Below are 273,105 nucleotides of genomic sequence, written 5' to 3'. Positions count from 1 at the left end.
TTTGGCCCATGGCAGTTATAATTTATAGCATTATAGCATGAAAAAACATGCTACCTCTTTCCTGGAAATGAACAAGAAAGTTGCTGTCATGTTGCTTCCTCCCACACAGAAAAATGTTTGATAGTATTGCCTATAGCCAGGGTGAAGCACTAAGAGGAATATCCAAGTCACCTGGGTAACTAAAGTTTTCTCAAGTCCTGGCATAGAATGTCGACCACCCTGCCGGTAGGTGATCTACTCAACTGGGACTCCCAAGAAACTGAAGGAGAATATGAACCTTTGTAGGCCAAGTATATTGCAATAACACCTTTTGCCCATCCAGTAATAAATGTGTAAAACCAGGAGTCAGTGTTCTTACATGCTAGTAAGAGCTAGCAAGAACTCATAGGACCTTATTGGAGAACATCTGATTAAGTAGTAGGAGTAGCTGTGACTCTGTGCAAAACTTCCCCAACAATTGCTTCCCAGTTAAAAAAATACCTCAAAATCTTAAGAGTAAATTTTAAGTGATTCCAAGAGAATTATGAACAGCTTTTCTTAAAATGGGACCTAAATTGAATGGACATTAATTATAAGTCAAATTCATAGTGTGTTAATTATTAAAGAATATATCTGAAATAAAATACTAAATATCAATTAAGGCCAGTAGATAAAAACAAATCGAGTGCTATTTCTGACAGTTAAGCTGCTCAAGGAATTTTCATCAGTAACAAAGAGACAGAAAAAAGCAAACAACTGTTATGTCCCAGGCTTCAGAGCTGTCTGACCAAGCTGCAGCTTGTTCTCTTACCTGAAGATCTGAATAAAGGAATCCAGTGTTAAAGAGTTTAAGTGCTGAACTACTGAACCTTTCACTGAATTTGTCCCAGCAGCTTTATTCTAAGCCATCACAGCAGAGTTGTCAGGCTGACCAATGCACTAAAGAAATGACAGGTTTTGCTGTACCCTGTAGCAAAGTGGCAGCAGAAGAACCCATCAGCAGAATGGGACCACCACTATCACCATCATCCCTCACAACAAAGGTCTTGTGTCTCTACCAACAGCCTCTGGGTACTTGTGGCTGATGTGCTGACAGGAAAGCACCACATGAATATTGTTATTAATTCGGAAGAATTCCTCTATAGCCCTCATGAGTCACTACAATTATTTTTTGTTTCTGTGGCTTTAGGCTCTGAAGCTTATTGAAGGTTGAACTTTCTGATGCAGGCTGAATTTACCATGACACTTAGACTTAATTGCTATGCATTGTTATTTGCAGAGACAGCACTGGGTTTAGTTCACATGGTTCACATGAAGTTGCACAAATTCAAACAAAAACCTCTGCATAAGGTGGCATAACAGCTGATCATGGGAGCTACTCTTCAAAGTGACATTCTGCAAGCATCAGTTGCAGCTTCAGTCTTTCCTAAGTCCATCACCAAGAGCTTGGTCACATCTTCAGGCTCAGATCTGTTACTTCACTGCTGTTATTTAGCACAAAGCTTACACATTAAAGATCTTGCACTCTTACAATCAAGCACACTCTGTAGTTACACATCCGCAAATAATTTTCTCATGTGGCCTCTTGTTAATGCGGGTTGGATTTTTCCGAGAATTTTGCAACTATTTGGCATAATTTAAAGAGACGTTAAGTCAGCAGGTTTTTTCACCATTTTCATAACACATCTGCCCCTTACATTTTCCTCTCCTAACTTCACTGTGGTAACTAGTGGGTTTAGGCCTGTCCTTTCAGATCTGGAATGCTAATTGAATTTAAAAAGCAAAAGTACCCATTGATTGGCTTGACACAGAAATTTCTGAATTTTCACCTGCAACTTCTTGTTGATAGTGCTCTATACAGTGTTTCAGAGTGCTAACAATGTTCATATAAAACAAAGTGAAACCAAACAGTCTTACCTCACCTGTAATCATGAAATCTCAGCCTGGGGAAAAAAGGGTAGGGTAAGCAGCCTCTCTTGGATAAAATTGGCAGCACAACTTCTTCTGTAGTCACTACTGCAGAAGCAGAACAAATTCTGCAGGTACCACAAAAATATGAGGCAAGGACAGGAGAGAAAACAGTTGTCAGCTGGTCTGCCACCTTTAAAGGATGATGTGAACAAAATTAAACTAGTAACAGAAACCGCATTTTCTTGCATAAAGGGAATAAAGCACTAGGATAAATGATCCCAGAATGAAACCAATGGGATTAAATTAATTTAGTTCATGATGTGCATATAGAAGGAAACCAAAGATGAGACAAATTAATGCAGAGAAGGGAAGAGTGCTGGTAGGCTGCAGATAAGCAAGAAGATGAAAAACATGCTGTCACTATTATTTAATCTATGCATGAAGTAATTTCTATTCATTTATAGTCTACTCCAGTATACCTGTGTCTAAACAGGTTATTAAAGTTCTACAGATGTCCATACAGATGTTCATGCATTGCCCAGGGAGAGCCAGTACAGTAACTACTACCTTGCTCTAATAAAACTCAGGTGTTTTCCCAGAGCATGATATTCTGCTTTTGTGATTTTGAGGTAATTTTTGTGACTGAAAAAGAGGAGGGCAGTTCCCTTCCTGCTTTAGGCTATAGCACAAAATACCTGGTTTTACAAATTATTCAATCCTTACTATATCATCCATGTATTGTTTAAATACATTGCAGTTCATAAAGGAAGCTGTCATGAAAAAGGCAAATGTGGAAATATTTCTTATGGAAATCAGCATAATCTGCTCAGGGCTGTGTTCCTTTTTCATAAGAAATGATGTATTGATTTAGCCTGCTGTCAAAGTTGAACAATGGTAGAAACTGAAAAACATCTCACAGCAAAAGCACAATTCCAAATGGTAAAGGAGGTTATTTTTCACTGTGATGCTTTGTTCATAAAAGAAACCTCTAGTGAGTAAATTACAACAGAATCTGTCCTATAGCTACTCTAAAAATTCTGTTCTCTGGAAACAGGGCTGGCAGTTTCAGACAGCAGGAGGGGACTAAAAATGAGCAAACTATGTCCACAAGACACTGATGGATAACCGTGTATTCCTGCTAGTTATTGGAAAAGTAATATCCAAAATAATAAACTCATGGTCATCCTTTTATCTGCTCTTTCCCCCCACTGTTACTCCTAAACTAGCTGATAAAAAAGCGTACGGTTTTGCACACCAGAGACCAAATTATGAGCAAGGAGGTGTCAGTCTGTTTTTAAACCAGGAGATTTCTTGAATAGTGGCTGAAGAGCACAATTCTGTCACATTTGGTGATAATGTCTCCCATGTCAGAGGCTTATGTCCTGCTGTCACTCTGTTCACTAATAATACCCGAGATATTACTGCTTTTCTAGTGTGTCACTTCCATTGAAGAGTGACTTTGACCATTCGCGGAGTGTGATGAGTTTCTATCTTTTCCAGATGCAACTTCCTTCTTTCTAAAAGACTTTTCTACCCACCAGCCCCTGCCTTCTGTTCCATAGATGTGCCTCATGTAGGAAAACTAACCCAGTTCTACTGAGAACAAGACTGCATGGTTGTCTCACGTGCTCATGTGTGTGACTGTGACTGGAGTCAGGGATGGAAGGACTGGTGGAGACTGCATTTTGGATCAAACACCTCTAAAAGAGGGACGATATTAGCTGAGCAAAAATTATACTTTAAAACACCTTGAAAGCCTGTGGGAGATCACTCACACATTTTAGTCTCTTGTAGTCATCTTTGAGATAATTCCCAAGGGTAGAGCCTGACCTCATGGGCTACAGCTTCGGCCCATTTCTACACCTTTGGAATATATTGTGGTATTTCTGTATTATTCTCCTCACTATGGATGCTCAGCTCACTTCCTAATGGGATTTGCAACAAATGAACAGTCTTGAATGTTAATTAAGTTGTTTACATTATAGTTAATGAATAGTGAGGGCTGAGCCACCTGCTACTCTCCATCCTGACAAATCCTCTTTGGAGTACCTTTTAGTGATAGCTTCCAGATAATCTTGAGCAAGAGCACATATTCTACTCCTTATGAATCCTTTTACCTTGCTGGCATTATCTGAGCTCCAGTAGTGCATCAAACGATGTAATTAGCATCCCTCATCTGTGGTTTCTTTTCACAGCCTGTTTCCTACAACCTTACATTTGCTGTGCCAAATGCATTACTGAAGTCTAGACATATTGTACTTGCTGCTTAGAGGGAAAGAAAAAGAAAAACAAGTATTCTCATGGCAGTAGAAATTGTGCTTGAGATATCAAATTCTTATTTTGGTTTGTTTTCCTTTTTTATACAAGAGAGAAATGTCAACACAAGAAAATTTCTTAAGCACATGCACCCAGAGACTTACATTTTCCAAATTAATCCCAGGAGAAAGAAAAGAATGATAATTAAAAGTAAGTATTTGAAAGTCAGCTGGGCACCTTAAGCTGAAATTCTGGTGCACCATTAGGGGGCCATCTCAATATAAGGTCTTAAGAATGAAGGTTTTAGAAAGACTTAGAAGTTTTATTCAGCTGAGACAGACTTGCTCAGGGATAAGTAAGAATTCTTTGCAATTTTCTCATGGGTCCTGCAGGATCCTAGGAGCAATTTCATACATTAGGAAATGCAAGTCCACTGCACTTTAGTGTCTGTCAGTGGGTGGTTAAGAAGCACAATGCGCACATTGTACCTAGGCTGTAATTAAAGAGGTATCAGCTATTTTTCAACATAGAAAGCTTTGTCTTCTGACTACAAGAATAAATAATCCATCACTCAGGAATGCTGGATAGTCATAATTTCAGGCCTATAAATCATATAGGCATGTTTTGTAACCAGTTTTATTGAAATGTTACTTCATAAAAAATCACAGTAGCAGCACCATGCATTGTATTGTTCATTGCTACAAGGGGGAGCTGCAGAAGCATCCTCCTCATCCTTCAGCCATCTCCCCCTGCGGGAGAGCAATAACTGCCATGTTTTGAAGAACAGTTGACAGTATCAAAAGGAATTTCAATATTAATTTGAAAACTGGACATTCTGTCCTTACTATAAGGCAACAGGCGATGCAAAGTGCTCAGAAGATTACTTAAAGGATGCATTGATAGCACTGTGTGTTGTTTAAATAGATTTTACTTTGATTTTTTAATACAGAGACATAGGTCTGTAATCGTGTCTTTGCACATAAGTTGTGCAAGCAGTAACAGTGACTTACAATTCTGTATAAAGCTGTCTGTATACACATATGTTCCCATGCACAAGGTCTGCTGAAGCTGGTCTGAAGCCCCACAGTCTCTTTCCTCAGCTAAGCACAAGAACAAATCTCTCAGAAGGCTGTGGCCAAAGGCTGAGAAGGTTCCTGTGGTCTTCTGTAAAGCAGCAAGATGAAAATCAAAGAGGAAAATACAGAGCACCACATGAAGGCAAGAGCATACAAATTCATAGAGTAAGAAAAAAAGGCCCTTTAGGCAGCAGTGGTAATTCACAGCTGAATGTAAACCATGTCATATCACAAAGAAAGCAAACATCATACTGGGACACACACGCAGAAAAATAGTCTGTAATATCTATGAAACTATTCTTCTGTTCTCCTCAGTATTGCCAGAAGTATCAGTGGAAGTACAATGTCCCCTTAAGGTACCACAGTTGAAGAGAGAAGTGGTGTAACTAAAAATTGTTCAGCCAAAAGCACCGAGAATGATCAAAGGTTCAAAAAAATAAGTTTCAGAAAAATGTTCCCACACCTACCAACCTATGAAGGAGATAATGGCCATAGAGCAGCACTGCTAAGGATAAGAGGGATATGGCCACAAATGGGAATCAGCTGAAGGAAACAGAAATAAATAATTCTTTATCTGTACAAATTTCGCCCTTTCTGGATATACTAAACAATATAACTCACTGATGGCATTTAGCAAAAGAGAAAACAAAACACAAGACTCCCAGGACTAAAACTAACATATCTCTTCCATCTCATCTGTAGCCAGTATCTAATTTTACCCTTTTTCAGGATGTGCGTGTTTGCATTCCTAGCTCCCTCATTCATTATTTTAGAAAAGAACGACACCTTTCCTACTCTTTTCCAAATGAAATTTACTCTCCTTTTTTTTTTCCCAGTGATTCAAAGAAACACTGGAGCCTCCTAATTTGGAAGAAAAATGCAAAAGATAAATGTTATCGTCTTTCTTAGAGGAACAAAACTTGTGCTATCATGCTGGAAAACTGGTAGTGAGCTGTCCTAGCAAATTTTCACCTTGATGGCCAATTTCATACTACTTTGGAAAGAAAAAAAATGTGTGTACAAAGCAGGCGTTCAACAGACAGATCCTGAGCTGCCAGTCAGCAAGTGCAGACTTCCTGATATCAAAATAATCCTCCCACTCCAAGCCTATTCTGAAAATGAGGATCCCATACAGGCATCCTCAGAAAGCAGAGCAAAGAGCTATCTAATGTAGTCAGAATTAAAAAGTGAATTCTTGGCCTGATTCTCCAGGTGTGTGCATCAATGTCTATTCTACTCAAGCAAGTGATTTATCTCATGCATATGCTGTGACCTGCAAGTAAAACAAACATATGCAAAGGGACAGGGAGAGTCCTGTACTCCAAATACCGGGATCCAGGACAGTGACATTTCACTGGACTAGCAGACAGCTGGGCTCACAGCAGAGTATCCCAATTTGGAGCAGACATTGGAGCAGAGCAGAGTTCCTACTATGCAACTGTTCCAATTCAGACCATGCACACAAGGCAACTAGGCTGACATGGACTGGAAGCAAACGAACATCTGCCAAAAGAAAATCTCTTTTGAGATCTCTGACACCAACCTCAGTGGCTGAGCAGAGCTACATCTGCTCACCAGCAAAACTTGGATGTGCAGGGCAGAAAGTGATGTGGCTACTGAAGTGATCTGAGCACAAGGAAGGATCCATTTGAGGAAAGCAGTGGTTAAAGGAGTCCCTCCAAAGGCACTACAGGAGGCAGAAAAACAGAAGTGCAGAGATAGAATGAAGCTACAAGAATAACTGATGGGATAGGAAATTTGACCATAATATTAAGTCAGTAAAACATATTTTACCTGGAACATCTTTGTTTCTAGCTCTGGATCATGTTTTTTTCCTCAAAGTTTTCATTACAAAAAGAAAAAACCTAGTCATCTGGCTTTTGTTCTGATTCTACACATACAGGGTATTCCAAACTGCACAGTTGGTTGCAGCCTTAAACCTGGAGATAGGATGTGAGTGGGTGAGTCACATTAAAATTGTTCTCTTTCTTTTCTGACTCACTGCAGATTTGTATTTCAAAGTTTGAAGTCGCTTCTGCACTGTCAGCCAGTTTAAATAATCTAGTAAATTCTTTAGCTGCAATGTTCTCACTCATTTCCTACAGAAGCTTAGGTGATACTGAAGATCCACCTGGAGACTTTTTACTGACTTTTACTATTTGTCACTGTGTCCAGATGACCTGAACAATGTCTTCATTTTAAATTCAATGATGCATTAACAACACATATGAAACATGAGACTTCTGAAGAACTTGGCCTTAACATCATAAGGATGTGAACAAATACTTGCATACCCACGTCAGTATATTCTCAGCTATAATTTAGAGAGCTTGTTTGGTGGTAGAAATCTAGAAATGCCACCTTTGTCTTTTTTCTACTTTATTTTCCACAGTTCTATTGAGACAGTAGGATCAAGACCAAGACTCCCAGCAATACCTAAAGGAAAGTGAAATGCAGCCCTGAAAAAAGGCATAAGGAGGGATTTCAGCCTATTTTTATTGGCTAAAAAAAAAATTTCTGTGACCACTGTTTACCAGTGACAGGCCTCCTATATAATTTTCCAGTTTCCAGTAACTAACAGCACCTAAGTTTCTTCCCAAGGTTTTTGAGGTACATCCCTATGAGCTTTTGCCTTTTTTGGCAATGCCCTGCATAGCAGGTAGGTAATGAGAGAAGCATTTCAGTGACTCAGACCATAGGGTGATGCCTCCATAACCAACAGAGAGTCAGGCAAGAAGTAATCTTCATGTGGGAAAAATCTGAACCACTGATTCAGGGCTTGCTAATTGGGGATCTGAGACTCAGAGGGGACTAACACTACCATTTTCTTCATTCTTGTGTTGTGGACTCATAATAATAGGTTAATTATGGTTTTAATTTTGGAAATAGAGATCATTGTTCTTCAACACACAGGCCAGACATATAATGATTTCTTTGTTGCAAGTCTGGCAGAACACAATGCTTCTTGTTTATAACAGCAACTGGACAATTTATATGCATGCAGGAGATAGTTTGTTCCACTAGATACCCTTTAGCCTTTACTTTTCCATTGTTCAGAAATAACAGTGTACTACAATTACAATTATACTACAATAAGCCTTCAATTATTGGGTAAACAAATTTAATCAAACAAGAGCATGGCTCATACATAGTTGTAATTACCTGTAAAGTTACGGATACTGGCAGATAATAGTACTGTCTTTCACTGCATGATGAGAAATGACATACCTTAATTTAAATATGCTCAACTATCAGTGAGACTCCCATTGTTAAAGAATACTATGGTAATTATCTATTATGGCATTACTCCACCTTACTACTCACAAATGGACAGTGGAAAGATGAACACTGGTACCCCTTGAATGCGTTGTATCTTTGCTGCCACCACGCAGTGGGAATTTCTATGTATATCTCTTATTTTAAAAAGAACACAAGTGCAAGCTCTTGGGATCCAATTCTTCATCATCTGCCATCAGCACACAAAAGCCTTTGCAGCTTTAACCAGTGCAACAGCCTTGCTTTTGCTCACAGCTGCCCTTAAAACCCTTGGCTTCTGCCAACACATGGATGCTTGGGTACAGGCAAGAGCTATCCCCAGTAAGAAAAAGCAGCTTCCAGTGCAGGAGTCAGTGACCTGCTGGAGCACAACTCATTGGCAAAATCAGCCTCTCTGTTTCAGGCAAAGGACAAGGTTCAAACTCAGATTAGCATTCCCAATTTTCACTGCTTCTGTGGAGCTGTCTGCACAGATTAGGTGTCTAAAACCTGTTTTTGTCAGCATTAAATTGGTGAATACAGTAGTGGAGGCTGGAGGGTAATGCAGTTGTCCAAAGGTAGGTGCCCAGGGCTATTTTGCATTCCTTATCAAGCCTGTGCTGACTTCCAAACAGAACGTCGAAAAGGGCACATCTCCTGTAAAGTTTGTGTCATATCTGAAATGATGCATGGCTGTCACCTGCCTTCTAAGTCACTTTGGGGCAAACTGAGCTGATCCAGTGGCTATTCGGACTGTACTGCCCAGGAGGTCAGTACAGCTTCTTGAAAATCTCATGGACTGCCTGCCTGGAGCTCAGATACCACTGTGGATATGAGTATCCCCAAAGGCTCTCTGTTAAATGTACCAGCCCCCAGTGGGTGTCTCAGAAACTCTACAGCATCTCAAGAGGCCAGATACATGTACATAGACACCTGAAGCCTACCTACATTTCCACAAATTTAAATGGGTGGCACATCTATAGACACTTAGAGAGGCTGAAGTGTATTTAATACTCATATTGAATCTCTCAGTGTGACCTAGCTTTGACCCGCTCCTTTTGGTTTAAAAGTTTATACAAAGAAAGTTACGGGCACTCAACTAAGAGCATCAGCTCTTAAGCTGTCATAATTGGATTGTTTGTCTACTCTAAACAAAGTCAACAATTTTAAATGAGTTTAAAATATGAGTCCTCCCTTCTTTGCCCTTTTCAGTCTACTATCACCCCAGACACCTCCCCAATATGGGCTTTCATTTTTCCTGAGAAATCTTGACTGCTACTGCATTTTAGCTGGATTATCAGTCAAAGAATGTTCCTTTATAAGTTCTTGTTCTGTGTAAAGCTGTAGGTTTTCTCCCAGTCTTTTTTCAGTTACAAGAGCTTTCTATCCTGTTGTTGGAGATAAGGAAAAAAACCAATGCCATGAAATCTGGGCTCCTGCAGAAGATTCAAGCAGCTCTTCAGCTAACCAAAGAAGAACAATAATAGATACTATGTGCCTCACTGAAGAATGAAGCCTGATAATATCAGAGACTAGAACTGTGGACACTGCTAACCTTTTCAGTAGAAATATCCAGCTTCTGCACATACCCAGCAATCCCTAACTGTCTACCATACCTGTCCAGATACCCTGAGTCCTAAATATTCCTCTGCAAATCTTGCAAAGCCTTCTGTTTCTCCTGCAGAGTTCTGTAATTTATCCCTCTTACTGTTATTTTACAGCAAACTAGAAACTGAGGTGAGAGTAATGAGGTGTAGTAAGCTAGATGGTGCAAATAATTGCTCCATCAACATAATTAGTTGTTATCATGTCAAGCTGAACCAAAACCACTGGCATTAATTTACCCGAACTTACACAGAATATCTACTTTGCTGAGCCTAAGCATCACAGAAATTTGCCACACAACACAAAGCACAATATACATCAACTGTATATGTGAGGATGTATACAACTGCACACATCCATTAAAAACACATAGATACCTTTCACACCACGGAAACTCAAATGGAAGTACAGATTCATTCATCATCTCTGTTCAAACCAAGTATTATGCCTCCTGTAAAATGTACACAGGCACATGTGTGTAAATGTAAATGCAAAATGTAAAAGGCACAAGGCTACTGATTTCATCTTTGAAATCTATAGCCTTGCAGAACCTTTAATACGAATTACAATTAAGTTCATTCATTCATACATACATATCTGATCACTTTTTCTAGCCTTACTGCTCACTTTTTAAGCCATTACATTTTGCTTCAATTTTGTTTCACTATCCAGCTGTGCTGGAATCTCAGATGAAATCATACAAATGAGTCTGTGGATGGTGTAAACTAGTGTCACTTCACTGGAACTGAAGGAGTTGGTTATATTCTCTTATAACGGCAGTGAATTTAATGCAGGATCAGTGGAATAACATAATTCCAGCATCCTGGTCAAAATGAGTAATGGGGGCAGCCTTGAGGCCCCAGGTAAATAGATGCCATAAATTCAGCCCTCATATAAATCCAGGAATCTATCTACAATTGGAAGATACAACCTACTCATCTTGCTGATCACATACTTGTGTACTTTAAAAGCTACACATTACTCATTGCTGATGTAAGTAGCTGAAACTTTGCTAACTCCACCGAATGGCACTGAGCTCTGCTGGCTGTGGGTGAGTCCATGTGACATTAGGCAACAAACAGCTAAAGGCAGTGGTGCTCAGTGGTGCCCCAAAATGAAGAAACACAAAAGTTTAAAATTTTAAAAAGCCTAACACAAATTCCCTGAAGAGAGAACAGTGAAAGAAGTGATCACCATACAAATGAATTACTTACCTGAAATCAGTGAAAATAATTCTAGAGTTAAGTGCTATTCAGCAAGAAAAATGGCCAGAATTGAGCCCAAAGTGGCATTCTACCCAAAACCAGGAAGAGAGGTGAACTGAGACTCCTCATCTCTTTCTAATATGACCCCCTCATGGGCTTTTATCAGCACTGCTGGAAGCCAAGAAGCACGAACATCTTACTCCATTGCTTTTTCCCCCAGCTTTCAATGCTCTGCGTAATTAGAATACTTCTAGATATGCAGCTCATGTGAAGACTTCAAATGAAATAACAAAATGCCTGATCTATTTACTTTAGCCCTGTAACAGAATACATACTCTTGAAAACTAATGATGCATTAATACATCAGAAGCTTTTCAGGATTATAAAACAGGCCTAAACCGCAAACTCCAAGGTAACATTACAGATGTACCAAGAGACCTAATTCACACAACAAGAACCCTGGAATAGCACTTTTAAACTCCAGTGAGATCAGTAATTATGAACCAGTGCACACAAAGGCTCAGGTGAGTCATCCCCAGGGTAGCCGCACCACGAACTGAAGAAATTAATTTCATCTTGAGATCCTATCAACCAAACTAAAGAGAAGAAAATATGCATCAAAGAAAACCTAAGCAGATATAAACTCAAGCATACATAATTGATACAATAATTTATTGTATGCACAATGAATGATACAGAACTGCATCTGAAAACAACTGCTTTACCCTGAGAGTCGCCTACTGACACTTAGGAACCTGGAGAGGATTTTGGAGTCAGCAGAATACTACCACTTTGTAGTTTCTGTCTTCAAAGGATTGTATCTAATGAATCCTGGTAAGATCCCTGTGAAACAGGTCAGTATTATAGTTCATTTCATAGCTAGTTAAACTGACTACTGATTTGGCAGATTTGGGATCTCAAAGGTACTGTCATCCTTATGTGAACTTTTGTTTCCTGCCTTCCATTTTTCTTTGCCTGCTCTCTTCATTTGGGTTCAGAGAATATAGTATTGCTGCAGCTAATTTTTGTCATCCTATGAAATCCACAGAACTGATATGAACTCAATCAGAACAACCAGGCTATTAGAGATAACTGAATGAGCAGGAAATGGCTGAAGTTAAGGGATTAAGCATACAGAAGGAAAGGGCTTTGCACTCTAGGCTGCAGAAAATATACCCCTTCTCTTTTGAGATTACAAGTCATTTATATTCTCTTGGAGCACCTCTTCCTGATAAATGGTGCTATCAGGGCAGCCTGTTCATGCCACGTCTAAACCAGTCTGGCAGCAAATTAAACCAGGATGTAAATTTGTCACCCTCAGCCCCTCAGAGAAGATCTACAGAGGGGTTAATTGAACTGTCATATTTTCAAACCATTCCCTTCTATAGGAGAAGACATAAAACTTTCTGCATGTGCCCTGGGCCAACCCAAGCGGTTGCAGATAGGAGACAGTTAAACACACACTGATATTCACTGGGGCAATCTGTCCTGATGGATCTAATGAAACTTGTAAAATGTAAGGTGTGTAAGTGCTGGCCTGGGGGCTATGTGGGTTATCAGAATTATTAAATTTTGACTGTATTATTTATTTTGCAAGCTATGCTGAACATGCCTTTATCAGCTTATGGACACTATTTCCCTTTACTGAATTTGTTAATTAAACTCTAAGATATAACAGGCAGTACAGCATTACTGATTAAAGTATGCATCAAATCTTCAATGAACCCCTGTCATCTCAGAGTTTCATGCCACTAAGAAATTTCTGTGCAATGCTGTCATACTGTCTCAGAACACTTTATTAGACATGCAAAAGCAAGTGATAGTGTTTCTTCCATCTCAACATCACCTTTGCATTAATTGTCTCATTCTGTATGGTTCCTAGAGGCAACAGTCATCAAAATCTCAATTAGAATAATTATTTAAGCATTGATTGAAATTACTTTGCTTCCAAGATTTTACTATAATGACTCCATATTCTTTTTGTTCTTTATGGAGAAAAGTCTGGTGAAGCCATAGAAAGATACTCTCTCCTCATTTGCTGCCTTGGTGCAGTGCTAGGGTATTACACACCATACAGTTTGGCTCTGCTCCTCACTCCCTTCCCTCCCAAGGAACCTGCCATACACTGTGGAGAAGACCAAGGGGAGCAAAAGCCCAGCAGGGTCAGGCTGCGAAGAACAGAGCTCTGCACTCGGAGTCCTTCTCCACAACATTTCCTGCTGCTGGGGAATCTGGTGACACCATGAGAAATGTTATGAAAGCTTCAGATGATACTGCCCATCACATCATTATGGGTCTCTCACCCAGAAAGCCACAGAGTCTAAGCATACGAGAGACCAAGGGAATGCAAACAGCACAAGTGATCAAATACCAAAGTAGCTGGACACCTTTTTTTTCGAAAAAGTACTAAGAAATTTTTGGGTCTTATGGAACAGGAGAAATAAGATTTAACTATGGAATTGTGTCTATAAATTTTGCTTTTAACACCCTTTTCACACAAGTAAACCCCAGAGGACAGAGTCATTCAAGAAAGTTTTAATTTTGAACTGATAATTTTCAAACTACAGTGTCATGGAGTACTACAGCAACTACATGGAAATAGCTCCATTTAAGCTGCTGAACTGTAAATCCAAATGGAACAGCATAAAATATTCTTGGTTATTTTATAAAATTCTAGCAAACATTTTATAGCAGCATATTTTTAAATATATATATAATTACTATAGGAGATGCTGTTTTGATTGTGATAATGTAGCATTCAAAAATATCACCTGAGAAAATAAAAATATGCCCTCTAGTGTAAAAGTTGGTCCTTGCATGCGAACTATATGGTAGTTCATATTGTTATAACTAAAATTGCAAACCTAACCTTCCATTGGTTCTCTCTCCATATGGACTTTTATACCTTCTGAGCACTCACTAGCAGATTCAGAGGGTCTGATCCACAATGTTTGAAGACTTTGATAACTCTCACCCACGCTAATAAAGCATGGGTGTTTTCAAGCATTTTAATAGTTCCTTCCTTTCAAAATAGTAATTCTGAGTTTGAGGCCTAAGTACTGTGCAGTTTCCCAGAAAACATGAGCACAGAATCACTCAGTAACTTTTGCCACTGCCTGCAACAGAACCAGGGGTTTGGTACAACAAGGAGCAGTTTTAGGTGTCAGGAACAGCTTTGCAGGCATTCCATCTGTAAGCAAGGACTCTGGTCAGTGCAACATCTGGATCAGGAGAGACAGCAGTACCTATACTCTCTCTATACCTATTTTTTTAAGAGATCAGCTTCCCCACAGTTACCATATACCATCTAGTGATACAAAAGGAAATTGCAATTGCTCATTCACTATTTTTTAAAATGAAAGCTGAAGATGACAACAACATATTTTTTTATAATTTGCTTTCCTTTCACTAAAATAGAATATAGTATGACTGCGCTACCTCCTCCCTGTGATTAACTGTTTTTTCATATATCAAGAATCTTGTGACTCTAGCTAGTTTCCTAGATTTCATTTCTGAAGATGTATGCTTATGCAAGAATTTCAGCTTCAATAAAGTTGAAATAAAGCCTGCCTTATAGCTACAGACGGACATTTTATGTGCAGTTGTAAGTTACTGTTAAGTCCTACAGATGTAAAACTTTGGGCCAAATTTAAAAGAAACCCAAAATCTAACCTTGTAAATTTTGTGAACATCATGATTTTGAAGATCCTAAAATACTTTTTTTTTGTGAGTTTAGTTGCTCCCCTGGTTGATAGGGAAGATGTCAAAGAGAAAGAGATTCAAGTGACGATGATACTAAGGCACAAGATTTGCTTTTGGGAAAAGAAAGCTTTAATCCTGCAAACTCTCTGCCTGGAAAACTAAAATATTTAAATACACTGTATTGTAACACAATAACTGTTTTGTGGTGGGATTTTTCTGCTTTTCTGCATCACCATATGGATGACTTCAATTCCACAGCAACATATACTGTGATATGATTTTGACAGCTGGGATAATGGAAAAAGTCAATGTTTACTTATTGGCAGAAGAAAATGTTACCTTGCCGGCCAACTGGGGCAATAAAATAAATTTGTTTTGTATGCTGTGAGGAATTTTTTAATGCCACTAAATGAAAACAAAAGAATCAGGATCTCTCCTTGGGAGTTCACAGACAGAACGGGTACAGATACAGCAAAAGTAAGAGACTGAGAGAACTGAGAAAAAGAACTTGCCCTGAGCTCCTCTTCCCCCACTCCTCCTCCTCAGCATCATTCAGCTTCCTGCTTTCTAAAGCAAAATGGGATTGTTCTCATGACTAACCAGTGCAATCCTTCCAAAGCTGTTAAATAACAGCATTTTTGGCAGAAGTTACTACATATCTAGCTTATGTAAGCAAAATACAGATATTCCATGAGGTACAGTACTTGCATTTCTATAGACCGATTCGGCCTTTAACTGACACTTTGTTCTGAATCTACAAATAGCAACTGGAAATCAGTTTAGCTACATTGCAGCAGGACTGTAAATGCAGATTGCTGAAACAGGCATAAACCTCAGCAGTTTCTAGATAGTCAAAATGAAAAAACACTTGCAAACCCAAAGGGGCTTTGGACTTCCATCAATCAACTTACATTTCATACATCATTGGCACAATTGCAATTGCATTTCAAGAGAGTTCAAGTGAATGTCATTTTGTCTCACTGACACCATCTTGAAACACTTGCAGCACAAGGGATAAGCTTGTGTCTTAGACTGTGAAAAACTATAAATATAATTTGTAAAAAGAAATAATCCTGGAAAAATTGTGTATCTTAGTCTTTGATTACTGCATGACATTTATTACTTCAGTGAAAATGGCACTGCTCATGGAGATCTGCTTTAGGACAGCTTAGAGGAAAAGGAACGCAGGGAGTGACAAGCAACATGGGGTTCATAAAGGAACGTGCCACTCAAACAAAATCAAGATTTGTCTTAGTACATTTACACATTTACACTTTCTAACTCGATTCTCAGCCCATCTCTGGCTCCCTGCATGGAAGAGACAAGCGCAGTGCACTGCCAACTTTTCATCTCTGGTCTTTACAGAGGATTTGCTGAAGGTGCAGGAGTGTGGAATTGGCATGATACCACACATCATCCACTCTTTTGCCAATAGTGTTAAATTGCAGCAGTTTTGAGGTTCTCCACACCAACTTCCCAAACTGCTTTGATATAAACTGACTCAAAACCACAGCAGAAGGAAACTGTTTTTCTCCCCTCTCAGCTACACCAAGTGCAGCAAGGATTGAGCTCTTGAGGAATGTAAGACATTGGCACATCTGCAAAGGTTTATATAGTATCATATAGGTTTGAAGAAGCAGAAAAAAAATGCTTTATAAATAGAAACACTCATATATGGATTAATAGTTTTCCACCATCACAGTGTCACCAAAATATTAATGGTGGGACTGTAAACACTTAGCAGAGGAAGTGGTGATTTTAAGAATTAGTCTGGCGCATCTTTACTTTTCAAACCACGGTATTAATTAATAATTTAGTGGTGAGTAAAAGACATAAATTTCACAGTGATGACATTGTAGACAATAAAAATACACAAGTAAAAGCATAGCAGACAAGAGAAATGTGAAGCAAGTAGATGTAGAAAAGGTGCAATTGAGGTGGCTTCAATGGTAACAGGAAGGTACAGAGTAATAGGCAGAAAGAAAGCAATCAGTGGAATGGATAGGTTGTGTCCATGCCAAAATAGAAACACCAAAAAAGATCTTTAAATAATACCCATTCTGACTGGAAAAGGAGCTAGTAATAAGGATTCATAACCATGTAGGGAACATTTTAGAAGGTATATTACTGGAACTGATCCCCTTATTGCAAACTGTTCAACTAGATACCCCTTCATGCTCCTTATTCCCTTAGTCAGTAAGGTGCAATGCATTTAATCATTTGGTTACTATCTTTGGCACTGTCTGATATTCCTTTAATTTCCATGCTTGTCCCATAACTCATGGAGTGTAAAATAAAATCTTTCATTCACAAGCATATTTTCTCAGTCCATCTGCAGCTGCAGTGAAAACTCACAAGCTTATCCATACACAGCCACAGATTTTTTTTACTAAGTACAGTCTTCCCAAGGTGTTGTCTTTCTTACAAAGCTGCACACAGTCAGAGTAGCTTTGCCTGAACTCTTTAGATCCCTTAAGAGCACAAGCCTGCTTTCTTTTTTTAGGTCAGATTCTATCAGAAACCGACAGGAATTTGGCCTCAATAGCTTCCACAGGATCAAGGTCTGGTTCAGTAAAGGATTAAGGCTATTGTTGCTGAGCACACATTGCCAGTAAGAGACCTTTCCTTTTCCCTAACCTCTATTTTTTGAGTCAGCCTCACACAGAACTATCTAAATAGAACAATAGGTTACCACATAAATGCTTGTCCTTGGATGCAAATATGTCACATTTATTAAAACCAGTGCTAATTTTGGATAGTCTTTTCTAGACTTTTAGAAAATAATAAGTGATTTAACCAAATGCATTTCTTTTGGTATTCCTGACTACACTTAGAATTTAATAATTTTAGAGTTTCCATCTCTTATGTTTTCTGATGCTTGTGATTTCCACCGGTTTAAAAATCAAAAAGAGCAGCCAAATTGTAGCTTTAGTTCTAACAAGCCCTTGGGTAGGTAGTTTGCACCTTGAAACATAGTTTTCCATTTAGGTGCAATGAGTACCCGGATGCACAGCCCCCTCTCCCCCATCTGAATACCATTTCAGCCTAAATGATGTGTGGATTATTGTTTCCTATCCTAGTTTATTAAAATATTAATAGAGCAGGCTTCTCAATTGACAGCAGCAGGTGGCACACGTCTCCTCCCTGCACCTAATCCACAGGAGCAGCTCAGGTGTAGGATAGTGTGATGCCCTGCTACATCTGGATCTTGCCTAGGTCGATCTGCACCTATGGGTGACCACCAAAGCAGCCAAAACTCTGCAAGCACCCAAGCATGTCTGGGCAATGCACAGCAGCATGAGGCACATGCCTGACTAAAGGTCAAACCACCTAAATTTTCAGGCAAAAAATGAGCTGCAGTTTCCCTGAGCTGCAGAATATGCTCCTGGAAAGGCAGCAAGTTCCTGCCTCCTGCCGAATCCACTGTCTGGCCTCATTGGGGGAATAGGGGTAATTGCAACCTGCCTTCACATTAATCAAGCATGACAGAGCTGTGCAAGTTCATCTCCCCTAGCATTGCTACCATTTGAACAACAAATCCCAAGGAAGCATGCCTGTCTACTATTTCTGGTGAGAAAGCTCCAGGGAATATACCCACTGAGGCTCCCACCTCCCACATCCAGACCTTTCATCTCTGGTCTATTTGGTTTGTGTGGCAAGGTTTTGGTAGTGGCAGAGGCTTGGGGAGAGGGCTACAATGAGAAGCACCCAGAAGGCTCCCCTGTGTCTGATAGAGCCAATGCCAGACAGCTCCAGGATAGACCCACTGCTGGCCAATGCTTGGCCTGTCAGTGGCAGGGGTAGCGCCTCTGGGATAACAGGTTTAAGAAGGGGAAAACACTGCACAACTTCAGTTGAAGAATGGAATCAGAGTGCGAGCAACAACTCTGCAGACCCCAAGGCCAGTAAAGGAGGAGGAGGAGGTGCTCCAGGCACCGGAGCAGAGATTCCCCTGCAGCCCCTGGTGCACACCATGTGGATGCTGTACCCCTGCAGCCCAGGGAGGTCCATGGGGATCAGAGATCCACCCAGAGCCCAGGGAGCTCCATGGGGAGCAGAGATCCACCCAGAGCCCAGGGAGGGCTCCAGGGCAGAGCAGGGGGTGCCCAAAGGAGGCTGTGACCCTGTGGGAAGCCTGTGCTGGAGCAGGCTCCTGGCAGGGTCTGTGGGCCCATGGAGAGAGGAGCCCACAGCAGAGCAGGTTTGCTGGCAGGACCTGTGACCCTGAGGGGACACCCGCTGGAGCAGACTGTTCCTGAAGGACTGCGCCCCAAAAGGAGTCAGAAGCCAAGGATCATCCTGGAAAGAAGGGAAGGCAAGGATGGTGTTTTTAGACTTGGGTTTATTTGTCAAGATCCTGCTCTGATTTGACTGGTACTAAATTAATTACCCCACGTCCAGATTCTTTTGCCCATGACGGCAATTGGTGAGTGATCTCGTCCTGTCCAGATCTCGACCCACGAGCCTCTCGTTATATTGCCCCTCCCCTGCCAAGGCGCGGAGAGCAATGCCAGGGCGACTTTAGAGGGCAACGGGCGTCCAACCAGGGTCAGCTGCCACAAGGCGGCACAACCTGGGCAGCGGGTCCGGGAAGTGGATCCCGAGCTGTGAGGCGGGGCCGTCCCGAGCGCTTGGCAGGTTCTCCCGCAGGGGACCCGTAGGGGCCTCCGAGTACTTCCCCTTCCCCTTCCCGTTCCCCTTCCCCACAGCGCGGCCGCCGCCCGAGCCGCGCGGGGCCGCCATGACATCGCCATGACACCGGCGCGGGGCCGGGGCGGGGCCTCCCCGCGGCAGCACGCGCGCGGCCCCGCCCCCGCGGCGAGCCGGACCCGCCCCGGGCCTGGTCCCGCCCCCGCCGCGGCGGCGTCACAGTGGCGCGTTCGGCCGCCCCGGCCCGCGCGTGACGTCGGCGCGTCCCGCGGTCCCGGCGGCGGGGCCGGAGGGAGCGGCAGGTGGCGGCGGGCGGAGCGGAGCTGGGCCGAGCGGAGCTGAGCCGAGCGGCGCGGGCCGGCCCGGCCCGGCGGGTGAGTCCTCGCGCCGCCGCGGGCGGGCTAGAGCTGGAGCGGTCGGGGGGAGGCGGCGGCGGCGGCCACCAAAGGCCGCTCCGACAGCGCCCCCTGCGCGGCCACCCGGGGCCGGGGCGGCGCTGCCTCCCTTCACCTCTCTGCCGCCGGCGGGGTGCGGACCGAACCTGGAGTGAGCGTAGCGGCCTCCCTGCGCGGGTGAGTTCCCTGAACAAAAGGCCGACTGAGCTGGGCTGAGCCGAGCGAGAGGCGGCCGCCCGCCCAGAGGGCAGAGCCCTGCCCGGTATTGTTTTGGCGGCGGGGAGGGTGGGGAGTGTCGCCCGCCGCCCCGCCCGCGGGGTCACGTGCCGGGTGTCGGGGCCGCGGCGGCGGAGCCCTGCCGGGAGCCCTTCCCCGGGCCCCGCACGGAGAGGCTGGGAGGGAGAGCCGGCAGCGCCGGCAAAGCCTGCCGGGCCAGGCCAGGCCCCCTTCCGCGGAGCTGGGTCCCTGCAGGAGGCGGCGCCCGACGCCGGTGCGGAGCGAGGTGCGCACAGAGTGCCGGACCGGGCCCGGACTTAGGCTGAGCTCCATGGTCCCGGAGGTTTTTTCCAGCCGCATTGATTCTGTGGTTCTGTGAGTCGGGTGTTTCGTTGTGCTGGGCAGTAAAATAGGTTAGGAGCATTAGCCGTGGCGGCGTCACGCGTGGCGGAATCCCCTGGCGGAGCCGGCGCAGCGCTGTAATTCCCAGGGCGATGTGCAGCTCTGATGTGTGGCTTCGCCCCTGCGGATGTCACCGCTGTGCCCGCCCGGCCTCGGTCGCTGCCGCCGGCGGCATGAGCGGAGCGGCACGGGCGGTCACGGGAGCGCAGCGCGGAGCACCCAGACAGAACTAACTGAGTGTTCCTGATGGAAGTGCTTTTGTTTCTTTGTGCTTGACAGCCTCGGCCCAAGTGTTTGCGTTGCATCCCTTCGGAATGTTGAAAGGGGACGTGAAATGCGAAAACGGCTCCCGCTTTTGGCGCGGTACATGTTGCCGCCACTGAAAATTTGTCGTAAAATATTAACTATATGCGAGGGTTTTGTGCGAATAAGACGATCGGAATGGTGAAATAGTTAAACTGAATCTGTGGGGGTTTTAATCTTAGTACAGCTTTTCAGTGATATGCCTGAGAAACGCTGTAAGTTTTGTTGCTGATGTCTAATATGCAGTTATATATTGACAGTTACAAGGAGGAGTAGGGAGCAGAGCTTTAAAACGTTTTGCATCCGTCAAGTTTGTAATACTAAAAATCCAATCCTTCTTGCTTTGTTAGCTACCCCCTCTGGACGGTGGGCTACTTAAAAATAGATTCTGAAGCATCTCTAAAAATGCGGTACCAAAAATTACAGTGTGTAATAGTATTGAAGACACGGTGAAATCTGAATCTTCATCTGGTAATTTTGAATAAACCTTAAGTATTGAATGTTTTTGCAAGAACTTGCTTTATAGTCTTGTGTGGTTAATACTGTAGTTTCTTTCCAAGTCTGTTGAAGAGCCAGTTGTTTAAATTGCTATAATACGAAATCTGTAGTGAGTGAAAGAAAAAGTTTGTTCTTGAGTCCTTCAAAATACATTGCATCAACTTAGATGTAATTGAATTGTCATTTATTTAAAGAGCTGGAACTGCAGTATTTTTATAGCCTATTGAATAGTGAGCCCCCGGAAAACTCATATTGAAATTGATTTTTTTTTTTCCTCTCTTCTGTGCATGTTAATCAAGTCTATATATATACACAGACACACAAAGAGATGTCCCTGTACTTATTTGAGTTTCTGAAGCATTGGTAACTTAAGATGAGCCAGTTTCTGCTTCATTTTTTGCACACTTTTGCTTTTGAATGAGAAATTAATATTTTTCTTTGTTAAATAGATTGAAATAGGATATATGCTCAAAAATCATTATCAGTGCTCCAGTTGTAACATAGGGTACAACCTCATTTTCAATACACGTAGAATTTTAATATTGAAACGGCTGATTGTTCTGCACTTGACTATTCTTCTATGATCCAGTTCCAAGTGCACATATAAATGTCGGGGGTTTACTAATATGCAATAGCCAAGGATAAGGAATGACAGGCAACCTGAAGCCTCATCATAATCAGCAATTCCTTAGAATATTCTAAGTTTAAGAAACAGATACAAAGAAGTAGGCAAGCTCAGGAAACAGTGAGGTTATTTATCTGTTGTGCTATCCAGTGCCAGGGACAGTTTTAAACATATCTGATAAGACTCAGTACCGTGAGCTGGTAGTGTATTAACAGTAGCAGACCATCAGACAGGACAGTGATTTTTCCTGTTAAATAAAACAGCTACCTTTCTTCCCTCACTGGCTCATGGTTACTAGTGGGGAAGGGGGTCTTTTTCCCCTCCAAACCCCTGGTTGAGTTGCAAATTAGGGACCTTGATGGAAAAAAAAATCAAAGTATTTAATTACAGAAGAGCATTTACTCTTGTGAATTAATACTGTAATTCTGCTGACTTTTCAAGGGGGAAATGATGAATTTGTGATAGCTATTTTAAAACAATATGTTTTGGAGTTGCAATGTTCCCAGATTTCTGTCATTTGAAATAGGACTCCTCTAATAGCCTTTGGCTGGTGTTTGTGGAATTCACCAGTGTGTATGCACATGTGTGTTTTTAAAAAGCTGATTTTACTTACAGAGGAAGCTTAAGACTGTAGGTAACTTCATCAGTATATAGGAGATGACTTCCTAAATATGTATGCTTCTGGTTTTGGTTTGGGTGGGTTATTTGTTGAGGGTTTTTGTAATTGTTGCTGGGTTTTTTGTTTTGTTTTTTTTTTTTCTCCAAAGGAATAAAGGTGGAAAAATTGTGCTGGGTCTGATCATTTACTGGGTCTCATAATTTAACAAGCACAGTTGACTGAACTAGCAAGAAATGGTTTCATCCATCTTGGCCTAGTAAAAGCTTAACATTGTTCTTAAGGAGAACCTGAAGTCATTTTGGGAGATAGGTCTGTTAGGAAGTCCACCACTTCAAATTCTTAAAGCGTCAAAAAAGTGGATGTGACTTCTCCTAGTAAGCATCCTGAGAGACTTTCAAGGGGACAAAGAGAACAGTTCCATGCTGACTGAGCCTCAGTTTGGATGGGGATGGTCCTGTCAGTGACATTGTCCTTCTTTCTGTTGCATCTTTAAAGTTTCAAAATCAGGATGTGGTAGAATCTAAGGGGGTTTAGGAAGGGATACCTGCAGGTCGCTGCAGATAGCGTAACTCCTCATACTACAGGAAGAAGAGAAAATTAATTGCTAAGTATAGAACACAGCCCTTACACAGGTGACTTCAAAGGAAGAGTCATCATCCAAGAAGGGGCGTGTGTGTAACCACAAGTGTTTGTCAGACCGTTCAGTAGAATTTTCAAGACTGACTTACTTAATAAGTAGCAACGTCGTGAAACGTAGAGGTTACCTGATGTCAGTGTGTGAACTAGTTCCTTTCAAGAGCTTTGCAGCAGTTGGAAAGTTGCCTTATCACAATCCTGTAATTATGCCTTCCTTGTATTCTTCTAGGTATAATTATATGTCTTGAATATATGTATACATTTTTATTTCCAAAGAAATCTCCCAGAATTGTCTGAACCTTTTTCTGCCATCTCCACATAGCATTTGTTTTTCTGTTCTACCTCTAGTAGTGGATTATGAGAGAGAGTAGATAAAAGGCTTCAGGTGATATCTATTGAAGTAACAGAAAGGCAGCTCTCAAGATGGACTGAATACCACACCCAGAGCATCAAGCTTGTTGCAGTCTCTTTGATCATAGAAAACATAGTATCTTGTCTCAGTGGATTAGTAGAGCCACAATTCTAACGCGATTGCCACTCCTGCTTTCAGATTGATGTGTAAAAAAAGAAAAGCTGCTAGAACTATGAGGAGAGAAAAGGTGTGGATAGGCTTGTTAATTTTTGCATTTTTCTTTTGGAGCTCATTCTAAAAATAGCTGTACAGAATGTTATACGGAGCTCAGCTATAAAGAAGATAACATATTTGAGTAATGCTTCATGCACTGAAGTAATCTGGACACTCTGATATTATTAATGATAAATGGTCATTTGATGAAGGACTGTAGCACAGAACACAATAATGCTTCATGTTCTTTCAGAGACTTATCACTCCTTGACTTCACTCAACTCTTACATGTCTGCTTTGCACTCTATGTATATGCTGAAATGATTCTTTCCTTGAACAAATTGAAATCAAAGAGGTGATGTTCTTAGGTCTGCTTCAAATCATTCCTATATATAATGTTTTGCAGCAGCTGGAAACTGTAGTTCAAGATGTTTGAGAATCATTCAGAAAGCTACAGATCAGAAGGAAGAGGTGATTCTGTGGCTCATCTGGCTTTTTACAGAGGATTCACTGAAGGTGGTTCTCTTAGGTCAAGACCTTCCTGTTTAGGTTGTGAGAATGCAAGAGTGATGGTCTCCCTTCCCTTTCTGAGTTTGCAGATTCCTACTTCCCTGCTGTAGGAATTTTTTAGGTATTTATTAGGCACTTAGTGATTATTACATATTTGTGAAATGACTAGGTTCCGATTCTGGTTGGTGGCATTCACCAGATATATTGTGACTGACATTATCTGCTAGCCTGAAGAGGAGTATATTACCTCTGAGGTGTGGAGGCTGAGTTGCATCCTTCTACTCTTTTTTTAGAGATCCTATGCACTCTTTCCATTGTTGAACCTTGGAGCCCATCAGGACACTTTAAAGAAATAGAGGAAGGTCCTAATTAATTTTTGTTGCTCTTCGTTTACTTTGATAAGTATCAAATATAGGCCATAGAGTTTGTTTATAAGCTGGTATGAGGCCTATATGTAACATGCTCCCAACTTTGGTCTTGTTTCTCCTTTTGTGCTACTCCTTTTGTGAGGTCACTGTATGAAAATGAGCAATTAACTTACTAGAATCAAAAATAATTGCCTTTTATTATGCTTTAAAAAAGATGATTTGTTTAAGCCAGACATCAGAATAAAAATTGGATCAAAATTGATGGTTACAAAAAATGAAACAGAAATCCGGCGATAGTTGTGTTGAAAATAACATTCATCAAGTAAATAAAAGCATAGTAATTTCTTTTCTGTAACAGAACCATGGCATTGTACTTAGCTTGCTTGTACCTCTGGACAGCTTTGTAATGGTGGTATTATTTGCTTTCTGTTAGTTTGCAGAGAAGCTGAAACGCTGTAATGTACCACTGAGCAGGACAAGCCAGGAATGAGCCAGTCTTGGGAAGGAGGACCTGCCATCCTAGCTGGAGACGTCTGAAGAGAGGACATTTCAGTCTTGTGGCATGCTTCAGTAGAAATTATTCAGAAAAAGTAAGCTATTGTTCTGTTAATGAACTTAAACATGTCAGTTCCTCGATGGACTGCTTATTTGCAGTTATAATTTGACCTGGAATTTGAAGTTTCTTTGTTTGAATTTACATTTTCTTCCATTAGAGTCCAAGAAGGCCTGGAATCTTTTCATGTAATTGTTACACATCACCTCTTCCATACTTCATGTATTGATGAAGGCCCCATAACTTAGAAATTAACTATATTTTTTATTATTAAAAATAAAAACCACAAGAGGTAGGATCTCACAAGATTTCGGACTAATTCCGTCTCAGTGGGTTTTAGGCTGTGTTTATGTTAAAATGCAGAGTTCAGGTTCTTATTGTTCCCTTATTTATACCTGAATTGAGGATTTAAATACTTAAAATAAAATTATTTTTAGAATTATTCCTTGAGTTTAGTTAATTTTTAGTCAAGTAGTCAGTAGTCAAGAATATGATTTTCCGTGATGCCAGGAGTGTCTTAAAAGGAACCCAGTCCCCCAAAAAATAAAGCTTTCCTATTTGATAACAGTTGTGATACAAAGCCTGCTTTGATTGAACCTTGTTCTAAAATACTACTTTTAATTTCAGGAAAAATACTGTGTGGTCAGTTTTGTTCAATTATTAATACCATGAAGTTGTAGTGGAAGTGCTTCCACAGCCATAACATAGCAGAATTGCAGTCCGAGATGTTTGTCCTTGAAGATTACCTCTTCAGTAAAAACCTACATGTACCTCCTCCTACCAACTTATAAACAAACTCTGACCTCGATTTGGTATTAAAAAGATAAATTAAAAAAAAAAGATTAATTAGCATCATGATTTAAAAACAAAAAGTGAGACAGCATCCGTGTAGTGGATATAAATCTTCAAGTGCGTAATTGTCCTGCATTCTGAGCACATGCAACTGCAGTTGTGCTTATCGTATCAGAGTTTTATGTTTCTGGGTAGCACTTTTGGAGATAAGGGTTTGCTCCTTCAGCTCTATGCATTTTATACATAACATTTTCCTTTGAGTCATTAAAAATCAATAGGAATTTCAAGAAAAAGCATTTACTCCTTTTCATATCCTGCATTATTATCTTAATCTAGTAAGGAATCAAAGATCCCTCACATTAATGGGTGACTTATTGAGCACAGTTCAAATGTTAGCATTTTTTGCTCTCAGTGAACAGGTGAGAATTTTTAATTCTTCTTTTAGTTTACCTCAAGGTAAACTCTCTTTAGTTTAGCTCACGGCATCACAGTTTGGTTTGTCAAAGTGCATTGCCTTTTTTAATCCCTGCATTGCATTTTAATCACCTCTAAAATCTTAATTATGATAGGTGATTTGTATAGAACTTACCTACAGGTTGTTTTAATCTTTTCTTTGACTCTGAAAAGGATAATTTTATAAAGGATATTCAGGGAGAAGCATCCCTTTGTAAAACTGTAGTATGGAAGTAAAAATCTCTGCTGTGCTTTTTTGCACTGTATTATCTCACTGTCGAGGCACTTGTAAGTTAAGATCCTTTACCTCAGCCATGGTTAGCACAAATTAATCAATAAATGGATTTCTCTTTCATCTCTTCTGTTGTGAAATGATGGTTGGATTGTGTTTGTGGGTATTCTGAAATCTCAATATGCTTTCTTCTCCCCTTTTTCTAATAAGTTTCTTGGTATGAACCCCTACATTTGCTATAAAAATCTGTCACAAAATACAGCCTCAGAAGTTTGAGGCTTCCAAAAAGCAACTTGTTCACAGCATTGTTAGAATGGATCTCACAGATGTGTGCTGGGCAGTAAAATCACAGTTGCCAGCTGGTAGGTAATGCTATGTCTGTATCTGATGTGCTGATTTAAGAACTGTAATGCAGATTGGTCATTAATCTCAGAAAAAGAAATTCAAATATGAAACTGAAACATAGGTGGATACAATTTTGTGCTACTTCAGGAAAAAGTATTTGAGCTGTAGAGCTTTTAAAAGAAATATTTGATTAAAAAAAGGATTAAAGAGGCATTGGTCTTTGAAGAGGAGATTTTAGTGATAGAAGGGAACAGACAGCATAGAGAAAAACATTTTAAGTAAACAGCACATGATATATTATTGTAAAGATAAATGTAGGTACTGAAGCATAATTTTTTTTTAATCCCAGCATATATTTATAAGATTTTTAAAACAGTGGAAGCTTTTACAGTAATACTGTATTTTGTCTTGAGGTAACACATTTTGTTAGAAATGTGTATAACATTGGAACAGGCTGTCCAGGGAGCCTGTGGTGTTTCAATCCTTGCAGGTTTCAGAAAAACTCAGCTAGACAAAGCCACAGCTAGTCTAGTCTAGTATTGGTGTTGGTGGTGGAGCAGGAGATTAGACTAGGTGACCGCTAAAGGTCCCTTTTGGCCCACATATTTGTTGTAGTTTTGCATGAACTATTCCTAGCTGCCTGTACAAGAAAGACTACTTCTACCTAAAGGCTGTTTTGTTGGATATCAGTCTTGAAGTTTGTTGGGGACTTTAAATAAAAAAGGCACCTTTTTAGGCCCCATTCCCCAGAGCCCATTCTCCTCCCTTAGTTGGTATCTGGTATTTGATTTTGATTGTTAATAAATAAAAGAAAAATTACCATGAAACAGACCATGAAAGATTGCCATGGCAAAAATGTAGTTGAGAAGGCGTTTGCATATTTAGGCTAGAATTTTTCAACTACTTAAATCCTACACAACACCAAAGTGATGCAGTTTTGCATTCCCCATTCTCTTACAGTTACAAAATCATTTTTAATAACAGAAATAAGATATGGTCAGAGAAAGTAAAGGTAATGACTTCACGAGTCAGTCAAGTCAGAACTGTATGTCTTCTGCAGTACACTGCTGCTCCTGCTGGTCTGCAGTGATTCTTTTTGAGAGGCACTCGCATGTATCAGGGAGTTCACTTGATGTTTAAGAAAAAGGAGTCCAAGGTATCTTTTGAAAAGATACCTCAGTTTTCAAATCTGATTCTTTCTGCAGCCCTGTGGTTGTTCTGATCTCAATTTGAGGGTAGTGTACCATGGTGCAGGGGAGCTAAGAAACAGAGTGGGGGAATTCTTCAGCTAGGTGCTGCTGTCAGGTGTATTTTCTGTTGTGTAAACCTAATCTGATATACTGTTCAGGCAGTATCAAACAGATGATCACCTGTAGTCTGAAGAGAGATTGTTTAAGTTCGATTCACCTCTTGAGGAAAGAACCATAATTTCTTTCAATTGCCTGAGGAGGCAACAAAGTAACTGATTGGCTGAGGTTCATTAATCAGTTCTACTCAGGGAATGAACAGAGGAAATTCCAAAATTTGTTTTCTAACTTGGTATTAACGTGCTGAAAATTAAACGGATAAAAGGTTGGTGATCAGCAAAAGAAATCTTCCCAGTACTCAATGTAGTCTGTCACCTCAGGAAAGAGTAACTTACCTTAATTTGAAGTAAATATCTCATTGTGTGAATGTTGAGGTGAAATGTGATGCGAGATGCTAGTTTAAGTTGACATAATAAACTGATGTAAGTTTCTTTGATCCTCTGCAGGATGGCTGGCTGTGGTGAAGTAGATCATTCGATCAACATGCTTCCCACAAATAGGAAGACAAATGAGTCATGTACCAATGCAGCACCTTCCCTGCAAGTCCCTGAATGTGCTATCTGTCTGCAAACGTGTGTCCATCCTGTAAGTCTGCCCTGTAAACATGTTTTCTGCTATCTGTGTGTTAAGGGAGCTTCTTGGCTTGGGAAACGATGTGCACTCTGCCGGCAGGAGATTCCCGAGGATTTTCTTGACAAGCCAACCTTACTGTCACCCGAAGAACTCAAAGCAGCAAGCAGAGGCAATGGAGAATATGCTTGGTACTATGAAGGTAGAAATGGCTGGTGGCAGTATGATGAACGTACCAGCAGAGAGCTGGAAGATGCCTTTTCCAAGGGTAAAAAGAGCACTGAAATGCTAATTGCTGGTTTTTTATACGTAGCAGACCTTGAAAATATGGTTCAGTATAGGAGAAATGAGCATGGACGTCGCAGAAAAATAAAACGAGACATAATAGATATACCAAAGAAGGGAGTGGCTGGGCTGAGGCTGGACTGTGACACCAACACTGTCAATCTGACACGAGAAAGCTCTGCTGATGGTGCAGACAGCACACTGACTCCAGGGGCTGCAGCTGTGCAGCCTCTAGCATCCATTTCTGTGAGGCCCCTACCAGCACTAGATGGTCAGCTCGTGAGCCCTTCAACGCCGTCACCTGATGCAAGCAATTCTCTAGAGAACTCTTTTGCCCAGTTGCAAATAAATGGAGACAGTATGGCTGAAAGGAGTCACAGGGGAGAGGGAGAAGAAGACCATGAATCATCATCTTCGGGTAGGGTGCCAGCTCCTGACACCTCTGTTGAGGAGACCGAATCGGATGCCAGCAGTGACAGTGAGGATGTGTCTGCCCACCTTCAGCAATACTCGTCCTCTGGTCAGCAGAGACACTTGAATGCTGGTGCAAGCCAGGCAGGAGCAGATAGACCAGGGGCAGGGGGTGGGGTTGCAAACACAAGTGTAAGATCTAGAAGGCCAGATGGACAGTGCACAGTCACTGAAGTTTAAATCCAGAGCCATGCAAAAAAAAAAATACTCTGTTGTAATTTTCTGTAAATTTTCTGTCCACATTGGCATTGCACTCAAACCTAGCAGTGTGTTTGGTGGGAGGGTGGGGTGAAGGGGAGAAAACAGATGTGGCCTGTTTTAACTTAAGTCTCTTAACATGTCTCAGCTGGAAGACTCCAACTCTAGGAAACTGGGTTGTCGTGGTAATGGTTTGAAAACTGTTTAGCAATGCCCAGTTTTCTTGAAAATGTCTTGTGTTTATTTTGTAGCATTTTTCCCTTGAAGATACTCTATCCCTTTTTGGCCAATGTATATCTACTGTACAACTTGAATTGTCTTCATTATCTGACTGTTGCATTAAGTGTCTTACTACTTTCTGCATGGATTGATGTACGAAAAGAACACTAATGCTATGTGGAATCAGGCAAGGTGTTGGGTGCGAGCAGGATGCTTAATTTAATGTGAGAAAATAGATGTGAGTTTGGAGTTAAAATGTGTTTTTACTAGACAAGAGCAATCATTTACCTTCTTTCAATGGAAATGTAAAAATGCTGTTAACTTGTGTTGCAAATCCTTACCTTTACACTCTTCATGGCTTTTTCACTGGCTTTGCCATCTTAGTCCTTGTAGTTTTGTTTTTTGAGATCTTTCTTGATCTGTCTTGTTTTTGTTACAGAATTTATAATTTAATAAAACTACATTTTATCAGTAACAATCTCAGATATGTTTCCAGTTTAATTGAACTTCACTGAAGGAATTTCAAATAAAATTATCATAAAACAATTTCCTGTGTTTACCAAAAGGGAGGACTAGTTCTGAGTGGCATCCTGACGTTCTTGCATCTTTGACTGGCTGTCTCTCAGACACAATGCTGTAGGAGTATCATCTTTTACTGAAAAATCATGAGTTGCAAGCTTAATACTCAGACATCTGAAGAGCTGATTAACTCACTTCACTGTTGGCAGGCAGAAGTATCACACACAGCCTTATTTTAACAGCAGAAATGTTGAAATAAGAGTGTAAGCTATCAAAGTTGACCTTAAAACAAAGAACATGGATATTAAGGACTATAGTTCTGTTCATCTGTTCATAGCAAAACTGGTAGCAGCACAGAAAGGGTAGTTTTGTGCTTGTATTAGCATGTAGGAGCTGCACTTCTACAGACTTCTGAGTGTTAAAGCCAGATCTTGAGAAACACAGCTTGTCTTTTATCTCTCTGGAAGTTCTTTTCTTTTACATTTTTTTTCAGATTGAGAAGCAACATTAGTTGATTCTGGACTCAGTCTTTAAAATAAGGCTATTTAAACTCCAATTCTTAATATAGGTAGCTCAGAATAGAAAGGGACTGTAGCTGATACATAGGTACTACTGATCTTAAGACAAAAGTTGCTTTAAGCAAACAATCATTTGAAGGGAATTAAAAGGGATGACTTTTAAAAATGGTAGATTTAAACTTCTATAATGTTCTTCTTACTGTAATAATGGATGACATGTCTGATCTCTGACAAAGCTGTGTCCCCCCCCCCTCTGCCTACAGGTGAAATCGGTGGGTCAGGAAAGTGCAGATGAGACTAGGATGGAATAAGAAATATTTCCTTTGTTCTCAGCTAGGAATAGGTGCTCTTGATCACAGATTTTTCACAGTCATCTTCCAGTCCCATAAGGAAATAAGCTAATTACACGGACTTCATGAAGGAATGTTTCTTTCTCTGTTAGTTGCTAGCTATCTTATTTCTCTGGTTTTAGTTATTATACAGTGGTTCTAGTCAAAGTATGATTTTGTGCTGCAAAAGCCTTCACTAAGAACACTTCAGCTATGTGCACACACTTCATGTGAGAATATGGGTTGAAAAAGCTAGAAATATCACTATATACTTAATTTTAGGATTTGCAGCCCAAACAGTCTACAAATAATTCTACCAGTGATTATCCCTTAGGGTTTTTGACCCAAGTGGAGAGTTCAGCCCCACACCTGTGATGCTGCTTTTGGCTCCCGGCTCTTGCTGGCTAACTGCAACTGTGAAACACTAAAATTATTAAAGTAAGGCTAGTGAGAGCTTAATAACCAGCCATCAGTAGCAAATGCACTCCACAGGTCAAGGTAGGGAAAAATAGTAACTGATAATTCCCATCTTATATTTAAACCATTACTTTCAGTAGGAAATATGTCCTCTGTGCATTTTTAGCAAAGCCACAGCCACACTGCATTATGTGGTTGATTGTAATTCCATATACTGATTTTCAACTTGTACAGCATAGCTAGAGAAATGCACAGTGGAGCAGAAGGGAAAATGAAAAGAAAATTTAAATCCTATAAAATCTACAGCATCTCATAATTTCCATAATAGATAACCACAGACACAAGAATCCTATTTCACGGCTAAAAAATATAAATCAGATAGGGAACCAAGCATTCTGCAAGAACACCTTGCTTATCTAGGGGTTGACCATCTGGTAAATACATTTCTATCAGCAGCAAATAAGATAGAAGTGTCTGTATTGCTGAAAGTGATATCCAGTATCCAACCTTTACAAGCTTGCTACAGAATCCACACTCCCATTAAACCCTTAGGTTGTCCCACTACATAGAGGAAAAAAAGGCATTTCACAATGTAACAGGAAACTTAGTTTGCTGAGGAGGGAGCTGGCAAACTAGCCCCTAGGAAGTACAAAAGCTGGCATGCTATTTAATTAGGAGCCTGGGACTATCAATTTTGATGTTTCTAATTTGTTTGGTGCATTTAGTGCTTGTTTGCTTTTAAGCCATTTCAGAAGGGGAAAAAAAACCTGAGATGGAGCTTTACATCTTTAATAATTGTACAGAAAATACAAACATTTATCAACTGCTAGTTAAAGGTATTTGTCACTTTAAGATGATAAGAAAGTATTCTGTGAAATAAAGAATTTAGCTTTCAAATGGGTAAAATGGGATTCTATTTCATCTTAGTCTGGAACTCTCATCCTAGTACTCTGGTAATTTAGCTGGGCTGGTTTTTATATTAAGGACTCTACTTACTTTTGGAAGAAAATAAACCAGACAATATGGTATTAGACTACTCACAATATCCTTGATCAAAACCTGTAATGATCTTCAGAATGTCCTGTACCTGTGCTTTTGGTATATTTATGATAGCAACAAAATCGATTTCCATAACCCTCTATGAGACTGTTCTGAATGTGTCTTGGTGTGTACTAGTTAATTATTTGCCCTGTTTTCTTAGAAGCAAACATTGGCCTTTGATACAAATCAGAAAGGGTGGCTGAGGAAATATATTTGCTGAAATGAGAATTAAGTCATTGTCTATAAATCAAAATGAAAAGACATCCCCCACAGGTGTACTTACCATTCACTAACTGCCAGCACAGATCTGTTTCAAAATGTGAAAGAAACCAGATTCTGCCTTTGTCCTACAATTTCTTCCCTCTCAAATTTCTATAACCCAGTACACAGAATACACTTAGGAGCCTAATAAACTAAAGAAAAAAAGATTCAAGTGTCGTACTCAGGATCTAAGTAATTTTCACACCAATTTTGAAAACAAAAACTATTAGTAATGGCACATTAATTCTTGCTAAAAGCAAAGACATAACCAGTTGCCCTTTAAAACGTAATGTTTTTTTGACTCACAACAACATGTGCTATTGCTTCAAAAAGCTGGATGAGTATGGACTGGAGTGTGCCTTGAAGGTTCTGTGATGCTGCAGCCTGGAATCCCTCATGAGCCTTGAGAAACTTCATGAAAAGCAGAACAGCTTCACTAAACAGTCAAGTGCTGCCTGATTATACTAAAGCATTCACACTTGTGAAGTAACGGGTTTGAAGTTCTTTAGGGTATGGGAGAGAATCCAGCTACCCAGGAATAAGAACTGGGCTACTGGATAAAAAAAGAGCTGGGAGGAGAAAGGCACAAATCAAAACACTACTATCTTCCCCATGTTCTCATTCCTGTCTCTTCTCTAACCGGAAAGGAAAAATTAAACTTTATTTTTGGGGAAGAGAGATTTGAAATCTTCCTCCATTAGTGCTTCAAATATTAAGGCAAAGGTGCAGGATCAACAGAGTGGAGGTAAGTTCCTTATCTTCTCTGAGATACCAACTCACAACACATCCCTTTCCTCAGCACCTCTTGGTTGCTTCAGGCTATATTCATTGCTGTGAAAACTATACAGTAAAACATCCCCAGCAGATCACAGAATCTGCTCAAAACCTGCAGAATCTTAACTGGCAATCCAAGCCCAATTCCCAACATTGATTTGTCCTCGAGTCCTCAAATATACGTAGTTACCTCGCTGTCTAAAACTCAGGACTCCTGCCACACTCTAGAAATCATAACATGATTTCCATCCATGATACTGCCTTCTTTTCTTAAGGGAGCTTGTTCCATGATCTCGAGCTAGTTATCCTGGTCAGAGTAAGAATGCACGTCAGTGGCACACAGCCCAGAGCTTCCTTCTTTACATGCCTCCACAGAGTACTTAGATCCTTGGCTCAGATCTCAGTCCTTGCTGGATTTAGAGACAAGTGCATCCTAACCAACAGTACAGGAAACTCTCAGTCACAGATGCGTCTGTATGGTTTTGCTCTCACAGATGTTTATTTTTAAAGCAGGCGCTCTGTGTCAGTTTCTAATTTCTAAAGGGAAAACTTTCCCCACTGAATTATCCAGTTACTTGCATAATCACTGGCATGAAGTGGAGACTGAGTTCCAAACCTTCTAGTCAGTCCAAATGTACCCTACCAGTAAAAATGCATTGAAGAAAGACATAGCCACTCACATCTTACCAGAATGCTGAAGTACTCACATCACCCAGTTGCCTAAGAACATTTAGGGGCATGATCATGGCCTTCCAAGATTTCAATTAGATTCTGTGTAAAGAACCAGGCCAGCAGCTTTGTGCAGGTACACGATATGGGAATGTGCAGATGCATGTGTGGGTAGTTGATTCCTTGAGCAGTGAGAAGACACCAAAATAAATTTAAAAACCTGAATCAGTGATAGTGAATGAGTGCTAGAAGCTTCTTACTAACTCAAAGCTTCTGTAAAAGCAGCATTAAAACTGAAGGATACTTTCTCAGCAATTACACAAAGAACTAACTAGAATGAAAAAATAATTACTAGTGGGAGGATAGCTTTTATCTTTTCCAAGCTGCTTAAAGACACCAGTGTCATGTTGGGGAACTCACATGTTGCAGCTTTAGATGCACCTGTTCTGCAAATGAATAAACCTCGTAACTTTCAAGTAATTAATTTCCATACTAGTTTAAAGAAATCAAAACAAAACACCAAATAAAACAGTCTTCAGCCTCATTCCAAATGAATTATAGTTCTATTTTCAGTACAGTATTTACCTTTACATATTAATTTCACTAATCTCGATTCAGTGGGTGATTAGGACAGTAGAGAATATGCCCGGGATTTCTCTGTGGTTGCACACCAGATATGCCTGCCTGACCTAAATGGCAGGAATGTTAATGCCATTTTAAATGGACAAGTCCTTAAATGATTCAGTTTAATGGCTGCCTTACTGAAAGCTTTGTCTGCAAAAAGGTCAAGCCTAATTCTTATGCATAAACCATCATTTATGTTTTGGTCTTCTAACTAAAGCCTGTAAATTGGCAGGCCCACCCCATACAGTCCCAAAAATGTCCTTCTCAGTCCTTAGGGCAGCTTCCAGTGGGAGCTCTCTTCCTGCTGTCACCACCTTTTTCACAGCCCGGATCACAGCGGTCGGACCCTCCGTGTACTGACTCAGCCAGGCCCGCGCCTCTCCCAGCGCTCCGCTTTCGTCCGAGGACGGCAGCGTCTCCTCGCAGAGCCCGAGGCTCCGAGCCCTCTCGGGGTCCACCCGCACAGCCCCGCCCAGCAGCTGCAGGGCTGCGCCGCTGCCCACGATCCGCACCAGCCGGGCACCGCCTCCCCAGCCTGGCACCAGGCCCATGTGCTTGTGGACAAACCGAATTTCACTTCCAGGCGTCATCAACCTGTCAATGAAGAACACACAGAGGTCAATCCATGCACTGACTTTTGTTTTCAGCTCGATGGCCCTAATTTTCTATTTTCTCCTGCCCTCTGCTTCCAAAGGCTGATACAACTTGACAGCGTGCTCATTACAGCCAGAGCTGGATTATCTTAATTTTTACATCACACGGTGCCTTAACTGCAGCTTTTGGCCCTTCTCAAAATTGATACATATGCTGCTATAAGTAAAGATTCTTAGTGCTCATACTAATACCTCCAGTCAGTTCTAAAAAGCATTGAAAACAGAACTGCCAGACAGAGGACACGTTGCATTTCTTCACAGTGAGGCACTGCCTTGCTAATTCATGCCTAAACCAAGAGGGTATTGGGTAAAACCCACGCAAACTAATGTACAAAACATTTCTCAAGAGGATGGACGTGGTCTTAATACTGATCTGAACTGAGGAGGTTCTGTCAGCACCATGGTGATTACAGCATGGGTGGGGCTTTTGTGTTCCGTATTTGAGAGACCCACGTGAGTTTGATTTCTAATTGCTCATTACAGAGGGGAAAATCGGGATAGATGCTCAACTTATGGCTCAAAATGCACAATAGAATTGCTTTCTATTTATGCTCGCAATGTGTAATAGAATTGCTCCCCTCTACAATATAAGTAATATTGCTCTTTCCAAAGAGGGGTCACATCTTTCTTTTCTATGCTCTGTTCTACAGTTTCTCACCTCCTTTACTTCAGAACTCATCCTAGGGCTCATTAAGCTATCTCCCTGAAGGAGCTCTGCTGCAGCAGATTGTTCTGTCTTCACACAGTGGTCACACTGACACATGCTAGGTTAGTGGAAAAAACCTCTAGAAATAGAAACACACAGAAAAGATGTACAGAAACAGACCAGTTCTTGCTCTTTCTGAAAGTGATCAGCAGTGTGGTTGCTTGTTGCTGATTGTAAGGCAAAAGATGGAAATTACACTTGTGAAGTAGATTAGCTTCTACTTCAAGCACTAATTGGCTTTTTGAAGACAAATCTTGTAATACTGAAGTCTACACAGGAGTCTGTTTCCTAACCATGCAGTCTTCCTTAGTGAAAATACCGAGGTGAGCGGCTTTGAAAGGCAAGAGAAAAGGAAAATCTTTAAAAATGCAACTACTTCTAGGAACTCACTGTTCTCATATCTGCTTAGTTATTGTTAATTGTGAGTTTGTTTGGTTGCCTTATTCTTAGCCAGAGCACCATCAGCATTCAGGCCACACTGTGCATCATTATAATTGAAGAGCTTACGCTTTATCCCAGATCCAGCACAATGCACAAAAGCAACAGCTGACGGGCCAGATTGCATGAAAGCCTTTTTGTAGAGATAGCAGGGGAAGGTTGTGTGACAAAAGGAAGAAAGCAGAGCATTGCAGGGGAGGAAAGGCTTTAAGCTAACATTATCAAGTGCTTCCCAGACCCAGCAAATCCCAGGGAGCTCAGGTGATTCTGCAAGTATTTCAGAACTCTTTTACTGGCTCAGCTTACTCTGCAATTTGCTCACACCCAGTGTCTCACTGGAAATGCAATAATGAAAACATTATTAAGGGTTTAATTCTAGCTGTGCCTAGTGATGTGAGGGACTAGAAAAGAAACGGTCATAGGCAGCTGGGCATCTGCTGCTAGACAACCTGTAGGCAATCTCCCAGGACAGCCACCACAGGTCAGGGAAGCCATGTTGCACTTGTATAATGAATCTGAGATTGTTTCAGACAATGTTCAGTATTGGAAAGGGCTCTGTTTCCCTGCAGAGTCTTCACCCACCTCAGAGAAAATGGAACCGACACAATGAAAGGAAAGTAAACCACTGACAGCTTAACTCACAGAGAGACTGCGAGGTTGCAGCTTCCAGAACCTCACTGGGATTCACCTCTTCCCACAATGCTCCTTTGAACAAGCTCCACATAAAATACTGAGGTAAGTGACAGTCAGTGGAAGGTGTAACTGTAGTATTGGATTACCTTCAGGCTTTAGGAAAGGTATCTTTTGGTTTTCAGACTTTTCAACTATGAATCCTCTCCTGAAGTCACACCATTTCTTATAGAAACCACCCATCATACTCCTTGTTAGATTTATCATTCACTTGCAGTCCCCATGCCCCAGGAAGCAATGGAGACCTGAGCTCATGTCTGAAGAGGTAGAAGCAGCTGCCAAGCCAGCCTGGGATCAGCCTCTGAATGCTACCAGCTGCAGCCTTGCATACATATTTCCCTTTTTATTATATGAAAGGAATTGGGTCTACCTTCTGACACATGACAGATCTGATCTCCCATTAAAAGAATTTATGTAAGAAAAGCACATCAAGCATTACTTAACATAAAGAAGCAGTCAGGAAAAAGCTGGAAAGACCAAAGTACTATGGCTGAGCTGTTTATACCTTATTCATCTAGTACTGGCCTTGCCTGAGATAGAGTAGTAGATGAACACAAAATTAACCCTGATTTCAACAGTATGCCTGTTCTTCTCTTTCATGCTGAAGGAATTAAAATCTGGGTCCTCTGCATCACAGGGGAAGGTCATATTGCTAGACTCCTACACATATGCCTTCCCTGCCCGAATAAAGAAAATTTGTTGCATGACAGTACTGCAAAAATATTTACTCAATGTAATTAATATATGAAGTGACAGAAGATCTTATAGTAAACAGGGGAACATACTTCAGAAATGTGAAGGGTAGAAAAATCCTCACAATTTAAATTGGAAATACGAGGTTAAGGTAATATAAGCCTCAAAGTGCAGCTGAAACATTGTTTGAGAACCTTTTATTTCCATGTTATGAACACTACAAACCCCCCTAGGAAGAAAGCACAGTCACCATGGGCCACATCCAATTTTGTGTTAGTCATCTAAAGCAAATGAGCTACAGCAAATGTTCCTGCTGTACATTTTAAAATGTTCTCAGCTGCACTAAATGTTACAAATCTTCCCCCTTTGATCTGAGGATTCCTCCATTCTGTGATATCTCATTGCACCCACAAACAACTGACTGTCACATCACATCTCATCACATCACTGGCAATGCATGTGGGAAGAAACTTTGTTTGTTATAAACATTGCAGCCTAACAAATCCCACCCTTATAAAAGGTACATTTGCTCCCAAAGGCAGCATTTGCTGTGAGATAACAGCTATGCTTTCCTTTGCAAAAGTATTTCCCAGCTACTCAAGGCCAGAGCATATACAAGAAAAGCTGAAAATGCAAACAAAAATATACTTTCTCAATTTTTTATACTTGTTTATTATAAATAATGTTACTGAGCTGTTCCAATGAGTATAATCAGTTCCTTGGCAGAACTAAGATCATATTAAGATCTGTACTGGCCCTTACCTCGTCATTTCCTGGACTTCAAGGATTGCTTATATTGCAGTTTTGACAAGGCAAAGGTACTGATCAAGTTTACTAGGGAGGGACAGATACCACCCTTTATTTTAAGCTTTTAAAAAGCTTCTATAACTATACTTTTGAAAGCCATTATAGGGAAAAAACATCATATGTGTTGCCAGCAACCTGGATTTTGTTCCTGTTCCCTGACTCCCAGTGTCATATAAGGACACAGCTCCTGACTTCCGATGCTCCCCGCTTTTAGTTGGCGTGAGACTGGCACACCACAGAGGCAGGCAGCCAGCATCACGCAGTGCTGCAGCACCTGGTTCCCAGCTATGGCTGTACCCAGACACGGTAGCCAGAACTGCAGGACATGAGTTTTATCTCCTCCACCACAAATACTTTGGCATCCTGCTCTCAAACCACCAATATTAATATAAGTAATAAACAGAGCTTAAACTAAGCTCCCTCACCAAATCTGCTACCTTCTTCTACAAATTTCAGTAACACCTATGTGCAAGGTGATTGAACCAACACAAAGTGGAAACTTCTCCAAAAACAAGAGTCAGAGGCCTTGGGGAACAATTAAAAGACATCCATGATTTTAGCATGCTCTTAAGCAAGAGTTACAGAAATAATAATGAACCTTCAGGTAGAACTACATATTTTGCAAAACACAGATGCAGGACACCAAGACAGATAAAAAGCAATGTCTATGGTCAGCCACACACCCACTTTGGCACAGGGAGAGAGAGAATGGGGGTTATGGTCAGTTCATCACATGTTGTTTCTGCCACTGCTCAGGGAGAAGAGTCCTTCCTCTGCTCCACTGTGGGGCTCCTCACACACAGACAGTTCTCTGCAAACTTCTCCAGTGTGATTTACTCTTCCACAGGGTGCTGTCCTTCAAGAACAGCCTATTCCAGTGTGGGTCCACAAGTCCTACGAGGAAACCTGCTCCAGCACGGGCCTCCTACAGGTTCACAGAATGCTCTTTGGCATTCACCTGCACTGGTGAGGGTCTTCTCCAGGGCCTGCAGGTAGATCTTTGCATCCCCATGGTCCTCCACGGGCTGCAGGGGCACAGCTGCTTCACCATGGTCTGCAAGGGAATCTCAGCTCTGGCATCTGAAGCACCTCCTTCCCCTCCTCCTCCTCTTCCTCCTTCTCCACTGACCTTGGTGTCTGCAGGGCTGTTCCTCTGACATGTTCTCACCCTGCTCTTCTCTGGCCACAATTAAAACTTTGCAGTAACTTTTCTCTCCTTTTCAGATATGCTATCACTCCCAATTGGCTCAGCCTTGGCCAGCAGCATGTCCATCTTGGAGCCAGCTGGCATTGGCTCTACCCAAGATGGGGGAAGCTTCTGGCAGCTTCTCACAAAAGCTATACCTAGTGCTAACCCTGTAGTCCCCCCACTACAAAACCTGCCCATACAAACCCAAAATACCACCCAAACCACACACACAACTATTGCAGGCACAGGAAAAGAGAGCTATTAAAGAAAAAAAGGAAACTATCAGGAAAAAAAATAACAGAAGGAAGGTTATCAAGAGTAAAACACTTGTTTTTACCAGGAAAGAACAGAAGAGCAAAGTTGATGTACAATGCTGCCATACACTTTGCCCAACATGTATGCATTTCTAAAACACTCATCAATATGACATCAGCTTAATTAACTATTTTTAAATTAAGTTACAGCAGTGTTATGCTGACACATAGCCAAAAGAGCTTTTTAAAATACACACTGTTGGGGAGTACAAGTTCAAGAACTTGTTGAGAGGTCAGGTATGACATTATCTGCAGATGGTGTTTATCATGCAAATTGAACTTCCTTTGCCAGGTGGACATAAAAATTTAATGATCTTGCTGGCAAGTGGGCAAAAGCTTATATGTAACTGGTTTAAGATTTTGTAACTTTTCTTGGTGAGTGCTACCAGGACAATTTGCAAGCAGCAGCAGCAGCTCTCGCATGCTGGCCCTTAAGTGAGCAAGAAAGCTACTTTCTTTCACATTGTCCACTTCTTCTCTGTTTTCCAGTTGCACCTTCTCAACACTAAAAATACAATCCCTGTCACACCACTTCACGAGCAAATTCCACCTCATAATCTCACTCCATTGTCCTCAGCATCCCAGGGAACAGACACAGCAGATCACAGTACTGATGGTGGGTTCCTGAAGCAAGTGAATGGGACTCGGGCAGCAGAGCTACACAGGTACTATCTGCAATCTGAACTCACTTCTCTTGCTGAGGCGCACAAAATCCAACAAAAATAAAGTGCTGCTCTTACACACAAAGTGCTGCTGAACATATGCAGTGATGGTATATTTTTAGTATGGTATGATGGTATGATTTTTAGATGGTATATTTTAACTAAATTGTTACAATACATTAAAACAAAGCAGGAGAGAGTTGTGATTGTTGAATTCATAGCATCAGAGCAAGAAACAACCTACCTGTTATTTTATCTGTACAGCAAAAGCCTTGATTTTGGATTAAACAGAAGTCCTTTATTTCAGGTTGGTTCATGCAGCACATAAATCAAGTAATCTTTTCTAGGCTGCATTCTAAGCTTCTTAAATAGGAAAAAAAAAGCAGCTTTAAAGAATGGCTGAAATGCAATAAATGTTCATACAAGGCAGAAGTGAGTAGTTGGATGTTAAGGACAGCAATTCCGTAAGAGAGAAACATCACCTTTGCTGCAAATACACCCAGATAATTCTGTAGCTTCAGTTCCTTGGCTCAGACAGGGATACTAAGGGATCATGCCACAGGCAAGTGGCAGCTCTGAAAGCTGGACCATAAGGAACAATTAATTGCAACTGCAGATAATGTTAGCCTGAGGTTTGGACAAAGGTAATCACTTAAGCAGCCAAGCACTGTGGAACGTCAGGTCACACTACTTTGAACAGTTCATGTAGCACATACCAAGGGGTTTGGAATCTTCCAAGCTCGCTGCCTTCTCCCCATTTTCTTTAGCATAGCATGTGGATTTGCAAGGTTTAACTTGTACTTAGTGCTCACAATCCACCTCTGCTATCTGTATTCCAAATCTCAGAGTCAGAAAGATATACAAGATATCATGCATCTTCTCATTTAATATGTCTTATACCTGTTCTCCCCATCATGGAAAGACAGATATTAAAGCACATGTGAGAAACTACAGAATTCCTTAGCAATAAGATATAAATTCTTCAGGCATTATATATGAATGCTCCTTGACAATTGCTGCAAAACTAATCCCTATCCTCTCCAGAACATTTAACAAAAAAAGTAATTCCTGAGTACAACCTTGAAAACACAACCTGAATATGAACTACTGCCTTGATATTTTCACAAAGCCACAGAAAGCCTGGAATGACTAAAGGTAAGGCTGCAGTCTGTGCCTGCAGAGACCTGACCTGGAAACCTAAACACCAATAAGTTAATTACATGACAACACTGTGTTCTGGTAGTGACAACTCGTCTTGTGTAAGCCTTGTCCAATATTCCAATACATAAGCCTTCCACAGTTATTACAGAAACTCATCTTGAAACAACAAATGTATGAGCCAGTCATTTTTGCAGTAAAAATGAATTTTGAAGCAGCAAGGTACTGTGGGAAGAGTATTCTGCAGAAGAAATATGCACTACTATACTAAAATAATCTAGCCAGTCAGCAAAGTTGCTGATTAGCAGCTTCCAGTCCTTACTTCAATTTTCATGACAGATGTTTTTAGAATTAGACTCTTAAGAATGAGACAGTCTCCTCCAAAAAGCAAGCTGGGACTAATTAATCCCTCTCTGCCTACCCAGTGCAGTGTCTCAGCAGTCTATTTATCACTACGCCATCGAATAATTACCTAGATACTCTGTAAGGGGATTATCTACACAAAATGGCTACAGATTTTTCTGAAAGTCATCTTACTAAACCTTGTATCACCAAAAAACCTCACTCTAGTTCTCTAAAAATGTTAACAAGTTCATCCTGAGAAGAGTTAGTCATAATTTCACTTATCTTTCTATCTCACTTGATTAATTGGATAGGCTTTAAAGAACCAAAAAGACACAGATTAACCATTTAATCAATAACTCCTTGCTAATTCTATTTAGCAGATTTTTGAGCTGGAGGAATGCAGTGAATATTGACAAGCCATAGCTGTTGCATGCTTTCCCAACACAGCTTGCTAGTATTAATTCCCTCTGCATCTCTCCCATATCTTCTTTCTCACTGAGAGCTTCTCATGTTTCTGCCCTATGCAGAGAAATAATAAAGCAATTAGATTCTGCAGCAGTTGCTACTTCAGACCCACGACAGCACCAAGTGAGATTTCCAAAGTGAAAATACTGTAAAACCAATGAAAGTAAGGATTTGTGCTACATGATCGTGGTGATGGTCTATGCAGACCACTATGGCATCATAAAAGCAAACCCCCGCAAATGGTTGCTCTTTCTGAAAATCCTTTAGTCACAGATATTCACTTGACAGATGACTAAATGGTAACTACTAAAGAACATAAAAATGAAGACAAAATAGTTTAAAGATAATCTGGGGGAACTGCATGCCTTATGCTTATCTTAGATACAGTTGCTAAAAGATGCTCTGCAATTCCAAGTTTCAGCAGGCTAAAAGAAGACTGTGCACATTAATAATCTTTCCTGTTTATCATCTTTAATCCATAACGTTTTCTATAAGAAAGCAATGGAAAGAAGTAGGTTCAGCTACTATTTTAACAAGCCTATCAGAAAGTCACCCCTCTCAAATCCTTTCAGTGATTTAAAAACACTCCACCAATAAAAATCACAAAACAGTATACCTTCTTTATTTGAGGTTTAAATAAATTAAAATGATCCCCAAGAAGCAAAACAAAAAAAAATCCTATCAACCCTCCCAAGCACAGAGTGTTCTAGGCACACTCTAAATCACAGTGTCAAAGGAGTAGGCTTGATGCCATCCTAAGAAATTTCACCAACACAAAAGCTTTCTTTTCTCACAGCTCTTCTCAAATTGCCTTACAGAGACTATATGGACTTTTATTTATAGTTACTGAAATATTTTGTAACACTCTTAGTGCATCCATTTTCCCCCCACTCACCACAAAGGCTAAGAATCAAAATTTACATAAAGTAGCCCAGAAAATTCTCTCATGTCTCCCTAGCACATATTGCCTTTACCCCCTACCTTTGCTGTCCTCCAGTCATATTTTCCAATGCATTTTATGGAACTCTAAGGATCAGGGTAAAAACCATATCAAGTAAATAGACTCCTAATTCCAGAAGTATTTTCTTAAATAAGAGTTAACATTCTTCTGAGTTGTCTGGGAAACCTGAGGGCACTTCCCAGCAGGGAGCAAAGGGACCTAAACAATGAGAATTGCATCCTTCAAAGGAGGCCTTAAAATAGCAATTTATAATGTGACTCTATCACGCTTTCTCACATCAACCAGAGTCAAATGAAGGGCAGAAGAACGATTGACAAAGTCATACTTTCATCTAGAAGCCCAAATTATTTGATTGATGCTAAGATTATAAAAAGTGGAGTCCTGAATCTAAAAAATTGAATATGTAGCAATGACAAGGGTTAGAGGAAGAGTTAGAATACTGGGACACAAGTGCAGAAATTGCTAAACAGACATGAGCCATTTTAGGAGGAATGTGGTCTCTAGGAATAAACAGAAACTTAAGTGTGGATAAGTACCACCTACTGCCCAAATACTGGGATATTCAATGTAAGAGGCACCTCCAAAATCAACAAAGTCATCTCAAAGAGGCTGCAGGATTACCAGTTCTAAAGGAAGCCATTCCAGGGAAGAAGCACAAAAATAGCACTGTTACTAGAAGAAGATCCCTTGAATAACCGGAATTAAATTATAATAGACAGACACAGAGAACTGCATGTCCCCCCAAAAAAGAGCATCTCATTAGTAGCAAAGTCTGCATTGAGAAAAATCAAGAAAAGGCCTATCAGCAGCACGAAGGAACTCAGTAAGGCAGCAGAAAAGACCCTCTGGGAGAGTGCCTTGGCAAGACCCAGATTAAAACTGGTCTAAACATGATTGTATGAGAACAACCAGAGAAATGAAATAGGGTCTATTTCTTAAACACTTCTCTGATCTAAGGAGAGGGGCTAAAAAAGGGCCAGAAAGATCGTTAGTTTGAGAGAGGGATAATAAAAGAATGAAACGTGGGGAAAGACTGCTGCTAATACCCTGCAAGGGGAGTAGCAGCAGTCTCAATCAAGACAAGGTAGGTGAGGCTCCCCCAAAGTCTCCTGCAGGTGATGTCTGCTGTCACACCAGCTGCCATCCACACAGACTTTCAATCTCGTTCTGCACCAGAATCTCTCAGGAGTCAGGTGCAGATGGAGGCTCACACAGCAGACCTTGATTAGGGGGTTTAAATCGAATTTTTTACCTCAGGCTTGACACTTTCTCCCGTGGCTTCACAGAAGACAGAGAGAAAAAAGCATGCTATAAAAAGCTACATTTCTTCTAAAGGGGATAAATGAAGCTGGGTATTGGAAATTGCAGAAAGACATTTTCTGCATTAGGAATGAAAAATTGAATTAGACGGCAGATCACAAGGCAAGAAATAAGGGCCCAAAAAAAGCATGACTGATTAAAACTCCAAGAACAGTATTAAAAGAAGTAAGATGAGCCTTTTTATTTTGTTTTCCCCTTCCCAGTCATTTTTCAATAAACTGACAGGAAAGAAAAATATTTGGCCAAACCACAAAGTGAGTCTAACCCATTTTCCAGGATGATACTTCTTTAGGCTCCCAAGCAATGCTCACAGGTTCGATCCCCAGCACGGTGCTGGGGGTGGGCAGCACCATGCAGGAGGGCTTGGTGGAGATGGGGATAGGACTGGCCAGAGGGCTCAAGCAGCCAGACCATGTGTGCTGCACACACACATTGTGTGGCCCCTTCTCAATCTGCAATGTGACATAAAAGCTGTGTGAGCCACACATCACTCCCTCATCCCATCTTGTGCCTAAGCATCCAAATGAGCTGAGTAGTTTCAGAAAACAGCAGAAAAAGTAAATTAAAAGGTCTTTCCTAGGTAGGAGAGACAAATTTTATACAATTACACAGACAGCAATAAAGACTGCTCTGTCCACAGGTGCTGCCTTGGACCTGTTTAACACCCCCTGTGTGCACACTGGCAAAGAGCAGCATGGTTTTACAAAGGCTTATTGAACACACGCAGGGCTCAAATCACAATTTAAGAACACACAGAACCAAGAGAATAAAGCACATATTTATACTGGAGAGCTCTAATTCCCCTGAAGTGTGCAGTATAAACTCTAAAAATGGCATGAGTCACCCAGAGCCATAAATCTGGACTGATGTCCCATCGTTCAAGATGCAGTGCCTGGATCTTCCTAACTACCTGCATATGTACAACAGCAACCCATGGGCTACTGCCCTATTTCTCCTCCCCTGCTAACTACCAATATCTTACTAACACTCTCTTCTACTAATTTCCAGTTATGACTATATTTGAATTACCCTGGTGTCAGTGGGTTCCAGGCACCTCAGTTATCATAAAATTATTTTCAGAGTAGTTTTCATCTTGTCATAGCGCTTGGACCTTACCCATGAAGCAGGTTTTAGCTATTCTTTACAGGCTGCCCAAAGCCTCTGTACATAAGTGAGTGAATGCCAAAATAATGCTCACAGAAAAATTACTCATGCTGGAAATCTGAAATGTTACATGAGTCTTTCCTTCCCAAAAAAGAAACTAGAGCTATTTGGATTCTGCTCAGAGAAACATTTTCAACAACAGATATGCCTTTTAGACTAAAGCAAAAATTTCTGTCAGGAAAGATCCAGTGATATTTTACCAGATTCTTTGATGAAACAGACCACTCAGAGGCAAAGGTGTTTGATTATAAATTTTTTAGTCAAATTTAAATGACAGTATTCCTCTAGAAATTTTTTTAAAAAGTACAGTAGAGCTTGTTTTCAAAGATAAAAAACTGTATTTTTTTAAATTATGTGCACACTTTCATACAGCATGTGCAAACCATGTTAATAACTTTGGCTTCCCACATCTTTATTTCAATCATGTATGTTTATCAAAAACATAGAAAGCAGAAGAAATTCTCCCAGACCAAATTCAAGAGTGTCTTAAGGCAGAAACATTTCAATCACATTTTCTGCTCATCTCTACTGCTCATGCACAAAGGGGAGGAGGGGTTTCCCAACAGTGGGGGAGCTTGGCATCTAAAATGTCAAAAACACAAGGATCACCTCAGTCACTTGAATTGATCTGACTGGAAAGGAGCAGCATTTCTTGACATCAGCCCTGAGAGACACAAGATTCAAGCTGCTCTAATACTTTATGATGGATTTGATGTATCAGGTTTCTGCAACTCACAGAACTAAAGAACTTAAAATATAATGTAACATCACACTAACAACCCTTCAGAAGACACAGGGTAACAGGACATGCTTTGAAATTCAGCTGTCTCTGCACACAGTGTTACCAATGCTGCATTTGCACTTCCTACACAATTTCTGACTAAAGTGAAGAGAGATCATACACTTAGTTGAAGTCACTGGAGATTCAATTATAATGGAATGTTGCCACTCTGTCAAGATACCATGTTAACTTAAAACAAAAAAATACTGACTGTCATAGTTTTGGGGTTTTTTTTAAATTATTATGGTGACTATGGCTTAAGTTTTCCAGATATGATACATGTCGTCAGAGATTTTTTTGGGGAGGGAGGGGAAGAGCACAATGATATAACTCAAAAAGGCATAAATGAGATAGATAATTTAACATTAAAATTCTACATTGAAACAGTAAGCTGCTGCTTCTCCTCTTTACTTTTTAAGATAGAGTATTAGTTATACTGATGGGGATCTAAAACCAATTTCAGATCACTGACATCATGTTCAGTCTACCTGAACAAGAAGCAGGCACGTTTTCAGCAAACTGTAACAGATGCCTCATAAATATACCTAAGAGTGTGACCAATTATCACCAAAAGTATAATTTCCCCTGCTATCTTTTTATTTACAATTTTTGTCTCTTTCATGCATACGCAAATCCATGCGAATTTAAATTATTGGGGTTTCCTCAGTCTATATATTTGCTTTTTGTTTTTGAATATGAATCCTCAGTGCACAAAATAGGACTGGAATGTAACACCTAGTAACAGACCACGGATACAGCAGAAGTTCTTATACAAACAACTGTTTAAGCACAATAGGAATCTATTTAACATATGAATTTACTATTTGATTTATTCTTACTGCTGAGTAACAGCATAGTAATTAATTTCTTACTGACTACAGAATCCAGGAAGTAGGAAGCTGAAGCCACCAAGGTTAACAAGTTCAAACACTCTACAAGTTGTTACACACCATTTTGCATAAATCTGGAAGGAAGAGGAACTCAGAGGTCCAGCCTGTGGGGCTCCAAATCTTCACTAAGACCTTGGGTTGCTTTGGATCAGAGACAAAAATAAAACCAGGGACTGAAGAGGAAGACTGGAAGTTGCAATTTTGAAAGCAATGTGAACAGTGAAAGTAGGTTGAGATCCACACAACGCCTGCTTACATATAGGGAAATTGAATAATTTTGGGAACATCTGGTCATTTCAATGAACAGTAACCCTGATGTGGATGATTTCCTTTCAGAGATCTACAACATTAACTATATCCCTACTTGGGGCGATTAAAAGAGTTAGAGTTCTTTTCATAGCCCTTCAATAGCACGTGACAAGGCTGAAAAATGAAAGAGCTAACAGGGACTCAGAAAGACATCTCTGGAAGCTGATCCAGTGCAAAGTTAGGCAGTTGAAAGCTGTGTCATTAAGGGAAACTGAGGGTATTTAATATCTCCCTAGAGCCAAAAGGACTAAATTGTATTCTCACCCCCTACAATTCCTTGCCATCTCCTAGAGAATTAGCTCCTCCTTTACACTGGCTCCAGCCAATATTATATTCCCTTACAAGTCACTCTAGGTAACTGTAAAAACAGGAAAAACCCAGGCCTTCGGTTGCTTTTCAGTGACATATTTGACTCATGCAGGCATCTTCACTGGTGCTTGGCAAACCAGAGGTAAGAAATGAGCTGGGACTGTGCAACAGGGACATCCTCCTCCTATATCCATGGAAGCTGTTCAGGCACTCTGTCCTCATGAAGCCACAGCTCAGTATAACCTCACCTCAAAACCAGTGTTACATAAGTGCTTCTCACACTTCATATTACCCAATTTGAGGAGCTATCTAATAATAAATATATGTATATATTGAAAAAAATTAGTAGTGAAGAAGAAATGATGCATCAAACTCAAACACCTCAAATACCAGTTTATCTAAACTGGGAATTAGTCACGTCACAGATGCAAGCAGAATGGACAATTCCAGTGCATTTGTAGTCTTTTTCTCAAATTTTCTTTGAAACTTAAACTTCTCTATGGTGGATTAACAGCTCAGTGTATCATCAAGTATCAGAACGGGTCTACACCTGTATTCTCTAAAATATGCCTTACCTAAGTTTTCCATTATCTGGACTATCTCTCTTAATTATTATCATGCAGCACACTTTATCAGCTATAGACAGGATTGTTTAACAGAAAGGATGTAAGATTGCATGGTACAAGTGGTCTAAAATGTAGACACATGCTGATAGGAAAAAATTCACTTACCCAGGATAAGATGGTTTAGCCTCCCGAAAGCCAAAAAAAAAAAAAAAAAACCCAAAACAAACTAAAATACCTAGAATTAAGTAAATCCCTGCAAAAAGACAAGTTTAGAAAGAAAGCATCAACTCAAATTTACACTTTGTTGATAACATTTAAATTTCTACTAAAATCAAACAGTGGTAAATTTGAATTGTAGACTGCATCTAAAAACCCTCTGCCTGAAAGACTGTAAACACACAAAATTCAATCCTAAATGAAAACTGGTAAAAGACACCCCATACCAGCCCATAAATATAAGGCAAATAACACAAGCTCTTGAGCCCATTTCTAGCAGTGCTTACTTAACTAGATATCAAATGTACCACATCAAAAATAAGAACAGCCTTCTTAAAGGCAGGCAATGTGAGACTTTTAAAATCATAACCAGAAACCTGTAGTAACAACCCCCCCAGGGCTGTAAAATGCAAAGTGATGTAGGACTGCACTGGAATTCTAAAATTGCCAACTGATTTGCAGGAGATTTTAAATACACACACATACATACATATATGTATGTATATATATCTAGATAGACAGATAGATAGATAGAGATATATATGAGATCAAAATTCTATATTGTTTAAAACAGTGATCTATGAACAGGAAGCACTTGAAGCTGTGACAATGTGGTGTCCCACCCTTAAGGAGAACATAGTTGAAAGGAATGGCAAAAGTCAGAGGGTCCACAAAAGCTTATAGAGTTTTTTTAATAATTTACACACTTGGCATGGGCATTGTCATTCTAAATTATGGTTATGGTGACCTCCCAGCATAAGCACAAAGCAGTGGGTTTTGAATAAGGGGTAGGGTGAAAGGGAAGAGAAAGAGAGACAGAGATGAATTAAAAAGTGTGAGAGAGAAAGAAAGGAATAAAGAATAAAACAGAGATCACCAGTTCTAGTGCCAGCATTGATCCAGCTGGAGTATCCAGGGTCCTGGGGCACACACACACCCAGGCTTTGTGGAGATACCTTTTTATAGACATGTTTACCCTGTCCTGGAGGTAAGCTTCTTACTTTCTATGCAAATTAGTTATCATGCACAGTTCTTACTTCTAGATCTTTCTGGAAATGGGTTGGATGCTTCAAGGGTCTTTGATGGTCTTAATCCCCCACTACAGTGCATGCCCATTTATCAACCTCATTCCTCTGTACTTGCACTTATCTCCAGGTGCCAGAACAATGACATCTGTCCCAGAAAAGTGCTGCTCTACCTCTATATGGGCCTCTTCTCCACCCACATCCTGTTCTTACAGTGTGTTATTACCAATAATCCCTAGTTAGCTCCATGGCTATCCAGCTATCAGTTTTTGAAACATCTTTTAGGCTTCTACAGAGAACCCATTCTCGGATTTGGCTACTGATTCTTCTCTGATGTGTAGCAATGTTACAGTCACATGAATGAAAAGTGTTTGTGAGCCTGGACTCTGCAAGAACTCATGCATATGTGAACCCCATCCTGCTACATTCATATTAGGCTCTGCCCTATGAAAAATGCTACTATGTCCTGAGGCACCCTTATTTTAAACAGCTGCATCTTGTGCACCTAAATGCTCCTCCTGATAAAATTAAAAGCCCAAATCCTTGTACAGAGTGAAAGATCTCCAAAGAAGCTCATGTGCTGTGCTCTGATGTTCTGAAACTATTTTTGAAAAAGTTTACTATAGAGTACTAAAGCCTTTATGACTTCTCCTTTTCAAAAGGTGAAACAACTGAACAGTTGGTCATAGTGGAGCTACATCTATGCAGATATTAGATGATCTTCTGTTCCTTGGATTTCATATAAGTTGCATAAGTACTTGTATAAGTAAATAAACATAAATTATCACAGGAACACACATACCAAAAGCTATTTAATAGCATTTCATTTCATTATATCTCTTCCTAAGTGTTTCATGGAACATGTTTAACACCTTAAAATATAATACTAAGCTTGCCTATATATTTCACAGAAATATAGAAAACACACCGCTAAAATGAAAGAAGGCAAATTTGATAAATGCATTATTATTAGCATAAGCTACTACTTACCTCAACACTTACAACAGTAATGAAATGGCCCTTTGCAATTTAACTGTGCAACATCAACTACAGCTGAAGAAATTATAGTTCATTAATTTATTTACTAAAGAAGAAAAGGAAATTACTTCTGCTTCTACCTACAAGTCCATTCTGAGATCAGTAGTATGAGAAATGGGCAGTTTTCCTTCTCTGCATTTTCATCCTCTGCCTCAAGACACCACATTTTAAATTTGATTGACATGGCAGGGACACACCTCTACTTGGACTGCAGCAGCATTAGAGAGGAAAAAGGAGGTAGGGGGAAAGAGACTCTGTGTCTCAGAAGCACTCAGATACAATGGAAGTCCATTTGCCAGGTGATGTCAGACCAAATTTTCAAAGTCATAGATGTGTGTAAAAGACCTATACAGACATTGCCCCAGAGAGATTTCTCAAAGGCACCAACATGAAGTAGAAGACAAGACAGCTCAGGATTCAAAGTTAGTTATTCTGGCTATCGGCTGGTAGTGCACTGCAGCAACTGCACTCAGAGATTATGGTGATCTGTTAATTGAACAAAGGGATTCATTACCAACGGTCTCTACCCCATATCTGTCAGCTTATTGTCCGACAACATACTCTCATTCCTGTCTTCCTGTCCAAAGTCCTCAACCAATCCTGCCAAATCTGCTCTCCTTACCTTCACACATTGTTTAAACATAAGACACACTTCAAGTTTCTGCATAAAGGAACCTAAAGAAGGTACTTCAATTATTCGTAAAAATCCGTCACTAAATCCAACATCACATTCACTTCTGCACCTCACTGAAATGGCTGCAGTGTCATGCGGAGCTGTAAAATACATTGACATTTGGCAGCAGATGAACCATCTTCATATGCTCAACTGTGGCACACTGAAAAAAGTCAGTATTTCTTGAAAATATTACTAAAATCCTCAGCTGTCTGAGCAAGTTTCATACTTGCACCTTCTACATTTCTCACTTTCGCAGTAATAATTGGGATAAATAATTGTAGTGTCAGAAGCTTTATCCTTCCAATTTTCATATCAGAAAAAGTCTGAAAGGAAATTAATTACCTTGCCCTTGTCTGGACTGGTCTGATTTTTTTCCCTCTAGTAACATGTTTATGATCTTTAAAAGGATGCTGCTCTTCTGGTGAGTCATACTGCAACAACACATAAAACAGCTGAAGAAGATTTTGAGAGGACCTCTTCCTCCAGATTAAAGGTGACGTAAGATGCTTTCACTTTTCATCATTGTCCTTATGTAGCAATAAACGTGCTGAAGTTCACACAATCCTCCCCTGATCCAATTTAAAATGAGCAAGCTTAAAACAGAGCGAAACAATTAGCCACAAGAACTGCTGCAGGAAGAATGTATCACTAATGTCTTAAACCACCTCAGCTATTTTAAATTGGATTTGTACACGCCTCTACTCTAGTAGAGATGTGCTTCATGCTGCCAGACCACATTTCAGAGGAGGTACCTAGGTCATTTTTGTTCAAGTGAGTTGCTCAAATTATATCAGTATAGTTAATGTAGTACAAAGTGGTAGAGATAAAAATAATAAAATACTTCAGGCCAAAACCAAGCAGTTTGGTAGTTTAAACAGAAACTGTGAAAAACAGAACTGTATTTAAAAATCTAGAATTAAAAGCAGCCACAACAAACTCATTTTGTTTATAAAAAATAAAATGTCCAAACAGTTTATTCAAGGAAGAAAACAAATCTCTGATTTCTGTCTCAAGTTCATCTTTTGTCATCTAGTGACTGAGGACAGAATACCTGTTCCACCTATGTCTATTTACAGTCCTCAAAAAACCCCTGGAATTTTGTCCACCAGTATTAAAATTCTCAAATTCAAGAGCAATAACAGCACAAAGTATGTTTCTCTGTCTTGTTGCTGTTATTAATTAAGTTCCATTTGCTGCTCCTGAATTGCTGTTATTTAGTTGCACTGGATGGGTGTGTAGAAAGTAATGGAAGATGGATCAACAGCTGTAGTTATTATGAAAATTATGGCAGTGCATGAGAGGAATTGCAGCTGCTCAATTCATGCAAATAAGAGCTACTTGATAATGCCTATAATTACACAGCATGTCAAAACAGCATAGCTGGAGTGTAAGTAGAGAAAAGATTTCCATTTCATTATATTCCCATTCCCTAAACGCCTATTTGGAGATAACAAGAAACACTTTCTGTCGACAGGCTCACAGATACAGAAAGGTCTGCTGAGTCTCCCAGGTGCATTCTCCTGCCAGCACTGCAGCTGTCAAACACGGAGCCTCTCTGCTCTTTCCCAGGCATTTGTAACACAGTCTGGACTCACATCACAGCTGGGGCTTCAGCTCACTGTGTGCTGAGCAGTTACGAAGAAAGATCCAGCTACATCTACTTTCAAAGCAAAGGAAGATTGCTTCCAAGTGGCTTGGACAATGCAGATACCATTCTCCTCTATCCAAAGCCTGTTCCTGATACCTGGAACAGCACTGTGATATTCTAGTTTACTTTGAGTTTTGAGTGTACCTTCTTTCAGATTGTTCAGGGCAATTCCTTTACCACTTCAGGCTCTAAGGCCCTCTTCAAGAGCACATTTCCTTTTCTTAGATGAAAACTTCACTAAAAGTTCCTCATTTTCAGAGATGCTGCCCACTGTGCTTATCCTGTTACATCTGTAGGCTGTTTGCACATTAGCAATGGTTTATATAAAGTGACATTTTATTACTTTAGTGTCTTCCCATTCCTGTTCTGCCTGTTTAATTAAAGCCCTCTTTTTTTTGCCAGTTGTTTCATGCTAGCAAATCCCTGCACCTGCATGAAAAAAAAACAGGGATAAAACTTCATTTGTTTTCCTCTGCACCTCAAACTCTTGTTTCAACAGCTGTGCAGCACAAAATTATGTTACAAATAATAAACCCAGAACAAGAAATACAAGAGTAATGAAGAGATTTAGTTATTTATTCTTACTTATGACATTCACATAAAGAGACACAGGGAGATATACAATTTTGCAACCCTCCTACCTCTCACTCAGGGGTGAATTGGACCCACTTGGTGTGTAACATAGTCAGTTGCTAAAGTTCCTTACTGCTCTTGTTTTACAAAGTGATCCAAACAATGTAACCTAGGAGAAACCACTTTTCTTTTCCTGTGAAGTCTGATGACAAAATCTCATTGCAAATGCCTTGGAATCCAGGAATGTGACTCCTGGTAGAAGTGGTACCTCAAGCTTCTCACATTTCAGTTGGACAATCATTAAACCACTGACCCAACATAACAGCTACACAACTTGTTCGCCTTACCTGAAATCACATGCTGTGGTAAGTTCTGCTCCTCCTCCAAAAGCTTTTCCTTGAACTAGTGCAACACTGATCAAAGGCAACCTACACAAGAGACTTTAGTAAGCAAAATTCATGCTTTTATCCTTTCAGAAATTACAAAACCATTCAACCAAACGATTTCTACAGTAAAAGCTGAGAAAAATATACTGTTCAAATTTATTCAAATAACTACATTTTTGTGAGCAATCAGCACAATACCAATTCCAAAATTGTAATTGTCAAAATTACTATTGCATAATTGATACAGAATCCCAAAATGAAACAGCAACACAGATATTTTAAATAGACTCAAAATAAATACAATGTACTGAAAAATATGTTACGAAACATACCTGCTATAGAATATACCTAAAAAGACTACGTGCAAGGTGTGACAGGATAGCAACACGAAATTCTACTCTAAGCCAGTGCACCACAGAAAGCAGCAGAAAGAGACACAAAGAACTGAAGGGCTGGGTTATCTAAAATTAATGAGATTTACCATGACAGCTTCAGCAGCTTCTTCAAACAGTGCAACTATCTCAGTCATCAACAAAACTTTGTTTTGCAGATGAAACCTTTTGAGGAAAGCAGCAATCTGTTACCTTTGTTGGTGTTGTATTTAATCATGTTCAAGGTATTTAATCATGTTCAAGGTAATTCAAAGGACAGAGGGAAGGAAAAGTATGTTTCCCCATTGCTGATGTGAAATGAATACTAATGAACAGTGACTTAGGATAAGGCAAGTTCCCTAAGAAATTAAGACAGCTGGTTAGTCACAGAATTTGCACACTAATGCAGCTGTTTCATCTTTTACTATGAAGAGACATTTAGCTTTTTGAGCAGTTTACAGACCACATTCAGAAGTCAACATCCTAATCATAACCACATGTCTGGTTTTACTTCTCCTTTAACAGAAGCACCAACACTTTCTCACAGCCCAAGTTCACTTACAAGCTGCGGCACAGATCATACAATACATAGCACAAGTGAACCACTGGAAGAGGGCAATCTCATTTTTCCTGTGGTTTACGAGAAACTGGAAGATGTGTGTCCAAGATGGCTACATTCACACTCTAATCCATTTGAGGCACCTCTTTCAGGATCAGTCAGCCTCACCTCTGAGGGAGACTAATCCCATCTACAACAGATGTCCCCAGACAGCAGCTCCTGAATTCCTCCTGAATCACGGCTTAAAGATATGCGAAGTCTACCTGAGGTGAGGGCTTAATCTTCACACCTATTCCTCCTCTTAGCTTTGCCCCATCAATTTTGATTATATGGAGATCAGTTTATGCAAATGGCTTCCAATCCTGAAGATTCCTTACAGTACTACCAATATGTCTCCAATCTACCGGGTAATTTTACAGAAAAAATGTTAATTCTTTACATTTTCTCATATAGTTTATTTGAAAACAAAGAATATTTGAAAAGCAAGAGTATTCATCTTCAAAGAGCTCTGAGCAGAAAAAGACAGACTCTACCACAAATGAATTTAATAGAAACGTGACTTCTTACAGGAACCTAAGTCTAAAGGAAAGGGTGTTTTTTTCAGAAGTACCAGATGGTAGAACTGACAACATGCCTCTTGTGAAGTGGGAAGATTAAATAAATGTATCAAACAAATGTTACCTATGTAGGCTGCATAACCTGTTGCTGCTTGTTATTTAAGAGCTACTGTCTTCCACTGAGTTCAGAGGTCAAGTTTCAGAAAATTTGAAGGCCTAGATTTCCTTAACTCTGAGTATCTCCCTATACATAAAAACCTAGTGTTTTTCTTTTTCCTGTTCCAATCTCTGGAAAGTCCAATAGTTGGAAAATGTTAAATCTAATTTAAATCCATAAATACCTACCTGATGAACATGTGTGAATACAAGGTCTGGGATTCAAAATTACATACATAAAACTATGTATTTAACTTTAAGCATCTCGTTAAAGAATTAGCCAAAATACATTCTGAAACTTATAATTACTTCATAAACAGGTAAATAAAATACATTACCTTGTAAGTCTGGTTAAGGTGTTTTGCATAAACATGCACATATACATCCCATCCTACAATGAATAGGAAATTAAAAAATGTTAAGTGATCTTAATGTGAAGCAATTAAATAGATGGAGTAAACAGGAGTAAGCATTCTTTATATTTACTTCAGCTGGGTTTTGTCTCTGGTTCATGTTGCCCAAATTCTAGCCCAACCCCACAATGCACAAATAGAAAATCCAGTATAAATCAGGTAAAAAAAAACAAAACCAGAATCAATTGACTTATATAAATTTAAGTTATAACTAAGTCACCATTAAAGTAATTGCAATACTGAATTTCTATGTTGTGAAACTTCAGTGTTTCCTCTTAATTTCCTCTTCTCACTTCAAGCTGAACATCCATAAATCTGAGTTTTTAAGTTCTGAACAAAGCCATTGTGTGCTACATATTTTTTTCTGTCCCAAATCCATAAAGTTTTAGACAAGATACAATTTACCAATTTAAGCTTTTATTGTTTGGGCCAAAAGCATTTCAGCTAAAAAAAAACCCTAAAAAACCACCAAACCACAAAACACCAAAACAAATAAAAAATCAAACCAGAAAGAAGATTCTTCTTATCTCTCTCATCCTTTACGTTTTACATCTCCGTGCAATCAACAGTGAAAAAGATACAATTGTTTTCTTCTAATCCAGCACAAGAACTAAAATGCTCCAAATAATTATTTCTTCCTACAATGTGTAGTTAAAATGTGGAACGCTTGGCAGCAGGGCATTACACCTTCTACACAAATTCAAGAACAACTACATAAACTCACAACAGGAACAGCAACAAAAGGCAACACCTCTATCCCTAGAAGTCTTAATCACAAATTTCTGGGGGATAAGAAAATATTTTGAGACAAAATCATTATCTGTCTTTCTTCCCTGTTATTATCATCTTTCTCAGACATCTAGAATTAATCAAGAACTTGACAAATAACTGGGCTAAATGATCCAGAACCATGTTAATATAAATATTGAACTGAACCACACATATTATTTATCCCAGATTAAAGAAAAAAATTATGTTTGGACACCGTAGAAAAAAACAATAGGTAAAAATTTCCACACACCTTTCAAATAATAAATAAAATAATAAATAAAAAAAATCCAAACAAACCAAACCAAACATCTCTTTACCAGAATTTACTAATTTCTAAAACATAGTTTTACAGAAGTTGGCAAGTTAGAGAATCTGCCTGAATTAAAAGCCTCTGACTCATACCTCAGGAAAAGAAAAGACATGCATTAAATCTCCAGTACATCTTTGGAATAGGACCTTGAAATAACAGTAGGTCAATTTCAGGTGATTTATTGTCCATTTAGTCACGTATTCCCAAGAGCTACTCTGCCCAAAGACAACCAGCATTATGATGTTTAGGTGCAGATCTCTGGCAGATGTGAGTGCCATGACAATTGCTACACAAGAACCAGCATATTTACTTTTACTGCACTAAAGGGCTGCTTGAAAATTTTAGCACACGTTGATTTATAAAGAGGCTTTCAGTTATCACTGTAGCCATCTCCTACAGCCCCTAAGAACAGCAACAATATTTCCATTCAAAATTAAAGAGCATTCAAACCCTTCATGATAGCTGCCTTAGTAGCTAACTTCAAAGCCCACACAAACATACAAGATACCAGTTCTCAGACACAGACTTGCATAATTCCCATATTGCAACTGTCAGGATGAAGCTGCACAAAAGCTCTTCAGAGAACATGATTTTTCACTTCATCACAGCAGAATCCTTGCATTCAAACTGGCCTTCTCAATTCATGACAAAATCCAAAATGGTAATTAAAGATTCATTCCAAGACAGAAAAACTTGAAAAACACATTTATGTCTGAGCAGACAAAAAGAAAAGTCTTCATTCTTTCAGGTGGTAGAGAGATTACTGTATATTCTAGGGATAAAATGCCTGCACAGAAAACACCCAAAAAAAAAAAAAAAAAAAGGAATTGCTTGAGTCCTGGCAAAGAAACCCTTCAAACCTTCCTGACAAGAAAAATAAGGCTTCTATTCAGATAAAATACTCTGACTAAGGGTTGCTCACTACAGTCTAGTAGAATAATTATATTTGCAGCTCTAATACTGTCCTTGAAGTAAGAAGATATGTAACTAGCAGAAACGAAGGTAAAATATGTAGTGCAGTAAAATGCATTACATATAGAATAAAAGGATTAATAGCTTGGAGTGGCTTGAGAGGCAGGGAAGAAGAAAGTCACCTTCGTAAAACAGAAAACTGTAATGCTGGCTCTTTTTGATGCAAGAGCTTTGAATCCATTTTCACTACAGATAGAACAGTATTTCCAGATTATCTCCAACTGGTCCAAAGTCCTCCCTCCATATCTTATGCTTGGGAACGTCTGTCCTAGGGCTTCTAGACAGGGACCAAGGAAAGAAAAATTCTCCTTTGTGCTTCTTCCTCTGAGCTGTTGTTTCAAGAGCTATTCTTGCTTTTCAGCTAGGCAACTTTTCAAGCCTCACTCCAAAATGAGGTATCGCTCTGGGAACATTGTACAAAGCTTTACAAAGACAGAAGGAAAATATTTTTTAATTTAAATTCATTAACCTTCTGTGATTCGGTTATGTAATGTTAGCACTCAGAAAAACAGGCAGAAGACCTAGGTTTGCTTCAGAGTTAGGAACAATTGAACATGGGAGAAGGTGGACAAAGGAAGAGGAAAAGAATGAAGTGGAAGAGGAGGACAAAGAGCCACTAGGGGGCACGAAAATACTTCAGCATTCTTGGCCATTATTCTGTCTATGCTGGACCACAGGGAAAAGCAAACTGTACCAAAAATTATGAAAAATACAGTCCTCCCTCAACCAACTGGTTGGATAAAATAAAAGTGTTTCCTGCAATTACTAAAAGCTATGGGCTAAAGCAGCCTGGAAGAAACTATATAAAGGACAGATTAGTTGTTTGATTGTGGTGTTAATAACAACAAGGTTGTAGGTTCAATTCGTTCACTTAAAAGTTGGGCTCGATCATCCCTGTGGGTCCCTTCCAACTCAGAATATTCTGTGAAAGACATACCAATTCAGGCCTGAAGCTATTAACTTTTTTTTGCCTTGAAGATGCCTGTGAACAGAAAACTTGAAACAAGACAAAACACTCATCTGCATCAAGATAGAGAGAAGAGTTCTGGAAGACTGAAGAACAGGAAATGCTATTCCATATACTAGTAAATCTTATCAAATAAAATACTATTAAATCTCACCAAACTGAATGGTTTAGGAAGTATTATAAAGAAACTCTCAGTAAAAGACCAATAGCTTGAAATCTCCAAAGGAAATAGAAAAGCAACTATGTTTAACTATTCTTGGAACATTTCTGGTGACTCTTAGGTGTTAACTTCAATACTATCATGAGATCTAGATTCTGTGCAGAGAATTCTCAGCAAAGTTATAACTAGCATGTATACATTTCATTCTGCCCAGTATATCTGTTACTGAACCTAATCCTTGCAAGAGTCCTCTCTGCCACTGCAGTGGCTCAAAGTAATTTGTATAAGAATACAGAGAGAATACGAAATGTATGGAAGCAGAATCACTGAGATTTACTGAATTAAGAACTCTGAAGGAAAGCATAGACTGCAAATAAGAAAAGAACTGACCTTGCTTGGCTTTAGCTCCTTTTCTGTTGGTATAATGCTCAAAGAAGTTAAGAATTGCAGATCAAAAAAATCAATTTACAAAATACCACATACACATCTATACTTTTTAAATTACCAGTTCTTATAAAATATTCAGATGAAAACGTCCCCCAAATCCATTTATATTTACAAAGCATGGCATTTCTGTATTAAGAAAAGCATCTCTCTTGTGGTGTTCCAAAAAGCAAACAAAGTGTCCTATACCCTTTGAAAACTGGACTGTCCTTTTATTTTATGAGGCCAAAAATAAAATCTATGACATTGTGGGGTTTACGATATTTAGTTTCAAAAACAGAAAAAAAAACCTCATTACTAAAGACAAGTATCAGATTAACCGTTTTTTGTGTTGACGTTCATAGTGGAAGGGCCAGTTAAATGTTTCATTTACGTGGTTAAATCCTGAAACTTGAAGTGGCCACAGAAAAGCACCAGGATTGGCACTTACCACAGCTACCAGGTATAAGAGCAGCACAGGAAGACCCTATTTCACACATTGCCAAGTCCACTTATTAATCCACAGAAAGAACTGTAGCACATGTGAATGTTGTCCAAATGCGTGGCAGGAGCAAAAATTTACCATCAAACCCCACATCTTCATAGTTACACACAAGATTCACATGATTCAAGTACAGAACAAGAATTACATCTGTTCTTCCATTTCATGCAGCTCCAAGCACAGTTTTGATAAAATGGAAACCTTTCTGTAATAGCAGCCATGCTACTTAAATTTCTTTTTTTTACTTTAGAATATGAGAAATTATTACTTTTATCTGTTTCTAAAGGTCAAACTAGAGAAGCACAGCTTCTCTGACACTTAAATTCACCATATACTGCTGTGAAAAACTGAAATGACATTTTTAAAAGAAAAGGCTAAAAAGAACACATAATGTAGGAATTTAGAGTTATGAATCACTTACAATAACACTTAAATAATAGCTTGAAGGGCCTGACAGCATTTTTTTTGACCATTAAAGCTCCATTCTGTGACTTGCATGCAAAATTGTAGCAGAAGCGTAGTGCAACACCTCCATGTCTAAAAAGAATCTCAAAATATTAATTTTTCTCCAAAATGATAGGGTGTATTAAGGCTTGCCTGGGAGTTGGATATTTCTTTGACAGCATTCAAATCAGATCCTGAGCAAAAAGTGTTTCCTGCACCATGGATTATAAGACCTTTGCCATCCTTCCAGTTTTCCAGTTCAGTTACCTTCTCCTGGAGTTCTACCATCATAGTACCTGCCACAAGAGGGGAGAAACAAATATTTTAATAGGAAATTATTATCACCATCGTGGTTTTTTTACATTTTCTACCAACAAAACCAAGTTAGAGTTAATAAGTGATGGGCTTAGAATCACAAGGGAAAGTATAATCTTAAATCCTGCACACAATTGCTGACATACATTTGTTCTCCAAGGATACACTTCCCAAAATTCCAAGGATATTCTGTATGAAGGATATTTGTGTTACACTCAAAAAAAGCCCCAAAACAAAACAAATCCCGCCCCGCAAAAAAAACCGCCAAAAAATAAACAAAAAAAACCCCCACAAACAAAATCCCTCTACCTGATTTATTTCTGCTTGCACTTGCATACATTAACAACAGATTAATTTATATGTATCCATCCGGATCTTTTCAACTAGTCATTTTGAAGTTACTGACATTCCTCCCTACCAACCAAACAATTGGCAGAGAATAGGAAAGAATCACGTCCCAGGTGGGCTCAAGGTACAACCAACCAGTCAATAACGTTAACAAAAGTTATTTTCTAAAAAGACTCTGTTTATAAGGTATATCATCATACAGTACTAGCTTTTCATTTCTTGTTTAAACATCCAATTCAACATAAAACATCATAAACATCATATTTGCTTAAGTACCCTTCCTGACATGGAACTCTGCAAACTCATGTTTCTAGAGCTCATCCTAGACAATAGCATCTTCCACAGCAATGGAATGTACCTGCATTAATTTAAAGCTCTTCCTCTCTGAATGCCGATGACTCTGTCCAGTTATATACTTAAGAGAAAACATTTACAGAAACTAATTCCAGAAAATTTTAATTCAGGCTGATGACACTCTCAGCTTTACTCTTCTTTGACAAGAATTTAGATGGACAGCCTACATTCTTCAGATAGAAATGTGCTTTTGATTAATACTCTCAAAGACTCTCTTCTCCGCCAACAGTGTTGTTTTTCTAACTCTATGCCTGCATGCACAGGACTCATCCTCTTCTGAAATTTCCCATTAGCAGTCAATCCATGGGACATTTATGTTTTCTTCCTGTGATTTTTGGTTTTTTTCCTTACAGTTCATTATGAAATAAGCTTCCCAGTACACATCAAGAGTGAACACTCAGTCAAGCACTTATCCCTTAGGCTTGGTCTCAGCCACTGAAATAACACAGTTTGACAGTGTTTCTGAGGTGGTCAATAATTAAGTGGACATTACACATTATATATCAGAATAGCATTGGGTTGGGTTTTTTTTATCCACTGTCAAGTCCACACTATGATCCGTTAGAAAATCCCAGCAACTCTACCAGTTGTTTTCCCTTCTGTATTCATAATTTGGTCATGCTTTTTGTATGTGGCATGTCACATTTGCTTTGACTGAATTTCACCCTGTTGATCTTGAGTTTTTTGTAGCAGCTAATCTAGACCATTGAAAGCCTATCCCCTACTCCAAAAAATATTCTTGCAAGCTCTCCTGATGCGGGGTTATCTGACAATGTCAGCAGTTTACCTTCTATTTAATCATCCAAGCCAGAAATGAAAATACTGAGCAGAACTAGGCCTGGATGTGATTTTTGTGGGTCTTCACTTGAAATGCTTTTCCTGATGGCACACCAAACAACTTTTCTGGAAATGCTGCTGTTCAAACAGGTGTGCATTAACCCTGTGGATTTCACTTATTGTGTATCTGCCTTCTTAAGTCTTCCTAACAGAAAGATATTTCAGCTGGCATTTAAGCTGTGCTAGAGTCAAATACAGCAGAACCACTGTTCGTGGTTCTTTCAATAGGCAAAGTAGTGAGGTATTGAAGTCTTTCCACAGAGTATTCCAAGCCAAAAAAACAGTTAACCAGAAAAAATGCAGGATCCATATGAGCCTGTTACATGCAATAGCAGGGGACAAAAGACACTGGTCAGAGCCTGTTCTATCCTCCTGTGAGAGGCTCTTTTCCATTCCTGACAACACTGAACTATTATTTTACCAAAAGATATAGTTCCTGATGTTCCATATAATGAAGAGGGCACAACACTAAAGCAAATCCTCATTATGCCAATCTTAGTATTTCAGTATTTGATACAACTAAGTTCATGCTCTTTACAGAATTAGTAATAAATAATAATTTGTTTGCATCTTAACTATAATCCGAGAATATATGTTTTTAAGCAAATGCTAGAAAATAAAAATTATCATCATTATTTTCTAATTCCTACAGGCTGCCTTTCTTCTCTTTTTAAACTACATTCAAGTTTAGTTCAGTGAGAGGCTGGGTCGCTGAAATTGGTTTTAACAGGCTTCAACTGACATTATTAGCATTTGTTTCCAAAAAGACCATTTCAAACAGGTGGCTATCAGATTCCAATTAAGAAGAAAAAAAAAGGCATAACAATTTCCATATTGCCCATTAGCAATTTCCCAACAATTTTGTTCTTTATTTGATTTCACGAATTGCTCAACCTTAGAATAAACATAATTCCTTTGAGATAAAAAACTGCTGTGTAAAGTAAATGCTTGGAAAATAGAATTTCCCTCAACAGTTTAATAATGTTTTGCAGCTTTCTAGAGGGAGCGTGCGTGGATACATAAATTCACATCTGCCACTATTCAGAAGTTCTGAGACACAGAATCAACGGAATTTCATGTGGAGGTCGCAGTATCTACAGGCTCTGGCTGATGAAATTAACCAGGTTCTGCTGAGGCAATTCAGGGGTAGCACGCCCCATCTTGCCCCTTGAACAGTATTATTTGATACACAGCTGAAGGCAAAGGATTAAGTTCCCAGTAGTTTCTCAGCAACTGCATTGTACAGACAGTAATGTTAAAAATGAAACTAAGATCAGTATAAATTAAGATGTCATACCATTCACTGCAGCAGCGAAGGGGCCAGCCCGATTTTGCTTCTACTCTCCCTCCCATAAAAACAAAAGCGTCTAGCAGAGGTGTACAGCACAAAGAAGCAACATCTCTTGAACTGACAGCAAGATTTTCCTGAGCAATTTTTTGTAGCTATTGCCTAGCAAAATGGAGTACAGCTCTCTACAGAGCTCTACACACTGCTGTGAAACAAAACTGCCTGATCCCACAGCTCATTTATTATATGCTAATGAGGAACCACAACAAAGACAGAGCTATTAATTTCCTCGGTAGTTTTTGTAGCTCCTTTTTGCTACTAGAGCATCTAACTGGCATACACTAATAAGTTATTTTCACAGCAGTCCTGTAAGGAGAGGAGAGATTATTTTACAGACAACTAACTGAGCCAGAGAGAAAATACCTGCTAATGTCTGCTTGACTCCAGATGTGTGATATAATTTCAGCACATTAACATTACACAGAATATTGTATAGGAAAAGAACAGCTAATAGTTGCCTAAATGGCAGCTGCACCTGCTTAGCACTGACACCAATCACTTCTGAGCCCCTCCTGCCAAGTACATAGAAAACAGAGAACATATTTGCAAGTTTCTATGAAAGTTTGGTTTAAGCAATTTGACTTTTATTACTCCTGATCTTCAAAGAGCAGAAAAACCCAGTCTGCTCTCTCCTTTCACTGTTACATCTCATTTTTCATGCCCCTTTCAACTTCCACAACAAATAAGCTAAAAACACACAGTCTGCAAGGTGTACGTTGCACAGTTCTGAGTCAAAAATAGAAACGAATCTGTAGAAAAGGGAGAAATAACAATGTAATTATGACTGTATAACAGCACATATGCTGACAGGGAGGCATGCAGAAGGACAACAGCCATGCTAACATCTTTTAGCTACAACGTCTTCAGTTAAGTAATGATTTCATAAATGAGTTTTTTAAACAAAACCAAAGAGAATGCTGAAACATCTAGGTTCAATACCACCAATTCAGCTGCTCTCTTAGGTTCTTTTCAGCTAACAATCACTAGTGGAAAGAATAGATTGACATTCTGCATGTAAAGGGTACACTTTGCTAGTGTGTTACAAAATGTTTGCTCACAGCAAAGGAACAGTGAGAACTGGGCAGGAAGACAGAACAGAAACAAAGAAATTGGCAAAATGACACAAATTTATCCACTTCAAAACATTAACAGATAAAAACATTCTTACAGTAAGGGCTTATGCACAGCTCCAGCTTGGGCAGATTCACACCCTGAACCTGTGCCAGTTATATCTGAAGAGAGGAGCATAAATGGGAAAAATCTAGATAATTAAGAAGAGAGAGCAAATATACTCAACTTGGAGAACAAAAACCTCTCATAATACAAGATTAATGAAATAGGCCACTTGGTTTTGATAGCTAAGTATTCTCCAGTGTAAAAGCATATTAAATAGATCACTGACCTGCAACAGCTGAGAATACTCAGCTCATCTGATCTTTAATTAATCAGTCACTGAGATTTAAGACATAAGGCATATGAACAAATGGAAGCCAGTTTGGGTGAGTGAGAAAGACCAAACTACAGAAGTTTGATGTACAGGGAAGGCTTTAAGTAAAGAAACAAGAAGTAAACACAGTCTTTCTTTCTACATCATCTGCAAAAGAGAGGTGGCATCTTCTCATGACCACAAAAATGCCTTCCATATTTCCAGAGCAGTGATGACAAAATGAGAGGACATACAAGAAAGAGCTCAGTGGCAGAATTGTGCTAATACTTAAACAACACAGAGAGAACCATATTCTGCAAGACAGTCCCTGTGTAATTGAGAATTTCTTAGATTATTATGACATTTATAGCCAAGTTACTATGCAAAACACTGGACACATTTGCTGCACATCTGAATAAAATTTAAACATTTATTCTTTTAACTAAGGCATTGTAAGGCAGAATGTTACACTTTCTTTAGGCAAAATGTCAAAACAGGTAACTGAACAAGAGGAAAACCAAAACCAACTAGCAATCCTATCAACTAATTAATACCTGTAAATGCATTCATTAGCTTTGGGTTATTCAAAGTAAGTATTCCAATGCCATTGTCTTCTTTGGAAAGGTTGATGGATCCACCAGAAAACTGTTGAAGTTTCTTCTTTATCAATTCTTCCTCATAGCCATGAGCACCATTATACAGTGACAACCTTCTCTGTTGTAGTATCCTTTTCTTTGTAGTCTGAAGTAAGTTCTTCCACAGAGCAAGGGCCATTTCTGGAAATACATGGAATGAAGGGGGAAAAAAATCAAGATATTTTCTTTGAAATCTACTTCAGTCTGCAGAAAAAGAGGGAAGTATGACAGCAGAAACTAATATAAAGGTGATACAATCATAACAGTTGACAGAAATCACTGCAAACTATATTTGCAAAACTCCTGGTTTGAATTTACCCCACAAAGTTACCAGAAGGAGTTTTATGGAGTGATTTTAGAAGTTCAGACAGATATTAGCACCTTTTAAAATACTTTGTAAAATTTACCAAAAAAGTATTTGCCTACAGAACACAAAAGAGGCTCAAAAACTACAGCAAGACTCTTATGTATTTCACTAGACCAATTTACTCTGTAAACCCTCCCTCACTCTTCTCTCTAAAAAAAACATCGGGACCCCTAAACACACCTAAAACGGAAGAAAAATCCTACCACATCCCACAGCTTTCAAGATCTGGATGTCCTGCTTTTCTGTAAGCAACTATTAGAGCAAGACCTTCCCAAGAGAAATACTTGAGGAACTTAAAAATTAAGAACTGAAAATCATTCCTATATCAAAGTCTGTTCCCTGTCACCTAATTCCATTAACGCCCCATCTTAAAACTAATTAGTGTACCTAGCCCCTGATTGCTATGTGCTTTTCCCTGTCATCCCAGTGTGTGACTGCAGATCAGGAAATAACAAGAAAGAAAACAAAAAATTATCATACATTACACTTGACCTACATCTCTGCCTTAATTTATTTACTTTGGAAATGGGTCTAATGGAGAAAGTGGTTTACAAGTGACTTGAAAGAAAATGAGTAAAGCCTGAACTGGAAAGAGCTGATCTGTAAATAAAGTCATCTTAGAAACCAATCAGAATGCGAATCAAAAGAACTGCCTCAGGACATGGGGGGAAAAAAAAGCTTGTTATTTTGCAATTTGATAGAGTAGTCCTACCTTTGCCCCAACCTACTTTGTAATGGGCTTGGTCATTCAGAAGACGTGGTAGATGCTCATTTTTTTGGTAACTTGGAAAAGACATTCTTTGTTTCTGAATCATATTTGGAAGAAACAAGATACTTTCAAAATTGGCAAGCATCTGTTGGAAAGTTTTTCTATGGTGAATTCAGAACACAAACAAATTCACTGAGGCAGAATTTAGTGACGGCTATATTGTATGCTCTGTTCAGGGTACCTTAGAGTTCACAGACTCAACATTTTTGAAAGCCTTTTTTATTTACACATGATCAAGTAAATGCACATTAAAAACCACACACAATTAGCTCCTAATGAAACAAGTGAACAGCCCTGTCAGATGAACACTTATCTTGTCACTGGCTGTACCATCCTACATTAAATTTGAAAATGCTTCTGTTGGTGCAGGTACAGTCCTCCTTCAAAGGAAGGAGGAGTTTGCAGAGCAACCACACCATGGGATGTGAAGGAACATGAAGCAATACCAGGCATCTGTGAAGAGCCATCTATGCCAGTAGATTTGTACCTGTCCTGCCAAACTGCACCCACCAATACAACAGGATCTCACAAGCTCAACACAAAGAAACTAGTAAGGCCTACACAAATCTATGCATTATAAAATCATCTACACAAGAAATTGTAAATGAATGATTTTTAATATCTGTTGACAAACAAGGTTTTAATGTGATGACAAACTTTTCCAAAGTGTAAACTAATAAAACTAATTACAAAATTTAATCAAGTTTAAAATCTAATTGAATACAAGATTCATTACTTCATAAAAAACATTCCCTGACTGCTGCTGCACCCAAACACTCTCCATCTATGCACAGTCTAATATTTGCAACACCTCAGCTACCTCCTTTCAGAGCTTTTAAAATTTTATTTAAAGAGCGAAAATGGGTTTCTAAAGCTCATTTCTCCTAATTGATTCTTTTTATATTCAGGCTCTCAAGAGAGAGGCAGCCTTCCCTTTTCTCTAAAACCTCAGTAGTCATTCCTCAGCATATATTAATGCAATAAAACTTTCCATTCAGCTACTAGTTTTTGCTCAGGAGAGAACAAACATGAAATACATGGACAGCGCAGCCTTTCCTTGTAAAGTATACCTTGAACAATCAGCTCCCAATTTTTAATGAATACAAAGTATCCCCAGTTCTTATACCAAAAAAAGACAATCTGGAATTCTCGCAGAAGGCCCAATTACTGGCTTGAAAGCAAAGAGGAGGGGGAAGAAAAAGCTGTTCTGCTAACTTAACCACTTGATGACTTAAAACTTTTTTTCATGACTTTTATACACTACTGAATTTCTCATGACAAGAAATATACTGAGCAAAACAGACTTAAGATATGGAAATTTTATTCCAATGGGAAAAAAGTCTGTCATTTTCAACTGCGTGGTTATATGCATTAACAGCTCTTTAATATTATCACTATGGTAATAAAGAACAGCAGCAAGTGCAGGATTAGAAAACAAATTGGACACCACTGCCTGCTGATCATGACTCATGATTAATGACTCATGCAAGGTATAATCTTTGAATTATTTTCTTTACAACCATCTCCTACAGTACCAGTCAGTGCCCAGTACTATTTTTTAATTAAAAAAAAATATTATTTTAACAGTTCAGTCTGACTGAGCTAACCACTCATGAAAAGCATGATAGGAAAAGCTAGAGCTCTCTTAGTCTAAAGGGATTTCTGCAAATATGTGACAAACAACATCCAAAATTTCAATCAGTACAGAGCACTCATAATCCACTGCATGACTGCAATTGATTATTTCAGCATTTTGCATGAAAGCAGTGAAAGAAAGATGTTGCAATAGCACGATGTTGTAGGACAAGCCAGGGGGTATTTATTAACACTAAAATTTTCAGATTTTCAGTTTAACATAATCATATCTAGTACAGGAATATAGACAATAGACAGTGTAGGAATAACAGTGGTCAATTAGCATCTTTCATATGTTTTAATTGCTACATCTTTATATATCACTGGTGACAATTAAGAGAGAAGCAACAGTATGGACATCAATAGTTGTTCATGCCACAGTTATTATACCTCTTACATAAAACAACAGTTTTAATCCCATTTGGCATTCAAGTGATTTTGTAACACCCTTGCCTGTGGGGTAGCAGACTGTGGGTTAATATAAACACATCGAATGCCAGCATTTCAGTACAAAGGACTGACACACATTATGCAAGAGCAGCACACGTATCTACAAGAGCAGCACATGTATCTACATGCATGTACTCACAATCTATGTATTTTTGTGCATGCAGATTATCAGAGGCCTTCTGACAGCCTCTGGCAACTGTCCAGGTAAAATTCAGACCTCACCACGTTAATAACACCAATAATAAAACAGGCATAATACCTACATCAATAGTCCCTAATGAGTAGATTCTTTGGGAAATTACTAAATCTTGAACAAGCCTATTTGCCCTTGCCATTTACCACTACTCTGTTGCAAACCAAATTTTTCTTGTAACACATGATGTATCAAACAGCAACCTCCAGCAATGCTGCCAGCTGCAACTGTCACTGAACATAAAGATACCTAGCCAGAAAAAGGTAAGAGCTGTAGGTAGTAGCTTTCTAGAAGAAAGGGTAGAAGAACTAAGGCAAACCAGAGAGCTGAATCTTAGGAGCTGTATGCTCAAACAAGAAACACTGCACTACAAAGCAAGTTAAAATACATGAGCAAGGAAAATTCCAGTTGAAAAGTGGTGACTGAATTGTTAAGACAGAAAGTCAGAGAAAAAGAAACTGGGGGAAAAAGATGCAGAGATGTGTTTTCAATACATCAGGGAAATAAGCATGCCTTTTCAAATGGGGCAGGATGTGACAGGTGTGATGTGCAGATATAGCTACTGGAAAAAAAACCAAAACAAATCATCAGCTGAATTTCTGGGTTTGGATGAAGGTATACTGAGATTAAGCATAACAGAAATAGAGATTCAACAGACAAAATCTACAAAATAAATCTCAGGGAGGAGAAAACATTCAAATGGCATTTAAAAAACAATTAGAAAGGCACTTTTGTGACACTGCCAAAGATATCAAATACATTTGGTCAAGAAGAACAAGAGAACCTGACTTGATGAAGACCTTTGGCAGCTGCAATTTCAGCGACAAGCACACAGGGAAGAAGAGTTAGATGAGGATGAGGACGATAATGAGGTGATTCTCAATTCAATCATGTGTGGATGTCTCACCAGCCACTTTAGAAGGCATTCACCTGTACCAGGGAGCAGTGACTAGGACTGGCAGATGCTTCACCAGGTTCCTGCAGCAGCCAATTAATGGAAAGCAAGGGGTGGCTCAGTGATGAGGGCTGGCACAACTGACCCTATTGCATGAAAGCAGATGAAAAGGCAGTGATGGAGAAACAAAGCATGAAAATAGCCCATTTGTATTAAAAAAAAAAAAAAAGTGGGTTGAAAATAATAACTGACTGTAACCCTGGACAGTGGGTTGGTGAGTGATTATGGAGAATAAAAAAAAGAAAATAAATTCTGGTGTTGGACAAAGAGAAGAGATTCAAAACCAAAACGAGGCCAGCTTGGTCTCACAGTGAAGAGGAGTCACTAGACCCTGTCTTCAGACACAAGAAAGGTGTAGTAGGGAGGACTCACACACAGGATTCCTCTGTTGCCAGTTGTTTGTCACCACCCTTTGTAACCCCTGAAGGTTACAAATCCCTCCACCTACCTCATCCACTTATCCATCTCTATACTTTCCTTCCATGATGCGTGGGTTAGATTATTTTAAACACCTTGTCCAACAGGTTCTCCCATTCTAATAATTACTACATGAAGCAAGCTGAGGGCAGTCACTTCTCCAGTTGGCTTTCTCACTGCTGAGAGCAAACAGTAAGCGGATCATAAGCATGGTAAGGGATCAGCAGCAGAAAACCTACTGACAAAACATAATTTGCAAATACAGAAACTAAACAAAGGTGGGGAGCAGAGGAGATTCTGCCTCCCCAACTAGGGGACTGATCTCTTGCGCCTTTCTCAAAAATGTCATGGCACTTAAAGTTGCTGAGTTCTGTTCAGATTTTTAGTACATTGTCTCTGGTACCCACACCGTAGACAAATTAGATGGGATCAACAGTCCCTCCTGTTCAGCAAGTTACTTTAAAAGCCTTATGACTCCTCTAAAAATAGGCTTTAAAAGTAGCTGGTATTTTAAAGGACAATTTTATAGCCTGTGTATTACTGTTGAGAGAACAAAACATTTGGGCCTCCTACTTCCTAGAACCAAAGCTGATCCATCCAGAAGCTGAGAGAACAAGAAGTGAGACCATGTCCAAATTAACTGACTGAAATAGCATCAAATAACGTACATGGGAAATAAAAATTAACTGGGGAAAAGAAAAACCTTTTAACACTGCAAGTAAAAAAAAAAAAACAAACCCTTGTCTGCAGTTTCAGTTTTAAGATGGCTGACCATTTACACCTAATTTCTGCTTTTATCTCTTTTTTTTTCTTTCTTTCTTATTGTTTTCATTGTTTCTGAGCAGCTCACTTCCGGGCATAGGAAGCTAAGGCTTTACAAACTACTTGTTCTTTGTTCAGTTTTGTATTTTTTAAGGATCCCTGTAGGCTAGAGTTTAAATGTGAATTGTCTTTCTATCCCTAAACAATTACATTCTCTTTTAATCACATTTTAATTATTTTGAAGAATAATGAACAAATCACAAAGAAACATACTGAAGTCCACAGAAAAATAATGATATTTAGGGAAGCAAAACAACTGATGAAGAAAGTCTTTCTATAAATATACATGACACCACCTAAAAACATTTGATTGTGGTCCTATGGTGAGTAAAAGATTTTGAGTTTCACGGCATAGGGCAAGAATCTGTTATCTTCTGCAAAAAGCACTGCGACCCTTTATTTTTTAATGTTTTGATCCAAAGACATTCTCTTCATACCTGTCATCAAAGGAGCTTTTATAACAGTGACAGAAAACTCTTTTAAGTTCACTGCCCACTAGGTGTGTTTTAGAGACCTTTAAGAAGAGCAGATGCACAACTTCACAGGAATGGAAATAACCACAGCCAACTCACAACCATTTGCCTTTCAGTCACCAAATCATGAACCATAAAAGCATGGATTAAATTCTAGCTGTAACCGCAAATACTGATGCTTTCCCAATGGCTGCCTTGAAAAAGGTAACTTCTTTAGTGAAGGAGTATTCTGAATTCCACTAATTCACTGTTCTTTACTATTCTCTCCTTACCGCCACCACCCATAAATGCTCCTGTCGGCAGCAAAACCAACAACCATATACCGAGGTCTGAACTGGCCACGCAGCCACGATTCTCCTGTCCCCACATAATAGCACTGGGAACGAGCAGCACCACACCAGGACTGCCTGTCACCTGCTTCCGTGGCTCCACACACTGAAATTCGGGAAGCAATGGCAATTTCCCTGTGCGGTACCACCCTGGGAGGAATGTGAAGACTCAAGGGACCGAGGGGTGGAAGCTACTTCCCCAGCAGACATTTCTTGCTGCTAACCTGCCACGCCAAAATCCCGAGCAATGCGCTGTTGTACGTGGTCTGACCTAGGGAAGCTTTTCTGACACTTTTTTTTCCCCCCAAAATGACTTATGTTAGATCAACCTTCAAGTCAGGGCTCAGTGCCGAGCAGGGCCGTAGCCTTGTGACTGGCTGCATCCAAAGCGGGACCCGAGCTATCAGGGCCATGCAGAAGCACCGCCGATCTCTCCAGCACCGCCGAGGCCACCTCGCCTCTGCCCCGGGCAGCCCGAGGCCTCGCGGGCACCGGGACGCCCCGCGGCCGCCCCGCCCCGGGCCCCGCGCCGCCTCGGCAGCCCCGATCTCCCACTGAGGCCTCTTTTCCCCCCGAGGGCCGCGGGCGGCCGGGGCGGCGGAGCCCGGCGGCCGGGCACTGACCTGGCCCCGGCGCCGGCGGAGCAGCGGAGGCGGGCGGTGCTGCGGGGAAAGGGCCCGGCCGGGAACCGCTGCCGCGGCCTCCGGGCCGGGCCCGCAGCCGCCTGCCCGCGCCCCGGGAGCAGCGGTGTCGGGGCAGCCCCGTGCCCAGCTAAGGGGATTTAAAGCCTTTCGAGCCCCGGGAGCTGGGGACTGACTTGGCGCCGGCAGGAGACGTCTTTATACCACGTCCATACAGAGATGACCCCAAGCACCCAGAACTCTGCCTGAATTTAAGCCATTTTGAAGCAGACGATACTTGTCAGCTCCAAGGATGCTAAATACTACATAAGCAGGTCGTCATTATTGTTTTCTGCACTGATCGCCTCCATCTCTAAAAACCAAGCGCTGTGTTTCTATCCAAGTCACGGTAATTGAAAATCCTCATTTCTCTGCTGGCTCAGGACAAGGTCTCGCCTCAGGTGGCTCCGGTTTGGATAGGAACCGCTGCCGGGAGGATCCAGCCTGGAGCGGCGGGACCCCCGCTTGCTGTGCCTGGTGTTGGGCAGCAGGCAGGAGAGGTGTTAGCTCCTTGTCCCTGTCGCCACAAAGAGACACTTGGGTTCCCCATTTTCACATCTGTCTATTTTACCTGTCAGCCTAAGTGGGAGCTCTTTCCAGCTGGCCGCTGTGCCTGCCCGGCTCCAGGTGCCTCTCACCTGTACCAGCTCTGTCAGGTGAGCCAAAGTGCTGAGACTACCCTGGCATCAAACTGTAATTGTGTAAACTTGAGGCTGGCATAAAATGGCACTGTCGCACACAGCCCTACCCCCGGTTTCGCCGGCAGCCAGATCAAGGAAAACAAAAGATTTCAATTTCAGTGAAGATCACTTAGTGCTTTGCATATTCAAAATAATATGCAAATATGAGCTAGTCTTTCTGTGTCCTTGTTGAGACACATACATAAGATGACTCAGTTTTAAGTGTTTGTAGCATGGCTGAAACATTTATCTGGAAATATATCTTCTCCATCTTTATTAAAACTGTTTTTCAAACCAACTGTCAATACAAATGTTCCAAAGTTGGCCTAGTTCATTAAAAATTATGATTGAATATGTTGGAGATTTCAATTAATCATTTATGCGGAAAAACAAAAGCTTTTCACGCTGAACAGATACTTTCAACTTTGTATTGTTCAGAGAATCGAGAATATGAAATAGTCTAGTCCCAGGCACCGCTATCTATATACAATAGAAGGATCCATTTCTTTTTTACAACACTCTCTGCAACAAACAGGCTTGCCTCTTATTTTTCCTCTTGGGTTCACAAAGAATTTTTTCAGTACGATTCAGCCCTGCAGTTTTGTTTGGAAAATCTCAGTAAAGATCTGAGTGCGAGTGAAGCAGCTCTCACCAGGTCCTGCTCCAAGCGCTCTTTCGGAGCGGAGCCATGCCCAGGCACGTCCCAGCTCGCTCGGAAGCAGAGGAGGGCGACGGCGGCTGGAAGCTCGTCTGTTTTTCCAGGTAACATATTGCCACCTAGCAGCTCTTGGTGGAAGTAGCACAAACCGGACTGGCAGATCCATGAACCAGTTTGCCTCATTTTTGGTTTTATTGTCTTGCGTCATATAGGATATGGATATGATGAAAAGACTAGGATGCACTGAAAGTGAAGAATGAGGACTGTAGGAAAATGAACTGGTAAATGGGATCATCTTCGAAAACAGACCAGATAGGCTGTAACTTTCAGCAGGATGGTGACTAGTCCTCTAGATGTTTGACTTTACATAAACAAGAGAGAAAGGGGAAAAAAATTTACAGTCCTGCAAAGTTGCTTACTCTTATTCTTGCAAATAATTTCACTGATTTCAATAACATTTTCTTCTTGCATTGCTGAAGTAGTACTGACGTGGGAGAGTCAGGTTACCACCTAAATTATATAGAATGTGCCCATTTCCCATCACCAACCCAGAAGCTGGTGATGATATACTGGCTGAAACAGCAATGCTTCGCTCTTGATTTCAAGGCTGCCAGACTGAAATATTGAATTCTAGTAGATACAGAGCTCCCGGGTGCTATTTTTACTAACTCCGTTCAGAGCAATGGAACAAATAGATGACATATCTGGGCTTAGATCTCAGGAATTATTGGATACTAACCAACACATAACCCCACAATCATTTCATAAAGGGTCCCTTGACTGTAATTTTTAGGAGGCAAATATCATCAGCTCTGTGTGGAAGTGTGGCAGGCTAAAGGATGGTATAACATATACTCCAAAGACTCTACCCACAGAAGAATGTGGACACATGCATTCTATTCCTAAATTTCTGAAATAATTCTAAAATTTAGATTTCTGGATCCAAAACCATGATATTCAGTTTCTCCTTACAGCCTCACCCTAGAGGGTCCTAAATCCCATTGGAGCCTGACAGCTGTGATTCATGGGAAGAGACAATTTATATCAGGTTAGCTAACAAGACTGCCACCCCAGCTGTCTCTCCTGTCCTCACTGCAGATATCTGAAATACCCCAGAGCTGCTGCAGCTTTCTAAATGTAGCCCTATATGCTAAGTTGCATTTAGTTTGATTTTATTAGGCAGGGGCTGGCTGGGGACAGTCACCATGAGTACCTCAGAACTGCAACCTTATCAATACTTGTATGTCAGCCCGTCCTCCACTTCATGCTCCAAGTTGCCAGTGTGTTATTTCTCACACAATATTCGGTCACTAGATATATCTGCAAAAGGCTTAGCTCTTCACAGGTAGCTCTGTACCCATCCTATACATGTGTTGATTTTATGTTCTCTGTCCATGTTGTTTAAGGATCTTCTCCTGCAGAGCTGATTCTGAGCTCCAACAAGGCATGGCTGGAAGATGAGGTAAAGAAACATCTGCCTTTGTAGCACGTGGGAAGTGTCACCCACGCTGTCTTCTGCCAAAGAAGACCAGCTCATTTCTCTGAGGAAGGTGCTCTGATCAGAAGGCTGTAGTGAATTCTTGGGAAGCTGAGGGAAAGGAGCCCTGGCCCCCATGCTAAAAGCTGTTTCTCATGATATAGCATAATGAAATATTGATCAGGCCAGAGAGCAGGAGAGAGGTTCAGCATGGACACAGCTTGGTGCTTGCTCACATTCTCAGTGACCCAGAAAATACTGGGTATTTAAACATTATTAGCTACTTAAGTTAGTGTATGACTCTATGGACTCAAAGGCCTTTTCCAGCCTAAACCATTCCATGTTTTCGTGCCATATAACTTGAACAGGTAGGGAAAAATATGTTCGTGCTCTGCAAAGTCCTCTCTCTGGTTACAGCTCAACATGGCCTCAGGCCAGCCAAAAGGGCCATCAGGTCCCTGCCACGTGCTCTCACCTTTCACTTCACCAACACTGTCATTTGGTTAGACACAAATTTTCTGATAGAAAATATATACAGTACAAAACATGTTTCTGTGTGGTGTGCCATCCTACACAAGATAAGATCTGATTTTACAAGACAAAACACCAGCCCACTTCCACTGGGAGATGGTGGTCCCACGCTTCTTCCTTTTCCTTCCTGGTTGTGAGAACCAAGGGTGAGCCAGCTGAGCTCACTGAATTGTCAGGAAACTGTTTTAGCACAGCAAATAGTTTCTCTTTTGATTCCAAGGCTAAGGAACTGAACTGGCTTGGCTTGCTGCTGGTGGAGCCTGAGGGACACAAAGCAGGGGAAAGAAGATGGAGGAAACTAGAGAAGGAAGACCATCCTGTTTTAGCAGCATTGATTTTTCAAATGGGCTCAGTTGTATTTTTAGTTCTGACTCTCCCAATGGCACTCAGGGCTTTGCCAGTTTGGGGAGAGGAAGTGGGTTAGAAATACATGGCCCAGGGCAAAACTGAGAGGTGCATGAATGGGTTCCCCTCTTTTTGAGGGGGCAGCCAGCCACTGTGGCGAGCTATTTTTACTGGAAAACGTCACCCCAAATCTCTTTAAAGATCTGGCTTTCTTTTCGTTGTTTCCATAGATCTCTCTTGCTACTCTGTTCAGTAAAACTTTCAAGGAAAAAAAAGCGTTTTTCTCCAAGAGCATTTGAATCACACTGAAATAGGCCAGGTGATAATTGCACACCACATTGTAGTGCTGCTTAAATGTCAGATGTTAATTAAAGCCTTTCCTGAAAATGGGGCATTAATTAGGGCAAATGCAGTCATTCTTTATGGATACTGACTAACCAGTGAATAAGAGCATTATTTTAACACTGGTATTGAAACTGTTAATTTTTATTTGTCTGAGGTGTGTTTGTTATTGAAAGAAAAACAACTGCAAAAAATTATAACTCCTTGAACTTATTGTTCTTTCTTTTAAAGACAGTTTTAAATAAGTATTTTGGCACAAGAATATTCACGCACACAGATTGCAATAGGAACATTTCAGTATTAGGTCCAGATGTCTCTAGCAGTTGTATAACCTTGGTAGGAATGCTTAAGTGCTGTAGATATTAAATACAGCTCTGACCTGCAAAAACAGCCTGTTGTGGCACTTCACTTGTGTCTTTCTGTTCTTAAGAAAATGGCACCATCTGCATGAATAATGGACACCAAAATGTTTGCTAAGTCAAGGCCAAAAAGTAAGGCACGTGTTTCCTTTGAAACTTTCCTGAACAACTGTGAATTATTGGGGGGAATTATAATATTGATAAAGGATGTAAGTGTTCAAGATTTAAGATATATATCCAAGCTTTGCAGCTTAACCATCTTGCTTTTTGTCTCTTTGGCCTGGATTCAGCAAAGCAATTAAGCCCCTAAATAGCACCATTGATTTCAGTGACACATAAGCAGTTGGTTGAATCAGGCCCACTCTGCCTGCCAAACCGCATTCTTTCTTGCCTCCTAGTGCATTAGAGCTTTTGGAAGAGCAGTTCCAGTTATTATCAGTAGCTTGTAACATGAAATCGTAGTCTACATTGGCACTTCTGTACCTAGATACCTCTGCAGGAGGTCTCCATATGAGAAACTGTGCAGAGATCTATCTGCCTGAAGATTTCAGTCTTGAGCATTGCTGCATTTTCACCAAGCACATGGCTGAGCACAGTGCTGCAGACACCATCCATCTTCATCCTCACAGCAGCTAAATCTCTGCAGTTATAGCAGAGACAAACCCTTGATTCGGGACTGATCTCTTCAAGTCTCTGGCCATTGGAAAGAATCCCCTGTACCTGCCATGCCAGGGAAGCAACTGTTGTGCATGGAGACCGTGAGGTGGTGGGGGCATAAGTGCTGCAGCCATTTTGGGCAGTGGGGCATGGGTGGGTGACACACTGCCAGATTCCTAGCTCCAGTTCCTATGGTCGCTGGTCACAGAAACACTAATTTGATGTTTGGGTTTTTGAATACATTGTTCTAATGCCCCTTTTCACAGGAAGAGATAGTGGTGCCAGGTAAAATGGAAAATGCTATGACGTGAGGATTGTTGCTAAATGAGGAGAACTGGAATATTTTTAGGTACCTCTTTAAGGTAGCATTATCCCTTGTTCTCATCTGCCATTTTGTTTCTATTTTGTCTTTCCTGGTCATCACTAATTTTGACTCCTGATATTTTTCTAGTTCACACTTTATAGAGAAAGAAGAAATTGTGAGAATTAAGTGGTGGCAAGAGGTGCATCTCTTTAAAAGCAGAGATGGTTTTATTTTCCCCAAGTACATGTTACATAAGTGTATCACTTCCACAGCTGAAATATTTCAAAAGATGGATAATGAGGTTGTCAGCTGGGCTGGGGGAGAGCTGCCTGTTGAATCCTATGACTCCGGGCTCACCATGGCTGCTGGACTTCATATGGGAAAGTTGACCAGCTTAGAGTTCATCTCGTAGTAGCCAACATTAAATAAAAGCACAAAGCATGTGAAAATACTGTAGTGGTGAAAGAGGTTATCAAAAAAAGAAACTTCTGACTGTCACCTGAGATTTCATGGTATTAAAACTGAATATTTTAATAATATTAAAGAGCAGCTGATAGCTGTGATCATGTCTCTGAAGTAGTTAATTAGGCTAAATTAATTTATATCTACATGTTAATGTTTTTTGACAATTGTAAAAAGCTGGGTTTGTGTATATTTCTTTGTTTTCACAGAAAAAAAATTGAATGTCTACTATTCTTAAAGCCCTTAAACATTAACCGGGCTGTGCACTTTTCCTCATTGTAAGCATAATCCTGTACAGATCTGAAGTTCTAACCCAAAACTGCTCTTTTTTAAAGTTTCAAAATTTACTACTTTTGTGGTTTAGTACAATGCTAAAAGCAAATGCAGAGAGATTTGGAAGCAAAATAAACCTCTAGAGATTTTTGTTGTGTACTGATGTTTCCTGTCCTGGCCCAGTTACCCCTGTCAACTGAAGGTAACAGGACAAACAGCATACAAACCCATCAGTTAAGTGTTTGGGGTTTTTAAAAATAAATAAATACAGCCTGAAATAATGCCTAACATAAATAACACTAGAATATTGATATCTTTGAGTCACCGTATTGTTTATGCTGTTTTCTTCAGCAGCGCAGTCAAATCTTATTTTATTCAACTTGATCTAGATAGGTGTATTTTGTCAGTTGGCCTGAAGAAACAGAGGTGCAAAATCCCTGGACTATCCAAGGTAACCAGGGGACGGCAGTCTGGAGTCAGAATAAATATAAATTTACACTGTGTTCTTGAGGCAGGGCTGCTTATGCTTGATTAGCTGTGCATAATGTGGTTGTACAGTCAGACAGCTTTATTTCAGGACTGCTGCAGAGTACATCTGAAAATATGGCCAGCCTATCCTGACAAGAAATAGCATAAAGAAATGAACACTTCATCGATTTTATCATCTCTCTTACCTCCTTTCAGATACAGGATTTGAAATATTAACAAAAAGCCTGAATCATTACAAAATTCCTTTTTACTCTCTGGTGCTTCAACAACATGTACTTCCCAGCAATACAGAAGAAAACAAAGGGTACAAGCTTTTAACTGCTGAATCAAGTGAATTAATCACAATTAATAATTTATTTAATGCAGACAAATTTAGTTTTCTATTCCTATAAAGCTGGTGATGAGGTACCGTGTCATGATTTCCAGGGGTGCTTAGGATTTCTGTTGGTCTTCTCTTTACACTTGTTAGCATCAATCAGCTCAAAGGGCAGCTGGCAAGTTGTGTGTGTGTGTATTAAAGAGGAGTCTCCTCCCTTTCCCTTTACCTCCCCTTCCCCTTTGCAGAATGGGGGATGGACAAACATTCTCTATAGTGTGTTTTCTGACACTAGGTATTGGTATTATTAATATAGGTATTATTAATTGAATGTGACCAGACATTTGTGGCCATGTGGTGTGCTGTGCAGTATTCCATTTGCTGTTTCTCATCCAAGCAGGAAGAGATGGGTAGGAAGTATCATCTTATATTAAAAACAAACAAACAAACGAACAAAAAACCCAAAACAAAAAAAGCCCACTGCAAATAAAAATTGCAGAAATTAATCTTCCTACAGACTCAGCACAAAGGTGCTGCATGGTGTAGTAGCCTCACCTCAAGCCCCAGGTGGTTAAAAATCTTGTCTGGGGCCCTGGCACCTAACCTATCTGCAACTGTTTGGGAGTCTCAGAACAGCTACTGTGCTCCAAGTGTCATTGAGGAAGGATTAGGCAGCTAGAGAAAAAATGAACCAGGGAATTTGTCTGGATACAGTGCATTAGGCAGGCTCTGTCTGTCACCTGCCAGGTCACAGCAAGGTCAGAGTCCCCCTTAAGCAGTGTTAGCACTCACGTGTATTTATGCCACTCCACAGTACTTTGATGTCTTCCTGTATTGCTCTCTGGTGAATCTCAGCTGTTTGTCAAACAGCTACAGCAAACCCTTTACCAAATAAAAGAGAGGCTGAAATACCACCTGAAATGCATGTGGTGCAGGTCTTTGAGAGGAAGGTGGGAAAAAAAATTCCATCAAAAATGCAGTGGTGGCTGGCTGATCCCATCTCTTGGTGGGCTTCAGTGCAGCTGACTGGTGGGTCCCTGCAGCAGCACCTGGTTCCAGCTGCTGCTCTGACTCAGAACCAGGACTGACTGCTGGCTGAGCCACTGCTTCTCACAAAGGTTTTTCAGAAGAAATAAAGGCTTTTTCCACACTGTAACTAAAAATTAGTCCTGTTGTAACTTGTAAAGCCTTTGTCAATACAAGATAATGTGAATAAGCTCTTCCACACTAGAAAATAGAATAGCCTGGGAACATTTATTTCAAGAGACCTTTTTTCAGGACTCTTCTTTTGTCAAACATGAAAAATAAAAAGTAGAAAACATCAGAAATAATTCTCCAAAATTTTTCTCTGTATTAGCTGCCATGTGAGCTCATTCCTCTTCCTATTGTTCCCTTCTAACACACAATAACCTGGGACTTTTCAAGTCTCTGATATACTTCTGTGCCTCATATTGCTTTTGGAGTGGAATCAATACTAGTTCAAACAGCATAACAATTCCATTATTTTACTAATCATAATGTATATTTAGAGCTGTATGGAAGAAAAGGATGATGGACTACAGCAAAACCAACATTCATTACCCCCTCCAAGCCCAGGAGGCTCTGTACTGGGACTGACTGGACATTTTTTTCATGTGAGCAAGAAAAGCAAGATGTAATTTCCTATAGATTTGTGCCTGCCTGGTGACTCATTTAACCCCTTTGCAACAGCACAACATTCCCCATTGGCCACCCCAAGGCAGAGACAGCAAACTCCAACATACATGCTGGTTAGCTCCTTTTGCAGTGGGTGACCAATGCTGGAAAGAGAGAGTTATAATTATTTTGCATCAATTTCTCTGGAAGGGGAATTAATTTGAGTCCACTCAGCTGATTTATCTGGAATCTTCAGGACTCTGAATACCTTTGAGACCTGGAGACCCTGTCAGACTTGGCTGACATAAAACAAAAGGTTCACAAACTGTAAGGGAAGTGACTGATGTGCAGACAGAATAATTTTCAGCATAAAAATCATAGTAAAAATGGGATGTTCACATATGCATTGTACTTCTTTATCTGGCTTCTTCAGATCTGAAGATTTTGAATCGTATTGACTCACAAAGGAGCAAATTTAATTTTAAAAATTAAAACTGGATAATCTCACACAATTATTATGATCGGAAATTTAAACTGACAAAATTTCTTGTGTAAAAAAAATTTCCTGGTTTCCCTGCTCTCCAGTATATCAAAGTCTTTTTGATGTTTTATTGGCTCTGTTCTGAGATCTCTTCCCAGGTGTACTCAGTCTGATACATGGAGACTCACAGCAGCTCACATCAGGGAAAGCCTCCACTTTTTCCTACACAGGCAGAATTTGTGGTAAATATAGCTGTCCTCTGACACCGTGCTTACATACTTCAGGCCTGCGCTGCATCAAAGGACTGCAAGCATCCCTGTCACCTTGCAAGCAGAATGAGCTCAGAGAAGAAATTGATTGCTGGAACAGGTTCCTCTGCCCAAGATATTCAGGACTCCTTGGCACACTTTCCAGGATATTATAGCTTATATGATATGGGTAGTTTAAGGACTCTAACTGCCTCTTCTGGCTCTCCCAGAAACACAATGACAATGTGGTAGCCTACAACCCAGGAATAGTGTAATTTTCATCCCCTTGTAGTAATAATATTTATTTCTTTCATGGGGGCTGTTCCTCTTCTCTTGCCTTATTAAGTCAAAGCAGGAAGGAACAAGGAGCAAGGCATTAATAACAATGGCAAGTTTATACAGTGAAAGCAGAAGGGAAGTGTCAGGAGAGAAACAAAAAAGAAGATGAGGGAAAGAGGACAGATGAGGTGTTGTGCACAGATTGCTTCCTTGGTCTCACCAAGACTGGAGACAATCAAATCTATTTGCAAAAATGGTATTGCCTGGTCAATACTTTTGGCACAAAACAAAAGGATCCCTTGCTTTGGCCATGCTTTTTTGTGGTCTCAGCATCAGGATTTGTGCTGATAGGTAGACACTGTCTATGTCATATATCAATGTCCAAGTGTCATCCTGTCTGTGACAGGTGTATGACAGAGGTCATAATCCATTTACTGAGGCATGGGTGAGAAAACTAAGATTAATTTCTCTAGCACGTAACACTTCATAGTGACCCAGCTGGAAAAGAAACACAGATTGATAGAGAGATAGCTTGATAGACACAGAGAGAGAGAGAGAGAGAGAGAGAGAGAAAAATGTGTGTGCCAACAAATTACATTGGCCCAGTTTGACCTCACCATGCTCTTTGAAATATTGGTGTATTTTGATAAACTTGAGGTACCTATTCTATGTAGCCTTGCCTCAGCATAAAACAAGAATGGCAGCTTTAGCAGCAGGACCACCTTAGCCTGAGACTCTTTTGAGTTAAGGGTGGGTGCTGAGAGTAGACAGGAATTACAGTTGAGGCACATTCTTTAGCCTCACATTCAGGTGCTGCACTAATTTTCTAGAGGAAAACACAATGAGGGACTGTTCTTAGTCCCAGGACCTTGGAAGTCATAGAAACAGCGTGATTCACAGGAACATGTACCGTGTAATTTAGCCTATGTTTGCCCCAGAACAGAGGCGAAATTGCCCTTTCTTTCCCAGCAAGAGCCACCGCAGCCATGGAGCTCACTGGGTGTGACCTTCCAGCATGACTATGCACAGCTCATGAGGATCAGAAACAGAGGCTGCAAGCTCTGGTACTCCTGCTGTTATCTGGGACTACCATGACCTGGGTCTGGGAAAATCATGAGTTTTGCTTTCAAAGAAATAATGGAGGAGCTGCTAGTCATCTCAGCATTTCTTTCAGATTAAACAATATTATTAATCATTATTAGTAGTTATACGCACTCCCAAAGTAACTGAGTCATACAGCAAAGCAGAAATGCAGTATTTCTACAATAATAAGCCAGTTCAAATTCCCTGTAGGGTCAGACAAATCAGGGAAACCTGATTTTTGCAGCAGGATAGCGGAACATAGGACGTCATAGCAGGCACTGTGTTGATCTTTGTGATACAGCTTCAGGGGAGACAACACATCGATCAATATGCATTTTAGTTTGGCTTGGTATTCCCAGGGGAGAGTTTACTTTAAGAAGTAAATATCATGAAGCCTTGTACCTTAAGCTTGCCTCAGGGTGGAGACTTCTGGAGTTGCAGCTTCTTGATAGGAAGAGACCTCAGCTCCTCATTTACTGCTGCCTTCACCTCTCTGTGAGAGGGTGGCCACCCTTTCCTTTCTGCAGCAGAGATGCCAGAGCAGTGGCACTGACAGGCAGCCCCTAGGGACAGACGGGTGGTGCTGAGCAGGCGAGGCAGGCAGCCCGTGCCAGCAGCACTTGCCTGCACTAGGGGAGTCACACAGAAACCAGGCTAAGGCTTGTGCATCATCCATGCCTTGGCTCAGTTCTCATCCTCATGCCCGCACCAGGAGGAGGTACCAGCTTCCTCCATGCCAGCAGAGAAAAAGTCATGATGTGAACTAATATCTACCTAATACTAATAGGAGAAATCCTTCATGTTTTTAGGTGAGAAAATAGACACCGGTTTTTTAAGCACAGGAGTGGGGAATTTACTGTGGGAACAAATGCCAAGAGAACCAGAGGGTTTTTTTTGATTTGAATATCTTCCAATCAAGTTCTCAATTAGATACACTCAGTGGGAGGATAAGTGGGTGAAATGCAAGCTTTGTTTTGTAGTCAGTGATGAGGTTGTTTCCTCTGTCCTGGGCTCAGAGTTTATAAATCAGTGTCCAGTACCAAGTGCCTTCTTGAGTACGCTGTGTTACAGAAGTATAAAACCAAGACATTTTAAAGCATATCACTGTGAGCAAGGAATGTATGATGCTATATCCTAAACTTCAGTGAATGGTGTCCCAAACTGCAAACTGTGACTGCCCTACAAAGACTATGTACAGCTGTAGCTGCCAGAACAGATCTGCCAGCTGTATCTCTGTAGTCCAATAATCTAGTATCACCCCTGCAGCTGGCCTGCCTCCACTCACATCATCACAGACAGGCAACAGAAGCTACATCACCATAACTATGAAAAGACATGGACACAGTCATCAGATAGAAGCAGATATGTCTCCATCTTACTGGAGGTATGATATTCCAACACACGTTCCATGAAATATGTTTTCAGCTGTCTCGCAAGAGACTATTTCCCAGTCCAGTTGTGGGAAGGAATCAGCTGCCTGCTGGCCGTGAACTGCTTTTCCAAAGTCATATGTAGACAGGGTAACCAACTTTGATCAATAGCATAGGGAAACTGGTGCTGTATAACCCTGACCAAGTTGGCTTTTATGAGGAATTTGCAAAATTACCATGATTTGAGCAGCTGCTTCCATGACCCTGAACTGCACTACCTCAGCCCAGCTGTGGCTTTTCCCTTAGTAATCCACCTCTTCATTATGCCTAAGTGATTTGACCAGAGAAGGTGACCAAAAATGCCTATTTTCTCACATTTTTTGTGAATAGATCTGTCAGTTTAAGCTGAGATTTTCCAAGCTGCAATGCTGGGGGCAGTTCCTCTGTGTCCTCAGCTGTATTCAGTTAATGACCTGAGACTTCCACCAAAACACAGCGGCTACAAAATGCATTTCAGGCTTTTGGATTCTGTGTATCTGTGGTGCTGCAAAACAGCAGACTGATGGATCTGACCAACATGGTAGTCAAATACAAGGGAACCTGTGTAGGAGCAAATGTAGTGTAAGAAAACTTGATTGTGGGCAGGGGTTTTTGGGAAAATTAAGGAAAAAATATCCAGCAGTGTGAAAACAGATGATATTTTGAAATTGCTCATCATAAAGTTCAGTTATTGGCCTGCAGACCTATGCTAGGGAATACTCTACTCTCTTCCATAGAGTTACAAGGGAAATTAAATAGGAGGTTGTTGCTATTTTAAGAATAGAAAATAAAAGTGCTGGTTTACTGCAGCATGAATTTGTAGGGACTCTCCAGGCCAGGATTTTGAAATAAACTGAAAAGTAGTTTTTGGTTTTGGGTGGTTTTTTTGTTTGCTTTTGGGTTTTGTTTGTTTGGGTTTTTTGGTTTTGTTCTTGTTTCGTAATTTTTATTTTTTTATTTTTCATGTCAAAAGTAGACTTAGGTTCTGATTTTCCAAGGAGGAAAAATTATAGTGGAAATGTGTGCCACTTACCTTGTCTGCAGTGTGAAGTGAAAGAAAAATGTGCAGATGCTATTCAGCTCTGCCTTAGTTAAAGGTGTTGCAAAGACTTTAATGGCAGTACTTTTCTGCTGTTGAATTACTTGATGCTCCATTTGTAATACAGTGAAGTCTCCAAGAGAGGCTTACAGTGGCTCACAAGGCTGAAAGATGTGCTGGGGCTGAAGAATCAGATCTTCAAACAGGAATTTCTGTGACATGAACCAAGAGCGTTCCCCTCCCTTCTTTTCAGGAAGTCTGTTTTCTTTTTCATTACAAACCTAGAAAAAAGCTCAAATCTTGATCAAAAGCAAGATATTGGGTCAGGAATCTGGCATTAAACAATGAAGATAAATGTGCAGAAGCAGAGCTATTTGCTATACAGATTTATTGCTCCAAGTCGCTACAGGAAAAGCAGTGGTGCACAAAACCCTTCTCTTAAGTTATATTTTGATAACTTCATAAAATGAATGATATAGTATTAGATCCTGAAATTCACTTGCAGGTTTTCTGATACTTGCTCTCTGCACTGCAATGGCACATTGAAAGCATCATCTTCTGCCATTACTGCTCCAAGCCACAGGAACGAATGATCTCCTGTGAGGAACCAAGTCTTCATTGCTTTGACAGCTTATCAAATGCCAGAAGTCCTTGGCAGGTTCTGTTTAAATGAATGTCAGGGACAAGGGCAAGAAGAGCAGGTTGTTCATCAGGCACTGCTGAGGAGTGACTCCTGCTACCGTGACTGACTCCAGCAATCACTGGGGTAGCATGGAGTTAAATGGTGTCACTGGCAGGGCACGAGTCCCCTGGAAACAGAATAACCTCTCAGCAGAGCCAGACACTGCCCACCAGGCCATACACTGCAGGGCACCACCGCACCTGGAGGTGCAGCACTGAACTCGTGTCAAAAGTGACACAAATCATCTTCAAAATCTGCCTCAGACCTCTGCTGTCCTCTCTCTTCCTGCCTGTAGCTACAAATGTAACGCAAGGGTTTGTGCCTGTCAGCTTTGCAAAATATTTACCATAAGCATCTCAAATTTTGATTCTTTCTAGAAGTGCCACAAGGGGGAAGAATTGGGTTATTTACAGGGCAGCATTTACTTACATCATTTGGATTGTTCAGTCGACTTAAGACTGAGATTGCTCTTCAACGCTTTGTTAGGAGAGATGGGGAAGAGGAGAAGAGATAGCATGAAACTAATCCCTAAATCCAAGGAAAACTCAGTCAAAAAACTTAAGTCTTGTGTCTAGATGGGGCATACTGAAGTTTTGTATTATACTGGTTAAAGAAAAAATCCAGCCCGTGCCAAATCAATCCCTTTCAAAAGGGCTCTTAAGCAAACTAGTTTTCATTAAGCTTTCCATTAATCTGTTTAGCAATAGGTTTAACAGACTGCCCAGCTCTACACCTGACAGTACTTCCTATGGCTTTAATAATAAACCATTGAAACCAGCCACAGTAAGGTTTACCATGGCAGCATAGCTAATCCAAGTGCCTGCAGGGTATGGGTTTAATTCTTGTTTAAAAAGTTTTTTCTCATCTATGAGATAAGAAAAAACTCTAATGGCATCTAAGCGTCTTGGTGGAAAATGGAAATCCCAGTCATGCATTTCAGGTTCATTTCGAGGCAGCATTGTTTGCCAGTGGAGCTGTGCCTTGTGTTAACACTGTGTTCCAGAGCACATCCATACCACAATGTGGTGCTGGGTTTTTACAGAAAGGAAGCAGAGGCCAAAACAACCTGCTTCAGATTAGCACATCGACTTTACAACCACAAAGCCATAAGTGCTAGTAATGTATGTGTGGGTATGTGAGCACTGTTGTGCTTATGGGTTGACAGAATGAAGATATGCTTCCATGACAGCATCAATTGGATGCTCTTGAATATCTGAGCAGTTCAGGGAGATGGTATAATGAAATACAGAGTGCAAATTGCTTTAAAATAATCTTGGATGTTCACAAATTTTTGCCTGAGTGGTTTGAAAAAAAAGAGAAGTACTGAACTAGCATTCCTAGGAAATGAATAAACTGTTGCAGCCCGATCAGGAAGGCAAACATAACCTTTTCTCTCCTCAGGAAGTAATGAAAGCTGACTTCGTACTGCAAAACATAACGGTGGTGTTTGTCATAAGTGAAAAATCAATGAACTCCAGCTGTTCCCCTAGTTCTGGAAACTTCATTTTCCAATGAAGAAATATTTTTTTTCTTACAGGAACATTCCAGAAAAGAGACTTCAGCTTCTGTGACAGCTGTGGAAAGTGAAATTGGATGGGGCATAACTTTCCAAGTTAGTAGACAGGCTTTCTGATGAGCCCTTAAAACAAATTGCTAAATGAGAATTTAGCCTAATTTTTGCAATTAGAAAATTAGCAAATGAGGCTTTCCTCTTCTTCTGAACAAAAGTTTAGCCTCTATTTCAGAAGCTGTCTTCTGGTTTGCCAAGGAGCACTTTCTCTCATCAATGCATCATGCTGAAATATGAAGGAGACAAAGCAACCTCTGGCATGAACCATACTAGCCTTAGGGTGTCTATCAAATAAAACATTTACTTATCTAACCAAGAAAGTATCTCACTAACCAGAACAGATGGAACATTACAGTATTTGGCTTCTCCATCTTCCAGTCTGTATCTGCTTCCTCTTTCCCCTCAAGAAAGTCTTCTGGTTAAGTGTCTTTCCTCCATGCAGGCATTAAAAATGCTTTGAGTCCCCTTTGAACAGGAAGAGTTGCCTTATTGGTAGAAGGCATCTTAGGGCTCTAGATCTCCAGTTCTGCTATTTATTCCATATTAACATTGCAATAAACCTGTGTGATAGTGAAGACTAGAAATTAAATACAAACTGCATCCAAGCAATGAATCTGACAGAATTCTATTTACTGTTGGAAAAGTGTCCTGCATAGAGCCTGTTTGGGTGGGAAACAAAACGTTTCCATAGTTTCTGGACTTCCTCATTCCTATTTATGTCAATATCTCCCAAGGGAAAAAAAAAATTCTAGTGGGATTTTTAAGACAGAATTGGAGCCAGCCAGCCATCAGAAACAATCATGTCACTCCTGAGAGCAAGCACAGCAAGAAGCAGTGTGAGGGGGAATGGCTTCTGTGTCCAGCTCTAATAATGCCAGCACATGGGTGAGTCTGGCAAAGGAACACAGTAGTAGAAACTCACCTGTACTGCAGCAAATAAAAGCCAAATTCACAGAGCAGTTTGGTTTCTAGCAGTTATTCACACATTGTGAGTAAATAATTGTGTCAAGTGGAAAAAAGACAAGGGCAATTACAGTTAAATCTCATTTTCACATTCTTCTTTTAAGAAAAGTAAAGCCAGAATAATTTCTTGAGGACTATTCCTGAAATTTCTTGAAATATTCCTGAAATTTCATTCTATCTAGCATTTATTCAGAGAATCCTCATCTGCAAATTTGAGCCATGATTTCCCAGCAGTGCAAGTCTCATAACAAATTAAAATGCAATGTTTCACAAGTTTTGTCATCTTTTAATAGCAGTGCAAGCAAAGGATTACGTGTTTTCAGCTACAGTGCTGAATTTAGGTACCGCATCATCTGTATTATAAAGTAAGTGTAAGTTAAGTGCATTGATTTGCATGGTAAAGATATTAAAAGTAGAAGAGGGTTTTTCCCCCTTAGTTTCCTTAAGTTGCACCTTTCTTGTAAAGCTAATCCTTGTCACAAGCGCAGTAATAAGTAGAACTTGCCCACAAATACATTTTTCTGATGTAATGGATTTGGATTTGATGATCCTGCTTTGGAATATGTTACTATAACTAAATTCAATTTAGCAAGCTAATTAGGATGACTATTTTTAAACTGCATCCAGTGCTCTCTCAACAAAGCACAACAATTTTGCAATCAACATATGCACAAAATGTTCCAGGAAATAATTAAAGAAAGTATTTTTTCTTAAAAAGGTTCAAGTAGGATTTTAAAACATCCAAAAATGCCTTACAGCCTGGATCTTGACAGCTTTTGTCCAGGAGTCATTTAAAAAAAAAAAAAAAGAGCAGAAGATCAATGGCCTTCTGTCAGAATCTCTAAGTCATGGTATACTTGAGAAAATCCCAAATCTGGAAGTATTTAAACAGAAAACAGAAGAAAATTCAAATAATGATAGGCCATGTAACATGATGTCACATTCAATGTGGTATGTGTGGGTGGTGTCAAGACCATGTGGTGTCAAGTCATGAAAAATACTTAGTGTAAAACAGCCCTGATTTCACCCACTGAAGAGTTTCGTTAATAAAAGTAGCTTGCACATACAGAATCTTAGAATTATGGATTCATTATGTCAGAAATGGCCTTTAAGTTTATCAAGTCCAGTTGTTAACCCAGCACAAAAAGCATGTCCTTAAGTGTCACATAGAATGATGGAATGGTTTGGGTTGGAAGACTGGGCTAAAGATCATCTAATTCCAATCCCCCTGCCATGGGCACCCACTAGACGAGGTTTCTCCAAGCCACGTCCAACCTGGCACGTCCACCTGCAACCTGAGCACTCCAAAGATGGGGCATTCCACAACTTCTCTGGGAAGCCTGTGCCAGTGCCCTACCACCCTCAAAGAAAAGAATTTCTTCTTAATATCTAATCTAACTCTACTCCCAGTTTGAATCCATTCCCCCTTGTTCTATCACTAGAGGATAGCCCTTGCAGACATCTTCTCTCCATCTGTCTTGTAGGCCCCCTTTAGGTACTGGAAGGCTGCTCTAAGATCTCCCCAGAGCCTTCTCTGAATAACCCAAACTGCTGAATAACCCAAACTGCTCCAGCCCTCTGATTATCTTTGTGGCCCTCTTCTGGGCTTGTTCTAACAGGTCCACCTCCTTCTTATGTTGAGGGCTCCAAAACTGCAGGCAGTGCTCCAGGTAGAGCCTCACAAGAGTAGAGTAGAGGGAGAGAATCACCTCCTTCAAGCTGCTGGGCACACTGCTTTTGATGAGACAAGATGAAAGAAATACAGAAGATCATGCTAAGATTGATAACCATAATTATCTTGACCTCTTGGTAAACTAGAAATATTCACTGAAAATAGCTTTGACACAAACCTGCAAGATTCCTCATTGAGGAAGAAGAGGCACAAGCTAGGCATTATGCTAGGGAACAAACAAATAAACAAGCAAGCAAACAAACAAAATGACCTGAAGAGTTCAATCATGACAAAAAAGTTGTCATGGTTTCATGGTGGTATTTCATGAGAAAATACATTGAGTTCAAATTAACTCTAATTGTGTAGATATAGTACTACAGTAACAGTGGCTGAAAAATAAAGCCAAAGTAATTAATGTGAAAAATCAGATCTATACCTATAACCTGCCTTTGTGTATGTGCATGTGTGTGCATATGTATGTACACTAACACAAACCAAACAATCCAGAATGTGCTGAAAGATAAGACAGGTTCTCCATCTCTGTGGCCTTTAATTTCTTCCAGAAGCCTGATGTAAATGCATTACTTTTGCATCAGAAATGAATTATAGCACTAAGTGCAGGAATAGTGGATGAGGTGTAATGGCCTGTTGTTTTACAGGAAGCCAGATTTGAAGATCTAATAATTCCTTTAAATCACCGAAGCAACAAATTAGCCCTGTAAGCAGGAGTATCAGCAACCATTATTCAAAAAGCTGATGCCAAGCTAAATATTCAGTAAGCATAAATGGATGCTGCAAAATTATTCTCTGGAAACACCGTGATATGGGAAATTTTGGTCACACGTTTAGAGACCCTCAGTTCCTCTGTGTCCAGTGAGAGATTAATCCATGGATCTACCATTATTTTTTTGTCCATGTGTCTTTTCTCCTGTAGCTGATGAAATAGCTTAGATAGGTATGTGCACTGACTCGGGGACTGCCTGCTGTATGGCAGAAGGCTGTACAAACGTTTTACAAGAGTTAGTTTCGTATAGATTTTATTTGCACATATTGATTCAATTAAAAAAAAAATGCATTTGAAAATCACAAATGCAATTTGTTGAATCTAAACAGGTTTTCCATTTAAATGGCCAAGGAGCAGTGATGTGGAGGAAGGCAAAAGATAAAAATCAAAGGAGATAGGCCATAAACTGCATCATCTTCAGTGTGTTACTAAACAATTCTGTCAGGGTTCTCCCTGCCTATTACCTCAATTGCAACAGCAGCCGTAATCCTTAAGAATATAAGCCTTTATTATATCTACTAGAGGGCTGACAGAGATGATGGACCCAAAAAGGCCGAAATGTAAGCACTAGGTGCAGAAGGAGATCAGAATCTTTCTTCATGTAGGCAACATGATTGCAACTGCAGCAGCTGGTATCCTCTGAAAGTCCAGGCCATTGTGCACTCTGATATCGCTTGTGTCTTCAAATTTTCCCTCAGCACTGCTTTAGGTTTGTCAGTGCTCGAGGGGTCTGGTTTGATGGGAGTACCCAGAGTATGACATCTCCATTTTAAAGAAAGCTTTCACAGGGTAGGATGTTAATGAAAGCCCAGGGCTGAAGCTGGATCACACAGGCAGACAGTAAAACCCAGCAGCCAGGAGGTGGAGCAAGTTCAGAGCAGGTTTCTGCCTGCTCCTGTTTTCCTGATTGCTGGCTGTAATGGAAATGCTAGTGAGGAAACTGATCCAAACATTCAAGGCAGAAAAGAACAATTTGGACTGTGATCCAGCATATGTACATAGTAAAACTGTCAAACTCCACTGAGCTATTCCCCCTTCACTGGGTCCCACTTATTTTTCTATTTTATTTTGCAGAACACACAAGTTCACTATCATTTTACAAACTTTTTATGTCAGAAAGCCTCTCTCCTTCGAGGTAATTTTATTCAGTCAATGTAAATGTCAGCTGCCAGTTGTAAGTATTATTATGTATATGGAGTTGTCAAGGAGTGAGGGGGAAATGATGCAGGCTGCTCACTTCTTAGTTCTCAGGAAAGGTCAGCTGAGCCTTTCAAAAAGGCTCAAAGCCAAACCATCTTTCAAAATCCATTCTGTAGGAACAGTGCAAGAAAGCACACGCTTTAAAGCCAGCCAAGGTAGGACTGAAGTGGCTGGTGTCTTTTTCTAATGTCAAAAAGCTACATTAGTGACTACTTAGCAGTGCAAGAACCCAAGGCAGACAGAGAATGGACAGAGCTCACTCCAGTAATTGCATCCAGCTGCATTTTATTTGCATTGGGGAATGAATTTTTTAGCCTTCTGTTTGACCTAACTTACATCTGAGCAAATTTCTTCCTCTGATGAACATCCCCATTTCACATCCTTCCTGAGGTTCCAGGACATGGAGTGACTCTCACCCCACGACCGGAATGGGAACAGAGGAAAATCAGGATATACAACCTACAGCTCTAAGAGTGAGGGGTAAATTTTGTCCTGGCAAGCTTGGCAAAAGAATATGGCATGTATGACTGAGAACACGAAGATTCAAGGCAGATGATGGCACTTAGGTGTGGAGAGACTGACTAGAAATATTATAAGAGCAAAAAGGAGATCTCTTCACAGAGGCTTGGCTTGAATCCCAAAAATACTTTTGTGCCTAATTCCTGAGGATGTCAATAGCAAACAAATGGTTAAGTGTTCTGCCAATTACATAAAAGAAGCAGAAGGAAATTACTCCTATAGGAATTGCTTATGCAGTTCTGTGAAAATCTCCCTAAATGGGGATAAGATTAAAGAAGGAAAGGCAAATTCCAGATGAATGCCATGAAAAGCTTCTAGGTATCCAGAAGTACTCTCTCAAGAGCATCCCAGCCCAGAAATGCTCTATTTCAAGTGTGCTGAGTTCCAGACTAATAATTCTATCTTCCATCTCTTTCCTTCACCCAATTAAAACAACAAATCAGGAAACCATCACATGTCCCTGAAGACATCTAAAAGAGACAAGAAACTCACTTACTATTGCTGCTACATAATGCTTCAAGAAAACAGAAATGAACAGGGCTTTATGATCTCTGTCCACATCAATATTTACTGTTCTGATTTCTCCTTAGCCACATCCTCATTATTAAAGAAATGGGCTCTGTCCCTAGCAGGATATGAATGAAACCATATAGGAAGAGTGAGTCCCTCCCTCCTGCTCCCAGTTTTCTGATCTGAGGGGAATGCTGAGCCAGACAGCATGATTGCAGAACCTTGTCCCTTTCAGCATAGCTACCATGTCTATTTTTAATTTATTGGTGTGCTCAGCTGTTCTTTTTCCCTTTAGCCCATGCTATGCTGGGATCTCAGTTTCTGAGTCCTGCCTACAAAATTCAAACAGAAAATACTGAGACAGAGATGTGCTAATTAAAAAGTAGTTTCACAGGAATTTAAGGCAACTGTTGCCATGGGACAAAGTCTTAAGGAACAATGCAATGTGCTTAACTTGGAGACAGAAAAGTTTGTTTTCACTGCTGTTTCTTATTTTGCCATAGGAGGTTCTCAGGAGCAGAAATATGTGAAGAAAGACAAAAGACCACTGCCAGAACACATTTTGGATGAGGTTATCATATCTTGGAAAGTTCGTGGCTTGTTTACCCATTAAGCTTTTTACCCTTTGACACATATTTTGTCTTTGCTAGAGTATATTGAAAGCTGGGAAGACTGGCCAGAAGTTGTGCTTATGAGGGAGACAGAAATGCTGATTCTTTGGTTCCTCAACTCTTTACCCTCAGATGTGCCACCTCTGGCCATCCCAGCAAGCTGGAGATCTTCCTGCAGGAAGCAGAAACTGGTCACTGTGGCTCCTTGTCTTCCATCTGGAAAGGGGACACCTGCAAGGCCTTGAGAGAGCTGCCTAGAATTTGCCAGGGTTTCCTGCAAGGTGATGGACAACTCCACCACCCACCCATGCCAGTCTTCATCTCCTCACCCATAAAATGGAACAAGGAGCATTTACACACCTCATACCCTGCCTATTTTTAAGTCATCCTTACGTAGTAGGATGTACTGTAGATAAGGGTTCGTGTGTCCAAATATCAAGCCTTATCCTTTCCCATAACCATGACTGTTTTGGATATTTATCCCCAAAGAATTTTATCTGGAATTTAGTGGTCCTCTGCTTTAATTATTCCCTGGGAATGTAGAGCATCCTTATCTCCTCTGTCCCTCTCCTTTTTTTTCATTCCCTCATTCTCCCTTTCAATGATCTTGGGCTCTTACTCTCCAGTCACAGCACGTGCCTTCTCTCAAAACTGTGGTTTCATGATAATTAGTAGCAGACCTGAACACCACCTGTCCAAAAAGGACAAATGAGATTAAACAATCACATTCCTGCCAAATTAGCCCGAGCCCATAGCAATGGTTTCTGGCAGCCTGAAGCTTTCACATGAGCTTCATATGAGGGAACACAGGCAGTACCTGATGTGGTGTGAAGTTAAAACAGCTGATAAAAGCTGAACCTGTCCTTTGAATGAATACAAAATGGAGAGTTTTTTACTGACAGACTGGTTTCAGGGGGCTGGAGAGAGCTTTTGATCCAGTGCTAGAATCCCAAACTTTCCTAGTCTTAAAGGTTTTCTGCAGACTTATCCATGTAAACTCACCAGCTCCTTCCTTCTCTTCCCACTGCCTCTTTCCACTGGTGGGCTGCACCCTTTCCCATATTCCTACCTGTCAATGTTGGTGTGGGGGTGACAATGAGTGATGAGGAAAAGCAACGCAGGGCAGAGAGCAATGGAAAGGCTTTCTCTGACAGTGCAACATCTGAAATTTTATTTAGCTGTTGCTCCCTCTATAATTAAGAAATAAAGAAAAAGGATCAGGACATTGAATCCAATGGCACTGGTGAAAGCAAGCACTGTGCTGGTTCATGGAGGTGACTGCATAAAAGTCTGTGTCAACCCTGGGGTACTACTTTTGTGACTAAAAGGAAAACTAAAATTGCACAACCCTACAGCTCTGATTTATTGTAAAGATGGATTTTTAGAATTAAAAAAAAAAGAAAAAAGATAGAATTTAGAGGAAAGAGTTGTTACCAAGAGAAAATTTTCATATAGATTAGTACTGTGGGCAATTTTGTAAGCTTATTTAAGAGGGAAATTAATCCATTCAAGATGCCCACTCAGCCCTTTCTCACAAATAAAATAAAGCCTCCAATCACATTTTGACAGTAGGAAACAATGCGTGTGTTGCAAGCTGGTTGAATAAGACCAAGTTAATTTTTTAGCTATTCCCATGTTTTCAGATGTTATGATACACTTACCATATACTGCAGACCACCCTTTTATGATAATCTGAGAGAATAAGCCACCATTTACCTGGTCCTGTGTGCTCTCTCCCCATTTCCCTGACCTTGAAAGTTGCTTTGCAATTTTTTCGCAAAGAATCCAAAAGCCAGCAAAAATGTGGGTTGCTTTGGTAGAGGCTCTGCAGTGTGTGGGGGTGTGTGTGCTTGCACAGAGAATATCCTGAGCAGGCAGTTTTTTATGTCCTCCTGGCTCTGCTTGTGCTCTGACAGCACTGATGGCGTAAATGCAGTAAATAAGTCTGGACAAAGGTCTTGTCTAAAGTTCGTGCAGAACCTTTCTACAGCAGGGACCCTTCTGACCATCATTTTCTGCAGAGAGCAAACCAATATGGACAGGACTGCCATGGAGTAGGATCTTTGGTCCAAAGGCCAGGTAGACATGAAAGCAAAAGCTGTGGGGAGAAAAGGAAAATCAATTCTCCGTGACAATAACACGTAAGACAAGAAGGAAGTGTTTTAAAAGAAGTTTGATATCATATGTCCTGTTTAGCCTTTGGAGAACAGTCTCCCAATATCAGAGATAACAATGCACGGGAAGGGAGCTCTCTGAGGCAGTTCAAGTTTGGATGATCTTGCCTCAATATTTGAGATTCTTCTTGAAGCTGCTCCCAACTCTGTTTCTTATCATTTTATGAGCTATTTCAGAAAACAGATAGCTTTTCCTGGTATTAAACTAGCCTGAACACTGAAGCTATCCTCTGTTTCATGCCTTGTGCCATACAAATAGAATTTTTCTTTTTTTCAACCTCAAGGCATCTGCAAATTTCCCAGGCTGTTGCATGCGCAAATAGTTTTTGTGTCGTTCACTTATGCCTGTACTTCCCAGGGAATTCCTGGCTTGGCAGGTAGTCAGTGTATTAACCAACAAGCAAAACCAAAAGTATTAACCAAAAGTCCACATAAAGTATAGCTAAGGTCCATGTCACCTATGTATGGCCATATAGCTCATACAAGTTATTAAGATAATAAGAAAAACAATGACAGATCTATAGCATACTCTGGCAAAGCCATAAGCATGTAAACTCACAGGCACTCCTTTGGAAGAGAAGCTGAGCTAGTCCAGTGCTTTCCAAGTTACTTTGTGTTCAGAGCACTAGGCATTTCCCACAGAGACCTTTTTTCTCACTTTCCTTAGCTTGCTTTTCCTTCTGTGAACCCCTCAAGAATGATGCACAGCGTTGCCCCCAGATGCTACCATGGGAGACACCTAGTTCAGATTACATTTATGAGCTAATTGGAGATACCAGGGTGCAGAAAGAGAAGAAATGGACTGGCAGTTCCCATGCCAATTCCCCAGTCAGTTAAAAATAATCAATATAATTACAGTAACAAATAGCAACTTGTTAGCACAGAGCAGGGAAGCGGGAAGCAGGTTCATGCTGTCCACAATATACCAATGTGGTGCTCCTGAGATACTGAAATGGAAGCAGCAAAACAGAAAACTGCATTTTACCTGATTTTTAATTTTTAAAATATTTCTGCATCCTTACATGAGCAGGAATTGCTTGTTATCAGCATCTCTGAAAAACAAGTTCCTAACAAGCATGTGCATGAATAGAGTATCAAGACATGGGCCATGGCAAAGATACAGCCAGGTCACACACAAGGTTTACAGTCTCTTTCAGTCACTACATCTCCATTTCTAATGAGATGCCAGAGCTCAGACCTTTTTCCAAAAACCCTTACATCTGTAAGGAAAGACCTATAAAACCAGATTCATATCTCAGGAAGTTTGTTTTATGACATTATAAACCTGACAGTAAGGAAGTAAACAAAGCTGTTTTCACATCTGTAAGCAGAGATTTTCAAGCACTAAATATGCTGAGAATTTTTACTCTTAGTATTCATACTATTTTTTTCTTGTTCCATAGAGCTCATTAGAGCCGTGCTCTGTTTTAATGTTGTTAAGTGGTTTTCATTACATCTTCATGGAACAAATGCCATTTCTTCCTACTGGATATCCAAAAGGGCTTTCTGCCTGGGTCATTTGATTTTTACAGAATTTTGCTTTCCTGCTGTCTTTAAAGGAGTCACTGCTGTGGGCAAATGACTCCCTGTCCAGCACCACAGGCAGGTTTTTACCACTCCTCTAGTATGTTTGCAGCACTACCACACCCTCGCTGGATACTTGCATATATACCTCTTTGAACATGACATCAAAACATGGCTTTTCAATGTCACATGCAGTAAACAAATTTAAAATGCAGGCAGAGAGCACTTAGATGCTGTATTTGCTAATACTTTTTCAACACATCTTAGAACAAAGAAATTCCTTAGGAGGAGAGCTCCAGTGCACAGTGTCAGCCTGTGCCATCTGCTGAACTCCTTCAGCAACAGCCTCTGCTCTGGGCTGCTAAAACACAGCAGCTTTTGTTAGGGATGTGCATCCCCATGGGCAGTTGCAGAAAGTCACTGGCACAGCTGTCCGTGGCTTTTCCATACAGGCGGCAGTACCAGACAGGGAAGGGTTTGTCCAGCCTGTGATCAGCCACATTCACCGCCTGTCCTTGGTACACATTTCAGGGCAGACATCCTCCCAGTGATGGGATGAAGGCACAGAGAGTGTGGGTTGCAGGATACGGGGTGGAAGCACACGTGGCACTGACTGATGCCAGTGGCAGAGCCCCTGCAGTCCATCAGGCTGACTTGCCTCTGCACTGCAGCCGTGGCTGTGCCCTCCTGCCACCCGCCTTCTCCCCTCTGCGCTTCAGCTGAGAGCCTCCAGGGACAGCAGCTGCAGGAATGAGTCAAAAAAACCCACCAAAAATGTCACATGCATCTCTTTTTTGTGTTCAGCCTTTCCTTCCCTGTGTGAGGAATGGGACAAGCTGTGAACTGAAAAGCTGGAATTCAAACACCTGGCTTAAGGAGCATATAAGAGATTAAAAGCAGCGTCACACCAAGGTGAAGCTCATGCCAGCAGCACAGCTAATGGAAAAACTTCCTCCCTGTGAGAAATGGGTTTGTAAAGGATTCTTAAAGCCTGACTGAAAGCTCATGCTGTCTAGTACATCTGTATGCAAACTCTGAGATAAGGTGTGCTGACTTAGAAAGGTCATGGAATAGAGAAGACATTGTTGAAAGAGAGATTGAACTAGAAACAAGTTCCAAACTATGGCCTTGCAAAAAGATCAGATATTTTGGAGAATTAGAACTGTGAAAGATGCATTGCAGCAAGACCACATGGGGTAAAATAATAACTGATTTGTGTTAGAAGTATTAGCAGCATTGTGTGGCAAAAGCTAATAAGCTGAAAAACATTTATAAGGTATTGTAATCAGGACATAAGTTGGCTTCTGATAGAATGGTGTTGAGCTTTACATCTCTTATGTTTCACCCTTCAATGATACTGATAATGAAATAAAATCTTCTAAAATGCCTCTCAGTTGCCTCATCTCTGTGGAGCTGTGATTTTCCAACACCCCCCCGGTGTCAGCCTTGCTCTCATGGCACTGCTTGAATGCAATAAAGTCTCTGCTCCATGAATTTGGCAGTATCAGTGAATGCAGAGTTGGCTGCTTTAGGGGCTAAATTCCCTTGCCTCCGTTCAGCCTGTGAGGCAGGAGAAGCCAAGGCAGCATGAAGTGGCTGGAAACCAGCCCCTTTCCAGCTGGCCATGCTTGCCAGGGACCTCTGGTCACCCAAGCAGAGTGGGGAGACATTAATCCCATCCCAGGACAGAGTCTCCTCCCCTCAGCTCCCACTCTGGGAGTGCAGCCAGTCCAGCAGCACTGCAATACCAGGCTGGCTAAATCCACTGGAGAAACTGCACCTTGGTTCCCTACCTGCTGCCCAGTGATGCACAGTACAGCCGTGTATGTACAGCATCCAAGCACTACTCCATCCATCAGCAGGCAGTATTGCAAACACAGCTTGGTTAACTCCTTATCACACTTACTACACTTATCCTCCCCAGTGACAGTTAATAAACAAAAAATACTAGAGTGATCCTTTAAAAATAGTTCCACTATAAGAGCATGTGTTTGTAATTACTGCCTTTATGGACAAGTCTATTCTTTTTCTTTTCTTCCATCTCTGTGTAATAGGAAATGTGCCAGTTTTCAAGCATTCTGCTTCATTACTATTGGACAGAAGTTTCCAAAATTCAGAGTTTGTTTAACACAGGTTCCTGATTTCATCCTGAGAGTCACCCCCAAAAGATGGGCTGGAACAGATCTGCATGAACTGAAGTCTCTAAAAGTCCTGGGCAGGTCCTTGCTTCTTCACTTTTCTTCTTTATCTATCTCTATTACACTAATGTTCTGCATGTTTGTTTTCCCTTTTTCTTTTTCTGATTCTTCTTATGTAAAATCCGGTGTCCCTTCACCTTCTCCCCATGACCTTTTCTCTTTTGCCCACAAAGTTCCTGTCAGCCCTCATGCTGTCTTCACTGCTGGTCTGCTCCCCAGGTACCTCTGTCATCCCGGACAATTCCTTTCCTTTCTCAGCAGTATTCTGGGTGTTTGAAATTATCCTCTCTCTTTATTTCCCCTCTTCTGTCATCTTTTCCACGGTTTTCCATGCCACCATCACCCTTCCTATCCTCTTCTTTACCATGTCCCCTAGGTCTCCATCCCTCTGCTCAGCTGCCTTCCATCCCACTTTATGCCCTTTCATCTTCCTGGGACCTTTCCTTGTGGAGGTCCCCCTCTCACTCTCCATTGCCCCCACCCACCACTTTCAGCCCTGTCTCGTGCCCTTTTTGGCTGCTTCCAGAGCTGGGGTCCCCACCCATCAGTGTCTGATCACTCTACTCCTGCATTAGCTCATGCTTTGATGGAGCTGGCACCAATGTGGCAGAGGATGTGAGATCTGTGAGATCTGAGTGGCTTCCTGGGGGGCTGCTGCTGTGCTGGAGTGTTGGCACTCACTTTCCACTCCCACCCTGACACAGGGAATCGTTGTCAGAGCCAACAGGCACAAGGCAGCACAGGCTCCAGATCTACTGGGAGAGGTTTGTTTGTAATGGAAGTAATTCTGGTGGATTAAGGGAAACTGCCTCTTCCAAAAAACACATGACATTTCAATATCAGATGGGGAGAAGTGGCCAAAGTAACGTGATCCACAAAATACCTTTGAACTTTTAAGGTTTTAGCACAATGGCAGTGGGCACAATGCTGCATTCAGCCACCAAACCAGACCCTCTTGCATGGCTAAAACCACTTCTGCTACTGCTGCTAGGGGTAACCACAGAGCCTTGCCTACTACCAGAGAATTTCAGAGTACAATGCAAATAATTAATGAATTATTTAAACACAGAGGACAGTTGTATGTTTTCATTATTCTGTTGGGCATAGTATGTATTTCCAGTGCCACTCACCACCTTCATTCCCACTTTTTCACAAGAGAGGTAGCCTAGCAGGTTGGCAGGAGGCTTGATACTCTAGGAGAGGGCAATGCTGGGCAGGCACAGGAGAACACAGAAAATTAAAATGCACTTTTTGTAGCACTGTTTTTGGTTTAGAGATGTGAGGATTACTTTTTTATTATTATTATAAAAATATTTATTTTACATATATGTATATGTATATGTATATGTATATGTATATGTATATGTATATGTATATGGTCCTTCTTTTCAGGAAGGGGAATGAAATCTTGCTGTTTCAATGAGGATTACTTGGGCAAGCTTTGGTCCATTTCCCTGCACTTCTTGTCATCCCATTCACATTTAGTTTTTTCAGTTGGTTTACGAATTTTCCTTTTTTTTAAGCATTTCATTTCCTTAGCATTTTCTCTACACTATTTTTTTACCATTCTTCCTTGATTTCAGTATTTTATTTGGAGTAATTTTGGCAAGTTTTGGTCTTTTTCACTGTTCCTCATGTAATCTCAGTCCATATTTTTGTAGTCACTCAGTTTCCAAATTTCCTGGTTTTTTTCCAATTGCATTTTATTTCATCATATCTCCTTTCCTGAGGGTTTGTTAGATTTTGTCCTCTGATTTCAAGATATCATTCCCTTTCCTGAAAGAGATATATATATATCCCTTGTAAGTGGAAGCATGAGGACTGACAAAACCTGAAAATGCAAATGTCTGTATTTAGAATATTTGTATGTTCAAGAATTCAACCATTTTTAGGGGAAATCTGATCTGATGCAATTCAAGGCTTGCATCTGCAACCTCTGGTGAAACCACATCGTAACGTGGCTGTTGCATGCATGGACACATGTGCACACACTGTTAGAGTGCTCTGCTCAAATAATACAGTGAGTGCACCCCATGAAGTTAATTCCTAGTATCTGCAGGCCCAGAACTGATCATTAATTCATACATTTATGTCTTTCTAGAAGAGAGTAGGAAAACTTGAACGTAAATGGAAAATATTGGAAGAGTAAATGTTCATGCTTCTAAATTTCCAATATTATTTTCTTTTTTGACATCATTTATTATCAAAAACTATTGGCTCAAGCTGGTTTGAATTTCTAGGAAGTTCTCTGGCCTCTCACTGACCATTACTGGCAATCTCAAGTCTGTGAATGAACTGACATTCCATGTGTGAACACAGTTTTGCTGCTGTTCAAAGTGGCATCAGAATGACTGGGCAACAGTCAGTGCTAAGGCAGTAGCAAATGAATGGGCATGCAAGGAGAGGGGTAGGAAGGGCTGCACATGGAAACAGCGAAGGGAGAAATAGGAAATGACACATCCCTGGTAGATAAAACCTAATGGAAAGAGAAATGAGAAAATTATTTGACCAGACATGTACAAATGAAAAAGAAAACCAAGAAGAAAAGAGCAGAAAAAACCACAAATACAAATACAAGTTCAAGTACTCACCACACGGATGGCCAGAGCTGACGTGAGGTACCTATCACAAACATGCTTGTTGCATTAGAACTAATTGCTGCCTTTTATATGAGAGGGAAAGAGGGATGCTCCTTCTCCCACCACAAGATTATGCAGGGATTAGACATCTGGAAATCAGCCTCTGGAAGATCTATCTTTGAGAGTGCATGAGTCATGACAGTTTTGACCATCTACTACACGACTGCAAAACAGAGATGTTTTGACTGCTCCTGACTCAGTGGGAGCAGACACCAGCTGCCATTAGCCAAACCTCATAAAAACAAGAGGAGCAACCAGTGACTGCAAAGCAGTTGTGCAAAGCAGGTTGTGGTGCTGAAGTCTGCGAGTCACAAGCTTTGGATGAGCATATGAGCTATAGACAAATGTATGTTGACATCAAAGACCAAAGAGAAAGGATGATGGGTCTTCTCAGGAGGCACAGAAACTGGGCAAAGAACTTGCTGGCATGGCAGGCCGCAAGGCTATTGTTTATTTCTCTTTCAGTCTAAAAGAACAGTCCAGAAAAGCAGTCTCCTTGAAACAAACCCTTGAATGCTGGTCTAAGTCTGACCTGTATGACCCCATCTGGGATTTCATGTGCACAGATCTAATTTCACACTGTCACCAAATGAGACAAGACTGGATCTGCTGCACATGTCCAAAGCCTTGCATGCACTGTCATCAGCAGAAGCAGACATCTGTAGCGAACTGAGCCAGGGAGTGTCTCAGGGTTAACATGAGTCGTTATTTTTTCTTTGGGTTGATTTTCAGCTGCACCTTTCCCGCGATACTGCCTGCTAAGCAGGGACACAAGCATTAGCTCTAGGAATGCGTGGCTGAGAGTGAGGTCCCCTTTGGCAGCAGCACAAGCTGCAGTCTGAGTCAGCAGCACCATCTGATACTGGTGGCATCACAGGGCAACGTGAGTCTGAGGCACCTTGGGACGTGTGCCTGGGCTGAGCATGTGCCTGTGTCTGTGTGACCATGCCCATGGGCAGCTCCTTTCTCACAGACATAGCAGAGCTGTCCTTGCAAGCACGGAAACTGGCACACGCGTGACTTTTGTCCTGACTTGGCAAAGTTTCCTCATCTTGCTGCCATTAGTGCATTTTTTTCTTTTCAGTGGTCCAACACTGGAGACCACCCTGATCTCTTCATGGAATAAGTTTGGCAGCTACAATGTTTTGCATGCCAGCTGGATTATATTTTATATATCAGCAGCCATGCCTGGAGCAGTGCCTGATCTTCTGTAGTGATCTCCTCTTTCGTTCAATGCCTGTGTGCTCTGATGTCCATCAGCCTGTTGTGTGCCAGGGAAGCAGCAGCACGACAGAAATCCCCCAAGGATTTTTGTTTTCCCTTTCCACATGAATTCTGGCCCAAGGAGGTTCTCGAGGAGCACTCTGTGAACAATTCAGCACTTGTTGGACAATGTCCTCCACGTCAAGCAGTGGGCCAGCACTGATACAGAACCACACGTTCTCCTGAAGCCCACAGGAATTTGATGAGGCAATCCATCATGCTCTACCCATTCCTTCACCCTCTCCTGCACTTTACCCTGTGCATTGGGAACAATATGCATTCTTTCTCTAGATATAGAATTTGCTTACTTTCAGTCCGGAGACATCTGAGACAAGTTAACAACTAGAAGCTCATGGAGGACCACTGCCACTAAAAGTGTGGGATGAAAGTTTTGCAGGGAAGAGGCAGGAGCACTGCTGCACTGCTCTGTCTGTTCACAGGCACCACTGAGGCTGCAGGGAACTGAGGCAGACAAACACATCACTGAGAAATGCATCTGCCTTTGGCACATTTTACCCAAAGTAGACTGTGTGAAACACCTTGAGGTAGACATGAATTCTGTTTCAACTTGATTGGTATTTTTACTGCCCATTTTGCTCAAAATGACAGCCAGACCCAAAATATCCAAGTTAATATATCATAGCAATAGAATTTCCTGTTGTGTCATACCATGAAGGACAAGTGAAAGATCTAGTCTTACAAAAAACATTTAGTACCTTCAGAAGACTGTAAAACAACCTTCAGTAGCTATTAATAACAGGTGCATCTTTCTTTGTGGTGCTCTGAGATCCTGGGTCTGCTCTAGCAGAAGGATGCACAATCTGGAGCAAGGTATTTCTTCATAGCTAGCAAACAGCAGCATTTATTGTAGGCTTTCTTCCACTGCTGTTTGCTACTCACTTTTAAATATTACTCACTTTCTCTGCCAGAAAACTACACAATTAGTACCAGCAATCACTATGAGCAATCCCAATATGCAACACTTCTAAAACAATTTCTACTGAAATCAAGACCCCTCCAGGGTGAATTGCTCCAACACACCATGGATGCAAGCAGGGGCAAAAAATAAATACTATGTTGGAGTACAGGAATTTGTAAGGTTTCTCATGTTTCCAGTAACATGCTGCGCTTTTTTTCCCTGTTTTTTCAGTTGAATGTTCCCTTTGCTATCACCTTTTTCATCCTCTGGCTCCAGTTTAGTGAACTAGTTGGGCACATATTTAGCTTCAAGCAGTTAATCATGTGCTTATGTGCTTTGCCCTGTTGGGACTATGGTTGTTAACTCTCTGCTTCCTATCAGGAAGGAGGGCTTTGTATGACAGCAACCTCACCCTTGGGGCTGCGGGGAGTTACTCCAAACCTTAGACCAAAGAAACTTGCTCAAGAGCACTACAATTGCTATTTTTCCTGGCAACACATCATGCTGTCACAGCATCAGTCTTTGCCTATATAAACCTCATTCTTGAGATGGCCACTTTTTGTGCCCCTGCACAAAGCCTGCTTTAAATCAGAGGCTTCCTGAGGTCCTGCACTATTACCACCCTGCAGCAGCAGCTCTGAAGACAGCAGTCTCAAAGTTGAACCCTCTATGGCACTCAAAGCCAGGACTAGGAAGAGTATTTTGCTAGCACAGTAGTTTTTCTCTAGGTGTACGTGCAGCTGCACTGCATTAGCCTAAAGGTACTTTGCTGCTTACGTGCCTGCTAGCTTGCACCTCATTCAGTTGACTACAGTTTAAAGTGAATTGGGTCTGGCAGAGCATAAGCCTTGCTTTTCACTGCAAGCTTCTTTAAGAAAGGCTCTCCTGGGACTGCAGATTCCTGGAGGGAGTGGAAGAAAAGCTGCAGAGCTGGGCACAGAGCCACTTTTGCAGGGAGAAAATACTGACATAGTGCCATCTGCCCTGTAAGTTTTTGGCAGTGCAAACATACATACCATGTCTTCAATGTGTAGTTCACCCCATAGAAAGAAAGTTAACATCCCTTGTTAAATCACACTCTGCTTGCTTAGATTCTTACAGAAATGCTTAATATTATATTGTCTGGCTGACTTTATCCCCTGTCACTTTTGACAGGTTCAAGTTAGGGGGCTAACTGGAATGCGTGTTTAATGCTTTGTTCATGATTGTGCAATGAGGATGGAAAAGCTGTGATGACTGTTCCATGATGCAGGGCCTATAAATAAAGTGCATGGAAAAGGGTGCTCTCTAATGCATTATGTTCTAATCAATAACAACAAGCTGACTCCAATTATATTTTATTGTCTCTGAGAAAAGTATTTACATGGCATAACAGCTGTGAGTCACAGCAGTGGTTTAGTTAGGAGTCAGATTCACTTAGAAATATTTGAGGCTGATAGCTATTGTTTTCTGCACTCAGGCACTGGACAATTGACTGCTCTTGCTGCAGTTAATATTTAATTATTTTACTGAACTTGCACTACTTACCTGTAGGTGTGCTTCACAAGAGTAGTCTCTAAGGCTATAGGAACAAAAAGCTGGATGCAAACCCCAACTAGCTTATGAATTCTTTGTATGGGGGAAACATAGAGATAATAAGTAAATGAGAGCTTTCAAGTAAATGAGAAAGAGAATAAAAGTGAAGAAAGAAAGATGACATGTCAAAGTGGCTTGTCCAAAGCTGCACAGCAGATGAATGGCAGAGAGGGGAGAGCAACCTACACTCCCTAAGCCCTGCATTGTTAGATCTGGCTGTAGACCTTGGGTTCCATTTTTTGTATTCTCCATGGTCTGAGCTATTTTGCATTACTTTGTGGCTGTGGAAGACTAGCAACAAGTATGTGAAGGTCTACTAGAGATACACAAGTCTTGTGGGTCACAAGGCAACTAACCAGCAATTCAGTGGCAGAGATCTCATGTCCATATGACCTTGAGGAAAAACTTCACAAATCAATCAGCAGAGTTCAGATACTCCGAACATGAAGAAATAAAATCCAAATACTGTGTACTTAATGAGAACTGGACAAGGAAGAAGCACATATTTTCAACTTCCAGCCATTTTCCCTCTTCAGAAATAACAAAAATATGTTTTACATCTTTTCCTAACAGATATAAAAACATAACTAATATTTTAAAACAAAAAACAAAACCTTCAATTATATACTGCAATATGGTAAGTACTGTGGTAATTATTACAATTTGATGCATCTATTTTTCAGTTGGCATTTACATCCCTGATTTCTCCAGAGCCCCTAATGCTTTCTGACAGCCAATGAGGATGACTTCTTGAAGGGTGGAAAGCTGGGAGATAGAACACCTTTGGTGTTCTAGGACAGCATTCAAATCTATGTGGAGGTTGCCTACAGCAACTAATAATATGAAGTTCCTTTTGTCTCACAAAAGTGCAAATTTTAAGAAACTTGCTTGTGCTTTCTTGTTTTTTTTTTTAACTGCCAGAGAAACATGACGAGAGATAGACTGAGATTCAGTGAGAGTAATAGATAGCAGTCAAGACTGAAATATAAGGTAGCCCCAGAGATAAACCAGAGTCATTTATCTCTTGGACACAGCTATCCTTTGGTGAGAGGAAAGACACTGCTCTCAGTGAGTTACAGACATTGGAAGCCATGACCAGGAAATACCCATTAGTGCATTATTGTCAGGCTGGATCCTAATATAGCTTTGCCTTTGAGAAAGGTGAGGATGGCTTGCTCTTGTCTGTGCCTCTTGGCTGTTGAAATTTTGGACTCTGACAGTTGGGAAGTTGCTAATGTCTGGAGCCTGATTTCCAGAGAAATTATGCATTATAGGCATGTACGTTTTGCCAAAAGTTGTGTGTGTTTCCCTTTTGCAATGTCTTTGCATTGTTCAAGTAGCCCAAGCAAGCACCAGGTACCAAGTTACACTTGTACTTGGATTGTCCAGTGGTTATTCTGACACAAAATGTGAATCGACATTACCAAATCACTGCTTGCCCAATGCTTTGGGGATGTAACATTTTACATAGCATGAGGTGTACTTGACTCTCATGGTGAGTTGGTCACATCCTTCTCCATTTCTGACAAAGCTCTCTGGTTTCAGAGGCTGAACTGAGGCCCATAGAGACAGAATGACCACTGCTGTGTAAATAGCATCACCAGGGTAAATCTGTAAACATGCAACGCTAGGAAGTGGTCAGACCTGATACTTCCAATACCAGGCCATACTTAGTACCTCTGCTATGATCTAGGCATGCAGAAATGAGTCATTGCTGACCTTGAACTTGGTAGGCCTATGAGCTCACAGGAAAGAAGATTTATCTCACTTTGCAGTAGAAAGTTTCTTAATATTTGCACAGTCACATGAAATGCAAGGTGTAGGAAGCCTCTTGGTATGGTAAATTGCACTGGAGCATTTGAAGATTCAGTAGTTACACTTGTTTTGATTATAATAATTCCATGTACACAAATGATGATCATTGTGTTTGTGTCTGGCACAATGCAGTCCAAATCTCCCCTGATGCCTCCAAGTACTCAACTACATTTGTGTTTCTTACATTGAAATGCATGTCTCTTAGTATTTGATGTTTTTAAACAATTACCCAGCAAATGATTACTCTCCTACTTTATTTCATCTACCCTATTTTGCAGGGCATCTTTTTAGAACCCTATTTTGGCAGAATATGAAATACACTCTGGTAATCTAAGACAACAGTTCACTTCCTGAAACAAATTTATCCACTTTAACACTTCTCAAATAAATCCAGGGACCAGGAGCACTAAACAGGATAAAGGTCTAATCAATAGGATTCTGCATACTGCATTTGCATTCTTTAATTATCAACTTCTTTAAAGAGAGAGAAGGTAATTTTTTGCTCAACAAGATAGCTGACAACCTTAATGAAACTGTATCATACTGATTTCCTAACAGTTTGGAGACTGCTCCTGAGTAGATGTGCAAGTCCAGCCAGCGAACTTCTTATGAGCAGGACTTTTGCATATATGTTTCAAGAGCAGCTTTCAGCTATTTTTTTCTTGGTATTGTTGTGCTCTTTGTTTGACCCTAAGGAATTGCTAGTATTTCCACTGGTCATTGGCAAAACTCCCATAGACTTCAATGCTAGTTAAATTTGTCTGCAGAAAGAGACGTGTCATTTAGTCTGTGGTTTGGTCTCACATTAACATGTGCTGCCCACTGCTATGTAAAACAAAATAATAAGTTTCTAAAAGGAAAGTGTATTCTTTTGCATGTGTATTTTCTAACCACATAAGTAACAAATAAACATGGAGATTTCACTGCCTGCAAGTGAATGTCTGGAGCTTCTCAAAAATGGTGTTTCAGAGGGACCACATGAACCTGCAGGGTTCTCTGAGACCCACGTGCTAACTCCATGACTGAGCTGTGTTGAAGTGACTCAAGAGACAACTGCAAAGTGACATTCAGTGGTTTACCATCTCTCAGCACATCGAGTGCCCCAATTCCTCTTCATTGTATGGATCTGCCCCAGGGCATCTGTAATCCATGTTAGGAATTAACTTGGTGCTGGCATAGGGTACCACCAAAAAACCCTCTGCCCAGTCTGCAGCAGTGATGAAAAGAGCTGATTTATGCCAGAATACAAAAAGAAGGTGAAGGAGAACAGTATGAAATATGTTCTGTGTTATTTCATAATTCAGGGAAGGTTTCTTATGCAAAGCACATTTTTAATCTTATTTTGAGAGAATAGAATGGTATTAGAGACAATTCCAAAGCATAGCTAGAGGCAAAGCAAAATTACCCTTAATGGATGCTTGAAAAGTTTGGGATATAAGATGTTTGGGAATAAAATTTTGAATAAAAAGAAACAATACTAAAAGTGTATAAAATGATGCAGATAGAAGTTAATCAAGAAGACAATGAAGGCAGCTTCTTGAAAGAAAGTTTATAACCTGTTGGGTTTTTTTTTTCTCAAATGAAGGAAAAGCAGGTTAAAAAAAGTATATTTTCACCATATGTGCAGTTAACCTATTTTTCCATTAAAGCGGACTCCCCTTAATGCAGAAAGGCAAGTTAAGCATATTTACAGCTTCAAGCAGTGTCCAGAGTTCTAACAAGACAAATATGCAGGGCTCATATCCCAATCTTGGTGAGAATGGGGGATGTGAGAGGTGTAGGTTCTATTTCCTTCTCTACCATATAATCTCAGTTTGGCCAGGGAGGGAGGAAAGGCAATAGCTGGGCAGATGCTGAAACTTGGTTTGGAGACAGAATCCCACACAAATTCTCTGGAATTACATAGTTCAATGCCCTTAAAACATCAGTCTCCCTGTGCTTCTTCTCTCCAGCTACAAAGTGGGAACAATGTCACTGTACCCCAAAGAAAACATATGAGAGAGACAACCCATCAATGTGCACAGATACATACTCCTGTTACTGAGAATCAGAGAAACATGATCTTCAGAATGTATTAAGTCATGTTCCTATGCCTGGGGGTTATTGTTATTGGGTTGTGTTGTTTTCCTTTGGTTTTTTTCCTCTCCCTCCCACAAAGTACATGAAGCTGCTGAGTGCTGCCAAGGTCTAGCTGGGCTTGTACTGCAGCTGCAGCACTACTCCTAGAGGAGTTTAGTCAGATGCCAGAGTGTCAGGAGGGCAGAAGCAGTGCTTGATGACTCTTGCCTGCAGCTCAGCACTCTTCTCTTCTGCCTCTGTTCTTTAAACTTCCGTGATTGAGCCCATTCTTTTTCTCCATCATGGGTCTTCACTGATAAAGCATCAGACAGAGTAGCAAAAGTGACCTCAGAGTGTAGAAAAGAACTATTGTCAATAATGTGCCATTCTTTTACTTCAATACACTGCTACAGTGCTGAAACTACAAGTCCCAGTGTGCAATAGCACAACTTTATCAAAATGGAATATTAGTTGCCTAGCAATTAAAAATATTTGCAGAAAAATATCTACATTTGTGGCTATAGAAGCAAACATTATCTGATTTGGTACTAGTGCCCACTCTAAACTGTGTTTGATATAACCAGTACAGCAAAATTCCAGAGTCAGGAGGTTCAGAGCACAAAAAAGCTACTAGATTCACAGCAGAGGAGACACAAAAGGAATGCAGCACTTTTTGACTGTATCCTGCAGTATATACTAAAATATAAATCACATAGCAAATATCAGAAGATGCAATTTGGCATAGTGTCCGACCATGCTCGAATAATCAGGTCAGCCTTATTTGTTACTGTTCCAATCTCTCCCAAATACTAGCTTCCTTGTTTTATTCTGCTTCACGCAGGCCCCACAGCCATCTGTGATTTGGCAGCTTCTACTGAGTCAGAAAATGTCAGCAGGAGAGGGGAGGGGTGATTAAAGAGAAGAGACACAAACTTTTCCAGCCCTCTGCTTGCCTGCCTTTTTAGCATTCTCTGTGTGAGCTCTGCTGGCAACACCTACAATTCCTTTCTTTCATTAGGACATCTGATTGTGCTAACAGGGGCTGCCCAGCACTTGATTAAAGATGTGTTCTTAACCAAGAACAGTGCAATTAAATGTGAGAGTTGTATGGATCCAAGACCTTAATCAGGGGCAGGAGAATAAAGTATTGCAGATTTGGAACCTAATGCATGGAATCTGTTAAATCATACTGACAGTCACAGACCAGTCCAGCTTGGAACCCAATATGCCTTATATGCTAAATTCAGCAACATTTTAATAACTATCCACTAGCTTGACAGTAAGTTCTTTTCATGACAGTGCAAGTGCAGTTCTTTTCATGCACTGTCTCAGCTGACCTTTGGGACACTCTCCTTTTTCCCAGAACTAGGATAGGACTAACACCCAGGAAATTTTGTCAAAGTGTAATTGGGTGACATTTGTTAATCAAAGAAAAGAATTCTCTTTTCATCTCTTCAGGTCTTTCTTTCATGGCTCATCTCTCACAAATTTAGTGATACGAAATGCTAGCTAAAAGATTGATCTTAAACACACAGGGCAGGATCCAAGATAGAAAGGACTTCTAATGATCTCAGTGGATTTTGGATTTGTTACTATTCCTTCTGGGCTGAAAAGAAGTTCCTGTTGTCTCTCTGCTATGTCTGCAGAGTGACTAACATAACCTAAAAAGAACAGTCAGCCAAAGAAAGCATTATTATAACCATTGTTCTGCACAGGAGGAACACAAGCTGAGGCCCACAGAACTGTGAAAGTGTCTCACTTCAACAGAAATAGGCAAGCCCTAGGTCCCTATTTGAGAATCTCATCCAGTGGTTTGAGCAAGATCAGCTAAGGCAGGTCCAGCAGATCAAAAAAATGACAACAGGTCCCCAGAGTCACAGTCCCATAATTCATCTTGATATTGTTTCTGTTCTCTGGATTAAGCCAGGAAGCTTACTGTAACATGCAGTCATTAGACCAGACATATACATACAAGGAGATGCCTCAGGAGAGCATACATTCATTTTGAAAAACGACTTTTAAGACTGTAAATACAGATTTATAGAACTATTTGCCCAATTAATACACAGTTTGAAATGTAGAATAAGTTTGACAATTATCAAATTACTTGGAATAATGATCAAATCTCTAAAAAATTCTTTCTTTGCTAATCTAGTAAAGCAAATAGACTATATCCAACCAGTAAATTACTCTCTGTGAACTGAGTCTAGGCAGAACAAAAGGTACCTCCTCAGTCCTCAATGAGATCTACAATATAGTCCTGATATTTCATGCTGGGGAGGGAAGAGAGAGAGACCCAAGGGTCTGAGGTCCCACATGGAGAAGTGGGAACCAAAGCAACAGGCCTCATCTTCCCAGCACCTGAGCCAAAGATCTGCCACTGGCCCTTGGGTAGCCGGGTACAGCTCACTGGGGGCTGGTTTCTGACCTCACCTGGCTGTTCTGCCTTTGACTGTAACAAACCAACCTGTTGCAGTGTGCATCCAGGAATACCTTACATACTGTTTCAGGCCAGGCTGGTGCATTATCAGATTTGACCAATTTTGTTGGGCAGTGGTGACAGAAGGTCTTCTGCACCACAACAAAGGCATGTTAATGGCAGAGTAATATCTTTGGACTGGAGCAATGCTCCAGTGAACCATCACAACAAGCACAGCTGTTCTGGCTCAGTAGCAGAGGTCACCTCTCACCAGTTGCATCCTTTGCCATTGCAGAAGGCATCTACCTTCCCAGGATGAGCTTTTGGAATGGACCACAGAAGTTCCTCACCTAATTCAATGCAAGATCAGCTGGGTTTTCCCTTCCTCAGCGTTAGGTGGGTTGACATCAGTCAGAGGGTTTGGCCTGTAAGATGGGTTCAGGTTGCAGGCTTTCCTTCTTCGAAGGGCAGGAGAAAAGAGCATATTGATACAGCTGTGCCTGCTCCAATCTTCTGCCTCAATTCTTTCCTCTCACTTACCCCCAGAAAGCCAAGAGTTCCCTGCTATTTCTTTTTCTGCTTCATTTTCCTGCACTTCAAAACTGGGATTGTTAATGTTTGCTCCACAGGACTGCAGAAAACACTAAAACAGTGCAATGCACTAACATCTCATATTCAGAATGCTCTCACACTGTATACTGCTTGCAAAGAGAAGAGTGGTCTTCTCAATCTCTAAATTTATTACTTAGCTGGATCACAACCTTTTATTCTACATCCAAACAAAATGTAGTGATCAGAAGTACTCCTTGTGTGACAGCATTAAAGAATTTTGCAGATCAAAGCCTGTCTAAAGTGATGGAGATGGTGAATACCCCCTCCTTTAGATCCAGCTTAAAAATAAAAGCTGTGTGTGTAATGAAAACCAAATTGTCTGCGTCTCTGCCAAAGAAATAAGAAAACTAAGAGTGGCATTTCCTTACTCCGGACCTGCTGCAGCTGGCCTCTCTTGTAATATGGAAAGTCAGTGGTGGGTAATACCACTGTGATGAAAAACAGTTTTAGTCAGCAGTGAGTGGGTGTGTACTCTATTCCAGAAAGAGAAGCTAGCTGCTGGGCTTTTAACAGTGTTTAGGACAAGTAAGATTGTGAGTTTCAACCTCAAACAACCCTAAACTTGCTCACATGAAGTGCAGTGAGATTCATTACAGTCTCTGTACACTGCTAATACTTATACATGCATGTACAATTTGAAGTTTCTCTCTTCAGTAATTTCAATGTCAAAGTCTGTGGGAGGCACCATGATTGGCAGATTAATATGAGACTTGATTTTGGATTTTATGGAGGTTCAAGTAGCAATTGATCTAAACCAAAAGTCTGAATTTGAAGACTCAATTCCTCTCTGATTTTGATATATTCCTGTCAGACAGTTTACATTTGACCCCTGTGTGCTAAGTGAATGAACTGAGTCCAATCTTCCTGAACTGGGGAAATCTTCACTGTTAATCAAAGTCCTTTTGATGCCTTGAGAGGCTACCTAGAACAGAGGCTAGATAGTGTTAAAGGAATAAAGTAGGTATTTATTAAAAGGCCTTCAAAGGATACACATTGGGCAGTACAAGAGCCTGGCTGAGGCTACACCCAAGATGGACTCTGAGTCACGAGTTTTCACACTTTTATAAGTTTTGGTCCACTTACACATTGGGGTCAATTGTCCAATTGCAGCTTCAGGTTATGAAGTCCCATCCTCCCAGTTTGCTCCCCTCAATTCACTGCTGTTTATGCTTTTTGGGCCTGGAGCTGTAACACTGTCCTTGGTTCTCAGGCTGGAAAAGGATTGTTTTGTCTAACTAAACGGTGAAGAGAACTTGCTAACACTTTAGATAAAGTTCAGAGTTATATGCTAATGCAGTACAGAATCTAGAAAATATGAAAGCTAAAACCTAAAGCATTACCTTATCTACAGCCTGTCTTTCTTCAAATCACAGGACAATGTAGGTAGGGGAGAATATAAATATATTCACACTGGTCATGTAAATACAGATGCAAGCCTACCATGAGAAAGGATTAGGACTGCTTTGGCTGAAAGAAATGATAAATTACTTGGTTCAACTTCCTACCCTAAAGTGTCTCAATGCCTCCTTTCGTTGGGATTTTGGTAGGGATCCTAAGTCCAGCATAACACTCTTGCTTGTTCCAGTTTAGCTAAGACTGACTGTAACTTTGTAAAGACCCCATTCTTGATTCCATACAGTGCAAAAACAAGAAGGTAGCAAAAAAAAAAAATTGATTAGTGTACATATCCATGTGATGTGTACATATCTGTGTGTATAGAGACATAAAATGAAAGCAGGCACTTGGAATTAGTGAGCTTTGATTTTCTCAAATGTTTCTCGAATGATGACAGAGGTGATGGCTTCAGCATTACATGAGACTGGTTCTCCCAGACATATCTAAATGTATACAACCTATGAGACAGCAGTCTAGGCCAAAATACATGCAGGCTGGCTCTAAATGGCATTCTAGGAAAAACAGAATATCAAACACATAATTCATAGGAGCTTGCAAGCAGCATAAGGCTACTGAAGTTACCAGACCACTGTTATCTTAATTTCTGAATGTTGCAAATTACTTTCATCATCCACTTTCCACTTGCTACAGGAGAAAGAAGTCGGAGCCAAGCTTAAAGAGACAGTTCACTTCTAAAAACCTTGGTGGGCTGACTGCAGATCACTTTGGCAGGAGATTTTTAAACAGTTTTAAATTTGTCTTGGCCCTTTGTACATCTGGTTCAGCTTTTGGCCAACTTCCAATAGTAAATGAGGAATTCTTCACTTTCTGTCCCAGCTGCTGTGTAATTTTGCTGTAAAATGAATTAAAATTGCAGAAATCCATCCAAAAGGTGGTTGAAATGAATACAGATTCCTGCACAGAAAAGGAAAAAGCTTTTTCCACACTACAGTAGAAAAAATGACCCATGAAACTATTCAGCCTTATTGCAGTGCCTGTTGCAGAAAGATAACAAAAGCCATCTTTCTGTGTTTTCTCTCATCTGATCTGTAGAAACATCATGTGTTTTGCAGATCTGGAGGGCTGTGGAAGAAAATCTGGAAAGTGAAAAGAAGCCTCCATAGAGCTATTTTTACCAGGGCTATTTCTCTTCTCCTTAGGTGGTTGAATGGTTCCCCTTCTGATGGAAGGAAAAGGGAAGGAGGGAGTAAAACTAGAGAGGAGAAATAGAAGATCTTTGCATGGAAAATATTGTTAAACTGTCAAATCTCATCCATGTACAGGGAGATCAGTACAGCCATTTCTTGGTGCCTAAGCTTGAGAATTTTTCTTATTATCTCTATTTTCACTTCCTTTCTTTCTTTTTTTTTCCCCCCGTGATACAAGAGGCAAAATCATGATCAGAGCTATAAGGTAGGCTTATAATATTCTGAAGGAAAAGATGACATGCATAAGTATATTTCTTTCGTTAAAGGATTTGATTGCATTTACTTACATGAAATTGGGCTTTCAGAAAAAAATTCAAAATTCAGAAAATTGGACTGCTGGATCCCATTAAGTCACATGCTATTTTTATGTAAAGATTTCACTGCCATTCTCTGGGAGGAGTCTGTTTACATACAATATGAGAAACCATTTTTCTGTATGTATTATGTGTCTGACTGTGGTGCTCATATAGGCAGTAAATAGTGTCTTACAGCAAAAAACAGCTCCACTGGGCACTGTGAGACTTCCTGGAAGAAAAGTTCCTAAGATGTGCATGTGTGTGCGTGTGTACACAAAGATGTAAGAGTGTGTGAGCCAGTTTGTGAACTGGCTTGTTCAACTTACATCTCACCACCTTACCTCCTTTGGTAGCCAGATACTTGTCTGAGTAGATATTTTGGCTTCAGAAGAACTCCTTTGAGATTTCTTACCAGCAACAGCATGGGTAGGTCAAGTGTCTTCAGCTGAATTTGGAAAAAAAAATCCTAAACTCCCCAAACAATCAGAATTTCTTCCTGGAAACTAGAAAGATCCTGCAAAGAAACAAGCACGCCATATGTACACACATATCTGGCTGTGGTATTCTTCCAGCAACATCTTAAGCAGCTCTACATCACATATGGTACCAGAACAGATGACCTGCTGCAGATATCTCATAATACAGAAGTAAAATTCAGTATGATTTTCTGTGTCACCATGCCAGCTGGCAGTGTCATGTTTGCAGAGTTCACGTATGAGTGTAATTTTCTTTAATGACAGTCTTTCCTACTGTGAAAATGATTTAGAAATTATTCTAGCTGCAGTTAACTCATTTAGGGAAATTTGAAGGGGACTGGCAAAAGCCTATGTAGGCACATCTGCCACATACAGGGATCTCCCTTCATGTGGAGGGGCAATCAAAATCAGATTCCTTGGCATTGCAATCCCTGTGACACATTAGCAGGTTAGTAGAAGTCTATGCATCCACTGAGATCTAATATTAAAGAATCTCTGGCTTTAATGAGTTGACTAGTCAAGAGATTTAATTCACCTGGTAATAGCTTGCTTACTTGTGTTATATACCTTAGACATACCTGTGCAGTGCTCTCTTCCCACCGCTCATTTTGGGATTGCATCTACTCCATAGTAAAGGGAAAAATTATCTCATGTGATAGACCACTATATATTTTGGGCTCACACATTAGATAATCCAATTTTAAAATATAACATGTATGGATTCCCCTACAGTGTCATTTTTCAGTGAATCTTGTCCAAATACACATACAAACATGCATCACTATGAGGAAACAAATTCCAGACCCTTTAACAGAAACATTGCTGACAGCAGGTAGTAGAGAAAAGGCATTAAGAACACATTCACTTTGATCACGTTGATGGTTCAATTTCTCTTATCCCATGGAAATTCTGGTACAATTCTTTTTAGAGCAACATAGTTAGCAAGGCACCCTTAGGTATGAGCTGCCACAGCCACACAGCAACTGGATCAACTGGACTCATCAGAAACAAGTCTCTACTGATACAGGAACTTTGCCAACAGAAGAGGTCCGAGGGAGAGTGGTAGAAGCAAAGTGAAAAAGCAGATGAACTGTCATTTCAAAAAGCAAAAGCACAAGTTTTGTATAATGTATGCTATTAACAGTGGATGAAGAAAGTGCATATTCAGCGATGCAAAACAACAGAGCAAGATCTAATATATTTGTGAATGGCAATAGTAATAGCAGCACTTTTTAAAACAGCCTGTCCAAAAATTTTTTTGGCTGCAGTACAGATAAAAATTCCTATAGAATGGCATATACATACAGACCAACAGCAATACACCACATAAAAGTACACACTGCAAATCAAAGAGGGGTGGGAAGGCCAGAGGCAATAAGGGGCTTTGATTTAGTGCATTTAGAGCACCTCCCCATTTAAAGAGCATGTACACAACTAAAGATACCATTACAAATGAGAATACCATTACTGAGAATATCAGCAGTATAATGACTAGAGTTGTATATTACAGATCTCAAAGCCAAAGAAATTCTTTGCATAGCAGCACTGTGAGAATTGGGTAGGTTCTTGGGCCTACCTTCTGGATTGCTGTAGATCTTTGCTAAAATGCTGTTGAAGACATTTGGATACAAAATCCCTATTTAAAACCCCAATTTTTAAAATAGACAACTGGAGAAATAAATTGGTGTTCTGAATGCTCTGGAAAATTCTATTACACTGATTGCCAATACTTTCCTACATATAACAGCCAACTCCCTTACAGTGTGTGTAATAGTGAGGGTCAATTGTGCTGTTGCTGGAAAATAAAGTTCGTTCCTTCAGCAACATTTTAAAGATATATAAGTCTGTCACTTACATTGTAAAGATAAAATACCTAATGGAAGTATACTCTGAGCTTGAGGAATGATATGCAGAGGCTTTGAAGGGAATTTTTTTCCTCTACTCCTTCTGCCTCCAGCAGAGGGTCTGAGTCAGGCCAATTTTCTAGCCTCCGGGCAGCCTGCTTTTTTACATATGCAAGCAAGATCTAAGTGATTCTTCTCTGTATGCTTCGACCCTGCCACACTCCTTCATAAAAGGGTCTGGTAAGATTATGACTCCATGTCCCAGCATGAGGGAGAATGATGCTTTCTGTCAGCTAAGTACCAGACATCTGATTCCTAGTGATGTCCTCATTTCAATGGGCAGCTGACTCTGTCTCCAGGGGAGTTGCTAAGACCTATAAACCCATGCAATAAAGAGAGACTAATTCAGAGTGCAAGTAAGACAAACATATATCTGCATTAAGACTTCAGACAAAGTATGGAGGAGTAATATTATTAAAACCTATTTTAGAAAAAGGCTTACAAGAGTCACTGCTTCCATACATGACACTAGGATTAATAGGAAGGTCAATTCATGTTTAGATCACTTGTGTTTCTTGTGCAAGCATGTGTACACGTGTATATTTCCTTGTTAGAAACTCCACAGGGGAACCTGAAAGCCCAGTGGAGCTTTTCCCCCTACAGCAAATAAGTGAATAAAGCCTTTACTATGGTTCAATAACCACAGTTATGGGAACTAGAAAAATCACCACAGTCCACTGGCCCTGTTATAAGTGCAGTTGAAGAGAGTATTTAAACAGTGACAGTGGCAATTTTCTAAAGTTAGGCTTTCCAACTAGCCATCTACAGACCAAAATCACCAGTTTTGATACTTTCAGGCAATCAGAACCAATGTCTAAAATTAGACGGACACAGAAAATCTTGACAAAATGGACTCATCCTTGACCTATTAGTTTATTTCAAAAACCTTCTGTTCATTTAACTTACATACATCAGGGAATGTTGTTGGTATTTGATCCTTTCTCTGTGATTCAACAATGTGGTCTATGCTAAAGGCAATCAAAGAAACTGAAGGAAACTGAAGAAACACCTTCACTGACTAATCAAGGGAAATGCTTTTGTAGTTACATACTTCAAACAGAAGTGCATCACAATTTTTCATAAAAAACTTCACCATAAAGGTAATTTAAAGAAGTGTTTTTGCAGTCAACAGTGACTCAAGTTAAGAACCACAATTTTTTACAATTCTCTCATATTACCCTTTCCTCAGCATTAGGCATTCAAAGCTGGTCAGCTACTTAGGCATTTAAAAGGTCAATTTGCAAGGTATTTTGGTTTGCTAATTTCCATCGTTAGATAGAATATTAAGTTCCAAATTTACCACGAATCGTGTCTAGTTTTTCTAGTTCTGAGGAAGATAATGAATGTAATCTCTAAATTAGGGCAAGCAGTCAGATTTATAGAACTCTTGGTTTCTACTTGAGCACACAGATTTTTGTCTCTATCCAAACTGTCAGAATTTTCTCCAAGATTTTCTGTCCTTGTATCTTCTCCAGCAATAATGTCTGAGTAAATTTTGATGAATTGTTGATTTGCATCAAGTCTTCATGTATTGTGGGATAGACCTAGAAAGGACCAGAAGTCTAGATAGACCAAATTATTCTGAGTGTATTTTTTGCCAGGCAGACAGCCACAATGGAATGATAAATTGGGATTTATGGCTTTAATGCCTGCTCACTCCAATATTGGCAAGCCTGAACTGTTACCAATACTACCATGCAGAACACATGGCCTCCTGTTTTCTCCCTCTTCAAAATCAAAGTTGTGCAGAGGAAAGAAGAATAAGGACCTTAAAGGATGGGAAAAAGTGTGAATTCTCAACATGACTGGAGTAGAACAACAGATCACTACCAAATTAAGCACATTAAATTTTCCCTATATTGCCACATATACAAATTCACTAGGACAAAAGCCTATACTCTCTCTGAAATCCTTTTTACATTCACATAAGAAGATGCGCACATTAATGGGTCCCGGGATGATTTTTGAAGTTCCTTTGAACACGCTATGTTTCTCCAGAAGAAGAAGAAAAGTTGCCAGACAAGATCAGGCTGATGTTGAAGAAGTGCCTCTTTACTCCTTTTGACCTAGACATACTGTTTAAAGGTAACATTTATCATCATTACTGCACTGTGTATCCAGCAACAGCCTAACAAAAGGTGCAAAAATTCCAGGGTGAAGGACACTGTCTTTCTGAAAGTTCAGAGCCTGGACAGCATCCATACTTCTTTCACGCTGTGAGAAGGAACAAACCAGGCTCTGTGCATGTCATTCAGATGGCAAGTAATACCAAGTCAAGTGATGGCAACGCCAGAGTTGCAATGCCATGTGTCAGGATTTCGGGCACCATTGTGATCATATCTCACTGCAATATTTCCCTACTAGATGCAGCTTGTTGCCAGAGTGCAAGTAAACATCATAACTGACTGCCATGAGTCAGTCCAGGAGCAGGGAATTAGCAAGTGGCTCAGGCACTCTAGTCTAGGAGAAGAGTAAAAAAGGAGTTTGACTGCAGCACTGGGAACAGTGCTTGTTCTCCTTCCTTGAGTGAAAGAAAACAAGTCCATTGTCATCTGACTTTGCCAAGCCTCAAAGTATAATGCTAGAAGGAAAAATAAGTTTTACAGAACTGAGCATATACAACTCTTTTCTTCCCTTCATAAATTGTATGTTACAGTAGCTGAATCTACCAAAGTGTTTACAGTATGCTATTTATATAATGGCACATTTAAGCTTTGTAAAGGGTTTGGAACATTTGAGAAATGTCTCTGGTGCTGAAAAAGGCTAATGTATTACAAATCATATAATATTTTAATTCAGAAAAAATATGTTTGGGAATTTTGACCTAGAATTAGGGTTAGGAAACTGAACAAGGATGCCACGAAGCATGACTGACAAATCAGTCAAGCTAGTCTGCTTCAGATACATGTTGTGCAAGGCGTTATCACTGCGATCAGTCACAAAAAATGCATATTTAGTTTTTTTACATTAAATACTACACCTGTGAACCTATGTAAAAGATATACAAAATATAAATGTCATCAGGACTGTATATTTCAAACTTCTTAAAATAAACACGAAGTATATATATATGTAGGCATATAGGTTGTAATTTCAATGTCAACACTAGCACAGTTTGTCTCTTCTAAATACAGGCCTGTATACTTCCTAGTCCAACACATGCACCTACAAACACATGATCATGCATACAGCTTTACGTTCTGCTGTTTGCAGAAGAGTCAGAATATACAGCACTATACATTGTTTCAACTCAAAATTGTTTGGCAAATTAAGAAAGATGCCATTCAAAAGAAATTCCTTGTGAAATATTAAAAATAAAAAAAAAAAGACCCAGAGAAAACCAGGGATATCGCTACTTCATCTCAATAAAAACACTGAAGACCATGGTGATGATGACCTAAGATTCAGAATGCTTCGTCCAGCATGTGGTGGGGGTCACTCTTGGACAAAACACAACAGTGTGGAGCTGGTTGCTATGACACATACCAAACACAGTTATAGTGAGGCATAGAGCTTTCACAATACCATCCGACCCAGCTCTGGGTTCAGACTGCTGAGGTCTCTGACCGAAAGGAGACAGAGCTGTACACTGTTCTTCTCACAGCGGGCGGTGCTGATGGCGATCTGGATGCCCATCTGGACGGTAGGCGTCGATTTGCTGGCCGAGCGGGACGGGAGAAGCCCTTCTCACTTGAACATTTAGCTGGCACACATATCTAGAACACAAAGGCAAGTCCTTGCTTTAACAAGCCACAGCTTTTGTGGAATGCAGCGGGAATGCAGGAAGACATTTGCAGTGACCTCAGAACAGGTGGTTGGAAGCTATTAAAAGAGCGCAGCAATGCACAGAATGCAAAAGAACAGCTATTTCTATGTACAGGGATTCTCACATCAGTTGTGGTTTAAAATATATGAAGACAAGTGTCAGACAAAAGGAAATGTATGAAATGATAGTGCAAGATTTTACATTTCCTCTTGTCTTTTAGTTTCTGGAAGTCTTTTTGTCAATGAATGCTGTAAAATATTCCAAGTGTAGAACTCAGAATACCATCTGATACTACCGGAATAGGATCTATATACTTCTCAGGTATTTTTGATAGATCCTAATTCAGGAAACTCTGTTTCCATTAGTTCAATGTGAAGCTGTTTGACTTGGCAACTAATTCAGAATGGTTATGTGTTAATACGGTGTCACGTCTACCAGCAGAGCCATAGATGCAGAGGAAACTCAACAGATTTTGATCATAATAATTTACATTGATGTAAATTGGAAATAATGAAAATAAACCCAGTGCCTCATGGCACATGTAGTTCTTTACATCTTTGTGACATTAATTCTGCTGGACCTAAAATGGTAACTCCTGGTCAGGTAGTATTCTACACTTAGAAATGGCAATATAAAATGTGAGCCTGTGGAAAAAGTCATTATTCCTTTCCTCCATATTAAATGATAAAAATTTATTTGCCTCACAAAAGTTTATTGGATGAAAAAGAAATCAGAAGCTTCATGTTTTTTTTCTTTCTGTGCTGAAGCAAAGATGTGCCTGTTAAGCAAGACATTGCATCACAGCAGGGCTGTCCAAAAGATATGCAGAAGAAAATCTGCATGGTCAGATTCTCAGCTGCTTAAATCCATATAGCTCCACTGAAGTTTGTGAATTTGGGACAGTTTAAGATGTACCAGCTGACAACCTCAACCCATTTAAGTTTCCCAGCACAAAACACATCTACCTTACCTTTTTTGAGATTCCAAGAAGTATCTCTTTGTGTTCTTTGTGGACTTTTACAGAACCTGCAACTTACAGAGTGTTTTCCGAACCATCTGTTTATCTTTTCATTAAGAAAGAATGTTGGCAAAGGCAGTATTTCTAAACTTCTGAAAATAAACTTCAGCCAAATATAAATTAATTAATCATGCCACACTCTTCTGTTTCTCTGAGCCTATGCTTGAATATATAGGAGAAGCTGGAACTGAGACATGAGTAAGAGAAGGTTACTTTATTACTGGAAACTTTATGGAGTCACAATACCCCTTGTCATAGGCAGTTCCAAAGAAATCCTGAACCAAGGAGCACCCTTGGTACTGAAGAATGTTATCTGAGACCTCTAGGGTTTGGGACATGGCCAAGTCTGCTTAAGGCCTATGGGAAATCTTATGACATAACACATCAGCTAAAGGAAGGAGAGAGGGTGTTAAAACCTGGTTGAAGTTCTCAGTAGTTCAATCTTAGCATAACTGCACTGCAGTAAAAAACTACAGAACACCAGCAGAGATAAGAATCTGGCACATGTCTTCACTGCTCATTCCTACATGCTCCTGCCCTCCCATAGCTCTATAATCTGCAGAGGAAATGCTCCTGATTCATCCAGATCCTAGCCTAAAGTATCTATTTTTACATAATTATTTACAATATATTAGTCTGCCCATTTTAGAATCTGAGGCTTGTTACGAAATGGGATTGTTTTGTTTTTGTCATTCTTATGAACCTTACCTCTGGTAACTTCTGTCTCTCTTTTCCTTGCTTGACTTGCTGCCCAATATGCCTGGCTGAATTCCTTGGAAAGTCTTGCTTTCCTTGCTCAATCTGGAGCATTTCTAAATACTGACTCAGTGTCTCGCAACCCTCATTGGTGAATTCAGAATTTCCCTGTGTCCACTTATCTTTGCAGCATTTTGCATTACAGGGAGAAGCCGCAGTTGATTTTTCATAGGTTTTCAAAAGCTTTTCAACAACACCATAGTTTGACCTTGAGTCAGCTGAACGCGGGCGACCAGATAAATTACTCGGTCTCCAGTCATGCTCGTGAAGCATGTGCCTATAACCACTAGCATTTGGATGTCCATTCATGTGTTTTTGTTGCCCTGCTGTCCTGACAGTTTTGCTGGGGTTGTTAGTTTCTTGCTCCTTTGCTGAAGAGAGCTTGGGATTTGAAACACAAGACGTATTTACAGTTTCTGCCCTGCTAGTAGCAGAGTCACACAGTGAACCACAGGGTTTGTGATCTTCTGATGCTGATTGAGGCACCTGATTTTCCTGCAGAGCATTGTTACGTTTATCTGTGTGAAATACAGTCCGATTAAACTCATCAATCTTTGCTGCTAGCATTTCATTTCTTTGAGTCTTTCCCAAAGTATACCTGGTGTCTTCCAAAACATCATTGTGCAAGGTAGCAGGGGCATAAAAGTCATTACTATAAAAAGGGCTGCTGTGAGACTTGGTGTTTTGCTTCTGATGCATTTTGTTGCTTTGGGCCATATTTCCATCTGAACAACTCTTTTGGGCTGACAGTGGGGAAGGCTCATTTTTATTGTCTTTTCCAAGCTTGCCTATATCATATGCCCACGTGTTATGGCAGAAACTTGTTGGAACATTGCACTCATTTTTGGTTACAGGTATTGCAGCAGCTACCATCACAGGGACTTTCACAGCCTGCCCTTCATTTGCACAGGCTACTCCAGATTTATTTTTGTTTACAGGTGAAGGATTCCTCAGTTTCCCCCCATTCCAACAATCTTGAGCCTTGCAGTTGCTTTTGATGCCTGGATCTCTTATAGGTGCTTCTGAAAGCTGCACAACTGCAGAAAGTGAGTTTGTTAGGTGCCGAGAAGTGCTCCGTGGAGGAACTGGTGGAGCCTCTTTCTTTTGCCAAGGTCTGAAATCTGTTCCTGTGTCACCAGTAAGACTACCATAAGAAATGTCCTTCAAAGCCCTGGTGGAGCTCATCAGATTCTTCCTATTATTATGTTCCTCTGTTTCAAAAGCAATTGAAGTCTGTGATTCATTGCTGGACACATGGTTCATCTCAGGCAGAATAACTGTGTTTTGGGTTTCCTCAAATTCCCCCAGGAAAGGAAGTGACTTCATTCTGGAAATAACAGAGGAGGTGTTTTAGGGATGAGCAATAAGGCACATTCCAGAGGACCTCAGCATGTATTAATTCCCCCCAGGAGCAGGTGTCTTAACACTGGCTACTTAAAAGTGTTTGGGAACCGTTTTGCTGTAGCTGATATACACAGCATAATCGAAACATATGCAAAAAATTTGAGGAAAGGTCAAGAAAAGGAATTTGTATTCCTTTCCTCTGCCACTATAATTCTTCTGAGTTTTTTAGATGATTGTTTTCTTATCTATGCTACAGCAAGTATAGTAGGATCTTGTTCTAATTGGAGTCTACTAGACTATGCATTGAATGAAGAAAGCTGTAGGACACAGTGTGTCCCTTTTTTAGGTTTCATAACCTTACACATGAGATCTGTCTTTTGATATCTGATAAAAAAGCACCTTTAGAAGCTTTGCATCAGCTATGAATCCGTTTAGTCTAAAGATACAAACAGTAGCCCAGCTAAAATAATGAATTAGTGACAGACTTTTAACTGATCACATGGTGGAGTGTGAAAAATCCCTCTGATCTTTGGGAGCATCTGAGAAGGTTCAGTTTACCTGAGACTTTCTGCACAACTCAAGAGGCAGTCTGGTGTTTAGCTTGCTAGAGAAGACAACGAACACTGAATTTTTAACATATGATGTAATGTTCACTTGCCACACTTTTCAGAGTCTGACTTGCCATCTTTCCATTAGTACAAATGTATGGTGTTTCTTCTCTCTATTGCTTTCTTTCTTCCTACTCTTGTATCATCAGCTCCTGACACATCCCCTATGCTTAATGCTAGATTTGGGTTTTAAGTAAGAAATTCTCAGCCTGACAAACCCATACAGTGTTGTATAAAACTGGAAATGAGGCTAGAGCAGACAGAAATATCTGCTCACTTTCCCAATCCTCTGTACAGCCATTAGAAACAAATACAATTTCATCTCATCTAAATGCTAATCTGAAATTGTAGGTTCTGTACATAAAATCCATTTTGCTAGTAAAACGTGTCTTTGTATCATATTTCAGCATATTTCATTTCAATGTTTTATGCCAAACACTGAAACACTAGGAGGGTAGGAACTGCCCACCTACTAATAAATCCAACAGCAAACCTACCTTCAAAGTGAAAAGTATAAGGAGCATTATTGATTTCCTTCCTCTAATATAAGAAGTCCAAAGATGTTTTTACCTTCTGTGATTGGACTTCTTTCGAATTTCCTCTTGATAGCTGCATAATTCTTCACTGACTCTGGCAAGTTCTTTAAGAGCCTTTATAAATATAAAAACAGTCCTTTAATGTATACATTTAAAATTACATCTCCAGAATTAATTTGAAACTTTTAGTCATTTGCATTTAAGATTCAGAGCAGAGGGAAGTAGTATGAGAAAAGACACTAAAAAGCCCCCACCTTATAATCAGAGCTAAAGAGCATGCTGTTAACACATTTAAACAGTGAGAAGACATTCATTGATAGCAAACCTAGGAGCAAGTAGAGACAATGACTTGTGGAAAGCTAAAATCAGGGAGATCAGTTCTTTAGCTTAACCTGGCAGGCCAAGGTCCTCAGTGTTTTCCTCTCCCTTGTAACTGAAACATGCTCATAATTTACTTACTAGATTGAGATCACTAATATAATTCTTGGTATTTTGCTCAGAAGTTTTAATGGTGAGACTGTCTTCAGGTTCCTCGTGGTTCTCAAAGGCCAGATTGTCCATTAACAGGATATTGTTTCTGCTCTTGTGTCTGGGTTCCTCCCATTTGTGTCCTGTTATACTGAGCAGACTCCCTTTCTCCATTTTGTCGTTTGCCACGTTGTGTTGATGGTTCAGCTCCACTGTGTCACTCTCTTGGGAAGTAGGGGAATGCATGGACAGCTGCAGCACCTTGCTCTGAATGGCCTTGCTATCATGGATGGTCATATTGCTTTCCCTTCTAAGTTTTACCTCCTGGTAAAGCTGAAAAGATATTAGAACCTTCTATTAAATCATGGTATTGTAATGAACTTTATGGCAAAGCCCTCATATTTATCTTCTATTTTGAATGATGCTTTACTCAGTAGCACTGATTAGAAAAATTCTACATGTGTTAGTAGGAAAGTGCTGAGTGACCTAGTGTGATAATTCAAACACCATGATTGCCACAGGATAAGGCTGTTACCATTCTCAAACTCTCTGCCACAATTTTAATGTGTAGCTTCCACCCATGGTTGGGACTGGAGAGATCTCATGAGATAGCTGGCCCTGCCTTGAGGCAAAAGCCGTGTGGTTGTTTTCCAAGTAATATCAGCACACTGTGTGGTGGACATAACTGTGATCTGATGGGTAGGGAATGTGACAGAGAGAGAGTGTTCTGGCTATGTTACAGCCTATTAAAGCACATTATTTGAAGGAGAGGAAATGAATTCTCATCAAATAGAGTGCCATCTGCATAAGAGCAGACTCTTTCAGTTCTCAGACAAGTGGAATTCTTTCCTATAATTGGAGTGATAAATCAATATTGCAGAATGGTATTATTTGGCAACATGCTGTCATCCTCTTCTTTCATGCTATCTGCTGAGATCCAGTGGCTTCATTAGTAAATGAAAAGGTGTTAATTCTGGTCACCCAGCACATTCAAACTAGGAACCATGGTAAATTATAAATTAGAAAAAAATGGCAACATCATGAAAATCTCTTCTGCTTACAATATAATTTCCAGTGCCAAGAATCCCACAGCTCTTTATAAACATTCATTCTTAAATTGCTCTCATGAAGAAAGCAGACAGACACCTCTGAACAGCCATCTGCCTGCTCTCTCACAGTGCACAAGGCCATCACAACAGCTTTTGGAAGAACAGTGGAAAAGAATAACAACATGCAGAACATGTGGCCATTTCATGGGTAGTGCTGTGGATTAGAAGTATTCTCACGTTCAGAGACTTAACACTTGACCTCATCCTGGGTTTTCAGATTTCACTCCCAAAGCCCAGCTGCTCATGGAAACTGAGGGCTGAACTTTGCCATTTCCAAGAAATAAGAGCCTCATATGGACTCAGCAGAGCAGTAAGAAGGAAGGATACCACTCCATAATATCATCTCCTAAACACCAGAAGTCTTCTTGGAGAAATTAAGTGAGGTTGAGTGGGCTAGAGAAAACTGCCAAATTAAAATACAAGCTGATAAATGAGCACAAGTTTTATTTACAGGTAATGGCTTTTTAAAAGTATGTATCTCTCCTTTTCTCCATCCATGTGGCTTGTGGAGAAGAAATGCCAGGTATCTGAAATCAGTAGCATCTATAGTCACAGCTTAAGAGGGGACTTTAGGATTCGAATAACCTTGGGGTATAATCTGTAGTTTTGTTTGGCCCTGCAGTAACCAGCAAATTGCTTCATTCTCTTACCCTCAGCCCCGCTCACTTCTTTATCTCTTTTTCTGTCTCTGTCATGCTTTCCTAATCTCCCTGCTAATAAAGAATACGATGAAAACAGTCCTTGCTGACATTATCAGGTCCACTAATAGCCAGAATACCTTTTCATTACTGTCATTCCAAATGAGCTCTTATACATAAGAAAATGAAATTCAACTACATATACAGACCACATTACTAACTTTTGACGCATTCTCAGCTTGGCAGTGAAATTAGGGAAGACTGCACAGAAAAGACCTAACACAAAAGACAAAATGTGGCAAAGACCATCATACCAAAGTCTGCAAGAATTGTGGGTAAAATATAAGAGCTGATATTATGGAGTTCTGCTGCAAGCTGGTTTAATGGGCAGGGTATGGCTGCAATTCCTTTGGCTCTGACCATTTTCCTTCTCAGCTTCATGTGAGCAATCTCTGCCATACATTCCTGTGTTGCTCAGCCACAGGACAGTGCTGGCAGAGAGCAAGCAAAACTACTCCATGTGTATATTAGATGAAAAATGTGGAAAGCTCACTAATGAAAATACTTGCCTCTATAGGCTGCCAAGCAGACTCAGTTAATGCATTAGAGAGTGTCAGAGGGTTTGGCTGCAGGGATAATTCGAGGATAAAAGAATAATAAATAATTGCTGTGACTATTTCTGGAAGGACATGCATTGCAAATAACAGGGACTGTTTGCTAGTACGTATAAGCACAAGTGGTTTTAGAACTTTCATGCTATTTAATGTATCTGTTTTCTCTCCCAAGAGTCATCCATAAAAGGAACAGGTTCTAGCAGAATAATTCTGCATCATGCAGTATTTCATATATATGTTATATTTAATAACACCGTTTGCCCCAGCAGGCCTGTGCCATCTAAAGCGTTTTTGCTAGATAATTATGATACCTACATTTTTTGTTACTAAATATGCATTTTTCTAAGCCCTGTATTGTTCAGTATTTGCTTGAAAAAAGCACGTGTAAAATAGCCAACATGGCTCATGCCCAGTTGAATTGTCAGCAGTATGTACAGCCAATAATCTCACAGCTCAAAAAGCCACATTTCACCTCCTACCTTGTATTCATGACTATTAAATGAGCAATTGCAAATACTGCTGAATCCCAGGATTTTCATCCTACCATCAGATGTTAGAAACTTCCAGTGACACATAAGAAATAGGATAAAATACAGAAAAAAAAGTGAAGTGACTCCATGTCACTTCACCCCAAGTGAAAATGGTAGTGCTCATATTTTTGTTTAAAAGTACCTCTTCTATTTTCTTCTGCATGACCTTCCATTGACATTCCCATTCTTTCCTTTCATTGTCAAATCTCTCCAGCAATTCCATTTTTTCTTTGTTCCAGTTCCTCTCGGTATTCTCGAGTTCACGCAGATCCATGGCTAAAGTCTCTGCAACAGCAAAGACAGCTCTGCTTTTCTTCTCTCCTCCCTGAATGTTTCCTGGAAGTTTATAGAGAATAAGTCATGTTTTATTCTAGCTTATAGGGAACAAAGACAACAAAGAAAATTCCCAAAATTAATAAATGAAATGAGCTTGCAGGAGACAGTATTATACAATTGCTTGAAATTTGTCTGCTGTGTGACTCAAATATGGATGAACTAAGCATTATAGGACATAAACCCAAAGGCAGAGATGCCCAATCTGGAAAGGGGAGGTAGAACACATTCAGCATCCCAGATTTCAATAATGGCTGCCACAGCAGGCTCTGTACCATGGCCACTTTGCATCTTTGCCATTACTCTTCACTATAAATGTGTTTTCAATGAATTTAAGTCCATATAATATTGAATGGCACTTCAGGACCTTGGGATCGTGCAATATCTGCCCTTGAGGGTGAAAGCTATTTTTGTATTTGTTCAAAAGACAACTGCCAATGTAAAAGTATCATGTTTGCTCACGCACTCCTTGCACGCATGCAAGGAGCACGACAAGGACTGGTACATTCTTTTGGCAATTGAAGACTGCAAACTTGATATATGCAGGGAATTCTCATGGCTACATGAATGCTTTGGAATTCATGAAGGAAGACAGGACACGAAAGCTAATAACAGGTACAAACACATATACAGGAGAAATCACTTATATAGAGGGACAGAAGGTCACCAAAAAGTGTCCAAGAATTTTGAATTTACAAATCTAAATCTACAAATGTTAGTTTCAGGACCAGCATAGGGCAAACTAGAAAAATTCTCCAATAACACTAACTCCAATCTAGTTCAAAACCTTTCTCAGAATATTTGACTATTTAGTGCTTCAGTTTCTTCTTCCCTTTCAGAAGTCTTTAGCATCTTAGTATTTGTAAATTAAAAAAATACTAATTCCACCACTAAATAGGCAAGTTTTAAGGGAAATATTTTAGATCTGCTTATCTGACTTTGGAGCAAAGCAGTTACAAATATTATGGGCCTGGTGTTCCTCTTGCTTTCTTAGGCTTTACACTAGAAACTCCATTTCCATCAGCACATTTATTATGCCAGCAAGGCTAAAATAACACTCATTCATTCAGTTATGATGGCTCCTGTGATATAATGCCTGGTACACAGGCGTTGATACTTGAGTTTGTTAACTTCAGCTCTCAAAGCCAGTTGTTGTGTTACCTAGGTGGTCATGGAAACTAGTTCTAGTAATAAAATGCCTCTGCATTGTTTTCTTCTCCTGCCAGAAATCAAATAGGTAGGCAATGTAAATATCAGAGAGTTAACTAGGAGTATGCCCAGTTTACCTTTCTGGAATTTGCTCATATCCCTGACTGATAATCAGTGATTGTCAGCTCACAGGAACTGCTGATTTTACTGCCCACATTTTCAATGATATGTAAAAATTAATTCCTGAGCAAAGTTCTTCCCCACCCTGTATGTTACTGGCAAGTCTTGTTGATTTAGCTGGGGCTACCATGGAATCACCATTTGCCAGTGTGTGCTTTATTTCAGCTGACTGGGAAGACAGTGCCAAACTTGGAGTCAGCTTCTTTCCTGTACAAGTAAGCAGAAGAGCTCAGATGAAACCCAACAGGTACTTAGGTCTTTGGATCATAGGAAGTCCTCCAACAGGATCTCCCAAGTCATCATGGGTCCAGCCCTAACTCAGGACTTATGGAACAGCTTATCCCCAAGCACCTGCCTTGGAGCTCTGAAATGACAATCTGTCCCTCAGCTATCTACAGATTTCAAACCCTTCTTATTTCCTCTGCCTAAAAACGTACAAAGCAACTTCATAAAACCATAAAACTCCTTGAAACTAGGAGCTGCTGAAAGACAGCACAGAATTCTCATCATGAAAGAAGCCAAGTGCTGGTCTGCTCATGGCCTCTTAGGGAATGCAGCCAGGCTACAGAGACTGCACCTCTCCAGGCCAATGTTTCAGCTTTGTGCCAGACTCCAGTAAGCGTTGACCAAAAACAATTTGCAAAAAAATTCTATTACACTTAAGATCTATTGCAATCTAAACATTTATTGCTAATGAACTTTAAGAATATTGCAGTATTTTCTCATTTTGCTAATTCAAAGGTTGTAATTTTTAGCAGTCATTTGATTTTTTTTCCCGCTACATTTATGTCTTTATAACCTTTCAGGATACCTCTGAAAAATAAACAAAAGTCAAATCTCTGCTCCACATATAATTCTTATACAAGTACACATCAGAAAAAAATTAAAAACCCCCATGTGTAAATGCTGTACAGTCATGAACAAGACAGGCAGATATAATCTGTCAACAGCCTGCACAAATGGTGATTTTGCTAGAGCACTATTAGTAATAATGACCTTGCTTTAGTCAGCCACATATTACTAGAAAGGTCAATACTGTATAGCATATTTGTTTTTACACACATAAGAATAGATATAATATGTACTTCTTTCAAGCATGAATATAGCATTGATAAGGCCTCTGGTGTTTCCTTAGTGCTGGAAACTACTACTGCCATGTTGGCATTCATCTTAACAATTTTCAAATTGTCTCATATGGAACTCTGATTATAAAAAAAGACTGAAGACAGAAGGAAATTAAGACTTGAAAGAGGATAGTTAGAGAAGTTACAGATGGTCACTTGTAGCTCTAAGATCCACAAAAGGCTTGTATTGTTTTTTGGGCTTCTCTGATTTCCTCTTGACATAAATTCAGAGAAGAAAATTCATGTTTATTGATGTTAGCAGCTGGATGACTATACAGTTTTGCAGCTATTGTACAGTGGATCAGCTCCTCAGAGACTCTGACTTCCATTTCTACTGCTCTTTCCCTCCACTTTCTTTTTTTCTGGGTGTTTCCTTTGGGTTTGTTTGGGGTCATTTTGGTGGAACACAATGTGCAGTCCAGGTAATACGCCCTGTGTGTGCAGTGCACCGAGATTTCCCCATGGGTATTTCACACGGCTAAAGCAACCCAAGGCATGTAAAATGCCACATTATCATTTGCTCTGTGGATCAGAACAATATCTGTGCTCTTGCAGTATTGACAAATTCTGCATGTCCTAGACAAGGTCAGAAGCTCATTACAGCAATCAAATTAAGCAAATAATCAATTTTGTCTGCATCAGCTGCATTTTCCCCTAACTTTTCCTTTAGCCATTCCTCCTCCTAAGCAAGAACTGTTCTAAGCAACTATTTGATGTTAGTCATTATTCCCCCATATCTTACCCTTTCTAGCCAGATATTAAAAATACAAGATAGTTTGCAAACAACCTCTAGCAATTTACAAAAATAATCTGCTTGACATCAGCTGAGATATTATTTTTCAACAGATTTTTATCAGATTGGATGTGCATAATCATTCAGATACACAAATCTTCCCTTGTTTTTAACAGAAAAAAATGCAATCAAATTATATTTCCAAATAAGTGCTGTATTTTGGATGACTAAGAATATTATAAACATCTGTATTTGTTCAATTATAAATGTGTGCCATGTGTCACGATAACATGCACTTTATACATTAAAAGAAAGTACAGTTGAGTGAGAGAAGGGAAAGAAAAGAGGGAGAAATGAGAGAGTGAAAGAAAAAGAAAGGAAAAAGAAAGGAAAAAGGGAGTGAAAGAGAAAGAAAGAAAGAAAGAAAGAAAGAAAGAAAGAAAGAAAGAAAGAAAGAAAGAAAGAAAGAAAGAAAAGAAAGAAAGAATTTAAGTGCACACAATGCTATCTGTCATCCCTGCTCTGTTAATATATCTCTGCCTGCACTGAAAAAACTAACTGAACTTTAAGAATAAAGACCATGTATAACTTATATGAACTTCACATTACATATAAATAACATTAAGAAAGATGTTTAAATAACTGTTTGCCACATCAGAAATTTGCCTTATTTTTTAATCTTAATTGTTCAAAAACACTGATTTAAAATAAACTGCAACCATACCTTTCATGGAATAAGAAATCCTTTAGGAGTATTTCAGTCCATTTCCAGGCAGCAGAGAAAGTAATGAAAGGCACAGCTAGCAGGGATCCTGTTCTGTGAATCTTGATCTTTAAAAGAAGTAAGAAAGCTAAGCAAGACACAACCATTCAACTAGGGCAGCATTTGTAACTCTCTTTGAATAAATCCTCAACTTTTGCAAACTGGAAAACAGTTCCGTTCAGCATCATCCCCGCAGCTGGCTTCCACGTGACGTCAGGGCATGGAGGACGGTTTTAAAGCCATCTCTTCCAACCCCCAGCTTTGTAACTTTATATCTCCTCATATTTTGTGTAAACAACTCCAAGTCCAGGACATTTTTAGGTTTTTATAGTGCAGTCCAGTCTTTAAAGCTTGCCAAAGCAGCTAGTGTTAATATCAAAGCTATGACAACAGGCAATTTTAGGTTTCTTTTATTGTTGTCCATGCTGTAAAGGATGATTTTTTGCTGTCTTCCAGACCCAGTTTTCAGGGTTATATTTTTTAGTATGATCATTTTAAGCTTTGCAACTTGATCCTCCTTAACTGCTTTGTAAAAGGAGTTTTGTTTAAACAGTGGTTTTGTTGGTTAACAGCTATCCTAAAGAGCTAAAAGCAAACTACTCCTCCCTAAAATCTTTTTCTGTATTCTAAATATGATCTCACTTATGAAATGCAGAATTATTGGGCACTGTGTAATACTACTGTCTTGCATTCTGGGAATGGCAGTAACGGTTTCTTTGGGATATACCCAAATATTCCCGATATTTTACAGTGTTTCTGGATCAGATTCTACAGTCTGTTAATTCACTTTGTATGTCAGCAAAGCAAAGCACTCGAAATTGGATGAAAAATCTCCCTTGAACAGGGAAACTCATCTCTGGCACAAGGCTGGTAAAGAAGGTCCAAAAACACCTTGGGCTGGATATAAATCCCTAGGAGTGTCCATAGCAAGTGCTGGCATGGGATGCAGGAAAGGAGTGCGACAAAAGCAATCCAGCAAGCAAAAGTCCACAGGAGACCCTGAAGGCAGAGCAGCAAAATCCAGCTGCTCCCCCTGCTGAGTCGCAGGCAGGAGGAGCCCAGCTCGCTCCCCAGGTCTCTGACCACCATGGTAACCCTCCTGCTGCACCGTGGGTTAAACTGCTCTCATTTTTTGGCAACCCGAGAGAGATCCCCGGGGGGAAGCTTCACATGCACCGCCCTGCCGGGCACTTGTGCTTGAGTGTCTGCAGACAGCAACGGAGACAGGCAGCAAATTCACCTTTCAGGAAGCATTTTGCCCATGTGTGCCTGGAGAAGGGCCACAAAATACTTGATTCAGGCAGCATAAAACTGGAGAAATCCTGCTGTCAGACGGATGTCTTGGAATGCCCTAAGCAGGAACATATTTCTGTGGGCAGTGCAGCAGATAACAAGAGGATCAGGGAACAAAAGGGCACAATATGAGGATTCACATGTCCTTTGCTTAGTCAGCACTCTCCTCATTAGAACAGTAAGATTTTATCTGATAAAATCCATTATAAAATCCAGTGTCAGGATTTTAGCTCTGGGTGCATTTTATAGTAAATACTGAACCAGGTTTCAGGGAAAACACATATTTTCTCCTTATATGGTCTAGCTGTAAGTCTCAGTGAATACATTAATTGGGTGCTTATTCTGCTCCCATGTAAATTATATAATGGTACTTGGGTTATTTGTGAAAATTGTAAAGATGATCTAAAAATTGAACAAATATGCCCCAAGTACACAACTGAAGAAAACCCTGAAGAAAATCCCCAGACTCTAAACTCTGAGGATTCAAATCTAAAGAAACAGTATGAGTCTTTCGTGAGGTTAGGTCTCAAGTGCCAGCTGACATGGCTGGGAGTGAAGCCGGAGTGCTTGGGAGCAGAACTGAGCTCACAGCTGGAGGCCAGGCATCAGAGCACTGCCTCCTCCCTGAAGCCAGCACAGCTGCACTACTGCACATGAAGGCAGACTCTTCAGACACATTTTTTTACTCTTATCCATCAACATAGGCTATTATTATTCTGTCTTTAATGTTGCTAACTCCATGCCTCTTGTCTTGCTACGTGGAATCTTTGAAGTAAAAACAGTAAAAATAAATAAAACAATGGGCTAAATCCCAGACTTGAGCTCTCAGTCAGGCAAAAGTCTATGCTTCTGCCTGTGTGAGGAATTAGAAATGTGTGAGACTCGGGGGCTCATTAGGAGACAAGCACTAGACCCACCTCATAGGTCAAAGGGACGCATTAAATTCTTCCTAATATGGAAAAGGTGAGACAAAGAAAACATGAAGTGAATTGTAAAAACATGGGATCATTGTTCTAGATACCCTTAACTGTAGCAGTAGAGAATTCTGCTTTTGAGGATAAGAAATTATTCAACAGATACTGTCCCTACTGTCCCTCCTCCTGCATCAGCATGCAAAGCAGCAAATGTGGCTTGTTGGTATCTAGCACATATAAAATAAGCAGGAAGATCACTGTAGGCTTATTACATCCAACATATTGCTTCCACGGGAAAAGTATATTTTGTCCACATCTGGTACCAGCACTGCTTGGGTCAAAAGTCAGCACCTCAACAAAAAATAGATGCAAGGGCATCTTAAACAAGACCTCTGATAAATTTCTCTTCAACAAGCGAGACTGGAGATAATGCAGCATGAATTTCAGCATGGGCTATCATCTGATCACATACTCAGGGCAGTGGCTAATAAAATGTACTGAAGATCACTTCAGGGCATCTTTGGTTGTGTTGCACCAGCTTGGTTATGGCACACCCATTCTGCTATGGCCACAAAAGCTAGTGACAAGAATGAAGAAGGGCACTGTTACCACTGCAAACAACCCAGCCTCACCATTAGATTCCTGAATGATGTACACCTTGATAATCCTGGCATATACACCTCGGGAGTGGATATATACAGTGGGAAATGTGCAGAAGGGAATACAAACTCTGTCTCCTCTTACTGTTGTGTGCTTCTGCAACTGGATATAACTCAGTGGAGAAACAGAGCCAACTAAGTGTTATGTCATGTCGCTGCTCCAAGGTTACATTGGAAATCGGTGGCAGATACTTTAGATGTTTACTTTAAATAGAGCCACCGTAATTCTCCCCATAGGCAACTGCATGTGTAATGGCAAAAGATGGATTTGAATATCACTTCCCCTGGCATTAAATCAGAGACAGAAATGTAAGCCAATGGGAACTACGTCCCTGATACTGATGCCTTTGGAAGTCTCCTACTCACCTATCAGATTCTGGGGTGATTAAGGAGAAGGGCATGTAATACCCTGAAGCTCTACTTGTTTTCGTAAACAACTCCTGAAGTTCATGTGCAGTTCATCTCTTTTTATAACTCCTATCTAGACAGCCATGTTTTTGGCAATTTTCTATTTTCCGACTGCCAGGCATATTTCTGCACTATAGCACCTGCTCTCTTCTAGTTTTGATTCTGAAGCACTGGTGACATGTGTCAGCAGACACTTATTCTATCTCTCAACTGGAGCTTCAGGCATGGATACTTTTGGTTGAAAGAAATATCTCCGAGCCTGGAGAAAATGGTCATTCTAACACAATGGGAATTTTTCAGTAGCAGTAAAAGAGAATATCTCTAAAGGGATTTTGTCAGGGCGTCCAGGGCCAGCTCTAAACAGGAAATAAATTTAATTGAATTTTTCTGGTAGCATTAATGGACAAAATGTACCTATTCCCTAAATTACATAAAAAAATTCATTGGAGATAGTGCCAATTTCCACAAGTGTAAAAATATCATAATTAGATCTACAGAAGCAAGATCTTTTCCTTTTGAAAGAACACAGAATAAAGCCCCTGGGAACATAGGAAACAGAAATTTAATATTTCAGGGAAGTGCTAAATTAAGGCAATCTTATGGTTGAAATTCAATGACGTTTTCCCCCCCGAACATTAATATTTCACCAGAATATTCCAAAACAGTCGCTGTGAATCTGCTAAATGAGATTTCAGCTGATAGGTAACTTGGCATATCCATCTCTTTGCCACATGCAAACAAAATCTATATTCTTCTTACAATTTCTCTTCAGAACTCCAAGCTGTGCAGCAGGCAGAGTCAGTGAATCAGCAGTGTTCTGTCTCTGTCCTGCCTGATTCCAATGCAGTCCTGCTAGAGGATGCTGATGTATTCAGCTGCATTTTCTCACTCACCTATGAGATGATCTTTTCCCACCAGGCCAGTTACTGAGTGGGGAGAATCTGCTTCCTTCCTTGGCAAGTATAATTACTGCATTTCGTAATACCAAGTAATTTCAACTTAGCAAGACAGAGAACACTTATTTCTTTGGCTAGATCTTATCTTCTGGCTATGGATAAATGTCCATACTCATTATATTAGCTTTCTCAGCATCTTTTAAAGTTGTGCAATATCTGGTGTGGAACAGATCAGCAGCTCAAATCACTCCCCTCAACCTGAATGCAAAAGGACAAGAAAAACACATCTCATTTCTCACTGAGTTTTCTCTGTGAGGCTCCTCACCATTCTCCTTGCTCGTGAGAGATTCAAAGACTGTGGGGAGCTTTTAAAATAATTTTATATGCTTTGGTATGCTTTAATTTCAGATTGCTGCCTGTGCAGTAACTCCCTAAATGTTCCAAAAGGTCTCAGCATTGATTTTGCTTTGTTGATGCCTGATGGAAAGCTCTACCTTTTATGCAAGAAAAAACACTGTGAGAAATCAATGGGATTGTAACTGTGCTGTGCAGATTATCTCCACCTCTCATCTCAGTAATTCATTCTTACCTTTTCTGTTTTCTCAGAAATAAATAAATCTTTCCCAATTAGTTTCCAAGATTTATTCAATGTATGAATTCAGTGTATTACTACTTTAGAGTATTACTGTTATTGATTACTCTGTAAATCAAACCTTCTCTACTCATTTTTATTACATACAACACCAAGAAAATTATAAGCCAGTGTAGGTTAAAAACTAGAAGCCTAGAAATTCAGACCTTACATTTAAGTAAGACTTTTTCTCTCTTATAGAAATTGTGTCAATAGCATTTAAGAAAACACAAATGATTGGTTTTTCCTCCACTGCAGATACTAAAGCAGAAAGAAACTGAAAAAGTCAGTCTTGTGCTAAGATTTGGTATGACAAGTTTAAACCTCAAATTACTGTATTCTTAATGTCCAAATTGCAAATCCATGGGGCAAAAAGTCATAGTATTTCTAGATGCTGCTAAAAAATGAAAGGCCTTTTTCAGTTACAGAAATTCACTGTGAATTATGGCTTGATTGTATCTTGCCATAATAGTTTTTTATATGTGGAACCTTATTTTAGATAACTGCATAAATTAGAGCATCTTAGAAACTCCTCAGAATTACTTTGACTTTTTCCTTAACTGGGAAACCAGTCAAAGCTATGGATCAATCTCACATATATTGATTATAATTTCCTTTAGACATCTCAGTAATTATAAAAAGGATAATGATGACAACACCCCCTGGTAGGAGTAAGTATTTGAATTAAATCAAGGAGATGAGTGATATAGCTGATCAAGGTTACTGCACCTGCAGATTATGTTGAGGGAAAGCTAGACAAAGAGAAAAATACGGTATTTTAAAATAATGAATATTTTTACTATTTTTTTCATTCTCATAACAAAAATTTTATTGCCCCATCTCTCGTCGCTCTCTGAGGATTTTCCCTCAAAATGGTGTCTCAACTATTTCAGGGAGCAGAGCACAACCTAGGCATGGAGATGAACTGTTCTCACTGGGGAATGAACTAAGTGAACAGAGAGCTAACGTTATAAATCAAAGGGAATCCTTACCTCTAGCTAGAAAAACAGCTGCTTTATTTATTACCACTCTTTACTACTACATTATTCAACATGGAAACTGCAGAAAAAGACATGTCATTAATACACATTCTTGTTGACCTTTGGAGAATTCATATTTGTGCGACTCAGTGGTTTCAGCATGGGTTGAATAAAACAGAAAAGTGAGCTCCATCAGGCATTTCAGATGAGGTTTTCATAGTGAGAGACCTACTGCTTGTAGGAACTGCCTATGTAAGTGTGAAAGAAAGAAATTAGTCACCTGCATTCTTACTTCAGCCTCTCCCAGGCAAGATAAGAATATTCAGTGACTATTGAGGTATACAAGCGTCCCTCACTATGGCCACTGGCTACCAATGGCACGGTGAGACTGGGTCACTCAGCAAACCAAAAGTTACCATGTCCATTTAAAACTCATGCTGACATCTGGGGAGAGAATGTAGAGCCGTGGTGGCCACAGACTGGGAAAGGCTACCTGACAAACTCAACACCAGCCAAGGTGACTCACACCACTCCCATCAGTTCAAGCCAGACTGTAGCATTTTCTAGAGCACAGAGAGAATGCAGCCAGCCTATATCTCTCAGAAGTCTCCTCAGCTACTCTGACACCTTCTCCTCATACGTCTCATTCTCAGAGGCTCCAGCTCCCGGCTGCAATTCCAGATATAGTGCTCTGTATACCAACCATTTTGATTTTGTCCCCTCTGTGGGGCCCAATCCATATAATACAGTGCTGAAAAACATTATCATCACAATTATGCAAAATATACATACAAGCTCTGACATAAAACTGCAGAACACACACAGAATGTGGCTTTACTAATTGTATGTGGCTAGAACACAAATTTTTTTCCTAGGAGTGGGAAGAGGAAAGTAACAGAGTCCTCACACCCACTCTGCATATTTCTGTTTTGTTTCTGATTTGGTGCAAATTAATGAATATTAGATTGATTCCAGTCCTCAGGAAATTTTTATTAAAAAACTATAAAAACCAGACAAAGTGAAAAATTCCATTTTCTGTTTGCTTACCTGGAATACCGCGGTGAGCAGGTTTCCTATTCAACTGGGTGACTTTTTGGTATGTTTTTTGCAGGTTTTTTGGTTTGGCTTTGGTTTTGGCAAACAAGTAGTCTTCAGTGTTTTTACAGCAGTGGTTATTACAGAAACTATGTCTCTTGCACTTCTTATCTTGGAGGGTGGACAAAATAAACAAACTGAAAATAACACTACAATGAACAGTAAATGATGAATGACTTACAGTACAAAAAACAGTGTAAAAAGGAAGACAAGTTTAAATATTGTTGTGTATGAAAGGGATGAAAATAATACAAGGATGAGAATAAGTAAAATGATAGGCTGGAACATCTGGGAAAGTAAATACAAAGACAAAGAGAACAGTCAATTAATGGAATAGCAAGTCCAAAGTTTCAACAAAATAAATAGTGAATCAGACTATGCTTGTGGAGGGACCAAGTGCCCATCTCCCATTTACTTCAGTAGGAGTTCTGCATGGTCAAGCCTTGAAATGTCTAATTGTCAAATGTTCAATTGTTGTTATTTGTTTAGAAAAAAATTTAATTAGTTTGTTTTAAATTTGTGTAAGTCCATGCAGTACTCTCCCTTTCAGCTCATGGGAGGTCTACAAGCTCAGAACTACTGCTAGATCAGAAAATGAGCATGCTAAATGCCATCTCTGTTTGATTTCATGCAATACATGTATAGTAATTGATTAGCTTTAAACTCACTGCGTCTGTGACTTTCTGATACAAGGAAACAAAAGACTAATTAGTCACCATAGGAATAAGAATAGCTTTCAGCTTCACCTTGCAACTACTTCGACTGTAAACTAGCAAGACAGCACAAAGTAAATTAACACAGCAAGAGACTTACAAAACATTTGATAACTTCATTAGCAATAACAAGATATGCCAACTATAATATTGCATGATAAGATAAAGGTAGGTAATTTTCATTTTTCATGGCAAAAGATCTTGAGTCAGCAAGGAGTTTGCTCCCCAAAACCTCTCTGAAACAATTCTGCACAAAAACAAACCACAACAAATATGGTTGTTACTGCTGCATGCAAGCAATATTAACAGGCCTTCAACAAGATGCAATCTATTACAGCAATTACAATATTCACATTACTGTGTGGCTCTGTGACTTCATAAAATAGATTTGCATCGTTTATTTTATCTGTGGTTTGCCATATTCTCTACAATTTTTGAAATTCAGTATTTCTTCCTGTTGAAAATTAATAAAATTTTCCTTTTATTTATTTATTTAATAGGAACCCCTCCACTCACTAAGAAAACAATCATGTCCATTTATGAATCATGTTCATATGTCCCAAAAATACTGTTCGCACTGCCTTTAGTGGCAATGAAGGCCCAACTTTGTCAAATGCAATTGCAAAGCCAGAAAGGAGTAAAATGTTCTACCTCCTAGAGCATAATTTTAATTTCCAGGAGACCAGATTTATTCCATGTTTACAAACAAACCTATTGGTAGAATATGTTTTCATATGGCCAAATTAGCATTTTTAGTAATATAAGAAACAGTGATTTTTGTCCACTGTCTCGAATAAAGAATTTTCTTTTTGTGCCAAAAATCCAATTTGAGGCTTAATTTGCTTGGCAGAGCCTTTTTACCTGTAGGCCGTAATAAGTAAAAGTCTACCTGACTCACTGACAAAGGTTCATCGGCACTTCGATCGTCCGAAGACTTTGGGACTTCGAGCCTGTCGATGAAAGCCTGGAGCTCTTTCCTGAAGGCCTTCATCTGCGCATTGATCCGGTACAGGAGCTCGTGCTCGCGTATCCTGCTGCCATCGTCCTCCTCGTCCATCAGTCCAAAGAGGTCCCCATTAGCCACATAAATTCTTGCCTCTGTGATGATGGTGCTCGTGTCGGAAATTAAGCGATCTATTGTCTTGCCCAGCCGCTCCGCTTCAGAGCGAATGTCCTTCATCTGCTGCCTGTCAGTGAAGCTTTTCTGCCACCCAGACGGCGTTGGATAAAAAGACCTCGTGGGTGTCAGGCACCGAATGTTGCGCACCTCTTCGGAGTCACTCTCCCCACCAATGGGACCTTCCCTTTTGCGGTGAGGGGGGCGGGAATCATCATCGCTCTCCTTTTTTCCGGCGTCGCTTTCTGCATCGCTGTCTCTAGGGCTGCCACGGATGCCAAGATGAGAGGCCAAGTCGTAGCGCTGCATGTTGGACATTAAAACTCTGTTCTCATACTGGAGCTGCATGACTTTGCCACTCAGCTCATTGATCTGCATTCGTGCAGCTTTTAGCTCCTCCTGTAACGCTTCCGTCTTGGCATTATCATGGTGCCTAGAGCTCTCATGGGCCCCGGACTTGTACTTGTATTTGTTCAGCTCAGCTGTTATGCGTTTGTTTTGTTCTTCTAAATCAGCTACATTTCTCCTCAGCAATTCTGTTTCATCTTCTACTAGCTGCAAATGCTGTCGTAATTCTGACAGGGATTCATTCTGCTCTCCCAGGAGTGGGTTAGTGGTCCCTGAGAAATCATCTCCTCTTAAATCATCAAGCTCTGCTTTCAGTCCTCTGTTTTCTACTTCTAGTTCCACTATTTTCCTCCCAAGAATGTTAGCTTCCTCCTCCACAAGCCTCAGTCGAAGCTTGAGTTCAGCCTCTCTTGTGGTAGGTGGCCCACCTGCTTCACCTTTTGGCAAGGGACTGTCTAAATCCCCATAAAATGATCTGTATTTTTGCAGCTCGTGTTCAAATCTGTCTTTCTCTTTATCAATTTTAGCCATTTTCTTCCTCATCAAGGCTGCTTCTTCTTTGACAAACTGTAGCTGGCATTTCAGGTCTTCATTGTCATCCTTAGGAAAAAAAAGCAGTATTTGAAGAAACTTGAAGTCAAACAGGAGACCTCCAGTAGACTGCCTTAACTTACAAGATTTACAATCATATGTACATGGCTTTAGATACTAAGATATTTTCCTGCAATATTTTTTTCACTGATCAATACATTAAAAAGAGGGGAAAATGTTATTTTTCTTGTGACTAAAATTTGCACAGTTCCCAAAAGTACCTTGGGGGGTAGGAAAAGGGGAGCTTGTAAAAAACCTTGTATTTTCTATGCTTGCAACATTATCAGAGTTTACAGTGTTCAAAAATCCTGAAGTCAGCAAAAATAGAGCCTATAAATCTTGTTTCACTGCTGCTGCCATTTACTTTGCCTAAAATACAGAGTAGGTGAAAGTTGGTGGGTTCTGTTGCAGCACCACATTTGTTTAGGTGGTTCTTGAGATTAGTGGTGTCTGACTGCAGATCTGGGGTAAGAGCTCTTCCATTTCACAGCATACAGAAAAACAAAGGGCAAAGCTAATAAGCAAGCCAAGTGCAAATATGTAAATCATGTACCCCATTTCCATAGTTCCCTGAAGTCTCCACATAAGAATCAAAGTTACAGTTAGTGCAACATACCTCTGTTGGTGTCTGCTGTGACTTTTTTTCTGATTTTGGCAGGTCTTTGCTTCCTCTCCTTTTCAGTGATTGCTGCAATTGCAACAAAAGGACATGCACTGAATTTTTCTAAAGGTATACTTAAAATGTATATAATTTGTGTATCATTAATTTTTAAATATAGCAAATCAAATGCAATTATAAAGGAATTAATTTCTTGTCATTTTTGAGATACCAAATACAGAGGAAAGATGCCATTGCTCAAAAATGAAACAGCAATGGCACACAAATAAGGTTTTTGTTTAATCAGGTTTTAGTTTAATCAGTCTGTTCCCTTTTTCATTCAACACATTTTAAGACAAGTGCATTACAAATGTTTAACACTCAACAAGAGTGGTAAGAACACAGGCATCCCAAGTGGCAACTTACAGATGGGAAAGCTGAGACAAGCAGTAAAACCCAGCTTGCCCATTTGATATTAACCCTGGTGGGGGCCAAGGCACTTCAAAGAAGCCTTAGTCTTAGACTTCGTGGTAGGGCAGCTACATAAAACAGTGTCACTGAGATCTGCAGCTGACTCCAGTGTACATCTACAAGCACACCTTTCTCTGTAGTGCAGTCACACCTCTCTAAGTGTACTCTGGGGACAAACTCACACATAGCTCTGGTCACTAGGCTTGCTCTATTTTCAGATCATAGTCTAGTAAATGCCATTTAAAACTCCTTGGACTACAAAGTTCTAAAGAGAAACAAATTCTACCAACTCAAGAACAGAAACACACAAAACACACAAACACAGGTCTGTCTGCACCACCATATTCTTTGGTGTCCTCTCATCTGCTATGTATCAGAGAGTAGAAAAGAAACTCCTCCTTTCAGAGCTGGATGCACTAGGTTTGAAGTCAGCTAGTGTATCCAGCAAAAATCTTGTAGCTGCTGACAGTAGAAACTTCGTTATGGAAAAGCAGCAACAGTGGAAAACAAGTGCCACCATCCCACTGGCAACACTCAAACTGATCACCAAGAAAACAGCAGGAGAGAGGCAAGTGAATGAGAGAATATGTTAATACATAACACCCCACTTCCAGCTGTTCCCAGTTTTTGTGTTCCCCAGGTAATCTGTAGGCCCCAAGGCAGGACAGTGATATAACCAACACCATCTCCCTCTGAGACTGTGCTCTGGTAGAAAGATCCTTTGAGAAACATGCACTTCCCTCCATCAGCGGGGAGAGTCTAGTTCTATCTAAAAGCCATCCACACAGTGGGAATTAAAATATGTTCATAATCCTCAAGATACAGTACAGTGGGTGGGTATGCTGCACATAACAATCCTGTGCACCATTTGCCTGCTGGTACTAATCATGCTCTTTTTTCTGCAGATCAACTTTGTTAAAATTTCCTATAGGCATAGACTGCTCATTCAAAAGAAAAAGTTAATGACATAGAAATACTCACATGCAAATCAAATTTTTATGTCTCTTGCAGAAACATTGAATGCTCTCAGTAGACCAAACAAAAAAACAAATCAAAGATCATGGCTGGATAGCTGTAAAACACAGGCTTCTAATGGAATCCAGAAATGACATGAAAATATTTCAATTAACTCATTTTTCCCTTCAAGTATAAACCCCGCAACTTTGGGATCCAGACTACAAACAAAATGGTGCTTTTCCACAGTCACCCACAAGTTATCTTGTTGTAGAAATGGTACCTGGATTTTTGAAAGTGTTATCTTATTGCTTTCTTTTAGAATTGGTAAATTTATGAAGCCCTAAACTTTCAAATGAGTAGGTTCCTCCTCTGTATTACCATTAATTATACCACTATGTATCACCACTTTGAAAAAATCCTTTCAAATCAGTTTACACTGCAAACTTTTCCATGCCCCTTAATTATGCCAATACCACCCACTGATAATAATAATAATATTAAATAAATAAATAAAAAGTTATAGTTAACCTATATATCTGCTTTATTACCTAAATGCCTTTTGCTCACCCTGTTGAGCTCAGCCTCTCTCCAGAAATAATGAAGTTCTGGAATGCTGAGCTGAGACTTCTTTTGTAACCTATGACTTTTCAGAAAATAAGACATTTAAGAAAAAGTACTTTTCTAGGTTTGATGTGAAACAAAACCTCCTTGGTTTTCTCCTTTCTTGCTTTTTTTGGTGTTCCTTTTAGTTAGTCAGGATAGCAACATTCTAATTACAATAGTAGTTGTGGCTATGTAATGATTAGGCACTACTTTCTATTCTGCTCTACTTGAATTACAACCAACCCTCCAGAGCTTGTATTGTTCATCAACAAAATCCCAGCACTTAGCAAAAATTTCATAGCAGAAAGCAATGAAGAACATGCACAATTCAATTAGAGGGATGATGTGGGTAAGCAGATTAGGCCCAGCTGGAACTGGTATGAGCTCTTTTCATATGAAAAACACCATGACAAAATTTCTGATCACTAGAGGTTAAGATCTCACAAATCTCAGCTGACGGATAATATCCTCACAATCACAGTGTCCCACAATATATATCATGGCAGGGTACTGAGGCAATATCACACTAAAAAAAGAATGCCACATATCAAGAAGTATATTCTGCTATAAATATTAAATTTTTGCTATAAATACTAAAATTTTCAGTTTCTTCCAGATGTGTATATCACAATTTACAGTGGCTACTCTTTCTATCAATTCTCTCAAGCCTTGTACTACTGCAGTCTTCCAGTTCAATTTTCAATATGAAAAAAATAATTATTGCTGCTAATGAAATAAGCAATGAAATTCATCACAGCAAAATGAAAAAAGAAAAAAAATGTTCAAACTAACATATGGCAGAACCAAAAAACAGCAACTCAGATCCCTGCATGCAAATCTTCATACTAAACCGAGACAGGACATTACTAAAATTGTCTGCACATTGCTTGTCACTAAAAGCCACCTCTGCTGCTTTCTCAACTGTAGCAAAAAAACTGCCCTCCATATGCTACAATTGGTTTTGAGAGTTTGTTATGAAGGACAGTTTGTGGTCTCATAGATTTTTTTTTTCCATATAATTAAACTAATCCTACTCACAAATGTCTATAGCCTTGATAAGGCTGCAGATAATGTTTGTATTTTATGCAAACCAGATCACATGCAAAGGGGAATTCTGTTGTGGTGCTCAGCAGCATCAATTCTCCAGTGACCTTCACTGGAATTTGTCCAATGTCTTGCTGGAGATGCTAAGCACTTCTCAAGATGGCATCATCCTTCTCTTGCCAGCCCTAAATTGCAAGCCAAATGTGCAGTCCTAACATCACCTGTAATGCTCAATGCTTCTCAGGTGAAAAGAGACCTGAAATCTACTCTGAGATTTCACACAATACACAGATAATTGCATCACACTCCATAGAGGAGGAAAGCTATAATATGAACTCAAATTCTTCCTACCTGGTTCTAACATAAAATAAATATCTCAGCAATTAATAAAGAATCCTTAAGCAAAACCTACCAAGATATCCATCTTCACAGAACAGGGCGAAGAGTGTACAGCTCCTTGAATCTCCACAGCTACCACAAACCTTCTCATCTGCACAAAACTGTGCTGTACTTAGCTATGGTTAGCTGACTCCCAACTGCTGTGACACATCTGCAGAGCTTTCAAAAATCAGAGTAAACCTAACACCACCTTTACAGTCTTGAAAAGTCAATGAATATTGAACAATTTTTTGGCTGCACAAACTTGCCTCTGTGTGGCACAGAGTGACTATGACCAGGGAAATGTAAATTTGCCCTAAGCCTCTCTCTGCATTTCCTCTTTAATCAATATGGCTGTGTAACCCATGGAGCTGGATCAAATCAGACACAAGACAGATTATTTTTTGCTTTCTGCCACTGGTTCTAATGTAGTAAAAACTAAATTGACACTACCTATGTTGGAAAATTGCAAGTTTATAGTCTCCATCAAAAAAATATAATCTTTGTTTTTAAAATGTATTCCTTACTCTGCAACTTTTAGTGCAATTTGCCAGCAATTTGTCAGCTCAAGACCCTGGTTTTGTCTGTCATTGTCACAATTACATAGAATAATACAATACTTTACTCCTTCCATCACCATTCAAGAACAGAAGTCTGGAGTATTTCTATATTCTACTTGCTTGCAAAATTAAGTCACAAATGAAAAAGCAGAGGATAACTGAGATGCAAAAACTACAGCCTACCTGTCCACAAAGAAAACACAAAGCATATCCCTATTAGCTGTACCAACATTTTCTTCATATTTAAACTGGTATATTTCAGAACACTGCTGAGGAGCAATACAAAATGAAAACAATCTTTACTACTTTACTACAGAGAGAAAAACAGTTCTCATGTAGTTGAATGACTTCATATTGTAGAAAAGAGGAGCTGACCCCCAATATTTGTATTATTCCATTTGCATTTATTTAGGAGTTATTTCAGTTATCACTTTCAGATAATTTACCATTATTTATATAACAATTAAATACGAAAAAGTACAAAAGAAGGGGAAAATATATGCAATATTTGCACTTTATATAAAGAAACCTTTTGCAATTTGAACTAAAATCACATTGTTAGAGCGTATCATAGTAACTCTTGTGGTATAGCTGGGTAAAAGCATCCTTTGCAGTGCATAACTGAAGCAGCATATTTATGCTTCCATTATATTTGCTTCCTTCTTTTCTTTATTCAAAAAAATTACAGAAGATGAAAGCCTCCTTTTCAAAGCTCTCACTACATCCTGGTCAAATAGCTGTCCAAACTGATACTTTGCTTTCTGTGATTACACACTCCTTCATCCACCAGGATATCATAAAACAGTGAAAACAATTTCTCTAAGGAGTAAGAGGTTTTCTGCCATTTGAACCTTTCAAAACATGGAAGAGCTAGACATGGTTACTTCCCCAATGCTATCCTACTAGGCTTTGTTATAGATGCAGAAATCACAATCATCTTACACTTGGCTCCCTAATCCTGAAATGCAAAAGAAGATCTCAGAACATCATGAATAGTTTGAAGTGCAAGTGCAGGAACAAGTCGTTGCATTGTATATTGATGCTAGTTAAACTTTTCCTAGGGCTCCCTTAGCTGGTGCTTATTTTCCAGCTCTGCTATCTGAGAGAAGAGATTCAGTCTTTTTGTCAGGGTTTGCACAATGCACTGCTCCAGCCTTTCTCTGGGACTGATGGCACGACAGACAGCATGTCAACATAATTAAAACCACTACCACAAAACAATAGCAATAATCACAGGCACAGATATGTATATGGCAATTATTAATTAAATGCATATGAGATTTCATCAAATGTAAAGTGTTTTTTCTTACACCTAGTACCACATGTGGAGGTTTTCAGTCTTCTTTGAAGGCTATCTCAAAGAGATTCCAAATAGATTTTCATGAGAACGAGAGTGCCAGCAACCAGATGAGCTTCATTGCCTTGGTTATACAAATCCATATATATTAACCAAAGTGTAGTTACAATATCCCAACAAAAAGGATTTGTGTCAAAAATGAAAAGTAGTAAGAAGGAAAATAAGTGATTCTGCACATAGTGTGCACCTCAACATTGCTCATTGGAAATGTATAAAGAAGCCAGTTCTGCAAAGTTGTGGACTCACACATATCCATTGATGTTCATGCTCGTTTAATACTCGAGAGTTGCATTAAATGCACAGACGACACTTACAGTCCCTCACCTGGATTCACAGGGTAGGACAGCATCAAACACAGGCACATCCATGTGCATCTGGAGGCGCACAGCAGAGAAAGGAGCTTTGAAGCTTGCTCTCCGAGACTATGCACTTCTGACAACTTCCAGTTAAGGGGACATCTCACCAAAAAATCAGATTTTAGAGTTCATTTGAAAGGATGCAAAAATTGGACATGAATTCAGGTAGGAAAAATTCTGAAATCAGCATTTGGTCTTGAAGCCTGACCAGTGTCCAGAAGATTTTCTGTTTACATGGGAAAGAAATCCAGCTATTGCTTCTCAGCAATCACTACTCTGTCCTCTGACTATAAGGAGAAGTCTTCTGTTACTCTTAGTCTTTTCTTTTGTCTGTGTTTACTTGGGGAAGCTCTTTAGTAAAGCTAACTGTTTGCAAATTGGCTGAAAAATATGTTCTGTAATACAACGGGGAAGCTTCAAAGGTGTTTGGAAACTTTGGTCATTGAAAACAGAGGATCAGACCCTGCAGTGCTCTGAAGTTACGCCAGTGTGATCCAGACACAAATTAAATACATTTTGATGAGCAGCTCATGTAAAGAAGGTGCTCTAGGAAAAATAAGCCACGGAGACTAAGAGCTAAAATGGAAGGAAGGCATTTTAGAAGTTTGGACAACCCCACACCTACTTTTCTCACCCTGGTACCAGTCTGATCTGACATAACCTAAGCCTGCATCCAATATTTGTCCTGGTATTTCAACAATGCAAAGATGGATATGAGGGGAGGGAGGATATTGCAGAGCATCCAGCTGCTTCACTAACTTCAAGAAGCTCGTGAGACCAATCACTTGATCCCCAAAAAATACTCTTCCCCCTCACTGAAAATGGCTCAGGTTCTTATGGCAAATGCTTATTCCCAGCAAGGGAAGGGGCTGTGACTTTTAGGCTGACTTAAAACCTTAACATAGAGGTTGACCTAAAACTATTATTTAAATGTTCCCTTTCCTAGAAATGTGAAAATCTCATTTTGAAAAGAAGCTTAACAGTCTTCCACTCATTATAAATATTTGATCACTGGAATGTATTTTTAATTAGCTATCATGAACAAATATTTGGCTCTTCAGCATTTATAATAAATGTCACTGAACCAGCAAATCACCTGCAAATTAATACCACAGCAGCCCTAATGGGGTTATGCAAGAATCAATTCTAGGTCCTACTCTAATTAACATTTTTTCTTACTAACTGGAAAGAAGATCCATAAAATAACATTGGATAAAGACTGCAGGGTAAAGGTTAGAGAAACACTAAATATTGAAAAGGAAGGTCACTGATACAAACCTTTGGGCAATCAAATAATGTCGGTTTTAATATGACAAAATATGAAGATACAGATGTAAGAACAAGGAGTAAAAGCTATGCTAAGACAACAGGAGAACCCCCTAGAGAATAGAGAAGATCTCTTGAAAAGCCACATCTCTGAAAAAAGTCTGCAGGGTCATAGACAAAAATCAGCTGAAATTATAGCGAGGTGTAATTTTGTGACCAAAAGGTTTATTAATACGGGATGCAGATATCAAAACTGAGGTTTGCTGTGCAGTAACTAGAAATTATTGCCTCTCCACAGAATCAAATCAGCCTCAGACAAGTGGAAAGATTCACTTCTAAGTAGTGCCTACCTTTCCCCTTTGAGGGAGGTAAAATTCGTAATCTAGATTAAATGCTTAACTTTTACATGGCTAAATGATATCCATCCTAAGCATGAAGATTTTAAACAAAGAAAAAAACAAACACCAAAACATTGATGGCAGACTCTTGAATTTAGCAAGGCAGAAATAAAGTATGTTTCCTGCCTAGTAACTAACTTTCAACAAATTCAGATGGGAAGCGAGGTGCAAATTTTTACCTGCTCCTGGGACAGTTTTGGAACAGCTGTGATAGACTGTTATCAGCTGTCAATTTTTAACACAGACCAGCACCCTTTTCTGAAAAGCTGGCATCAGTTTGAATAAAATAGTTGGGATTATTTTATGACTTGTGTTATTCAGAAGACCATACTGATTTATTGTATAACACAGTTCAGTCCCCATAATTTTGGAACACATGAAACTTGATGAGAATTTAGGAAGTGAGCAACAATACTCCTAGAAGCACATAATAGGAAAAATAAATATTTGTTTATTTTATATTTATATTATAATATATAGTGCATCTATCAGCAAGGCAATATTCCAGTTCAAAAGTCTTTTTGGACTGTTACTGGTGCTTCTAATTAGTAATTTAATCAAAGATTTAAACTGTTACCATCTGTAAATTTAAAATAATTTAGACCAGCCTGCAATTTAAAAGACTGATGGTAATCAGGGCAGTTGGATATCATCATCAGTCATGCTTCGCAGAGATGAGGAGCTCTCTCATTACGAACAACACTGATGGAAACAGATGCATGGTAAATACCTTCTAGTATTTAGTGCAAGTACTCATCTGTGACCTAAGCAAAGGGCTTTGCTGTTATCCTAACCTGGATTCATTGCTAAGCTCGCCAAAGTCAATTAAAACAATCGTGCAACCAGGATCAGGCAAAGCAAAGCAGACTTGATACCTTCAGGTTTTATTCTACATATCTTGATACATGCAGCTGTTAATACTAGCAATGGGAAGGGGAGGGGGGGAAGCAGAGAAATCATATGTCAAAAAATCTAAGCAGAAACAAACACTTCAGAAAAGCACACCTGCACATCTAAGAGGTTAATCCATTGCCCTTTATTTCAAAATAAGGAATGCAACATTTGGAACTCATAGCTATGGAACATTATCAAAATCTGAACTTCTCAAATGCCAGGAGCTTGCATTTCTTAATACTATGAACACTGAAGTGAGTGGAAAAAAGCCCAAAACATCAAAAGCCTGATGCTCTTGTTCCTGGCTAGCACTAATTCCACATGATTCAGAAGAGCTGCTGAGTTGATCCTGGAACCCAGCACACCTATAGCTGGGTATTCTCCCTGTCAAGTGACATATACTATAGCATATAGCTATAAATGTGTGCAAATGAGAGGGTCTAAAAGATAACAGGGTCTAAAAGAAGAGTGTCAGAATACACCATTCTGCTCTCTGAAGTGTCATATTCTTCCAGGGCAATTCAGAGGTAAAGCACAACCAGCGAACTGCCAGTTTGTGAAGAATCAGCTGGCTGCTTTGAACAATGGCACACAGAAGCCATTTGTTGGGCAGTGTTCCCCACTGCTGTATGTGTACAATACTTCCTTTGTTGCACTTTTTTCTCTTACCTCACTCCTGTACTGCATGTGAGGTGTGTGCTGGATGGAGAGTCCAGTACTTTGCACACAGACACACACATGCACAGCTGTGTGACACAGAACACACGCAGAGGCACAAACCACTGTGCAATATCAGTGCCACAGGGAAAACGTCCTTCTTGGCAGCATGTAGCTGCCTCAGATCTCCTGCTCACTCACTGTGTTTTGCCTCAGAAAAAGCTCTGCTTGGACAAAGCTCTCCTGGTTAGCAGAAGTAACCTGGAAAACACTTCCTTTCACTCTATCCAAAAGTGACCTTTCCTACCCCTTGTATGCTCCACTGCAAAATGGGAAAATAGATTCTGCTTGTTATTAACAAGAACAGATCAGAACAGTGGAGGCTGACAGAGACCTCTGTTATGACCAGCCCCCACAACTGGCCTCAGCAAAACACCCTGGTGCCTCCACAAATGGGCAAATGTTTTGAGTCATTAATTATTAATAGTGTTCTCTCTCTCAACCTCTGAAGATCTAGTCCAGCTCCCCCTGCTCAGAGCAGAGACAACTGAAGCAGGCTTCTCAGGGCCATGTCCTGTGCAGTCTTGGATTTCCCCAGAGGTGGAATCTCCTTCCTCTATAAGCAATGAGTTCAGTGTTTGAGCGCCTTCACACAAAAGTTTGTTCTTGTCCTGTTGCTGAACACCACTGAAAAGAGTCTGCCTCCTTCCTCTTTATATCCTACCAGATTTTTCATAGAAACATAGATCTGGGGCCTCCCTAGGCACCCTGCCCACTGGCCCAGAACCCCTCATTTCAGCTCAGCCCATGCTTCAGGTCCTGTTTGAGCTGTGTGAGATGCAGTGAGTCTGTCTTTAGCTCACCACAATTGCTCCTGTCACCAGTCATGGACTTTGTTGATACACCTGTGTATTGGTTTTCCAGCTGAACCTTAGACCTTTTATTTCTAAGTGGACTGCAGGCAAACACAAGTAACATTATAAAGCACTTTCAACAAAACATTAAGTTGGGTTGACTTTTGGAGGGGTTGACTGAGGGCTAAGTCAGGGAGAAGGATGTGGGAAGATGTTTTTAAGGAGAAGGTCCAAGCCCCATGAAAAGGCCAGGGTATCATACTACATCCTTTGTATCCTACTATGTGCCATTAGGATACTAGGTAACAAACAGTATCACCTCTCCTTCAGGAGCTACATACTAATCAGAGTAATGTATAAAGAAGCTATGCTTGCTTCGCTGGGCTTCTCTCATTCTGCAAGTACTGGGTCATTTAAGCCAGCCACCTAAATTCTCAGAACGATTATTCTGAATTACTATTGAATAGCAAATTTAGAAATTCTTGTGATAGCTTTATTGTATATGTCTCTGCTGTCCATGTTCCATCTGAGGTCTTGCCAATTTGTTCCACCTGTTTTTACACTGGATACTGCACTGAGGTTACTCCCTGAGGGCCCATGGCATGTCCAAAACAGCCATCTGTACTGTGACAGGACCAGGCTCCCTTCCTTACACTGACAGCTGAGTTCAGGCAAAATACAGAGCAGCATGTACCTCCATGGTGCTACTTCTTATTTACCCTCCTAAAGCCAGGACAAACTACCTACAGCTGTGAGGCTCTGCCAAGCTCCTGTCAGGAGCACCTGAAGGATGCATTGGGAAATTCCATGTGCAGAATAACTGAAAAACTTATTAGGCTACAGAGTTCTCTGGAGGTTTTTTAAACTGTAGATTAACTAGAACATCCAGAGAATGTAAAGACAGAAAATCCTTTCATGTGGGGTTTCTGAAAAGCTCAGTTTAATCGAGAAAGACAGCCCTGAAACCAGTAATGACCACATATACTAAACAATAACAGAGCTATGGAAACTTTTCTTTCAATCTAAAACCTGCTCATCTTTGATATATATCAGCACATTGCAAATCCTCTGTTATTTCAGGTGTTTCTTTGAAGGGACAGATGCACTTCAGCAGGACTAAATACAGTGCTGTAAGGGACAGAAAGCACATATAACTATTATTCATCAAAGCCTTGGTGGGACTTCCAGTAATATGATGACATTTGGTGTACATTGATTCCACACAAAACATGTATCTAGACCTCTGGTTCAGCACCTAGAAAATGTCTCTGTTCTGCCTCTATAAAGCCTGTAATAGAAAACAATTTTGCAATGTCATATGGATTTCCTCTAAATCGGGAGAATCCTAGCCTACATCTATTTTCCCATTCATGTTTTTGTACCAGTACAAAGATATTGAATTTGTCCTCTCTATCATGCAATCTCTTTCTTTAAGATCTAAAGAAATCATATGTAGTGTCTTAAAACAAAAAATAAATTTACAGAGACCTGCCAAAAATGACAAAATGAGCAAAAATAAAATGTGAGCTGGAATTTGATAAGCACAATGTATTATTAAAAAAAAAATAAAATAAATACATTAAAAAAGCAAACAAAACAAACAAAAAACCCCACAACTTAGGCAAAACAACAACAAAAGAACCAGGGTGGATTATATATACTGACTATGGATACTGTGAAAGGCAACATAATAGAATAGCTATTTAAGAATCACCTAAACAAGGCAGCTCATATTTACACTTTTAAGTGACCTGGCAACTTTTTTGTTCTGATTGAGCAGTCAAGTTGGTACCCTTATTCCTAAATTGCATATAGCAACTCTTGAATGTCAATTTGAGCAAAGCAATATTGAAATCAGGAAGTGCAAAAATAAAGACTTTTTTCTGTGGCTGAAGACCATTAAAGCCCTCTAATACCGTATTTCCCAGAACTTTCCTCCATTTTTAATGTGGTATCATATTTTGGCAGCCTTAGTGAAGTCAGTAGTGAGACTGCCTACTCAGCAAAGAGATAAAAAAGGTTTTTCTTTCTCCTTTATGCCTTGAGGAAGTCATGCCCTAAAGTCTGTACCAAGAGAAATACATCTTTTACAGCCTGCCCTATGGTGAGTTCATGCTCACAAACCATTTTCACTGATAACCAGTTGCCATCTACCACCCGATCCAAGTTCCCACCCTGTCTATTAACTCCACGGATAACTGGGCATGCCAGCTGATTGCCCCTTGCCAAGTAATTCCCAGCAGTAGGGAATCACATGGCAGCAACAGACTGGACTTGCTGTTCTGCATCTCATTTGCCATCTAATCTGGCTCCATACCAAGTCAGAGAACCTTTGCCTAGTTTTTACACTAGAAAATGAAATGGTCAGAGACTGTTCTCAGGACCTGATGCCAACCGGCTCTTTACAATTCAGTCTCCTTTCAGCTGTGATGACAATAAAGCTAAACTTCCCTACAGCTTCCTTTCAAACAAACAGGATCACATCCAAATTGTCAATCAGTAACAAGCTCTGACCCAGGCTAGACCCCAAATCATGCCCAAACACTGAAGCAGTGGTAGCTGACCCAGGTCAAAGCCATCTAAGGGACATGTTAGCAACTGCTTGTTAGCATGTGGGCCCTTCTTTAACCTGATTTACTTTACATATATAGTTTTTGACTGCTGGAAGTGATTCTGTAGCAAAGAACAAAGTTCTTCTTTTTCTTTGAAAAGAATGATCCAAGCAAAAAAGAAAAAAAAAAAAAAAAAAAGAAAAGGGTTTCAGGTGCTTGAGACCAGAATGTTGGGACTGATGTCCTCTGTAAAACACAGTTTCCATGTGCTTGGAAGCTCAGGTTTTATTCTACGCTTCCATTCTAGTTAGGTTGTTGTTTTGTTTTTTAAGAGAGTCATTACTATTTTTTTTTTTAGACTACGCCTTACTGCAAAGAGACTAATTTGAAGACTGTATGTAATACCAGTAACTCCTTTGACAAGAGAGCTTGGCTGCTGCTATCTCTCACAGAGATGAAGGAAAATGAAATTATATTCTGACACAAGAACACTCTCATGTTCCCATGAAATCAGAGTAGCAGTAATATGTTTATAGATTCAAAAGAACTGATCAGTCTTTATTTCGTGATGGCTAAATTAGTTTCTGTTTTAAACCTATCCCAGGTACACTCTTTTTCACTACAGCTGCCACTCCTTCATTATCACTTCCCAATCAGCCATCAATCCTGCTACTCCTTTTACACATTTTTGTAAATTTTCAGACCATTCAACAGAAATTCACAAAGCAACGCACTAACTTCAATGGCTGAAAAATATCCCTTGCAGGCATCTTTACTCACAAAATCTCTTCACAGTAAGATATCTATGGAGTTTTATTCCTTTGAAATAATTTCCTACTTATTACCTGTGTTTTGGAATGCATTATTATTGACCATCAGGCTGCTTACATTCAATTCTGAGTAACTATTGAAGCAAATGGCTCATGTGAATTGTTGATGGCTGATACATAATTAAAATCTAATTTTATGAAGTTTAAGTGTCAGCTGCTTCTCAAATGCACCTTTTATTCCTGCTTATGGAATATTTTCAGAGAATTACTACAACAGATTGTTAGAGAGATTAATTTCTTTCTCCATTATGATTCTTTTCTCATATTCAAAGAACCAAACCAAAGCAAACTCTGCTTATCCCACTCCCTGTGAAATCACAGTGTGCTCTGAGAAAGTATGTCAGAAGCACACCCTCACAGGTTATGAATAGCATCCCTGCTGAGTACTGTTTTTAAAGGAACAAAATACTTGGGCAAGATACCAAAGATAACAGAATACCACACAAGCAAGTCTGACTGGGGGTTATGCATCTGCTGGGATGTGATGCTTAGAAACCACTGAGCTCTATTTGGAGAGAGAAGACGTTTTTTTCTTTTTCCTGTACAAATCCAGGCAGACACTTGTTTCTCATCTCTTTCTAAAAAGTCTTACAATTATCCTTTTCTCTTCATCAAAACAAATTTGATTTTCGTGAGACAACAAACCAAAATCCCAGATCACAGAAACCCTCTGCTTAAAGGTACTGTTGGTATAAATGCTGCTGATAGACTTAGTACTGGATACTCCAAAAGATACAGGAAGGAACTGGTCTTGGCCCCATTAAATCCTCCCCTGCTGCCATCTGGTGCCAAGAGCAAGTAAATTACTGTAACTCTCCAAAGAGTTCCACTTACTGCACTGAGACTGTGAGGATGAGCAGCTACAGCAGCCTCTCATCTCACTCTGCTTGTTAGTTCATAGTAAGTTATTCATCAAAAGGATGACATAACTTTTTAGAAATTTCCCATTCCTCTACATTACCAGGTAATTATTTATTGGAACTTACCAGTTTGAATTGCTGAAAATTCAGTATTAATGAATTACCTCACCCTCTCCCACTGTCCAGCTATCAATCTGAACATTTTCTCCAGCTGACAGATTATGCTCCAGCTCGAGGGCCAGAAGGCAAAGCTAACTAGGCCTAAAGTTGTTGCTCCATGAGGGTCTGGATAAAGCTGAAGCCAGGCATTAGAACCAGAAGCCTTCCTTCAGGTGCTCACAGTGATAGAGCTGCTCTGTCCTAGCACAGCGAGTGATCCTCCACTGATCTCAGTCCAGATGCAAAAATGAAGAGCTAAGGCTTGGAAGCAAGGAAAGGAACAGAAAAAATCAAGGAAGCTGACAGATTTGCATGAGGGGGTGGAGGAACTAGGGAAAAAGTAAAAATTTCACAGCAGATAGGAGCTGTAGCTTAAGAAATGGAGATAATATATTTCAAGCAGAATAAGAGCAAAATGAACTAGAAAAGTCTTGAAATCCAGATAGGAGATTGGACACTCTTGAAGAGTTGGAGGGATGCAAGAAAGGAAGGAATGGTGGGAGAGAAGGACAAGACTGGGACTTAGAAATCAGAAGACAGCAAAAAAACCACTACCATCAGACATAAAAGGAGAAAAAGTAAAAAAGAAAAAGAGAAAAAGAAAAATATAAAAAACAGGAAAAGGAAAAGGAAAAGGAAAAGGAAAAGGAAAAGGAAAAGGAAAAGGAAAAGGAAAAGGAAAAGGAAAAGGAAACCCACGATCAAGACTGAGTGAAAGAATCTGGAGAATGTGAGACTCTGTGAGTTATAGAAGAAAGACTTGAAATAAATGGTTGTGGCTAAATGGCAGAAGAATGGGCTTAAAGAAAGAAAGGGTTATGAGAAAGAAGAGATATTGGATTTTCATCTGAGAAAAGTGAGACAAGCTGGTATTGATGATCAAGAGGACTAGCACAGAATCTTACCAGACCTTTTGCAGTGTGGGTTTGTTGGTTTGAGGTGTTTTCTGGTTGGGTTTGTTTTGTCTTTTTTTGGAGGGGGGGCGGGAAGTAGGAATTTGAAGTTGTTTGGGGTTTTTTTACAGCAGCTTTTGTGGTGAAATTTCCAGCTATCTGTCTGATATCTATGCAGCCTGAACACTCAGAGATATATAAAGAGCTAATCTGTGCTTAAACACAGCAGGCAAAGGTTGCAAGAGTAAGCAGAAAAGTATAAAGGCTTTCCTGTGGTCCCACAGCAGATTAGTGTCAAAATAAGGAACAGAATTCAGATTCTTCCTTTCAGCTCAGTGCTCAGTTCCCCAGATCCTCTTGCCTTCTTCTGTATCCATGCAGAGTATGAACCAGATTGACAAGCACCACTACAGCAAAGCACAGACCCATGTAGGGAGGCACAGACTCCTCTGCCTGCAGTCAGAACTGAAGGGACAAAAGACATCTCTGGTTCGTGTGCCATGGTTATCAGGTTCTGGGTCTGAACTAAAAGTCTATGCTTAGAAGAAGAAAATAGTGGCTTGACAACATCACCCTAAATTGGCCATAAGAACTGAGCTGCCTTGAATCTGCCCAGCTTGGAGCAGTAGCAGAGCAATGTATACCCATCCAGAGAGACACACGTCCCCAAAAACACTGTGCTTCTTGCAATTGTACATCTGCATTGCAACAAGGATCTATAAAGCCCAGGGTCCAGTACAGCTATCATATTTTCCCCCTACTTCATTGGTCTCACAACAAACCACTAAAGCACAGCTAACTGGGGTTTGCTATGTAGCTACAGTAAACAAATTAATTTTTAGTTCATGATAACAGAAAGGTCTACAAGCATTAGCTAGGCTTTACCTGTTAACAACAAATTAATGGAAGCTAATTAATTAATCAATGAACAACATGTTCATTATTATTTATAACATGTTAATATTTTAATATCTGAAAAATTACGTCTAGCTACAGTTGGTTTCTCTTTCCTGCTAGGAAACAATTCCTCTACTTTGTTTTCAGCTTCCCAAAAAGCATTACAGTTGATAGCAACCAATATTAAAGAAGAAATCACCAGCAGTTGCTACAAATAAAACCAACAGAGTAAAAATCTTGTGTGTCTGTGTGGGCATATGCAGGAATACTTTCAATCAAATAGATGCAGTTTGGGGGACTGACAGCAAAAGTAACTGATAGAAAATGTATACGTTGCTGGAACACCTTCCAAATCCTGGATGCTTGCAAGCTTCTGCTGGCATCAACAACAATTTCTAACTTGTTGTGGAATTTATCAGAATTTTCTTTTTCCAAAAGCTGCCAATCAAGAAGGCAAACAGCAATTTTTATATTAATGGACAAATACATTCACATGTCTATATTCACTCAAATGTTCACTGGAGAACTCCAGATTTGACTTTAAACCAATACATCTGGTAGCTTTTATCTTTCCTACATGTTTTCAGTCAAATCTCCATGCTTTTTGAAACAACAGAGAATCCACACAGAGGGAACTTTGGCTTTGATCCTGCCCTAGAGACTACCTACCAAACAAAATTCTTTCTTTTTTACATTTTCTATTAAGTCTTATTTTAATTCTCTGTTATCTCGCACTATTCATTATAAAAGAATAAGAAATTTCAAATGGTAGTTTTACATAAATAGATTTTAAGAATGGAAAGTTTTGGGTTTCTGAAGTACATCTGATGACAAAAGTACAGATATCAACCATTACATCTCCAAACATTTTTACTATGTTGTGAAACAAAAAGGTTTCTTTGTCTTTAGAGAGATACTTTCCCATTAATTCTAAGTTCAATAAACCAAAGATCACAATCCAGACAAAAGATCTTCCCCATATTTCAATTTAAGCTGAGTAAAACTCCCTTAAGTAGGAGGTTCTCTAGGTTATAATGGCTGTATTGAAATGAGAAAAGGTTGTAAATCCATGAAATTAGAGGAAATAACTCATAAGCAAACAGAAAATTAACATTTTGACTATCTGACAATGACATTTAAAATGCATGAAACCTTCAATTGCCAGAGAAGAAGAAAAATTATTTGTCACAGAAAAATTCTTATGCAGACTGCTTTTGGTTGTTTTCATGGGTTTTTTTTGTATTAACGTTTTCAAAATTTCGTCACAGATTCTAAATTTCAATTCTGTAAGATTTAGTTTTCTTAACCAGCATGTTTCCAGGGGTCCCCCAAGTCACAGTATATTTGCAAAGTTCTTAATAATTTAGCTTTGCTTCAAACGTGTTTTTCTCTGACTTGCACCTCCTCAACTATCCTCCAACTTCCCCCATGCTGTGCTGAAAGTCCTGGCCTGAAAAGCAGCATTCACCTGCTGAAAGCAACTCAGCAGCCTATTCGAAATACATAAATCCTACCTAATTATGATGATACATATAATGACTGTGCAAGGCAGTTCTCCCTACTTTAGTATAAGGATGTATTTCTGACTCTTTGTCCATTCCACCCCTACTATGGTGTCAAGTCTTATTTTATGCTTTCTGGCTTAGTGCCCCCATTCTGTGCCACTGGGAATCATCCATCTGCTTCTGCTTCATGAAAAACATTATTGTGTAACAGAGACCCTAAACACGACACCATCTTTTCTGGAGTCTCCAGCACCCTTTCATTAATACCAACAGCAAAAACAGAAAGGGCTAAACACTTAAGCCAAAGAAAGAAGTGAAGATCAGTGTGGGAGCAATAGAATCGTAGTTCTGCATAGTGGGCCAGAGGAAAGAACCACGATAAGGAGAAAGTGACTAGTGATGACAGGGATGAAGAAGTCCATTAACTGGCTTAATACCGAAGAACGCAAACTACTAAATTGCCACTAAACATCACTGTAATCTGAAGACTCTTCAAAAAAGCAAGGCAAAAGAATTTTACAGCAGCATAACCTATTAGAGAGGAGGAATCAGAGATGAGAACCTAAAAGAATGCAGAGTCTGAATGAACAAGAACGACAAAAGAGTTGGGAGTAAAGCCAATCTTAAAGACACGTTATAATGATAATTACAGACAGATCATGCTCTCATCAAGAGGCTAGTCCAGGAAACCAAGCTCTATTTAATGACAGTAACCAGAGAGAAAACATAAGATGGAAGTTTCAGGGAGATGAGGGGAAACCTGACTAAGGCTCAGATTTTTTTCATGCCCTTTTAAAATCAGCAGTTATCTGGGAAAGCAGCAGAAAGTGGAACAAACCACCTGTTTAACCTATACTAACATGCTTGAAACTCAGTTCCTGTAAAGAAAATATTTTAATATTTTTAATACTATAATAAAGGATTCAGTTGCAGTTCTTAAAAATGCCCTAATATCATACAACTGAAAATTTCCTGCCTTTCTTGACAACTGAATTACATCTCTTATGCTTCATACAAGACCAAAGAGGACACTGGTGTTCCTACTAGGGTGTACTCCTAAAAGTGAAAATTGGGGGCATTCATTGAATTTTAAATCTTGGACAGGAAACAGGAGAGCAGTTTTAAAAATCTCTTCTGAGAAGTCATTCTTAGTCAACAGTTTTTCCTTTTACTACTGCTTTGTTATCTCTGTCAGCCAGGCTATTACTGCTGTAATGCAATTTTCTGCTTACTTAATGGAACAGTATCTTCCATCTATATAATGGCAGCTGGAGTAATTTTGAAGATTAATTAGATGCAATGAAAAATTACACTTAGATTGAAAAGCCAGGTAGAGTCTCTCACTTTCCAGTACTCCAAGAGCATGACTGAACAAGATGGGGAGGTGGCTAGATCCCCAGTCTCAGTGTGTCTGCTAGTCCCTAGTTGTAGCTAGCAAGGGAAAAACTATTGGTATTTGTAAAAACCCGTGGGAAACATCATCTGTAAAGTTAGATGCCTCTGACATACCTGAGCATACCTGACCATACCTCCTATATGAATATTTATGTAGGTACAATGTATCAAAGCCTCTGAACTCGTTACCACTAGTTTCACATTTCCCTCCTAGTAGTAGAGAGAGAAAAAAGGCACCACTTGGTTCCTGTTCTGCCTAGAAAACACGAAACATTTTAGGTTTTTTTTAGCTTCTCAATCATCAAGTTGTACTTTAGCACTCCTTTCAACTTTCAACTGCCATATTGTTTGCCCCCAAAACAAGTTGTAGAAGAAAAACAGTTCATCAGTAAGAATCTATGATCTTCTAATAATTTGTGTAGAAGTAAGTAACAACACTAACCTCTTTCATTTTTTCCAGTTCATTCTGTAGTGCTTGTTTGGCAATTTCAACTTCTATAAGCTGCTGTCTTAATTTTTCATTTTCATCTTCTGTTATAGTACGTTTTTCTTCCACATTTTCTAACTCGTGATGAAGTCTCACCGATACATCTTTAGCAACCTAAATGAAACGGTATATCAAAACACTGGTTAAAAAAACTTTACTGCTGCAGTGCTCAGTGCCTAAGCAACCATTTAAAAGTTAATTCTGGGTGTTTTGATGGAAGAGGTGCGTAAAGAAACAGGTAGACAAGGACATCCATAGACAAAATTCTAAATAATTTCAAATTCAAGCCAATTCCTTCCAAAAAATGGTACATTATCCCTATGGACTTCATTAGAAGCCACATCAGACATTAAACCCCAACTCCTTCTTAAGTGCCTTCACATCAACAGTTAAACAGGACCTTCACTATTCCTGGAGACAGTGCATCATCTATCTTCTCTTAACCACAGCTAGCTTATGTTTTTCAATGCACTAAAGCACATGCACTTTGAATACTTGGCATGCAACAGCATCTAAAAGCAGGGCTCATCTTCTCCAGGCCTTCCTTACCTGTGTCTAGCTGTGACCACAAATGGGTATATGTTTATTTTGACACTGATAGTTTCTCTCTCCTAGGTCAACAATTAATGGAAATATTTACTTCTATTGGCTCATTTTAAGATTAGAATACAAACAAACAAACATTTTTACTGACGTTGTGTTCACACAAATGATGTCCGCTATTTTCAGTTAAAATGAACACTAAGGTTTTTGGTTGTTTGAGGTTTTTTTAATGCATTTTCACAGGAATAGAGTTAAAAGGCAAATGACAAGATCTAATCGTCTTCCTCGGGAAAAGTAAAGAGAATCTTGCCCTGCAAGCCACTTGCACTATATTTTGTGAAACCACCAGAAATTATAATCACACACCAAAAATATTTAAATATACACTAATCACTGTGTTGATGGTGATTTAGACACACAGACACATAGTTTGAAAAGCCTCATTTCCTGCTTTTTTTAGAACACTGAAAGCATAATTAATCCTACTTAGCATTAGCTAGCGGAGTTCAGCAAGCTATCCTTCATGGCTTTCACTCAAACTATCTTTATGTTAGTATGTCAGAAGTTCCTTGACATACTAAAACTCTAGAGAAAAAACAATAATAACTGTAAGCAAGCATCTAGAAAGATCCAATCTATCAGAAAACAGCAGCAGCTAGTGACTCAGCCTTCCTTGACAAGAAACCCAGTGTGTGTGAATTACAGATACAACACTGCAGAGTAGCACAAGATCATTCAATAACCTCCCCCACCGCACATGCACTCAAGACACATAATGCCCAACAGAAAGAGCGAATGGAGGGGAATTTCAATTATAGCCACAGTCCAAAGAGACTGCAAAATGAGCTGAGAAACACACCACAGGGCTTTAGCTTGATGTCTTTCTTACACTTAGTATTAAACTGCTCATCTGGTTGTCCATCTAAAGTAAACGGAAAATCATGGGGGACATTTAAAACAGCACCCTAACGGAACCTGTCTTCAGTCTACAGATACAGTCTGGATCAGTAAATAAAACTAAATTGTAATGTCATTATTGGTAGCTAATTTTTTGACAAAAAAATTAGTGGAATAGCTATTAATACAGAAATAAAATACAGAGCATTCTAGATCACATGAGAAATGGGACTCACTTATGCAAGATACATTTTAATACAGCTATCTGCAAGACTGTATCTCTAAAGGATCAAGTTCCCTAGTATATTGCAAAATGAACAATGAAAAATGAACAGTGTCAATTTGGACAGTCTTTCTTCAGAAGAGGACTTGGAAACACTACAGAAAACCTCATATGAGTTATAATGATGGTTAGCCAGCACCCAAAACTCTATTAGGCAGAAATTTAGCATTAGATATTCATCTCTACTCCAAAGCAGAACACATTCATGAACGATGAGAACACTCTGCAACAACACTGCTCCTTTCCAAAGAGTCAGACATACTGGGAAACATGGGATAAATGCTAATTAAAGCAAGCTCTTTGTGTAGCTAAATCCAAGACCTTAGCTTCTACCTCCTATATTGGCAGACAAGCACCTCATCAAAGGTGCCCTCAACAATTCCCTCCCCAACCTGCATGTGTATGACTTGCTAATAAAAGTAACACTGAGCCAACAAAGAAGCCAACTCTATAAACCAGAAGCACAATTCACTTGGGATATGGAGGCCCACCTTCAAATTCTGCCTGCAAATGTGTCTCAGCTGATCACCTAAGCATCATTCTGAGTGTGCAAAATATCCTTTGTTTCAAACAGAAATCCCCATGAAAAGGGGGTGATTTTGCTTCTGATCAGGGAGACTATTTTGCCAAGAACCACATCAGCACCTGTATTTATAGAACTGTCACAGCCACAACAGAAAACGTGGATTTTGAATATGCACAGAAAAAAAATATCAAATAGAAATTTTAATAATAGTGATGACAAGCTTGAAAACTTTCAGAAAAGATGATCCATACCAGGCCTGCAAATAACATCATATTTATCAAAAAGAAATTTTAAAATAACCTTGTTCATAATCATGTATTAAATCCACATTTTATGCTGCAGTCCACAGAGTCCACGTGCCATAACTAGAGTCCTAGGCAGAAGTGTGGCCAATAAAGCTCACACTTGTTATACAGAGGTCTGCACTTCCATGAGAAAAGGTCAGTTGACTGGGAGACCAGTCAACTTCCAATTGTGTCTAGAAAGAGGTTTTTTTCCTGTGTAATTGGACCAATCTGGAATGGAGCTGATGGGTATTTTATCAATGACAATCTTTAAACAAGGACTGAAACATTTCCTCAGCAAGAGGCTGTGGTTCATTCAGATCTTATGCATGAAATGCAGTTGATGACACACTGAAATTTGATGGGTTTTGTCTAAGGTTTCAGGTGGATGTGAAAAACTCCAGATTCATTGAACTTAACAACAGTTTTTTTACTGACGGCAACAGAGTGAAGATTTAGTGTTGTGACTGCAAGTATTCAAGTTGCTTGCCCCCTAAAATCTTTCAATAAAGAGTGGCAAAATCCCCTCAAAGTCAATGGGGCTGTTTAGTGAGGTTGGTTTAATTTTGCAGTGGAAAGGTATGTTTTGCATTCATCATAAAGAGTCCAGAACCTTCAGCTCCTAATTTACTTTTGAGTAACTCCTTGCACATTACCTTTACAAAAAATGATAGAACTGAAGCTGAAAACAGCCTATCTACATACAGTAAGGGCTCCTGTTACAGAATAGCTTGGCAATTGCTATTCCATGAGCTGCACAGCGGAATGGATGGAAACGCCTGAGTCATGAGGACCAAGAGCACAGTCATGCCTACATCTCAGACACTCCCTTCCCTTGACACCTGCTCACGTCTGTACCTTGAGGTCCTGCTCCATGCTGCGTATGAGCTCGTTGTCGATCTCGCCGGTCTGGGCGTAGCGGAGCCTCTTGCGCTCAGCCTTGCGCAGCCGGTACTGAAGGATCCTGCAGTTCTTGTTGGCTCGCTCCAGTTCATGGCGCATTTCTTGAAGCTGACAAGCATCTTCCTCAAAGAAGCTGTCCCTCATCTCGTCCATCTCTGTCCTCAGCTCATCTATCTCGTTCTGTCACGGGGGCAAGAAGGGGACAGGGATGCAACAGGTGGGTCAGAAGCACAAATGTCAGCACGTACAGGGGAAGGCAGCCAAAATGGAGTTCCGACCCGCAGGGACGGCAGGTAAATACAATCCAGCTCATTATAAATACCGCAACGAAGCAGGGAAGTGGCACTGCCCGCACGCCCCACGACAGAGCCATCTTAACGCTGCCTTCAGCTCTCCTGCCGCGACAGAAGGAGGCCGGGAAGGTCTTCCCGTCGGGAGGCAGCCCGGTCCCCGCCCGGCCCTGGTTCTCCCCCACCCACGCCGCCGCCCCGGCCCCTCACCTTGAGGCTCTCGTTCTCCTCCCGCAGTTTCTCCATCTCTTCCTGCATCTCCTCCTGCAGGTGGGGGCTTAGGGCGCCTTCGGGGCCGCAGCTCCTGCCGTCGCCTTCCGTCTCGCCCTGCCGCAGCCCTTCCGCCCCGGCCGCCGCCATGGCAGCGGGCGAGGAGGCGGAGGCGGCCGGGGGATGCTCGGCCGGGGCGGCGGCCGCGGAGGCGGAGGAGGCAGCGGAGGAAGCGCTGCCGCTGCTGCTACCGTGGTTGCTGCCCTTGGTTTGCATCTGGGCGGCCGCCGCCAGCCCTTTCCTGAGGTGGAACTGGATGAGCTCACTTTGCAGGCATCCCTCCTTCCAGTACCCGCCGCCGCCCGCCGCAGCACCGCGGCCCTTCCCCGCACCCGAGGAAGATGGAGGCGCCGGGGCCGCCTCCCCCGCGCCCTTCAGCGGGGACCGCCCCGCTTTCCCCCGCCACTGCTTGGGCGGCGGCGCCGCCGCCCCCTCCCGCTCTGCCCCTCCGCCCCCTGCAGGGGGCGCCTCCTCGGCGGCGCCCGGCGGCGGCAGCGGCTCCTCGGCGGCGGCGGCGGCGGCGGCTCCTCCTCTCCCGGCGGGCGGAGGTTCAGCACCGGCGCCGGGCTGGACAGCTCCCCGCCCCGGCTTCTCGGCGGCGCGGCCGCGGGCGGCTCGGGGGGCCTGGCCGGGCGGCGGTCGCGCCGAGGCGGCTTTGGCGGCGGCGGGCGCGGGTTTGGCGGCGCTGGGCGGCGGGCGCGGGGCGGCGTCGCGGGCCCGGGCCGGCGAGGATGCCCGGGGCTGCTTCCTGCCGCTGCTGCCCTCGGGATGCAGGCGCGGCTCGGCGGCGGCGCCCCCTGCAGGCGGCTGGCTCATGGCGGCGGCTATCTCGGCGAAGCGTCCATCACCGGCGGTGTCCTCCGCCTCCTCCGCCGCCGCCGCCCCGAGAGCTGGGGGAGGAGAACCGGAGAAGCGGTCGGGGTCGGGACGGGGTGGACGAGGAGGACGGGGAGACGGGCTTTCCGGCCACGGCCGCGGCCAGCCTGGCCGCTCCCCGCCGGCCCCCAGCCCTCCCCGGCCCCCAGCCCTGACCCGCGCACACCTGAGGGCGGAGCGGTCCCCCGGAGCGGCCGGGGAGAATCCGGCCGAGGCCGCAGCCCAGAGCCAACCGGAGCCGCTCATGGAAGGGTCCGAAGCGCTCCGCTAAGCCTGAGACCAGTTTCCATTCCGCCTGCACCTAGGGGCGTTTCCCCAGCACCGATGCCGAACCTTCCCCCGCAAGGATAAATTTCCTTCCACACGCAAACTTCCCTCTCCCTTGTCCTCACCGCCAGGCCTGGGTTGCTAATGCACCTGTCTGCCTGCTAAAAGGCCTCGTTCCAGTGTCTATCACAGCCGAGTGGGGGAAAGCTACTGTACAAAGGGCTGCACACGTGGGAGCAACAACAGATTTCCCTTCAGCTTTGACAGCGACTCTTCCGGGGCAAGGTGACTCGGGAATCGAGGGTCATAAAGGAAAGGGGTTCTACAATCAGCTTCTAAACACACATTTGCCACATTTGTTATCCAGAGGTGCTGTCAAGATTTAAGACGGATTCATGTTTGTTAGCAGTTATGCAGATCAATAGGTTATATAGGACTCAGACATAACCACTCCAGCAGATTTTCAAAACAGAGGAAGCAAAGAATACACCCTCACCAAGAGCAAAATGCTATGTGGCATTCTCTGAAGGATGCTCACTTAGCCATTTGCCCTTACAATGACACAACCAGAGTTTTCATGACCACAACAGTTTATGAAAAAGGGCTGTTAAAAGCCATATCACACTGCTAATGTCCCCAATATATTCTGAAAATAATGGCTATGATTCACAAACTGTTTTCACACAGCCTTTATTCAACTCTCCTTAGGGAGAAAACATGGGCAACAGTAGAAATGACAGGATTCCTAACATGGCCTGCCCATTCCCTCCTAGAACACGGTTTAACCATTCCCTGCTAGAACAGGGAATAAAGAATAAAGCACGACTGGGCAAAATCAATGTAGAGACTATACCGTGCCCTGACAATTGGTTTACTCCCTGGAACATACTAGACAATGAGGCTGTGTTTGCTCTGCTCTCACTGGCAGGAGGAGTACATCATTTCCTCTCAAATGCACTGTCATTAATAACCTGATTTAAACCAATATTCTGGAAATTAATGTTCAAAATGACACAATTTGGCAGACACATCCCAAGCATTAATTAGTAAAAAGAAAGCATGGGAATGTAGAGCTATAAAACTTGTATGGCAACACTTTATGAACGATTTGTTTTGCATTTCTATTAGCCACCACAAACAGAATTCTCACCCCACGGTTGTTTGGAGCTATACAGGTATGAAATATAAGAAATGTAATTTAAATTAATCATTGGGAGCCCTATGCTCTACCTGAATCTTTTAGGGAACTTTCACTGCAGCTAAGACATCAGATTCAACCGCGACCTGCCAGAACACAACCCCTACCCTGCATGCCCCAAAATCCAAGATTGGCTACCGCCTACAGCTAAATTGGCTGATTTTAGATATATATATATATACATATATTTATAGACATTTTTAACTGGCACAACGAAAGCCCCGTTTGAGACCAAGTCCGAAATCTCTGTCCTCACAAAACTCCGCAGCTCGACCTTCTCCCCAGAGGCAAACCCACGTGGCGCCGGGACGCGGCGTCTCCGCAGGTTTTCCTGCCGGGAACAGCTGTCCAGGCGGAAAAAAGGCTAAATAAATGGAAGCAACAAAGGGGAGTAGTCCAGTGGCTCCATGCGCCGGCGCAGGGCTCTCCCGTGCCCGGAACTTCGGGCAGAGCATCCCCCCAGCCCTGGCCCTTTCGTCCCACCACCCGCCCGCCTCTGCCCCCCGAGAATTCGCAAACGCGGCTTAAGATTTGGGAGTGCTTCTGCCTTTTGTCCTGGTTTAAAGGAGCGGGGGGGGATTTTTGAAGGTTCATCCTCATACCTGGTGGGTTTATTGCATCTGGATCAGGAGTAATATTTCCTTTTTGGGGAGAAAAAAAAAAAAGAAAGAAAAAAGGAAAAAAATAAAGAAAGAAGAAAAGAAGAAGAAGGAGGGGAAAAAAAAAAAAAAAAAAAAAAAAGAGCTCGGATCTAAAGCATCTGCATTACTCACCACCACTTTGTCCGCTGCCCGGCTGGCGAAATGCATGCACGGAGAGCCGGGCACCGCACACGAGGTACCCGCCGCTGCCAGAGCCTCTCAGGAAAATGAAGCAATATTCATGAGCTGACCTCACTGGGCCTGGGAGATGGAAAGGGGGAGGGAGGGGAGGGAAGAAAGCAGCGAAGGGAAGAGAAAGGAAAAGATTAAACGGCGAGAACCCCGCCCAGGCCTGAAGGCTGAATTACGTCCCTTCATCTATCTGCACATGGTGGAATAGGATTACAGCGCAAATAGGGGAAGGGGCAGGATGCAAGCAAGGGATGCGCCCGCTTTCGCTTCCCAATGCATGCAGGTAGTCCATTATTATTAATTATTTAGCGTCCCCTTCAGGGGAGCCTGCTCGGGCCGGGCAGGGGTGCCGGGCACCCTCCGTACGGGCAGGGCTGCGGTGACAGAGCTTTCTTTCCTTTGTTCGCCGTCCTCTCCCTCGCCCCTTCGGCAAGAGCCCGCTGCCGCCCGGAGGGGAAGAGACAAAGGCAGCCCCGTCTCTGGGCTGGTGGAGATCATTCCCTCGGGCTATTTACCCGCCTCAACACAGGGACTAATGGGGCCATGACCCCTTCTTTACTCGTGTCGCAGGCAAATCTGTTTTACCTCTCTGTTCTATCGTGAGGTGAATTTACCTTTGCTCCGAAGCACCTCAGGAGGCTTTTAAGACTTTGCGCTTGAAGTCTTTCCCAATTACAAACAAAGAGAAACGGGGGAAAGGCTTGCTTGCTTTCCCTTCTCCTCCCTCCAAGGAGGGACCCTCGCCGTGTGATGGCTGTGTGTGGGAGTGTCACCTGTGTCTGTGAGCACGCAGCAAGAATAGCCTCAAGGGTGGCAGTGCTCCCTTTGGGGTCCCTCTCCCTCCCCCTGCAGCAGCTGACAGGGCCGGGGGCGCTGCTGGGCTCTGCCTCAGCCCCGGCAATGCCTTCGCGGCGGGAGGGGAGACGGACACTTCCCTACAGCCATAGGCAGACTGGGGTTCCCGGCTGGAAACTCCTCCCGAAGGATAATTAAGTGATGATTGCGTGCCCATAGGTATACCAGCATATATACGCATGCATACGTCTGTACACAAACTGTATGTACACATATACACTCTGCATACATATGTACACAAATATGTGTGCATACACAGGTGCTGGCATAAAATATCCATGCATATGCATGGGTTTGTATATTGCATGTACATATATATATACTTATCTCTGAGGTTCTTGTGCAGTCCTTGGGGGAGGGCAAGCTCAGGGGAGACAGGCTGCCCCCTTTCCAGCTACCCCTCTCCTGATATGCCAAGCAGGACTCAACACCTCTAAACCAGCATATCTGGCATGCAGTAAGGTACTTCCCCTACGCAGGTGCATGTCCTCCAGACTCAACCCCTGGGACTGCACGAACAGGATATATATATATGTATAGACATATATATATATATATATATATGTGATGAGTTAAGGACAATCAGAAAATAGGAAATGGAACATTAATGCTGAATAAGAAAATCACTGGGACGATGAAAAGCTACTTTTAAAGTTATTAATATTTAATGGGTTTTTTAGGCTTTTGAAACTCATAAAAACCAGCTGCAATCATACCAAGTAAAGAGAATAATTGGTTGAAAACATGAGGAATGAAAATAAAAAATATTTCTGAAGGTGGAGTTGAGAAAATTTCCTATGAAAGCACTAGATAGATTCTGCTAGAACATCTAGGACCTGATCTCAGTGAATATGTAGAATAGAAGTATTAAGGACTTCACAACAATGTAACATTTAATTTATACAATATCATTCAGAAGGATGAGCACAACAGTCCCTATTTTTAAGCACTGGACATTATTTACAAGTCTTTCTGCTCACTTGATGGGTGAGTTGCCTGGATGAACTTTCTACAGAAAACAATTATGTGATGTGATGGCATCTTATAATAACCACCTACAACAAGTTCGATCATGCTTTTGGAAAGATACACGTTCTTATTTTCTTATAGTAGTGTCCAAATGAAAACCAGGTCATCAGATTATCTTCACTAATATTGTCAGGCCATAAAAATGGCCTACATTTGTCTGGCCAAAGATCGATCTTATGGTGGTAAAAATTGCCAATTTCTCAGTGTGTTTTGGTACAGTTGATTTAATTCTCAAAATCTCCATTCTGTCTAAATATCACTCCTGACAGAGTTATAAAAATTGACATGGGCACAAAAATATTCTACTCATATAATTTACTTTTCTGGGGGAAACGGATAAAATCAACACAAAGTACTCTTTTTCTAATACAAGATGTCTTTCCACTAGGAAGTTTTCTGCCAGATCTCTGTGGGCATTTTCTATTACTAACAGATTATGATATAAAAGATACAGTAATTGCATCTACCCTTGAGTAAATTCAGTATGAAGAGATCCATATATACCAATTAATACAGTAAAAATTCCATTTATGAGCAGATTTTATTGTAGAGTCTCTAAAAACCTGTGGGTTGAAATAATACATGGAAGAAAAGGTCTTAACTTCACACAGTAAACAAGGCGCTTCAGCTGACTATTGCCATTCAGAAATGAAATGCTGACATGGTGCAGAACAGTTATGTAAATACACTGGCTCAAATGTCAGGGAAAACAGTGGATATAAAATACTAGAAATTATTTAGTGAGAAGTAGAGAACAAACCAGAAAATATAATTACTGGTCCCGCATAATTCCATGGTGGAGAGAGATTTTGACTACTGAGAGCAGTTCTCGTTCCCCATCTCAAACCAGGCATGGTGGAAAGGGATAAGGTTCAGAGGAGGGTGGCTGGGGCCTGAAGTGCCTCTGCTCAAGGAATGATGAGATGTAGTAGGAGTCTTCAGACTGGAAACAGGGTGACTGAGGAGAGATGCGATTCAAGTCCTTACAATCTTACCTAAGGAAGGTAAACAAGTGTAAAAGGTTCACTGTTACTCAGTCTCTTCCCACACAAATATTGCAGAGATGCTAATGTGAAGGAAAGAAACAAACAGGTGATGCATTCCAAAAATCTCAAAAACAGCCCTTGTGCTTAAGCTATTCACCTCCCTGACACAGAGTGTTGTGAATATAAGGATCTACACGAGTTTAAAAAGTGATTGAAGAAAGCAATGGAAGAAAAATTAGTTGGAGACAAAAAAGGGCAAACATGTTCAAAATACATCTGCCCCCTGATTATTTTTTTGATGTGGGAGATGGTCTGGGAGAGACACAAAAACACATTAGTATGTATTTTTGCATTCTCTTCTGACATCCACTATTGACCACAGTCAGACACTTATCAGTAAGATAAAAAATCTTTGATCTGGCTCTGTATGACAGTTCGTTTCCTGTTAGTATCATAGTAACTCTAGATTTTTCCTCTCTCTTTTTCACCTTATTTTGTTTTCTTCATTTCTATTTCATTCTTCTGCCTTAGATTTATTTTTGTGCAGAACATTGGCAACCTGCTGCACCCTGGTAGAGCATACCTATGACTTTTTCGTTACTTTTTTTCCCTCAATAACTGGAATTATTTTGATTCAAATTAGAGATGTGGATACCTTGTTTTCTAGTCCCCATTATTGCTTGCTTCTGTAGAGACACATTTTTGTGTTCAGCCTACAACTGTATTAAATTGTACAGTTATGCAAGAGATTAAAGGAGAGGATGAGAAAGGAGAAGAAAAATTTCTCCTCCAAGCAGGATTTTAGTTTAAGTCATGTAAGTTTCTTTTCCTAAGTTACAAAGAGAATCCCTTTACATAACATCATAAAAGTGTGACCAAAGCACGACCTCCTAGCTTTCAGTAGAGAATACTTTAATAACAGATTTCAGAAGTGGCTTGGAGTGGATGTTTTTCCAGGAAAATGCCTGGGTGGCTCACAATTGCTGTACTTTCACCACTTGCTTACTCACCTCCTCTGCCCTCTTGGGAATATGCTGGGTTATGCTGGTGCAGAAAAAGAAGCTTCTGGAGCATGCTGTGCTAATTCATGGTACTGGCACTGCCCCAACTGGCAGAGGCTGAAGTTTATCTCCCTGCCCAGGAGGATGTGCCGGACACAACTAATTATACCCCAAGCCAGGGCCTGTTTTCTTTGTCCATAAAAAAATTTGATAAGTTTGAGACTTTAATTCACCAATTTCTAATATGTTGACTAAGCACCCCAAGAGGTAATTTGAGAATAAACAATGAATACATTACAGCTTTTCTCTTTTCTTATTTACTTGGAAATAGAAAAGCTTTCCACATGTACCAAATAGCAGAATTGTACAGCACCAAATCATCATATTTAAGAAGAAGAAACCTTGATGTTAGAAAGCAGTAGTATTTGGCTGAAAAAACAGAATTAAACTCCAAATATTTTAAGTTTGTACAACTCAGTAGAACAGAAATAACAGCACCAAATACTTTGTTAAAAGACACATAGTTTGGCACACCTGTTTAACCAGATCATTATGTAAAATCATGGTGGTCTGATTGGCATTTCTCCCTCCTTTTTTCTCCTCCTCCTCCTTAGCAGCTGCTTCTCAGCCAGAGACAGCTATAGAGTGGCACACTGAGGCTGCACCTTCTGTTCATCAGCAGACCCTACCTACCAAGGGGACAGGATGCCCCACCAAAGGTACAGCAGTGCCATCTGCACCCTCCCTGGCAAGTCATGCCAATGAAAGAAGTAGGTCAGGTTGCCTTCTACTGCTATGTAAAAGAAGCAGCTTCAGCATCCATACCTGTAAGGGATCACCTACACCCCAATTTGGGAAGTCTGGATCTCATGCACTGTGTCATACCTCTCTTGGTTTAACCCTTGCATTCAAACACCTCACTGAATTCTCAGACTCACAAGATTATGAGAAGGCACAAAAAAATTTAAATTGCAATGAAAATTAGAGGCATCTTTTGTTATACCAATGGAGAATAAAACTAGGCGAATTTAAGTCTGTTGCTTTTAGTAACTAAATTCGTTTAAAATAAAGGCTTAGTTCTAATTTTGCTATCACACATTTCATTCACCCTTTCCAAAGGCTTCAGGAAGTTTCATAATCCTGGCTTTTATTTCTACAGCAATCAACTGTACTTATTGTTCAGAGATAATGACAGAACTGAACATGTCCTGAAACAGGCCAGTTCCGCTCAACCATTTTTAATGATAAAAGAATTTCTATCAGTCTGTCTCTGTCTCTTCTTCTCTGTCTTTGCTATACCTTATGTTACTAGAATGATTTAAAAAAAAAGTATCAATTTTGAGTTTAACTGAAAAAGGTCTCTGTATTGCTGTGTTTGCTGCCATTCTACTTTCTTATACTCTCTTCAGAGGATAAGATTACAGCAAACTTGCACAAATGCTATCATGCATGCATATATCTGAAGAGACTATATATTGCATAAGTATCTAAACCTCATTGATTATTTAATGAGGCTAATGGAAGAAGAACGGTAGAGAAAATGTTTTAGCTAAGACTATGGGAATGAAAGCCAAAATACAGAGTTCCTCTAGATTAATCAGTTCCATACCCGGTCTCATTGCATTTTATATAGCACGCTTATTGGCTGATGAAGATAAGCAATATTCTTTTGGACACTGACACGGTACTGGTATGTTCAAACAGCTTTTCCAGGAAGAGATTTCAAATATAAAATATTTTTGTTGCAGATTATTAATTGCAGGTGATCTCAGAGTTAAAATGGGTGATCTTAAAAGAAATTAGTCAGAACAGGCTGTATTCTGCTTGCTTCTTCTTGGCAGGGAGGCTGTGCCACAGCCTGTGCATCACTCTGAGAGGTGGCCCACAACCAATAGGAAGGTCTTATTGCCTATTTTAGTCTTTAAAATCCTCATAGTGACTTTCTTGAGCAGACTGCAGAGCGTCTTACCCCTGGAGTCCCACCACAGCTTAAAGCAAGTGCAAACAGTGGTTCTAGCATCCTAGGGGTTTTGCAGACTTCTTCCTCTGTGCCTAAAGCGAATTCGGGAGAAGCAGAGCCATCCTAGTCTCATGCATCTGACAAAATGTGACTGACAAAACACAGTACTTTTCAGAGGTCTCCACAGTAGGTGATTTTTCTTTATTTATTTGTAGGCACTAGAATGCCCAATTCCCTTTGAATGCTAGGGGACTTAGGTCCTTATCTTGGAAATGCAGGGAAGACATGAGGAAACAGGTGAGTAAACAGTCTGCATTTTGTTAGCTGAGAGGCTTGAGAGTGTTTTATGTTTTATTTATTCGTCATTTAATGTTAATTAAATTTTTATTTCCTCCCTGTTAATTTGGTATGCTTGTTTTGATAACTTATGGGTGTGTATAATTGTTTAGACTGGGATAGTGTCTTCCTTCTCCGACTTCCAGGTGGCATCACATTACCATATACATAAGCTTCCAGATGAAAATTCCACCTAGATTTTCCAAGATCTGATGTTAGATAATTAGTTGCTTTTCCACCTGTTATACCTCCTGAATTATTCTCTGCCTTTTTGTCCTCTTCTTATGGAAAATCTCTCTTTTGTCTTTGGTTTCTCTGTTATTATTTCACTATAACCTGCATTTTAGGATCAGTGGATTTTTGTACATATCATTTATGAACTTAATGCAGTTTTCAGAGATAACTCTTGGACTAGGAACTTTTGTAAATGCTATCAAATCTATCTCTGCTCCTTTTTTCTCCTAAACACCTGAGAGACCTCAACATAAGCAATTCTGAAAATAAATTTCTTTTGTTTCTATGTCACAATGGATTTTGTGTATGATGACTGGACATTTTATTTGTTAATTCAGGCTTACAAATCCTATTAAAAAAATCACTGTATTTAGGCCAGCTGCAAATTAATAAATCAACAGTGAATGAGATCCTTTGTTCAACAATTTTCTGGGCTTTTTATCAGGCCTGCTATGCTGTTATCTACATCCTGGATCAAATCCAAGCTTCTTACATAATGCCTTAGTACTTTTAGAGAAATTAGAGGACTCTGGCACACATCAAAACAATAAAAATCAGGATATCAGGTTTTCCAGCTGGTGCATGTGCACAGAAAAAGCTCTGTAGGTGTACTGAGAAGTACACATGACAGATTTGTTCCAAGGCTTTTAACTCACGGACCAAATCTGATCCTAATTCAAAGAACAAGTGAGAAAATTATTTTCTCCAAATCTGCTACCCTGTGTACGCTGATATTGCTTTAGATGGTTTTAAATGACAGACAGTGAGGATCAGCTCTCTCTGGGCTGCAGGAGAGCTGCTCGCTGTGCCAATGAGGCCAGAGTCCCTGTTTCTATGGCGACCTTACCTGCTGTCACCCCATCAACAGCCCCTCTTCAATTCCGTGGAGCTGGTGCAGGGGAGGGAAAGCAGCGGGGAGGCAAGGAAGGAGTATTTCCAAGGAGGAGCCTGGAAAATCAGTATTGGTTTGTTGTAGTGTCAGTGTGTCAGGGAATGGACAGGCAATCCCTGCAGGGCAATATCCAGGGAGATGCTGAGCTCCTCCACCCTAACCCACTCCTGCACTCCTTACATCTCACAGAAAGCACGGCAGAGACAAAGTGGTGATGGCCTGATCTTGTTTGGAGTTCCTGTGGGGAAATGTTTTTCAGCACAACGCATCTACTCTAGTGTAATTTCTATTATGAGCAAAACAACAATCAAGCTTTGTGGGGTAAGGACAGTCCCCGGGACATTGGAGTCCTGCAACAAGGCTCTGGGTCACATTGCCATAGCAATATGTAAACCCTGGACAGCTGATGATGCTGCCCACAGAGAATCAGGATGTTGCAGGACAGATCTGAGATAATCCTTTATTGATCTGAGGTGCAAGAGACCATAATTGAAGCATAATTGACCCTTAATATTAAGGTAATGCATTGTGTTGAAAAGGGTGCTGCAGAGTGAGTATTTCTGTTCCGTCTGTTCTCAGTCTGAATGTGAGGTTAACTCGGTATCTATCCCGGCAAAGTCAGCAAAAAATCCAAGTGTTTCTGTTTGGCCGAGTTAATCAGTTATTAATGAGATATAGATACAGGAGAGGATGCCCTCCAGGTTTCATTCATTATTGAGAGAGGAAGTCCAAGGAGGGCACGTAAATTTACCCTGTCATGTAGTTATACTTGCTCAAAAGAGCTGTGATCCACTCTTTTTAATCCCACCCTTTTTTCCTACAATCCAAGCTGTCTTGTGGTTGTAGAAGAGGCATGTATAGAAAGCAACAAATCCTCGTTATACAGAAATATTCCTTTTAATCTTCTGGGTCTAAATCTTGGCTCCATTAAGGTCAATAGCTAATATCATATTGTTGTCAAAATGACCATCCCCAAAGTTAGGATTCCTTGGACATTTTGCTCATTGTTTCCTCTAAGTTGGCACAGGATTCTTCATACTGTTTTGAGTACCAACAGATTTAATTTAGAAGCTTTACTAAACCAACTGCTATAAAGTAAACATTTATTTTCAAATTGATTTTTTCTGCCATGACCAGAAAAAAACAGTGTTCTGTTCACTTGAAATACTTTATATAGCCTGAGAACTTCTGTGAATCATAATAGTGAATTTAGTAATGGATCTTATTAAAACATCAATTGTCCTTGCGCTTATAAAATTTTTATATGACTTAAAAATATAAAGAAAATAAAAATAATTTAATGCAGCAAAGTAAATGTTCCCAGTTTTATAATTAAGTTTTTCTTTCCAGTGGAAATCTGTAGTTACTGGAAAGGAAGACTATTCTGAGCTGTAGCTGTGGATGCTCAGGCACAGAGCCAAGCAATGTATCCCATCTCCTGTTCGATGATGGCCATGTACCTTATGACTTCCAGTTACAATCCTCCAAAGTCATGATAATATCTGCTGCCATGTCTTCCTCTTCTACCCTACAGATCTAGCTCTGGAATGAGATATGAGTAACAGACTAAGTCAGGGAAGTTAAGTGCTTTTTCTCAAAGATCGTTAATTTTATTTTAAGGAAAAAATCCTAAAGCATTTTTACCCACTTTTCATTTACATGCACTTTCCGTTAATCCATCATAATTTTAAAGATGCTTAACTGGGTTGAAGCAAAATATTCACTTGCATTTTGTTTACCATACTTTTAATTGCTTGAATAGCAGAAATTCTAGTTCTGAAGCTTTCACTACCATTAAAGCCCAAAAAAAGACACATGAGAAAACTTTCCTTGATCCTGCTTTAAAGAATAAATGTCTTCAATGACTGCTTTGGTGACACTTTCTCTCATTGCAGGATGTTTAGTGAGCCATTGGGAGTCTGTGTGCATCTTGTAATTACTATCAAAGCTTTGGCAAAGGGTCAAACTGCTTCTTCAAGCAGTTTTAAAGTGTAACTCAAGCCCATGTGCTCTCATCAACTACCTTTTCAAATGGCCTGATTCAAGCCATTGAGATAATGGTGACCTGCACCACTGATGAGAAATGAGCAGCACACAGAGTTATTTCCCTGGCTGCCTGGTGAGCACATCAGTGCATGGGCACTGCCTCCTGACCAAGGAGTTCTGGAAACTGCATAGATCAAAATCTCCCTGGGCCGAGAGCAGCTGCTAGCCCATTTCCCAGACAGAGACATTTGAGATTCTCCCCTTCAATATTTCTGCAAATTACTAAACACTCACCATGGACAGGGACATTGTTTCTATCTGTAACTATATCCACTCTGAGACACAGATTCACCACTCGCTTAGTGTTTGAACTGTGTTGTAAGAACATCACACATACAAGGGTCATTGAGATCAGAGGAGCTGTTTCTTACAGGAAAGACAGAAGCTAGAACAGCTTCAAAGTCTTTTCTCTGAGCCAAAGCCCTTTTTTGTGCACTACCACATTACCTGGTAGCACAAGTTTCATCTGGACCAAAACCAAGCAAACTTAGTCCAAGTAGAGCATGTGATGTTTAATACCAGTTTAAGGAATTATCTTGACTGCAGCAAAAGAGTTGATACCTGGTCCAGTATAAAAACTGCTGGGAAAAGGGGGAGGTTTTTTGCCAATTTTTTTTTGGCAAAGCATTTGGAAAGCATTGTTGCTATTAAGCGTGTGTTTAAAATCATTCTGTAGCACATTGCCACAATGTCTAACACAAGGGGCCTTAAAATTAGATGTACCCTCTCTTTGCATCTGTCACTTGAGATGGAGACAAGTGACTGGGAGAGAAATGTGCTCTACCAGTTACTCAGTAAGAATGTGTTCCTGGAGACATTGAAGCAGAATCACATGCTGGAAAAGACTGTAGCATACGATAGGAGGTAATTTCAGGTCTGATATGTAGTTATCAAGTTTGAAGAGAGAATTACACAGTTTTCAAGTGAGCTACAGATTTTGCTTCAAGATAACTGCAGAAAAGCTAATAAGCATGAATTAGATTAGTTGAGGTGACCACAAGAAGAAATGGCAGCCCTAAGCCTCCAAATCATAAGGTTCTTTAGTCCTGACTGGATACACTGATTTTTTATTTCAGTGATACAATTTGGTGCATGTGCATACTTGCCAGCATATTAAAAACATGTTCTAGTCTAGTCTTCTGATTTTATATAATTTTTATTTCAGTTACATGTGAAAGTGATAGGGAGATTGAAAAGTTATATAGCATCATCTAGTGTTCATATAGAAATTTACAGGAGCCTGCAGTTTCACCACCCTCGTTTACTTAGATTAACTGGCATCGGTGTTGACTCCAAAGCAAAATGTGAGATAAATTCTTTATTTCCAGCTGTTGGCCTGTGGACTCTAAGAAAGGAAAATAAAAAAAAAAGAAAGGAAAAAAAAGAGCTGTGCTATACCCATGCTGTTAGCATTCACAGGAGTGGGACAAGAATATTAAGCATTTTTCTTGCAAGTATTTTTGCAGATAAGGCTAAACCAAAGAATTTGGGTGTGTGATTTTAGTATAAGGATGGTAAAAAGCCCAGGATCAGAGCCTGCTGTACTCACTCTGATTCGACAAAACAAATTAAAATGCTTTTTTTATAAGTACTTGTTCAAGAAAAAGAGAATAAGAACCGGAATCCAAATCTTCTGTCTCCAAAGCTATGCATTTTAAATCAAATTACTTAGAAGGAAATGCAATAGACATCCAGGAGGGCATCGCAGAGTTCAGAAACCTCCTTCTCTAAAGCATGTCTGCTTATGTTCACTTTTCTGGAGGGCGGTTGTCTTCTTAAACGCTTAAGATTTCAAAATTTTCAGATTGGTTTTTCTTGACTGTGTACTGTGTTTTTATGTGCAGAAAAGCCAGCAGATGAGTCTATGCTAATGCAAAAAGAGAAAAAAAAAAAAAAAAAAAGGAAGGAAAAAGAGTACCCTTGGTCTTTCATTTAAATCTAGGCCACAGTGTAAGACTTTCTTGTATCTGTGTCAATGACACTCCTAAGTATCCTCAACAGGTCTCATCACTCTGGAAAAGGCAACCTCTGTTTTTAGGGTACACAGCAGCTCCCTTCACCACCCAAGCAGCAGAAAAAATGCAGGGCATGTCTCTCCAGGATTGTTTCCCATGCCATGCCATCCCCTGTAAGTGAGCACCGTATTGTGGCTCCCTGCAAAGAGCACAGAGCATGATCCTAGCGCTGCTACACGCAGGGAGGAGACAAAGACAGGTTAGACTGGAAAACGATGTAGGAGCAGGACAGCCAGCTGGATGGGAGGCTGGGGGAGGAATACTTTTTTACCAAAAAAACTATTCCCATCCATGAGAATTAAATGGGACAATTAAGTATGACTCAACATGAGTAAGGTCGTGTGACACACTCATTTGAGGAAATGGCACTTCAGAACAAGCCAGGAATATTTGGGAAGCTGGACATTTTTTCTAGTGAAATCAGGGTGTCCTCAGAGGTTCTTGTTTGATAAGAACACCTGGGGGATAAATTAATTCCTTTCAAACCTATTTAAAACTAAACACGTGTTTTGCTTGCATCTTTTTGATAATCCAAGGCCTAAACTTTTGATGACTTGAGATAATGGACTAGAAATTCCCATCCTGCAATAGCTGCCCAGCTGTGTGCCTAGGGGATTTTTTTGTGGTCCCAAATTTGGTGGCCTTTGTGGAGCTTAGTCATATTTATGTTTGCTGTATAATATCACCAGGTGGCTTTCAGATACAGGAAATGAATTTCACATGAATCTTAATGCATTGGACACTTGCATTATGGGATTGATTTTGATATGTATGAAATCATGTCGTGTGAGAAAACTCAGAAGCAGGGTTCTCAGGAACACCCAGGCACTGGAGTTTGAGGTGTGCTCTAAAACGAAATAAAAGTTAAGGGAAAGAAAAGCATGAAAAACTGGGCAAAGCAAATATTTACTATGTTTTACAGAAGAAAAATTCCGTTTGAAAAAAATATTTGTTTTCTGCCATCTCTCAACTTGGTGACATGACATCTCTCCACATACTATTATTAGGTCTCATTTAAATGTTAGCTTTGTTGTGCAAGCATCTGTAAATACCCAGTCATTTCTGTCTTTTAATACCTATCCATAAATATGTTTGCTCCTTACACACCTTTTCTGGGTTTATACTACCATAATTATATTTCAAAAGTGACTGATTTGGTTTAGGAATTATATGTTGAATATACATTTTAGTTTAATCAAACAAATTTGGAATTTGTTTTTTTGTGAGTTATTCAGACTTCTCTAAATGATACTGAAATCTGTTTTTCTTGAAAATCACCCTTATTTCCTCTCTCATTGCAAATGAACAGTAGAACCAAAATAGTGTTGTATACCAACACAGAATATCAATTAGAAACAACAAGAGTGTTATTCTTTCCTATGGCAGAAGCAAAATTGGGCAATAAATGTAAGTCTTATTTATACCTCATGTTTTATTTTACATTTCTTTCCAGTTGTTTTGTACTAAAATTTATTTTTCCTGCTTACACAATGAAGACTAATCTATTTCTTTGAGAACTATTTTCGTTAGCTCTCCTTTCCTTTCTTGCAAGAAAGCTTCTCCCCTCCCCCTTCCTTTTATTTTTCAGTCTAAGGAAAATGGCTGCAGCTGGAAGAAGATGGTTGATAGTCTTCTCAAAATTTTCTCTGCAGTCTCTGAGTTTCAAGAGCTGATTTTAATTCCTGAATTAATTGTTTACTCCTTCTAAACAAAAAAAAAAGCTGTTTTGGTCCAAGTTTCTAATTGATTCAGTCATTTTGCATATTTCACATCAGTAAATCTGGGCACTAGAATCTAGCCACAAATTTACTGCTTTGGATATTTGTATCTTTCTTTTAATGAATCTTTTCGATTATGCTGATTTTTTCTAATTAGTTATTCTCATTTTCATCTAACTAAAATGTCAAACTAAAATTATAAGTGAAGATTCAGTTTATTTGTCTTATAAATGAATGCATAATTAATGACAGATTGAAAAATAAACCAAATTCACAACGTGATTCTAGTAAATTTTGCTGCAGTTTACTCTTTCCCTGATGATATACAAACAAACAGCCAAAATACTTCCTTGGCTTCATAAGCAGTCTTAGGGCTTATTTGCCAACAATTCCTAGGAAAAAATAGGCATATTATATTAAAAATTTACTATCATCTTCCTCCATTAAACAGGTGTTTATAACTCAGATGCTCTCAGGAATATTGCTCTATTTTGACTATATCAACTTTTAAGTATGTGTTTCAGTCAGTGGAGCTTTTGTATAGTTTGACTCGATGGAATTAATTACATCACACTGTGAAAATAAGGCTCAACTATTTTATGGTAGGTGTTGAAGAGGTGATGCTGAAAACCATGCTGTAGGTGCTAAATTCTACAGATATCTGACTCCATGATCAGCTTCACCTTCAAGATGAAGATAAAAAAGCAGTGAGGATTATGGTGTAATCTGAACTAACCTCTAAGAGAAATATACCTCCATAATACCATTAGGGAAATGAAAATTGTAGATTAATTCAAATTTTCCTGGTTTGGGTCTGATAAATGTTCTTTTTTATTGGCTGGTTGCTTTTGTGTGTATGTGTATATATATATTTTTATATATTATATATATATATATATATATATATATATATGTATATACACAAAAATAGATTTATTTATTTATTTATAGATACACATCTTAACATTGGCCCTACAAGAAAACCTGGTCAGGAAATTTGAATATGGTCTTGAGTCCCCTGGAGCACTGTGATCTGGAAAGTACACCTAGGACACCACCAGGTACCCATTACACATCTTGTGTGCAACTTGCTCCTCAGTCTGTATTTTTACCTTGGTAGTAATTAATCTTCTTTTACTACTATGACCTGGAGCTCTGGGAATTTTGGATTTGCCTTTGTAGCCATTTGTCCAGACAGACTTCCACCCTGCCAGCCTCATGGAAAGAATGCTTCTTTGTCTGGGAAAGAAAAACTGCAAATGGCAAAATCCCACCACAGATATGAATCTGGTATATCTCTGTGTGCTGATTAATCACAATTGATATTCTGAATCGTCAGGATCTTCAGCACAGGTTACACTTTTTGGTGAGGCAAGATCAGCAGGGAGCACAGGAAGGCTTTTGCAGAGGGGAGAATGGGATTAATAAGCAACACGAGAATGATGATTACCAAAGGAGGAGAAATGTTAGCTTCAAGGATGTAGGAAGGAGCCAGGATATGATGATGCAGCACCTCCTGCTAGATCCACTGCACACACAATATAATTTTCCCTCAGATGCCCGATGCTCCTACCACAACTTGTCATGCTGCATTAGTGGTTGGGTCCACTCGTGACCACAGGGTTTGGCTGATGACCTTTACTCACAATAACACCAGTAGCAATTTATATCCCTTTTATAGCCATGTTAAGGGGGTTTGCTGGAGGATACTGAAGCCAGAGAGATCCTCCCTGACAAATACTAGAGGCTTGTGACAAAAGGAAATAGGAAGTCTGTTCAAGACAATAGCTGCAGACAATAACAACAGAGTAAGAAGCCTAACTATATTCACTGCTTTAAAATTACTCCGTGAAATACATGAAGAATACTCTTAGACGTGGTTGTGGTTGTTTTTTCCTGAAACAGACCACAGTCAAAGAGCACCAATAATTACTGGTGGAAGTGTCAGGTCATGAAAATAGGTGCATTGTGATAAGGAGGCTCATACCAATATCCTATCTCAATGAAAACTCATTATTCTCCCTCTTAGGACTGTTACCCTAAAATGAAGTGGGCGAACCCTTCCTTTCAGTGTTATTTTATGTGGCTGAAGGATAATGACATCCCCAATCTACCTAAAGGTTTCTCACCTGCAAAACTCTGTGTCAGCTCTGAATTAATTCCACTGGGAATCCTGATGTCCTTTTCTTACTGGCTTTCCAGCTCCTTCCTCAGTGTATCCAGTCAGGACTAAGGAACCTTATGTTTTGGGGGCTTAGGGCTGCCATTTCTTCTTGTGGTCACCTCAACTAATCTAAATTATGCTTATTAGCTTTTCTGCAGTTATCTTGAAGCAAAATCTGCAGCTTGCTTGAAAACTCCAGCATTTCCTCTTGAAACTTGATAACTACATATTAGACCTGAAATTACCTCCTATCTTATGCTACAGTCTTTTCCAGCATGTGATTCTGCTTCAATGTCTCTAGGAACACATTCTTACTGAGTAACTGGTGGGGTACTTGATAATAAAGTGATGAAGAGTGGTGTTGCCATTACTAGTAGTCTTCCTTAATCTCCTCCTTGCTTAAAATGCTGACATCCCCGGAGGGGTGTTATGACTCAACACCAACGCCGATGTTGTCATGTCCCATTGACATCACTTGTACCCTCCCCTCTCCCAACACAGCACAGCCAAACTGACTGGACTGGATTCCAAACTGGAAACACCAGCTCAGATATTTCTCCAAGGAAAACTGTTGTCCTTAAAGTCTTAAAGAAACTTCAACAACTTGTCTGCACACACAGATAAGTGCAAAAATGAAGTAAGATCTATAAACTAAATTATAATATTTTTCAGGAAGAATGTTTTATTATATTAATAAAAAAATACTGTTGACTCTTTAAAGATTAATTGAGTTATGGGAGTCCTTTTATTACCATAATAAGGCAAGAGGCTGAAACTTCTAAAAGTGAAGGGACTCAGCAGTTTGTCTAAGTAGATGTATTCTTGTTCATTATTTCCCATTTAGTATATAACAAAATTTCTTTTCTATCAAATAGCTCAAAAATTGATATCAAGCAAGCATTATGTCATTAATATATCTAAATTCTGTGTTTTAAGTCTTTTGAGAAAGTGTATTTTTGCATTTACACTAGTGATTAATATTTTCATACCTGCCTAGGTCAATGTTAGTAGGGTTTGCTTTTCTAGATGCCAGAGCAGGAGAACAGTTTTTCATGCACAATAAAGTTCCACACAACCATGGAACCAGTAGTTCGCTACCAGGTAATCTACCACAAGGATGTAAATATATGGTATCTCTACAAAAAAAAAAAAAAAAAAAAAAAAAAAGTGTTTGTTCACCTCTCTTTGCCTTACGTACCTTAAGCAAAATCGCTTATGTAATACAAATGTCTGGTATCTTTCATTAGAAGAATTCAAACTCTCCCTTTTGACTAAAGAAAAACAGAGAGAGTTTAGCTTCCCAGTTTGAATATTTCTTTCAGTGGCAGTAAAAAAGCAAAAAAACATCCAACACATTTTGCTCACTCCTTCATATTCCTAAACAATATTTCTGCCTTAATGCAATTATGAGCTTTGTGCTTTTTATTTCATAGAATCACAGGTTTCCTCCATATATGTTGTGCCTTAGCTGATGCCTTTCATCATCCTTCCTTTTTAGGTGAGACTTACTGCCCATTGACTTAATTACAGCCTAATATATATATAAAATCAGCACAGTTCTTGGCATTTGTCCTCAGGATTATTCAATAGAATGCCTTATTTCAATTAAAAAAAAATAAATATCTTTCAAAACATTTCTGAAATTATTATTTCAGATTATAAATCAGAAATTATTTCAGAAAAGTAGTAAAAAGAATATTGTTTTTATTTAATCTAAAAGTATTTTTTCTGTGTCTAAAGGTAAACTTGTAATTTCTACTCCCTCTACAGTTAGTCAGGAACAATACATCTCTCAGTGGTGTGCTTTAATGAGTTACATTCTAGATATGCCTGATTCTCTGATTTGGTTATCAAGGGAATCTATATAGCCAGGTTAATATTAAAATGCCCACCTTTGGGTTACATAAATCCCATCCACAGAAATTAATGAAAGAACAACTTGATTTTTTAAAACTTCTTCAAGGCAGCATGATCTGCTGTTAATCTTTATTGAACACTGTATTTCAAAATCTTTTGGATTTCTCTTGCAGTAACAGACAAAAAATATAAGTGATCATTGAAAAATTCTGCTATTTATTAGAAAATCTCCTTAATAAATAGAGTAAATGGAAAAAATTTGAAATTAAATGATGCATTGAATTTACTATCAGAAGATTGCAGCCAGTTTTGACTTGCTCCCACCCGCAGGTTTAAGGTACCTTAGGGACACAAAGCCCAACCGAAACTCATAGAATTACTTCAAAGAAAAGCGACATTTGCAATTTTTCTCATGCATATAAAAGGCTGCAAAGATAACAAACCACGTGTTTGTTTGCTGAGTGTTCTTTTGCAACCATTGCTTATCTGAGAAAAAGCAGCTGAAGATTATAAAGTCCTAGAATTCCTAAAAGTAGGTGAGATGAAGGCAGCTGGACAGTTTCACTTTTGTTGGAGTATAACTTGAACACCAATTTTATCACTGGAGGCATGGCCTTTGTGCTCCCTTTGGAGTCTACAGGATCATGGAGGTTTAATAGGAGATCTTAGAACTTTATTATGATGACCAGTACCAAAAGCACAGCTTACCAGGTGCTATGTGGCCTGACGACAGGCAGATCTGGCTGCTTCCAGCACTGTTATGAACTGAAGGCTGCAGGCAGTTGTCCCAAGGCCAAAAGACAAAGCTGACAATGGCAGCACCCGTAGCTGCTTTTTTGTCAGTGCCTGGAGCCCTCCTCAGAATACCTGAGGCTGTGTATGTGTTGAGGTGAGGTCTCTGCCACTGCTGTTCCTTCTTTACCCAAAGGAATTGGGCTGAGAAAGGGAAGCTGACAGTGGAAGGAAACACGGACACAGAAAGTTTGATAGAGCAACTGTACAGTCAGTATTCTAACACCTCAACCACTTGCAAGCATGAGCATATGTCGTGGACAGCACGGATTTGAACATTTTCTAACTATATTGATTCCTCTTAAATGTCTGCTGGTGCTCCCTAGATCCCACAGAGAGGACAGAGCATTGCTCACTGTTGCTAGTCTGGCAAATACATGTCAGGGTCATGGCTGGGAAGAGGGAAGGGAGACAAAGGCTCGTGCCTCTGAGTCAGCCTTTTTGCCCAGCCCTCACCTTTCCTGATAAAAGCCCTGGGGCCACAATCACCTGGGTCACAAACCTTCATCATGTGGCCCCTCTTTGGCATACGTGCTCTTCTTGTAGTGACTGTTACCCTGAGCCCTGTGACAGCCGTGGCATGGAGTGGAAATGATGCCACTGGAGAAGATGTCTATCCCCCTCTGTGGGACCTGGCCCCTGAAAACCTGCTGGATTTCCCAGTAAAGGACAGCAAAATTGTCATCAATGCTTGGAACTATCAAGATCGACTGGGAGTGTATAAGAGCTTACTAAATGCTTCAGCCAAATATTTTAGTGCCTTTGGATCCCAAAACAGTGGCAATATTCTCTGGGGATTACCACTGCAGCATGGGTGGCAATTTCGTACAGGTATGAATTATTTCCTTAAGATGCTGGATTAACAAAATGTTTACCAGACCTGCTTAGAGGCTTCTTTTCCAAGGTTTCTGCCTCACAAGCCCAGTATAGCTTCAGATGTTGTAAACTTTGACAGAACTGCCAATTTGAAAAAGAAATGCTGAGTGAATACCCTTACCTTAGTGAGCAATAGCTATTAAAATTCATTATAAGAAGAGGTCATAATCCAGATTTGTAGCACAAATGGGCAATATTTCGGCTAACTAAAAATCTTTGGAAAGGCACTCCTGGTTGCTTCAGTTTATGTAGAAAGATTTCAGGGCACTCATTCTACAGTGTTGTTCTTAAATTGCTAACTAATAGGCTTTTTTCTTAATGTTTCAAGCTTCTAGAGGTAGTTTGAGTTTAATTTCTAAGACAGATATTTGAAAGTCCACATCTCCCTCTGAGAACTTATTTCCATCTATTCTTCATGATCAATTTAGAAGTAGCCTCCTTATTTTCAAAATATGTTTTTTACAAAAATCAAAGTTTTTTTTCTGTTTATTGGGTTGGTTTTTTTGTTTGCTTGTTTGGTTTGGTTTGGTTTTGTTTTAAATTATGTCCAGATTCTAAGGGTTTATCCCCTAAAAGTTGGTTGTTTAGTGCAGTCACTCTGGTTTGCTTGTTGTCCCTGCCATGGGAGCAGACACTGGAGCACGTGTGAAAGGTCCCTTAAGTCTAAGGCTGCAGTATCTTATCAGGGGCTTTATCAGAGAACCCATTCTCTCATACGAAGACTGCTTCATACACAGCAGTCTGTGTAGCTTTCCACTCAAAGCCAGACTTGACTTGCTTTGTTCTAGCAATCTGAAAAGGGGGGAAGAAGGAAGTAAGAGTCAACAGAGGTTTTCAGAATCTTGTGCCTGGTGGTAACTAGGGGTAAACAAATGCACCTATCTGCCTGTTGTTTTCTTTATTGGATGTAACCCGTAATTACATGTGGTGGTAGTTTGGGTGACACTTTAGGTTTAAGTGAAGATAGACATCCTGCAGCAGGTGGTGAAGGAAGGCTGCCAGCATTTAGCCACACCTAATGGAAAATTTACTCCTAAGTCAAAATGTGGAAACAAAGACAGTAAGCAAAATCCAAGCAGGAAACTAGATGGCAAACAGAGAACAACAAAAAGAATTTGGTTGGAGTTTAGGCAAGTTTTTTCCTCTTTCCCTTCTTTCTGTATACCAAAAGAAGAACAGATAAAAAGGATGGCTGGTACAGCAGGAGAATTGATCCAATGTGTGGCAGAGGCAAAGATGACTGGGTGCAGCAGGTACAGTTGAGTGGTGACCTTCTGGGAAGCAGGAGTTGTGGAGTATGGCCTCATCCACAAAGTAACGATGTGCCTTGTTGCAGGGACAATTTCCAAGTAGAGGCGAGGGACATAGTTTGTGAGGAGAAGATTTGCCCTTGGTCGCATAGACAGGTAAAGATGTACTGTCACCTGCTAAAGAGTCATAGGACTGACACTTAGAAAAAGGAGATATATTTTTAAATTTACATGACCAGAAGGTTAAAAAAATACAAAGAGGAGAAATATCAAATAGCTGAAAGTAGTTTTACAGTAGGAAAAAATGTGAGAAGTTGAAGGATAAATGGATAAGGGACAAAGAATGACTGTAATTCTGGTGCATACAGTAGTGAGGTTAGCAAATGGCTAAACCTAATCCAGATAGGCTGTGGAATAGAACAGTGAGGAATGACTGAAGCATTTGTACATCAACATAATAAGCTTGGGCAAACAAAAACAGGATTTGAGTTCATGGTGCAAGACAACAGAACTTTGAAAATATTACACAATTTGTGGAACAAACATTTATGTCTGGTACTGAAAGTTATGTTACTGAGAATATTTTTATGGATATGGTTCTTTATGAACCATAAAGAACAAGTGAAGCTGTTACTTAATAAGAGTGGTACAAAGATTTGTGATAATCCACTCAGGGACATAAAATGAAATCAGTAATTTGCCTAAATTTACAGCAGAGATGAAGATCTTGAGACAGCGTGGCTATTAGGAATGAGATTGTGGAAGCAGAAATTGTCACTTGGGAGGTGCAGCTAAACTGAGAGTCCTACCTACACTAACTGAGGAAATAGGATAGTCTCTACCCCTACTTCCCATCCAGAAGTACAAATCCAGGATCAAGAACTTTAAGAAAGATTCACATGGTATTGTATGTCTGAAGAGCAGGAAAAGATGTGTCTGTATTTAGGAAGAAAAAAGGAGATAAGGACACATATATTTATTTGTCTTATATCAGCAGTAAACAAGACATTAGAATAAGTACAGAGGAAAGAATATTTAATGACACGGAACTAGATAGAAAAAGGGATAAAGCACAGGTTATGTGAATGAAAGGTAGATTGTGTAAGGCTAATCTAATATTTTCTTTCATGCTATGAGTGTTTGGTTTTTTTCAAAGTTCAAAAATGCATTTACTCCTTTTGTAAAAGCAAAGCTTAGAATGAAAAGTTTTAAATGATACTTTACAAGACAAGGGAACTGCAAATCTGGTAAACAAACACCTGAAGGAGAATTTAGTGATAACAAGTACAAAAGAAGTCTACAGCTAAGTGGAGGATGTGCTAGAAGTTCTTCATCAGCAAGATAAGAATAACTACATTTAGCACTTTCAATAACAACATTTCCATAAAAAATAGTGGAGAAATCTTGCTGATGAGGTTGCACATAACTACCAATAACACAGCTGGGAGGCACTGTCAATACAGATTATCTAGGGTAGATCTGAAGGCTGAAATAAGTCATGTTAAGCACAGGGAATAGGAGGGAGCAGAGACAGCACAAATGGTGTGGAGACCTATAAGTGCAGTTAATGCTTCCAGCTCCGATTTCTACATATCTTATAATTATCACTGATACTGCCTGGGAAATCTTCATTTTCCCGAAACACCAAGGCTAACAATATTTGGTACATATTATATTTCATGTACAATTATTTTGCAACAGTTTTGTCTTCTTTTTCTTCTTAGCCTTTATCCTTCCCATTCATCCCCTTTGCACACCAGTGATCTATTGCTGCCTGTTTTTTAACAGTCTCTGTTGAAGTAAAATCTTGAAAAATCGAATCTTTCTGTAAATATTAAAAAATATAATAACCCTTAAAAAATGGGTTGAACTGCAACCCATTGCAACCTCATCATTGCAAGTTCATATTCTCAGTGCTTGGCAACTGAAAGATACAGGTTTGAATAGCTAGCATGCCCCAAAGCACAAGCTCTGCCCAGTCAGCTAGGGAGAATAATTAGGATAATTTGTATGCACATTGTTCATGATCGTCTCTTCTTCTTGAGTAAAAGTATCAGAAAATTTGGTTTGGTAATGAGGTTTAGTTCTAATCTGACAGAAATGACACTGCCATTATTCAGCTGTCTTGTCAGAGAGCAAGTGCACTGCAGGGCAGATTTTGGGAGCTTCTGGAATAGGTCAAGTCATTGCACAAGGCCACGATAATAGCATGTCATGCACTTAAAGCAGACTTTCTGACTCTCTGCATGACAACACTTAATGTACACATATGGTATTCTTTCAGGGCTTATGCTATTTCTTCATGCCACGTGCTTAAAGTAAAATATTCTGTCACGAATAATTGTGAAAAGTCTTGCATGTTTTCTACAGCTAGATGCTTGCAAACTTTGCTAATCAGTTACAACAATGTTTGCATGCTTTGCTTCACAGTAAGGCCATTTTGTCTGCATGATTAAACTGGAAGTAATTCTATATCACACAACCCAATTAGATGAGGCAATTACTAGCACATTTAGTTTGTGCTGTTTTGCTCGTTAAGCAGCTCTCCTGAACTAGCAGCCCTACATCTATTAGAAATGATATGCATGTGTTCATGTCTGTATGTGAATGTATGTTTATATCTCAGTAAAAACACTGCCATGTCACGATTTCAAACAGTTCAATAAATTCACAGAATACATTTACAGTGAGGGATAACTCAAACTGTAAAACACAATCAAATTACTATGCACTGAGAAACTCAACCACTCTAGGAACAGTAGTTTATGGAGCAAAGCAACAGTAATTGTTTTGCTTCTCTAACCAAAAGTCTGCATGCTTTATTCCCTTATATTTTTTAATCTCAGTGGGATTTCTTGTGTGAAAAGTTTGAGAAGTATTTGTTGTATTATTTCATTTGATTCATTCAGGTAGGTTAGCAGATCATTCTGGTGCGACTTCCTGTGGCTATGAAAACGGAGAACTCATGTGCCAATCTGTAAGAAGCTGGTGGTCCTGTAAGTACATACTGTCACACTGTTCTTCTCCAAAATAAATTAGTGTCCTAGAAGGCCATCTCAAAATATTTCTTCCCCTTGGACTTCTCTACTACATTATAATTTCAATACTATGTAATTCTCAAACACGTATACTATGTAAATTACAAACTTGCAGCAAGACACCTAAGTTTGAGTGGGTAAATGAAAGTTAATTGGTTTTGAATACTTACTTGAGGAAGGAGAAAAAAAAACAAGTTTGCAGCCTTAAAACTGCAAATATTTATGTGAAAATATGTGGTAAACACCATGACAGGCATGTGTATTTGTAGATATTTGTAGATATTTGCAGTTTGCAATTAGTCTAGAACAGATTTCTTCAATTTAGATGCTTGCACTTCAAACTAAAACTTTGTGAGAAGATGTCAAGCAGGAATTTTTGTGGTTCTTATACCATCCTTGGTTCTTTTCCCCATAGCATAATATCCCTTGCTCCCTCAGCTTCTCTGATGTCCTGTTCTAAGTTCCCCTTTTCCCTAGACCTGTCAGCAGGTTTGAGCAAGTGGCTCTGTCCCTTCTCTGCCACAGGAATATTTTTCCTTCAGTGGCCGTTTGGATTAAATTTCTGGCTGTGAATCAGCAGTTAAATGTGTATATCTTCAAGTGAACAAAGACATAAGCATAGAGAAAATTTAAAATGTAAATCTAGGGTAAAACTGACTGATACTCACTCCAGCTTTAGGTTTCCCTCTCTGTGTTTGGATAGTACTAGATGCTCTGTGGAATGGTGTCCCACACAGTGTCAAGTAACAAGAGTCACTGCATAGCCCTTTGCAAGCAGAGGACCTTCCTGGAATAGAAACCACCACCATTGCCTTCTTGGTGTTTCAATTGCTGCTTTTCATTTACTTCTAAATATTGCATGTTTGCATGATACCCATTTTGTTGACTCCAGAAAATGTATATACTCAGCTTTGATTTATCCTATTGCAGCAAGAGCACGCAAAGAGTATTTGAGACTGTATGGAAATGTCTCTTAGTGTTCTGAGGATATGAATGCTTTCAGCTGGCCTTCAGAGCAGCAGTCTCTGGCACAAGTAGTCACATGAAACCAGGAATGAGTTTAAACCAGAAACTCACATTTAATATATCTCAGGTGTATGGGATACTAGCTGCTTAAGAACATTGGGTCTTTTTGCCTAGAATAATATTCAGTATAGTCCTATCCTGCATTGTTTTCTGCCCTCTAAGTCACCCAGGCAGGTCCAAATATATAATATAGGCAAGAACACTTAAAAGTATATAAGCACTTTGTGATGTGAAATCAAGGTTTCAACACTTCTCATGAAAACTGTACAAGAAGCAAGAGCCAGTTCAGCAATGAGTCTCAGTGAAATGAGTCTTCTCATCACTTGAGAGTTTTCCTTTGCTCTTCTGACTGGCCATATATTTCTTCCTGAACTCCCAACCAGGTTCACATTCAGGAGGTATGTCACATGAGACAAAGGATTTCTCTTTATATATAACCCTTTATATTTGTTCAATCAGCACCCCCAGGGACGTCAAAGCCATTGTGCCTGGCCAGCCTGTCAGTGCCCCATTATGGGGACCCCACTGAACAGTCCACTCTACTGGGGCATGGTTTGACCAAACTATTTATGGTCACAGACCAACAATGTTCCCACTTGGAGTTGGTAAATATTTCCAGTTTTGTCAAGTATGTTATCTGCTGTTGGCCACTCCTCCCTTAGTGCCCCTGAAGGACTCACACTAAACAGTCTGAATAACACACTTTATTAACAAACACACTGATAGCCAAACACTGTGGCAAGTTAAGGTTCAGAGATTGCTGTCGATAGTAACTGATTGCAAAAATGAATTTGAAACAATATATTGACCAATTCTAATCACCAATTAAAGCTAGCTAGAGAGAATAATTTAGCTTGCACAGAATGAGGTTCTTACCCAATATGCATCCCTATAGGGAAGAAGACAGGTTCAGCCTGTTGATGGATCCCAGAAGTTATGAAGGAGCCTTCTCTGACCTCCCTTCCCACTTTAGCTATATTTGCATTACTTCCTTTGAGGGAAGAGAAAAGGTAAAATTACAGTTGGTAACATTTCATGTTGATGTGCTGCTTGAGTCATTAGTATATGTAGAATATGAAAAGCAAGTTGTATTTTTGAGCTAATGAAGCAAAGAACAGCTTCTGGTTACCATCTGGTTCATTCCTTTGGCTTAGTTCCCACTAGCTGCATGTTTTTAGTGGAGCATAACCACTACACTGCTGTGTTGCTCCATCCCTTGTTTCATATCTGCATCGATTTCGACAGACCATGGCCACAGCACCTTCATGCTGCTCCATCCTTTTTTTAATCTCATACTTAGAGCAATACACCAAGTTCCCTCAGTATTCTTGCTCCTGAGGTGTGCAGACCCAGTCCCTGCTGAACTATAGCCAAAACACACACATTGCTTCTTTGTGAACTTTGTTTTGTGACCTTCTCCCATAAGGGGGAGCAATGGCTTCCCATTAGGAGGACATGGATACATGGTAGGTGTTCAGGTTTTGATGATTTTGGTCCTCAATGTTGGGATTTTGTGCAAAATATCAGCGTAGTCCATGGCCCTGAGACCAAGTATGAGCAAATGACTTCTCAGCATAACAGCTCAGAGGAACCCACTCAAGAGGGAGAACAACTGATCCCCAGGCTTTTCTTCACTCAAAACTATTTAACTTCATTTCTACAAAAGGGACACAATTAAGAGGAGAACTTTAAATCCTCCTTTCAAGAGAGTAATATCAAATAGCCCTATGGTGTCAAATCTTGTCCCCAGTGAGAACTGAGCCTCAGTTTCCTACATCCTGGATCTGACTGCTCCAACTTATGGATCAGACCAAAGAAAGCCATCATCAAAAAACAAATCTAAACAGATAAACTGAGGTAATAGACAAGCAATTTTCAGTGAGTAAAATATTTTTTAGAAGCAAAATTATTATTTATTTCTATAGTAAAATATCACATTTTCCTTTCTCATAGGTCTAGGATACATAGAAGAGGGGTTTTTAATGGCAACAATACTTGTGGAATTCCCCTAAGTCTTTCTATACCTAGTTCGCAATTAATATTTGAGAGACTTTTCTTGTTCTGTCCATAACAACCTACAAATATCTAACATTTTTCCATTAGATTTTTTTTTCTTTCCTTCAAAGTAAAGCATAGTGTAAGCTCATACAAGGCTCTTAAAGGAAAATGCATAAATGAACATTACAAATCATATCTCAATCAATATGAGTGCCATCATTATTACATTTCAGCACATATATTCCACTGCTGAACAGAGTCGTATTCGTGGAAATTTGAAACAGTTGCATTTAGTGTGGGAGAGAGTTCATTTTTATATGTGGGAATTTTTCATTCACTTGTGATTAACACCTCCTAACTTTTAATTATTGTTACAGGTATGAATTACTATCTGGCTATTATACCCTTTCTGGGGGCAGTGGAGGCTGGCCTCTTTGGGGAGCTGCCATATGAGATAGAAATATTGCCACCAGAGGAGCAAAAAGATGATTTCTGTTACAGCGTTAAAGACTGCTGGTCTCGCATGCCCAAGCTCATGGATGACTGGAAGGCCTTTTTTGAAGTAAAAAAAGATTTTTAAAAATTATACCAAAATATTAGCTTTAAAAACTATTGTTACTGTCATTTTTAAGATTCAGAGAGCTTAGTTTGTTTTCTAGAGCAGCTTCATATAAAAACAACAAACAGAATAAATGGAAAGTATAACAGATAGTAAGTCAGAGATAAGTAGGACATGATTTTTACAAGTTATGGAATTTTTTCTTCCTTTGAGACAGTTCTGTATTTTGACCTCTGTTACAAGACATTGTTTTATATTCAAATATATTTGTATTCTTCCAATACTGCTTATGTTAGCAATGCAAAATAAGCCTGTGAGATGGAACACTGCCCTTAAGAAGTGGCCTTTGTGTGGTTTTATAAGGTTCATTTATTTCTCTAAACATCTAAAAACTTGAAAATGCTGAAGCATCATTCAGAAGGACACCTTTTTATGCAAGTAGATATTCTCCTTCCTCCTCACTCAGCTGTTCTCTAATCCCAAAGCTGACAATATTTCTTACTCCATAGATTTAATAGCTATTTTTTATAGCTAGACTATTGCAGTCAACATTTTTTATTGGTAGTCAAATGATTGATAATGATCAGAAATGTTAAACTGTAAGTCTGTCTTGTGAGTGAAGGTAGATGGTTTAAGAGTAAGAGTGGATTTGTCTTCATAAGATCATTTTTCCCATGCATTACATTTCAGAAGTTATTGTAAAATACTGACTTCTCAAGTAACCATAATGATAGCAAGGGTGATTTTCTTATTTTTCTAAAAATCTTCAGAAAGTTTTGGTCAAAAGAGTATAGACAAGTTTTCAAGGAGTCGCCTATTTCAGTACTGAATCTTCCATGGCACTCAGATATAAAAGTCCACTGAATTTTTGTAACCAAATACTGAAATTATGTGGATAAAACCCTTGCAATGTTGAGGTCGAAGAACAGCAACTACCATTAACTATTCAAATGCAATTTCCTTTAGCTGTCAAACTTATTATTTTGTGAAGTATGTGCTTACATAAAAAACAATAATCGGGTTTAAACCTCCCCTCTCATTCTCTGCCTTTTTTGCTCCCCATTGTTGCAGTATCTGTTATCTACAGAACACAAAGCTCTGAGCTCTGCCAGCTTCTCCTCCTTCAAACTGGATGATGCCCTTGGCCTCATGTGGAAGGCACACACCACCTCCATTGCCTACGCACTGCCCAAATTCCAGGACAGGTAAGGGAAATAGATCGGTGCCCATGGAGGATCTTTCCACCTCCATGCCTCTTTGGAAGAATGCTATCCTAACAAAGTCTGCATGAACTTTTGTACCTTAGGCATCTACTCTTTAGGCTCTACTCTTCCTTCCACTCTCTCAGAGTGTGGGGTGACCACTGAGAGACGGCTGCCCAAATCATGATGACCAGTCAGGCTCTGGGCTTAAAATGAGATGCTGGTTCCCCTCTGGGAGCCAAGGTCTGATTCAGGAGCTGTGTTTAATCTGGGCAGAGGCAGGGTTGCAAGGAGAAATTAGGTATAAAGCACTTAAGGAGGCTTTAAGTCCCTGTGGCACTGAGGCCACTCAGGATTTCATACTGAACAAAAACATTTGGGAAAAATGATCAACTAGTGTGTTCTACAGCAGAGTTCAGTTATCTGCCACATTTTTTATTTTCTTCTCTTTCAGCTTAAAATATCTCTCTGGTCCAGAAGCAAATTTTGGTGAAGACTGGGCTAGTGCTGTAGATTTCATTGCTGCCACACACTTCTCTACAGACTTCCCAACCACAAACAACTTCCAGGCTTTCCTGCCCCAGAGGATGCTTGTTGAAGGAGATGTCATCCCATTCATTAGTGACTTCAGTCCAGAGCAAAATAAGGTCCTGGTGGCAATGAGAGCTCTTCATAGAGCAAATAAATTAACAGGTATGAGCCTGGCTTACAGACATCTGTTGTCCATAGATATTTAATAACTTGTTCTCTCTACATATGAATACAGTGAATGTTTGATATAAAGCAGCATAAACGCATCTTAGAGTGTTACTTAACAGTAAAACGGTTAAAAATACAACCATAAACAAACAACACACCAGACAGCAAATGCTGGTGGGATAACAATGACAATACGAGGGATTTCAGTGTGAAAAAAGCATTTTGGGAGCAGATGATCTTACTCTTTCCTTTCCCGGTTTTCACGGGCACTTTGAAAAGAGAGACTGTTTTTGTGTTTTGAATCCAAAACCATTAAAGCTGTAAATTAAATTATTAGACCAGTTGAATTAAAAAAAAAAAAAAAGGCAAATTATCATGAGCAACAGTTTTTGCGTCCACAAGTGTTCTGATTTCAATTTTGGTTTTATCTCAGTCTTTGATTTAACAGAGATCTGTACAGCAAAACTGTATCCTTAGACAATGCTGGCTTCATCATTTTCACCAAAATAAGTCCTGCATCACCATCCAGTGGTGCAACACAGAATTACACGCTCCTGAGGATTCAGTTCTTTCATAGATACTGCTGGGTCGGCTATTTTTATTTGACCTTTATGAAGCAAAGTTATTTTGAATCTTTAAATGAAAATAGAATGTAAAAATACTGAAAAATTAGTGTGCCTAGCTACGGCATTTGTGATGCTTTTTTTCCATCTGTACATTTCACTGAAAATTCTCTCACCATTTGTATTTAAAGCTGAAAATGATGTGAAGTAAAGCTCTTCCGTGCTACAAAAGAACATACTCCCATCACAGAGTGCTTCTCTCACATTTTCACATAGTATTATTCTTTAGAATTTGAATAAGGGTGAACGGATCTATCTCCTGCCTGGCAGTCTATGACACAGTTCAGGGTTTCTTGACATACCTTCAGGAAGGGAGAGGAGCACAGCAAGGAGAAGCATGACCAGAAGGATAGGAAGGAGGGAGGAGAGCACCAGGGCAGCACATCAGGTGAGGACTGCTCTGCAGGGAGAGAGCAAAGGATGTATGGATGTTGAACACTGTAAATAGAAGGAAAGAGAGAGATTAAGTTTCATCCAGGTGCAGCCATAATGAATTCCATAGCTGAAATCCCTTGCTTTGCAGGGGAGAGAATTCCCTGACTTTTCTCTAAGGGATGAGCTTTGAATTCAGCTGAGAATTAAATACCAGCTAATTCAGCTGATTTGCAGATCAGAAAAAGGAGCTTTAAAATAAATTTGATTGTGCCTAAATCCACAGCCACAGCAGGGGCCTGAAAGACCCTACCTTAGTGCTACAAAACACAGGTAACAAAACACTGTTTTTGTAGATGCTTTTAAATACATCATGTGAGATACAGGGTTCTTCACTGGAACTGCCAACTTCAATAGTAGATAGAAGGTCTTATTACCTCCTAGGATAGGATCCTGTCCAACCCAGAGTGAGACTTGATTTCTTCATCCAGAATTTGATTGCCCTGAATTTTTGTTTAGTTGCCCCTGCTAGTCCAGCAGGAACTGTATTGAGAGAGTGTTGTGCTGCTTCTAAAGCTTTTCTATTCATGGACTGTCAGATCAACTTTTTATGCTCTGCCCCCCACTGATACCCAAAGGCAGAACAGGAGGAGAATAAATTCTGTTTAGTTTTCACTGGAGTTTTTTGCCCTCAGCTTTCCCCTCTATTCACTCTAAAGATTGTGGAGTGAGGAGTAAGCAGAGACTGTCCTGCAAACTGGTGCTAGCGCTAGGCTGGGTTGGCCAAACCACACTTCATAGAGAGCCCGTGCTTATCACTTGGACAAAAGCATTAGGATCATTTGCTTCTTTAGCTTGAGGTCTTAGCTGGCAGAAAGTGAACACTGTTTAGAGTGGAAAGGAAGACAGGCTTGATTACAACGCCCAGGCTGCTGCTCCACAAACCACGAAGCTGTGCGCCGGAGCAAAGACCTTCCCATAAATCTTCAATCATTTCCACCCGCACCACTGGTGACCAGGGAGCAAGCCCCGCTGTCTGTAGATACAAAGGGTCCCGAGCTGCATGAGTGGTCTGCGTCTCCCTGCACATTTGTAGGCAATTATCAGCCCATCGGCCAGCTCCAGCTTTGTCTCATTTCACTGTCCCCAGGAGCGCCGAGCGCGCTTTGTCGCCAGACGCGCGCTCGGTCCCTGGTGTGCCGCGAGCTGCATGCGCTCCATGCTAATTTGACAATGTTGTGTTTCTTTCCAAGGAGGATTGCTGCTGAAGCTCTGGCAAAAGGCTATGTCCACCGAAGAAGGAAGAAAAAAGGGACGAGAACTGATTGAAAGCTTGGCTTCGAGCCAGAAGCTCGAACTACTTGACCTAGAAGGAATTTAGAATTATTTGGAAGGAGATGATTTGAAAGTTCCCTGTTCCTTGAGAAAGAGCGGTTCCAATGTGGATTGATTTAATCTTTTAGCAGACATGTGTCTGGTAATCTGGCCTTGGTAATTTCTTACAGTAGGATTTCCTGAGTATCCATGTGTGTCTCTCTCTCCTATAGAATCAATACTTTTAGCCTTAATTTTCCTAATTGTCTAGTTTGTTTAACTCAATTCCTTATAAATAAAAAGCCTCATGGAAAAATATTACTTTACTACTTTTTGTGACTTTATAAATAATCTATCATAATTGGAGACAAAAGTAAAAACAGGCAAAATATATTCTGTTTCAGACTGGGGATTTTTTCCCTCTAGGCAGGGATCCCACTAGATATGTAATTACTCAGGTCCTTGGTGGTCTAACACGATCATGAGAAACTTTTCTCTGACGTTCTGGTCCAAAAACAATGCCTTAACTGTTTCCCACCAAAGCTGTTATTTCGCAGAGCAGCTGCAATCAAACTGGAAGTTTTCAGGCTTTTCAGATTAAATACTTGAGTGCAAACAGATTCCCTTGCTGTGCTGCTTTGCAGCAAGTAAATGTCTCACATGTTAGAGAAGAGCCAGTACTGAAAGAATTTACTCTGTACCAGGTTTTATATGATGGCAGAGATTTCTTGTATTTAATTCACTTCACTTCAAGAAAACTTTGATCTATATATCAATTTATGTGATAAAATAACATAACCTATATAACCACAGGTTGCTTTTCCATTCCCCCGTGTCTAATCCACTTGTTGCAGTGTGTCACATGTTGGATTTGATTACTGAGGAAGTAATGTTTGTACTCCCAGTGCCTGGAACACTCAGAGCCAAATATTGATCCCACACTTACCTTCGGGGTGATAACACACATTTGGAATCAGTTAAAACTTGAAAACAAGGTTGTGAGGAGGTGGGTCAGGGGTCCTGCATGCAGACAGGGCTTGAAGTTTCTTGGGAAAGAAGGAAATGAACGAAAGATGTCTTTGCCAAAAGCAGTGGGCTTGGAACTAGATGACTTTTAAGGTCCCTTCCAATCCAAACCCTTCTGCAATTCTATGAAAAGAAAATTCTTTCTTTGCATTCCATTTTCCCGGTTTGATTTGTCCTTTTTTTCCCAAACTTGCATGATATTTGCACTGTAAATTAAGAAATAATTATTGTCACATTGAGCACTTAAACACCATTCTGTCCTTTAATGTCCCAGGACAAAGATGTTAATTATTCATTGTCATTTAATGGATAAACTCTTAATGTACCATCATTAGCTAGCAATTTTCAAAGGAAATACATTAATGAGGTATAAGAAAATGTGGGAGTTTTTACCTTAATTACTTGGTTCATAGATCACAGTAATTAGATTCCAGCAGACTTTAGATATCCAAGAGTAATCACCACAGCTGTCAGCTGCTAAAATATTAAATTAGTTGTGCTCCAGAAAAGTTTTAATTTTTTTTTTACTTTTTCTGTGATTAACTTAGATTTAACTTAAGGTGCACTTTGAGAAAACAAGAAGAGCCATTAATACAAACTTATAAACTGCAAACTGCTGCACTTGAGAGAGCATTTATAAAGCGCATTTTTAAAAAGTAAATTACTCCTTACCTGAATTTATGAAACACTAGGAAATAGTTCAGAATTTTGAAAAGAGTCATCTTTCTTAGTACAGCATCAAGCATTTATGTATTTCATACACTTTGTCCTAATCCAACAAGACAACCAGTTAGATAAGGACTTTAGAAATTGGCCAATGAATGCTCTTTGGAGGAATGTATAAAAGTTTAGACAAAATATGGGATGGGGGATTCCTACAAGTAGGGTAGAGCCAGTTATCTTGAGATAGAATAGATACATCCTTGCAGGAAAACGTCTGAGTATCAGAAACTAAACAGAAAGAAAAGCATGAAGAGAAAGCTGCAGAGGAGTGGTAGGATGGAGAGGAATGGGAGAGCACTGAAGGAGCCTGCTTGCTAATAAGAGCTAGCAAAAGCTGACAAGTAGCTAAGCAGGGGTTTGCCCAGCGAGAAGGGCTCACAAAGCATAAGGGTTTTTTCTTGCTCAGCATTAGTCTGGGGTTTGCTGCTCTATTCTCATGCCTTTTACACATGTGGTCTCTCTACTGAGGAGTGCCTGGCATTAAGTAGGGGTAGTTCCTATTTGACAGAGGTGGTGTTTAAAAAAAGCAAAGGCACAGCTGGCTTCTGAAAGCCAGGGTGTTAAACTTCTGTATACACTTGCAAATAGCAAACCTAAGGGGATTGGAACAAACAATGCTTGGAAGTGAAGAAGGGAAGTTAAGAAATTAAATGTGGTACATGATAAAGGTAGAATATGTGATAATAAAAGCACACCAGAAAGAGCCTGTCCATCCTCAAAACTTGGAGAACAGTGCTGAATACTGTGCAGTCCCCTCTCCACAGCTCCTTTTAGGCAGGTCAGGCCCTTATTTCTGAATGCTGTGCAGTTTTCAGTGCCTTTGTTACAGGAGTGATCACATTTCTGAGGAATGGTCAGAAGTGAGATTCTTGTTCTTGTCCTTGTCCACATATTTGTAACTGGGCATACAGCTTCTGTGCCTTACCAAATTCTGTCCTAAACTTACATCACAGAAATATGCAAGGGCTGACCTTTCCACCTGTTCTGCCATAAGGGGAATGGGAACCTTGTTCTTCTCTAGGAAAAGTACCTGTGTCTTCACAGAACGGCAGACAGATGTCAGCAGGCACTTCTTCAGCTTTCTTAGACATCAAGACATGGAGCTTACAGGGCAAACACCCAAGGAAGTCATTAGCAAAGATGCCAAAAAACTCTTTTTTCTTTCAAGTAGAAATTAGACTTCTAGGTTTTCCCTTCCCTATGATCCCTAATCTATGGAGAATTGGGCGTTCCTTTCCAGCCTACGCTCTCTAATGAATAATAAAGTGTTTGGGTTTTTTTTCTTCTGGTGGGAAAAAACACACCTGGCAGGTGTGGAGGGAAGAGCAAAAACATTCTTGCCCAAGGCAGCCTCTTACGTGGCAGATAAGACGTTTTGCTGGGAAGCAGATGTAGATTTGGACTCTGACAGATAAAAAACAAAACTAACCTAAGTACTCTAACTGTTGTGCACAACATTAAAACCCTCTGCATTTCCCAAAGCCAAATTGTTCAGTTACTTTCTCTGACCAAGGCATTTTGCCTGCCCTCTCAGCAGGGTGTTGGAGGTTGTGGACCTTCAGTTTCTGCTAACAAAGGCAGTGAGATTCAAGATGATGGAGACCTGTTATAACATTTCCGTCTCCCTAACCTCAGTGACCCCAGGAGGAGCACGTTGCCTCTCTGGTTTTGATATAATTGAAAAATATGAATATGCTTGAAGATATGAGTCTAAGCTCATTTTGGATTTAATTCTCTATTTTACAATGAGACACAATGGCCATGAGGTGTTTTAAGAACAATGTGCATGGCATGAGCTGCTGCAGCCAGGGGCTGCCAAGGATCCCTAGGAGGATGTAGGGGAGCCTGGGGCTCTAGACCTGCCTAACTGCACCATCTGGAAAGGGCTGTTCAGTTGGGAAGTGTTGACGTGGCTTAAAATGGGGTTCAGAGGATGAGGAATGGAGGCAGAATCATGCAAAGATTTGTTAGAAGACATTTTTACCTACTTAAAACATAGCTAGAAAAAAACACGATAAATTTAAAAATATTTTTTAACTGATTCATGCCTAATCAAACTCTCCAGGACAGAAAGAGCAATACAATAAAGTCCTTAATATCTCTCACTTCCTTCTGTAAACTGTTTGTAGCTGTGGGAAAATTTGCATGAACTGTTTGTGTGTGTTTGCAGAAAAGGGCTGCAGCAGGTATGGTGGACAGATAGTGGCAGTATAAACCACTAGTCCTTCTGGACTAGTAAAGTCGTTTCAGAAAGAAAGGCTCTTTCTACCTCTCCTTTTGTGCGACATTAGGTCCCAAAATACTAACAGATGTGATCCCTGAACCTAAGAGAGTAGGCAAGTGAAATAAGAGAGAAAAAGGAAAAGAGTCTTTTTGCTGACAAAGTAACTGCAGTGCCCCATGTGGGGCAATCCTGAGCCCTGCTAAGACTCTTCCTCTGCACCATGAGGACCAGAGGAATTACAAAAAGTGTGGTGACTTTGCAAGAAAGGAAGATCATAATGTCTGAGGCTGCCCTGGGAAGAATTACTGCTTTCTGAGGCTGATCTGAGCCTCTGGCTGCCAGCACTGCTGCATCCAGAGCCTTAGGGACAATGTCACAGAGGACATGGATGTGCAGGCATTTCTTAGATCCTGGTGGAATCAGCCCCTTGAGACACCGTGCAACTGTTTCCACATACGCCCAAATGTTAACAAATACGAGGAATTTAAAGTTACATGAGAAAATTAAAATGGTCAGACTGAGCTATCCATCCTGGTACCTCTCTCTGGACGGGGCTGGCAGCAGTGGACTGGGGCACGAGCAGCAAGTGCAAGGCAAAGGCAGGGTAATTCCTCTTCCTACTCAGCCTACCAGCAGCTGGCAGTCTGCACTTACATCAGGCCCACACGATTTAGCAGTCCCAGAGAAAGAGTTGTGAAAGGTTATCTTAGAAAATACAAAAACCCAAGAAAAAAATACAGAGTAAGTTTATCAAAGAAATCTATTATTGCAAAGCACAATAGATGCACACTCCCAGCACACAGATACGTTAACAAAGGAGGAAAATTAAAAAACAAACAGCAAAACCTGCCACTAACACACAAAGTAGAAGCAAGAGAACATTCTCTTCAGAGGCTATCAGTTTTAATATGGTGTCAGGAAGTTGAAAGTTTACATGGTAAAGGTGCATCAAAGTCTAAAAATGTAAAGAAAACACTTGGACAGCTTAGAAGGAATAGGAAAGATATGATACCTTTTAAGTGAAGAGATAGCAAGAATAAACAGTGGCTGGCTTCTTATTGGGAGTGTTGCGGCAGATAAGTGTTCCTGTGGCACATACCATTTAAACAAAAGAGTTTGGGCATTTAAATAAGTATGCAGGGAGAAGATTCTTTTTATCTTCTCAGGCACAAAGGCTGGATATATAAAAAATGTGCATGTTGATCATCCAAACAGAAAATGCTCTCTCACTAAGGGCTTATGCACACACGAAGTGCTGTGGAAGCAGCTGCTTCTGATCAGGCCCTCAGTGAGAACACACTGGAAGCACTTCTTAGCATTAAAAGAGATAAGCCTTTAAGCTAACAAGTCTGTGCAAAAGCTTATGCCAATCTTTTGCAAAACAAATATCTTATTATTTAAATACACTTGTATTCTCTTCAGGCATAGCAATTGTGGCTGGTGTTCAGCTAAAAAACGGCTTTCCTTTCCTGAATGCTGTCTTCTTGAGCATTAATGTCTGGGAGTGATAACCATGTCCCTCAAGGATTGCCATGACATTATAGCTTTGTCAAACATGTATTAGCAAACAGTATAAAATCACTGTGGTCATCTGTATGCCGTAAGGGAATCACAATATTTATCAAGTCTTTAATATCGAACACAAACCTTTTATTAGGATCTTACTTCATGTCTCCTTCCTCCCCTCTGCTTTACCCAACAAGACTGGATGTCCTTTCTTCACAGCACAAGACAACATCATATTCTCTCTTCCATCCAGAACTGAATGCAAATGGCATTGTCACACTCTGTCATGTAAACTGAACAGCCAGGATAGTATCCATTTCTGTCACAGGACATGATACTGGCTCATGTGCCTGAGGAAAACATATGGGAGACATCTCTGCTACTAATATATTTACAGAGTTCATAAAACTGCCACCTTTACTCAGAAAAATGAAACTCATTCAACTCATTCAACAAGAGTGACAGAACCAGGCTGATTACATGAGAGGTTCTATGCAAAGAAGAGAAATTGCTTCTTTGGAATTTCCAGCAATTTCCAGAAAGGCTGATAAGTCTTTGGGTTTTTTCACTAGGTCTCAAATGCCAAAGTAGAATATCTGAAAGAAGCTTGGGTTTGTTGGGTAAGTTATTGCATCCCAATTGTTCACACCCATCCTAACACTCATAGCAACTTGAGGTCACCATGTTTATTTCTAGGCTATCTGAGCCTCTCCTTGTATGTCAGACTCTCCATGTCCTCAACCATCCTCACGGGCTTTTGTAGGACTCACTGCAGTATGTCTGCATCTTTCTTGTACCAGGAAGCCCAGAACTGAAACAGTAGTGCAGATGTGGCCTCACCAGGGCTGAGCAGAGAGAAGAATCGTCCTCCCTCTACCTGCTGGCACATCCTGCCACTGCAGTCCAGAAGGCTGCTGGATTTCTTCTCCTCTTTTCTTCTATAGAAACCTGATACTTTACTGAAGGAATCATGGTAGTAACATATCACACCTTTCAGAAATCCAGCAGATGAAAACACACATTCAGTAATAAAGTAAAAAAAACAGAAAAATACAAAAAACATTTATTTTATTCAAATACCAGGTTGTCAAAACAAATGGGGCCGTTTTGAGCTGCCAAAAGAGACATACAGATTTTTTAAAAAATGCTTAATATGTATTTAAAATACCCACAAGAGATGTGGTAGCTACTTTTGTACACAAGCCGTATTAACCAGTGGTATGCAAAACATTGCATGCTACATATGCATGGAATCAAAGTACTCTGAGCAATATTCTCAATACTTAAATTGTATGCAATTTTAATGAGGATGAACATTTATCTTGAATAAATTAATGTGAGACAATATCAAGAAATCCTAAATTAATTTGCATTAGTGAAAATTAATCATTCAGTAGAATTTTAATAGACAAGTCTGAAGACACTGTCTGCTTGAAAATACTTTTGCTTTAAAGTATACTAAGGCATTTTGGGAGTTTTTGTTTTTTAACTCCTCAACAGAACTAACATTAGGGTATGTCCAGGCTTTCTAAACACACTCCCTTTCTCCACCCTGCTGATTTCTGGATATGCCACTCTGATTAAGCTGCTGTTGACTCTGTTGACAGTGTGTTTATACATCTGTTCTTGATAGTTTTCCCTGAAAGTCAAATCACTGCCAGAGTGTTATGCACCTATACTAGGTGGATACCGATGGCATGGACACTAATCCTTCAGATCCAGCTTCTGTTTACTATTTGTGCCTGCATTTTCAGCAAATTGCTGAATATAATAGCTTTAGTGTGATTCCAGATATTAACAGGACAAGGGGTTATGGAGATGCCAATGCTACATAATTTAGGCACTCCTGGGCCTCGTGAGAGGAGTGTCTCTGCTTTCCAGGATAAATTACATGCTATGCAATGATACTTCTTGTGCTTCATTCTTCATGTGAAAAAGTGGGAGAATCTGGTCATTTCCAGTTTTGAGCCTAAACCTGAAGCACGTAAGACTGGTTAAAGAAATGAATGTTCCCCTTAAACAATCATTTATTACCCTCTCCTTCTCAAAAAAATCGTCCAAAACCAAAACCCAAAGGAAGCAACCATGCAGCTGTTTCAGTAAGGGATGCTCCTTTTGCATATGCCCTACAGAGGTTGAGGAAATAACCAGAATTTCAGGTGCAGTAAGAATGAAGGATTGGACTTGGCATCGTTCTCTGAATTCACTAATAAACATGTACAGAAGAGCTTTGTCCCTTCGAGGGGTCATGAGACATTAGCTGGTTTGACTTCTTATTTAGGACAAGTAAGCAGTTTAGTTTTGCAGAGGATTATTATAGCTAAATTACAGCCCTGTATGCTCTTCATGAGTCAAGAAGGACACTTCCATGAGCAGCTTTTTCTTACAGTTGTGGTCAATCTTGATGTGCAAAGGACACAGCTTCCTACTTGTTTCCAATTGATTTCAGAATTATTTTCCTTCAGATGTCTCTGAAAACAAACAAGAGAAAATGACAGGGTGAAACGGGAAATTTTATATTTGGATTTTAAAATTGCACAGGGAGTACAGGTGAATGAGCTCTTGAGTCAAATTAATGGCTGCGAGTTAGGGCTTGTCTGTACCATAAAATGGTTTGTCAGTACAATTACACAGCAATCCAAAGACTACAACAAAAATAAAGCTAATATATGACTCCAACACAGCTATGCCAGCAACTTTGCTTAAGTATAAAGTATAAGTATGAAACTCTTACCAGTAAATTTTCTTTTACTTGTAGAGCTTATGCAGTTTAGGGAAATATTTAACCTACACCAGGCAAAAGAGCTCATTTAGCCAGTATAAACTGTGACTCCATCAAAAAGTTTTCCTAGTGTATCTCCAGTGTGATTACAACCATGGTACCTCCTGTGTCATATTCTGGTCTGGCAGACATAGTGGAAGAGATGCTTTCCTCTTAGAGAGAGGCTTTCCAAAGGATGTGTCCTGTGACTGATGCAACAGAGCTGCAGGCCTGGAGGGAAGCTAGTTAGTAATTTAATTAATATTTAATGGGAATATGCCAGTGTGCCAGAGCTGTATTCCCAGTTCTGCCAGCTATAAAAACATGTTTGAATCTGCCCTGTGGGGGAGTGGTAGGGCTTGTTCGATCAAGAAGAACATCTAGAACATCTAGATAATCATGGGAGTCTTCCCTGCCCTCAGGGTCTTTGAACCTACAACTGCTTTGAGACAGGTTCTTTAAAGTTCTGCCTGAGTCAAAGCTAAGATTTGCAGCTCTTAGGGCAGCACACTTCTTATTTGCCTCCTCTTGACTCTTTCTTCTCTCTGTAGTCACCATTGTTTGCCACCTGGAAAAAAGCTCCATGTCTCATATTGGAGAAAAGTGAAAACAGCAAGCATCTGAAAAATTATCTAACCATGAAAATTAGTAAGGTAGATGATGCCCCCAAATCTGCACTGAAAGTTACTTAGGAAGGGGACTTTCAAAACTGCCCAGAACACACAACTACAGTCATGGTTTTGGGTTCCTCACTCCAATATACCCAAGGCTACAAAATCTGCCTCAACCTCTCACCAGAGGCTTTTCTATGAAAGAAACAGCTCACTCATAGGGTCAGTGGCATGACAGCTCCAGAGAAATATCCTAGAAAAACAGTACAAGAGGATTAATGAAGATGCACTGAAGGTCACAGAAAGGGTGATTTTCTTTTGTAGCACTGTCTCCAAATTTCAAATATGAAGTAACCTGCATGTCAGCACAACCAAGGTAAAAAAATAAAGAAAAAAAATGCATTTTAATCTATTTCATACAATTAGTTTTAAAAAATTGGTACAAATTGAAAATAAAGAAAACTATTTTGTTCAAACAAAACCACCTCAACTGTTGAGTTCATGAGAACAGGAAAACACAGCTGTGTAGCTTTTTAATTCTTTATTGCATTTCTCTCTCTTTTCTACTTTTCCTTTTTTTGTGTGTGTGTGTCCTATTTAATAAGCACAGAAGCTTAGTCAGCTGAGACCATTCCTTTTCTGGCACTTGTGTGCAGTTCAAGTCCAGAAAGCAACCTCCTGAAGCAGCCTGATGGCATACTCATTTTCAGCTCTTCAGGTGGCTGAACTATGTTGTTTCTGTCCTTTTCCAGCCATGAATTACATGCAGCTATCAGCGTGGGAGACTCTGTTTGTTCTGGTTTTGCTACTGAATTTTTTGTAGTTGTTGCTGTTCCTGTTTCTGCATGCCTCTATCTCATTTTTGGTGTCAGGAACATAGAAGGAGACATTACAGCAGCACCAGAGTTATTCCAATTCAGTGGTTCCCATGGACCTTCTCTCTTCCCATTTTTTCACACCCGAAAAGCCACTGTTGATATTTGTACTACCATCCAAAACACTGTCAAGCTGAGGACTTTCCTCATTAAAAAATAAGCAACTCGTGGCATTAAAAAGAGAGAAACTTGCCAAGCTGAAAAGAAAGCCACACATTTTAAATGCTTCCAGGGTGATGTGGGTTTTTTTCTTACTTTCTCTTGAATCTTTAATGAAAGGTTAAAATATGTTAATGATGGTTGTTGCTATAGCAAGCTCAAGCATCTGTAGTGAAGTCCCTTGCTTAATTGCTTATTGTTCTGGAGTGATGAGGTCATGTTAACATCACTGACCCTCTGGGCACATTTATTCTATCGAAATTAACATAGTAATGACCTGAGGCAACTCTCTGTTCTTTCTTTCTCCTTCCTGCTTAGGGTGAGGACGAGCTTTTTACTAGTAGAAATATTTTGAGAGAGACACTGGTGAAACACTGCAAGTGATATAGTTTGGGGTTTTTAAAGGTAGACTGAGTGCTGAGGCTTACTTCTGTATTTCATTAAAACTACTTTTCCTCCTAACAATTCTATTTAGAAGTCATTTAGATCAATAGACTTAATTTTGATAAATCATAGATATCAAATAATTAAAAGTAGATATTAATAAATGGTATAAATATCTTTAGGAAAGGAGGCACTGTGGGTGGGAAGTGGTTAACTGATGAATTCTTCAAGAACGATCATGATCAGATGTTAGGTATTTGACACAGGTGAAAGAGACAACATATTTTGGTGCATTATTATCCTGTATATAAGCCTAAATCAGCTAATTTGGTTAGTTTATCTGGCTACATATTTTATAAGACTTTTGCCTGTATTCAAGGCTAATTGCATATGCTCATGTCAAATCTGTATTTCCAAAATGCTCACAAGTGCAAGTGTGGAATCTTGATAGAAACTCTATGTTATAGAAAAAAGCCATAGTACAGATTTCCAATGGTTGGGGGTGACCAGCAGGCTGGAGGAGCCACATGCTCCTTGGTTAGCTACTGATTTCAGAGAGTGGATATGTCTGTCAGCCATTAAGGACAAAAATTTATGGGATTGGTTTATAAACCAAAGGTTATCCAAAGACAGTGATCTCCTTCAAGGCAGCAAAGGTCCTTTTCTTTCATGTTTTGCTAGTAACCTCAAAGAGGACAACTAATAAAGTGAAACCTTTCTTCCATTAATAGGGAATTTAAAGGGCAGGTGGATAAAGACTTAGAGGAACTGATGCCACAACAATTAGTGGTCTAAACAGATGTTGATCCTCTAGGCTAGTGTTGCTCCTTGAAAACATGCTTTCCCCTTAATGCCTATGGTCAGGAGGGATATTTTATTCAGAAGAGAGCTTAATTCTCTCTTTCTCAGATTCTTTACGTGATAGAAACTCAATAGCATGTAGACTGAGGAAGTAATGTGTTATCTGAAACATCCTACTTAGTTTCATTTTTAGTCTTTTCTGTAACTTTGGAGTCTCTGTGTCTGTGTCTGTGAGCAGGGGGAGACATGGCTAAACACTGCCCTGGAAGTCATGTTTCTGAGAGTTTTGAGCATTGTAGAAAAAAGCCCACCTTATTTTATATCCACTATGTTGCCTAAACACAGTGTGAATGTTGCACATAATTTAAAAATAAATACAAAGTACACTTTGCAATTAAATACTTCAGAATAAAATATTATTGAAACACAATATTTCAAATTTTTCCAGTGTTTTCAAGGGTTTCTCATCACAAAAGAAGCAATTCAGCCAAACCAAGTGAAATTCACAGAAGGTTCAGCTATGAGTGAAAAGAACTGGGACCACAGTTTCACACCAATCTAGAAAAATTCTCATCTGTGTTTAGCTGGAAATGATGCCTAGAGATTTTTAGAAACAAAGGTGCTCTTCACTGGCACTTAAATTTTCTGCAGACTGCAAGAGCAGAACCTTGCAGATTTAGTGAAAACACAGATAATGCCTAAAAGCTTTTAAAACATCAAAACAGTCATGCACAACAAGGCATCCACTTCCAGAAAGAGGAAAAGAGTTGCATTCAGAATACCATAATTTCAGAGCAAACTGTCAGAAACCAGAAAAAAGGTCTGTGTGCTTCTATCCCCAGAACAATGATAGGTACTCCTTCAACAAAGATGACATGGCTGAGAGTCACAGGTGCCAGCTGAGAGGAGCCTTTCCTGCCTTACTCACAGGACATTTGCAGCAACAGCAGAAGTTCCCAGGGGGAAACTTCTCTTGTTTTGGAAAGTGAAGGTTACCAGCTAGTCTCAATAATCACTCTGCCTGCACCTGTTTGCATCCACAAGTGATCCCAGCTTACACTCACCTTCTTCCTTTGGAGAGTGCATGCTCATTTCTAATGCTGGCGTCATGAAATACTTTTCTTATATTTTCAATTATGTTTTCATCAATATAGCTGTAGTCATGCTCTTCTTCCTCTTTCTCTTCTGCCTCATAGTTTCTTGCTAGGCCTGAAAAATTAGCAAAAAATAACTCTAAGGAAATGGAAGACTCTGCCCTTGGCCTGGAGAAGAAAAATGTTACAATTCAAAAAGACAGCCATAAAAGCAAAAAAAAATGTTCTCTTCACTTCTATATTTTTCAGAGATCCTAAAGGACTTACTCAAATTCCTGAACAGTATCTGTGACAAAACAGGAATGAAAATCAGCTGAGCACTTTGCAAGAGAGTCTTCACTGAAAAATTCCTATTTCAGTGTTTGTATAGGCTTGTACCTCTAAGTTGAGCACTACCTGCTATCTATGTGTGAATAACTTTAAAGTCTATTGAAAAGTTTAGCTGGTGCCATCACCAACAGCATAAAAGCAGGCAGATGAAATCATCTGACCATATCAAGAGAAGAGCAGTCTGTCTGCCATGAGTTGCATGTTCCATCCTTACCACAGATGTGATCCCATGCTTTTGTGTTTCATTGCCTGACAATGCAGCTAGGGAGCCACAGTCTTACCTTGGGATTTCCTAGAGCCACAACTCCCCAGTTGCTTCTTATTTAGAAGGTGATGTGACAGAGACAGGGAGTTGGGAACGGCATGAGGTTAAAATGAAAGGTTTTGAAGTGCATTTCTTTATGTCCACTTAGACCGGCCTGAAGCAGCACTGAGGATAAACCTTTCAGAAAGCAGCAGTGCTTTCCCACAGGAGCAGAGACCTTCATTGGAGGCCTCTTAGCAGCTCCAGTGCTGTGGTGGGCTCTACTCTGTGTCTGGGGACTGCAACCACTTCACTTTGCAGCTCACAGTGGCTCAGGCTGTTGCCAGGAGGCCCCAGGGTCTCCTCCTCTCTTGGGTGGTCTATCAATTCCCTGAGGCTAGAGGAAGCTCTGCAAGACACGTGGGACCACTGATCTCATGGAGTTAAACTCCATAAGGATGGGTCCATGAGTGTCGCCTTTCACCCCTCAGAGCCACCCCATCCCTTAGCCCAGGCTGTGGAGGGCAAGAGCCAGGTGGTAACAGGAGCAGCTAGAGTTGAGATGATGGTGTTGATATCTTCACAGATCCCCTGCCAAGAAAAATTGCCCTTAGAGTTTATCAGAAAGTCTTAAAGGTTATGGAATTGAGATGATACTGTGTTTTTAAAGCCCAAACTTTCACCTGAAATTGCAAACCAGTGTGAAACACTGTTGTGGATACAGCTATTCCTGGTTGATTAATTTTCTAGGACACAACTTGAAACAACCTACCTCAGTGTACTATCTGAACTCCCAGCAAACCATGTTTGTCAAACAGGTTCTTCTTTATAAGACCAAACTTCTCAAGTAAGAATTCTCCCAGTCTTATACTTTCAACCACTGTGTGCCCCTTCACCAAGAGAATAACTCTACGATTTCTCAGCAGTCTCCAAATCCACTTGTGTTTCTCCTGAGACTCTCAATGACTGAGGTGTCTCTCCCTGGAAACTAGGTAATAGTAATTTCTTTCTGCAGGTGTGATCCCTTCCTTTATAGGTTTTCTAAGGATGGAAATAAAGACAGAGTTTATCACAGACCTATATAGTCATGAATCCCCCACTACTGAATTAGCAAAGTATTTCCAGATCTAGGCATCAGAAGGAAAAAATCAAACCAAACGAAACCAAAACCCTAAACATATGATTAGAAATGCATGGAAGATCTCACATGTGGCCACTATTTTGTTAATGTTAATAAACATTTCCTGGTTTGTAGCTCATTTGCAATTTGACTGGGCTTGATATCAGTAAAAGCAAACTAATGAATAAAACAGGCACTGAAAGCTAATCCCTGTGATTCAGCGAGGGAAATATTGTTTGTGCACTTAGACTTGCTAATACGGATATAAGGTGCAGATTGCTCATGGATGACATAGCCAGGCTTTCTTCTTTCCCAAACACATGTAAACAAATTCATACACTTCTAAGCAAGACAGCTCAAGGAGAAAGAATGTTGATGTCATCAGGCCAGACTAAATCACAGTTATCCCCAGTCCCAAACCTGTTCAGAGTTCCTTTTGAAATGTATATATTTACACTTCAATAAAGCATTAAGCAATGAATGAGACAAGCTGAACAATCCCAGGGGGGTTCTGAACATTAAAATCAATGCCATTTTCTTCCCTGTTTGGGAAAAAAATCTATTAGTCTCAGCACTGAATTACTGAATCAGATAGGCCATCTCAGTCTGCCAAGAAAACAAGGCTTATGTCATTGTGCTGTCCATCCATCCATCAATCTCTTCAGTACTTTTACAAGTTTATTTCTGCCAAATTCAGTCAGATTTGAAAAGGGGACAGAAGTCTCACTGTGGTTACAAAAGCTAGAGTTGAATTAGTTCCTCTATTGAAAGAGAAGCATGCAGAACACAGCTGTTATCCACTTCATTTGGCAGCAGACAGCAGGATAAATCAGTGTGTGCATATTGGTTGGCCACTCAACACACACATAGCTCCAGACCCACTCTTTTTCTTTTGATAGGAACACTACAAGGAGAGTTTTGGTTATTATCAGGAAAGACAGAGAGGAGCAATAGGGGACAACAGTCCTGAATACTTATTAAACCAAATTTCATTAATTCTGCTCTTCCTGGAACAATTTGTATAATTATATTTGCCTTTATAGTGGAAGGCTAGTGCTCTGCAGACTAAAAATTTCCATTAATTTCACTTGTATCCTGGAGTCAGCAGGATATATTGGCTTTTTCTCGGAATACACTTGCTATTTTTCACAAATTTCAAGGTAAGAAATGGTTGTCATAAGTCTCCATTTGCTCTTCTTCAAAAGGCAGGCAACAGAAGTGACCCAACTCATCAAGACCCTTGCTTGAATGAAACAAGTGCTAGAGGCCCCAATTCACGTAAATGTACAACTCTGCACACCTAAATGTCTCTAGTTGTGTGACCATGACACAGTTTTATAGCTATAGTAAATATTTCAGATCAGTTTTAATACTGCATAAATTAACACTCAGCAACACAGCACTTATTGTTTATTTGTGCCTAACTTGAAAAAAGTAGTTGTGAAATATTCTACATAATAATACTACGAACTAAACATTGTAGAACCACATCCTCATTTCTGCACATCACTTAAGTGATAATGCACACAACCGAAAGTATGTGCATAAAGCAAGAATTTTTATGAAGAGCAGCATTTTATTTGCTGTGAGCCTGGTTCTGATGCTCCTCAGTGCTAATGAGAACTAATTCCTTAGGGAGTGCTGCTAAAAGCTGATCACTGATAAGAGAATCAGAGCCCATAAAACTAATGGACTGTTCCTTGAGCTGATATCCATCAACCATTACTTCACGTGATGATGTAGTATATCTTTAAAAACTGCTAAGTGCCACAATCAAAATATTTCACATGAACTGTAGAGTTGCATTTAATGTATGGGTAATATTTATCCCCCTCTGTAATCTCCTAAACTAATGTTTGGAAAAGATTAGTCTTAATTTCTTTCAAAAAATCTTAAATTTCCTGAAAAAGACAACTGTTGTCCTCTTTCACCGTCCTTTTACTTTTTAATTTTTTCTTTGTCAGTTTTTTTGCTAGTCTGTCCTGCTGATTTTATTGAACCTTTTGAGACCTTGTTTCCCCTGTTTCACTACTGCCTCATATAAAACAAATCCCCAGTGTAACAACAGCTCTTGCAGATCAGAAATGGTTGCCACGAGTTTTAAACAATCTCATGTTTCTTGCCTCATCATAAATTCCTGCAAGAGGATGCAGAGCAGGGCTCAGGGCACCATCAGAGACGTTCAAGTACTGCCCTGCACAGGACTGGGGGAGCAGAGCCAGGCAGAGAGTGGGAAAGGGCACTGACATGAAGTGCCCTTTGGTTTAACTGCATGTAACACTGTCATACCTCCTCCTTGCAACCACCTAAGCTCCTGCCTGAAATGTCTGAATATTACTGCAGTTAAAATCAATACTATCTAATAAACCAGTGAAATCAGAAGGATTCAGAGCCTGTGCTTTCTTCACCCTGCTGTAAAACAAGTTAGAGCCTGGTTGCGGGCAAAGCTGATTGAAAATGTTTCAATATAATTTACAAAAGTGTACTCACATCCTATGACATGGTATGAGCTCCATATTTTAAGTAATTTTCTTGCCTTCTTTTAAACTTACCTCAGAAGATGTGTCAGCCAAGATAAATTTTGTGTTTATAAATGAAAACATGTGGGTTTTTTTTTAAAGAAAATTGCAAGACCAAGGGAGCCAAAGGATGCAATATCAGTTTTTCCCTAGTCAAAGACCGAGCTGAGTGGGGAAGCTGGAGGGAGTTGTCACACACACATACAGGAAAGGATTCCTAATTCATATTGCTTATTTGCACCTAGTTCAGAACACTAATACAAAATCTCTGTGATGTCACTAAAAAAAGAGCAGCTTTTCTTTTTGTTTTCAAGATAATTCCGAATTCTACATTTTGCTTTAAGTTTTTGGGGTTATTATATTTAATTATTTTAATATTTATTTTAGAGCACAGTTCCATAGTCAAATGTATTGTCTTAACTAATGGGACAGCAAGCTACAGAGGCAGAAATTTCTTAAACCATCTTTGAAAATTTAGTAGACATTTGTGCATCCTAAAGCACAAACAGAAGGCCTAATCCTCTTTTTCTTTCTCCAGCCCACTAGCTTCCTAAACCAAGTGCCTAAAGATAGAATATATAAATACCTTCCCTAAAATATCCTGACATCAGTGAACAAAATCAGCATAAACAGTTTTGTTGCAGACTGTAACTATTCCAGAAACCTATGCCATGAACAAGATGACGTAATATTATAGAAACTCCACTTAGAATAAATTTCAAGGATAAAGAAAAACTGATGCAGCAGATTTCTGATGGAAGTTATTATCCTGCAGATATTGCTACAATTTTTAATTAATTCAAACTCAATCAAATATAAGAAAATAAGATAACATCTTTAGTGGCCTATTCAGGCTTAATTGCAACAGAGAGAAAATGTTCCATTTCTTAGCAACAAGGATAATAAATCCTATCTTTATTAACATGAACTCTGTAAAGAAAGACAATAGAGGCTTTAAAATGGAGTAAAAAACATGTTGTTTTTCTTTTTGGAACTATCTGGCCTTTGGTAAGAAATGGCAATTGTCTCAGTAACTAGGGGGGTTTTTGAAAAAACAGATTCAACATCCTTATTAGGAATTTGAAACAGGTTGGTGCTTTGGAGGGTGGCTTAACATTCATCAGTAGAAGTTTAAAGATTAGTCAGTGAATGGTGCATTTCCTCCCACTCAAAACCCACAGGAGTGTGTCTGTGTTATTAGTCTTGACATATTTTCTAATCCATTATCTTTTGAATTGGCAGAACAGAGTACACCCTCTGGAACAGGCAAGCTTGCTGCACACAGCAGTGGACTCATGGGGATTCCTTGGCTGGCCAAGAATCTGTTCTATAATCTAATCCACTCTCCTGTATAATTCTACAGCTATCTTTTACTCAAGCTAAATAATTTAGGACTATACTAACATGCAACTTTCAGAAAAAACTAGCTTTGATTTGTGTATGTCAGTGTACAGTGCATCACCGTTCTTTGGGCTGGGTTACACCTGCCTAGCTCAAACTCACACGAAGCTCCAGTTTGGACAGAGTTGGTAAAGGGATGTACTCCAAGGCAATTAAACAAGAAGCAGTTTCCTAGTCTTGCAAAAGAAGTATCATTATGATACTACTTTGTGATTGTCTGTGTTCACACTAAGAGAGGTACTAAGAGTTTGTTTGGAATCCCCAGTAACAAAAACTATCCTTTATCTGGTGTTCCATGAGTAGCCTAAGCCAAAAGAGTGACTAGCATGAACATCAAATTAACTAATTGCAATTTTCATGAGAAATGAGGCAGGAGAGATGTGACTGATGAGCTTTTGAATCAGATACATGGCTAGGAACTCAGATAGATGGGAAGAGTTAGTGCTGTAAATCTTTGCAGTACCAGAGTCATTCAAGCCTTCAGCAGTCCTAACACCATTTTTTTACTCTGATACTCTTGGTCATACACTTAAAGCTACTTGCAAAGCATGGGTCTCCAGCCCTAAATTAGTGGAAATACATAGGAAAAAATAAGGCTGACTGATAGCTAAAGTTTTAAAAAAAGAGTCTACTAGAAGCAGGAGGAGTTGTCATCAGTCTACCATGACTACTGATATGTGGGTCTCAACCAGAAAAAAAGTGAATTCTGCTTTCTCAGAAGGGATGTCACAGCAAATATTAAGATCTTGATGGAATGAGGGCCGAAGGAAATAGATCAAGAACAATCAAGAAAATATATTTTCAAACCTGAAAAAGGCCCTAGGAAAAGCATTCTTCTCAATTAGAATTTTTCAGAATTAAGAACAAATGAAGAATTGGCTAAGAAAAACAAAGCTGTGCTATAAACAGAAAAATCACAAAAAAACCCGAGGTTTAGTGCGGTGGACAAAAGACTAACGCTATAATCTCTGAATGAATAAAGACAGAGAAGACAGGCAGACTTCAAGTAGGGCAGATGGGACAATCAACAATATTGCATCATTTCACCATGGTGTGGAAATTTGTTCAGTAGAAGGTCCAAACCTAGAACTGTTGTGAAAAGTCCAAGTCTGTTTTCTGGTGTCCAGAACCACAAACTGCATGAAATAACAAGTAGCATAAAGGAGAAGGAAGAAATTTTGCTGGTACCATGGGTAACAGAGGCAGCCCTCTGCCTAGGGCCAGCTGAAGACCCCTCAAGAGTTTCTGGGTCAGGATTTAATGGAGAGACCAATAGGAGTTGTGGGTGCCTGCAACAGACACAGTGATTCATTATTGGAACAGTAAATGGGAACAAGTTTCCTTAGTAAGTTTTGAATGGGAGGAGCAGCTGAGATGGTTATGCTGCCATCCAAAGGGACCTGAACAGGCTGGAGAACTGGGAAGGGAGGATTTTCATGAAGTTCAGTGAAGGAAAATGCAAGGCCCTGTACCTGGGGAAGAATAAACCCATGCACCAACACAGGCTGGGGAAGAATGGCTGGAAAGCAGCTTTGCCAAGAGAAACATTGGGGTCCTGGCACACAAGCTGACCATGCTTCAGCAATGTGTCCTTGTGGCAAAGTGGTGCCAGTAGAGATCCTTGTCTTCCTGATCAACACTGGTGAGAGCACACCTGGAGTGTTGGGTCCAGATCTGGGTTCCCTGTACAAGAGGGACATGGATGTTCTGAAGCAAGTCCAGCAGAGGGTCATGAAGGCGATCAAGTGCATGAAGCATCTGAAATAGAAGTGCTGAGAGAGCTGAGACTGTTCAGCCTGGTGAAAAAGCGAGGGCTTTTTTTATGAGCAGGGCTTGCACAGAGCCAAGGGCTTTTCTGCTTCTCATGCTGACATGGCTGGCAGGGGAAGTTGGGAGTGAACTGGAGTTTGGGAGGAGACACAGTTGGGACAGGAGACCCAAACTGACCAAAGGGATAGAAGGAGGAAGGAGGGGACATTTGGAGTGATCAAGTTTGTCTTTCCAAATCACTGTTACATGTGATGGGGCCCTGCTGTCCTGGACGTGGCTGAACACCTGCCTGCCCATGGGAAGCAGTGAAGTATTTCCTTGTTTTTGTGAGTGGCTTTTGCTTTCCCTGTCTTTATCTCAACCCACAAGTTTTCTGGCTTTTACCCTTCCAGTTCTCCTCCCCATCCTGCTGGTGGGAGAGTGAGCAAGCAGCTGTGTGAGGGTGGGCTGCTGACTGGGGTTAAGCACATAACTTTCAATAATCAGTCCCCAAATAATCCATTTCAACAGCAATAAGGATTAGTGAATATTCAACACGACACTGTAATTCTTCTCCAGATAAGTGGTTTATGTAGCTTTTAGAAGTTTCAATACACATAGTTTCAAATAGGCAATCCTTCTTAAGAGTCTTACACACTGAATGACAAGAAAAAAAGAGAAACATTATAGGAAGTTCTATTGATACCAATTATCAGTTAACAAATGCTGTGAGGATGAATATTTGTGCTTTAGCCTTTCAAAGGTTCCAGTGTTGTAATTAATGTGATTTGTTCATATTTCAAATATAACCTGTGACTGAGAGATTAATGAAATCAATTTTTTTAATATTAACTGCAAAGTTGAGATATATAATAAATTTGGATTTGTCCTCTTATCATCTAGCTTTTCAAAATCAGTACAGTACGTTTGTGAAAAAGGAAAAACTTGAAAGATAAGTAGAAAAACTAGTAATCTATCAAAATTATGGGAAATACAAACAAATAGAGACTTTAAAAACAATTATCGGTCAAGTAATTTGCTCAGCATTATTTTGTTCATCAAAATACAAAAATATGAGTTGAAGGCATCTCCATATCTTTAATGCAAATGGCTTTCTCATCTTAAAACATTTTGGGATAGATATTTTTTTAATAACAGATTATATGTAAGCATCACTCTAAAGCAAAAGGACAGCACATGTTTTCCAATCGTCTGTTTCTAAAAACCACTGAATATTCATGCTGCAGTGTCAAACAGAGTTTAATACCATGCTGCTGAGAGCTTGGATTAATTTGCCTTACAGCATTTATGGAGGAAGAACAGAAAGGTTCACTTTTCATCCCTTTTTGAGTAAGCCACAGATTCCAAGTGAAATCACACAAGATATTCCTGTATGTCAAATTTTCATTAGGGTTGGGGTTAAGCTTTGTTATATTAATAGCTCAAACCATAAAGCTTAACTGACCTTCAGCCACAGTGGTTTCCATTAGTGTAGCTTTCTCAGTCATGTCATTATTCTCACGATGCACCAAATAATTTTGACAACTAACTTTCAATTCCAAAACATCAGCAGCTTGATCTGAGCACAATTTCTTGGTGGTGTCTATGTAGAAATTCTGAAATTAGATAGAATAGCACATTAACTTTCCATGTAAATTGTTATTCCAATCTCATGTGACATGCAAGAGCAACATTCTTTGGGTTATTTCTGTGAGTTTTAACTACAGACCTTTCTGTTTGTCAAAGTCATCAATGTCATTTACCACAGAGCTTGTCTTTCTAGCGTGTACATCACGAAGTAACATGACCAGGAGGCACTCTAGGTGAAGAGATTACCTCTAAAACACACCTCCAGTCTTTCTTTTCCTTTTTATTTTTGGCTATATGGTGTCATACAAGCAAAAGGAGATTTATGTATCCCTCTTGGTTGATTCAGATTACTTTCTGATTAACTATTTTTATTGTATCGATTGTTCATTTAATGTGTTCTGTTACGTATTACATCACAAACTCATATAAAGTCTGACATTTCAATTACATTTACCCAGTAGCATTCACAGCACAGTACAGTTAGATGATGGGAACATACAATTATAGCGTTATTAATTATAGTTTTATTACATTAGAAAAAGTAAGTTAGATGGGTGCAATATTTGCATCCCTTGAAATTCAAGCTTCATACACACCTTTCCATAATGATGTTGTTTTATTTTTAATTCTGAGGTATTTACGTCATAGATATTTTCAGTCAAATATATATTTTTAGCTGTATAAGTAACAGTCAATTAAAAGTGTCAAAAATATATCTTTGATGAAGCTCTAGAGTAGCTGCAGTGTAGGTAGAAAACAATTGCAATCACTATACCAGAGTATATATTTTAGGAAATAATCAGTATAGATTTTCCATTCAAAATCAAATGCAGATTTTTTTCCATAGCAATGACAAAGCCCATCCTGTTCAGAGAGATAAAGTAAAGTTGGTAAATCTGACAGCAGCTACACAGTAATAGGATCTGATCTTTTCAGAATCAACCGCCCACAATTTGTGAAAGCGCAACACAAGCCCACATTTTACAGCAACTTGCCCTTTTTGAGAAAAGACATCAGCTAGCAACAAAAAATTCACTGGTAATCAAAACAGAAAATTTGGAAGAATATATTAAGAAAAAGAGATGAGGATGAAATTTATAAAACATAGGGATGATTTCGCCCAGTGGGTGGGTCACAATACTACCCAAGTGGAAGACCCTTATTTTTCAATTAGAGGAATCTCTGGTACTTTTATTCTTTATCTTAAAAAAAAACCCTGCAAGATTGATTTACAGGGGTCAGTTGAGTTGCAGTATTCAATGCATGTTTGTGTTCTATAGGTCGTACAAAGTCGGATAGTGCTTGCCTTGGTTGCAAAAGAGCCTCTGAGGCCCAGCAAAGCTGTAAGCAGTGATGTAATCAACAAAACACTCAGGGACTTGTAAAAAAGAAATTTAGCTAAGAAATATTTTGCAAAGAGGACAGAAATGTCAGAAGAAATTCTTCACAGCAGAGAGTTAAAATAATCCAATGGAAAAGGCACTGTTCAAACTAGGACTGTGCTCAGTGTGTTGTGGAATAGGTTCACTGAGGCTAGAGGGTCTTTAACTTTCTTCCACCAGGAGGGCATGGCCTTTCTTTCATCTCCTTTTCTTGATATTCTGCACCTAAACATGCCTGTATACCCCACCTTGTTTGTTGCCAGACTGCCCCAATTATATGAGCACTCGCTTTATAGGCAGTTACTGAGAAATGTCCACCTTCTGCTTGGGGAAAATAAATGCTTAAATGACCATGTGTCAGAGCTGCCACTAAACTAGTCCCATCCTTGATGTCAGTCTCTTTATCATAAATTAAAGTTCTTGGGAAGGGTAGGGTAACTATTATTCATAAGCAGATTATTCTTGTGTTCCTGTTGTTTGGCATACTTTGCACACAGAAAGCTTTCACTTAATGGTCAGCTTTCAGGGAAGAATGGAATTTTAATTAAATTGTAGGCATAAAAAGAAGTTTGGGTTTTTAAAAAAAAAACCCATGAATTCACTTATTTTCTAGTCAGCTCCTCATTTACCCTATTAATACTAGCAATCAATGTGATGTATGAGTATGTTGAGTTTATTTATTTTGCACTGCCTTAACTAATTAAAAACAGGCCTTGGTATCAAAATAGAAAGATCCCCTCATTAAGAAAAATGCATCTGGAATTTGTGCTAATCTTATAATTCATCAGCAAAACCACACGCTGTGAAAAAATAGTTACCTGGGGCACCTTGTAAACAAATAAAATATGCAAAACCCAAACATTTAAAAACAAATAGGATTACAGAAAATGAACTGTCACATCACTTTATGCTGAAATCTGATAGCATTTTAACATCCTTAATAGCACTATAGATAATAATTATACTAGAGACCAACAAAGATAAGTTGCTTTTTTAAAACTATCTAACAGAGAAGTCTTACAGTTGTCTTTCAAATACTTGACAAATTTAACAGCACAGAATTTCTATCTTGGCAGAGTCATTGTTCACAAAAGAACAAAAAAGAAGTCACCATATCAGCCATGATTTTCAATAGTTACTGCCAGAAAAAACATTAATTCAATTAAAAATTCATAATCTGTGCTACAGTCATTTGTTATAAGAGACTACTCATGAGGAAACCCCAAATCTCAGCACTTGGAAAATAAAACCAACATCTACAGGTGCATGAACTAAAATTTTTACAGCAATGGCTAAGAATTTCCCATTACATCTTCAGGTTTGCCTGCGGCCCAGGAGCAACTCAGGAGTCAAAGCATAAACCCATAAAGGTAAATGAGTCTAAATATGTACATCCTTCTCAGGAAATAGGAGGTGTTACATCAAACAGTATGAACGCAAAAAGTTGTGAGAGCTAAGGTGAGAAGTAAAGGGCTGGAGATGCATCTCTTTAGTAAGAACAGAAGTGTCAGAATTCTGCAGAAGTTGTAAATGAGTGTAGTATTTGTTGAAGGTGCGTGAACTGAAAATGTTGCAGAAGCAAACTGAGTTTCAGAGTAAGGGATATAATTAGTTTCCCTTGATCACCTGAAGAGTTTAATGCACTTCATCTCTATGTGTGTGTGTGCTTGTGTGTATGTACATGAGCTCTCTTCTGCAAGCAAGGCTTTCATCTGCTTGTCTGCTCCAGAAGTCGTGAAATGTGACAATAGTTCTTATGAGTGGCGCTGGACAAATAGCAATGTTTTCCCTATTTACAGACACAGCTGCACAAAACCTGCTCCCAAAATGCTGATTTTCCTTGCAACACAAGTGTCTGCTCTCCTCTTCTTCTCACAGCTCCAAGCTGTGTTCTCCTCTGGCTTAAAAAATTTGGGCTATTGACAATTGTAAAAAATTGGGCTATCAACAATTGTATCCATGTGACTATTTTTTTCATTACTGTATCTAATTGTTTTTTAAACTCATTTACATTTCTGTTATCAGTATCATGTGCCAACGAGTTCCAGAGTTTATTTCTGCACTGAAATTTAGTTTGGGTTGCGAGGTTTCTTTTTACTGCCCTAACTCATAATTTCATGCTGTTGCTGTATTTACACTCCACTCATTTTCTCCCATCATTCAGATTTTTACTTTTTTTCTTGAGTTACCTCTTCTTCAGGTAGAAGAGTTTCTGGTCTTTAATCTTTCCCTTTCCAGGAGTCAAATTATAACTCATGACACACTGACTCAGGAAATTCCTACTCCTTTGCAAGATACAAATCAAAAATACTAGAGGCAATCTCTATCGCACACATGCTTCCAACAGCAGTATTTGGTCACAACTAATCAATCAGTCCCTAAAATAGCACAGAAGTTCTTAGAAAAAAAAAACCCAAAACTCCAACCAATCACAAAAACCAACAATAACAAACCCACAAAACAAAAACAAACAACAATCCCCACCCTCCTCCACCTCTGGAGGGGTCCAGAAAAATTATTGTAACCACTGAGATAGAAGAGAAGAAGGAGAAGATCTTAGAGCAAGTAACAAAAAAGTGTTTAAAATCTTCGTAAAATCTTTAAAATATTTTTATTTAAAAAAGAAAATAATTCATGTTCATAATACACATTATTGTTTGATTGCTCTTTTGTTAAAGAAACAACACCTCAACAGCATCTAGAACATTTAAAGAAGGAAGCAACATTTGTTTAAAATACAGAGAAATGTGGAGGTAAATATGAAACCAACTGTTTCATAATCTCTGAAAATGTGGTGAGAGAGGTAGTGGCATAAGCCAATCTGACAAAACTATGCTTTTCCAGACTGAAAGTCAAGCTGTTCCGTGATTACAAATGACTCTAGTGAAGAGGAGTACTCATTTGCTGGAGCAATCAGTGCTGGACATGGCACTACACCTTTGGAGTACATTATTACAAATCACCCATGCTAGTAGATACAGAACATAAACCTTTTACTGCAATCTTTAAAAACAACCTGGAGTGGCAGTATTTACAGCCATCAGAAACCCAAGCCCAAGCTCCAGATACATATTTATTACTTTGGCATATACTTCATGGGTATATTTATCTCTAAAATGCTTAATTGCTGCATGCACCTTCCCACCAGAAGAAAAAGGTGCATACATAGAATGAAAGTGGGATGAATGATTTCACTGTCCAAACACAAAGAAAAAGACAATTTATCTGCACAAGCTACATAAGACAGTTCTGCAAGAGAGTCACACAGCACTGTATTCATTTGGGAAGCCCAAACCAGGCTGGATGAAGTTTAAAATATTTTGGGGAGTATTTCATAGAAGTTGTGAGAGACGATGGTAGAGGGAGACATATCAGTATTCATAGCTGCTGATTTATAAGGAAGACTTAATGAAGTCCAGAACTTACAGAATTACAAGCTACCTATATAATTTTGCACCCACAGTCTTTATATCTGCATGACTTTCTGCAGGGACAGTTTGGAACTACAGTAGGTCAGAAAATAATCACAGATTTTGTTTCCCATGTAGTGTCTGCCAGAGTAAATGCTATCAAATATATAGGAGCCTTAGACCATCCTGAGTCACAGATCTGAATTACTTTTGGGTTGGAAGAGCAGATGTTGGAGTGCATTCTGGAGTAACTACATTGGTCAGATTTACACCAATGCTCATCATCAGGTGATCCCCCCTCTATTCCACTCTGCTGGAACCCCACCCAGAGTACTCTGGGGGCCCCAACATAAGAAGAATACTGATCTTCTGGAGCGGGTCCAGAGGAGGGTCACAAACATGATCTGGAGCACTTTTCCATGAAAATAGGTTGAGAGAACTGGGGTTGTTCCGCCTGAAAAAGAGCAGGCTTTGGGTAGACCTTCTTTCAGCTTTTCCAATATCTAAAGGGAGCTTACAATGAAGAAGAGGAGGGGGTCTTTATCAGGTAGCATAGTGATAGGACAAGGGGGATGATTTTAAACTGAAAGTCAGTAGTTTAGATTAGATTTTAGGAAGAAATTATTTTCTGTGAGGGTGGCGATTTACTTTGTAGGTGCCCCATCCCTGGAAGTGTTCAAGGCCAGTTTGGAATGGAACTCTGAGCAACCTGATCCAAAGGACTGTGTCCTAGCCCATGGCAGGGGATTGGAACTAGATGATCCTTAAGGTCCCTTCCAACCCAAACCATTCTATGATTCTATGAAAACATATTTCATCTACTGTATGACTTGAAATCTGAATGGGTGCTCTTACCTAACAGATGGGAAACACAAATTTGAATAATGGGAACACACACATGGGAACTGCTGACATGTCTCAAAATCTGTGTTATTATGGCAGATAATTAAGATTGATTTATTTCACTTGAAAAGAAACAATTACCTTTGGATTATTATTCACTTTTATCCCAAGGTAGCCTTCTTGTATGATCTATGGGCAAGCCAACTCACCTTGCACATCAAGGTAATTTTTGCAAGGGCACAGTGTACCCATAGCAAAGGGTACAGACAAGGGTCTATGATTTTTTAGCAAAGAATTTTAACAGTCTTTCCCATTGCACTGATTCCAGTACATGATATCAAGTCCTCATTTTCCACAGTCCACTGGAGTGTGGCAAAGGAGAAGAGCTAGTTAGAAGATACTTCAGAAAGGCCATGGGCAATAAAGAGGATCCTCATTTAGCCTTATTAATATACGGGATGAGAGCACTTTGGAGAATTATTATTTGCCTGCAGGACTCATAAGGTACTATAAACTGCAGATTAACTGTTTTGACAAAGAAGGGGTCAAGGTTATATAGTTTCAAAGACAGAAACAAAATTGTATTAATTTGTGAGTTATTGTCTGCCTAAAAGAGACAAAAAAACCACATAATCAAATTAAGTTTCGTGATCCATATTCAGGTGCTTAATCAATTTCTTCCTCACAAGGTACTTTCCCTACATACTAACAATATCAGTACTTTCATTGTCAGTAATCTGGGTTTTATCATAAAGTCACAGAATAGTTTGGGCTGGAAAGAACCTTAAAGACCATCTAGTTCCACCCCCACTGCCATGGGCAGGGACACCTTCCACAATCACCAGGTTGCTCCTGGTTCTTTTCCCAAAAGCTAAAAAAAGGGGGGAACTATGAATAAAATCATGCTTGATTGTAGGCTAATGCTACTGCAGGCGCATTCTAAGAGTTAAAAGACTGTATTTAAACTCTTACGTTTTCCTAATAGTAGGGACAGGATTAGTTAATCCCTTCTCGGAGTTTGAACAAGAATATTTAGATTTAAAACCAAAACAAACCAGAGCAGAAAGCCATGTTCCAGCCAGACCCATTTCGATAAAAATGAAAGAAAATAATGTAGAGAGCCGATTGGTCTTGGAGAAACCAGCGGCACCTCGCCCTGCCCGACACGCAATTTGTCCGTGAGCGGGGACACCCAGCGACATCCTGACAGAAAGGAATAAGCGGGGAAGGAGGCTGAGGGCACCGCTAGGGGGCTCCGCATCCCGGAGCATCCCGGAGCATCCCGGAGCATCCCGGCTCTCCACCGAGCGCTCCCCGCCGAACGCGCTGCCGGCACCGCGGCTCAGCGATGAAACCGGGAAGCCTGGCATCCCAATTCTCCTCCAGCAAAGACTTCTCCTTCTGGTGCACCCCTCTCCCCCCCCTTTGAAACGACACACGACAAATTTCGCGATTATGTCTGGGAATACGGAGAAAGAAAACAATGCTTGATCAGATTTGATGAGTTTTTGGGACGCAATGTGGTGAAACGTTAAGATCTTGCAATTTAACAAGCTGCGGTTTAATAATTGCTGTAGGGGCAGAGGGGAATAACAAATAGAGAGCAAAAAGGGATCCAGCTGATAGGATGACCTTTAAAAAAGGCTGTTGTGCAGTACATGGTTTCTTAGGAAATTTTGCAAGGGCTCTAAGGAAGTAAGGAAATACTGCCACTCTTCACTGACAGTTCCCACAGTTCAGGTAAATTTTTTGCAGCAAAACAAAACAAACAAACAAAAAAAAACCCAAACAAAACAAAACAAGTTGTATTATGTAATCAATAAAAAACCCCACAAGAGTGTATTCCTATTGTGTTCTACTGAAATTCTTTGCTTGCTCTGGAAATTCAGAGTCCCAAGATTTTAGTTCTTAATCCAATGACTTTCATGTACTCATTCACTGCTCATAGTATTCATTTAATCATTTGTTGAATGAGATCTTTTTCTCCCCCCAAAATGTTCCCAGAATAGTACCAATTGTGCCTCAAGAGACTTTAGAATTAAGTTTTGCTACCAAAGATCTTTTATATGTCTGGGTAACTGAAGCTGTCAGACCCTTTTTCCCAGATATGTTTTCCCCTGCTCTGTGCTTGTACAAGAGGCAGAGAACAGAAAATGGTGTTGGGCGCCCTTGAGTGAGTGACCTGGGATGAAACAATGCTGTATTAGCCAGCACAAAATCACTAGGCTTACACCTTCAGCTCAGTGTTACAAATCAAAAAGGCTATTCAAAAATCTTTTAGCAATAGTTCAAATGCAAAATACAGAGCTGCATAATGCCCTCCCAGCTCCATCTCTTCCCTCCCTGCTAAATACATAAAGGGGGGAGTGCTTGATCCCCAGTGCCTCAGAGCAGAGAACAGTTTTCTCATCTTTACTGTAATGTGGATTATAATACATTTATCTTTGCAGTGATATCTTTGTGTTAAGGTTTGGCTTTTTTTTTCCTGAGTACTTGGTCTTAAACAGCACTTTGTCTCTTCAACACATCTTGCAGTGAAAGAAAAGTATTGTTTCCTGCATTTTACATGCTGGCAAATCAAAATGGACTCTTTTCCACATTGCTTCAAAAAATGGGTAGGAACTGGTGAGATGCCATCAGCTGTCACCTTTCTACACACCTTGAACTCTTCACCAGCTTGCTTTCCCTGCCATCAGGCACAGAAATTGCAGCCACATTTGTGACTCTCAGCTAAAGAAATTAGGCTTGGACTGTTTCAGATTGGGCAATGAAACTCAGTATCAGCCTGTGGAAATCCTGGTTTCCATGGCACTCACATCAGCCCTGAAAGGAGGCAAGAAGAGGATCCCATAGTTTCATAGTAAGTCTGATGCTTTACCCCCGAGCTGGCTTTGCTTTTCTCCTTGGCTAAACAGTGAAGTTCTTGGGAGGAAAAAAAAGTATACACCTGAAAACCTAAATTAATGAGGTCTACTTCTGTATTACAAATGCACCTCACCTTGGCAAATGGAACTGCTTGTTTGTTCAAAGGCTATGAAATGTTGTATTTTGTGCTATCACCACTTAAGCAGAAGATGTGAATTCTTTTCATTTGTCTTTAATGGAACATTAACTGGAAATATAATTACAAGGGAGAGCTAATTACCTACAGGTTTGCCAAACTGCAGATGGAATATACTCAACAGACTGAAGGCTGAAAATTATGTGAATGTAAGAGCAGTTTAGTGTGTGGAAAATCTGATTTGAAAGTAAATGAAAAGAAGAATGAAATTTCCTGTAACTCCTCACACAGGACTCCAAAGGAGGCAGCCCTCACTGCACTGTTGATCCATCTGTCTCTCTCTCAGTCCTCAGATTCTCTACCCCTGAATATTTAAATAACATCCACACTGGTTCAAGTCAAAATGCATCTTACAGAGCATTTTTTGCTTCACCATTGCCTTAAGCAGACAACAAGGAAGAGTAGGAACAGAGTAAGTCAGGATCTGTTACATTCAAATACACTCTCAGCCTCTTACTATTTTCAGCTCAGGGAATTTCCTGAGTTTGACGTGGTTTGTCTATTAGTAACGCTCAAAGGGTGTCTCTTCCAGGTATTTGTCCAGTCTCCCCTGGAACTCCTGATCCACTTCCAGACTTGTTCTGAGTGCCCTTAGTCTGAATGTATCCTGCCCTGTTTCCTCTAATTGTGGTCCTGCAGAGACTGGGGGTGGGGTGGGGAGAGTGAGAGAGTGAGATTATTTAAATAAATTGTTTTCAAGTTCTTACTGCTATGCTGGCCTTCCTTTCATGAGTCTGCAAGTCCAGCTGCAGAACTCACCCTGTACTTCCTCTTACTGCTTGACAGAAAATGCTGTGCACAGCAGACATCAGCCTTGGGAAAGCAGCAGGACATTGAGTTGATAGGAATTAAATACTTCAGACTGGATTCGGTCCTCAGACCCTGGGTGTAAATCTGCACTCACTCCCTGTAATTTGAAAGCATTATTCTGGATTTGCTCAGTCATGGATGAATTCAGCATCAGGATTCTTGTTTTTCAAAATCATCTGGTTTCCAGGCCACAGCAGGGGATGTAACAGCAGGAGTGAAAGGAAAATGGGTTATTTTATTAGCAAAAGGTATTGCTATTCTAACAGGTATTTCTGCAATGTTTCAATTCCTTCAAGAATTTTGCCTTCTCACACACGTACGCACATATAAATGTACACAGAGATATGAGTATATAAATATTTCAACTTGCCCACTATAAACTAGCCTGTTTTGTCAGAAAGAAACTATCCTGCCCCATTTTTCACTTCCCTTTTTATTCTTTATTCTGACATAATTTCAAAGTTCTGACAATTAATTACCCTGCAGCTGTGCTGAACTGCCCGCCGGTGGTTAACAAGCCCAGCCAAGTCACAGCAGTCTTTGGTTTGCTGGCAACATTGAATCATGTCCTGTAAAGGATCTGAAATTTTTCCTCACATCCTGATACTTCTGGCAAATTGGGAAGTATCCACCCACTAGAAAAGAAATTCACTTCCGATTACAAATACTTACCAAAACTATTAAAAGAAGGCTTTTTGATCTGTTTCTGGCTGTTGGTATTTTAGGTTTTAAATTTCCTCAATTCATTACAGGGAGCAAAAATTAAGGGAAGGAAAGGCTTTCAAGACCGTTCACTCCCGGGTATCAAAATGAAAATGTGATACCATGTGCCCATTTCTGCCTCCTGCTCCCACCCTGCCCTGAACCAGCCTCCCTCCTAGTCACTGACTTTACCGGAGGTCCAAGTTCTCTCCCAGAGAGAGGCTGTAGCCCAATGTGTCCCAATACCAGCTGTGAGAATGAGAATTAAATATCCCTCTGTGCTCATAACTGTTTCCCATTGCTTTTGTTGCATCCACTCCCTTTCCAGGTTCTCTCCTGAGAGCTGGCATTGTAGGACAGGCTTGGCACTTCAACAGTGTTCGGAGCTATGCCTCAGTGGCATTTAAAAGCCCTTTTAAGCCCATTCAGAAAGAGTCAGCTGAGAAGAGAGGATCTCTACAAATCTCCACCCATTATTTCCTGGCTTACCCAAAAAAAAAAAAAAAAAAAAAAAAAAAAAAAGCAACTGGAAAATCATCCTAAGAAGCAGCATGGAAAACACTGATGGTGTTTTTCTTCATATCAAAGATACCCTGATAAAACCTTGGTTGTTAGTTCCACCATTCTGTAGATGACACTAAGGATTGCACAACCTTGAAAGTGGAGATTGCTCATCTCCAGTTCATATTCATTCATATTCAGCATATGTCCAGCTTCATGAAATAGTGTCTGAATTTGGCATGTAGTTTAATGCACTGAACCAGTCCTTTCAACCCCTCTGTTTAAAACTTTGCTGCAAGACTCTCTGTGTAGAAGACACTCTAAATTCTAAGTATCTGCATTTCCTAACCAAAGCAATGAATTAATTAATTCCCACAATACATTTACAGAACCCAGGAAGATCTCCCAGATGGTGGGGTTTTAAGCACTGTTGCAGCTGACTAAAGCATTGAACAGCTGTTGGCATGGAGAGTTCTGCTGTTAAATTCTGACCTGTTAGGGCACCCACAAACATTTTCAGAGGCCTTTTCCATAATGACCACATATATACACCAGACAAAAAATTCTTTGAGCAAATAAATAATTGCTTGGTAGACAATTTTTAAAACTACTGACACAGGACAAAGAGCTGTGTAACTCTCATGAGTTTCATCAATAAGACTGCTTTGGTTTCATCAGTCCACTAAATTACCTTGGAGATTTAGAAACTATTTTATTTCTGCAGCCTAAAATTTCCTCTCAGTTATTCTTTGAGCCAAGCTTAACTGTTCACTTGCTTTTCAGTTCAGCAGCCAGGCTTTAAAAGCATAATGCTGCCTTCTCCTGATGTTTTGTGCTCAGCATTCAGATGGTCAGCTGGGTCTTTTTTTCTGATGTGAATATTTTCTTCTCGGGACTTGGAAATTGAGATGACTCTAAACAAGTTCACAGAAGGTTTTAAAAGAGATTATTATTTCAATAGTCTTATGCCAGTTTTGAGAGGTAATATTTGCAGTTCTGTTAATTGCTCAGGAAAGACAATTTTCTCACTCTTCCTAACAGTAAATAGTCCAAGCATGCAGGCTAGGTCTCTCCTCAATGAAATGTGTAACACACGTCAGATTATCAATAGACGAATATGCCCTATATTGCAGAAAGGTTTGTAAGTAACATTGCAGGCTGCTCTCCCAGACCTACCATCTTGGCTCTCATGCTTTGGCTCTGGGAGAAAAAAGGCAAATATGTCCAATCAAACCGGCAGCTTTGGCACCAGTTGGACTTTTTTCCTCAGCTGAAATGGCTGCTGACCTCCAACCTTTTATAATTTCCTTTGTCTGGTTTGCAAAATGAGAGCAGGCAGGAGAGGAATAGGCTGGGCTCCTCGTTGCAGTGGTAGGAGTTGGTCATTGTTGCCTCAGGAAACTGCCTGGCGCTGCCAACCAGAGAAAAAGGGATTGAAGAAGAAAGACTCACCAAGCCAGTTGTGAGAAGACATTTTTCTCTCCAGAGCTGTTCTTTTCTCTGACTTTACCAAAACCACAACGTGTAGGAAGTAGAGTGCTGCATAGGGGCACGGCATTGAGCAGATGCAAAATGTTCCAGCTCTGGGAAAACAAGGCTGCCTCTCAGCTGTGCCTTCAGCCAGCCAACACCAGCACATCAGGACTGCTGTAGATCATGCAAGCAAAGAGGCATGTGGCAGAACTGAGGTTGCCCCAGCTGAAACAAAATGGCAAACCTGTAATGAGCCTGGCAAAGTTGCAGAAAGATGAGGTGGCTGGTGCTTGTTTCAAGCTGGTTGAAAAATGGCTTGTTGAGAGTTTAGTGAAAACAACACAAATTCTCAAAATCATTTGGCTGATTTTGGCTGTTGGTGTCTTCTTGACCCAGTGAGAAACAGATTAATGCAATAAAAATATCTAACCAGCTGAAGAAATCAGTCTATTGAAATGAGTGTGCATCCTTGAGTGAGTATATCTGTGCACAGGTTTCATTGTTTACAGGAGCAGATCCTCAGAGACCCACACATTTACACATACTGAGGTTTACTATGGTGAACAATCCCCTTTAGTAAGTGGAAAATCTCGCTGTGGTCTTGTACAAGCCTAACAGCTGGCAAAGTCAGGACCTTGGAAACAAGGTTTTCTACAGCATTGTGTGTTTTCTGGCACAAAGGATGCTGAATAATCTATCAGATATATAAATCTTACAAGTCTTAAACCAAAAAGTATTCAGGGAACAAACTGCATGTTTCCACAGATGAGGACAGTGCTTAACATATTAAGGGTGCTACCAAAATTCAAATAAGAACCTGAGAAAAAAAATTGACATCATTTATTTATTTGCTTCTTTGTGATTATAAGAAGATTGACAAGAATAAAAGAATATACAGTTTGTTGTCATTAATTCTTTGGTTTAATAGTCTTTTATTTACTTAGGTGTAGAAAATTTCAGAACCAACAAATCGATCTTCGTTTTCTGGGTGCCTGTGACGTTTGAAAGCTTATAGAAGTAATGCAGGTCTCAGGTTAGTCTCACTCTCCAACACCTACTTCAGCTTCTTAGATAAGATAAGAATAATAATAACTAATAAGATCAACAGAAGGTCACACTGCATGTGACAATGGCTCTAGGGAGAAAATTCTCAAATCTACCTGGAGCTGGACTGAAATCTCTCATTAATTTCACATGGATCATCAAAGAGCATCTGTGAGATAGCAACAGTTTGTGGATGGCACAATCCTGCTTGCCAGCAGAACTTCCCTTCAGCACTACTCATTTCCAAAGACATAAACTCCCAAATTATTCAGTCCTGCTGTGAATTATAAAGCTGTGTCATAGGCAACCTGAGGGCACCCCCGATTCATCCTTTCAAGACAGAATTTATTGGGTCAGCAACTTTTGACTCCTCCTAGCCCATTTGGCCACCTCTACAGCCAGCATGTTAGCAACAGGGAAACACACCTCATGTGACAGTAACTGGCTCCCTTTTGAGGCCCCATTTTGCACTGCCAAACTGAAAAGAAGCTTTAATGAAAGCTAGAGCTAGACCCAGGGAGGAGTAGGAAGCCACACTTACAGTGCAGAGCTTTTTGAAGTCAGTGAGTTTTACTGTGTTCTGGTTTTAGCAAACCTTTGCAGGAGGTGGTCTGTGTGGTTTTGTGACCCAAAAGTTTCATTTTGAGTTTAGGGGGTTGGGTGAAAGAAGACATTTGAGAAGAAACTGGGTGAAAGATTCACACATCTCTTTGAAAAGCTTCATAAAGTTTTCATTGAACTGCATGGTTTCTAGTCCAAAGTAGGATTTCATTGGAGTTTTCAGTAAAATTTCTAAGAGCTTGAATTTAGATCCATCAGAAATAAAACAGAAGTAAAAAATCTTGCATTTTTAACTACCTTTGTTTTAGTAGTCTAGCAGATTGTTTGCAGCATAAGTATTTTCTGATATCTTAGAACTTACTATAAGTAAGACTGCAGTTACAAAGTTTCATACTTTCCCCCCAAAAAAGGCTTTGCAACATTCATATAGTGAAAGGAGAAAAGCGGAGACTATTAAATATTCTTCTGATAAAAGCAGTATAACTGATAGAAATTTCTAGGTTTGAATAGTCCTCATCACATTTCTCTTACAAACTTAAGAATATTCTTTATAGCAATTTCATAATGTAGCTATCTAAAACTTCTATATTAAGCTCTGGATTCAAGCAGGTATTCTTTTTTTTTTTTTGTGACTTTACAAGTACAATTGGTACATTGCTCCTGGCAGACTGGCAAGATTGCACACAGGAATTATCTCATTTAACTGTAGATCAATGCCATGACTGCAACGATAAAATTGTAGGAAAATTGTACAGTAACTACAAGGTTATTATCAATCACTTTTAGCTCTGCAGTGGCACAGGAGGAGGACAGATACTGTAATAGGCTCTCTGCTGAGTACTTTTCATTAATATACTCTGTTTTCTTACAGTCTTGCACATCTCTTACTCCCAATGGTTACTTTTGTCTTGCTTGTGATAAAAGCAGGGAAGTCAGCCCAGGTTCAAGTAAATATATCAGGGTATATGTTGTTTTTCCTCTTATGGACCAAAAGGTTTATTTAGTTATTTATTATTTGCTAGAAATGTATCACAGGGACATTTAATAAAATCAAGATATATCTTTCTTTTGTTTGGTAATTATTAGGTCACAGCCCTAAGTGGAAGACAAAGCTAAACCCAAGGTCCATAGCAGATTTCCTAATGTAAGCAGGTGTTCCTTTACTGAACATGGTAGCTTTACAGAGGCATAAAATGAAGAGGCCAAATCAAATCCCAGCCTTAAACAGTTGATCAGATTTCAACAGTTTATGAATGCATAGAGGCAAGAATGGGGCCACATGCTTTTTCACTTTTCATGTGAAAATGGCTTTATCAATGAAAATCAATTTATCAATGGTTGCAAAGTAATTTAAAGGTTCAAAGCAATAATACAGAAGAGTAGGCTTTACTCTTTGTTAAAACAACTTCTTTTGCCAATCTCAAACTTTTCCTTTCAAAATTACCTCTTTGAAAGCATTTATTTCACATTTGACCAAAGTTCTTCACTTCAGGCAGTCCTTTGACTTCAGATCTCTCACAGTCATGGTAGAATTCAGTGTTTTGGGCCAGGGAAAAAGTAAAACATTTTGGCACAAAAGAGTATCAAGGATTTTGTTCCAGAGGAGAGCTAAGTACGGTAGTCAACTGCCATAGCATTTCTTCTTACCTGCATAAATTTCATTTTTCCACTATAAGGGGATAAGAGGAGGGACTTCCCAGACAGTAAGGTGGCAAATTTATTCTGGTTGTCAGTACAAAAGTGGGTGTCATTCAAGAAAGATCTGCCCAGCGATGATCCAACTACTTCAGAATTATTTTGCAAAACTCATACCTAACATTATTTCACAAGGCTATTTTAACACAGAACTTCTTCCTAAGACTTGCTGGAGATGTATAGGGACACTTACAAACTCATGACAACTGCATCCTTAAAAAAATACTGTGGTTTCTCTGAATTCATTTTGTAGGCTGTTTGACAAACTTTGTATCTGGGATCTCAGTTTATTTTTTTTTTGTCAAAAACTACAGAGAAAAAGTTCTGCCCAGAGATTTAGTTCAGGACAAAACAGGTCTGCTAGCCAAGAAACCTCACCACTAACATGCTGAGTGACTGCAGGCAAATCGTCTGCTGCCTATTCCCTCTGACATGCGTTCTCCACCTATTTAGAACATAAGGATATCTGCTGAGATTGCCACCCACCGTGTATTTCTGCAGGGCTCAGAGACCTCAAGACCCTCATTCCACATGGCCCTGTAGGTGATGTGATGACTATAAATATCTGTGAAATGGATTTTTACCATCACACCATTTCCTAGTGGAATTTTATCTCATCCAGATCTCCTACTCTTATTTTCCAGTGATCAGCCAAGGCAAGTCCCCAGGTGTAAGAAGCTCTCCAGCTGCCTAGAAACTGAAGCTACGCAGAGCTGCAAGTATTAAATACCTCCCCGGGATCCTTATAGCTAGCAGCAGCCTTTTGTTCCCATCTCTTTTCATATTACCCTTGTACAGTTCCCTTGTACAGCCGATAGCAACATGAAAAACGTGGAAAAAAAATCAAGCTTGCTTTAGTCTTGACGAAACAGGCACATGCACACATAACAAATATTGATATATTTATGAAATATATTTTGAACAAAGAATAATGAAACCATCCTAAATGAAGCAGAGATCTGAGGTCAGAAAATTTCCCCAAAGTTATGATTAAGGCTGATAAGTTCAATTGATTTGCATATAGTCAGATGATAAAGAAAATCATCTCAACCAACCAACTTGTTTATCATAAAAAATGGCATCCTTACATAAATGTGCTCATCAGAACCCCAACATCCTAAACCCACTGAAAAAATGTAAACATGATTCCTCAAAACAAAGAGCTGCCTGTTGTGAAGGTTCACCCTGTATTTGGGTCACCATGACAATAATGACCAAGCCACTCACAGCATTATCTGAGGCACCAAGGGGACCTGCCTGCACAAAATAGGAAGCAGAATGCAGTACAGTGTATTCCACAGGGCCATAAGGCAGGTAAGCATTGATGAATATTGAGATTAAATGACAGGCACAGAAACAAATGCTAGTAAGGAGTAGGATCAGTTCATAGCTTGCCTCATTGCCCATAATATCTTTTCAGGCCACATAAGCTTTCCATTTCAGTTATATCAACTATAACACCAGCCTTAACCTTGATAGAGGCTACTTTTGCAGGCTTCTTTTTTTTCTCCCCAAATGGCAAGCTCTTTCAGCAAGGTTCCTCTCTTCTTCACTGTTTGCAAACAAGGCAGTCCTCTCATGTTTAGAAACATTTATGTATGTTCATGGCTGTCCTGCTGACTTCAAAATAATTTTGTCACAAGGAAAGGCTAATGTGTGGCATCAGATCTGGAGGAGAGCTACATGGAAGCATGCCTCAAGTACCACTAAGGCAAATACTTCAGCAATTAATGCAGAGAAAACTGACTGCTCAATACAGAAAACAGCCTTTATGAAAGTACTAACAAGAGGGTTGAAAAGTAGAAGCACATGAGCTGTCTTAATCTCACGGTTCCTCTGAAATTAAGTGCCTCATTAATGGTTACATGTCCAGTGTGTAGGTGAGACTGTTATCAAATCCATCACTATTCAGACAAAAACCCAAGGGTGAAATTCTGTGCTGTGCAACAAAAAAATTACAGCTGAGGAAGAAGGAGCTTTGATGGCTTAAAACAGCCTTCTTATCATCCAACTTTTAGCTGTCCCAGGAGCTGGCATCGACCTGCTTTATGCCCTACCACCTCATTTTTTACCAAGGCCTTTCAGAACAGAGGGAACTTTGCAATGAAATACAGGAGCTACTGTCCAAAGATGTATTTATTTCAGTCAGATGTAGTGAAGAAGGCATGCTTAGCTGAGGAGAGATGGGAGATAGAAGAGAGAGCAAAATTAGGGAACTGAAGAGCAGCTGTTCAAATTAACTCATTGCATCTGTCTAAAGTCATACAAAAAGATATAATTTCACCCAAGAGCAAACCTTCCAAATGGCAATTTATTTTCTAGAAATAATTTAATGACACACAACTACTTGAGTGCTGGTACTTTACATACAAATAAAAATGGCAAGTCTTTACACTTCAGTGTTGTCATCTAAATTAAACTTTTGAGACCAAGTCCTCTGTGGGTATAAATTAGCATAGCTCCACTAATGCAAGAGGAATTATTTATGTACCAGAAGGGGGAATAGCATAGGGAAAAGACATTTTTTGACTATAAAACACTAGCTCAGTCCTGATTGTTTTTACTTAAATTATTAATCCTCTGGGCATCTCCAGCGAATAGATTTTACAACATTTGTAGATCTGAAGAATGCATATATAGATTCATTAATTGATAGGACAAGCCTTTTAGCTCTCAAAAAGATGAAGCACAGGGCTGAACCATGTAGGACAAGGGAAATCTGTAACCAAGGTTTCTAGGCGGCTTATGCAAAACTCCTGCAATTTTGGCTTTAAAGTCCACAATTGCCAACAGGGAAAAGGGTTGTAAAAAATAGGTATTCTCACATTTAGAGAAAAAAATTCCTTTACTATTAATTATTTTCAGAGCCCTCTGAACTTTCAGTTCCCTTGATGGAGAACTCAACCCTTTCTAAAGAGAAGGGACAAGCAGTGGAGCATGTTCCTCACACCACTGGTATGTGCCATTGGTATCCACATATGGGATGTAATCCTCTCCAAGAATGCATATGAGTTACAAAACAGTAACAACAATTCAATTTTTTTTTATAATAGGACTTAAATCCTTGTCCAAAAGAAAAAAAAGGAAATTAAAATGCTGCAAGTTACAGGTAGAAGGAATCGTGCCTCTGAACTCTGAAAGAAGAGAACCCAAAACACGATACATCAAGGTCACTGGACTCAGTCACATGGCTGCATTCAGCAGTGCCTTGGAGCCAAAGCATTTGTACTTTACTGCAACTGGCTATGATCCCTTCAAACAGGGACTACCACTGGGCTTTTCATCTTACTGTGGTACATTGATGGTGCTTCAAATGTGATACAATATTGCTTTGTAGGTTTAGAGTTTTTTTCCTTTTCTTTTTCTTCTCAGACAGCATTAGGTAATGATACTTTTACCTGCTGATGTGCATCAAGACACTTCTGTTGTGAAATGTTCCTTGGGAATGTTGGAAAGCAAACAATTGAGCTCCTATTTTCACACCTCTAGTTCCATTTATTTGAAAATAGTGCTGATGCATTCTCTCTTCCCAAAGACTATATTCAAATGGACCCCCAAAAAGCAAATAAAACAAACAAGAAGGTGGTTTTAAAAATACACATTAAGCTATATTAAAAAGCAAAAAGATTTGTGATAGTAGGAGGCAAGGCTCATGTCAGAGGCATTAGCAAAGGCCTTGTTCTCTGAACTTCTGCTGAATATGCTTTACTAAGAACATTTTACTCATCAGTTATGTTTTGCAAGAAGAATGACAGCGATGTTTATCCAGAATGTTGAATTTATTAAATGGGGATTTTTATCACCTGTTTTATTATAAAGTGTAGAACATAAACCTAAGTGGCTAAAAAAATTTTACAGATGAATAAGGTTAATATGGCATTATTATTAGACTAGGAAGTAATAAACAAAATTCTAATGTGAAAAGCTGTGCTTTTTATGGGTTTGGTTTCCTTCTTTGAAAGAGAGTAGGGATGGCATCTTTCCTTAACTGAACAAGCTTTTAAATATAATGAATACAGATGCACAAAAATGCTCTTAGAAGTTGTATATCAGTAGATAGTTTTCTTAGATTTCAAAAAAAATTTTCTTGTCCAAGATTATCTGTCTTTAAACTATGACTATACCAGGTAAATTAATAGAAAAAAAATTACTATGTTTTGGGATATTGCTGTACTGTATTTTAAAAATAATTCTCTATAAATTCAATCTATTCACATATATCTCCTAATGAAAGAGAAATGTTAGTGAACTAAAATTCAAAAAGTAAAACGAAAGAGAAATAAATTTACTTTATTTCACCTATTAATGAAAATATGAACCCTGTGAGATTAGTAGGTAGGGACACTCTTATTAAATACCGATGATATAAAAAGAATTTCAGTACAAAATTATTCTGTGGATGATTTCATTTATCTGCCATGGAAAATTATCTAGGACAGACGTTTAATACAGTGAGATGCTTGTGTAATAAGCGTGAATAAAATGGATTCATAAAATTCAAAAAGAGAAGGAAAACTAAAAAATTGTGTGCTTCTATGTAATATGCAGTGAGGAGGGACAGGGACAGGGACAGGGACAGGGACAGGGACAGGGACAGGGACAGGGAGAAGGAGAGGACCTATTTGATTAGGCAACCTTGTATGTGTGGGGTAGGACTTTAGCATATTTTTACAGTTTATGTACCAGTGAGGAAAGGAAAGCCATGACACATGTATCTGTTCTTTTACCTGAAATGGAAGCTGAACAGACACATTCATGTGTGCAGTGTTTCAGTATACAGAAATCAAAATTTATGGCAGGACTACAAATTATATGCTTTTCTGCCAATGTATATGGATTTTCCACATGTAAATGTAAATAAAGTTTTCTTTTTCACAACAAAGGTATTAAAATTTACTGAAATTGTTTATTGTTTTTAAATTCAAGCTGACACTTTACGTCTTCATCATCAGTAAAGATGAAGACTTCAGAAACCCCCATTATTCATCTTGTTATAAGAAAGGCATGGAGCATTAGACTCTGGGATTAGACTGTCAAAATAAACAGTTTTCATCTTTGTGACTTGTGTGTGTGCATGTTTGCAGAGGGTAAAGGACAGTCTTCCACTATTTCAAGACATCAAACAAAGAATCAGCCTCTAACCAAGCACAACCTGTTTTAAATAAGTGTTTGAAGAAAAAAAGCTGTGACTGTTGCCTTTGTTGGGTCAGTGTTTCTTATATCTCTGTAATACGTATGGATCTTCTCACCTGTGCCTCTGGTTCCTGTTACAAAAAATGCTACAAAAGCAAAGTGGTGGATGAAAACAAGGCTCTGTTAGACACCCCAGAATCCAGGAATCCTTCAATTACTGGCATTGTAAGTGCTGTGTAAACAGGAGGACTAGCTTGCATTTGAATTTTTACTTTGTCCAGAAAGAATTTGCATGGTAATGTTGAGTTCTACTACAAAAAGAAAATTGGAGAAAAACAAAATTTCCCCAGCCATACAAAGTAATTCCATTAAATGTTTACTTATACATTTTTTCCTGAACATATTTCTACTCAGTAGGAATGAAATGTGCACAACAGAAAAGCATGGATTCCCAGATCATTATCTTGGGGATTCTTAGTAAATGAAATTGTGTTTATGCCCATTTCTATGCAGAAATGAACTTTATCCTTGATATGCATATGGCCAGACTTCCACACCCCATGAGATTCCTGAGAGACTGGCATAATGCTACATACCTGGGGGACCAAAAAGGCAAACACTAGAGGAGCTTGTAGGGTAGAGATGAAAACAGTTGTCTGAGAATGTTGGATTTCCTCTAGGCTGTAGGTTTCTGGATGACACCTAAGCCTCAGTTTCCCTTGCCAAAGCATTTCCTTCTGAACCAAGGCCACACCTCATCCCTCAGACCTTCTACCTGCACAACTTTGCAGAGTCCAAGTCAACATATCCATGGCCATAGGGTTTCACTGGAGCTGCTGATGGATGTTGTGTGTACTAGCATCAATAACTTGGTGACCATTTCCCTACACAATGCACTAATCACAGCCTTATTGTGAAAAACATGTCTATCATTCACTTTGGGTCAATTGCTATGCCACTGGTGGAGCTCAGCTCCAGAAAAATGTACATAACTATATGTATGTATGTGCATGTCCTTGCTCTGATTACAGTCAGGAAACCTCCACAATGCAGTTAAAAATTGCATCCAGATAACCACAAAGTGTCTACTTGGCTCTCTAGGCACCACTGAGAGTAGAGACCAGAGTGGAAACTTACACATAGAGATGCAGCTCACATCTCTAACATGTGGCTACCTAAGCACAGGCACCTCTCTCTGTGGCTTTGCCATACCAGGCCATCCATCACTGCAGCATGCTGGCCCAGCTTTGAAGAGACACTCATGCTATTTTGCTCTTCCCAAACAAATATTCCAAATTCACACTTCTTGGATGTAGTTTCAATTCCGTTAAAGCAAATGGAGCTGGTTTTCCTTAAACCACGCCCTCACACGTCCCACGAGGTACATCTAATGCTAGTCCAGGCGTTTTAAGACAGGACACAGACATCAAAATGTATAACCAGCAGAGAAGCTGGGCAAACAGCAGAGCAGTCAAAAGTGTGCTTATAGCATGGGTTTCAGAAAGGAAACTACTTAGCACTGCCTAATGACTGAAGTCAGCTAGAAAGCCAAACGCTGTCAGGAGTCTTCATACTGGAGAGGAGGTTTTGTGGTTACATCTGAATGACACAATGTGTTGAGAAACTCAAGCACAACATTTTGGTTAGGTGTCATACAATGTATATGCACATAAAACATTTGTGAAGTATTTTTTTAATCAACAAATTAGTGTCTCAGACTGTCAAGCTATTACAATTGTACACTACCTGCAAACAGGGTGAGAAGCTGCATTTACATTTGAAAATTGCAAATACAAATTACGTTTGTACATCTGAAAATGTATTTACATTTGATAAAGTTATGCAAAATATGATGGCAGCACTTGGCAATGTGTCTTTTGAAATAAGCTGGAAGAGCCCATTAATTTGAAGTTGTTAGCATAATGGTTTATGCCATTAGGTATCAAATCTCTTTTTGTAATTACAGAAGAGATCACAACCAACAAATAACGAAATTGTGTTTAGGTGCTCAGGAAAAACAAATTAGTTTAATCTACAGTCCACAGACATTTGAGAGCCATATGTTACTGTTGCTTTTGTTATTGTTGAAAGCTGCTATGATTTATTACTCTAAACATATAGCGACAAATTGAAAACATGGATTAAAATGTTTCCTACTTGACCTTTTCAGAGCTATCCCACGAATATAAATATTTATTTTATGGATTCAACAGCTGATGATCAAGTTATATATTTTGAAAAGTATTACTTGAATTATTATTCCACCATTCAAATTACATAGTTCCATGATAAATCTTGTAGGCATTTTATGCTAATAGGCACCTTACAAACCGTTGCATAACCTCCATGAACTCACACTGCATGAGTGGTTGTAGATGCATATGATCGTTTGTAACTTGGTGATCTTTCCACTATAACAATACAAGAAATCCCCTCTGGCATCAACTCTTCACCTGAAACAAATCTTAACTTCTATTTATTCATTCAGAGATGAGAAATCAGTCAGCTATTGTGAATAAAACAGGAATGCATAACAACAAAACCAAAACAAGCAGTTCCCACTTTCCCTTGGATCTTTATTCCTGTTCACATTTGTAATGCTTTCATTCTTAGCCTTGCCCTTATTTCTCTCAGGCACTGCAATCTCAGTGAGGACCTGAGTTGTCTTCACTTGGCACAAAGCAAAATAAAAGAAATAAAATCTGCAGTGATTGAAGACAAAAAATAGAAGAAGCATATTTCCCAATGTAGCTACTAAATTCTGGTGTGGATTACAGCCTATTCTCCCATCTGCGCCTCATCTGGTTGAGCCATGGAGGGAGGGAAAAAGGTTACTTAATTGCTTTTCAGTGTGCATGTCTGCTGTAGGGTCAAGCACACAACCAGCAAGCCCTTACACTCATGCAAAGAATTCCTGAGGTAATCAGATTTTCTACTCCTTGTCCTGCAAAGCAGTGAAAACAGTCTGGTGTCTCTATGCTGGTCAGTATTATACTACTCATTAGAAAACTAAATTCCCATTTATTGTAACTATACCGGTTTAACAATGAACAAGAATAAGAGCACCTTCTGGGAGTTCTTGTTTCAGCTGCCCTAGAAAAGGGATTTTTAGAAAACCTTTCTTTTTTAAATTTGAGTCTAGGTTTTACTTACCCTGTGTTTTCTGTGTCCTCAACTGGTTGTGACCTGCACAAAATGCACCACCTCCCTCTGTTACTCCCACAAAATTGGGGCGTCCAACATGCAATTTACAGATATAGCCTACAGAGTGTCTTCCAAATGACATTTATCCAAAATGCTTTTCCAAGTGCTTTCAGTCTCAGCCGAATACTCCTGATTACTCCTGAATACTCCTCTGCCTTGATAGTCACCTCAGATGCTTTTGCTTGTTCTGTCTCTGGCCTTGTTTATAAAGGTATTGTGCAGTAAGTTAGGGAATGAATTTACAGCTTCTTTCCACTAACTCTATCTGTAAACATCCCTACAGCACACTAAATTGCCTTGGTTTAAAGCAACTTAATCTCCTCTCAATGCCACGTGAAATATCTAATACTTTCTGCAAACTGAGTAACCACAAAAGAGGGCATGCAGGAAACCAAATTAGCTGTAAATTCACAGCTGAACACACTACTTTCTATAGAAAAGCCATCTATTTCAGTTAATTCTTTGCAACTAGGTCGTGGTGATGATACACCAGCATCCCTGAGAAGTTTCATTTGCTCTTCCTGCTTTCACTTTCACTGTCATGACTGTAGAGCTGGTGTCTAGTCAGTGAGAGAATCTTATTATAGTAACATCCAAATATGACACACAGCAAGGATTAAAGTGTTATCCAACTTGTAAATGCATAAGCAGGCTCCCTGGAAACAGAATTCAGACTGATATTTTCATTTTCAAACCTGTATTTTTCTCCATCTGAGCAGTCAATGGAGCATCTTCCTTTCTAAGTAAGATCCAATTATATTGAGAGCTTGGATTGACAGGAAACATTATTATAACTGAATGAGCTGTCAAATCCATGATTAATAAGGTTTTTCATTTAGGTTCAACAATAGCAGCATTAGACTACTGCTATATTATTATTCAATAACTCATAGCATTTGTAAGAAGGTTTATTTTCTGTTTCAGAGTGTAGACCAAGATGTTTCACATTCAGCTATTCGTACGGGCAGAAGTGGTTTCAATATTTCATGAGATGATTTTATCTCTATTTTTTTTTCCTGAGGACGCAAACTAATGAAAAGCTATATGCAAAATCTAAGCCTGCTGTTTGAGGATTTAGTTTCTGTTTTCCTTCTAGCTCCCATGTTTTTGCATCCATATTCCTATTGCTTGAACCATGGAAACACAGAGGGAGTATGAATGATTTAGGAGGTTGATAGCCTGGGTGTTCACACCATCAAATGTTGATGATATGGAGTAAAAGTAGGAGACAAACCCAGACACCTCTGGTCTGTGTGTTCAGCAAGGTGCAAAGAACAGCTAAAGAGCACATATATCATGTAAGTCACCAGGTATATATGCATTCAGCTGGCTCAAACAGAGCAGGTTTTTTTACATTACACTGCTTTTCACTTTTATATGAGAGACATTGAGAGCAGGATGGTAATGAATTAAGATATTCACAAAGAGCTAAGAACATTTTTTTAGAAAGAGAAGTACTCACCCTCAGCCTTTCTGCAAGAAAAATGCAATTCTCTTCATCCTATATAAATTCTGCTTTCCCGTCCCATGTCACAGTTTGATAGAATGTAGCTGGATATTCTGTTTTTCTGTTTCACTATTTCTCAATTTCTTCTTCTTAGCTTAGCTTCTTAATCCGCTCTTCCACCCAAAAGGAGGTGCTGCTCCACCATTGCAAGTAGTATAAATGATGTGTCAGGTTGACTTCAAAAAACCCTTTTAGTCCAGCATTTATTTATACATCATCAGTTATGTCTGACTACTTTTTATACAAGTATGATGTATCAATATAAGATACAGTTATATAGATATATACATATATAGAGAGAGATAGCTAGCTTGCTACCTAGATGTAACCTATATTGTAGCTATCTTTTTCCTCATTTTCTTCCCTTGCTGACACCTTTTGTACTTGCACAAACGAACCTTTCACATGTGACTCTTAGTTTAATATTATCATCTGTCAAAGTCCCACAAGCTGGGGAAATTTATGGAGGCATTATAAGAAAAGTCTGACTTTCCATCCATAACTCTTTCTGTCTTGAAACTGACTGCTACCTTCTGTAAGCCAGCTGGTGAAGACAAGGCTAAAGACACAAGACGTACCACGGCAGATGCAGAAGACAAGCACAAAGACCTCTGTCTATTATTAGAATAAACTATGAAGTGGTTAACAAAAGACTGATCCTTCAAAGATATTAGTAAGCCTCAGGGTTAACACCTTGCTATGGTATAAGTTCTTAAATAAATTATTCTTGTTTCTTCCTGTTTTGAATACATACAAAATCCACACACTTCAGAATCCACAACTGTCCTAGACAACTGTCTCTTGATTTTTTCACCTCTTTTGTAGATTAACTTCCAGCTAAAAACTTTAAACAAGGCTAAAATGTACTAATCTTCAGCAATTCCACTGTTGATATTATTTTTATGATAATACTGTTGTTTCTATTGCAGTACCCAATGTGCAAAATGCTGCATACATAGAAAAATCATTCTTGTCTATACAAATATCCAAGATGTGAAAATGAAGCCTCGTGTCCCCTTTGACAGACAGAGGAGACAGCTACATGAACAAGTTGCCACCTAGTAAATGAGCATGGATTTACAGCTCATTTAATACTCCATGGCAACTGTCTGTGTGGTTACTGCTCCAGAGTAAATGTGAGGCAGCTCTGACCCTTACCGAAAGTGAGGCAATGTATCTTGCGTTTACCTGAGCTTTAAGGATCCATATAAAGTAACTAATGGGCTGTAAATCCACAATCCCTCTTCACACCTGGCAGTTTCTTCATGTATCTGGAGGCAATGATATTTATGTGATTTGCCTGTGATCGCTGAAGCAGAATTTACAGAAGTGGTGATGTAAACCAGACCTACCGAGCTCCTGTGAGCCCCTCTCCTCACACGGCCAGAATTTTCTTGTAGAGCTACTGTTCAATTGTTTGGCACATTTCCCCTCAAATGACAGTAATTTACAAGCAAACTCAACCACTTTTTCCTCATTAATACTGCAGAACATGCATTTACCACTTATGCAAAACAGATGGATCCTTAAAAGTAGCTTCCAGATACGGTTTCTTCATTTCACACATAAAATATTATTTACTTTTCAAAAACTCTTAAATTTAAACTTTAAAAGTGATGCTTTGGGAATTGTTTTATCCTGGTTTATTAATCAGATTTCAACTCTAGGTAATTAAGAGTCCAAACTAGAGCAGAGCCTAAGCAGAATTCATCACCAATGTCGTCCATTAGGGTGGTCCATGGCATACCACAGACTAGCAAAGATCTTTCTTTATTTTCCTTTTTTTTCCCCCAGTGACTCCTATTAAGTGCGCTTCTACTTAGACTCCATCACACAAGTTCAAGTGGACTATTGATACAAGCCAATGCCTACAGTCATTGCAAGCCTGGGATCACTGCTCTAGTTTTTCAGTGGCACTACAGGAATCACAACAAACTTGAATACCCTGTGCATTTTTACTTCTTTTGTTATTCTGTATGAAAAAAAAAAGAAAAAAGAATAGAAAATCTGAACCACTACATCACAACCTGCTGCCATGACATCTATTTACTATTAAAATTCATGTTCTGAGGCAAAACAAGACCAAAATATTGCTAAATACCTTGAAAATTTTCAGTGTAAATTATACACCTCTATGCATAAAGAAAAAAATTAATTTTTGTGGTGGAGATAATAAATACATTATTTTTTAGCCCTTAAAAGCTCCCTCATCATACTTTTTTATGCCATGTCTATGGACTAACACATTCAAAAAGCAAAGAAGGAAAGCCCAAGGCTTGGACAGTCATTAAAAATTTTAATGGATTTGATGAGTCTCTCCACAGCACTTTCTGTTTCTTTATAATCACTCAATTCCTCACTGCAAGGACTCTCTGGAAAATGTGAACCATGGCTACAGGTCCTTTAGGACATGACGCTGCTGTCACACTGACATTTCTTTTCATGGAGCATATATTTCAAAGCATAATCCTCACCTCCTGGAATGCTTTCATTACCTGAATGCCCAGCTAACAGTACTGCCAAAGCTTGAATTTCATGAAAGAATGCATAATGTGAATGGGAAATGTCAGTGGTGTCCCTTACACTGACCATATACAACACTTAAGTGACTTTAGTGAAGCTCCTTTTTTTTTTCCCCCATCATTTTTTAGCAGTGGCTATATCAGCACTAGTTGATTACACAATGTCTGGAAAATTTCATTTCAGTTATGCCAACTACCTCTTTCCACACAGTTCCCAGGCATAATCTGGTGGTTAGAACATCCCACGGCCCATTCCCAAAAATAAGGAGACCAAAGGGATACTAGCAAGGACACTAGCCACCCCACACCAGCTTTCTGGGCTTTTCAGAGCCCAAAAAAGTTCCTGAAGGTGTTTGAGCAGGGATGGAGTCAGAGAGGCGGGAGCTGCCCAGAGCTCTGGCAGCATCCAGAGCATCTGTGGCATCCTTGGGAGCTGCCTGGCACATCACTGCAGACAGGCATTGCAGAAGTATGGGGCCTGTGCTTCCTGCTGGAAATTTGCTGTGCTTTAGATTATCTCTGGCCATTTTAAACCGCAAAACTCTAGAGATTTCCAAACAGAAGTCCAAAATACAATCCATAACAGGTAGTGCTTCAACAGCTAGTTATCCACAAACTTAATTTTCCAATTTTCTTGCTGTGAGGAGAAGAGCAAACAGCAAAATGTAGCCTGCAGAACAGCTTTGCTCTGTGGGGAAATCAGGCTTCTTGGAACCCCAGTTGAAAAAAGACATTTCTGTGGCCCCACTCCCCAAATTCTATTTTTGGAAAGTTATTCTGCTGCAGTGGTTCCTTGAATTTTAAATTTATTCTTCTACTTTTATTAACCTGCTTCATAATTATGCATAATTATATGATTTTGTTATGCTATGTGTTGTATTATGTTATGTGCTTTCTGCGAGACGGAAAAAATGTACCAGCCAGTTCTTTCCTTACTGACATCAATGGATTTTGGCTCACACACTGTTCAGGATTTTCCTTCTTATCAAGGGTTCCATATTTTCATGTGGTTCAATTTTTTATTTCTTCTGGGCATCCTCTTTATTTTTATATTTCTTTTCTCTTTGTTCTCCAAGTAATTCATTTTTAGCTCTAAATTAAGCAATTTGCTTTTAACCAGTTGGCATTTTCATCAGTCAGCATATCCAAATGTTCATCTGTACCTTCCTTAATTCCATGTACTATATCAGCATTTCCTGTATCACTAATGCCTTTCTGCAATGAGACTTACACCTCAGATTGCCCTGCTGTTTCTTCAGGCAATTATGTACTGCCTGTCCTTCTGGCAGGCACACTGATATCTTCCCCACTCTATTTCGGTTTTGAGAGTAACATCAAAGCACAGTAAGTGCCTACTGCAGACTTGATGATTTTCTGTGGAAATTTTAAGCTCCTGGTATTTTTCAAAAGAAATACTGAGAATATCAGGAAAAGGCCAGTCCTTTATTAGCTTGGGCTTCAGGGTTTCTAGTTCCTCTAACCCCTTCCTGTTGGTTCATTCAGAGCCCATAGTGTACCCAGCATCCTGGTCTCCAGCCAGCAGTGCTTGGTTTCTTCTGTGGGAAACCCCAGGATGTGAAGTGGCATGGCACATGTGTAGTCTTCAGCCCAGCATAGTATAAGGTTGTGGATAGGCTTTCCAGAAAATGGTCACAGGGCCCCAGATCCAAACACAGCTATAAGGATCTCTACAACAGAGCAGCAATACAAAATCCTTCACCTTGGACTGTCCAGCCAACAAGAAAATTAAACTGCTTGACACTTGCAACTACACTCTGCTCCAGCTTTCCCCTAAGATCCTAGCAGAAGACAGATCCTCTGCTGAGGTTTGGAATACATGCTGCTGGGGAAGGCAACAAAAGCTGGTGTGTAACTTGAGATGTCCCTGCAGTTCCCACTCCTTTATGCCTGTGACCTTGGCTTCAGCTCACTGCATGAGAGCAGAGCAAGAAATGGAGATGAGTTTGGAAGAAGCAAGGAACAGGAAAAGGCAAGCCTGTTGAAAGCAGTACAAGGGACTGGGGAACCAATATCATAGAGGTTAGGAGTGGAGTGAAGGGCACATGAAAAGTGTAGCATGAGAGGACCCAAACACATGGGGCTGGGGGAAATCAGTGCAGACGTGATTCTTGGAGAAGTGAGAAGCTGCAGCACAAGGACTTTGAGGGACTTGGCTCCCACACACCTGATTCACCAGGCGAGGTTGTGGTGGGGATGAGATTTTGAGACACTTTAGGAAATTGGCCACAATGACAGTATGGGGGTGGTCCTCAGTTTGTAGAGCTGTACTTCCAGTCTTCCCATGTTATTTATTAGGGACTTACAAAGATACTGGAAAATTACAGGGAGAAACAATAGATAGGATGTGGGGAAGGAGGGGGAAAGAGAGGGTGGAAGGTGATAATCCAGAGAATGGGAAACATTCTCTTCTGTGGGGACAGGAAAAAAGGGAGGAAGCACAGGCATAGCATCAGCAACCACAATGCCGCATCTGTCAGAGAGAAACCATCCCCCTTATGTTTGCATATGCACATTTCTGCGTCTGCTAATGAACCTCTTTTTTCTTCTTCATTTCTAGAGTCGAAAGATTGTAAAGTCCTTAAGTCTGCTATAACCTATTCTTTCCTGGCTGTCCAGTGTGCATTTTCTAATATGCTTTTGTTTAGGAAGGTTAGTTTCTTGCTACACAGCAGAAATATTTGTGTTAAATCTACTCTATAAAGGAGTCAAAAATGTGAAAAATGCTCCAGAAGCAGAAAAGAAATAGTTATGAAGAAGGAAAGGAGACACTACAGAAAAACTCATTTGCTGAGAAATGCAGCTTATGTCTTATCAACTTAATTCCAGATAAGTCTTCATTTTACTGTGAAGACAGATGTGATAAATATGTTAATAGCAGATTTCGATAGCTCAGTTTGTAGAACTGCAAAGCCAGATGGAAGTGATAATTTTTCTTTCGTTTTAATTTTGAAATAAAAAGCAAGAAAGCAAGAAAGTTCTCGGTATCTTAACACTATAACGACTTTTGAAAGGATAATGGACCTTAGCACAAAATGACGATTAACTATCATGCCCTGATGCTCCTATTTTATTAAATTCCCGTTTCCTTGGCTAGAATTCTCTCAACTTTCTTGCCAGAGATGAGCAGATTACTGTTTGTGACTGACTTGCCTGGTTCCACATTCATAAAGTTATTTAGCAGCAATCCAGCTGGTGGATATTTTACTGATTCTACTGTTGCTCAGATTCGATACATGACTAAACAGATCATTGATAATAGCATTGGATGGAGCTAACCTCTCTTACTCCTTATCAGGAGTGAAATACTGTCTTTTTGTCCATTAAACAGTGCCCTTATGGTCTTTGGAGTGCAAGGCTAAATTGTGACTTTCCATGCATTGATTAAGATTGTATTTAGCAATATTTGCTCTGGATCCTTTGTTTCAATTTAATAAGAAACCATTGAGGGACATAGATTACCACCTTCTTAAACACGTAAGATATTTACTGCTTGAACTGATAGGCAAAAAGAAAGCTAGAAAACTTAACTTGCTTAAATCTTCTTGAAGGGGAAGAAACAGTACGTTTCCAAGCAGGTGAAAAAGGAAGTTTTAGGAAACTATTTTCAAGGAAGTAACTAAGTGAAAACTTGGTTTGTCACATTTGCAGTGGCGTTTCTGATACGTGGAAAAAATGAGACACATTTAGATTGTTCCCTTTATATGAATTTTCTTTTCAAGAAAGTGAGGTCCTGAATGAGTACTCCCACAGGAACTTCTTTCCAGGAACAACTGAGCAAGAGGGTGAGATGCTCCGTTCTCAAATTAGTAACATTAACTTCTAGGGTTTTATTAGGTCATTCTCACTTTCTAGATAAGCTCACAAATCAGAAACTGAATGACCATTTAGTTCTACAGGTCAGTTAAAACCCTCTCTGAAATTCATTCCAATGATTCTAGCAAAGAGAATGTAGATTTCTGGTGAATTTTATAATACATTTTACCATGAGACAGAGGATACAGATTGTTATGTCATTCCTGTCCTCAGCTGGGGGTGCTTGTGGGTAGAGGTATTGGCTATTGGATAAATATCTGCTATGGTCTAATAATATTAGATAGATATCTGCTGTATGAAGTATAAGATTATTTTCATCACTCAATACAAGCTATTTTTTTCATTTATTTAATTTATTCATTTTCTTGGGGGTTTTCTTTTTAATTCAATTAGCAAGTAATACAAAACTGCAAACATATGTGGTCTGAATGTTTCTTACACAAACAAAATGTTCATATGAGAGGCAAAGTCTATGCTGTGTTGTGGAACCGAGAGGAGAGATCCCAGGTTGTGGAAGTGAAAGCTGTATCAGCAGGAGCTGAGCCAAGTTAATTAGCCCTGTGAAGAGAATGGGCAGAGTGCTTGGTTAATGCAGCTGCATCACGTTTGAGAATTCATCTGCTGTCTGGACTTTGCTGAACTGTGCAGACATCCATGTCTCTGCAGCATGGCGCTTTGCACACAAGCAGAGGCAGTTCTCACACTCGTCTGAGGTTCCACTCCACGCTGGATGCCAATCTCACACAATCCAGTGACTCACATGACCAAAAGTATGCAGTGAAGCATGCAGTCCTGCTCCTGGGCTCAGAGCTTCCTTACCAAGGTCAGAGAACAGCAGGAAGAGACAGCTGGAGCCTCTCTGCCCTCACAGCCTTGCTGCGAGCTGAGGCTATCAAAGCACAAGCTGTAGCTAAAGGTGACCCACACTTGCAGATAATCCTCAGGTATTGGCAAAACCCACACAGATCTTAGTCTTCTGTGGGCCCATGCAGGAGCAGCATTTTATCCTTCAGCTCCAAACCAAGCAGAACTTCCCAACTGGTGTACAAGGAAACCATTCACCACTCTCCAGCAAGCAACCAGATCTCCCCAGGCACCAGGCAGGGAGCTGCCTGCGGGAGGAGCGTGGCAACTCATGCAGCACTAAAGCTTATCCCAGGCTGCCACCTTGTCAGGATGAAGTTCAGCTCATTAGGACGCTCATCTGTTATTTATGCAAATAAGCCTATGCATAGTCACAAAATATGCAAAGATGGCTATTTATCAGTTTGGCACAATTTCTGACTTTCTGAACCCTCAGACATTCCTGATACATTTAAAAAGAAAACAAAATCTCCCCTAGCGATGCAGAGGGGACAAGGCAGAGCCTAGCTTCTACCATCCACATCTTCTCAGAGGATTCATAGTGCTCAGGATAGAAAAGATAATGCATTCTGCGCAACTTTGAACACAGTATTTTACAGCTCAGGATGTTTAATATAGTGAATAAGAGATCTCCACTTGTTTCACCTTCCCAGGGGAGGAGATTTGCAATATGCATAACTCCAAGCATTCTGACTACAGGTTATTATTTATTTATAACAGACACCTGCCCCCCCAAAAATTAAAAAAGGTCTTCTGAAACAGTGTTTAAATTATCTCCTTTGTCTGGACAGCTGCAGTCTGAGGTTGCTCTCACTCATGAATGTGCAAAAGAATCTCAGCTCATCCCTCTTCTGCCCTTACGAAATACCCTCTTCTCACCTTATGAAATTATCTACTGCATGATCTGGAGTCAGCATCCATCTGCTTTTCTGCACACACAGCTGTCAGTAACTGGAGGAGGTTTGAATCCTACTGACAAGAGTACAGATTGACCAGAAACATAGCTTTAGGGAATTTTCCCCCAGTTCTTTACCCCTGGCCAGTACCAGGGTGATTGCTCGACTGTTAGCTCCATGGACAAGTTGCTTATGTATCCTTCCTTGCACAACAGGATGTCTTATTTAAGGTGCTCAATGCTCATTGTAAAAATTAGAAGAAAAGACATTTCTGTAATAAAGGCAGGAGAAAATGACACATCCTTTTTTTCGTAGTACTCTTATCTTAAGGAGCCACCTTACCCATTCAATTCTCCTACAGACTGTTGTAACTATCTCCCAGGATCTATCTGGAGCTTCGGACCTGCATGTAGTCTTGGAATTGGGGAATGAGAGGAGCAACACCTCCAGCAGACAAAGAGAGGTACTCACAAAAGCTGCCCTTTCAGAATGGCTACAATTCAACTTCAGTTTCATACCAACACTCAAAAAAAGAACTTCCTCTGAATCTCCCAAAATAATTACATGAGTTACATTGTATTTAAAGCATAGCAATCATAACACAGGGTACTCAGTCCACCCTGACATCATGATGATAATCTCATCAGGAGAGAGAACAGTAAGGGCAAAAGCAAGAGAACTCTTGGGTTCAGATAAAGACAGATAATAAATGAAGGAAAGAGGAGAAAAAAACGCAAAACCACCACCAACTCCCACAAGCAGACTGCTGTCTGACCAGCCTCTGAGTTATGGCTGCCTTACTAGGCAAATCACCCCCTCAGTTTTTATTGCTGAACATGGAATTATGTGTCATGGAATATCCCTTTGGTAGCTCCCCCATCTCTGTCTTCTCCCAGCCTCTTGCCCAACCCTGGCCAAATTTCTTGGGAAAGACTGGGAAATCAAGAAGACCTTGATATTGTGGGTGCATGGTTGTAAAATAGCCAAAAGATTGGTGTGTAATCAACCCTGATTAAATAAAAAATGCAAAAAATACTTTACAGACCGGTGTAAAGAAAATCAACTCCACCTCAGTCAGACTCAACACAAAAATTAGTGAACAAATGCATTGTCTTAGTTAGTTAAACATGAAGAAAATTATCCTAGAGTGGGCACTTCTCTTTTAACATCAAGCTCTATTCTAAAAGAACTGCTTTATTTTTTTCTTTTTAAATCCCAAACCTATTTCCCACTTGGGTGAGTGCAAAACAATGAATTCAAAAATTTCAATACAATCTGTCTCTCTGTGAACTTAATTCTGCAATTTCCAGCTGAGCAAAATTATCTTTACATCATGAAAACATATGCTTCCCCTTAATAAAGATTTAAATACAGGCACTTCAAATCTCTCCCTTCACTTTTACAATGGTGCAGTAAAGGATTATCCATGCAAAATTATAGAGCCAAGATTTCTGCTGTGAGTCTGCATGGTTCCGTTGTTTTTCATGGATCAATTAACACACACTGGAGATTTTAGCCTTTCCTGTCTGTAATGGCTAATTTGCCTATTACAGGGAGCTGAGAGCCATCTGTGTACATGCCATAAGGATACAACAGTGAAATGAAGACTTTAAACCCGCAGAACATGACCTGTGGTTGTAAGGCATTCAAAGACAAGGCGGGATTCCTTACCTTTGGAGCCTGTAGCATGTCAGACACACCTTCCTTAGGCACTGCAAAAGTAGGTGGTGGTGCTGATGGCTTTTTGGGAGGCCTGGGTGGTGGATGAAGGGTTAGGTTTTCATATCTTCTCAACATGTAATATTCCTCTTCGCTCACCTCCTCCACTGTGGTCCTAGTCACAGGCGGTACAGCTGTCTGGACATCTTTGCTGAGCAAGTGGACCAACATGTTCAAACGATACACAGGAATCTCCCAGCTCTCCACTGGACTGCTGGCACTACTGATGAGCAAGTAAGAATCTGTGATTTCTTCTTCAAACTGCAGACCAGGAGCAGCAGCCAAGACATCCTTCTCGATGGAAAGGTCCCTCACGGACACTTTGACATTAAAAGGCAAACGGAATTCTTTGCAAATCTCAGAAAGGTGATACTGTTTCTTGTCATGAATCACTTCCACAAAGCCACCTTCCATGTACATAGGGAGGAGCACTTTTTTATATGAATCACTTAGTATATGCTCACAAGCTAAAACATCTATGAGTCTCTTTCTCCCCTCATACAGAACTTCACTGGTCTGGCGTTGCTGAACTAGAAATTGATCTCCAACTGAAACAGAAAAAAGCTCCTTATGAGGAGAAGTAAAGGCTTTAGTTGCTACAACGTGAAGATGTTCTTTTTCACTTCTTGCTATCTCTAAGTCATAGGCAGTTGGAAACTCCCGAGGTCTTCTCTTGAACTTTCCTTTGTAGCTCATAGGGATTAAATAACGTTTTTTGGAGGAATCACTTCTCATCTCAGAGGCTAGGACTCTTGCTGCCTGGTACTTTTTGTGGATGACAATCTCTTTCCCTGTAGACAATAATTTATAAGGCTTTTGGCTTCCTGAAGGCCCTTCCATTATCTCAGCAACCATAGGAAATTCTTTGCTTGTTCTCTCAAAAATATCTTCCAAAGAAAGTGGCTGAAGGAAAGAGCTAGTATCATAACAGTCTGTTACATCCTTGACCTCAACATCCAGATCTGAGAGGATATGAACTATGTCCTTTCGAACTGAAAAGAAAAAGAAATATATTGGGTTTTGTTTTCGAACAAATTGAAATAAAATACATGCCCTGTTGGCCAGATACTAAAAGTACCTTCTCTGAGGCATGTGTGTCCATGTGCATACCACCAACAGGGCCAGCCAAAGTCAAATTGTTGTAATTTAAGAGATATGGTAATCAGATATGTATGAGACCACAAAAATGAAGAGAGAGAATAAGGTGTGCAAGTGAGCACAAAGTTTAAGTGAAAGAAAAGACTAGTTCACTGTTTTCCCCACAGCACCTCCAAGTTTAATCAGTTGTTTATCTTCTCAAACTCTTGGGTGCGAGCTGTATTTTTATTCTTTTATTTCATAGCAGCTTAGAGTTTCTCTAAAGAAATGAGTGGAAAAACATTTTAAATAAATAAATAGCACTTGGATCCGTTAACAACATATTGCTGCCGTGGCCAGACTGGGAGAAAGAAGGTATTTTGATATTTATAAGAATGATTAAAACATCTGTAGTTATTAGGAAATACTGTCACTTAGCAAAATGGAAAAGCCTTTGGATAACTAAGAGTAAGTTATTCTTATGAATTAAGACATTTTAATATTATGTTCCTCTCTGGAACTGTTGCATCTTTTTCTGCATCACCTGGTTTTATTCACTATCAAAATGAGCCAGTGAATTTAACAACCTGACAGAGAACAACAGCTCTTTTACCAAAACCGAACTTACAAAATTTTCAATGCAAAACTTCCAAGAACAAAGCTGACTACGTACTTGAGGCTTGTTTAAGAATTTGGCTCCAAGCCAGTGACACCACAGATCGCTGACCAAGGCAGTAAAATTTAACAAGCAAATAATATTGAATTACTCTCTTCAATAAGACTTATTCTGCATAGACCTACACAAAGGGATAGTATATTCTGGATTCACACTTCCTTGTAGCAGGGCCTAGCAATATTTTATACTGAAAAGTTGGTATGAGATTTATTTTATATGATAGAATTCTATGACAGTGATTCCAGTGGTGTTTGTTCCAACTCGCCTTTTGTCACATTGACACCTTGAGGTGATAAACATCCTAAGCACCACAAGGGAAAGATAACAAAGGAAAATAACTGGTGAAAATGAAATTTTCTATGAGCATTTGTGATAGTTCCACACACATAACTTGTTCATTATTAATAATGAGAAATATAGAGGATTCCTGCTCACAGCCTGTGAAAATGTAATCAGTTATCCCAGTTATCAGGAATCTCTTTTTTATAGTGGATAGTATTTCTCATACTTTATCTTGTGTCTATTTATAGTTCTCCTAAAAATGGTGAAAATCCATTTTTCATGGTCCACAAGAAAGTAGTTATTCATGCACCATGAAGCCTACTTTTCAAGTTGCTATTAAATAGTTATTTAGGACATATGCAATGCTTCTTAAATCTTGAGAACACCATGAAACTTAAAAACACAAATACAATCCTTACTGGAATAACTGATTGGAAGACAAGTGGATACCAAATATTTCTGAATCTTCTGAAGGTTTTCCAGGACATTAAATTCCTATTGATTCTGCACATATATCTAAGCAGATATAGCAATACACCTGAGTTAATCGAGCTTCAGGAGATGAGCTAGATACCTGAATCTAGCTAGAGTTACAGCAAACAGGGTACTTTATTTTTTGTAGTTATATGCTCCAACCTTGCACATTAAATCACATAGCAAGCACGGTTGAATATCTTATGATAAGCATATAGCAACTATAGTATATTGTGTTAACAGTCTCTGTCCACTTTTATTTCTTTCTCTTTTGTCCATTTGATTACCTAATTCAACAGAGAAATGCTAAATTGTGAAAAGATTTCCTGCTTAATAGCCTCATGAATGGCACATTTCTGTTAGGATTCAATTTCTATGGAGCTCATTGGTTTGCTTCTAGTAAATGCAACAAACAGCAAAATCTCAAAAGCTAAGCTACTATCCTGCAATCAGAACCCAGCTGTATCAATGTTTTGGTGGAACAACTAGTGCCATAGAAATTGTGAAGTTTTTGAAAATAAAAGCTCAGAGCAAAAACTTTTAAAGATATTGGTTTTCTAATCTTTTTGTTTCCTCAAACCTACAGGTTTCAGAAATTGTCCATGAGTTTTTTGTATTTATCTTCAGTTGATATTTTTTTTCTGCAACAGAATAAAATAACATGATTTTCCTTTCCGTGACGTCTTAATTCTGAAAAGTAAATTATAATTAAGTGTATTGTGACACGTATGTCCCTATTCTTTTTCTACCTCCTAGACATAACCATGAATGATGAAGTGACTTCTCCATGGCTGAAGTCTAAGACATAAAGAAAGAGAATCTGGGAACTGAACAGAATTCCTAAGCTCAATCTTTTTACTATGCAATATATTTTCAGTGAGGATTTAACTGTAGTGATCAACAAAATGGCAACAGAAAGAAATACAGTGTAGTGATCTGAACTAAGAGATGGTAAAGAAATACTAAATGAAATATTATTTTTATCTTTCTCTTGAAACTAACATTAGTGGCAAATATGGATAAGGAATTTTTAATGAACTGAATCTCTCATGGCTATTTTAAGGAAATGTTGTGTATTTAAGGGTACTTTTGTACTTTGCTACACCAAGTTTAACAGAACACTAATTTTAATTCCTACTTACATTTCATGACTGCCTGAACTTCATAGACAGGCATGAGAATCAAACAGCCATCAAAATTCTCAGGAAGTGGACTAGAGGAGTCACACATATGTAAAGTATTGGAAAGTTTAACAATCCGGTGTCTACACTTAGGGATTTTCCATTCTGCAATCTCTTTTAGGGTGTATATCTGGTCATCTTCACACTCGTAGAATTCTCCTTCTTGCGAAAGGGGCAGAGTAAAGGAATGAGACTGGTTATTTCTGACCACCACACAGTTCACAGCCATTGTTCCATGGACTTCTTCCACTGAGTTGAAAGTGATCTGTTCATCATGTTTGACAGTGAAGTTTGACAATTTTATATCCTTGGTGCTGTAGAAACAAGGATGGCCAAACCTTGTAGGCCCAATAGAAACTTTTCTTGCAATTTCTTCAATGCTGACATATGGAGTCTTATCTGCCACAACCTTATAAAGACCTAAGAACAGAAAATTTGCATTATAAAAAGGAAAATACACAAAGCAAGTCATGTTAAATTTTAGACTGTGAATGTTAAAAATGAGGAACAAAGCACAGCAAATAATTCATAGATGATAGCTCAATTGCTAGAAATACAACTCTATAGATGTAATATCAGCCGCATGGTACAATGTATAGGCAGCTGGAATTAACCCTTTCTGCCGTGTATCTAGTTTTGACATCCAGCATTCTTAGTCCACAGTAAAATTTTTCTTTGCTACAGAAAAAAGAAAAATTATCTTAAATTCCTGTCTTCTCAGAAAATCAGCCTTTGAGAGCAAAATGCAGATGTGCTATGAGGAAACACAACAGTAATGTGATCAGTTCATGCAGGATAAGTTTCTTGTCCAAACATCAGTACTATGTAACCTTCCACACACAGACTGGAATTCCTACAATAAGTGTGTTTAAAGCTACATCCCAAATGAAAGAGTAGCACCTACAGATAAGAAAAAGCAAATAGATTTTAGTGTATCTGCTAGCCCACTCCACCAGCTGGATTAAATCAAAGTCTGGGTGTTGTAGCCCTCCAGCCATCACAAGGCAATTAAAATGCTGAAGTTCTGCAAGGCAGAAGCTGTATCTGAGCTTCCCTATCTCCTAGGGACATTATTATTTCATGTTAATCATGCCCTTTGGATCTGTCTCATTAGGAGTTTCCATTGCAAGAAAAATGTGTACATTTCTATATTTGCGTGAGGGTTTTCATAAAAGAAGATGAACTGGAGGGTTGAGAGGACTAAAAAGCAGGTCTTAGCTGAACTGTGTGATTCAGCTGTCTTCTCCACAAGGCATGGCAGCATTGTGAATGCTGCCTTATGGAATTGCAGAGCAGCTTCCTGAGACAGACATTGACAAAGGCTTGCTTTCAAGTGAATATAACTGAGAATAGAGGTTATTTCTAGGCCAAGTTTGCTAGTCACAAATAAACCAATAGCTACAGCTACAGTGACAAAGAAGCCAAGCTCCCTGGGGGACACTGCACCTTTTCTCCCTTTGTCAACCAGCAGAAATCCTATGGCCTCACTCCTCCACATTATTGACTCCTCTGGACCACTGAGAGGGCACGTTGTGGTAAAGGTATATTCCTGCTTTGGCTGTTAAGGAGGAAGCATGGGATCGGGAATCAAGGAGTCTGGCAGCTTCAAATCCCATGAGTAGTTTATGCCATGTCTGCAAGGTTTTAAATGTCCTACCCAAATGTCCCCAGCCAAGTGCAGGATGCCCCAGAAGAAACCTAGATTTCAGTGAGGTGGGATATGCTGCCAGAACACATAGTTGCTGTTGGATCTTGGGAAGTCACTAATTTCCTTTGCTAGACCTCCTCCAGTTGCAGAATTGTTTAACAAATTGGATCAGGGGATACTGCTTCCCTTAAAAATAAGCAAGATGCTTATTTTCTTCCAAACTTTTTCCCTTACTGACTTTCATTACTGACCATAATCAACACAACTGAGGGCCCTGCATGGTATCAGCGTGTCCCTAAGATTGTATGTCTTTAGAAGGATGTATCAAATAATTACTTCTATCATAACAGACTTTCTTAATTTTTTTTTTTACGGGGTTGTGCAATTCTGACTACAAGATTGCTGTGATTCTAGTTTACACTAGCAAAACTCTGTACTTTCATTAATTAAGGTTCTGTCTATTGAGTAGCTTTCAACTGAATTCAGCGCTAGATTGGGTGACTGGATTGTTTGGTTCTGGTTGTCCCATGTAGCCACTAGTAACTCTGGGAACTAACATCTCTGAGGGCCTGTAAGCAGACTAATCAGTAATAGGCTATTTGATCTGCTGCAGAAATAGTCATCAGTTGTGCCAATATCACTTCTTTCTGCAGTTCTGTGCCTTCGCAGTTGTCTGTATGACAGCCAGCTTTTCCTGTGTGAAATCAGTACCCTTGTGTCAATGCATCCTCTACATATATGTCCTCACTGCAGGAAAACTTGCAGGAAATCCTCCAGGCTTTATCCTGGGCTGCAAGGAAAGCACATGTATGAATGTATAAAGTACAACTTCAACACACTTTTCTTTCCCACTGATATTTGTAATGTTTCTCATTGCCATTTTTAACACAATTATTAGTAAGGAAATTATCTACCACAGTCCTAATCACCACTGGACCATGCCAGTGCAGATCAACACAAACAGGTTCATCAGGATTAAGAAAATATAGCTGTGACAAGGCACCAGTGACAAACTGAAACTGAAACAGTGTTCTAGTATCATGCTTTGCAAGCACAAGAAAGATATAATTTCCTGGCGGTGCTGGAAGAAAGCAAATAGGAATATTCTTCATTAAAAAGGATATTCAAAATACTTATGTCTCAATGGCAGTAACTATGCTTACCCATCTGTGATACAGGAGCAAGTGTATGCACTCCACAGGCCCCCTCGAATTGCATTGAAAAGCCTCCATAATTTGTGCTAAAAACCACTTCCAGTCTAAAATATTTGCCAACATACTGGTATGAGAAACATTCTTCTCCTCTATGAGTTTAACAATAGTCTCAGGCTACTAGTTTTGCTGTGCCTACAAAGTTATTTGGAAGGCAAATATTTCAGCAACAAACCGATGAACATCCCAGATTGTCATCCCAGGTGTCATATGGAAACATAATTATCAGATTTCATACAAAACTAGACACCTGATTATCCCCTTGGCCCAGGCAGACTGGCTTTGTCAAGGATGGGAGCAGAAAAATGTTTGCCTTCTGTTCTGCTGGTTTTCTTAATTTTGGTGACAGAATGCTTGCTTAGGCAAAAGAAGAGCCATGTGGCCTTGCACAATTAGCTTCTGTATTGATAAGATTCCTGACATGAAGGCACCTAACAGCCACCTCTGAGTGGCTACGAACATGGAAAGTTCCATATGTTTCTCTCTATATAGAACATAGGTAAATATATAAAAGGTTATTTTAGTATGTTGGGTGGAAGTCACTGCCATATTCTGCCATGGTATCCTCTCATAAATGCTCTCCTTGATACGATATATATGTATAAAAACCAAAATAAAACTGCAAAAACCACCAAACAATATTATCTGGAACAATTCAGAGCCTTATTAAAATCACTGTGAATCAAATTGCAAAAACAAATGTTTTCCAAATCTAAGATAACAAGGAAACCTCCAGGAGGAGGAGACAGATGGCAAGTTTGAGATGCTAAAATTTGGACATTTTGAGGTCAAACAAAAATATTTTTGTACTTTTTCATAAACCATAAAATGACTGAATCAAATTCACTTAGACTTTCCCAGGAGGTCTTGGTGGACTGTAGCGGGGAAAGACAGATGGAAATAACAAATTTGGAAAAAAAAGTCCATCTGTTTTATCAAGATCTGGCATTATTGCTCCTATAGATATACTTTCTAAATGCAGTCTGGTCTACAACCAAACTGTACTGATGTCCAATGGTTTGGGGGAAAATAAAACAGTCATACAAGAACTATATGCATATACAATAATATCACAGGAAAATATAACCATTCCACTCCATGAAGCCTCTGTACCTAGTGGCATTTCATTAGGTGGTCTGCCTAGACATAATGCAATGATTAGTAAGCCCCAAACATCATCAGTCCATCTTTTCAAGAAGTTTTACTAATTGGTGTGCAAGTTGAGACAGAGAGCATTTGAGAATCTGAGAAAATTATTTCACTGGTATGGGAGAGAAAACATAGCCAAAGGATCACAAGACTGAATGTGCTATGGGAAAACATGTTTTGATAGAAGGATATTTTTACCACCTTTTTACAGAACAGTACATGTGGCTCTCTTTTATTGGCTGTAGTGTAAAATGTACCACCCTGGAGCTTTATAGACTTCCTATTTTCAGTCTTAGTTAGAGTCCTGAAGGAAAGGAGTATTTTACTCTCCCCCACAGAAAGCTGAGAAAACTGATAGTTAGGCTTGCCTAGTAGAGTAGCAAGCATCCCTCAAGAAAAAAGAAAAGCAGAACAAATCATCTGTCCCAGACTAGCAGTTTCTGTTCCCCAGATAAGACAAGAGATTGGGAAGAGCACAGTTTCTACCTTCTGTGGAGATGACTTAATTGCTATTCCTCTTTTTCTCCACCTCCAACACCCACTCTCTACCTCTTCTGCTTCAGCATCCCCCTCCCCTCATCCTGTCCCAAAGGCCAGCTTTCCCTCATCTAATACTGAGACGAGCCTAAGCCCTGTTCTTCCACGGATGTGTTGCATGGTCATTGACAAGTCTCCTGTCTTTTGACTTGCAGATGTACTCAAAGGGGCAGTCATACTTAGCTCTATGTCTGTCAGACCACGTAGGAACGAGCAGCAGCAACAGCCAGCGACCTCATGAGAACAGGGCCAGTCCAGTAATGTTTTTGGCAGAAGAAGGAATACAACAGAATGTAGTCATTTGTTCTGGCAAACAATTCAGCTGTTGTGCAAATTACCTGTCTGTTAATTTGCTAGTAGTGAAAATTGTAATTCAGAATGTGGTTAGATGTAGCTATTGAAGTGTCTAGAGTAACAGCAGACTTCTATTTTTTTACCCAGTGTATGAGCACAGAAAGAATAGCCTGGTCCTCTGAGGCATGAAAAAGAACAAATTAGAATGAGGATAAAATGAAATAACACAGATAGTGAACTTGCGGTTGCAGCGGTTTCTCTAATGCAAAGGGCAGATTAGGCCTTTATCAAGGATCTGATTTGCCAGAGCAGAAAAAAAGGGGTTCTGAAGACTGCAAATATGCTCAGAAAGACAAAGAGTAAGGCTCGTTTAAAGCCACTGAGTCCAGTTCTTCACTCTCAGAGCTGCTATCCCCAGAGTAACCCAGCTAGGAGCATCGCTCATCTGTGCCAGTATGCACCAGTGAAAGGATACGTGAGCCCATGGCACGCAGAAGAACTCATGGCAAAGGAAATGGAAAAGAGCATCAAAGCAAAAGATTTTTTTGCTTTTTTTTCAACACTAGAAAGAGAGCACTGTACAAACAATGTAAATACAGGGTCAGCCTCCTGGAGATCTGTGGATATTTTTATCGAATTAAGTCAAAGGCAGAGTAAAAAAGATCATCTGCAATTCAGTTCTGTGCTTTGTTCAGGAGATGGGGGCAAGCCATGTTTCATGCACAACATTTCAGTTAGAGATTAGCATGTGTATGTAATAAAGTGTAAAGGAAAAAGGTCAAGAAAGAGCAAGAGACTGGGAAATCTTGACTCTGCAGAGTGGAATCATTTGTCAGTTAAGAATGAAATTAGAGAAATGACAAATTTACATCTTACCAAATAGCTCTTGAATGCATAAGAATACATATACAGAGAAAAACAGGAAAGAGGTGCTCCCTGTTGGGCTAATAAGAAGTGTCATTATGCCCCTCTTCAGTGCTGCTTTTCAGTAATACCCATCATGTGGAGGATAATAATGATAAATTTCAGCAAAATGAACTCTGAATTTATTTTTCAAGTGAAATAACCTAGTTTTCTAGAACACTGGTTGGGAGAGTTCATAACTATGCATGAAAATTGTAGTGATTAAATCGAATTTGAAAATGTGCTCAGTAGGGCAACAGCATCCAAATGCCAAGCTGTAAAATGGATCACTTGAATGCAAATAAATCCCGATTCACCAGGTTCAAGCATTTGAAATCATAAGTCTTTCTGTTCTAACAATCAGGACTTTCAACATTAATAAATTTAGGATTACTTTTATCACTCTGTTGCGTTGGATATTTTAAGATTCAAATGTTCAACCTCATCTGCCAATCAAGATTTAGAATATATTTCTATTGGTGTAGGTATTTTAGAGATAGAAGAAATTTTAATAATATCAGAGAAACAGGGATTACAAGAAAAATGCAAAGTATCTTGAGAGTTCAGAGGAGAGTCATGTTTCAATATCTCTAGATAGCCATAGATAATTAAAAGGTCTTTGATCTCTACATCTAGGCCCCACTAGTGCTTGAAAATGGCATTCCAAAAAAAGTCTTTTAATAAGCGGTCATAGAATCATTCTGATTCACAGGATAAGAAAAACGTGAAGGTAAATTGAGGATCTACTGGGGGTGGGGGGAGTTATATATACACAACTATTTCAAAGAGAAATCTGTATTTTAGAGATGGCAAATAAAGGCATAGCAGAAGATATTTTTCTGTAGAATTCAGATGAAACATTTCATCCTCATGGACTTGTACATTTTATTTGTTTCAAGAACTGTGTCTTATCTTTCTCTGCAGAAAAAGCACGTATCAGCTTGGATACTGGCATATCCTAACCCCTACACATGCACGTGCACACACTCTGGCATACCCAGCAAGACTTCAGAAGAGCATCAATGAGGTTGTTAAGTCAAGCACTAAACACTAGAAAGCACTCATATTATGTTCCCCATGCAGCATCAATTTAATTTCCCATGTGTTTTCAGTACAATACAATGCTAATTAAATATTTAGGTGTTTGGTTTTGTTTTTGTTTTGTACAAAACTGTAGCCTCATTCAGTCCATTAGCTAGACTGATGGTCAAAGTGAGTCCTGGACACAATCTCAGACTCTTGAAGTCTGTTGTGTTCTGTGTGTCCTCTCTACCAGTGTTTCCTTTCTGCAGGTGTCCCAAAGCTTCTCCCCTAGACTCACTCCCATTCCCACAGCCCTCCTCATGCAGTTTTCCAGCTTGCTCATCTCCTCTCCCCAAGGGGCTCCCATTACCTCTGCTGCCTGCAAAACACCCAGGATAGGAAATGTCGTACTTGCAAACTTGTGGGTGGGTGGAGTCTTCCTCTGCTGCTGAAACTACCTGCACTTGCCTCCAGTCTCTGATCTTTGCAAGGAATATCTTCATCCTTCTGTCCTGCTCTGAAGTCAAAAACCATTTTCCTAACATAGTTTACCTCCTTCTCTTCCCACACCTGGGATAATCACATGAGAGACACACTTCTCCCTCTGTGCTTTATTCACTTCCCTGTTCAATGCTGCTGGGCCCTAACAGTAGAGGAACTGAGATGAGAGCAAACTTCAAAACTTAACTAATATGAAACATGATGAACTAGTACTGGATTCAGTATTTGGCCAGCTCTCCTTAACAAGGCAACATGAAAAGAGGAAGATATGGTTCAAGTAACAAATCAGTACCACACACCAAATTTCAAGTCCATCCTCCAAAATATTAATATATTTGGATTTCTCTATAGAACAGTAGAAGAGTTTTTTCTAAGCAGAAAAACACATCCATTCCCCTCTAATCCTGTTTCCAAGCATGGAGTAGCCACTGTGGCCACCGTTGTTAAAATAAATTATTAAAATAAAAGCAGTATTGAAAACAAAGTATTGAAAATATTTTGTACCCAAAATAATAAAATACAGATGTAGTAATGGTAAATAAATTACAGTTTGAGTACACAAAAAGGAATATTTCAGCTCAGACAAGGTTTGGCAAAGTCATAAGTAAATGAAAAAAGAATTTTGTTGTAATTCTTACACCAAGGGACTCCAAGTGTAGAAAGCATTACCACAAAGCTTTATAATATTAATAATTTCTATCCAGGTTTGAGAAAGGACTGTAAGAGTTGAAATTTAAAAATTAGTTGCCTGTGTCGTGTATCATCTGATAAAACTGTATTCTTGACAGCTGAGTTGTAACCTCAAATATCAATCAAGACAGCAAATCAATAAAATGAACAAAGGTGATTACTCAGGACTATAATTCCTCAAAAACATGTATGCATGAAATACTGTACCAGGAAAATTTAGTGGTAATTCCACTTTGGCCGAAAACTGGCTGACTTCATTATTCTCGCAGATACTTGCTATGAGCTTATTAATTTTGAAACCAATAACTTTAATGACTTCTTCTGTTGACAGGGAGCATTCATTTCCAAACATCTCATAGACAGAACCTGAAAAGAAATACAAAAGGCAAGAGAAGCATTATTTATCTTTTCCTCACTTTGTCAAATGTCTTTACCTCTTTGAGTGAAAAAAAAAATCTTAAACTATATGAAATAATACTTATCTTGTGATAATTGACCTAATTTTCTTTTACTTCCTCAGGGTCGTCTTGTGACTTCAGGGACCAGTCAGGTCTATGTGTACATGGTTCTTAAATGCATGCAAGGAGAACAAGGTCTGAAGAATGTACATTTCCAAATTATTAGACCAAATAGGTAGAGGTAGAACATAGGATTACCTGGGTTGTCAGGAGCTATCTCCTGAAACCAGCAGGCAGTGTGGCTCAGGTACTGAAGGTGCCTCCACACAGCACAGGGTAACATCCCATAGGAAACAACAGGCTACAGCAGGACACAAAAACCCACAGACCCTTGAAGGTGCCTAGGAAACATCCAAGTGCAACCAGCATTTGAGCTTCCTGTGGTAACAAAACACCTGAAGAAAGTACAAGAAATTGGAAAACTGGCAAATTAGCAATGGCAATCCCTGTCCTATGTTGAAACAAGCCTACTGATTCTGACCTGTCAGCAAAAAATTCCTTTTCTCTCTGTCATGTTCAGAACTTTGAGAAAAGGAGCAAAGCAATCCAGCCAAGTGTTTCAGCACTTCCTCAGCAAAACCTGGAACTGTATCTTCTCCTGCCAAAACCACTACTCCCTTCTCCATTCTTGTTGTGGTCAGCCTTTAGTATTTGAGAAGCAGATGCACAGAGAGAAGGATGAAGCCAAAAATCCCAAAAGACAAGTTATGCAGAAGAAGGAAAATTCCTCCTGGTCTCTGCAGGAGATTAGCAGAAGCTTTGGTGCATGGGATCAATTAACCATATATAAAGGCAGTGCAGTGAACACATGGTGTTCCATTTTTAGATGGAGTTGCATTGAACACAGAACATCAGAAATGTTGACTTTAATACTAGCTTCAATTCTTCTGTGCATTTCCTCCCAAGAACTAACCAAGATCTGTCCAGGAGTGATGTGGATGTTTCTTTTCTGAAATCTCATTTCAAAGTTTCATTTCCCTTGTGGTGAGAAACATTGTTCTCATTTCCACTCCCAATGCATTGGTGAGTGTATTTATTTGCTCTCCTACTATTATTGTTCGGCTACTTAAAATTCTTCCT

General features: G+C 39.8%; 6 protein-coding genes and 1 long non-coding RNA gene across 18 annotated transcripts; 2 read left to right on the top strand and 5 right to left on the bottom strand.

Annotated features, from left to right (window-relative positions):
* The first annotated feature begins 19,869 nt into the window (after nucleotides 1-19,869).
* Nucleotides 19,870-30,684, top strand: RNF146 (ring finger protein 146). 5 transcript variants are annotated; one of them, XM_014874241.2, is made up of 3 exons: nucleotides 19,870-20,013; nucleotides 25,210-25,366; nucleotides 28,905-30,684. In XM_014874241.2, the coding sequence occupies exon 3, from the start codon at nucleotides 28,906-28,908 to the stop codon at nucleotides 29,962-29,964; it is 1,059 nt and encodes a 352-aa protein (XP_014729727.1). In that variant the 5' UTR covers nucleotides 19,870-20,013; nucleotides 25,210-25,366; nucleotide 28,905; the 3' UTR covers nucleotides 29,965-30,684. The 5 variants fall into 5 exon arrangements, with proteins under 5 accessions (XP_014729727.1, XP_014729726.1, XP_088017974.1 ...); XM_014874240.2 differs by lacking the exon at nucleotides 19,870-20,013 and adding an exon at nucleotides 20,114-20,211; XM_088161848.1 differs by lacking the exon at nucleotides 19,870-20,013 and adding an exon at nucleotides 20,356-20,536.
* A 4,589-nt stretch (nucleotides 30,685-35,273) lies between these two features.
* Nucleotides 35,274-74,956, bottom strand: ECHDC1 (ethylmalonyl-CoA decarboxylase 1). 5 transcript variants are annotated; one of them, XM_088161851.1, is made up of 6 exons: nucleotides 74,865-74,956; nucleotides 67,123-67,344; nucleotides 62,094-62,236; nucleotides 57,317-57,369; nucleotides 55,297-55,377; nucleotides 35,274-35,947 (listed from the first exon to the last, which is right to left on the bottom strand). In XM_088161851.1, exons 2-6 carry the CDS (start codon nucleotides 67,340-67,342, stop codon nucleotides 35,542-35,544), a joined length of 903 nt encoding a protein of 300 aa, XP_088017977.1. In that variant the 5' UTR covers nucleotides 67,343-67,344; nucleotides 74,865-74,956; the 3' UTR covers nucleotides 35,274-35,541. The 5 variants fall into 5 exon arrangements, with proteins under 5 accessions (XP_088017977.1, XP_088017976.1, XP_014729733.1 ...); XM_088161850.1 differs by lacking the exon at nucleotides 74,865-74,956 and adding an exon at nucleotides 74,237-74,286; XM_014874247.2 differs by lacking the exon at nucleotides 74,865-74,956 and adding an exon at nucleotides 73,838-74,118.
* A 46,244-nt stretch (nucleotides 74,957-121,200) lies between these two features.
* On the bottom strand, nucleotides 121,201-136,083 carry KIAA0408 (KIAA0408 ortholog). Its single transcript, XM_014874267.2, has 6 exons — nucleotides 135,977-136,083; nucleotides 131,876-132,069; nucleotides 128,834-129,175; nucleotides 128,409-128,488; nucleotides 125,839-127,213; nucleotides 121,201-124,062 (listed from the first exon to the last, which is right to left on the bottom strand). The coding sequence occupies exons 1-6, from the start codon at nucleotides 135,981-135,983 to the stop codon at nucleotides 123,892-123,894; spliced, it is 2,169 nt and encodes a 722-aa protein (XP_014729753.2). The 5' UTR covers nucleotides 135,984-136,083; the 3' UTR covers nucleotides 121,201-123,891.
* A 6,955-nt stretch (nucleotides 136,084-143,038) lies between these two features.
* Nucleotides 143,039-170,443, bottom strand: MTCL3 (MTCL family member 3). Of its 2 annotated transcripts, none has more exons than XM_088161844.1 (6): nucleotides 169,568-170,443; nucleotides 169,023-169,247; nucleotides 165,587-165,745; nucleotides 146,277-146,348; nucleotides 144,503-145,669; nucleotides 143,039-143,179 (listed from the first exon to the last, which is right to left on the bottom strand). In XM_088161844.1, exons 1-6 carry the CDS (start codon nucleotides 170,441-170,443, stop codon nucleotides 143,069-143,071), a joined length of 2,610 nt encoding a protein of 869 aa, XP_088017970.1. In that variant the 3' UTR covers nucleotides 143,039-143,068. The 2 variants fall into 2 exon arrangements, with proteins under 2 accessions (XP_088017970.1, XP_014729757.2); XM_014874271.2 differs by having other exon boundaries at nucleotides 143,042-143,179; nucleotides 144,494-145,669.
* Nucleotides 170,444-171,444: 1,001 nt separating this feature from the next.
* On the bottom strand, nucleotides 171,445-173,671 carry LOC148224379 (uncharacterized). Its single transcript, XR_015802498.1, has 3 exons — nucleotides 173,416-173,671; nucleotides 172,742-172,870; nucleotides 171,445-172,609 (listed from the first exon to the last, which is right to left on the bottom strand). It is a non-coding gene; the product is annotated as an uncharacterized LOC148224379 (long non-coding RNA).
* Nucleotides 173,672-185,519: 11,848 nt separating this feature from the next.
* Nucleotides 185,520-203,961, top strand: C3H6orf58 (chromosome 3 C6orf58 homolog). 2 transcript variants are annotated; one of them, XM_088161846.1, is made up of 7 exons: nucleotides 185,520-185,562; nucleotides 191,233-191,517; nucleotides 195,722-195,808; nucleotides 199,252-199,436; nucleotides 200,505-200,638; nucleotides 201,090-201,328; nucleotides 203,583-203,961. In XM_088161846.1, the coding sequence occupies exons 1-7, from the start codon at nucleotides 185,535-185,537 to the stop codon at nucleotides 203,708-203,710; spliced, it is 1,086 nt and encodes a 361-aa protein (XP_088017972.1). In that variant the 5' UTR covers nucleotides 185,520-185,534; the 3' UTR covers nucleotides 203,711-203,961. The 2 variants fall into 2 exon arrangements, with proteins under 2 accessions (XP_088017972.1, XP_014729765.2); XM_014874279.2 differs by lacking the exon at nucleotides 185,520-185,562 and having other exon boundaries at nucleotides 191,181-191,517.
* A 6,246-nt stretch (nucleotides 203,962-210,207) lies between these two features.
* On the bottom strand, nucleotides 210,208-272,417 carry THEMIS (thymocyte selection associated). 2 transcript variants are annotated; one of them, XM_088162836.1, is made up of 7 exons: nucleotides 272,224-272,417; nucleotides 271,775-271,933; nucleotides 263,573-264,031; nucleotides 259,874-260,913; nucleotides 224,636-224,786; nucleotides 215,778-215,922; nucleotides 210,208-211,593 (listed from the first exon to the last, which is right to left on the bottom strand). In XM_088162836.1, exons 1-7 carry the CDS (start codon nucleotides 272,306-272,308, stop codon nucleotides 211,584-211,586), a joined length of 2,049 nt encoding a protein of 682 aa, XP_088018962.1. In that variant the 5' UTR covers nucleotides 272,309-272,417; the 3' UTR covers nucleotides 210,208-211,583. The 2 variants fall into 2 exon arrangements, with proteins under 2 accessions (XP_088018962.1, XP_088018963.1); XM_088162837.1 differs by lacking the exons at nucleotides 210,208-211,593; nucleotides 215,778-215,922; nucleotides 224,636-224,786 and adding an exon at nucleotides 256,820-257,000.
* Between the last annotated feature and the right edge of the window lie 688 nt (nucleotides 272,418-273,105).

This window comes from Sturnus vulgaris, chromosome 3 (genome assembly GCF_052056855.1).
Source record: "Sturnus vulgaris isolate bStuVul1 chromosome 3, bStuVul1.hap1, whole genome shotgun sequence".
Classification (NCBI taxonomy): Eukaryota; Metazoa; Chordata; class Aves; order Passeriformes; family Sturnidae; genus Sturnus; species Sturnus vulgaris.
Note: the sequence above shows the minus strand (reverse complement) of the source record. Positions and strands in the feature narration are given on the sequence as shown.

Excerpts from the sequence above, each read along its gene's own strand:
- ECHDC1 (XM_088161851.1), bottom strand. The coding sequence starts at position 67,342 with ATGGCCCTTGCTCTGTGGAAGAACTTACTTCAGACTACAAAGAAAAGG. Across the intron at positions 62,237-67,122 it reads GCTAATGAATGCATTTACAG|GTACTATGATGGTAGAACTC; the intron begins GTATTAATTAGT and ends CTCTTGTGGCAG. Across the intron at positions 55,378-57,316 it reads ACCTTAACCAGACTTACAAG|GTTGCCTTTGATCAGTGTTG; the intron begins GTAATGTATTTT and ends TCTCTTGTGTAG.
- MTCL3 (XM_014874271.2), bottom strand. The coding sequence starts at position 170,443 with ATGAGCCAGCCGCCTGCAGGGGGCGCCGCCGCCGAGCCGCGCCTGCAT. Across the intron at positions 145,670-146,276 it reads CACAGCAGACACCAACAGAG|GATGACAATGAAGACCTGAA; the intron begins GTATGTTGCACT and ends TTTTTTCCTAAG. Across the intron at positions 143,180-144,493 it reads AACCTTTGTCAGTGAGTCAG|ATGTTCCAGCCTATCATTTT; the intron begins GTAGACTTTTAC and ends TTACTTTCCCAG.
- THEMIS (XM_088162836.1), bottom strand. The coding sequence starts at position 272,308 with ATGTTACCCTGTGCTGTGTGGAGGCACCTTCAGTACCTGAGCCACACT. Across the intron at positions 271,934-272,223 it reads GATAGCTCCTGACAACCCAG|GTTCTGTCTATGAGATGTTT; the intron begins GTAATCCTATGT and ends ATTTCTTTTCAG. Across the intron at positions 224,787-259,873 it reads ACATGCTACAGGCTCCAAAG|AATTTCTACATAGACACCAC; the intron begins GTAAGGAATCCC and ends ATCTAATTTCAG.
- KIAA0408 (XM_014874267.2), bottom strand. Across the intron at positions 129,176-131,875 it reads TGCAGAAGAAAATAGAAGAG|CTTTACCAGGAGGTAAAACT; the intron begins GTACTTTTAAAC and ends ATATCTTTTCAG. Across the intron at positions 124,063-125,838 it reads AGAGACAGAAGTTACCAGAG|ATATGTGTGCCAGCTAAATG; the intron begins GTAAGGTTCATA and ends TTTGTGTTCTAG.
- C3H6orf58 (XM_014874279.2), top strand. The coding sequence starts at position 191,196 with ATGTGGCCCCTCTTTGGCATACGTGCTCTTCTTGTAGTGACTGTTACC. Across the intron at positions 191,518-195,721 it reads TGGGTGGCAATTTCGTACAG|GTAGGTTAGCAGATCATTCT; the intron begins GTATGAATTATT and ends TGATTCATTCAG. Across the intron at positions 199,437-200,504 it reads ACTGGAAGGCCTTTTTTGAA|TATCTGTTATCTACAGAACA; the intron begins GTAAAAAAAGAT and ends CCATTGTTGCAG.
- RNF146 (XM_014874241.2), top strand. The coding sequence starts at position 28,906 with ATGGCTGGCTGTGGTGAAGTAGATCATTCGATCAACATGCTTCCCACA.